Genomic DNA, 211,103 nt, shown 5'->3' with positions numbered 1-211,103 from the left:
GCCCCCAGTTTTCATGATGGAAAAACCTACGGCAGAGCCTGAGAAATCCCAGAATGAATCTAAAGAGGTTTGGCAGAGGAGAATTCAGGCATCTTTGCGCATTCCCTTGCCCCTTGAGGGTTTAGAACATCTTTGCCACCCTGTTTCCAAATCTAGCTTTGCCCACCAGGTGTAAACCAAGTTGAATCGCTACTCTCCAAGTTCAAACCAACGTAGCTCCATTGACTGGAACAGGAGAAAAGCGATCCACAATTCCACCAATCCTATTTGTCTTCTGGATGACGCCTCATGAGAGCTAGAAACCTGCAATCTAAAACAAATAGCAAAGCCAATGTTTTGGGAGCGAGGGGAGGCGTTGCCAGCTGCAGCTGCGGGTCAAAACATCTGGAGGGCAGCAGGTTGGGGAAGGCTTTTGTAGGATCATAAGAGGGCCCTATGGGATACGGGTGGCGCTGTGGGTTAAACCACAGAGCCTAGGACTTGCCGATCAGAAGGTTGGTGGTTCGAATCCCCGCGATGAGGTGAGCTCCCATTGTTTGCTCCCAGCTCCTGCCCACCTAGCAGTTTGAAAGCACGTCAAGTGCAAGTAGATAAATAGGTACGGCTCCGGCGGGAAGGTAAACGGCATTTCCGTGCGCTGCTCTGGTTCGCCAGAAGCGGCTTAGTCATGCTGGCCAGATGACCCGGAAGCTGTACGCCGGCTCCCTCGGCCAATAAAGCGAGATGAGTGCCGCAACCCCAGAGTCGGCCATGACTGGACCTAATGGTCAGGGGTCCCTTTACCTTTTTAAGAGGGCTCTGGCAGGACCAGGACAAAGGTCCATACCAGTTCACATCCTGTTTCCAGCACAGGTCAGTCAGGTGCTGCTGAGGCCATTCTGTGTTGCTCATCCTCCTCCTCTGTTTTTCTGTTTCTTTTCAGCACAGCTGAAATTAGTCGGTACTATTACTAAAAACAGAGATACCCAATAGGGTTTCTTCCAGGTGTTTCTGGAGAGCAGCTTCCATCACCCTGACCCATGCTGGCCAGAATAAGGGTGCCCTCTCGCTGCAAACCCCCTTCTCGTTTTTCATTTGTTTGGACCACCCCCTCTTTTGTTATCTTATTGTTTTCTTATCGCCACCTCCTTAACCCTGCCAATGGCTCTTCAATTTACTGCTCCTGCTTTATCTATGCAGCACTTTGAATTTTGCAAAGTGCGCTTTGATCCTTCACGTATTTCTTCTTCACCCTGAACAGCAAATTGCTTTCACACCCATTCTACAGACAGGAAACTGAGGCTGTGAAATAACATATTGTCCAAAGCCAAAGACCATGTCTACTGAAGGGGTGAGCCTCACATTACCAATCACTTTCTCTCTGCTTTTCAAGGAAGCTTGGCCTAATTTCCGGAAATGCCCTCTTTGCCCAGACAGGAAAGGATAGTAACATTCTGCCAATGTCTACATAGACTTGCCTTCTGTTGCTTGTGACTTGAGATGGGTATTAGGAAAAGACACCCTACGTTTACACCCAGAGCATGGGCGCTGCTCTGGCAGTGGCCAGGTGATAAAATATATAATATAAGGTCAGTTCTGATTCTTACATTTCAGGGGGTTGGGCTAGATGGCCTTTGAGGTCCCTCCCGGCTCTGTGGTTCTATGATTCTAAGATGTTCTCATCTCTGCAATAAGACAAAACACAAAAACCTTGATGCTGGAGAGGGGAGGTGCTCCCAAGATCACACATGGGTTTATAGGGGGGGGGGGTTGGTTATACTTTTGGGATCTAATCTGTACTTTCTGTATGTATCAGTATTAAAAAAAAATGTACCCTGAAATAAAGCAGATGTGGATTCTTTTCCTGAACAGGTTGGTCACCTTTATGTTGCCTCTTTAAGAATTTAGGAACATGAGGATTATTGGGGTGGGTGAGACCATACAAGGGTGTACATGGGCATGAAGTGGCCAAATGCCAAAATTACAGGTTGAGGAAAGAAAGCATTCAATTTTATGATACGATAATCTTTATTGTCATTGTCCCATACAGAACATCTACATAAGACATTCAAAAACCAACAACCCTGCTATCCCAGCTATCCCAACCTGGTTATCCCCCTAAAAACTCTGATACCCCATTTCTAAATACAATATACTCCCATAGAGACTACCTTATACTGCGTTTAAAACCAAAATCACATTTGGATAGAAACTGTTTCACAGGCAGCTGGTCCTAGTCTTTATAACCCTGTACCTTCTTCCAGAAGGCAGAAGCTGAAAGAGATCATTTCCGGGGTGCGCACTATCCTGCGCTATCTCTGCAGTTTTCTTATGGCACCTGGAAGTATAGATTTGATTCAAGGTGGTAAGACTGCACCCAATTATTCTCTCCACAGTCTTTACGACCCTGGACAGCATTGTTTTTTCCCTGGCCGTGCAGCTCCCAAACCACACACAGAGACCATAAGTTAATACACTCTCCACAGTACAATGGTAAAATGCCATCAACAGGTCGTTTGAGAGATTGTTTTTCCAGAGGATTCTCAGAAAACATAGCTTCTGCTGTGCTCTCATCATCAGGTCTTTACTGTTTGTTTGTTTGTTTGTTTGTTTGTTTGTTTGTTTGTTTGTTTGTCTGTCTGTCTGTCTGTCTGTCTGTCTGTCTGTCTGTTTGCTGCCTGCCCTTCACCCTAAGGTCCCAGGATGGGTTACAGCATTAAAATACAATATCGAAACATCAGGAAGAACTTTTTGGCAGTAAGAGCTGTCCAAGAGTGGAACAGTCTCCCTCAGGAGGTGATGGACTCCTCTTCCTTGGAGGTTTTTAAGCAGAGGTTGGGTGGCCGTCTGTCATGGGTGCTTTAGCTGAGATTCCTGTGGGAATGTTCAGGGAAGCAGGAGAGGGTATATTGTTCATTAATATCCTTCCTAACTTATGCTAGCAAGTTATTTTACTTAGCAGAGTTTTACATTCCCCTTTTTAACACACAGCGGATGGCTAGTTGCAGGCTTGTGTAAACCTCTCGCTATTAGGTTCCTGGTAAGTTCCCTTATATCCCTCTTAAAAGAATAAACACGCCACAATCTTATTGAAAGATTAATAAAAGAAGTTTACTCACACGTTCAGTTCACAGTTGGATCCCTGAAGGCAGACTTAGTTACAAAGTATATCCATGTGGACCTATCCCATTTGGGGATAATCCCAGGGTCCTCTGTTGGCTGAAAGCTGAAAGTCAACAGAGCATTTCTAGCTAAAAAAGCTGCTCCATTGACGAATGGAGTCAAAAAGAGAGAGTGCTGCGCTCCTAGCCCTTTTGTGTTGCCTGGACAGGTAAGGTCACACTGTGCTGGTCCTGGGGGGTTACCGTGCGGCGTGGTCCGAGTCCAGTCCGAGGTCGAGGGTGTGGTATGGGGGCTGTCTGTCAAGGCTGAAGCGGGGTCCAAGACAAGGAGTCAGGTGAGATCAGGAACTCTGGCAGAAGAGCAGGACAGGGTTACCAACGATGTTGCTCCCGCAACCTAGGACTGGGCTGGCTGGCTTTTATCTCCTATGAGGCATAGGGCAGCCCTGGTCCACAGGTGGCTCACCTCTTCTGGCCTGGAGGCGAGCACTCCTCCTGCGGGAACTTAGTTCCCTCCGCCTCTCTGCCCTGAGCCTCTGCAGCTCAGGGGAGGCTGGAGGGTTACTGGACCCAGAGGCAACCTCACCTTCCCCTGACAGGGCTGGGAGAGGAGCACCTGCAGGCAATGGGTCCTCCATCACCTCAGGAGCCAGAGCAGATTCAGCTGGTGTCTGCTCCTGAGGATCTGGCACAGGTGAGGGCCCTTCAGATTCAAGCCCCTGCCCCGGCTCAGCCGGCCCTGGAGGTGGGGACTCCTGTGCAAGCTGGGATTCCTCAGGTTCAGCCTCTGAATCCGATTCCCAGGCCATCACACACGCCCACCTCTAGTCACATGTAAAGGAAGTATGTCCCAGCCAGGAGGAAGCAGGAAGTTTTTGACTGGCTGGACCAAACATTCCCCTGCATGTCCACTCTAGGAAAACAAGGAATGTTGTATTTGACTGCTACTTATGCATCACATCCCACAATTCCTGCATTGCAGGGTGTTGGGCGACCCTCAAGGTCCCTTCCAACTCTACAACCCTGCGCTTCCTTTTAAAGCTCATTCTCAGAAGATGAGACGTTTTTCTTCTTGGAAATTAAAACCCGAACAGGAGTCGCAGCTCAGACCGATGAAATCGGATAAAGAAGGCGCAGAGGTGTGTTGGCGCGTTGCCGTGCCCCAGAAACAACAAGGGGAGCGGCGACAGATGCAAGAGGGCAGAGGTGACTCCCCGACGAGATCTGTAGCTGCAAGGCAACCTCTCTCTGAAGAAGAAGCAAAAGGACGACAAAAGGGTTGGTTTCGGGAGAGTGTGTGTGTGCGCTGCTTTTTTGCCTTGAGATTGATGAGGAAAATCTGACTTGCGGAGGGCTTTAGTCAAAGGAGGCCTTCCGGATGGTTCCACCTTGACCCACTTTCTTATTTGAACAGCGGGTTGTCCTTTCGAAATCTGCACCGAACCAATGCTGATATATCGCATACCGTGCCTCAGATGAGAATAGAGACTCCTCATTCCCCCGCAACTGACCCCTCTAGACCCCCACCCACCCACCCACAAAGCATTTAAAATATCTCAAGGGCTGGTCACACAGAAGAGGTAACAAGCTTGTTTTCTCCTGCTCTGGAGGGTAGGACTCGAACCCACAGCTTCAGGTTACAAGGAAGGAGATTCTGACTCATCATCAGCTTTCTGACAGTAAGAGCTGTTTGACAGTGGAACGGTCTCCCTTGGGCGGTGGTGGACTTTCCTTTCCTTGGAGGTTTTTAAGAAGAGGTCTTGGATGCTTCAGTTGAGATTCCTGCCTTGCAGGGGGTTGAACTAGATGATGATGAGGAGGAGTTTGGATTTGATATCTCGCTTTATCACTACCCGAAGGAGTCTCAAAGCGGCTAACATTCTCCTTTCCCTTCCTCCCCCACAACAAACACTCTGTGAGGTGAGTGGGGCTGAGAGACTTCACAGAAGTGTGACTGGCCCAAGGTCACCCAGCAGCTGCATGTGGAGGAGCGGAGACACAAACCCGGTTTCCCAGATTACAAATCCACCGTTCTTAACCACTACACCACACTGGCTCTCATCTACACCACAGATGACCCTCAGGGTCCCTTCCAACTCTACAAATCTCTGATCCTATGGTCCATAGCTCAGTGATGGAGCCCCTCCCTTGCTTTCAGGCAAGATGGCCATCTGGCAGGGGTACCTTCCTATCCTACAGTTCTGTGACTCTATGCAACGGGTCCCGGTTTCAGTCCAAAACAGCATTTCCGGCTTAAAAGGATCCAGTAACACACAATGGGGGTGGGATCGCACCCACACCGTACTGTCCCCCAAAATCCTGGGAACTACCCATTTTTACAGGTGCTGGGAGTGATAGTTCTGTGGCGTAAACTAGAGATCCCAGGAGAACCTTTGGGGAAGCCATGTGCTTTAAATGGAATGGAAAGCTGATATTCAGCAGCCCAAACTGGACTAGATGGCTGGGTGCTTCAATGTCTTCCATCTGAGCCTGAAAACACGAAGACAGCCTTCGCTTTTGCAAAAGTCCCAATTAATTTCCACAGTTGAGGCTGGTGCCATCAAAGCTTGCAAGGAGCCTTTGTTTTACCTATTTTTTTTCTGGGGGGGGGAGGGGGGACAACGTATCCCTCGCCAGCAGCAGGCGCCAACTTTATTGGCAGCTGTCTCAATGGCCGGTTCTGGCTGTTAAGAAGAGCCAGGTAAGAGGGGCGAAAATTAATGGCTCCTCATTATTCCGAGTCGCTGGTACATTTACAGTCTATCACTCGTTTGGAGTGCCTCTTGAATGCGCAATAAAAGGAAGCGGCAGTAAGAAGTTGCCCGCTTGTCTGATGAGCTCCTGTTAGCGGCTCCTCGGCCGAGAGATCCGAACGCCTCCACCCCCAGCAAGACAAATCCTGTTCCATACCCTCCAACATTCCTCCGATGAAAATAGGGACGTTCCATTCCACAATGATAATTTTACTATTTATACCCCACCCATCTGATATGGTTGCCCCAGCCACTCTGGGCAGCTTCCAACATATATAAAAACATAATGAAACATTAAACATTTTTTTAAAAAACATTCCCTATACAGGATTGCCTTCAGATTGCCCATACCCTCTGTAATATCTTAGGCAACACGATGACTAAATACAATGATACAATATCAATCTACACTCTTTATATAATATGGAATATATGAAATCTCATAAACAGAAAACATGAATCTCTGAAGATCACAAAATATGTACTCTTAATGGATTCTCTTGAAAACATAAAACCAAATAAACATAAGTCTTATAAGTCTCTGAAAGTCTTTGAAGACTACACAAGTCTCTGAAAGAAGCAACAGGACAGATTCTTATCTAGTGAAAACAGGCTATAAAGCTTTGTTTATGGCGTCCAACGTTGCCGAAGTAGTTCGCAAACAGACGTCGTGAACAGTGATTCCGGATATACCCACTGTTTCGTGGAATTCTTCTTCAGCACAGCAGAAGGATACAGAAATGCTTCATAAACCCATCTATGTGGTGAATGGAATTGTGCAACAACAATTGCTATGCAGCAGTAGTCATAAAGTTATGTAGTCGCAGTGGCTCTCCAGAGTTTCGGGTCAGGGAGATCTAGCCATACCTAGAGGTGGCAGGAACTGAACCCAGGACTGTCTGAACCCAGATCATGTGCTCTCTTCCTGGGCTATGGCTCTGCCCTGTAGCTGTTTCTCTGCCCAGAAGAAGAACCGATAGTTGTACCCTTTCAGGGCATTGCACTAGGGGCAAGTTTTTCCTGAATGGTAGATCATCCGCTTTTAATACACACTAGCAGGGAGCGCCTAGTACTGCCTGGGATTTTAAAGAAACCAACCAAAAAAAACACACCCTTTGTTTTGTGTTTTTAATGGATAGTATGATTTATGGGTTTTGACCAACCACACTAAATATTGGTCGAGGTCATACCAAAGTCATGTTTCAGCCCGCCATCTTGATTCAAAATGGCACCTGGCACCCAAACACCAACCTAGATACACGTGCGCACCCTATCCTATCATGCAAGGTGGCTGAAACTATGTCAAAAAACAGGCAAAGACATGCCCAAGTGATGATTTGTTCTGCCAGCTTGATTCAAAATGGTGTCCAGTGTCCAAATGGTGATGGAGTCTGCCACCTTGAGAACCCTCATGCTGAGCGTGGTGGCAATATCTCAAGAGCGGTCTGAACTTGTGCCTATGATACCCTTAACAACAACAACAAATAATGCCCTCATACAGGCAAAGTCACACCAAAGTGATGTTTTGGTCCACCATCTCAATTCAAAATGGCAGCCAGTGTCCCGATGTCAACAAAGAGTATCATCCCCACCTTGGAAATCCTCTCACCAAGTTTGCCAATGCTATATTGAGAGACGTCCTAAGGTGTAGAGAACAAGCAAGAGGACACACCAACCGCTTTCCTCAAAATGTTGGATTTGTCCTGTGCCTGGCTCTACCACCTCACCTGTCTTCACTTCCTGTCAGGTCCAGGGCCTAACCACCCTGTGATCCTCAGATGAAGGGCTGTATATAAATGTTATTTAAAAATAAATAAATAAATTGGGCAGAGACAAGGAACCTTGGACTCCAAATCCTTTCAGCCCCAGTATGGATGACCAATGACCATGGGTGATGGGAATTGCAGTCCAGCCACAACTGAAAGGTCATTATTTCCCCCATCCTTGGCTAAGGTGTATCTGGCCATCTTTCACCCAGTAAGGTAAAGGGTAAAGGCACCCCTGACCATTAGGTCCAGTCGTGGCCGACTCTGGGGTTGCGGCGCTCATCTCGCTTTATTGGCTGAGGGAGCCGGCGTACAGCTTCCGGGTCATGTGGCCAGCATGACTAAGCCGCTTCTGGCGAACAAGAGCAGCACATGAAAACACCGTTTACCTTCCCGCCGGAGAGGTACCTATTTATCTACTTGCACTTTGACGTGCTTTTGAACTGCTAGGTTGGCAGGAGCAGGGACTGAGCAACAGGAGCTCACCCTGTCACAGGGATTCGAACCGCTGACCTTCTGATCGGCAAGTCCTAGGCTCTGTGGTTTAACCCACAGCACCACCCACGTCTCCCTTTCACCCAGTAGGGCCCCCAAAATCGGCATCCTTCCAAAAACCCTTCAAGGAAAAGCATCGCCTGGCTTTTCCGTAGGTGTCGCCCGTTTCCTGTAGCACAAACCGCCACAGCAGTGTCTTTGAGCAGCCTGGTGTGCCTCTTATTGATGGTTATTAAAATGTTGTCCATGCTTCTTCAGAGCCGAGATGGATGGCGGGAAGCCAGAGGCAAAGAAGCAGGGACAGAATTAGCAGTTGCACGGTGGCAACAGTTCATCGCTCCCCTTGCCAAAGAAGAAAGCGAGTTCAGGGAAGCTCATTCCGAGGAGAGTGATTTGAGGAGAGGCTCAGGAATATTTCTTCACTCAGATTTGAGGGTCAGAGAGGAAGGCAGGAGCGGAGAACGCTGGCAGGGCTTCAGTAACATCTGGACTTTCATCCCGACCTAACAAGGTCTGCGTGTCACTGGCCGGCAGAGCCTCATTGTGGCAAAAATAATCAGACGGCTTCATTTCGGCACAGCGCTGCCTTCTCAGAAGCCTCAGGGAAAGAAGATAGCTTGTGAGTCCAGAAACATTTATCAGTCCTCAAGCAAGTGTTTAACTTGGCCTCAGGCAGAGGAAGCTGCAAAGAGCTCGAGAAAGGCAGGGCAGATTACAGGCTTGGTCAGGGTCCCTTTTCTCTTTGTGTGTGCATGTTTTTAAAATGAAATATTGGTACACGCCACCCCAACCTCAAAGAAGCGAGAGACTCCAGGAGTTAAAGGTAAAGGGACCCCTGACCGTTAGGTCCAGTCGCGGACAACTCTGGGGTTGCGGCGCTCATCTCGCTTTATTGGCCGAGGGAGCCGGCATACAGCTTCCGAGTCATGTGGCCAGCATGACCAAGCCGCTTCTGGAGAACCAGAGCAGCACATGAAAACGCCATTTACCTTCCCGCCGGAGCGGTACCTATTTATCTACTTGCACTTTTTGTGCTTTCGAACTGCTAGGTTGGCAGGAGCAGGGACCGAGCAATGGGAGCTCACCCCGTTGTGGCGATTCGAACCGCCGACCTTCTGATCACCAAGTCCTAGGCTCTGTGGTTTAACCCACAGCACCACCCGTGTCCCTTACTCCAGGAGTTACCCATGGTTGTTTTCTTGAAATGAAAGTCAGCAGAGACTGTGGTGCTGTTAGGATACACGGTTTTGTTTATGGAAGCTGAACATAAGATGGAGGGGTTCACGGCATCGACCCCCCCACAAATCTTGCTTCCTCACCACCACCCCTGAAAGCGGGGGCTCAGAACTGCAAACCCAAGCTTTGCCAGTTCTAACTTTTGCCAGATAACAAGTATCGATTTGCTGTTATTGGGCAATATATTTGTACTTTACGTGCCTTGTACTTTGAAGGTTTGATGAGACCCACCCTCCTCTCAGGAACTGTTGGGTGATGGATTTGGAGCAGCAAAGGTCACTGAGGGACTCAAAGATGAGAGAAATGTTGGGGGGGGGGGGCTGGGAAGAGCGATAAGAAGCTCAAAGGCAGGTGCGCTGCAAAGCCCAGTGAGAACTGAGAAATAAAGGAAGCATGGGCTAAAGTAATGTTTGAGACAATGGGCTATTATCTCTTTTCCCCAGCCACTCATTTCCCTCTCTCCTCATTAACAAGCTAAATCGAATATGCATAAGTATGCCAGGAGTGGGGGGGGGGGAGCCCGTTTTATGTGCTGTCCATTGAAGTGGGACCCATCAAAGGCAGATTCCCAACTCGGACAGAAATAAAAGTAATACTTTACTTTCCAATTTGGGTCTCTTTCTCCTTTCTGGAGCACTCCAGTCAAGACAACCATTTCTTACCACGAGACTTGGTTCAGCTCCCTTCTTAGGAGTTAATGTACGCTCAGGCGCCAGGAGGCAGAAAGGTTACCTCCCGGCCGCATTTGGCAAATTATCTGGAGAAATCAGCCAGTGGAAACTGTGATGGACTCCAAAATCAATCAATTAAAGGGGGAACTTGCTGCTTTCCCCCCTTCTGGGGGTGAGAAACCAGACCCCCCCCCAGCTCCTATTCCCAGACTGACTTCAAGTATCTCCTTTGCTTTGGCGTAGATTTCATGATGTAACCAGTTACAAATGGTTCACCTCACAGGGGAGGGTAGCCTGAGGCCAGACTGCCAAGCAGAAAAGCGCTTGACTCATCCAAGGAGGAGATGCAAAGAGACAGGGGAACCCGTTGTCTTCCAGAATTGCCTTTATCACATCAGATTGTGCATAGCAACTATGAATCATAGGGTTGGAAGGGAACTCAGAGGTCATCTAGTCCAAACCCCTGCAATGCAGGAATCTCAGCTAAAGCATCCCTGACTAATGGCCATCCAACCTCTGTTTAAAAACCTCCAATTAAGGAGAGTCCACCACTTCTTGTGGGAACCTGTTTCACTGTTGAACACCTCTTACTGTCACAAAGTTCTTTCAGATGTTTAGTTGTAATCTCCTTTCTTGTAACCGTTCAGCCTGGACACTGAGGTCCAGCGCTGAGGGCCTTCTGGCGGTTCCCTCATTGCGAGAAGTAAGGTTACAGGGAACCAGGCAGAGGGCCTTCTCGGTAGTGGCGCCCGCCCTGTGGAACACCCTCCCAGCAGATGTCAAAGCAATAAACAACTATTTTACTTTTAAAAGTCATCTGAAGGCAGCCCTCTTTAGGGAAGTTTTTAATGTTTGAAGCTGTACTGTTTTTAATATTCAGTTGGAAGCCGCCCAGAGTGGCTGGGGAAACCCAGCCAGATGGGCGGGGTATAAATAATAAATTATTATTATATATAACTTGAAGCCATTGGTTGAGGTACTACCCTCCAGAGCAGGAGAAAACCAGCTTGCTCCACCTTCAGTGTGAGATCCTTGAAGATGGCTTTCGTATCTCCTCTGAGTCTCCTCTTTTCCAGACCAAAAATACCCAGCTCCTTCAACTGTTCCTCATAAGGCTTGGTTTCCAGACCCTTGCTCATCTTGGATGCCCTCCTCTGCACACCTTATATTATAATAATAATAATAATAATAATAATAATAATAATAATAATAATAATAATAATTTATACCCCGCACATCTGGCTGGGCTTCCCCAGCCACTCTGGGCGGCTTCCAAAAGAATATTAAAATACATCAAACAAACAATATTAAAATACACCTTCCAGCTTGTCAACATCCTTCATAAATTGTGGTGCCCAGAACTGGACACAGGACACAGGACTCCAGGCAGAATACCAATGGAAGGTGAGCGGTTGGGGGTGGCACTGGGTTTTGGTGGCACAAAGGGCATCACTGAAATTCGAGATACCAAGGTCTTCTGCTGGTGGAGGTACAAAGCTGCCATTGTGGTTAAAAGCTATAGATAGCCCCCCAGAGCAGCACACAGGGGAAGGGGAGGGAATAATGTTTTGATCTGGCAATAAGAAATGCTTGTGCTGATGGACCAATAATAACTGAATTCCTCCCATGCTTAAATTCGGGTGGATTATTCTTACTGCTAATGTGAGCTGGCTTTCCTTTTCTCTTTGTTACACTTGACACACATATAGAATATTTAAAGCTATTTGAGCAACTCTAATCACAATTTCCTCTCCAAGATGAGAAATAACAGAGGATTTGATCTCCCCCGAAAGCCCCATCTCCAATAAGCTAAGGAATATTTTCGGAGGATTATGGAGGGAGGTACTCTAACCGGTTCTGGAGTAACCCAGCTGGCTCCAAAGCCTGTTTGCAGACTCTGAGCACAAGAAAGGTGAGCTCTTCGAAGGCTGGATTACCTGGCTGGGCTGAAGGAACAGCCGGGGTCACCCACTGACTTAATGGAGGGCAAAAAAAACCAATGAAACAAAAGGGGAAGAGCTTCTGTGTTACTCTTCGTCCCTTCTCTCGTGCTACAAAGTCTTGATGCAGGTTTTAAAACCCACTGACTCCTTAAACTGCAAGGCAAGGTGAAAACATTAACTTTCTTATAATGAGTGATGTTACAGGGAACCAGTCACACAGGGCCTTCTCGGTAGTGGCGCCCGCCCTGTGGAACGCCTTCCCAGATGATGTCAAGGCAATAAACAACTATTTTACTTTTAAAAGACAACTGAAGGTGGCCCTGTTTAGGGAAGTTTTTAATGTCTGGTGCTGTATTGTTTTTCATATTCAGTTGGAAGCTGCCCAACTTATTATTATTATTATTGCTCGGATCTTGGCAGATGGAAATACAGAGTGAAAGAAAAGCACTAGCATAAGAACATAAGGGCCCTGCTGGATCACACCAATGTCCCATCTAGTCCCGCATCCTATTTTCAGATGTCTGTGGGGAAACCCACAAACAGGATTTGAGCAGAAGAGACCTCTCGTCTCCTGTGGTTTCCAGCAACAGGTATTCAGAAGCATTCTTGCCTCCATCTGTAGAGGCAGAGTAGACATCCTGGATAGTAGCCATCAATAGTCGTCTCCTCCTCTAATCCTCTCTTTAAGCCATCCAAGTTTGTGGCCATCACTGCCTCCTGTGGCAGAGAGTTCCATAGTTCCACAGCCAGCAGCTTGTGGGGCATGTTTAGGTCAGGCAGACCTGGATTCAAATGTCTGCTTCCATGAAACATGCCATGAGTGACACACACAGCCTAGACTACCCCACAGGGCTGCTGCAACGATGAAATGGGGAGAAGACCCAGCAATTTTGCCCCACACTCCTGGGAGGGAAAGGTGGGGTGTGAATGCGAGAAATACATAATAATAATAATAATAATAATAATAATAATAATAATAATAATAATAATAATAATAATAATAATAATATATTATTTATACCCCACCCATCTGGCTGGGCCTCCCCAGCCACTCTGGGCGGCTTCCATAAAAACCAAAAATACAGTAAAATATCACACGTTAAAAACTTCCCTGAACAGGGCTACCTTAAGATGTCTTCTAAATGTCAGGTAGTTGTTTATCGCTTTGACATCTGCTGGAAGGGCGTTCCACAGGGCGGGCGCCACTACCGAGAAGGCCCTCTGCCTGGTTCTCTGTAGCTTTCCTTCTCGCAATGAGGGAACCGCCAGAAGGCCCTCGGCGCTGGACCTCAGCGTCCGGGCAGAATGATGGGGGTGGAGACGCTCCTTCAGGTATACTGGACCAAGGCCATTTAGGGCCTTTAGGGTAACCAAAAATGAGGCAGCCATTCTTAACCAGATCGTCTTCTTTTTATTCCAGAAGGGAAAAAAGTTTTTGTTCATTATTTACTTTTATTTACATACATATACTTCACATTGGTGTTTTAAAATGCACGTATTCATCACCTTGTTCCTGCTTTTAAATTAGCTGTTATTTTGTTTTTTTTTACAATACAAAAAAATACCAAAAAACCAGCAGCCCTAAAATGCGTATTTTTATACCATCCCCACCCCAGCAATGAAATACTTTACAATACTTACTCGTTATTTACATATGAATGCAATAAAGGCTAAATTATACATATGAACAAAACTAAGCTCAGGTCCAAATACAGAAGAATAGTGTTTTTTCCCCCACACCAGAAAAAGAAAGAACTGTAGGGGGAGGAGAAACAGAAAGGAATTCCTAAGAGAAAATTAGTTCAAGAACTCTACAGAAAAGACCTCTTTGTGCACAAATTTCAGAGTAATAGAAATGTAAGGGCTTTTTTCTTTTGCTGTTTCAAGGGCCGACATTATTTGACACACCATGACAAATTTCACTTAATTTCCCCCATCCCGTTTTAAGTGCTGGAGCAGATTCCTGATGCGAAGAGACCAGGCTCAAAAGTGTCAAAAGCATTCTGAATCTGGAAGACGCAAAAAAAAAAAAAAGAGCAGCTTTTTTTCCTGGGAAAACAAAGAAAGTTTGTTGGAAGAGTTTTGCAGAGAGGCGGGAGAGTCGAGAGGTTGGGTTTTTTTTTTTGGGGGGGGGCAACGTGAAGCAGCACAGCTAACCACATCCTGAATTTTAAAATTTGAAGCTGCTAGGAAAAGGTAGAGAGACTGGTGCTGGGGTTTATGAGAAGAACAGAAAGACAAAAGCGCCGTCGGCCTCTTGGCCGAAGACGCTTACCTACAGAGCAGCTGCGCAAAGGAGGAACCAACCTGCATCTATAAGACACAACCCAGCAAAAGTTATTTCAAGTAGCAGCTGAAAGGGAAGAGGAAGCCGCCAAGGCAACTGACCTGAATCCCAACTTCTTCAATAGGTGTTAGAAGCGGGGGGGGGGGGAGTGAAAGAGAAACTGGCAAGCGGTGGTTTTGGCAATTAAATAAACCATGTTGGTGCTGCCCACTGGGCTTAGATGACTGTAGGTGAAACTGGCCTGCGGAAAGGCAGTCTCTCTCTCTCTGGATATGTTGCCGTTGCCATCGTGCCCCACTTTTGCCAGCTTCACAGATGCATTTGGTCAGCTCCTTTGGGGGAAAACCAGGCTCCTGGACTGGGTGGCTCCTCAAGTCCGATCTCAAAGGGCTCTGTTCACAAGCCCTTGCCTGGATGAGGCCTGGGGGGACTTGTCTTCTCCAGGAACAGCAGGCAAGGCCAATGTGGTGCTCTCCAAAGGCTGCTGGGGGTACAACCCCCACAATTCCTGCCCATTGGCCATGCTAGCTTGAGATGATGGGAGTTGCAATCTCACCTCTGGGGAGCGCTACATTGGCGACTGCTGTCCCAGGGGAGATTTCAATACCCACAGCGTCTTTCAGGGCCTCATGCACAGCCAAGTTTTTCACTCAGCTGCTGCACCGCAACAAGTCACTTCTGTTCCTGTTCCACGCTGGGGAAGCCTGCCTTGCGGGGCAGACAGTTATTCCCCACGCGGCTACACTGGACAGACTTGTTTGGGTCTCCATCCTTCCCAGCCCTGAACTACAAAAGCTCTTCCTCCCCAAATTTTGGGTTTCCCATTAGGAAAGCTGAGTTGGGTCACACACAGGCTTGAGTCTCCGGACACTTGGGAGGGAGACAAATGAGTCACTGGTTTGACAAACCAGCACAACTGGGTGCTTTTTGCCAGGTCGCCTCGGAGCAGCTGTTGAACAATACCAGACAAGGTCCAAATGCTTCTAGCGAGACGCGGCGCTGCAACGTGCTGGCTGTGGACCTGGGGCTCCACTCCTCACCTAGAGATCTGTGCATAATACAAGGGTTCCCCAATAGCAGGGGCTCACCTGCAGGCTATTTTTGCTGTGTGCGTGAATATGATATCACCCTAAGAGTAACAAGGAGTCGCTGCTACTAGGATGGTTTGCAGCAGGCTTTGGTTTACAGCTATTACGAGTGAGGAAATCAGTTCTGTGTCGGTGCCCTCTTAATGTTTAGCTAGGGCAGCCATCACCACCCTGGGTCCTGCCAGATGTTTGGGGCTACATCCGGCTGGCAGCGGGTCAGGCAAGCCGGGCCTATGACAATGGGAAAGAGTCCAGAAATTTGGGGAGGGGGTTTGAGATAGAGATTGGAGGTCAGCCAGTTAGGGTCTGAGCTGCTCCTCCTTTCTGAAACACATTCTCAACAACCCTGTAAGGTGGCACAGAATTGCAGGTTGGGGGGGGGGATATATATATGTCTAAGACCACTTACTGAGTTCCCGGAAAAGGCTGGATTCCTGGTTCACAGCTCAGCTTCTTTGCTCCAACGCTACACTCATAGCCAAGGTCTCAGCCTTCATTTTATAGATATACAGATACTGTGTATATATAAAGCCCATTTCCGACAGTAATTCTAAAAGCGCACTGGAAACCAAGTGAATATATTCTCACACATCGGCGGTCTCCGTGGGGGAATTTCTTTCCTCCTTAATACAGTGTGCATGGTAACTAGAAGGCAGCAGATACCTGTCAAGGGGTGCTTTCACAGCCTGTCATTCTTCAAGCGTTTGCAATTCGCCACAGTTAGGTTACATTATTCATGGATAAGATCCAGGAGGGGAGGGAAGAGAATCTCAGGCACCAGGCAGTCAAGAGACAGCCGGGGCTTTGGCATCTGTGACACAGAACATTTGTGGCCTGACAGCTCCGAAGGACACGCAAGCCGCATCGCCAGAGATACTCGTCTGCCTTTGTGTACAAATCACAGGTCCAAACAGAACACCTTCTTGGATGGCAGCAGGCTCCCAGGTGCTCACCAGAGGAGATGAATGACCGAGGAACTGTTTGAGAACAGAAACAATTATATATATATATCCCAGGTATTAAAGAGTGCCCCCCTACAGAGATCTCAATTCCAGCTGCCTCCAGAACTTCAAAAGCCGCAAAATTCAGATTCTGAAATAATGGCTTGAAAGGCGAATCTCTGTAAAGATCCCTAACTCCTCCGCTTACCAGGGGAAACAACCCTCCATTGAAAAGCAAAATTTAGCTGGCACAAAACACCAGAATCAGCTGGGGGAGTTGTACAAGGCCTGCTCATTTCAAGGTGTTCCCGCACAACTTCCATCGATTTCAGGTTGGTCTGTCGGTGCAGGTGGGTAGTCCATGGAAAATGGGGGTCGCGAAGGCCTTCTCTGACACAAGAGGTTATTCCTTAAATCAACTTGTATGCCATTTATGGAACTAAGACCCGAAGTTCTTCAAACAGATCTCCTTCCCGAAACATGCACACACTTTTTTTTTTGGCAAATAATTTTATTTTCGTATTTTGGGAGCATTGCAGTCCAGTAGTCGGATTAACTCTGCAGGCTTTCCGTGATTTTCGTGGTGCAGTTCTTTTTGGAGATTGGGACTCCCAGTTCTGCTTGAGCGATGGTGATGGGAGAGAAATTTGTTAGCGCCACTCCCCTAACTCCTCCGTGTCTCAATGGAAGCGACACTGGTAGTATAATACTGGAGCAAGCCGAATGGGAACAAGTCCTCTACTCCCAGATCTTCAGATCTGTGATCCTAACTGGAAGGTCCAGGAGACGGGTGCTTAGCAGGAAGTGGGCAAGGGATCTTGGTTCATCCCGGACTCTTGTCAACACCTTTGCCATGGCAGATTCAGGCTCTTTTCTACCGCACACAAAACCCACACAGCCTCCCCAAGGCTCCTTAATGCTGCAAAAATGGACTTCGAGAGGTAATTTGCTGCCTTCCACTTCTCCCCAAGGACAAGTCAATTCAAGTGCAGCTTCAACAAAGCAAACTGGGGAGGGGCAGGGAGAGAGATGCTATTTTAATTGTACGTTTGTTCCAGTTCTGTAGGGTTCAAGAAGTACAGTTTCATTAATATGCACAACGACAACATTTCTGGCCAGGCAGTCCAGAACAAGAAAGCTTTGGTCGCTCACCGTTTGTTCATTGTGAGATGCAAATGAGCGGCTAATTCCAGTCGCGCAATGCACCTCCAAGGAGTCTAGATCGTTGCCTCTCTCATCTCCACTCCCTCTCCATCCCCATGAGTCCGCTCAAAATACTGCTGTAATACATTACTGCATTCAAGAGAGGAAAAGGGGGTAGATTGGGGAAAGGGATGCAGTTACTCCAGGTGTAACTATAGGAGCTGCAACATGCGACACTGCTAAAAAAAATCGCATTTATGTTTCAAGCTACTGTTCCCCACCTGGATGCTGGGAGCACAAGCCCCAGATCTGTGCAGGGGAAGAACTTGCCAGAAAAATGCTATTGGGGGCGGCAGCCGCACTTAAGGGCCAAACATAGCTGCCTCCTCCTAGGCTACAGCAGTGTGTTGTGCCCAGATGAGAGGGTGGCACAGGGGTTTCTCCAGTAAGTGTGGCATCAGGAGCAGCTCCCAGCTGCTGGAGTGGAAGCAATGCTACAGTGACGGGAGCCTTTGCTGCTGCTTTCTGCATGCATATAGGCAACGGGAACGCTCTCCATCGGCGGCAAAAGTGCAATTGCATCGCGACTCTTGCTATGGCTAATGGACTGGCTCCCATGACCCCCTTGCGTGGGCTGGGATGGCATGCGCCGCCAAGCAGCCGCCAGCGGTTCCATTGTAAGTGGGACACAGTTTGGGCAAAATGGGATGGTGCGCTGACTATCCCTGCCCTGTTTTGGAAGCCTGGTTGGTCCCTTCTGAACACACATGCGAGTGATTTTCAGAGGGAACGCAATAGGTGTTAAGAGCAAGTGAAAACCTGAGTTACAGCAACTTCGAACACATGCCAACTCTGCAATGCCCGCTCGATTTGGAGAGAGTGCCAAAGCCAACACTTCTTGCTTCTCAAGGCTCCTGCTTCTCTGGCTGCCAAGCTAATAAAACCGCAGGTTTCTGCTGGTTTCTGTTTGGAACGTACAACGGGCAACCTGGTTAACTGCCCAGGATTTATCAAGGCCAGAGCAATGTAAGTGGCTCTCAATCTCCAATGGCAGTCCAGCCCCTGGGCCAACCGAGAAGCTGCACCTCGACTTCTTGAGAAGGCACTCAAAGGGTGCCACCAAGTGCCACGCTCAGGTCTCCCAGCCTCTCCTTGGGGCACCTTACATCAACCTGGCACCCTCCAGCTCAGTGGTTCTCAACCTTGGGCCCCCGGATGTTTTTGGCCTACAACTCCCATGATCCCTAGCTCACAGGACCAGTGGTCATGGATGCTGGGAGTTGTAGGCCAAAAGCATCTGGGTACCCAAGATTGAGAAAGGTGCTCCAGATGCTTACTACAACTCCCATCAGCCCCAGCCAGCACAGCGTGATGGGAGTTGTAGTCCCAAACATCTGGAGGGCACCAGGTTGGCTAAGGGGTGCTTCAGAGTTAATTCAGACCCTACCCTTGCCTTTGCAGGAGTACACTTTCCCGGTGTGCAGGATTATTGATAGGTATCGGGGAGGAGCGAGCAATGTAAGCTGTTCAAACAGAAGGGACCACTCTTCAGAGCACATCCACTGTAATGCAGAAAGTGGTTTTCCCCACGTTCGTTCTCAAGTGAGGTAAAATAAAAAAGGGTGTGGAAAAGGAGTGGCGCCCAAAAGAGGGAACGTCCATGCAACATCTGCCTTGAATGGAAGCAGATGCACGATGTGAAATGACAATAAATAGGAAGCATTCCAGCCTCCCACCCCGGCCCCCCGACAACCACCACGGCTCAGTCAGCCTGAAACAGGTTAGCGTCTTTATGCTCTGCGCCTGTTAACTGGGCACAGCGCGGAAAAGGCCACGGATTGCCCAGGGTAACTGAGGAATGTAGTTACGCAAGAGGCCAGCTATGCTAATTCCCCTTTGCTGCCTTGGTTCTATTTAAAACCTTGGGAACACTTGCACACAGATCTGCCACATAGATCCACGTGAAAAACATTAATCTTCCCAGAAAAGGGAGGTGTTGTTGTTTTATCCTGGCAATGTGCTGCAGTGCGTAGCACCCAGCCATACTCAACAGCATCCCTCGATTTAATACAGTCAGGTGGATGAAAATAAAGCGGAAACATAACCCCAGCCCCAATGAAGGTATTGTATTTGGAACAGAGCTCTAAATAAGAGAGAAATAAATAGAATTTTTTACAACACTGGGTTCCTGGAGGAAATTGAGTTAGCTTCTCCTTAAATCCTGGGGGTTTAACTGCCGAGGGCAGAAAATTATCTGTAAGTGCTGCAGCTTTTCTTGTACAACCAGAAAAGGGGTGTGGGGAAGAAAATCAAATACCACAAAGCGCTTTCCACATACAAAAAGCCGAGTGTTCTTTGTCTTCCCGTGGCTTTTCCCAACTGCCAACCTTCAGTGGTAGAGGCGGACGGATAATGGATTCGCAACCAACGGCCTTTAGCTGGATAGGGGAGGGAGATGCAAAAACGTGGGAGCCAGGCGGGCACGACGGGATTGGCAAATCTAAGACGGAGTGGATGTCAAAACAAGGCCAACTAAGACAACGCCAGCAGGAAGGGCTGGATGCTCCCCAGAAACATTGCGCCCGGTGCTTCGAGGTGTCCTTTGCGACACAAACCTTGCAAAAAAACCCCACACCTCTGTCCTCCTCCTCCCAGGTAATCCCTTGTGTTTAAAACCCTAAAGAGGAAGTTCAGATGTCCATGCATCAAATACAGGTCCCGGGCTGGGCTGGAGGCTGCTGTTTGCGACTTCGTACCGCTCCCGACTTCTCTTTGTAGGCAATAGGCATTTGTTGTGAAATGTCCACCAACGCACTAGCTACTGCAAGACCTGGAAGGAGAAGGGGGAGAGCAGGGAGTTACAGGCAGAACGGAGAACAGGGGAGCCCAGCCAGCATCACCACACCCATCCAACTTAGACTGGCCAGAGACCCAGGGAGGTTTCTGCCTCTTGGTGCTCCCTGGCCAGATTCCTTGCACCCATCTCTGACGCAACTGGTCTCCACACTCAGTGGAAGGTGGACCAACCCTTGGCCAGGATTCAGAAGATGGGGTGGAAGATGGCAACGCTAGCATCCAGAGAGAACCCAAAGCTTACAGACAACTCTTAAGGCAGGGTGACTCTGCCCTTGTGAAGTTTATTATTATTATTATTATTATTATTATTATTATTATTATTATTATTATTATTAATTTATTTATACCCCGCCCATCTGGCTGAGTTTCCCAGCCACTCTGAGCAGCTCCCAATCGAGTGTTAAAAACAATACAGCATGAAATATTAAAAACTTTCCTAAACAGGGCTGCCTTCAGATGTCTTTTAAAAATAGGATAGCTGCATATTTCCTTGACATCTGATGGGAGGGCGTTCCACAGGGCGGGCGCCACTACCGAGTAGGCCCTCTGTCTGGTTCCCTGTAACCTCACTTCTCGCAATGAGGGAATCGCCAGAAGGCCCTCGGAGCTGGACCTCAGTGTCTGGGCTGAAAGATGGGGGTGGAGACGCTCCTTCAGGTATACTGGACCGAGGCTGTTTAGGGCTTTTAAAGGTCAGCACCAACACTTTGAATTGTGCTTGGAAACGTACTGGGAGCCAATGCAGATCTCTCAGGACCAGTGTTATGTGGTCCCGGTGGCCACTCCCAGTCACCAGTCTAGCTGCCGCATTCTGGATTAATTGCAGTTTCCGGGTCACCTTCAAAGGTAGCCCCACACAGAGCGCATTGCAGTAGTCCAAGCGGGAGATAACCAGAGCATGCACCACTCTGGCAAGGCAGTCCGTGGGCAGTTAAGACTTCCCCTGCATGCATAGACAGGCTTCAGTGAAAAGACAAGTCTAATTGTGCTTCCAACGGTTTCTGCGTATGCTGTTGAGGGAAGTGAGGGGCAGGTGGGGCTTGTCAACCTGGGAAGATAGCCCATCTAAGAGAAGGAAAACTCTTATCCTAAATCTCCCATTTCCTTGCAGGATATCTTTGGGAGAAGAAAGGGGTAACGGGTAAAGCCTACACAAATCCAGAGTGGATCTGCTAAGATGGTGGGATGGTGCCTTGTACGCCTCCTTTCAACAACTCCTACAGCCAAGTTGGTGCAAAACGCATTGAACTGCTTTCCTTTGGACCAAGGCTGAGAGGAGAGTCTTGTGGTCTGGGCAGCCCAAAACCTCCACAAACACTGCCAGCGTTGTGCCCTAGGGAAGTCTCTTAGGTTACTTCTAATCATGCAATTTGACTTCTACGGAAGTGATCTCCATTGTCTTTTGAGACAGACGGATGCCGACAACAAGCACTGTCAACAAGACAGGAAGCAGGAAATGAGTGCCTCTATACCAACAGCAGCACTTGCTTCCATGCGCCGGGGCGTACAACATGTCAGTTATATGCCTTTAGCAGATGCAGTTATACTAGGCGTACACGGGCATGCAAATCGGCACAAGCAGCCATCCACGTGGAGGTGCTTTGAAAGGAATGAGTTGCATTTAAAGTGGCCCCAAGGAAAGGAAAGCGAAAAAGGGTCGGGTGGTCTTAGACATCGAATGGCTGTAGGAAGGGGTTACTGGACGACTATGTTACTGGACGACAACTTCCAGCATACTTCAAAAAAACAGAAGGGCACCGTGCTGTGGAAGGACGGTGGTTGCTTACCTGATTGCCCTGGTGGAGGGATACCTCCCAGGCCTCGTGGCAACCTCACAAATACCGACAGAACAGCAGCTTTGTTGCCAAAACAGGGCTCCAACGCTATGGGTTTGGGGACAGTCTGCAGGGGAGAAAAGAGAGAATAATTTACTTCATGCCAGTTTCACCTGTTTTTGCCAGCTTAGGAGCTGACCTCTAATCTTCAACCAAACCGCAATCCAATCTGCAGCCACAAACTCCATGATATGCTATACCTGGACAGAACGAACGCAAGGGGCCATAAGAAGCGCTCACAGAATGGAACAGAGGCAGCATCCCTTTTTTATTTTTAAAGTCAAGGGAAAGCAATCAGCAGCTGTGTTTTCTTGCATCTGATTTATTTATCTTTGCTCAGCTTACTTTAAGCGATCTCTCCGTGGTTAAATACAGGTTTGTGTGCGCACATTCCCAGAATCAATTCAGCCAATACTTTTTAGCAGGCACAGCAGAAGCCAAGGTTCATCCGTGCCTTTGCATAACTGGGGAGGAAGGCGACGGCAGGGTGCAGAAGGAAGAGGAATACCGAAAAAGAGCATCTGAATTACAGGCTCTGGGAGTTGGAGCAGAACGAACGCTTGGAGAGTGACAAGTTCCCCATCCTCAGGTACAAGGCAACTCCTGGGAGCACAGGAAGGTGCCTCATACAGAGTCAGACCATTGGGTCTGCCTAGCTCAGTATTACCTACACTGGCTGGCAGCAGCTCCGCAGGGTTTCCCAAAAATCACAGACACAGGTGGCATTCCTGAGTATGAAATTTATTTTTCTCTCTCAAGCTCATGTCGCAAATCTCTAGCCCTCTGCTATGTCACGCTGGTTTCTTCTGTGTGGCTCCTGAAACATGTCTAACATGCACTTAGCAGGGCTCCAAGACCCTGTGGTCGAAAAGGTAAGAAAATAAACCGGAAAGTGTTTCCATCTATATTTCACTTTGATAGATCAGCAGCTCATTTTAATGGGGCATGTAATTAAATCGAAAAGGTACTAAAGAGCTGTATTTCAACATCTATTAAAAGTAGCAGAGTGTTCTCAACGGCAATGTAGCTGGGAACAAGGCTCAAAAACTTGGGTCTTTGTGCGAGCAAACTATCAGAGAAGCAATTACAAAAGGAAAGGAAAGGAAAACACTGTTCTGCTTAGCGGCTGGTACGTTTTGTTGCTTATAAAGTTTCAGCTTCAAGCAAATTCCTTTTATGACGTCCTAAACGGAGCAATTATTGCCTTCTTCGTTAGGTGAGGCATTATAATGCAGTACTTCTGAGCCAAACAGAAACTATAGATGTTAAAAGAAAGGGAGAAGGAACCAAAGTCACCATTAAGTTAACAAATGCCTAACAAGGCAGTGACAGAGAGAAAAACCAAAATTAGTGCCTTTACGCATCTCTAGTATTAAACGGATAACAAACACACTGATGGATTAGTCCCTGCAAAGCATTTCGCTGTCTATCACAGGGAGGCTGATATTTACAGCAGCCTGTGCCCTGGAATCTCCACTCCCTATGGAGTTGCTAAAGTTCAAAATAATTCTTTTCTTACAAAAGCAGTGGAGAACAAACTTGCACCATATATTCTGCCGGAACTCAATTACTAGAACTAATGGGCATGCAGTGCCAGGCAACTCCAAGTAATACATTGCCCATGGTGGCATCCAGCATGGAGAGAGAAATAGACAGAAAGAAGAGGAAAGAGAAAGAGGAGACGAGTATATATAAAGAGTGTAGAAGAGGAAGGATGGGGAATTGGAATCCGGCCAGCGGACTGGATCTTTGCCTCCCCTACAGGCCAACTTTAACAGGTGGACAGGCCCCCTAGGTGCCAATCACCCAACCAAGTAACCAGTTTTCCTTTGAAATCAAACCAAGCAGTCAAAGGCCCACCAGCTGATTGGCAGAGCCTGCTAACTCCACTTTCAGTAGAGCACCACATGTTTACCTGCCCTACCTGTAGGGCAGGTGGGCATGGCTTGGCTGAAAGGGTCTCACAGACCAAATGGGAGCGGAGCAGGCATTCCACACCACGGTTTAGATTAGTGCTCTTCCACCTTGGTTCTTCAGATCATGATGGACTACAACTCCCACCATCCCCAGCCAACGTAGCCAATGGTCATGGACGATGGAAGTTGTAGTCCAACAGCATCTGAGGAGCTAAGGCTGAAGGACACTGGTTTCAGGAAAAGGAGAGAAAGCCAATGGCTCAGCTGTTCAAGCAAGCAACTTATAGGATGTGCAGGTCCATGATCTTCATTAACATTTCAATTGATATTAAGCCAGGACAGAGTTACGATACAAGGTGCATTCCTTGTAGTAGAGAACGAAGACGAAAATACTTAAGGGCAAGCCTTCCCTACTAAAATAACACACAACCCCCACCGCATCCCTAACCCCCAGGTAATGTATGAATCCCTGTTTCTGCAAAGGAAATGAGAAACGCACTACATTCATTCAAAGACCAGTTTCTGGAAACCACAGGAAGGGGACCTGTTTGCAGGTTTCCCATAGGCATCTGGTTGGCCACTGTGGGAACAGGATGCTGGACGAGGTGGGCCATTGGCCTGATCCACCAATCTCTCCTTAGGCTCTTGTTTTCTTAATGTGCATCTCATCAGGTGAGTCACAGCTGAAGGGGAACTCCATGGAGTTCATCTTCCCATGCCCAACCTGCAGGTACCTACTCTTCTCAACGGAATGGCTAACGCCGCAGAGCTGAAGAAGGCCTCCCGCTTCCGCACCAAAGAGGCTGTTAGTGTGGTCCAAGAGCCTTTGCTCCAACTCCCTCTCCCAGGAACAGCAAGCCTTGCTAGATAGCCCAGCTCCCACAGTGATAGAACAGGTTTCTTGGATCTCTGCCCAGACCAAGCTTCCTACTAAACTTAGGTGGCCTGTCTGACACTCCCCCGCCCCCTTCTTTGGGGTGTCATTTCGCAAGATGCCGTGGAAGTGTGCTGAGATACCTCGGGGGGAACTTTCCGTTCTGCCCCATTACTTTTCCTCACATAAATTCACCAAGTCGCAAGGTCTAGGGATTGATAAACACATTCTTTATAAAAATAGACGCCAACAACAAAAAACAGATTCCCCATACTCGTTCTGAGAGTGATAATCAGTCCTAATTAAGTATTGCGAAACACCAGATGAATAAGTGAATTGGGTTATCCTTTTTCAAATCCAATTAATGGTGATAGGAAGGGCCAAACACTTAAAAAAATAAAAATACAGAATGACCACTGAACATGAACCCGGGGGGGGGGGGGAATCTTCCACATACTTCTTCTCCAACCATGTCCATTAAATCCCCCCATGCAGTAACAACAACAACAACAACAACAACAACAACAACAACAACAACAACAACAACATAATAATAATAATAATAATAATAATAATAATAATAATAATAATAATAATAATAATTTATACCCCACCCATCTGGCTGAGTTTCCCTAGCCACTCTGGGTGGCTTCCAACAAAATATTAAAATACAGTAATGCATCAAACATTAAAAGCTTCCCTAAACAGGGATGCCTTCAGATGTTTTCTAAAAGTCTGGTAGTTGTTTATATCTCTTTGACATCTAGTGGGAGGGCATTCCACAGGGTGGGTGCCACTACAGAGAAGGCCCTCTGCCTTGTTCCCTGTAACTTGGCTTCTTGCAGCGAGGGAACCGCCAGAAGGCCCTCAGAGCTGGACCTCAGTGTCTGGGCTGAACAATGGGGGTAGAGACTCTCCTTCACAGCCCTGCCCCACTTGTGAGCGTAGAAAATGCACGAGCTGAAATCCCGGCCCCACCCTTTGAAACCCTACGAGCAGAATCACCCAGAGGTCATCACAGCCACCGCTCTGCTGCACCTACCAGGAAAAGTTGGTCCCAGGTTTGCAAAAACTGTCTAACTCCATGCCTTGCTAAGCTAGCTAGAAATAATTCATTAAACAACAAAGGTTTGTTTCCTCCTGCCGCTCCTGTATCTAAGGAGCCTTTTTAGAATAAAGTGAAATTTAAGCGGAGCTAATCCGTTTTGCACACCTCAGCTGCCCGCATAATCTCCAGCTCTTTGTGGTGGGCAACAGCGTCCCCCTGCCAGGTGTTCAAAGGGCAGCGTGTTCCTTTCCATGAATTAAAAAGCAAGGTGATGTCAGCAGAGGCACCAAGTGGAACACAGAAGCCAAGAACAGTTTGCCTCCTTTTGCTCTGATGTCCCTGCACATTAGAATCTGCTCCACACCTGCCCACCGACACGGCTTGCATCAAGTGAACTGGTAGCCTTAGAGGCATGTTTTTAAAACGCTGCAGAGGAAGGGGTGCTTTTGTTTATTAAAGGGGAGGACTCGTAAGTTCAGAAGGCTCCTCTCCCCCCAGTCTGAAGTGCTTCGTCAGAGGTGAGCCCCAGACACATCCAAATTTGAGCCTGGGCTCATACTGCCTTGAAGCAGGATCCGGTTGCCGCCATCCCTTCTGTCTACCAGCTAGATCTCCGGCCCCCCTCGAAATTTGCAGCTTAGCAGCAAGGTTTCCAGTCCCCTCTGTTTCCCCCTCCCTTCCTCAGGATGTAAGAACCCTGGAGAAGTAGATTTGCCAGAGGTTCCATTACCAGGGATGCGACCATTGCAGCATGCTAGGCACTGGAAAGATGGAGAGAAGGAGGGAGAGGAAGGGAAGAAGAGACACCCTGCTGCCACAAGTTTGGGGAAGGCGACGGAGTCCAGGGGATCTCCAGAGATGGGGAGATTGCATCATCAGCTCATCTTTTGAAAACCCTTGCTAAATCCTCAAGACAGCACTCCCCTCCTACCGAAGCATTCATAAAGGAAGATTACAAAAAGCAGAAATCAAGGCGAATCTAATTCACCCAATTCATAATGCTGCCCCAAACCAAACACTGAAAACTCGGAGGTGGTGTGGTTCTGCAAACGACACACTGGACGTGATGCATGTGCAAAAAACACAGGAATCTGAATGTTAGCCGTTTGGGGGGGGGGGGCCACAATCCCCAGATAGTCAGTACCTTTATTAAGGGTGACCTGACCAATGGATATTACACTCCCAGCCTCCCTCTTCAGGGGCAACAATACAAGCACTGCTGTATCTTCCTTTATGGGGTGGGGGGTTGAGAAGAACTGCTTGAGGGGAAGTAGAATTTTTAATAGAATGAAGACAAAAGGGGGAAAGGTTTAATAAGCCCAAAACCATCCCTCTGGTATGGTATGTTCTCTTGTGTGTGTATGGGGTTTTTTAATAGTCATGTCTAGTTTTGGTCCATCAAGATCAACACAGGAGAAGGAGCAAAAGTGAGAGAAGGATCATCAGCTGCTGAGGCTGCTCCCAGCAAAATTAATGAGAAGAAGAGGAGAGCTGATGAAGACAGAGACCAGCTGAAAGAAAGGACCTGAACTGGCTGGTAGGCAGAGACAGAAAGCCAGTACAGGACAGAGAAGAGGTGGGATTTCGTGGAGGTGGGAGAGTTTGGCAGAGACCCACAACGGTGTGTTCATAAGGGGAAATCAAGCTCTTCTAACTCCGCTTGGATTACTTGGAGCGATCTGCTACCCACACGCCCTGAGGCCGTGGACCTCATTGGCTTTGCTAAAAGTGCATGGTGCTCAGACGCAGACATTGGGAGGGTCTTGTGTTGCAGCAGTGGGTCATACTGCCAGGTGACCTCCTGTTTATACCCAGCTCCAAGATTACATGAGGACCTACACGCTACTAGATAGATTGCGCCGGAAATCTGGTTTTATTTCCTCAGTACAGAATGTTAAATTGCCAAGCAGCTTACAAGCTTTGCTAATCTTAGATCATTCACACCTGCCGATTATAAAAGCTACTTCAAAGCAATATTCTTCTCGGAATAAGTGGATGAAGAAAGCTCAGCTCTAAATCTGATTCGGAGCAACTCTGCCAAAAAGAGAGAGCTGTATTTCACAGGTATCTAATGACAAAACAAGCTGATAAGCCTTAGAGGGTCAACTTGCCACACTGGCCCTTGTGAAGCAAAGGGCTACCAGATGCAAAACCAAAATGGCTGCCCACCGGCTAGCTGGAATATAAAAGAGGGGGGTGGTTGGGAAGGGGGGGAACCACTCCTTTAGGCTGCTAGTCACGCGTTGGCTTAGAAAGACGTCATTCCTACTGGGTAAATCGCTCTCTCTTTTCCTTCTTATGCACTGCAGGAAATATACTAATTGAGACTACTGTTCCAAAATGAGTCCAGCTGCAAGACGTTCGCCTAGGATGCAATTAGCTTAATCTGACCTGCCAGTTGGCCAGGCACAAAAGGAAAGTGAGAGACCCTTGCTGACTAAAATGACCCATTTCCTACTATTTGGTGGGCCGCTAGTAAGTTAAGCAGTCGAGGGCCAATTCGCACGTGGCGTTTGCCTGCACAGCCACCATCTCCATGCAGAAAAAGCTCTGGGGTGCTCCGAACTCCGGTTCCCCACAGGATCCAGCCCTGCCAGAACAACTGGGTGGCAAGGAAGCAAGGAACAGTCTGGGGTGGGAGGCCTGCTGAGAAGAACTGGCAAACACTGGGGTGGCACCAGGCTCCTTTCCCCCAATCTGTTACTCCATAGGCAGGGTGGGAATGCTGCCCCAAATATCTGAGGGCCACCATTCCCACCAGCCGCAGCAATAGGCCACAGAGCTGCTAAAGGAGCAGGTGGGGAGTGGGTGGCTCCCTTGGCCACTTGTCCAGAAGGGATGCATCCCAGAGATTCTTCCCTTTGGCCTGAAGGGGGCGGAGCAGATCCTCTTCCTTGACTGCTGTTCTTGCAATGCAGCAAATAAGGCTCTGGTCTCCCCTCTGCCTACAGTGCCCACTGGGGCACACCTTTGCACATTGGCATAAAAGGACCATGTAAAAATTAGCCAGGAACGTGCTTGTGGAAGCTGCTCCTCTCCTTGCAATTCCCAAGAGCGTGAAATTGGGGTAGGATACAAATCTGCCTAATTTTCGAACAAAGTGGTGTGCTTGACCATTTGTACAATATTCACATAACGCAGCCCTTGTGGGTGTGTCCATCCCTACACACAGATAACTGGGAATTAAAACTGTTGTGCGGGCGCAGCCCAAGAGTTTCTGGCACCTGAGCCAGACAACCCAAATGGCCAATCCTTCTCCCCACCTCCCTGAAATAGGGTCAGGGTCCCGACTAAACCACATTAGCAATTTGCACCTGATCTACACCATCCAGGGATTATACTCAGAGGTGTTACAGGAGCACTTGCACACCTGAGTTTCTTCTGCTTACAAAATAAGCAGAGCAAGGAAAAGGAAGCGGGAGGGGGCAGCTTGAGGAGACAAATTAGGTCCTTTTTTGTTTCCCGTGCCGGAAAGCGACGGGCAAACCATCCCCGCGCCCCCTGCAGTCATGCCACTTCAGTTTAAGTCACAGATTCTACACTCTCACACATGCATACACAAAAGTTAAGAGGGTTTCAATAGCTTGTACATCCATGAACTCCCTAACCCTGCTCCGCATTCAGAACAAGGGCTGTCTGTTCCCATACTGATGGCGAACATATGCCAAGTTCTCACGGCTCCCCAGCTGGGGGAGAAAAGGGCGCAGACGAAAAAGTGGCAGCTTGTCAAATCGTCTCCCAGGAGGAGCTGAAGGAGCAAGGCGGCAGAAGCAGGAGGGGCGAGAGGAAGCAAAGAGGGAGGGTGGAGGACGGCTGCGGAAGCAGATCCCTGGCCCAACTAGCTGCCGGAGAGCCACTGCCAGAGAATATTCCCAGCCCTACCGGGAGCTGCCCGGAACTGAACCTGGGGTGCTTGCATTGATACGTGGTCCAGGCCTGGGTTGAGGGCCAGAGCACAATGGCGTCTTCACCTGGCAGTACATTGTGGGTGAGGCTTGCCTGACACCCAGTGTCTTGCCTTACCTTCTCCGGCTGCCTCCTTCCTCCCTGCGCCGGGCACTGCAGCAGCAGTTTGGCTTCACCGTAGTGCCTCGCGGGGGACCAGGGCCGATGCCTCTCCCTCCGTGCTGGGTGCTGGTTGTGGGGAGAGCCGACAGAGGCAATTTGGCTTCACCCCGGTGTCACGCGGGGCCAGGGCCAAATGATGCTCCTTCCCCTTCAACATTGCAATGTGTCACTACATCACGATGTTTAGCTGGTGATGCATCAGGATGTTAAAAAGCTGGCATCGCCCAGCCCTAGAAGGCACAGCATTTGCTCTATCAACTGAGCCAAAGCCCTTCCTTAACTGGCTGCACCTCAGAAAGCCCACTCTCCTTGCCTCTGCTATGATGCACCCCTACAAATCAGGCAGGGAAGTCACTGGTTCACAACCCAGAGGGCAGTGGATACTATCCCACAGCAGAGACATTGGAACTGGGAACAAGGCTATGTTAGAATTCCTGCTCCATGGTTGCAATCATGGGATTGTTGTCTTTCACATGACAGTGTATGTTTTGACTCCACAGAGTGGGAAGTGACAGAGACATGATGTTTGTGTTACTGTGTTCCGTGGAGTGGGACTATTGTCCTTCGTTCTTTTTCTCTTTGCTGTCTGATGCTAGAGAGGGAGCCATGTTGCAGTGCTCCATGTGTGTTTATATGTAAATAAAGTAGATTAGCCAAAATGCTGAGTTGCTGAGGTCTGTCACACGCATAGTGCACAAACCCTGCGGATCCCTAAGTGTGCCGGTGTTGGTCCGCATCAGTTGCTGTGATGTCCGGGCAGAAGAAAGCTTTTGAAGCTCCCGAACGATCGACCAGGAGGGGGAGAACATGCCAGTCGGCCATGTGTCTCTGCCAATGTCCTACTTGAGTGTAGGCCAAACTCCTGACAGGCTATGCTTCCCTCAAAGCGGGGGGGGGGGTGTTGGAGAGGGGGGTGTCAATTGGAAGAGCCATCTCACCACCACTCATTCCTAAGGTGGTATTTCCACTTTCTCCACCTATCCCTCTGGCTTTCCAGTGAGGTAGGGAGTGCCCCCCCCCCAGCAGCTTGGACTGGTTGCAGTACTGTGAACCCATCCATGAAGAGGATGTGCATGAGCAGAATTATGTTCCAAATCAATCATAGAATTGTTGAGTCCGAAGGGACCACTCGGGTCATCTAGTCCAACCCCCTGAAATGCAGGAATCTTTTGCCCGAGGTGGGACTCAAACCCATGACCCTGAGATTAAGAGTCTTATGCTCTACCAGGTGAGCTATACTAAGTGCATACAGGTGATCTCGGTGTCAGTCCCACTCACATTCATTACATTTCACTCTTAATTATACCACCTTTTCTCTCTCTATTATTTACTTTTACTTTGTATTCTTCCTGCATGGATCACGTTCAAAACTCAAGTGTCCACTGTACACACATTTCCTCCTCCCTCTTGTTGCAGAGGCAGCAATGTTGTAACATGCAACAGATTCCTTGGTTTCTGGGCAGTTATCCAAGTTATTTCCCCAACTCTCAGCCACAGGACAGCATGCTGGGGCTAGAAGCAGTTTGTCTGGCAGTGGCACTCCCTCTGCCCACTGCACCTGCTGCCAGGCTGGCTTTCCAGATCACCTGCTGCCGAGTGTAGACCCCCCCCCCCGTTGTAACCAGTTGTACCCGAAAGACTTTCTTAATACTTAGCCAATTAGCCTCCCCCCATCCTTTGAAAGACCGTGCAAAGAAGGCTTTTTCAGCAGCACCTACAGCTATTTCCAACCAACTGTTCTGGCATATTAAACTGTATCCTTCTTGATTACAAGGCATAAAAAATCTTTTTAAAAAGAGCTGCAACTTTTATTTAAACCAACGTAACCTGAAAGATGCAAACGAGCAGCCTGGAGAAAGAAAATTAGATCAAAAACAAGGCCTGCTGGGTTTCTAATGTTTACGGCTTCTTTGCGGCTAGACTTCTAATATTGCCTTCCTCTCCTCTCCTCCGCCTCCCTCTCGCAAAAGCCGGTCAAGCAGCACAGCATCTGTGAATATTAACTACGGGAACAGTGCTCCTACAGGGTGGTCCCTCACCTTTACGCTGCCTCCAATGAGGTCGGGTGGCTCCTCGTCCGTTTCTAAGGCAACGTTGATGGACGCAAAAGGGCGACTGGCCATCTGCTGCATCTCTCGGAGCAGTTGCTGTTGAATAAATGGAGAGATGTTAATACGGCAGCCCGACATATTCAAGGGTCACGGGCGTTCATGGGATTTTCACACTGTTGCAAGGAAACAAGAGCGGCGGCTGGCACTCTGTGCCCAGAAAGAGAATAATTCAAGACTAGCAGTTAAAGAAAGTTTAAGCAATACTGATATATATATATATATATATATATATATATATATATATATATATATATATATATATATTAATTAACAGGATGTGGCAAAACATGGGGTGCAGGATCAGACCTGCCGCCACCACGACTCTGGTCCTGAGTTAGGGCAGGCAGACTCATGGGAGTTGTGGTGAATTCAAAACAAGTTCACAGCGCGGTCCATTTGTGTTATAGATTTACAACCTGAGCTGGACAGGCTGCCCAAGAGGCATCACCTATTAGGGCCGATGCACAAGGCACAGTGAGATAAGCATCCCTTTGTTGCCTTCATTCGGAGATTCGTCTGGACGCTAACAGCCACATACCTGGCACTGCCCAGAAATCCTAAGAAACCAAAGTATCAGTTCAGTTTTGAAACCAGGGGTTACAATAAGGGAAGTTTTGGAAGGTCCGTTCTTCTGCCATCTTGATTCAAAATGGCATCTGATTACAGTGGTACCTCGGGTTAAGTACTTAATTCGTTCTGGAGGTCCGTTCTTAACCTGAAACTGTTCTTAACCTGAAGCACCACTTTAGCTCATGGGGCCTGCTGCTGCCTCTGTGCCACCGGAGCACGATTTCTGTTCTTATCCTGAAGAAAAGTTCCTAACCCAAGGTACTATTTCTGGGTTAGCAGAGTCTGTAACCTGAAGTGTGTGTAACCTGAAACATATGTAACCCGAGGTACCACTGTACATCCAAGCAGATGAAAACCTGTTCCTTTCCAAAATATATACTAGATGCGAGGGCTGAGTTGAAGGCGATGGATAGTTCAGCAAGGGTTGCAAACCTCTGCTGCGACCAGGGCTCTCACCGCACACCTTCCTGCCATGTTGAGACTCACAATCGCGTGAACAGGAAACAAAGTGGTCCTTTCACAAAGAAAAAACTCAATGTTTCATTGAGAGAAAACAGGCCTGGTTAGATGACCTACAACTCAGAAAGGAGATGAGGGCTGAGTCAACCTGGAATCCCTTGATTGTATAGAAAGAAGTTCTCTCTAGGCAACTCACAAGTAACAATACAGCCAGAAGAACTAAATGAGCAAATGTATGTACTAAAGCATCACAAATTTGCCCAATGTAAGGTAGGTAGGTCTCATAACTCTTCTGCTTTGGGATGACGGTGGAAAAGGTGTTCATTGCATGCCTGTTTCCACAGCAACTTCACTGATCCATCACACACAAGCTCCAAAAAAACCCTATTATGAGCATGTAAGAAACTAGTTGGCGTAAGGAAATCTGCAGAGCCAGATAGCCAAGCGCCTTCCCCCATCACATGGCCGGTTCCTGCATTGTTTTTGTTCAGTTCAGCATTTTCAAATTGTTTCCCAACCTGTTTCCTACGTCTCTGGCCCGCTTCCACCTATATTCTCCATAAGTTTTGTGGTTTTAATTTTAATTGCACGGTTTTATAATTAAATGGTTGCATTTTGTGAATTTGGGGGATGCTTTAGAAATAATTAAAAAAGCAGGCCACAAAATTTAAATGTAAGTTGCACGAATGTTTTACCCTGTGACTGAGTTGGAGGTTAACGAATCTCCGCTTCCCCCGCCAGCTGCAGGGCTGATACTCCACACCGACAAATTATAATGAAACAACAGCAGAACAGAGCGAAACCCACAGCATCAGCCATGTAAGGTCAGCAGGTCTCCCAAATCCATCAGATTCATGTGTGCCATAGTAGGGAGGACTACCGTATTTTTCGCTCTATAACACGCACCCGACCATAACACACACATAGTTTTTAGAGGAGGAAAACAAGGGGGAAAAATATTCTAAACGAAACAGTGGATGTATGATTTTTGTGGTTCATGCTGTGGCCACAGACATGTGATCTGACGGTGAGTTTGGGGTAGCCCAATGCAAAAATCCTGATGATCCATGTGGAGCCATGCTTTGTAACCACGTTTTTGCACCACTGCGGCCCCAGGCAACAGTGGGTGCGTGATTTTTTTGGTAGCCATGGACATGCTATGTGATCTGATGGTGAATTTGGGGTGACCCAGTGCAAAAATCCTGAGGATCCATGTGGATCTGTGCTTTGTAATCACGTTTTAAGTGGGGAGGGAAGGAAAAGCACTCAAGGGACAAGGAACACGCGTGGGGTGGGTGGAGAAGGATGCTGCTAATAATGCAGAAGAGGGGTGTAAGAGAAGGCTCCTCTCCTCTCCCGCTTTGCTCCTTTAAAGCAAGCAGGCTCTCTGTCCCTCTCTCCCCCCCCCCACTCAGCGGCTCTTCTCCCGCTTTGCTGTTTCAAAGCGAGCCACGGAGGAGGGAAGGAAGGGGAACCATGGATCCTCTGCTCACGACTGCAGCAGATCCCCCCCGCCACCTGTAGGCATTCCCTCCATAACACGCACAGACATTTCCCCTTACTTTCTAGGAGGAAAAAAGTGAGTGTTATGGTGCAAAAAATACGGTATATGTCTGCTTGAGATTAACAGCAGCTGTAAATAACTCAAGGGTCTACCAACTCCTCCAAGGTCCAGAAAAAGAACTGAACCTAAAGAGCAAAGGATATAGAAATTATGCTGAGTGGATTGATCTGCAGTCTGTATTGCTTAGGGGCGTCTATTTTTCTCACTTCCCACCAGTTGCTGGGGTGTTTGTGGGTTTTGTCTGGGGAGTAGGGGTTGCTGCTATTGTTGTTTTTGTGTCTTTATTGTGAGTTATGTGGAAATTGTTCAGTTTGGTTGTTTTTGATGTTTTATTTACTGTTTAGGACTACTTTTGTAGTGTGTGGAGTGTTAGGGGACAGTAGTTCCTCTGGTGGGGGATATGTCATCCTCCTTCTGGGGTAGTTTGTCCACCTTGAATCCCTACCCTGCACTCAGCTCTCACCTGTGGCTCCTAGAAGCTGTGACAGCAGCCACACCCTGGGAATGGGTCCAATGGTCAAGAAAGTGGTTTCTGCACAACACGCTGCAGAGGGAAATGAGGAGCAGATGGGTCTTGTCAACCCATCTAGGAGAAAGGAAAACTCTAATCCTAAACTTCCACTGCCTTTCAGGTTATCTTTGGGAGAAGAGAAGGCTAGGGAGTAGACCCTACACCAATCTGGAGTCCCTAAGGCAGTTGTACGCAACTCCTGCAGCCAAGCTGGTGCCAAGCGTATTGCTCTGGTTTTTTTCAAACCACATCAGTGAGGCCAGAGTGGGGTCTTGCCATCTAGGCAGCTCAAGACCTCCATCCACACTGCCCAGGCCTGTGCCCCATGGAGGACACTTCAGTGCTGCTAATGCAGTGGTTTGACTTCACCTCCGGTGGAGCACTCCATTGTCTCTTGAGACAGACAGATGCCAACAATGTAGTTTTTTCATGTAGAATTGTGAGAGAGCCTGCCATCATGTGCAATTGCCCTGGGTGAAACAAGACTGGTAGGGGTGGTTCAGTACTTCCCCTACTGCTAGTTCAGTGAGGTCAGACTCAAGAGGTACTAGCGAAGCCTGGGCAGGGCTTCTGCTGTTGGGTAACCATGCCGAATTAGCTAGCTGTATTGAAAAGAGGTCAGGCTCTCAGATGGAAACGCCCAGCTGCAAAAGGCCACAGAGCTCTTCCCACTATTTTAAGCATCGTTTTGAAATCTCCCTTCATTACTTGGGCCCATGGAGCGGATGAACTATGTAAAATTACTGAAATGAAAAGCATCCTAAAAATACACTGAAAGGCAGCCATTATATATACAGTGGAACCTCAGCTTTCAAACGTAATCCGTTCTGGAAGACCGTTCGACTTCCGAAATGTTCGAAACCTGAGGATCAAAGAATGGTTGGCAAAATCCATTGAAAACATGGAGAAACAGGTGGAGAACAGTCTCTGAGAACACCTCTCTTTAAGCCCCTTGCTACACTTAGCATTTTATAAGAACAGGGGGAGCTTATCAAAGTCAAGCTTACAAGACTAGGAACTAGCCCAGAGCAGCAACTGGAAAGCTCCAAGGCTTCAGGCAGAGGTCTTTCCTAGCCTAAAATCCTTCCCAGAAGCAGAAACAGATTGCAGGGTTGCTGCTGCAGTAATTGTGCCCAGAAGCAGTTCCCCAATTTTTTCCCCATGGACCACTTGGAAATTGCTGAGGGTCTTGGTGGACCACTTAATATTCCCCGCCGCCGCCTGTCTGTAGCAATTATGAATCCTGGATGCTGAATTATTTTGACAGTACAGTCATACCTTGCTTCTCGAACAGAATGCGTTTCAGGAGTCCATTCGACTTCCAGAACTGTTAGAAAACCAAGACGTGGCTTCCGATTGGCCATAGGAGCGCCCTGCAGCCAATCGGAAGCTGCGGAAACCACACTGGACCTTCAGCTTCCGAAAATTGTTCGAAAACAGGAACACTCACTCTCGGTTTTTTATTGCCTGGGAGCCAAAATGTACAAGTTCCAGGGCATTCGACAACCAAGGTACGACTGTATCTTTTTGCTTCTTTTAATTCTTATATTGTATGTTATTGTATTACCATCTGAACTTAACAGGACTGTACAGAAGTCAACCCCTTCATGGATCACTGCCTTGCCGTGGCGAAGGGGCTTGAAGAACTCAGAGAAGCTATGAACGATGCCGAGCAGGGCACCCAAGATGAACAGGTCATAGTGGAGAGTTTTGACCAAACGTGATCCACCTGGAGTAGGAACCGGCAAGCCACTCCAGTATCCCTGCCAAGAAAACTCCATGGACAAAGACAACAGGCATATAAAAGTTATGACACTGGAAGATGAGCCCCTCAGGTCGGAAGGTGTCCAACATGCTACTGGGGAAGAGCGGAGGACAAGTACAAGTAGATCCAGAGCTGATGAAGCGGCTGGGCCAAAGCCGAAAGGACGCTCAGTTGCGGATATGCATGGAAGCGAAAGGAAAGTCCAATGCTGTAAAGAAAAATATTGCATAGGAACCTGGAATGTAAGAACCATGAACCTGGGTAAGTTGGATGTGGTCAAAAATGAGATGGCGAGAATAAATATTGACATCCTGGGCATCAGTGAGCTAAAATGGACGGGAATGGGCGAATTCAGTTCGGATGACTATCATATCTACTACTGTGGGCAAGAAACCCGTAAAAGAAATGGAGTGGCCCTCATAGTCAACAAAAGAGTGGCGAAAGCTGTACTGGGATGCAGTCTCAAAAATGATAGAATGATCTCGATACGAATCCAAGGCAGACCTTTTAACATCACAGTAATCCAAGTGTATGCACCAACTACTGGTGCTGAAGAAACTGAAATTGACCAATTCTATGAAGACTTACAAGACCTTATAGAAGTGACACCAAAGAAGGATGTTCTGCTCATTATAGGTGATTGGAATGCTAAAGTAGGGAATCAAGAGATAAAAGGAACAACTGGCAAGTTTGGCCTTGGAGATCAAAACGAAGCAGGGCAAAGGCTAATAGAGTTCTGCCAAGAGAACAAGTTGGTCATCACAAACACGCTTTTCCAACAACACAAGAGACGACTCTACACATGGACATCCCCAGATGGGCATCATCGAAATCAGATTGATTATATTCTCTGCAGCCAAAGATGGAGAAGCTCTATACAGTCAGCAAAAACAAGACCTGGAGCTGACTGTGGCTCAGATCATCAGCTTCTTATAGCAAAATTCAAGCTTAAACTGAAGAAAGTAGGAAAAACCACTGGACACGTAAGATACAATCTAAACCAAATCCCTTATGAATACACAGTGGAAGTGAGGAACAGGTTTAAGGATTTAGATTTGCTGGACAGAGTGCCTGAAGAACTATGGGTGGAGGCTCGCAACATTATACAGGAGGCAGCAACTAAAACCATCCCAATGAAAAAGAAATGCAAGAAAGCAAAGTGGCTGTCCAACGAGGCCTTACAAATAGCGGAGGAGAGAAGGCAAGCAAAATGCGAGGGAGATAATGAAAGATACAAGAAATTGAATGCAGATTTCCAAAGAATAGCAAGGAGAGACAAGAATGCCTTCTTAAACGAGCAATGCAAAGAAATAGAGGAAAGCAACAGAATGGGAAGAACCAGAGATCTGTTCAAGAAAATCGGAAATATGAAAGGAACATTTCGTACAAAGATTACCATAATAAAGGACAAAAGTGGTAAAGACCTAACTGAAGCAGAAGACATCAAGAAGAGGTGGCAAGAATACACAGAGGAATTATACCAGAAAGATATGGATGTCTCGTACACCCCAGGTAGTGTGGTTGCTGACCTTGAGCCAGACATCCTGGAGAGTGAAGTCAAATGGGCCTTAGAAAGCACTGCAAATAACAAGGCCAGTGGAAGTGATGGTATTCCAGCTGAACTGTTTAAAATTTTAAAAGATGATGCTGTTAAGGTGCTACACTCAATATGCCAGCAAGTTTGGAAAACTCAGCAGTGGCCAGAGGATTGGAGAAGATCAGTCTACATCCCAATCCCAAAGAAAGGCAGTGCCAAAGAATGCTCCAACTACCGCACAATTGCACTCATTTCACACGCTAGCAAGGTTATGCTTAACATTCTACAAGGAAGGCTCAAGCAGTATGTGGACCGAGAACTCCCAGAAGTGCAAGCTGGATTTAGAAGAGGCAGAGGAACCAGAGACCAAATTGCAAACATGCGCTGGATTATGGAGAAAGCTAGAGAGTTCCAGAAAGACTTCTACTTCTGCTTCATTGACTATGCAAAAGCCTTTGACTGTGTTGACCACAGCAAACTATGGCAAGTTCTTAAAGAAATGGGAGTGCCTGATCACCTCATCTGTCTCCTGAGAAATCTCTATGTGGGACAAGAAGCTACAGTTAGAACTGGATATGGAACAACCGATTGGTTCCAAATTGGGAAAGGAGTACGGCAAGGCTGTATATTGTCTCCCTGCTTATTTAACTTATATGCAGAACTCATCATGCGAAAGGCTGGGCTGGATGAATCCCAAGCCGGAATTAAGATTGCCGGAAGAAATATCAACAACCTCAGATATGCAGATGACACAACCTTGATGGCAGAAAGTGAAGAGGAATTAAAGAACCTTTTAATGAGGGTGAAAGAGGAGAGCGCAAAATATGGTCTGAAGCTCAACATCAAAAAAACGAAGATCATGGCCACTGGGCCCATCACCTCCTGGCAAATAGAAGGGGAAGAAATGGAGGCAGTGAGAGATTTTACTTTCTTGGGCTCCATGATCAGTGCAGATGGTGACAGCAGTCACGAAATTAAAAGACGCCTGCTCCTTGGGAGAAAGGCGATGGCAAACCTAGACAACATCTTAAAAAGCAGAGACATCACCTTGCCAACAAAGGTCCGTATAGTAAAAGCCATGGTTTTCCCAGTAGTGATGTATGGAAGTGAGAGCTGGACCATAAAGAAGGCTGATCGCCGAAGAATTGATGCTTTTGAATTATGGTGCTGGAGGAGACTCTTGAGAGTCCCATGGACTGCAAGAAGATCAAACCTCTCCATTCTTAAGGAAATCAGCCCTGAGTGCTCACTGGAAGGACAGATCGTGAAGCTGAGGCTCCAATACTTTGGCCACCTCATGAGAAGAGAAGACTCCCTGGAAAAGACCCTGATGTTGGGAAAGATGGAGGGCACAAGGAGAAGGGGACGACAGAGAATGAGATGGTTGGATGGTGTTCTTGAAGCTACCAGCATGAGTTTGATCAAACTGCGGGAGGCAGTGGAGGACAGAAGTGCCTGGCGTGCTCTGGTCCATGGGGTCACGAAGAGTCGGACACGACTAAACGACTAAACAACAACAACAACAACAGAAGTCAAAGTGTTCTTCGCAGACATGCCCCAAACCACCTGAATTAAGCTCAGTTTGGGAACCACCAGTCCGGCCCTGGCCCAGAGTTAGCGAACAACATCCAGGTGTGAGACCTGGGATCTATTCTGGAGACTGCTTTGAACAATGCAACGATCATGCCAATAGAGCTTTATAAAGGGAGGCAGTTTGCCCACAGGGATTTTTGACCTATACTCTACTGACAACCTGCCATACAAGTGCCACTCAAGTGAACCCAAACTCATGTGCCAGACCTCCTGTTCCAGACTACTACTTAAAAAGATGCTCGGCAGATTGCAAAGTGAAGAAAGCGCGAAACAGATTGCAGGGTTGCTGCTGCAGTAATTGTGCCCTTCAGCTACCATAAAACGCTTTGTCTAATGGCTGTAAAATAAAACCAGAGCAAGCTGTCCTGATAAATATGCCCAAAATAAGAATCAAGCAGAACTCATTAACTCGGCAAGGAGTTGAATATTCACACAATCACTGAGCCCACCCAGGAGGTTATGTGGGTACAGCTACATGAATCTTGCACTTGCAATAGCTCTCGAAGCCTTCAAATCATGAGACAATACATGTTTAGCAAATGTGTTGTGTGTTTTTTTAAAAAAATTGCTCAATTCATGCTGGAGGCCCTTGATCAGAACAGACAACGATGAACCATTCACAAGCCCAGACACCGAAGAACAAGATTCAAGGATAGTAACAGTGGGGCAAAGGAATCTCACAGCAGTAAAATGCTAGGTGCAAGAGTCCCCTGTACTGCAGCACAGATGAAGTAGAACAAGTGTGGACCTTATCCAGCCATCGATGGGAGACCAGAGACAGCCTCATGAAAGCCATGCTGAGCTTTCCAAGAGCGAGATCTAATCGTGTTTTGAAACCAATATTCAGGCATTTAAAGGTCTCTAGGGAAAGACTGCATAACTTATGTGTTCTCTGTAGGTCTCACTGAAATGACCCATTAATCTAGAGTTACTCCTGAGTAGGTTAATAAATAACACCGTTTTCCAGCTCAGAGTTTGTGATCAGCATCAGAACCATTTTCACAAGTTCTTTCGTACACAAATCAATTCCTGGTCTCCCCACACCCCCAAGGTGTTATTTAACAGCAATCCAATTTAGAGGGAAATGCATTTTGCTTGTCACTGCACAACTGGAAGTCAGAAACCCTTCCGATCTACTTTGAATTACCCAGTGGTCTACCAGCACACCCTGCTCCTCCTTCTACCCACTCCTGCTGTCGGCGCAGAGGTGGGGCTCACAAGAGTCATAGGACTAATCTATACTGGTGAGTTATAACGTTATAAATGTGTTATAAAAATGTGACACTAGCAGGTGCTGTACAGGATTCAATGGGAAATTGTATTGAGAGCTATATAGCTTTTCTTCTTAGCTTTTTTAAAAAAAGACCATTCTAGATCTACCCCTAGATCTAATCCTAGTTAAACAACACTTGGGAAGGGTGAAAGTTGGTCACGCGTGCTATAGGAAATCAAAATTAAAAGGTCATCCAGCTATGAGAATGATATGCAAAAGGAACACAACTAGTACACACACACACACACACACACACACACACACCATTATCAAGAAGTAAGTTATAGATTTGTCCCATTATTGTGTACTTCTTGACAATTCTGTGATTCTATGCTACCATCAATCCGTAACACCACCCCTGCTGGAAACTGTTTTACAAAGAAATAGCTTTGGCACGTATCAGCCTTGGGACTTGCTTAACTTCAAGAGGAACATCAATTTTTAAAGGAAGCAACACTCCTCCACCCAAAACACACACACACACACACACACCCTGGCAACATTGCAGATCTCAACTGCTGCCAGTGGACCTTGGTTTAAGAAAACCCGACTGAGCAATACATCATCTTTACTGAAGAAATGTAACAAGAATGAAATATTATGCAATCAAGGATAAATCAATTTTAATGTTTTATCTTTACATTCATGAAATGGCGGCCTGCCAAAATGGAATTCTGAAACAAGCGAAGTTTTCAGTCATTAATGTTATTCTCCCTCGAAAAGATACTACGCTACTCCTCAGACCGAAATGCAGGAGCTTCCATTCAACCTCCAGGCACAACACACAATTGTTATGGAATTCTTTTGTTCATGACAATAGAAACCTTTGATGAGGTATGACAGTAACAAGCAACAGTAATCTAAGACAGACAGGATGGTGGTGATATCAAAACCATTGAAATATTGGAAGAGGGAGCAGACATTTTTGAATTTTTATTTTAAACCCTCACTAGTATTCTTTATAGCTATGAGAATGAGAGTAATGAAATCTGGGACTTTAGGGCGTGGAAACTGGAATAAAGAACACTGACAATTGGCTTTGTTCAGACATCGAACCAAACCCTACTTACAGAAATTTAACTTTGGTTTGTTTCGAAGTCTGAAATCATAAGCCCTGATTCGTGATCAGCCAACAAACTAGAATCAGAAGCCACACATGAATTGGTTTTGCAAACCATGGATTGAAGTGATGTCTAAACTAACAAACCATAATTATGGCCACTTCTACATCTCTGGAGAAAAAAGTGCTTACCTGGTGTTAAATTAAAACCACACATGGTGCAATAAATCATTATTTGCCTGTATAGTCATTCAAACCATTAGTGAAAGCTGTAGTTCGTTCTGATGCCCAGATTGAACCAACTTCTGTCTTTGTTGAAGCCTTAAGGGGAGCTATTATAAAATACATTATCAGCGGTAACTGACACACCCCCCCCAAATAAAAAAACTAATCGGGGGTGGAAAGGGGGAAGGAACGGGCTGGGGAAAGGGTAGAATGGGTCCATGTGAGGTTATGCACACTGAACCAATGCACTCAGGAGTCAGGAACGTAACCACCCCCAAAAATCAGTTGTTGCCTGAACAAAAAAGACCGGTGGGAGCCCTCATCCATCCAACTACCATCTGCATCACTAAGACCACTAGAAGAAGAGGCGCATCAGCATTCCATACTGCTTAGACCCAGCTCTGCATGGCCTGCAGAATGACTATCTCACTACAAGCCACGATAGGGACGTGGGTGGCACTGTGGGTTAAACCACGGAACCTAGGACTTGCCGATCAGAAGGTCGGCGGTTCGAATCCCCGCAGCGGGGTGAGCTCCCGTTGCTCGGTCCCTGCTCCTGCCCACCTAGCAGTTCGAAAGAACTTTAAAAAGTGCAAGTAGATAAATAGGTACCACTCTGGCAGGAAGGTAAACGGCGTTTCTGTGCGCTGCTCTGGTTCACCAGAAGTGGCTTAGTCATGCTGGCCACATGACCCGGAAGCTATATGCCGGCTCCCTCGGCCAGTAATGCAAGATGAGTGCCGCAACCCCAGAGTCGGCCACGACTGGACCTAGTGGTCAGGGGTCCCTTTACCTTACAAGCCATTATCCGGAAGCCAAGATCAAGCCTTGGCCTCTTCATCATGGGTCCTCTGGGGAAAACCAACCACAGGCACTGGTTCACACCTAACACAAAGCCATTCTCTGTGTTGTTTTGCCCCATTCGTGGCAAAGGATTTTCAACAGGAGATGTGAAGCAGCCACTTGTGAGCAGCATGCAGCCCAATCACATAAAATAAGCTATGGTTTAACATAGGTGGGAAAACATTTTCATTGCTGTAATCGCCACAAACCCAAGTTCTCTTTACTGGTCAGTTACTGCCATGTCAGGTTGCATTAGTATCCATAGGAGGGGTTCTTTTTGGGGGGGGGTGTATCCTGCCTCAATGCTCAACACTTTGCACTAGCTTACACTGAACTGCATTTGCCAGTGCATTGCCCATTCTCCCAATTTGGGAGGTGTGCTTTTGAAGCTCGCCAAAATCCTTTTTTGCTTCTACGACCCTGAAAAACTCTGTTTCATCAGAAAACACGGACATGTACCCCCTTAGTTCATGGACCACACCCGCTGGGTTTCATGAAGCCCCGTCAAGACTGCCTGGGAGATAAACACTGGGGAGCAGAACAGTTATTCACCGAGGCAACATAAATGCTTAAACAATCACGAGAGAGGAGAGGCATGTTCTTTTGAAAATAAATTGGGCAGTAACACTTAGCCACAATTGCAAGCCACCATGTAAGACAACGAATAAATAATTATCTGGCAGTATTTTCATCATAGCCGAAAATTAAGTTTCCAGTTCCCTGGGGCAGCGATTGCATTAATGTTAGCTAATTAGGTTTGTAACCAACTTTGCAAGCCTCTCTCTCTCTCTCTCTCTCTCTCTGTGTGTGTGTGTGTGTGTGTGTGTGTGTGTTTGTGTGTGTGTGTGTGTGTGTGTGTTTAGGGGGGAGAAATAGAACTCAAATGCTGTTCAACAGGCATTTTCACACTTCAAATTATTACAAACACAGGACAAAGCTACTGGGAATTGATGTCATGTGAAAAGACAAGACAAATGTATCTTCATCAGCAATGGATTAAATACATATTTTATCAGAACCAGGCCCCCAAACAAGGAAGACACAATGGATGACCTTTAGTATGCAGAATAAGCTGAAGGTTTGAGGCTTTAAAAAACGTAAGCGAGGTCTGCTGTAAATGCAAATTAAAAGCAGGGAAGAATACGATAACAAGGGGCACCCATCAGCTGAAAAGCTGGGAAATGTTCAATGTAATTACAAAAAGGCTATTCTAACTCTCCAAGAGAATAAATTCCAATGCACCCATTACTGACCATTTTTTCCAGGAACAAACTGTTCCTTGCAAGGGCAAGTCAAAAGCCCAAGCTTGTGGTTCTTCTGGGCAAGGATGGCCAAGCAACCACTTCTTGGTCTGGATGTGACCCCTGAATCAATCTCATCAGCCACCATGCCATCTTTGACTGGTGAGCTAGGGGGACCTCAGCAGTCCTGGCCCAGGAACCCAAACTACCAAAACTGAAGTTCAGTTTTGTTAAAAGCAAGACTCATTTTCCCTTCAAAAGCCAAAGACAGAACTAGATATTGAAATTGAGGACCTCATGGGAAAGAGAGTTGTGATCAGAGGCTGAAATCAATATAGAAAATTTATTTAAAATACCCAAGCAGAAAACCATTTTGCATGATGAAAAATGCAAGGATAATCCACAAAGAATATCAAAGTGGAAAAAGGCTTATTATACACAACTGTAAGGAACAGTGTATGCAGGTAAAAATAGAATGTAATGATTACATGGGTAACAAAACAGAATATTCTGCCTTGTAGCTTAATGCTATTCAATCTAAAGATTTCACTCTTAAAACTTTACTTTGTCATTTTATCTGATACTTCCAATATTTCTGTTCTATTGCAGTCAACAATTGCGGCAAGCAAAACTTAGAAGTAATTTTTATTTACTTAATCTCTGCTTTGATTTACCTTCCAGATCACCCACTAGTCAATAGCAGTTAAAAGCTTTGCTTATGTAGCAAATTAATCCTAAAAGTTAAGCAGAAGAAGAGGAGATGCTAAATCTGTCTTTCCAGGTAGGGGTTCAAAGGAACAAGTTTCTGCGGATTCTAGGAAGAGTGGAGAGATTAATCCAGGACCCAATGCATGGAAGAGAAAAAGATCAAAAAATAAAATAGTGTGGTTCAAACCTCACCGGGGAGTAAGCAAAAATAAAACAAGAATTATTTATGTATAAAACTACAGAAGCCAAATCTGTTCAGAATTGTTCATGAACCAAAGCGTGTGCCCCAAAAGGCAGATTCACAGAAAAAAATGCCACAAAACACTTCAAAAGTGGAGGGAGGGAAAAGCTCAAAGCATGAAAGCCCTTCTTCTCGCAAAGAGAAAAGCAAAGGGCAAACTGGACCCCAAGAGGCCTAGAACAAGCAAAAATATATGATAGCAAAACGGGAGCTAAGCAATGAAATTAAGCAAGAAGAAAAAGTGATCTCCAGCATGGAGCTGCAGTCTTTTTCCATCCCCACCCCTTGGCACCCCAATTTTTCTGCCTTCTTTTCTCACTGTTAATTCAGTATTGCTTTGGTAAAGGCCAGGCCAGCGGAGAGGCACCTGCAGAAACAATTCTCCACCAGTTTTAGGTAAGATAAGTTTTAGGTAAGATAAGGTTCTTGAGCCTTATCAGAGTCCAGAGAAATTCACGAAGGCTGCTCAGGGCTGCTAGCCACATGGAATAACCAAACTCGTATCTTCGTCAGACTGCAGCACTCTTGTCTCAGCTCGTCAGCATTTCTGCTTCCAACATCTCAGCATCCGAGTCGACAGAGACATTTTTGCCCTTAAGAAGAACATTGAGGCCGGATTAAACCATGAGCCAGAGTTTCTCGACCAAAGGTTTGCTTCCATCCTGCTCCATAGGTCTCCGCCTTCCTCATGCACGCCACTATCCACTCCCCGCCCCAAAGACCAGACGTCAATGTTTTTGACGTCTCTCTGTCAGGTTGACTGATATTTATTTATTTTTTAATTACTTGTATACAGCAAGCCTGCAGCTTAAGTGCATTTAACTTGTGCGCAATCAGCTTTACGTGCACGGCAAAAAACATTAAAAAGGGGGCAGGGTCCAGGAAAAATGACTTAGGCAATCCCACTCGCCACTGAACCCAATGAGTTTTGACTATGCACAATCTTGGCTTTCAGGCACGATGCCCAGAATGTAACTCCCATGTAAACTGTGGACCTACTGTTCCACTTTCCCTCCAAGGAGCTCCAGGTGGTTGTACATAGCTCTCCTCCTCCCAATTTTATCCTCGCAAGAACCCTGTAAAGTAGACTAGACTGAGGTCATCCCAGATGAGCTTCATGGGCAAGTGGGGATCCCAGTACATTTCCAAGCACAATTCAAAGTCTTGGTGCTGACCTTTAAAGCCCTAAATGGGCTCGGTCCTGTATACCTGAAGGAGTGTCTCCACCCCCATCGTTCAGCCCAGATACTGAAGTCCAGCGCTGAGAGCCTTCTGGTGGTTCCCTCCCTGCGAGAAGTGAGGTTACAGGGAACCAGGCAGAGGGCCTTCTCGGTAGCGGCACCTGCCCTGTGGAACGCCCTCCCAGCAGATGTTAAGGCAATAAGCAACTATTTTACTTTTAAAAGACAACTGAAGGCAGCCCTGTTTAGGGAAGTTTTTAATGTTGAATGCTGTACTGTGTTTTTAATATTCTGTTGGGAGCCGCCCAGAGTGGCTGGGGAAACCCAGCCAGATGGGCAGGGTATAAATAATAAGTTGTTGTTGCTGTTGTTACAGTCATACCTCGGGTCACAGATGCTTCAGGTTGCCTTTCAGGTTAAAAGGTAAAGGGACCCCTGACCATTAGGTCCAGTCTTGACAGACTCTGGGGTTGCGGTGCTCATCTCGCTTTATTGGCCAAGGGAGCCGGCATACAGCTTCCGGGTCATGTGGCCAGCATGACTAAGCCTTTTCTGGTGCACCAGAGCAGCGCACGGAAACGCCGTTTACCTTCCTGCCAGAGCGGTACCTATTTATCTACTTGCACTTTGACATGCTTTCGAACTGCTAGGTTGGCAGGAGCAGGGACCGAGCAATGGGAGCTCACCCCGTCATGGGGATTTGAACCGCCAGCCTTCTGATCGGCAAGTCCTAGGCTCTGTGGTTTAACCCACAGCGCCACCCGCATCCAGTTTTACAGACACGCCAAAACCCGGAAGTACTGGAACGGGTTACGTCTGGGTTTCGTCGGTCATGCATGCGCAGAAACGCTAAATCGCACTTTGCGCATGTGCAGAAGCACCAAATCGCAACCGCACATGCGAACATGCAGCATAGATCACATTTGTAACCCGAGCGTCCACTGTATTATTATATTTGAACCCTGGTCTTCCGAGTCACAGTCCAAAACCTGAACCACCACCCTGACTTCACAATGTGGCATGATGACATCACCGTGCGGGTTTCTCTGCTACACAAGCATGAGAAGCCACTGCTCGTGGGGGCAGAGGGACTGTGAGTGTTGACATTACAGGCTACAAGGAGAACCACCAGATGCAGGGATCCTCTTTTCAGAAGTTGCCTCAAGTTCCCCATATTTAGCATATTGACTATTTGACTTCACCAAATGGTCCTGGGGAAGGGTTACAAAAATGTCACAATTGGAACCAGTGCAACTTACATTAAAATCGTAAGATAAAACCAGAGAACCAACAGCAAACAACCAAAACAGCAGCACAGAACAGAAATGCAGGAAAAGGAAAGACATCCACACAAGCAAAGGGTTCGGTAAAATGGTGCGTCTTGGCCAGCTGTCAAAAAGCACGCAATGGATGGTATAAAGACACATCTCACTGCATAACCTGGGGCCACCAAAGAGGAAGCTTCATTTTGAAGGGGGAAAGTAAGACAGCAGGGCTAATAATGGTTCTTAACCTTCCTTGCCACCAAAGTTTCTTTCTAACTTGGATTAAAGTCTGAACCAAGACAGAAATCAGGGACCGTGACATTTGCTGGTATTGAAAGTTAGCATTGTAAGTTACTAATTGTTGCATCTGAAACCAAGCAATAATGGACATTAGTGCCATAATTAAAACAAACACTAAATTTAGCCCTTTCTCTCAAACATAAGCCAGAAAAAAGGAAAGTGCCAAATCTCAGAGAGAGAGAGAGAGATTTCAGTATATGTTTCGGTTGCGTCAATTTTTACTGATAAACCATTTTAGATTATTAATTGGAAGGTGGCAGATAAATATTTAAAATAAATGAAAGCAAATCACTCTCTTTTCAGACTATCTACACAGGTATAGTATAGTATTTTGAGTGGACAGTCTACTGTTTTGAGACTTGGATAAATGCCCTCCATCATACCCTGCCCAAGCTGATTCACAATCTGAGGTTTAAGCCTTGGATTGTGGCTCACAGCTTGACTACAGGAATCCCAAAGGCATGTAAAAAAAGGGAAAGAAGGTTGAAAGGGAGCAAAAAATACATATTAAGACTTGGTTGTAGACAGATGTACTCTTTATGATGCCATTGCGGTTTTATTTCAAGCATTATTCTCCACCACCGCCTTCATGTTTCCTATCACTTTCCAAAAGTCATGTAATAAAAGGAGCAATTTTATCTGTCTTTCAGTATCATTCCGAGCCTCGAACAAGCATTCTTTCTTGTTTCCATTTCCTCCACCAGCAAAATACAGCGCCTGAAAGCCATTTCGTTACGGTGCTCAGTGGAGAGAGAGAAAAGGGTACGAATTTACGAACCACTCACTTCCCTTTAGTAGATCAGTGTCACGCACACTCTAATGCCGCCTTGCCAAGTTGCCCAAATGTTACTTCAGATAATATACTGATAGGTCTAAACCCCTGCCAAATGCTTTACAATATCCTACTCTCATTCAGTTATGAATAAATGCTCCTCATCACCACCGTATCCGGGCTAGGTTAATTAGGGAGTTACATTGGCTATATTAGGTTTCAGGATTGGTTTGGTTTTTAATTTGTGGATGAAAGATTGAAACAAATGTGCTTTACACTCATTGGGCAGGTGCTCTTGGTTGTTCTGTTTTGAGCAATGGCCTGAGTAGTATGGAAATGGGGAATGGATTTTAATGGTACCTTGGGGAGCTCCCTGCAGGGCTCAGGCTGGAGACTCCATTAAGAGCAGAGCTTAGATGTTGCTTCAGCAGCAGTCATCTTCTGACTGGGCCTTAAATAGGAGCTGCAGTTCTTTCTCAGTTGCTAGCTCCACCTTCCGTGTGAGAAGCTTCTTGCAGCGGTTCTCAACCTGTGGGTCCCCAGATGTTGTAGGACTACAACTCCCATCATCCCTGATCTCTGGCCTTGCTAGCTAGGGGTGATGGGGAGTTGTAGTTCAACAACATCTGGGGACCCACAGGTTGAGAAAGGCTGGACTTTAAAGGGCCCCCGGCTGCTTAAGCACTTGCAGATTCCTGAAGAACATGGGAGACTGTGGCCCTGCTAGGACCACAGCTAGAGTCCTCTGCCTCAGAGGAGGAAAGCAGGATTGCATGGTCATAACACTGTTCAGCACAGAGTTGGCAGGGACCACAAGCGTCATCTAGTCCAACCCCCTGCAATACAGGAATCTTTTGCCCAATGTGGGGCTCGAACCCACAACCTTCAGATTAAGAGCCCCATGATCTACAGACGGAGCTGTCCCAGCTCACCTGAGAGTGAGCAAAATCTTCTGCTTTCAGTGTTTTGCATCATGTTTTACTGGCCAGGTACAAGAAGTTATTGCAACTATAAGTAATGTTTTAACAATATTCCCCCCCCCCCTTAAAAAGCATAACATTCTATATTTTTCTGCAGTATTTTTCAAGCTGTTAGAAATAGCACAAGCCTGCAACAACCTTACTCAACATTCCTATCACATAGTCCTTCAACACTCCAGAGTCCTGGGAAAGCTCTGTTGCTCCCAAAACCAGCAAAAGTGAGCTTCTACTTTCCCTTCTAGGTCATAAGGACCCCAGATGGGTCACTGACCTATCTTCCATATATGTATCCCTCTCCTAGCATACCAGCAACAATATAGGGGGCTTCTTAGATTTACTTGTTATTTATTACACAAAATTTCTACTCCGCTTGATTGCAAAAAACAAACCTCAAAGCGGATTGCAAAAAGTTAAAACAACAAAATCGAGAAAAAATCACAAACATGCTTTAAAACATACAAAATATAAAATACTAAAACAGATTAAAATTACCTCAACTTTCTAAGCCTCTGGGTGGGCTTATCTAAATAGGAATGTTTTCGGCAGGCACCAAAAAGAGTACCGTGAAGTCTGCTTGATCTCAATAGGCAGGGAGATGGGAAAGGAATTGACTTAATTCAGCCATAGGAAGCGGTTATGACCTCAGTCGTCGTTTTGGGGTTGAGCAGGGACAGCAGGTGACCTGATACACAACTCGGGTCAGAAAGAAGTCGCCACTGGACAGCAACTCTTCAACACTATTAAGTTATGAGGATCCCTTCCGTATAAAGTTTTAGGACAGTTTGTTAGAAATCAGACAAGTTGTCTATCACTTGAAATTAAAGCGTGCAAACCAAGTATGAGAAACCTAACTGTGAGAAAGATAAGATACCAGCTGATCCTCTCTGCAACTTTCAAAAAAAAAGTATGCCCAGAGGATAACTTCACACCAGTGACATTTTCCATTTAAGCCATCATTAAATGCCTCACTTGGCTCCAGGCAGAATGCGGTATTTCTCAGACTACATCCAACGTAAACCCTGATTAACATTTTATTTAGGAAAAACTACAGGAAGCTTTCACTTTGCTTTTTATACTCTTGTCAAGATGGGAAAGAGAAAAACAATGGCCATTTATCCCCAAAGTCTGTCTCCTGCTGGTGGTGCCCTGCTGCATCAGACCAAAATGGCCCATCATCCCATTTCCTACAGTGGTCCATAGGAGGCCTCTGAGAAACCCACAAACAGGCCTTGAGTGCTATAGCACTCGTCCTCTGTTGGCCCCCTAGCAATTCAGAGGTATTCTTCTTCTGGATGTGGTACAGTAAGGGCATGCCTCAACTTTAAATTCTGCTTTGTATGTCTGTTTATCTTCTTTAAAAATTGTATCTGTTTTGAATCACTCTGTGCTCAGGTTCCAAACTACTCTGTGTATATATGTATGTATGTATGTGTGTGTATATATAAGCTCTGTGTTGCCCATTCATGATAACAGGTAATCTAAAAACATTTGCAACCTTCCTCCCCACCCTTTGGCCCAAGTGTTTTGAAAAGGAACATGTGAGGTATAGGTTGACACTGTCAAATTCAGCCAATTTATTTCACAATTAAGTCCTCCCTACTATACTTAAAAATACCTGTTGAGGTCTCTGAATTTTCAAAGTTAGGTCCTGATTAAGGATGGGCTTGGTTGCATGCAAGCCTTTTGAGCAGGACAGAGCAGATGACATAAAGCACACAAGTGTACAACTCCTAGGAGGAAATATATGTCCGTGCAAGAAGGACTTGCGCATTTTAAACACTCAAGCTCCAGAGTAAATGTCACTGCTCATGTCAATATATGTTAGATGGACTAGATAGGGAAAGGTAGTCAAAGCTCAGGAAAGAATAGTTTGCCCAATAAGGTCTATGCGTGAGCCTTTTCAAACTACTTACAGAAAACAAAATGACCTCTCTTGGGCCTATAACAATTATTATCGCTTGCCTCACTGCTGAAATACCATTATTAACATTCTTTACGAGAAACCACTACTCCTCTTGCCTCTTAGTTGAATCTCTTGGTGGCATTCAGCTATCTTTTACTTACAGCAGACCCACTGAAATAACTGGGCCTAACTAAGACATGTTCATCAATTTCAGTGGGTCTGCTGAATAAACTTACCCTGAAGTCTTCTGGCATGAACAGAGCCCTGGGAGGGGCAGGGCTCCGTCTTACTTTCTGAGGGACCTCAGGGAAGGCAAGGATCTGTATTTTTAGTATTTCTAAATATTAGCACATCATAAAAGATCGGGGTGGTGAAGAATGACAAGGCGCAAAGCACCATCAAGAACAAAGCAAATAACAACAGAAGAGACGGGCTGTCACATTGAGAAGAAGAAGAAAAAGTGTTCAAGAGACATTTGAAAGTCAAAAGCGAGGGTGCCTACTAAGTATCTATTGGACATGTATTTCACAGCAGGACCTAACCTCCAGTTGAGGCCAATGAGGGTTCTGTAACATGTGGAACATCTGTTCTCCTCCAAATGATTTCAGGGATTAATATGGGATTATAAGGTCTCAGGTAAGGGTTCAGGTGGTCTGTAAAAGTATACTGGGTCCAAGTTGTTCAGGGCTATGTATATCAAACAGGCCCATTAGCATATGAGCAGCCAGCGCAGATGTTTTAGCAAGTTGCTGGACCTCTGCTCCCATCAGTAGTCTAGCCATTGCTTTCCGCACCAGCTGGGGCTTCCGGGTGAGGCGCAAGGGCAGCTTGCCACGGAGTGTGGTGCATTAATGCTGGCTTGGGGAAGCAGAGAGGGGAGTCATGCTGCTTCCTGGCTGCCCCCAAATCCTGCACACAGAATCATAGAATTGGAAGGGACCCCAATGGTCATCTAGTCCAACCCCCTGCAATGCAGGATGAAACAATATCTGGTCTCTTCCACACACCCCGCATGGTGCCAGGGAACTAGGAGGAAGAGGAGAAGGGCCAGACCCTCTTTTTCTTTTTAACATTTGCAGCAGGGCTTTTGCAAAAGCAATGTCTTCCATCGAGCTAACTCAAAAGGAGACAGATGCCTCTCTGCCGCCTTCTCCAGAACATAGGGAATTTCAAGAGGGCTTCCAGAGCCCTCGGTCAGTAAGCAAGGCTTCTGGCTCAGTTGTGTACTTGGCACCTCTTAGGAGAACGAATGCAAGAAGCAGACATAAAAGCTCACAGGTCGTAGCAAGAAGGCAGTGATTCTGTCATTTTGACCCACCTCTCTCCGCCGCGACGCCCAGCAGCTCTGCTTAATCTTCCAAACCACAGCGGCCACAAGGAGCAGAGACAAGAAACAGCTGAAATGGAGGAAACAGGAAAAACAACAACAACACTTATTTCCTTTCGATTTGAGATGCAGGAGAATTCGACAGCTAGACCAACAAAAATAGCATTGCACTCTCGTGAACTTCTGTCAACAGATACTAATGGCACATAAAGTGCTTGGCAACATTAAGATTCATGTCTCTGTCTTGTAAGGTGGTGCGCAGCAGGCATTTGGGCGGGGGGGAGGGGGGGAGAGAGAAGCAAGATGTGCCGCTGCGAAGGGTGAATGACAAAGCCAGAATGAGACCATATCACCTGCCTTCACACTTGAGAACGTCAACATAATTCAATCAAGTTATCACTCAACGGTGATGACAGAAGGCCCTGCTAATGCAAATCTCACTGTGACCCAGCAAGGGAAACGGAACGGCAATGTGTGAAAACATGCAAAAGGGATTTTAAATAAGGAATATTTGTTCTGTTTCCTTTCTAATCGCAGGTAACGTCTTATTTATAAGACCAAGTGAACTAGAAAATGAACCCTGTTCATATTGATTTATTCACTGGCTGAGATTTATAGGCCTACTCTCTCCCTAAGGCACAGAGTAGATTCTAGCCAAATGTTATCATTAATCCTCATAAAAACAAGAAAGGGAGGTCACCGTTATCCCATTTTTCAGATGGGAAAGTGAGGCTGAATGATGTACCGAAAGCCAGCTAATGATTCCATAGCTGAGTTGGGATTTGAACCCAAGCCAAATCTAACACTCTACCCATGGGGCTCTCCAGTTTCACAATCGTTTTGTAAGAGTACTCAATTATTTTTCTACATCTGTTATGACAAAGGAAAAGGGTGATCTAATAGCTTTCATATGTCATTACTTTTATCCAGATCTTTCTGTAATTGTTTTTGATCCAATTAATTATAGCAACTTGCCAACCCAGAGCCAGCAAACATTCTTCCCCCATTATCTCAATAACCTTCAAAGCAGCATGCCCTACAGTTAGATAGGTGGCTGCTACTTGCTCCAGTTTACAACCTGGAACAAAGGCAGAAAATTACTTGCCCAAATATTATCTGATGATTTACCAAAGCAAATGCCAAGTCCATTAATAAAGTATCCTTTAAAATCTTCCTATTTCACAGACACGATCTATTCAGCAGACAGAAAATACAAAGAGAGACCTGCAGCGGTTGTATGCAAGTTATTTAATACTCCTCCCCACCTAGCCTTGATGGTTGGGGCATATTTGTCCAAAAGTAAGTTCTTTTGCAAGGTGAATTCTTGTCCGATCAAAAAGAAAATATCAAAAAATAAAATGTAGACCAAAACAAGAGAATGGAATTCTGCTATGCAACATCCCGGCCCATCAAAGCCTCATGAAGAAAGAACCAAGTTTGTTTCTCTCCCTAAAACAAAACCCCACGGTGTCTCTGCTCATGTCCTCAGTCCCAATCCCTTTTCACCATTTCTAAATTCAGAGGCAGAAGTTGGGAGCAGAAATGACTTGTGCAGCCACACCAGCTGCTCTTGGAGGCTTACAGGAGCTCACACTCCTCGCTAGACAGACCGTAACCCACATCAGATATTTGTCCAATGGCTGAGGCCGTCCCGTCTGTGTGAAAAATTCAGCAGCCCCTTAACACTTCAGCCAAACCCTGCTGAGTTTAACAAGAGCCTGTCAAAAGACTTCGCTGAAGTGTCACCCTCCTCTAACTCTTTTGCTACAACTATCTTCTTTGCCTTTTTTAAAAAAAATCCATTTGGGAAGGTATCAGTGGAATATACTGAGCAGCTTTCTTCTTCAACGCTTTCAAAAAGAACCCTTTACATCTTTGTCACAAGGAGGCAGCAGATCCCCGTAAGTGCTGAAAAGCTCACACAGTGGGGCTCATTTTTTATTGCAGTAGGTCAGTCGCCAGCACTTCCAAAAGCATCAGAACTGCAGAGTTCACTTCAGAGTCAGAGCTCTGAACCCCAGATGATCGGGTCATATTTAAAGGTGACATTTCTGACACATAAATGGCACTCAGAAGTTCCACCACGCTTGGGCAACCAGCAACTGGAACCGGCACGCGGCTATGCAGAACATCAGGCAAGGCAAATGCAAGTAAGGTCCTCTCTTAGTTCTCAATGGCTTGTATGGGAAGAAGTGATTGGTCTGCAATCCAGGGCAACTGAAAGGAGGAAATCCTTGCCCTTCACTTTAAAAGAGTGGCAAGAAATAAAGGTTCGGTGGACACCACAATGCTGCCAAATTGTATCCTATTACTTCTGCAAATAACAGAAATAGGAAGGTGACTTTTATTATTATTATTTATTGAATTTATATACTGCCCTGTTCCTGGAGGTCTCAGGGTGGTTCACAGAAAAGGCCTACATAAAAACCACAATATATATAATAAAAATAACAGCAATAACCCAATAATACCCCCCCCAAAGAGCCACATTTTAAAAGGGTATGGGATGTTGATCAGGTCAACCAAAGGCCTGGTTAAAAAGGAACATTTTTGCCTTGCGCCTAAGGTGTATAATGAAGGTGCCAGGCGAACTTCCTCCCTGGGGAGAGCATTCCACAAACAGGGGGCCACTGCAGAGAAGGCCCTGTTCTCGTGTTGCCACCCTCCAGCCTTCTCGAGGAGGAGGCACACGAAGGAGGACCTCAGAAGATGATCTCAGGGTCTTGGTAGGTTCATATGGAACGAGGCGGTCCTTGAGGTATTGCAGTCCTGAGCCATTTAAGGCTTTATAGGTCAAAACCAGCACTTTGAATTGGGCCCATAAACTAATTGGTAGCCAGTGCAGTTGGGCCAGGATCGGTGTAATACGCTCAAACTGTCTTTCTCCGGTGAGCAACCTGGCCGCTTAGGGGAAATCAGGTCAATAGCCCGAGTCATTTGGGTGTTCCAGAGGTCAGCTAGGGCTTCAACAGGGGCGCTAGTCATATCAGCCAGAAAACCCCTAGAGGCATTTGGAATCCCACTGGATCCATCAGCCGCCGAGGGCGGACCTTCCTAATAAATCCCCCGCTTCTGTGGAGAGGAAAAGGTGCTGACAGCCTAAATCTCAACAGGAGTGATCTAACCATGGCAAGGGACATGCCTGCCATGTACGTTGGGATGGTGACATGTTGGGACAGCTACATGGTTGTCATGGCGGCCATGAAGTCCTGAGCCATCCCAGAGCCAGCTGCCTCGGCATGGACGTTGAAGTCTTCCAGAACCAGCAGTCTGGGGGTCTTCAGCACCACCTCTGAGACCAGCTCTGTCCGCTCAGGCAGGGAGACTGCTGGACAGCAAGGTGGGCAGTAAGCCAGCAGAACCCCATATCTGTCCTGATTGCCAAGAACACACACTCTAGACCCCCCACCCCCCAAATGGACAGAGAGCCTGGAGATAGAGAGCAAATCTCTCTAGACTACAACTCTCCCTCCCCGACCCTCAAGTCTGGCCTGATGCTGCACTGAGTACCCAGGTGGGCACAGCTGGGCGAGACCAACTCCACCTTGTTCACCCACCCAGGTTTCCCTGATACATGCCAGGTCAGCCTCCTCATCCATAATCAGGTCATGGGTGAGGGAGATTTTATTCTGGGCCAACCTGGCATTCAACTGCAGCAGTCGCAGACCCAAGGGCTAGCTGATATAACTGCCTGTGCCTTGTGCCCCTTGCCCGGCCCGCCATATCTCCCCCTACCTAGAACCATTGTAATTGAGCCTCCCCCTGCTCTGCTCTCCTCCGCTCCTCCTCTCCTCTCCTCCTGGGCACGTGCCCCCAAGTGCCCTCACGGCCCAGTTAAAAACAGCTGAAACACTAAACAAAAGAATTTAAAAGGATATAAAAACAATTTAAAAGAAGAAGCCCTCTCTGCTGAGCATCAGTCCTTATAAAACCTGTCAGGCCCCGCCCTGGGCCAGGTGGCGAGAGGCAGGAGCCGGGCCCTCAGGCTCTCAGCAAGATGGTCCTTAAATCAAGTCACATCACAGATTCACCTAGGGCAAAGGTAAAGGTAAAAGGGACCCCTGACCATTAGGTCCAGTCGTGGATGACTCTGGGGTTGCGGCGCTCATCTCGCTTTATTGGATGAGGGAGCCGGCGTACAGCTTCCGGGTCATGTGGCCAGCATGACTAAGCTGCTTCTGACGAACCAGAGCAGCGCACGGAAACCCCGTTTACCTACCCGCCGGAGCGGTACCTATTTATCTACTTGCACTTTGACGTGCTTTCAAACTGCTAGGCTGGCAGGAGCAGGGACCAAGCAACAGGAGCTCACCACATCATGGGGATTCGAACCACCGACCTTCTGATCGGCAAGTCCCAGGCTCTGTGGTTTAACCCACAGCGCCACCTGTGTCCCTTCACCTAGGGCAGTGGCTCCCAATTAGCTAAGTACTGTGGAACTCCTGTTTTTCTAAAGCCAAGCCATGGAACCCTACTTTTTTTAAAAAAAGATATCTCTATGGTAGTTTTTGTTAAGTGAATGGTGCCACAGAACCCCTGGGTGGGTTATGTGGAGGGGTCATGGACCACCAGTTGGGAACTAGTGACCTAGCACAATGTACTTGGAACTGTGGTGGGGAGGAAACTTATATAGGCCACCTGAGACTAGGCCGCCCCACCAGAGCATGCACTATGTGCCAACGCCAGGCAGGGACAGGCACCTGTGACGCCGCCACATCAGCATTAGCAGGGTCAAGCCGAGCAGGTGGCGTCCAACCACCCTCTGAATATATTTGCAAGGCTTCCTATCAACATCCCTTTCGTTTGCCATCTGTTGCAGTAGCAAAGCTATAAAAAGGACTGAAGTATCAGACAATAACCTTGGGAATCAACTTTACTGCCACATGAATTCTATTTCTCCAGGAGGATACATCATCATCATCATCATCTCAATTTATTACTCACACTTTACCACAGGTCCCAGGGCATGTTACAACAATTTAAAATTCGGCATTAAAAATAACTGAAACAAATCACAGTGAATGAATAGGGTAGAGCCTAAAAACATATCTCAAGTCTCCTCCTCTCATATGCTCTTCTGGGATTCCCCAAAATAGATGGGCGAATGTGTGGGGAAAGCCCCATTGCAGCAGCTGGATTTCTTCCACTAGGTTCCGCTAGCACACTGGGTGAGTTGAATCTGGCCTCTAGTTTCTCTCATATGCTGAAGACATGCATCTGTTCCTTGCTTCCTGTGCTGCCCAAGAACTCTACTAGGTTCATAGCACAGGACTTGCCCTTTGCACAAGCCATGCTGTCTGTACTTCAGCAAGGCTTCTTCTTCTATATGCTAGACTATTTTATCTTTAACAATACTTTCCACCACTTTCCCTGCTACAGACATTAAGCTAACCAACCTGTAATTTCCAGGATCCTACCCCAGTTCACGCTACCCACCTACAAGAGTGAATCCCTAAAAAAAAACAAAAACACCTCAGTTCTTACTGATAAAGGATTGCAATATGGCATAGGAACAAAAGACAAACCCTTATTCAGATAGCTCAACAGTCGGTCTTTAAGCACTTAGAAAAGGATGCTGTGATTACTAAAACCCAGCATGGGTTTCTCAAAAACAAGTCATGCCAGATGAATCTCATTTCTTTCTCTTTCTTTCTTTTTTTATGGAGTTACAAGCTTGGTGGATCAGGGGAATGCTGTGGACATAGTGTATCTTGACTTCAGTAAGGCTTCTGATACTAACAGTAAAATATTTTAGTTATTTAGAGTAGAAGATTACCTGAAAAAGGTGACAAAGAACTGTACCAGGTCCATAAAGTTACTGTGCTGTGAAAATGCAATCTGTAGAGAAGAAAAAGCAAATGAATTATTTGTTGTTGCATTCAGAAACTCATGTTGCAAATAAGCTATTCCGTTTCCAGGGCTAACATAATAATGAAATCCTGCTCCATTTAGATAGTGTTAACACAGCAACCTGTCACTTAAAAGTGGTGCATTGTTGACATATTTGATACCCCACCATTCTACCAGGTACCCAAGGAGGCTTACAACACACGAAACAATAAAAACATGGTGCCATATTAAAAGCACAAATAGAATAGCAGGATAATAAACATGCATTGCTTAGAACTACAGGATCGTAATCAATACGCTACAACTTCTCTCTCTCATGCTCTATTCATGTCTGAGCACGCATTAATTTATTGGGCTAAAGCTCTGACAACCACAAAAACCTCCCTGGTGCTCGGAAACCACAGTACAGAAGAAGATCGAGATGGTGTAGGGGTTAGGAAGCCATCCAAGTTAAAACAAGATGGGTTCAGGGTCTAAACTTGGGCCCTCTCAGAAGGGGGAATCCTGCAACATAAAAGACCTCCCCTTGAACCATCCTCAGCAATGACTATCAATACATATTTTATGGGCTAATAGCCGTAAATAAATAAATGAATGAATGAATGACTATCAAGACAATCTCTTTTGCAGAGAAGTGAAGAGTAGAACTATGTGCTATGTCCTGCTCTTGATAATGTTTCCTGGCCAAAAACCTCAGTTATTGACTCCTCCCTAGCAACTTCCTCAGTTCCAGTCTTCCCACTTTTTCCCATTACGGAAGCCTCCCTAGAGTGAACACCTCTTAAAGTAGTGCATGGCCCTTTAACTGAGAGAAAATCCCCTGGGAGGCGAGGTCTAAAACTCTTTTCAGCAGCATAGTGAGAGCTGGACCATCAAGAAGGCTGATCGCCAAAGAATTGATGCTTTTGAATTATGGTGCTGGAGGAGACTCTTGAGAGTCCCATGGACTGCAAGAAGATCAAACCTCTCCATTCTGAAGGAAATCAGCCCTGAGTGCTCACTGGAAGGACAGGTCCTGAAGCTGAGGCTCCAAGACTTTGGCCACCTCATGAGAAGAGAAGACTCTCTGGAAAAGACCTTGATGCTGGGAAAGATGGAGGGCAGAAGGAGAAGGGGACGACGGAGGACGAGATGGTTGGATAGTGTTCTTGAAGCTACCAGCATGAGTTTGACCAAACTGCGGGAGGCAGTGGAAGACAGGAGTGCCTGGCATGCTCTGGTCCAGGGGGCCACGAAGAGTCGGACACGACTAAACGACTAAACAACAACAATAAACCATCAGTATCTGCTGGATGATCCTCGAGAATACAGATATCTTGGACTTAGAAGGTTTTAACAATGTATTTGGATGGCATGCATATCTATGGTATGACAAGGTCAAAGTGCATAAAGCTTTCAAAAACCACATTGTTAGAAAAGCATTATATAATGTCTGGATCAGATATAAAGACTTGATGGAAAACAAAACTCCTAGATGGTTGTCGCCATTGGAGGCTAAAGCTGTGAAAAAACTCTATATGGAGGCCAAATGGCCAAAGTACTGGGAAATTTTGGAACAAGAGGGTGATAAATTGAAACTACAGAGTCAAGAGAAATTGAAGACCAAAGTACGAGATTAGCTCCATTATTATCAAATAATGGAGGTTTATAAACAAGACAGGAAAATTGGGTTCCAGGTGGAGAAATCAAAATTAGAAACAGAATTGTTAGAGCCCAATGCTAAGAATTTGTCTAGAATGTATAACTTGTGGCTGAAATGGAATACACAAGATGAAACAGTTAAGTCAGCTATGATTAAGTGGGCACAGGACATTGGTCATAACATTATGTTTGCTGACTGGGAACAGTTGTGGACCACCGGTATAAAATTTACGGCATGTAATGCCTTAAAGGAAAATATTAGGTGGTACATGACCCCAGTCAAGCTAGCAAAAATTTACCACTTGCCTGATAACAAGTGTTGGAAATGCAAAGAAACTGAAGGTACTTTTTATCACCTTTGGTGGACGTGCCCGAAGATTAAGGCTTTCTGGGAAATGATATATAATGAAATGAAAAAGGTGCTTAAATGTACTTTCCCTAAGAAACCAGAGGCCTTTCTCTTGGGCATTGTCGGCCAATTGGTGCCAAAGAAAGATAGAATTTTTTTTATGTACGCCACCACAGCAGCAAGAGTACTTATTGCAAAGCATTGGAAGACTCAAGATCTACCCACTCTGGAAGAATGGCAAATGAAGGTGATAGACTACATGGGACTGGCTGAAATGACTGGCAGAATCCGTGACCAGGGGAAAGAGACGGCGGAAGAAGACTGGAAGAAATTTAAAATTTATCTTAAGAAATATTGTAAAATTAATGAAAGCTAAAATGTCGAGGTTTTAGGGGGGGGAAAGGGGTTTACAGCTGTAAAAGATCAAGTAAAAGAAAAGAATAAGGGATAAATCTGATAAAATCAAGTGTTAGGATTTGCTGAAATAATTTTGGAAATTGGGATGTAGAAAGGGGAGGCTTGGGGAAGTCGACGAAGTAAGGTTTATGAAAAAAAGGATATGAAATTGTACATGTTTGTTTGTTTGTTTATATGTTTGTATGTGTCTATAAAATTTTTTTGTAAAACCAATAAAATTTTTATAAAAAACAACAACAATAAACCATCAGTAGACTGCCAGGCAGGGCTGCTGCAGCAACACCACGCTGAGATACCTGCTCTCAGGCTCCAGCCCTACTCCTTAGCTTTCACCTTGCCTGGAGCGGTCACAGTGTGCTGTCCCAGGTCCTGATGCTGCCGTATCACTGAGATCCTCACCACCACCTGCTAATATTTGCAAACAATCTACGACCAGGACTGCAGACATTCCCACCCATTGCTTTCCTCCCTTGCCCCTGGGCAGAGACTCCTCTGAAGACTTCAGGCACAAACAGGCTTGCACAGACCTCTGTCAATTTTACGCAAAGCAGCTGCTGCGTTTCCAAGATTACATGGCGACAGCCACCCCAGCCCAAGTTTGGCACCAATATGAAAGCTGGCGAGCCAGACCTGGTCTTTTAAGCAGGATGTCACCACTGTGTCACTCATTCCAAGTCTCCAGGGACAGGGCCAAGAGACAGCCTCCTCCTGATTCTTAGATCCTCATATGAAGATTAAAATATGGCAGGAAAAACTGGAGAGAATTTAAGGGAAGCATTCTTCTTATTTATTGTTTTGAAATACGAGGTTACTTTTGTTTTTATAATTCAGGTCACAGAAGGCTTTTACATATTAAAGAATGTTTGTAACACTTTTAATGCAAATGATGAACCGTTTTCTTGGACTTTATCATCTGAGCACGTAGCTGCCTCTGAAGACAGTTCAGAAACGTCAGCTAGTGTAGAATTCAGTGGCCGGGTTGCTCACCGGACTGCAAGACGGTTTGAGCATCTTACACTGATCCTGGTCCAGCTGCACTGGCTACAGATCAGTTTCCAGGCCCAATTCAAAGTGCTGGTTTTGACCTATAAAGCCTTAAAAGGTTCAGGATGGCAATAACTGAAGGACCTGGACCCTGAGATCACCTTCCAAGGCCCTTCTTCATGTGCCATCTCCTTGAGAGGTCCAGAGGGTGGCAACACAAGTACAGGGCCTTTTCTGCAGTGGCTTTTCTGGAATGTTCTCCCCAGGGAAGTTCGCCTAGAGCCTTCATTATAAACCTTTAGGCACCAGGCAAAATGTTCCTTTTTAACCACACCTTTGGCTGATTTGATTGACATCCTATGCCCTTTTAAGGGTGGTTTGGGGGGGGGTTATTGGATTGTTGTTTTTATTTTGATTACCGTATTTTTCGCCCCATAAGACGCACTTTTTCCCCTCCAAAAATGAAGGGGAAATCGGGGTGCGTCTTATGGGGCGAATGCCTGCAAGCCTCGCACGCCCGGCAGGAGGTCCCACCGGGTGTGCGAGGCTTGGGGAGGCAGCCTGTCGCCCGAAGCACGGGGAGCCCTCTGGAGGGCTCCCCCTGCTTCGTGCGAGTGTCTGCAAGCCTCGCGCACGCGGCAGGAGGTCCCACCGGGTGCGCGAGGCTTGGGGCGGCAGCGGACTGCTTGCACGCACCTAGAAGCTTGAGGCGGGCTGAGGTCAGCGTGCCCCAAGCTTCTGCATGCCGGCAAGCAGTCCGCTGCCGCCCCAAGCCTCCCGCACCCGGCAGGAGGTCCCGCCGGGTGCGCAAGGCTTGGGGCGGCAGCGGACTGCTTGCCGGCATGCAGAAGCTTGGGGCGCGCTGACCTCAGCACGCCCCAAGCTTCTGGATTAGCGCAGGGGTCCGCTAGCCCTGGGAGAGGCGCCGGCTCTCCCACGCTAGCGGAGACCTTGCCGGCACGCAGAAGCTTGGGGCGCGCTGAGCTCCGCACGCCCCAAGCTCCTGGTGTAGCGCAGCGCACCTGGGGGGGAAATAAAATTTTTTTCCTTCATTTCCCCCCCTAAAATCTAGGTGCGTCTTATGGGCCGGTGCGTCTTATGGGGCGAAAAATACGGTATGTATTTTGTGGTTTTATATTTTGATTTTATTCTGTGAACCACCCTGAGACCTCTGGGTGTAGGGCAGTATATTAATAATCATGATGATGATGATGATGTTTTAATAAATTTTATCTACTTGTCCTCCTTTTCTATCTCTCAGAGTGTCCATTAGCTTTACAATACACACCAAATCACAAACCCTGAATAGCCATGCTATGGATGGCAGAACTCCCTCCCCATTTATAAAACTTACTGCTATCATAGCAATTGTTAAAAGATACATTAATATTCCAAGATAAGATAGCTGTCTTTTTTTAAACAACAAAAACAGAACAATGGATGTAGTATGAATGCACAACTGCACACACAAGTCAAAATTGATTTCCAATGTTTTCTCTCTCTCTCTCTCGGGACATTATCCATAAATGTGGAACTGAACTGCTTCAATGTCACCACATCTCCAACAGATGTTATTCGCTGTAGTACAAATTCTGCCCAGCTTAGACAGCATGTTTTCCTGCTTCAGATCAAATGGGCATGTTCTGACAGATATCCATTTTCAAGAACTCACATTTGCCTGAACTTGGGGTCCCGCAAGCAGCTTGAAACGATGGAATCAAGTGCGAGTTAATATACTACCAAGTAGAACTGAGAAGACCGACACACTTAGCAGTAAAAGAGGAACTGCACTCATTCCTTCTGCAACAGTCTTGTTTTGAGTGGACCAGAAGTTGATTTACAGTTAGAGAAAGCAGCAACCTAACCCACCAACATCATGGAAGCTAATTCTGCAAGTTATTAGGCCAGTAAGCACTGTGTATTTCATTTCAACAAATTAGAGACCAAATCAGCTATTTTGGATCCAGCGGGGCAAAAAGGAAAAGAAAAGGAAAAAAAGCTTCCAGGATTTTCTGGTTCCTATTTCAGAAAAAAATGGAATGCCAAAACAAATTAAAATACCACACAAAAGCACACAGAGACCCACAAGGTTGAAAAGTACCCAGACTTTCCAGACAGATAAAACAAACAGAAAAATACACCATGCATGCTTTGTATGAAATCCATCTGTTTTCTGTCCTGCCACCTGTATTTCCTGAGTTCTAATGTTCAGAAGAATGAAGTCAAACAAACCTCAGAGCTGTGTTTGAATACAAAGCTGCTGCTCAACTTTCTATTGAAAAACAAATTGCCTAGGTATTTCCCAAGCCATGCCAAAAGTTGTCAAGATCATTCATTTTGGTTTTTGACAGTGCATTGTAAAAGGGAAAATTTTAATACTGCCCTTCACCTCAGGGCGGTTCAGCAGCAGCTGGAGACTTAGATTTCCACTTATATTATTTTTTTAAAGAAATCAGGTCTTCTTGGTTGAATTTTTGAGGCTGAGAAAAGGCAAGGGTGAACCACTAACCTGTAAGAAGAAACAAATCAAGAACCATTCTGCCTGCTGAATATCTCTTCCCAAATCAATAAATGTAAATTCTTTGATACTTTACGGGGGGGGGGTAGCCAAAAAAGGTTCCGGTTATTACACTTTTATTAAATTACAGGGAATTGAATTGCTCCACAAAAGTCCTCCAAACAATGACTACACTGGGGACAAACTTTGAAGAACTTTGACTAAGTCCAGCAACAATCCTTACTGTATCTTTTGAGGGCCTTGTAGTGTTATATTTTCTTGGTTCTGGACAAGAGGACAGATCACAATTCCTCAGAGCCCAGGGCCCAAGAATGACCTCCATAACAGCTACTGGCTTTCACCTTGAGATTCTAAGTGTGAACACACCATAGATGAGGGTCTGAACAGGAGTTGAAGGTTAGAACTAGGGGATGATGCACTCCGGGACAAAATGATAGTTTCCACATGAGAAAAATCTATCATGTGCAAGACTACCCAAATGCTAGGATTCTACAGGAGGAGAACAGGATACGGAAAACAGGGCATAGTTCAGCTTCTTGAGAAGATCAGATTCCTTTAAAGAAAAAAAGCAAACCAACAAGTTTATATCCCTTTTCATGATGTAGCACTGACTGAATAAGTGTGGGCAAATTTCAGACATCGGTGGTGAGGTATGGCTGAATGCAGACTTCAGTGCTCAGAGGTGGAGTTGACCCTCCCATTGCTACAAAACCAGAATTTGGGGTGGAGGAGTAAGAAAATGGTGTCTTTTTCTTTGCAATCTGTATTTTTGAAGTTGACAGAATTTGGATTCCCTGTGTATATACAATCCTGGCTACGCACTGAGGGATGAAAGGCAGAGATAGGGCAAAGAACATGAGAATAAATACTGGTTTTACACTGTCCATATTGTTACAAGCCGCCCCAATCTCTGCTAAGCGGTGGCAAGAGATTCCAGGGTCTTGGCACTTAACCAGGGTTGCATTTCCACTGAGACACCAAGACACAGCACAAAATGACACCTTCAGGAAATATGGTTTATTCACACATATTTACACCTGAGTTTTATGGGGAGAGAGTGCACAGCACGTATATCGTCCTTCCCAGGATTACAGCTTGGGATTCAGGGGCACTCTAAATGCCATCCCCATGTCTCTTTGCAACTGCACGCTCCAGACAATCATCATGGCTGCTTCCCATCAGTCCCAGCATGGAGTTCCTCCCCCTTCTTGCTTCTTCCCAGAAAGCCCTGCTCCCTAAACTTCTGTCATAAAAGGGCATCCTCTTTTTCTTCGGTGACATCACACCCCTGCCTTTACCCTGGCAACCTCCCTCTGTGCCTGGCAAGGTCTTGTTCCTGGTTGATGACTTCCATTGAGGGGTAATGGGTAGCCATCACAACCACTGTTTCTTCAATGACCCGCCATCACCAGGCTGGCCTCATGAAGAAGTTGTTGTTGTTGTTGTTTAGTCGTTTAGCTGTGTCCAACTCTTCGTGACCCCATGGACCAGAGCATACCAGCCACTCCTGTCTTCCACTGCCTCCCGCAGCTTGGTCAAACTCATGTTGGTAGCTTCGAGAACACTGTCCCACTATCTCGTCCTCTGTCGTCCCCTTCTCCTTGTGCCCTCCATCTTTCCCAACATCAGGGTCTTTTCCAGCGAGTCTTCTCCTCTCATGAGGTAGCCAAAATACTGGAGCCTTAGCTTCAGGATCTGTCCTTCCAGTGAGCACTCGGGGCTGATTTCCTTCAGAATGGATAGGTTTGATCTTCTTGCAGTCTATGGGACTCTCAAGAGTCTCCTCCAGAACCATAATTCAAAATCGTCAATTCTTCAGCGATCAGAAGTTAGGTGATGTTATTTCCCAGTCCTTGAGAAATTCAGGAATTTATGAGTCTGCTCAAATTCTGACCCTTCACTGAATGTAGAGATCTGCCCCACCCCAGCCCCTCATAACAAGGGGACCACGTGACCCTTAAATCAGAAAGAATATTCCATGGTGCAATATGCACTGGAATTTTCTTGCACTTCTTTTGCCACAACCTTTGCTATACAATGAAATGACCTGAAAGAGATTTCACACATACATACACACACCGGCTGCTGCCAGGGGGGAGATATTGACCTCTGGAATGCCCCCCTTAGCTGCATTCAGAGAAAACCCAGGAAAAGTCTTGATTGGTCCTTGTTGCTGGTGCAGAAGAGATGTTTTTGAAAAGGAGCCATTCCTTCTTTACTTAGCCATTTCATTTCTCCTTTAGTTGAAGCAGAATGTGTTCTGGATTACTTAAACCACAACAGCTATTAGGGAAAGCTCTTCACAGCTTAAGTAGTCAGACTCGCTGCAGTAGGTAGGTAGAATTCACATGGAACAAAATTGGCGGCGGGGTGGGGGGGGGAGTCTTAATTTTAAAAGTATATATGACTCACTGTTTCCACAGGCAGAGTTTAAGGATTGGAGTTCAAGCAAGGAGACTTCCTGACAAACCTTTAAAACAACAACCCTCCTCTTGGATCTCACGCGTGTTTGTTCAACGAAGCTGGTTTGAATTATCTGCCGTTTGGCAGCAGAGATGTTAGAATCGGGCTAGGATGTTTGCCTGCATGGTTTCTGTTACCTTTTTTTTTTTTTTGGCAAAAGTAATAGGATAATTTATTTCATTTAACACATGTCTGCGCATTTAACACACTCGGGGACATCCAGTGAAGCTGAACACTGGGAGATTCAGAAGAGACAGAAGAAACTACTTTTTTCACATGGTGCAACCATGGAATTTGCTTCCCCAAGAGGCAGTATTGGGTGGGACATATTCCTGGAGAAGAACTATCAATGACCATCTCCACTATCAGACTCTTAATCTTAGTGTCATGGGTTCAAGTCCCATGCTGGGCCAAACAATTTCTGCATTGCAGGGGGTTAGACTAGATGACCCTTGGGTCCCTTCTATGATTCTATGACTAGATGAGCCTCTGGCCTGATCCAGCAGGGCTCTTGTGATGTCCTTACGCATTGTTTTTGTTCTTTCTCTCTGCCCCTCACCTCCCTCAAGAAAAGAAGCTCATGATAAATTGTGTATCAACATAGCTTACCATATCAATACAATCTTATGCCAATGAACCACCACCCCCCCCAAAAAAAAAAACCTACTTGGATGACAAGACTGAAACCTTGTGGTTGGAAATAGGCCAAAGTCCCTAGACAAAGCATTCCAAGGGGCCGTCATGGAAAAAGCCCTGCTCTCCATCCCATGGAACAAAGCTTTTTCTGAAGGCTTTGAAAGCTATGGAGGCTCAGTTGGCGAGAAGCAATCCCCAAGGCGGGCCAGAGACAGCGCCCTGTATATTGGTTTAGAGATGCTTGAGCAGTTTGATTTCTCCAAATTCTGATGCAAACGGACGTGATCAGCATCTCCCAAACTAATGTACAGATCGTAGTGTGATTTCCTCTTTGAGTTTTCCGCTTCTCAAAATCTTGTGGCACACTCAGCGGCTCAAGTAAGTTAGCAAATGTGTATTTTAAAATGAAATGCATTTGGAAATGCATACACTGAGATAAAATATGCATATTATCACCTCACCCCTTATATAACCAAGCTGATCACTGGTCCTTGGCTTGGCAGAACCCATCTTAGCAGGAGAACCACCTGCCATTTGGAATTCTCTCCCATTAAATATCAGCCACGAGCCACCTCTGTTATCTTTTTGGCACCCACTAAAAACCTTCCCATTCCAGCAAGCTTTTTAAGTAGAAACTTTTCCCAGTCTGCATCTGCACTGGGATTGTTTTTAAGAGGCTGTTGTTTTGTTGTTTACCGCCCTGGGCTCCTTTGGGAAGAACAGTGGGATACAAACTAAATTACTTTTAAAAAAATATGAATAATAATATCTAGATGCATATTTTGAGATAAAATACATATTTAAATACAGAGTGTGACATTTGGTGCAGATTCCTCCCCCCACCCTTTTTACGGAAACACTGCAGATTAATGCAGAAATGGGACAAAAGACTTATGAGTGAGAGACTGATCCATCCATCCCTAGCATTAGCCCCAGAAGCTAATTGGCAAGAAGCATTAATACAAGGCAAACTACAGGAGATAAAGTTCAACAGAAAAACCAGCAGCATACAATTTGCCTTTTCTGGCACAGCGCAGATGAAATCCATGCCACGGGAGGAAAGAGAGTATTTATTTCTGAAGCAGCATGAAGTACAGTACTGTTTCCTGGATGCTGCAGGATCTGCTCCCGTTAGCAACTAGAAATTATTCTGCATTTTAAAAGGTGGGCTCCGATTAGCAGCAAAATTAATTGCATTTCTTTGTTTTAGACTCATTTTGCTTTAACAATACTATTGACGATTGTTCAGCTGGCACAGGAGCTCTATTAGCCGAAGCACAAGTAAAATTCAAGACTCAGGTCTCCTGGGAACTTGCAACCTAACCATTCCAAGGTCTGCTCCCAGCGGCAGTTTATTAGGGTAGCATTTGCATGTGCCCAGAAGTAGCCTGGTGTTGGACTTTCTACATAGAAAGATGCAACATCAATTTCCCTGGTTTGCTGGGGGGGGGGGTTGACAAAGGGATGGGTGATGGCGCTGCAGTATTGTCCAAACACCATTTGGACAAAAGAAGTTGGCAGAAGAGGCTTTCTTCCCAGTGGGGCGGCATTCCCCCATAACTCCATACGTAGAAGGGGGTGGGTTGAGCCATGACTTTTCATTTTAGCGTGACAGCAAAACAAAGAGCAGCATATCCTCACGGAAGTGACCGTGCAAACAGCACTCATCACTCAGTAAAACTACTGCCATGTGAACTACTATTGGCTTGGGTTTGCTCAGTTCTCAAAGTTAGAAGAAGATACTTCCTATTTGGAATGAAGCACCCAGTGAGGATGCGGGTGGCGCTGTGGTCCAAACCACTGAGCCTAGGGCTTGACGATCAAAAGGTTGGCAGTTCGAATCCCCACGACAGGGTGAGTTCCCATTGTTCAGTCCCAGCTCCTGCCCACCTAGCAGTTCGAAAGCACATCAAAGTGCAAGTAGATAAATAGGTACCGCTCCTGGTGGGAAGGTAAACGGCGTTTCCATGCGCTGCTCTGGTTTCGCCAGAAGCGGCTTAGTCATGCTGGCCACATGACCCGGAAAAACTGTCTGTGGCCAGCTCCCTTGGCCAGTAAAGCAAGATGAGCGCTGCAACCCCAGAGTCGTCCGCAACTGAACTGTCAGGGGTCCCCTTTACCCAGTGAGGCATAAGGTATATCCCACTGGTTAAATGGGGACAGATGGATGGACGTTTCACCTTGAAACAGCCCAAATTCAAAGACAGCCTTCACAAATATAAAGGAAGTGCAGGGCCTGTTTCTCCAGAAAGATTATTTCATGGTCTGATATGCATTGGAGGACTCTCAAAAGCAGATTTTCGAGGGTCTGCATGGAAAGGACAAGAAGGGAACCTCCAATGCGTGATCTCTACAGGTGCTGCGCTGGGCAAGACCCGTACTCTCATCCAGCAGAACTCTTTTTACACGCGTATTGAGTCTCTGAAAGATGCATGTTCAAGACTTTTGTTCCTTTCCTTCCCTGGCTGCTTCTCCTTTTCGCTGCACTGGCAGAGTTGTCGGTGACCAAGCTGTGCACTTGACATCTGAATCTTGGTCCGGTGCATTGCAGCTTTACCTTTACCGCTTCTTTTAAGTATTCTGCCGCAAACACATTCCCCAACGCTTCAATTGTTTCTCAACGAGAGAGACAGCTCTTTTCTTGGGCTGTCACACAAGCACATATTATTGGATCACTATGGATGCCGTTTCACATATCAAGGTACAGGCTAACAACTTTTTCGCCTTCTCTCCCCTCCCCACCCTGCATCCCATTGTTCCGTTTCATCCTCATTTACTGCATCCAGCAATTTGCTACCTAACTCTACTCCTAAAAATAGATTGCGGTAGATTTTCCATCATTGCAATCAGGCTACAAAATGTTTGTGCTGAACTTCTTGAGAGTTTGTCGCATAGATGCTTCAATTGATGCTGTGCGGGAATGAGCTGGGGGAAGAACGGCGGCAGTAGGAAACCTGCTTTGAAGGGCAGAAGGACACCAAGTTCCACTCAGTGGAGACCAACGGTAGGGAAGCTCCAGCTCACGGGCCAAACTTGGCCGGCCAGGCCATTTTGGGGTAGCCACAACCACCAACCCTACATCTGATTACATGACATCAGGAATGGGGCAGATAAGGCCGAGTGTCAGGGGACTGCCATCGGAACAGGGAAGGGAGGCAGAGGGGCCGCTGGGATACAGGGAGGCTCTGAAAATCTTGAGAAGCAGTTCCTCTTCCTGCGGTGGGGAAAGCCACGCCTCCAGTGGGGAAGAGGGGGCGGGACCAGAGGATGCTGCTGGGAGACCCAGTGCCGCACCTCGTCAGTCTGAGGGTGGGGAAAGCCACACCTCTCGGGTAAAGGGCTAGAGGATGCTGCTGGGAGCCCCGGTGCCACTCCTGGCCAAGCCGGCCAGGAGTGAAGCACATCTCTTCCATCACCCACCTTGCGCAGAGGTGTAAAATGCAAACAAGGAAGGAAAAGGCTGGGGGTGACTACGCTCTGATGTTGGGGGAGGACCCGGAAACGACCACTCCCGGATTCTGCTAGTGATTGAGGCAGACATGAACTGATGGTTCTGCACTGTAAATAGTTTTGCACCCAAATAAAACCAGGTAAAGACAGGTCGGAGTCCTGCCTGGTTACTCACGAGCAACCACCGGCGAACATCTGACACTGAGGTTTTCCAAGATCCACCAGGAGCTTCAAGCATGCTCCCACCCTTGCCTTCCCTTGGGCTCAAGGAGGGGAAGAAGTTTCCATTCAATGGAGGAAGCTGCTCCTCCCTCCCAGCGCTGCTTCATTCAAGCTATTAGCTTATATTCATCTGGGAGGATTTTCTCTGTACAGAAGGAACCAGCCTATTCGCTGTTTTCCTTATCCTAAAGGGCAGGAGAACAAGTTGCACATGGAGGCGTCCCAGGGCTGTTATGCGGCACCGATCCAGCTGATTCTATATTATTCTCAGTCTATAAAGGAGCTGCTAAGGTCTTGTTCTAGCCTGGATATTGCCTGGGGGGGCGAAATGCGTGGAGCACGTGCAGAGGGTCTTTTTCCATGGTGGAACTGCAACTCCAGAATTCCCAACCGAGGTCCCTGCTCATCTGGGTCACTTTCTAGCTGTCAGTAGTAAGTGAAGACATTTATATTCTGACAGGTTCCTTGATTGATTTCCACTGTCTTTTTGATCGATGGTTCTTCGCTGCTTGCTCGGATGAGCACTTTGTTACAGGGAGGCTCCTGGTCTATAGTTGCATCATCTTACTATTGTAATACTTCGGATCTGCTGCTGCTGTTTCACAGCCAAATCTGAGATTTTGCACTTTTGGTACAGGGGATTTTGCGGGGAATGTTACAGGCCACATTAGGCAATTTTCAGGAAGCAGAGGAGAGTGTTATAGAGACATATAAAGTGCGTCAGGGGTATGAACCGCCCTGAGACCTCCGGGTATAGGGCGGTATATAAATTCAATAAATAATAATAAAATAATAGAATCATAGAATTGGAAGGGACCCTGAGGGTCATCTAGTTCAACCCCTTGGAATGCAAGAATCTCAATTAAAGCATCCATGACAGATGGCCAAACAACCTCTGCTTAAAAACCCCCAAGGAAGGAGAGTCTACCGCCTTCTGAGTGAGTCTTTTCAGCTGTCAAACAGTTTTTACCTTCAGAAAGCTCTTCCTGTGGTTTACTAAGAATCTCCTTTCATGTAACTTGAAGACATTCGTTCAAGGCCTACTCTCCAGAGCAAGAGAAAACAAGCTTGCTCTGTCTTCCATGTGAGAGCCCTTAAGATGGCTATCCTGCCTCCTCTCAGTCTCAAGGTCTCAGTCTCAGTCTCAGTCTCAAGGATGTCACATAGAGGAGGGAGAAAGGTTATTTTCTGCTGCTGCAGAGAAGCGGACACGGAGCAATGGATCCAAACTACAAGAAAGAAGATTCCACCTAAACATTAGGAAGAACTTCCTGACAGTAAGAGCTGTTCGACAGTGGAATTTGCTGCCAAGGAGTGTGGTGGAGTCTCCTTCTTTGGAGGTCTTTAAGCAGAGGCTTGACAACCATATGTCAGGAGTGCTCTGATGGTGTTTCCTGCTTGGCAGGGGGTTGGACTCGATGGCCCTTGTGGTCTCTTCCAACTCTAGGATTCTATGATTCTATGATTCCTCTTTTCCAGGCTAAACATGCTCAGCTCCTGCAACCATTCCTCATAAGGCCTGGTTTCCAGACCCTTGATCATCGCACCTTACCATTTCCAGATGATATCTAACCCCTGCTCCCCCCTCCCTCTCACACAGTGTTGGCAGCTATCACAGGACAGAGAAAACAGATCAATACAAAAGCAACATTTTCCTAAATAACAATTTATAAGGAAGATTAAACAATTAACTTCAAAGGCAGACAAAGCCAATCATAAAAGCTTATATAGTGTTTATTGATCACTCACATTCTTATAATAATTTTTGGTTCTGAACAGGCTAATGCATCTCTTTTGAGATTTCTTCCCATATTAAAATTCACATTTCCTAATTTGTATCTCTGAACTCTGTGTGTCCTCTTCTCTTCTTAAAAATAATAACTGATTCACACCCAGCAAAGTCTTTTAACAAAATGAACTTCAGGTGTGCATTGACTGTGTATTCCCCAAATTATGGGGTGGACCAGGAGAGGTTTTCACATGTTCGAATTTGGTATGCCCTAAATTTCAAGTTGTTCTTTGGATTTGCCTGCCCTTGGTCCAAAAAACAGTGTGGTTGGGATTTAACACTAGGCCTATTCAGAGTAGACCCACTGAAATTAATGAACACGACTAAGTTGGGTCAATTAAATTCAACAGGATTACTCTGAATAATAATTCGCTTAATTTCACCCTGAATTTTTAAAGTGACACTGCATTATTATTATTTTCTAAAAAGCAAAACCAATCTGACAAGCTCAGTGCGAGTAGGGAGGGGTGGAGAAGTGGAGAAATCATTTGCTCTGACTGGCACTGTTTCTGAACCCAAATGTTTGACACCACTTACAACACACACCAAGTCCTGAGAGCCACTCAAGTACAGTCGTACCTTGGTTGTCGACCACCCTGGAACTCAGACATTTTGGCTCCCAAATGCCCAAAATCCGAAAGTGATTGTTCCGGTTTGTGAACGTTCTTTTGGAACATGAACATCCGACAGGGCTTCTGAAGGCCAATCAGAAGCCGCGATTTGGTTTTCAAACGTTTTGGAAGTCGAACGGATTCCGTTCAACTTCCACGGTAGGTATGACTGTATAAGTCCAGGATCACTGTCCCTCTGATTGGCTCCAGGAAATCTAGAAATTTCACCTCTTTGTCATGACTGGAAGACATATGTAGCCATTCTATGTAAGGGTAGTTGAAGACATTAATCACTATAACAGCTCCTCTTTCGGATGCTTCCTTCATTTAATTCTGCATCTCAATGCCTCCCTGAACATTTTGATTGCAGGGACAATAGCACACACACCCCAGTACAAAATTACTCAATTCCCACCACCAACTGAAGCCAGGAAGTGATACAGGAGATTTGCATTTCACGAAGGAGCTTGTACTTTTTTTAAAAAAAGTTTTTGTCACTGTGCTGTACACATGCTACTGCTCTGGTTTCACTTCTATTGTCCATCTGGTGCTTTGAGCAGAGTAAATAGGTGTGGGTATTGTATACCCTCCAACATTTCTCCAACGAAAATAGGGACGTCCCATTCCATAATGGTAATTTTACTGTTTATACCTCACAAATCTCACTGGGTTGCCGCAGTCACTGTGGACAGCTTCCAACATATATAAAAACATAATGAAACATTAAATATTAAGAATAATAATTTCCCTATACAGGTTTCACTTCAGACGGCTTGGGGATTGGATAACTCCAAACCCTCCAACATTTTTCCAGTGAAAAGAGACATCCTAAAGCAGGCATGTTCAAAGTTTGTTTTGGGGGCCTAATCCGGCCTGCCAGTCGATTTAATCCAGCCCCCGTGGCAGTATATGTCCTGGGGTAAAATCCTTTAAAAATCTCAGCAACTCTGGGGTAAAATTGTGGAAAAAGCTCAACAACTTTGGTCGGCCCTCACGCATGTTCACTTCATCAAATCCGGCCCTCTTTGGAAAAGGTTTGGGCACCCCTGTCCTAAGAAGAAGTGGGACATTCTGGGATCAAATCAGAAACCAGGACGGCTTCTCTAAATCAAGGATGTCCCTGGAAAATAGGGACACTTGGAGGGTCTGGTATTGTGCAAACCCCTCCAGGTTCTCCAGAAGGAACCTCAAGGGCAACAACAACCCAAATCAGCACAACAAAATGGACAGGTGAATAATACCTGCACCCTCAAACACTGATTATTGGCCACGAGACTCAGCTTGTAGCCAAGGAAACAGAAGTACCACTGACCTTACAATCCTCACTGCGGGTGTAAGGTCAGAACATACCACCGTCAAGTATGAGTGCCCATCACACTTATAAGGCTTTCTCATTCAGTCACCAATTGACAGAGCTTTCAAATGAGCTCCGTTTGGACTCCGATGTTTGTGCCACTACGTCAAACCAAACTACCGAACCGCTAGCACACACGGGGAGGAGAACTTTAACACTGGCACGTAAAACTGCTGACGCAACACAATCAAAGGAGATTTGAAGTGTTTCCCATTACTAGCTTGTCAGATATAGCGAAAAAATGAGCCAAGGTAGAAAGGGGGGGGGCTTTACTTTGTTTGTTTGAACTGAGAGCCATCTGTAAAATTCCACTGCTGGTTTCTACAACTCAACTTCTTTGCTTCTCAGTTCGGAGGCTTCTAAAAACCACCAAGCTTAACCCTCTGAGATCACGACACCCTGTAACAACTCTCACCACTGTGCAAACCGACAGGCGGGGGAAGGATGGGGATCTGAAACATGAAACTGCCATTCTCATATATTACTTTGCTGATGATCGACACCTACAGTGATTATACAGTATGCAGAAGACGAATTTGCCAATTCTATTTCTAGAAAGGCTCATTCCACACGGCACGTGCCAAATAAACTAAATTAAAACTGAAACCATAAATAAGACAAACCGATTGCAGACTTGATTAATTTTCTAAATCAGAAATGAACCCTTTTTTTATAACAAACACCAACCATTTGCAGTGCAGACGGCAAACTTTATCCAACAAGAACTTACCCGTCTTCCCCAAAGGAAGCTGACTAACTTAAGCAGACTTGACAATGTGGGTGTCACAAGCCAGAGTGGCTTAAACCGAACCGACTCAGTAAACACTGACACTAACTTCAAGTTTTTAAAGAACGGTGATCTACATTTTGCTAACTGTGAATTCTAGAGAGCTTTTTATAGAAGAGATTGCTTAAATGAAGGAAGCTGGGAGGGAGGGAGGGACATTCTACACCAATATACTTTTAAAACCAACTGGTGGTTTTGAAGAGAGGTGGAGCAATATTTTAAGGGTGGGAGCTCAGCACTGGCAAATGCACAACTATCAGTCATACAAAAGAGCATTTATATGCTTGCAGCTTCCTAAAGAAAACCAGGCAGAGGGGAAAGGAGAGCCAGGAGGACAAGGAAGTCTTGAAACAGGAACTCCAGGACAAACAAGGGCGAGCGATCAAAGGACCAACATCTACGATGGATTCTGGAATGGGCGGCTCTTCCCAGAGATTTAAAAAGCCTTATATCTGGCACACACCACAACAGGACAAAAACTTAAACGTCAGTTAACAAAGGAGGGAAAATGCGCCAGCACATTAATTAAGCTGCCCAAATTAAGAATACAAATACTGGCTTCAGGTTAAAATCAGAGAAAATGAAAGTGACTAAGCATGGGTAAACAGCAAAACAAAAGGAATTACACTGAACATGTAATTTCATCCTATTTCAGTTCTCCACTGTGGGCCAAACTACATGCAGCACTAAATGCGCCACTTGGAAGCATATCAGGGTTTTCTCGTTTATTTTTTAAGTTTAATAATGGGTGTGAGGGTCTCTAATTTCCATTGGGACCCTTTTCTCCCCAGTCTGAATGCTAGTAAAAAAAAATCTCCTGCCTCGGCTATTAGCTTTAGAGGGAAAGGCTATCATTATTGCCAATGAGTCCTTGGGGGCGGGGAATGCACATTTTTCACTCTCTCCAAGTCAATGCATACATACACCTTCCTTTATGTACAACAGGGTCTGGCATTGCCCACATGGCATTTCTGCCACATGTCGAACTGTGAACCCCCTCCTTCCCCTCAATAATACAAGTTGGCTTGTATTTTTTTACATTCCACCCCACTTCTAAAATTGGGACAGGGGGAGAGAGACCAAGACCAGACATGCAGAGTTGGCTGTACAGTTCCTCCGGCCGTGTTCGGATTCAAACACATGGCAGGCCAAGTTCCTAACGGGTTGATGGGCAGGGGGATTTGACCCATCTTTCAACACCCAGCTCTTGCCAAAGGAGGGCACTGACAGGGAGACTGGCCGCACCAACAAGGAAGGCTGCACAAAAAAGGCTAGTGGGAAGTGTGATATCACTCACAATAAATAACTCTTGGCCAGGTTTTCTTGCTGATTTAATTAGCAAGGATAGTGATACACAGTTCCTGCTCGCCTGCTGCCAACTGGTTAAGGTCACGGAGCCACCGTCCATGTCACTGCTTAAGTCCTTCGTGTACCTTTCAACTTGGAGCTTATCACATTCACATCCAATTCATTTGCATCCATTTGTTGCTGTTTATACTATTTCTTATTCTGTTTGCCGCATTTACAGACTGCTTTTCGCCATGCATGGTCTCAAAACGGTATTCCGAACTTAACAATGGAAAGCGTAATGCTGGTGGTCAACAAAAGAGGTTTAAAGACTCTCTCAAGGTGAATCTAAAAAAAAAAAGTGGTATAAACACCGACAACTGGGAAGCCCTGGCCTCCAAGCACTCCAGTTGGAGAACTGTCTTTACTAAAGGTGTCATGGGCTTTGAAGATGCTCGAACTCAGGACGAAAGGGAGAAATGCGCTAAGAGGAAGGCACACTTGGCAAACCCTCACCCTGATCAACTCCCGCCAGGAAACCTATGTCCCCACTGTGGAAGGACGTGTGGATCCAGAATTGGTCTCCACAGTCACTTACGGACCCACTATTAAGACCGTGTCCATGGAAGACAATCTTACTCAGCTACGAGTGATCACCAAAGAAGAAGAAGATAGAGAACCCCACCAGCGGGCATGGAGTTCTGCAGAAGTCCCCCACAGGGAAGGAAACCCAGGTAGGGAAGGGAGATGAAAGCACACACATCAGGAGGGAGGCTTCATTCCATTATACAAGTACTCTGATCCAAGTTTTTAAAAATGGGGCTTGCACTAACAGACTGCTTCTCAAGATAGAGACCTTCCACTAACACCGTCTGAATGGTCTCAAGCTGAAAGACAATAAAAATGCTGTGGTCCCATAAAACCTACTGCATTTAGCTGCCCAGGAGATCTCATAAGCAAAAACTGACACAATCTGAATTGCACTGAGGCTGCAGAGTAAGTTAGATCACAGCAAAATAGTGATAATCTGGTGGAACACTCTGTCACAAGAGACTAGGGCCCTGCGGGACTTGACATCTTTCCGCAGGGCCTGCAAGACAGAGGTGTTCCATCAGGCCTTTGGCCAGGGCACAGCCTGACTCCCTCCCTCGGAAATCTTTGCAGAGCTCTGGCCCAATGATTGCCAGTGGCTTGATTTGAACTAATTTTATAATGAATGATTTTAGAGTGTTGTTGTGTTGTACTTTTGTACTGTTTTATTGTTGTTAGCCGCCCTGAGCCCGGCTTCGGCTGGGGAGGGCAGGATATAAATAAACTTTATTATTATTATTATTATTATTATTATTATTATTATTATTATTATTAATGGCAATAGGAGAAGGCTTCTAGCATACAAATATATACAGTACAGGACCTGAGCATTTGTTGGAGTATCGGACATCAGCACAAACAAACAGAACAGAGTATACAGAACAGCTCCCATATATTCCAGTCGTTCTCTAGTGCTTCTGTGAATGGAAGGCTCTCTTACCTGTATCTTTATTGGCCAGGTGAAGTTGCTCACGTAGACAAAGAAAGTGATGTTGGGATTGTTGCGGAAGTCAAATTTCTCATTGGAGAAGCTGTCCTTGTACTCCTTGATTTGGCTCTTTGAAACCACCGGGATCTCCTCCCCTGCCTGGGTGCCAGCTGTTGGGAGGATTTTAAAAGAAACATTCTCATCTGTCGGGAGTGAAGATTTTCAGGCTCACGTTCAAATCCTCACTTGGCTACAAGGCTTACTTGGTGGCCTTGAGTCCTCTCAAACTAATCTACCTCAAAGGGTTGTTGGAAGGGCAAAATGGGTTGGGGTGAGAGGAGCCCTTGGGGCAAAGCTAAAATATAACTCAAATGAAATAAAGATATACGTTTTTGTGCAAATCCTTGGTAACATTACAAGGGGTGCTCTTAAATTATACAGCAGCGCTAGTTGATAAAACAATAAAAATTATTCTGTTTCAACAAGACAGTACTGAGCTCAGTTTCATTACTGCGATTAAGAAACACACAAACGACTGTTGCATACAAAATTAACATTTTGGCTGCCAACGCAAGCATTCAAGATCTGGAAATCGGATAAACTGTTCTACTTCGTTTCTCAGATTATCTTTGGAGTGAAGTTATGCCTCAATATACAGACTATTACATGGCACAGCAGCCTTCTAAATCCCTAAGTCATCCATAGGGTATCTGCATATAAAGAGGCTATAAGCCAGAACTGGCTGCCTGATCCGAGAGCTGCCTCTTGCCACCGGCTGAGTTGCTGTGCACCAACTGTGTGAGAAAGACGATCTGTCTAGCTAAGGAGGAAATAGGAAGACTGGAAGCAGAACAATGAGGAGCAGGAAGTTGAGGGATGGAGGGTGTCAAGAGGCAATGGAAGGAGTTTGGGCTGTTCAAGGCCAATGAAAGAGCCAGGTCAGAGGGGGACTGGCCTCTGGTTCAGCAGAACTGGCCAAATATCTGGCCACTGGTCTCTGGTTTAAATATGCCACCACTGCTTTCCAGACATTTCTAGTTCAGACACCGGGCATTTGGAAATGAGAAGAATTGTCCTCACCTGCAAAACTTGTTGACCAAGTGATGTTGAGGTTGAAGTTTTTAGAAGCATTGATAAACATGTCCAGGTCTCTGTTTTGCTGATTTCAGGGAACAAAGAAAGCAGCACAGATTAATGGCTTACACATAGAGAGAGCAGCTTCCATCAAGTTTTGTCAGAACTGCTTGGGCAAGAACAAAGGCAGGCCAAATCCCCCTAAAACAGCCCAATAGGATTCAAGCTTACCTGTGCCACATTAAAGCACAGTACTGGTTAGTTTCTGTTTGCCAAATATTTTTGCATTTTTTTGTATTTCAGGAAGTGGGAACATGGGATCCAAAATCCTACAATTTTACCCTGTGTTCACGAGACAGGAAGATTCTGAGTTGCACAGAATACCACTTTATTCAAGATTAAGAACAATAAATCAAAAAGAAGCTTTAAAAAAAACCAAGCAGAAAACCCCACATGGGGTTATGCGTATACTTGTTCTCTGGAATTCCCAAAGTCATTTCCATAATAATGTCCCAAGGAACCACAGCAGGCACTACTAAGTAAATTAACCTTTCTTCAGCATGGTCTGCAAAGAAAAATGTCCAATATGAAGTCAAGCAGCAGCAGGCCAGAGACTAAACCTGTGACTTCCTATAAAGGCAAGATAAATTTAAGAGATTCCATTCACACTACGGTCAGACTAGCCCTCCCTATAATAAACTGATCTTGGCCATTCTGAGTGGTCAACACAGAATGGCAAAGAACAGCAAGCACAGAGGGTTGGAACTACAAAGACTCAAGGGTACAGCCATAGCACAAATGTACCAGGGCTTTGCCCTCAAAATGCATTATTTCCGTGTGATTCCTGAAACCAGGGCTGTGTCAACTTTTTTAAAGAGAATATCTATTTTCAGGAAAAAGTAAGAGGCATTTCCTAGACCAGCTCTCAATTAGCCCTTTAAAAAGGGGGGCATCTGCCTCCTACTGGTTAGAGCAGGAACCACAGATATATTTGGATCACTGCATAGAGACAAATACCCATTGGTAACTAAAAGTGTATTTCTTTAATAATAATAATAACAACAATAGATTGCTCCTATGGATCCTCTGCAGTGATGCTGTGATGTCAATATGGTTGTGTGGCTCCCTAATAATTGTTGGATTCTGCCATGAGTAAAACAAAATTAAATTTAAAAGCGTATTTTGTTTTTAAAATTACCAACTATTCTCCCGTGCCCCCCCCCCCATCCTGTGATACTGAGGTGTCAAAATGTTTTTGTAAAAATTGGAGGACCCATCCCAAATTTGTCCATTAAAAAAAAAAATTGGTTTGGGGGGGGGTTTAAAAAACAACAACTGACTTGCTTATGCCAAAATGTTTTTTGTGATCCCCCCTATTCCTCAAGTAGTGTGTGTGTTTTTTTATTTAAATAAGAACCATGCCCACATTCACACATCTGTGACACATACTCTTATATTACTGTCCCCTCAAGGACTGGCCATGCAACCCTTGGCCTAGAAATGTCAGCCCCAAGGCCACAGGACTTCACATGCAGGAGTAGAAATTATCAGTTACAACGGTCGCTGTAAGTTGACTCTCAGCGTAACTGCAAGTTTTAAAAATAATTTAAATTTTAAAAAATTCAAAACCAGCCATTTATTACAGCAACGAACTCCACGGCTAATTACACGTACGCCTTGAGGTCATCAATATATCTCAACTTGAGTTCCCCATCGCTAGGAACAGAACTGCAGGAGCCTCTCACACAGTGCAAAATGAGCACAGAACTGGCACTGAAAGGAGCGTGCATGCAGTCTTGTTGTGGGCGGGGAGGAGAGAAGAGTCGATCTCTGTATGCAGCCTACTGACCGTCGGCCAGAGAGAACCAGGGCATTTTAATAAACAACGTGAAATGCAATTGGGGTAATTTACTAACCTCTTCGGGCGTCGCTACGAAATTGATTGCCGTGTAATAACGATCATCTTCTTGCGAAAGGCTGAAGGTGAACTGATAATCAATAAGGAGAGTGTCTGTATAAAAGTACACAAATTGGAGTTAGGTGCCGCCGTGGCATAAAGCCAGAGTCAGCCCGAGGCAGGAAGTTTGCTACTTGCTAGGATATAAATAAGGGACATGGGATATAAGGGATGCGGGTGGCGCTGTGGGTTAAACCACTGAGCCTAGGACTTGCCGATCAGAAGGTCGCGGTTTGAATCCCCGCAGCGGGGTGAGCTCCCGTTGCTCAGTCCCTGCTCCTGCCAACCTAGCAGTTCGAAAGCACAAAAAGTGCAAGTAGATAAATAGGTACCACTCCGGCGGGAAGGTAAACGGCGTTTCCGTGCGCTGCTCTGGTTCGCCAGAAGCGGCTTAGTCATGCTGGCCACATGACCCGGAAGCTGTACGCCGGCTCCCTCGGCCAATAAAGCGAGATGAGCACCGCGACCCCAGAGTCGGTCACGACTGGACCTAATGGTCAGGTGTCCCTTTACCGTTACAATATAAATACGAGCCTGTTGCACGGCTGGCCCTTGCATGTGAGCAGGAAGGCAGAGAGGGGGGAGTGCAAGCAGATGCAGGGCAGCAGCCAAGAGTATAGACCAGAGAGCCCCCAGGATAGCCTTGCCCAACCCAGTGCAGGCCCATCTAGCCACCTGCTCTCTATGTCTCAGCTCAGCAAATGAAGCAACGATGACAATAGTAATGGGCTCCTGAAGCATGACTCAAAAAATACAAGGGAAGCCTCTGAAAAACCTCGCGCTACACACATGCTGAATGTTGTTTTTGCAGTATGTTGCATGCGCCGCCATTGCGCTCTGTCTGGTGGGAATGCGCAAGGAGGCTGTGCTCAGGTCACGGTACAACACCTGGCGTCTTCTCTGCTGGCTTTTCACCACTTCCTTAAGTCTTGTTTGTTCTTGTAGGCATTTAATTTATCTGGTTAATCCTTCATTTAGTTTTTATCTGCCGCTCTGTTTGCATTTTAGTTTTTAATTGGTTTTTAATGCCTTGTTTGATCGTTTTAAATTGTTTATGATTGCATTGTTAGCATCTATTAGAGGAAAAGGTGGGATGAAAATAGGCTCAGGCAAACAAACTGTTTGCATTTGCACAGCTATCTTTCTTTTCTTTTCGCTCTTTTGCTTTCAAGTGCCTCCTTAACACGTATCTGCTGGCTCCAACCGGCCCTCTTCTGTTTTTACAGCCTTTCCATTAATGTGACTTGACTTTATTATTAGACTGCAAGCCCACAGGCAGGATCGGAACTTTTAACTTCTTTTCAAGCACCTACAAATGCGAGGTGGGTGGAGATGTGTGTTCCTGCGTGCGCGCGCACTGAATAAAAAACACATCATTAATTCCACTGGAGGGTTTTGATCATTGTCCTTTATCCAATGGCAAAAATAATGACCAGGGTGCTTCAGAAGAAATCAGCAACCCCTTACACATATCTCTAAGTAGCTTTATTTAAATGTATTTTTATGGACAGAATATGGCACAACTTTTCTGAATGTCATGGGCTACAGACCAGGCCTCTGCATCACCAAACTGTCTAGACCAGCTTCTTACAGATATCCATTGCAAGAAGCCTGCCATCAACTATTAAAGCTTGCTATTTCAATCTTAGTATCCATCACCTCTGCAGCTCCCCCAGACATGCACCTTCCTTCTCCTTCCCTTCACCCTTTTCCTGTGGACACCCCCCTCTCCTTCCTAGGACCCTTCTGCTTCTTGCCTCTACAGGTTCCTAACCACCTCTTGAGAAAGCAAGAGCAAACTGGATATAATAGCAATTGCACCTGAAACAGCAGCCCCTCAAGCCAAGACTGAAGCCCGTTTTGTCAACTGCAGTCTAAAACACTGAACTACAGCTCACCTAGGAACGGCAACACTGGGTGCATCCATCTAGGGAAGTAGAAAGAGAGATAGACCCTCGTTCCAAGGGTGTCTGTCAGAAACGATCAGGCCAGAAGTTGCCAACCGTTTCAGACCCGTGGGCACATCTGCTAACCCAAGGAAGTGTCGCAGGAGCCACACTCACACGCTACGACTAAGCACACACCGCAAGCTATTCTGTTGGCTACAACAGAATGCTGCTTTCAGATCTAATTTCTGCATGGAGAGGACTTGTGGGTGCCCGGGACAGGTGCACAGGCACCCCATGGTACCCCCTGGATTAGAGATCCAACACACATTATTTATATAGCACAGTTTGTGTGTTTGGCATGAGGAAATGGCAATAGAAATTAGTGGAGGGCAGGGGGGATACAGACTGAGGAGTGCAGGAAGAACTGGAGGCAGAAAAGGAAGTCACTAAGGGGAGGGAATGAACAGACTCAGAGAGAATGGGGTTGCCCCTACAAATATACACACAGTTGTACCTTGGAAGTTGAATGGAATCCGTTCCGGAAGTCCGTTTGACTTCCAAAATGTTCAGAAACCAAAGCGCAACTTCTGATTGGCTGCAGGAAGCTCCTGCAGACAATCGGAAGCCATGGGTGCCCCATCGAACAGTCGGCTTCCAAAAATAGTTCACGAACCAGAACAGTCACTTCTGGGTTCGCGGCGTTCAGGAGCCAAAATATTCGAGAACTAAGCTGTTCAAAAACCAAGGTATGACTCTCTGTGTGTGAGAGAGGGGGGGGGGAGAGAGAGAGAGAGAGAGAGAGAGAGAGAGAGAGAGAGAGAGAGAGAGCAGCTCCAGAATAAGCAGCAGCCAACAGAGAAAGCAGCATATTGTTCTCTCCTTTTTATATGCCTTTGAGCTCATTTGCAGCAAGCTGATGATGTACAAGTACCAAGCTTACGTACAGGCAAAAGAAAAACCATTTTCACTCACAGTAGCACGTTCCTTTGAGAGGATTGCCTTGGTATCGGTTTTCGACCTCACACCTAGAAGAAAGAGCATGAGCAATGTTGACCTTCTGCCTTAATTTTCCCTTGAGCTTGAAATTGTAATGTTTGTTTGTTTGCTTTGCTTTTAAGTCACATCCAGTATGAACCAGGGAGAAAACCACTTCTTATTAAAAATAAAACAGCAGCATGCAAAGAGACGAAAGAACAAACAACGCGGGAACAACAGAGGCGACGCAAACCCGGTGGAAGAGTAATGAAACTGAAATTTGGAACACATTTGAGAACCTTGCCACTAACTTTAAAAGTTGCCTAAAATAATCTAAGAAGCTAGCTGGGAATAAGCAATACAAGAAACCACAGGCGGTGGAGAGCTAGGGAAATGATGGTTTGTTTCACTACATGTTTTGTAGAGCATGGAAAGTGTTTGAAGCAGAAACAGTTTATTTTTCCTGAGCATCAAAAAGAGAAACCAGGAGGGGGGGGATATATTGTTCCTGGACCCTTCAGGACCAGCAGTTGTGCGACGGAAGGGACCAGGCTCCTGAAAAACACATCTATCCTTCAACTTGCATCTGGAAAGGGGTCATCTCTTCCCTCCTTCTGCCAGTTTTATACTGGTAGCTGGACTAAAGGCTTTTGCCTGTCTGGAGTCCCTATTGGACCATAAATTTAAAAGGTACTAATAAACTGGGGGTTATCCACATCTAGCTTCTTATTATTATTATTATCATTATCATCATCATCAATACAGTCATACCTCGGGATAAATACGCTTCAGGTTGAGAGCTTTCGGGTTGTGCTCCGCAGTGACCCGGAAGTAACGGAGAGTGTTACTTCCGGGTTTCTCCGCTCACGAGCAGACATGCTGTCACATCTTAGGTTCTGTTCGGGATGTGAACGGGGCTCCGGAACGGATCCTGTTCGCATCCCGAGTTACCACTGTACTCCACCCATCCACTCTGAAAAAGGAGGTAGCATTTATGGCTGTGCTAAATGTTTCCTGTTTTTAATAATATTGCAGTCAAAACTACTGCTTTCCAAGCAGAACAGAAACTCCTACCTACCCCATATAGTTTTCTGTACTTTCTACTTTTGATAATAAAACAACCCCAAATCCCTGTTCACACAGCATTGAACTAAATGACCCTTGTGGTCCCTTCCAGCTCTACAGGTTTGCTATTCTATGACACCATCTTAATGTTTAATTTATTTCATTTTTTTCTAGCACCTATTTCCTGCTATTATTTCCCATGCACTGCTGCTGAGACGGCACCAGTTTTCATTTCCTGCTTATAGCTTCTTTCTAGAGTGACCTCCGGGCAATTGGGCAGCAAAACGCAAATGTGCTAATGTTATAATGCTACATAATCAATCAGATTTGGTTATATGCCAATATCTCTCAGAGCAAACAAAGCCAATTAAAGAGTGTGAGCAATGCTTCATAGACTGGTCACCCTGGTTATCACAGCCAATAATACATTATGTATCGAACGTGATGTCTTTGAGGACAGATGGGCTATTCGTGACCCTGCTTCTTGAGTAAGGGGAAAATTTTACCCCTTCCCAGAGTCTCTCAACTGGTGGGTGGACTTTCAGTACTGACAAAACAGTGTTCAACCAAACACACCCACTCCTCAAATCTAATAATTTTCCATCACATAACCCTGTAGCTCACTAAATCTTGAAAGCAGTGGTGGGAATAGATTCTTCAAATGTATATTGTGTTGCGCAAGTAACTTCATAGGACTCCTGAAGATCTTAGTTCTGCATCTCCACGGATCAACTTTTTTAAAACAGGATTCAGGGTTTATAAAGTAGGATTGCTTTCTTCTTCTGAGCTGCAGAGGCCTGGGCAGGTTTAATCTCAATAGTGGGCTAAACATTCAATGTAAGAATCAGCTCCATCTGGTACGCAGGCTGAGACCCTACCTGCCCACAGACTGTCTCGCCAGAGTGGTGCATGCTCTGGTTATCTCTCTCTTGGACTACTGCAAAGCACTCTATGTGGGGCTACCTTTGAAGGTGACCCGGAAACGGCAACTAATCCAGAATGCAGCAGCTAGACTGGTGACTGGGAGCGGCCACCGAGACCACATAACACTGGTCCTGAAAGACCTACACTGGCTCCCAGTACATTTCCGAGCACAATTCAAAGTGTTGGTGCTGACCTTTAAAGCCCTAAACGGCCTCGGTCCAATGTACCTGAAGGAGCGTCTCCACCTCCACCATTCTGCATGGACACTGAGATCCAGCACCGAGGGCCTTCTGGCGGTTCCTTCACTGCGAGAAGCCAAGTTACAGGGAACCAGGCAGAGGGCCTTCTCGGTAGTGGCGCCCGCCCTGTGGAACACCCTCCCACCAGATGTCAAAGAGAACAACAACTACCAGACTTTTAGAAGACATCTGAAGGCAGCCCTGTTTAGGGAAGCTTTTAATGTTTGACGCATTACTGTATTTTAATCTTTTGTTGAAAGCCGCACAGAGTGGCTGGGGAAGCCCAGCCAGATGGGTGGGGTATAAATAAGAAATTATAATTATAATTATAATTATTATTATTACATGAGAACTGACTGCTGCATCAGGCCAATTGGCCCCCTAGTCCAGCACCCTGTTCTCACAGTGGCCAACCAGATGTCCGTGGAAAACCCGCAAGCAGGATATGGGCACAGCAGAAACGCTTTCCCCTCTTGAGGCTTCCAGAACCTGGCATTGAGAAGCTTTGCTGCCTCCATCAGTGCATAACACACACAAAAAACAGCACTATGACACATTCTGCTTCAACCATGTTACCCAAACCTGTCACCGCACCCCATTCAGTCCTCTGTTTTATTGCAGGCGTATGCAGTAAGGTGCCACTGATGCATTAATAGTGCATTTGAAGTGGTTATCTATATATAATGCTCCCTCATTATTGAACGCACAATTTAACTCCAGCAGTCCCATTGGTGGGTGTTCATGCCACCCCCAATTCCACCTGCCCTTTTTTCCCTGGGGGCAGGTTGGTCGCCTGATGATGATGATGATGATGATGATATTTAGACCCCGCCCTTCCCGATGATAAATAATAATAATAATAATAATAATAATAATAATAATAATAATAATAATAATATTTAGACCCTGCCCTTCCCAGTTCAGAAACCGGGCTCAGGGCAGCTAACAACAAATTTAAAAGACAATTATAAAAGCAGCATAAAATACAGTATAAAAACATGAATAACAATAAAATTCAAAAATCAGTTTAGGGGAAGTAAGCATTAGATAATCCCCAGGGCTAGTTGGCTGAATTGGTCCTACTTGGGCCAGCGAGGAGGCCAGGGGAGAATTAGCTGTGGGGTCTCAGAGTGGGTAATCTTCATAAAAGGGGAGGGAGAGGGAAGGGGAGGGAAATAAAAGATCAGGCTGAATTCAAATTAAAGGCCAGGCGGAATAGCTCTGTCTTAGAGGCCCGGTGGAAGGAGGTTAAATCCTGAAGGGCCCGTCTCCTGGGACAGAGCATTCCACCAGGTCAGAGCAACCACTGAAAAGGCCCTGGCCCTGGTGGAGGATAGTCTGACTTCCTTAGAGCCCGGGACCTCTAAACTATGGTTATTCATGGGCCTTAAGGTCCTCTGCGGGGCAGACCAGGAGAGGCAGTCCCGTAGATACGAGGGCCCTATGGAGCCACCATGATTTCATTTGTACATTTTTTGTGTTGTTGCAATCTGGCTGCAGTGGCTGTGCTAAAATGTGCATCCTTGCAGAAAAAGAAACAGGAATGCCACCACATGGCATCAAGGAGAAGTCGGGGGGGTACAGCTACATGAGCTTCGCTTCTGGCCCCAAATGAAAGTCAGTTGTGCTCTGGTGCCAAGCCACCAGACTTTGATTTTTAAGCTTTTGTCTTTTTTATGCTCAGGCTGTGATTACTCGTGAAACCTTTGCTCGTTCACACACATAAAAGCCACCCCACAGGAACGACTGTATCCAGCATTAACAGGAAGCACTTGGGAGCAGCTCTAACACAAATAAGTGGATTTGATTTGGTGCCTTGAGAGGGCACCCCAGCACTCTGGTGCAGCAAAAGCTGGATCCCACACCCCAAGTTGGAACATTTGTGGCGTGAAAAGGTTTCTGTAGGGAGCTATGGGCCATGCACTGATTGCTCACAAAGCAGTCTGACTGCCCTGAAACCTTTGTGGCCGCAAACAGTATTGAATGCAGGAGTGTGTAGAACCACCCCAATGCCATCAAGAGCACAATGAATGGACAATAAAAAGGACATCTGTAAAGGCTGACTCACAGCTGACACTCCTCTCCTTTGATTCCTTTTGTGGTGCAAAAACACTTCCCTGTGTTTGCGTTGCAGATAGAAGCATGGCCATTGCACTTGCAAGCTGCAAGATAAACAGATTTTTTTTCTGTAAAATAAATACTGATGGATCAATTAACAAGCAATTAAGCTGTTCACATTGTGAGTGGCTTCCCACTCACTTAAATGCCTTGAATGCACATTTATGTCATTTATGACAGGACACAAAACACTGCTTGTTGCACAATTTGGAAGACCACACTTGATTGAGTAGTACCCTGAATTTCATCTCTCTGCCTATACGGACACAGATAGGTAGCCGTGTTGGTCTGCCATAGTCAAAATAAAAAAATTCCTTCCAGTAGCACCTTAAAGACCAACTAAGTTAGTTCTTGGTATGAGCTTTCGTGTGCATGCACACTTCTTCAGATACACTGAAACAGAAGTTGCCAGACCCTTCTATATAGTGAGAAGGTGGGGAGGGGTATTACTCAGAAGGGTGGTGGGAATGGGAGATTGGCAGATAGCTGAGATGAGCCTGTTGACGACTCTTAACGACTGTAATAGGTCTTACAGGAAAAGGCAAGGGGTGCGAAGGTGAGACAGACAGACAACCCCTGGGTGAGAGCTAAAACCAAAGGTAGTTCAGCAGCCTTAGCAAAAGGCGAGGAGGAAAGCAAGATCTTATCAAATTTCAGGCATGAATGAATGGCAAAGGGATCATCTCTACAGACTCAATGTCTTTGTTAAATGAGTCAATGATTGGGAAACGTGTTGCTCAGACTTTTGGTTCATATTTGAAGTAGACCTGCCACAACGAATATTATGATCCATACCCCTGTGAAATGCTTCTTTAAGTTCAGTTATATGACAGATGTAATAAAATATCACTGATGTTACACAGTTCTATCACTGGTAATTATCAATTATTCTGTAAAAGTAGAACAGACACAGAATATGTATCAAGTATAGAATTCAGCTTTCTGGGAATCTTCGCTTTTTAAATGGTTCCCACCCCTCGAGGCTGGGAAGATAGCCTTGAAAGTATGTAAGTGAAACCTGCTGAACTCTCCAAAAAGGCTAGATGAATAAAATTCTCAGTGTTTGGATGGCTTCAGTGCCCTGGCAAAACACAAATAAATTATGCAAAGAAGCAAAACCATAACGTTCAGTGAAATCGTGTAAATTTGCTCATTTTGCGCAATTTACAAATTGCAGAAAATAGGTTTTCTTGGCACAGAATTTTGCACAGTCCACACACAGCCTCGATCATTATGGCCTGCATACTAGCTGTTAAAAAAAAAGGGTTAGGCAAAAATAAATGGGGACCAGGGGAGGAAATGCAATTGTTCAGCAGTGGGGAAGATGGATGGAAGACCCAACTTACGCTGACAGGTGCCTCCATTTGTGGGGTCTCCATAGTAACCAGAGATGCAGGTTTCACAGTGCTTGCCAGTCGTCAGGTTCTCACACCTCTCGCAGATGCTCTCGTTGACACATCTACTGTGCCCGTTACACTGGCAGGCTAGAAAACAAAAAGGGACAATCAGCACATCTTTCGCTCTCTCCCAGCCATCTTGTTATTTGTCACCACAATTTTGATTGCTTGGTGTTTTAGGCTAAGTAACAGCAAGTTCACACCAGACCAGGTGGTCTTGCTTACCAGCGATCCAGGATAAGCACCAGAGCATCTCAGCAGGGCTCCCCTTCCCAGGGTGGACCGGAGTGCACACATTCAGCAGCTACAACACTCAGCACTTAACTGTGCTGGAGAAACTCTCTGGCGTCGCAGGTGATTGTGCATCGCCTATATCTGTACTCAAATAATTCTAATGGACGTTAGAATTAATGGAGGGAGCACATGCAGAAATTTGCTCTTTTTATGTTGACTCATCTGCCCATAGACAAAGGCATTTATACGTGTCATTTTGTCTAACTACACAGCATGAAATTCAAAGGATCATAGCATCATAATCTGGAAGCGAAACAGATTTTGAGTTTGAAACAGTTGTGCCCCCTTTCATATCTTGCCGGTGCAGAACTGCTTGCTATCTGCAGCCACTGTTTCCTTTGATGGCCTCTGCTTTGGGAGACATCCCACCACCTCTATTCTTCCCCAGCCAGATTGGGCTCCTGTTCTGAATGTGATGAAATCACAGCACAATCTAGCAAATCGGATTTAGCTATGTGCTGACATCATTATATGAAAACTATCGATAAGGGCACTAGCTTCTTTCTGGTCACAGTAAGCCTAGCCAATCACGAATCACTGGAAGAAGTGGGACATTTCTCTGCCCTTTCACAACACCAACTCCTCTCCTGCCCCCCCCCCAAAAAAAAGGAAAAAGGAAAAGAAAAACTAGCCAAGGAAGAAAAGCTTTGCATTCCAATAAACTGTTCTTTTCCCTGCCCCCATTTCAGGTGACATTAACCCTTATATCTATTTCTATTTTATTTTAACTATTTCCCATAAGGCTGCAGCAGGGGAAGATATGGGACTGCAGGGCTGCTGTGCCAGCTCTGGTGAGCAACTAGATCCACTGGGCTCTTCTTCTCCCACCAACAGTTGAACTTTGACGTGGTCCTTTTAAGAACTTCATACCTTTAGGAACTGTTGTCTGAATTTGCTTTCCCCTCTGCCTTTCCTACTGCAACATGTCTTTCAGGCTGGAAAATTGTGGGCAAGGACTGCCTCAGTTATAATGGAGTCTTTTAACTAAAGAGAGGACTAAAAACACTATAAACAAGCAAACGGAGTGGCAGACTTCTCACATTCCCCTACATTATAAACGTAAGATTGCATTCTCTGAAGTTCTCCCTTAACACGGCTAACAACTCAGCACTACTCAGGAATAGGCACCATTACCTGGTTCCATTTTCAAGAAGCTGCACACAGTCACTGAAAGATTAAACAAATCCACCCTCTTGCCCCTGCCTACTGGGCATACAAGAGGATCACTTAAGGGTTTTAAGAGATAACTGATCTCCACATCAAATGTGCACTCCTAAATAAGTTACCTGGACAGTGAATAAAGGACCAGTTGTATTTGTTCTCAGCCAGGCACATGCTGACATCAAGGACAGGCTCTACGTAGGATTTTCCTGTTGCTGGTGGAGGTGAAGGCGGCATCTTCACTGGACCTCTGGAAGAGCCTTCAATGCACTTCCCCTTGCCTGTATTACTGGGATCCGTACACCAGCCACAGCCAGGCTGCTCCAAACAGTGCCCACAAGTGAAGTAGCCAGAACAGTTTTCAGCTGCGGAAATAAAGAGAACTTCCAGGTTAAGGAAAGAAGCCACCAGTGCTTTAAGGCTTCACATCCTGGGCTGGTTCACATGCAACAACAGCACACCAGGGTCTGAACATCCTCCCACTTGCACACTGCCTTTTTCGCATTCTGTTTCGATCCTGGCTGGCTCCAAGAAGTCAGAGTTTGCCATTAAAGCTGAATGAGCAAACTACAGCCTGCAACCTGCCTTCCAAGCAGCAACTGGGAAGCGTAATGTGAAGTGGGCTGAATTTTTTTTTTCCTTGTAGGTTAGGACTTTCCAAATATCAATAATGCAATCATAAATAAAGATGAATGGAATTTTAAAACAGGGCCTGGGTTGCATCTGGGTAGCCCGGTAAATATTGTGCAGGAAAACTGGTGTTGGAGGCTTCACCTGGAACTCTACCGGCTGGAGGCAGTAGCCTTGCAGGATGCAGACAAATGAGAGCCTCAAAAGTCCTACTCAGTATGGAGATCCTAACATATTCCTCCGGATTTAGACCTCTGCAATTTTCCCACAGCCACCCTGTTAATCTGGAGAGCAGCTCTGGGATCCTGTTGTCCTCAGCCCTACAACGAGCACACACACACAAGTAAAATTCCTTCTCCAGTCCAACAGAAGGGTATAATAAAATCTGTATACCCGCTTCCTCCATAGATCTCAGGGCAGTTCGTAAAATACAGGCAGCAACCATTTCATGCGGGGGTTCCGTTCCCAGGCCCTGTGTGTGCAGCAGAGCACATATAAACACACCCCACCCCGTTATACCCCCTTCTGCCATCTTCCAGGTCCAAAAGGACTCTGCGTCAGCGACTGCGCATCAATTGGATGCCCCCAAAATAGTCGCTGCCTGTGCATAAATATACTAGGTGCACGGACCATTGGACGATACCACCCCCTTTATGGAACTGCCCCTACACAACTGTTGAGATCCCCATCAGCCCAGGGATTGCTTACGTGGACAGCTGCTCACGGTATGCCACTCCATGCACTGGCCATAAGGGAAAGAGGCCACATAAGCACTGGAGTCCACGCACTGTTTCTTGTTGCTGCACCACATACACTCAGAGTTGCTGCTGGTGCATTCGCTGCACACCGTTCTCAGGCCACAGGGGGTACGGCACTGCTTGGCACTGTGGTTGGCTGCGCATTCAACAACAACAACAAAAAGGGATTAGTGCAAGCAGCTTTTACCATATGAGACATTTCCAAGCCTTTTTCTTTTCTTCCACCTTGAAGCCAAAGGTAACACTACATTGCTGGTGAAAAGAATCCAACTTTCTCCTCCCGAACCCCCGAAGGGCTGCTGAATCCTGACACCGCTTCTTGTCAGCATCACTGTGGTCCTTCCCATTCTTTACTAATAAAGCTCTTATCCATTAAGGAAGCTACTGACAGACCTCTTTCCACAACCCGGACAATTCAAAACGGCTCTCGAGTTCAGCTCCGTGCCTGATTATCCATTTAATTTCCCCTCGAGGCTTTAGCCCTTGAGGTCACATTCTGCATGAACGCCAAGGTTCTTCAAGATAAACCACAGCTCCCTAGACTTTAAAAGCTGGAGCTCACATTTTGATCAGCAGTGGGATGGTGTCAAAGGACTCCACAAAAGTAAGTTATCACCACTCTGACAGTGGAACAGACTCCTTCCGGAAGTGGTGGACTGTCCTTCAATGGAAGTTTCTAAGTAGATTGGATGGCCACCAGTCATGGATGCTTTAGCTGAGATTCCTGCGTTGCTTCCTATGTTCCTGAGTCAGACGACTGATCCATCTAGCTCAGTGTTTTGAAACACTGACAGGCAGCAGCTCCCCAGAGTTTCAAACGGGGGACATTCCCAGCTGTAGCTGGAGATGCCGGGGACTGAACCTGCAGATGAACCTGCAGACGGGACCTTCTGCAGATGAAGCAGATGCTCTACCACTGACCTACCATATTTTTCACTCTATAAGACGCACTTTTTTCCTCCTAAAAAGCAAGGGGAAATGTCTGTGTGTCTTATGGAGCAAATGCAGGCTGTGTAGCTATTGGGGGAGAGGGAGAGCTGCGCAGCACCTCTTGTTGTGATGCCTTCACAGCGATGCACGATGAGGGACGGAAGGGAGCCCTTACAGAGCCTCTTCCGTCCCTCATCCTGCTTTGCTGGGAAGCCAGCAGACCAAGAGGCACCGCACAGCTCTCCCTCTTGCTCTGCTGGGTTCAGCAGAGCAGCGCAGCGCATCTTCAGCAAAGTGGGAGGAGGAAAGGAAGGGGCTCCTTGAAGAGTGTCGCTTCGTCTTGCCTGCTTCCTCCGATCCCCCCAACAGGGACAATGCTGTTAGGTGGCCAGCAGATCCAGCTTCCCCAAAGGGGCGGACGGACCGCTGGCTTCTTAGCGTGATCCTCCCTCCTCTTTACTCTTCAACAACATTTGATTCAGAATATTTTTTTTCTTGTTTTCCTCCTCTAAAAACTAGGTGCATCTTGTGGTCGGGTGCGGCTTATAGAGCAAAAAATACGGTAAGTCCCTTTCCCTTGAACTGATAGTCCAGTGTGTCGATACAAATCAACTCTAATATTGTGGAAGGAAGAGTCTACACCAATGCATCATTCTGTATTTGCATGCCACCAATAGCAATGGTCTCTACACATGTTTCTCCTACGGCAAGAGCACCAAGAGATATTTTACCAGGCCTTTCGCAGACGCTGCCATTGACTTGGTTGATGCATGTTGCTGCTTTCAGCCCTTGGTTGTTTGGCACCGCCAAGTAGCTGCAGAACCCAATGTCGCTCGGCTCCCCAGGCAGCCACTGGAGTGAGGTGTTCGTGAAGGGAGACATGTCTTCCCAGCACCAGTACGATATGTTGATCTTCCGCAGCCCAACCCAGGGCGTCAGGGCTTTTGGCTAAGAGGAAGGAGGGCGGTATGAGAGTTAAGGAGGAGCACACAGCCACAGTGTGACACACGGGCATTTTCAATGAGCAAAAATATGCTTTCTATTAAGGGATAGGTCTTGCTTAACGCACAATGGTCTCTGGGCTGCCAAGATTCGAACAGGGTGCAAGTGAGAGGCAGCAAGCTGCTGAGTTTGCAAGCGAGAAGGTCATTTGTGTCTCTCCACAACCCCCTCATGCTATCGCCAACTTCTTTCTCTAGCTCTCTGCCCCTTCAACAGACACGCATGCTAATTGCGGCAAGTCTCATAGCTATAAGCAAGACAGTCAAACCCAGCTGCTGAAATGGAGCCCTAAAACCAGACAACAGCTTGTCAGAGACATAATGGCAAGCCTAGGTGGAAGGGAGGGGGTGGCATCGTGAGTGCCCCAAGGGGGATAGAGAGCACAGTTGTCACAACTACTAATAAGAATATGGGTAGTTGGGTCTTACAAGATAGCTAGGTGTGGGTTCTCTGCATATGGAACCAAGCCAGGTAAGCCCCAACTCTCAACTGCTAAAGTAGTCAAAAACCAAAAGCAGTTGCTTTTGGGGGATTAACATCAAAAACATAACATTGTACTGAGATTGCCAACATTAGCCTTGGTTACAACCTCACAGAGGAATATGAATTTCAACAGCTCCCTTTGAAATGGAGCAACTCAACCTGAGCATTAATGTGCAAGGGCCTCCCTGACCACCCAGACGCAACTTCAAAGGGAATTACGGATCACTCACCGATGACTGTGTTTTCTGGAGTTCTTTAAGAAGGAAATCCACCTTCTTCTGGGTGGTGAGCGACGCCAGAGCAGCATTGTGGCTCCGGCAGTTCAACTTTGCATTGTCATAGCTATCTTTCGTTTGCGTGAGTCTCAGGCAAGAGTTGCCCACCAAGTGCCAGGTGGCCCCACAGATGTTCTCTGTAAAAAAAAAAAAGAGGAGCAGAAGTTACACACGGATTTCACTCTTGCCTCGCTTTTGGTGCTCACCAGAGGGGACTCAGGTGCTTACAAGGATCTCCAATTCACAAAAATATATATTTAACTCATCAATATACTATCATTTATTTAACTCACTAATATATTACCATTAGTTTAAAAATAATGTCAGTGCAATAAAGCAATGCAAAAAGATAGGCAGGCAGGCAGATAGATTCTTCTCCATTTGGAGAAAATTCTTCTCCATTTGGGAGCTAAAGGAAAGGGTAGAAGCGTATGCGAATGCTACATTGAAGGAGAAAACATACCAGGCAAAGCAATGCATTCTTGATTCCGACCTTCCCACTGACAGTTCTGATCCAGACTGCAGCTCTTACAGCTCGTCTTCTTGTTACAGTAAAATGCAGGGTTATCCTTGGGGCAATTTTCAAACGCAGCAATGGGAGTCTAACAGAGACAGCAAAGAGGTACACTTTTTGCTTCACAACAAACACAAGATGAATCAACAATTCTGCTAAAGAGACAACAGGGTAGATCTAGCCATGAACACACTCCTTGTGGGGCACCAAAGCCAGCAGAGTTATCTAAACTTCAGAAATCCCATTCATCCTCCCAGCTTTGAAACCATTCCAGGCTTGGGTTTCATTAGAAGTTCCAGATCAGTTTCATCAGTTTTGTCACAGATCGTCCCACTGAATAAGAGTTTTGGGCAATGCATTCAAAGTGTGCCTCCCAGGTGGTGACAGCCAAAGGTTTTGAAAACGTTCAGGAAGCAACAGGGCTTTTTAAAGGTGGCTAACTGCATTCCCAAAACACTTTGGGGCCCATATACCTTTTTCAGTGACTAAAAAGCAAGTTCTTCAGCTGTTGGGACCAAAAAAATGTAAGAGGGAAAAGGGGGTCCTGAGGGTCAGGGTGTATGAAGAAAGCTTTCCAAATGCAGCTACATCAAACAACCTGGCAAAGTAGCAGCCATGTGACCTTATTCCTCATTGCTTAGCTCTGCTTTTGCTAACCTACTGCCTCCAGCTGTTATTGACACTGGGTCCAGCCAGCACAGCTGTCCAAAGGAGCCACTTCCACCCACTCCAGGACCTTCCAGACCCAAAAATATGATGTTACCCAACAACATGAGCTAACAGTGTGACGCAGCAGCAAAAAACAAACAAACCCTAATGCTATTCTAGGTGGCATCAACAGAAGTCTAGTGTCCGGATCAAGGGAAGTCATAGTCCCACTCTATTCTGCCTTGGTCAGACTGCACCTGGAGTACTGTGGCCACAATTTTGGCAAACTGGAACATGTGCAAAGGGTGGCAACAAAGATGATCAAAGGTCTTGAAACCAAGCCTTATGAGGAACGGTTGAAGGAGCTGGGTATGTTAAGGCTGGATGAGAGGAGACTGAGAGGAGATATGATAGCCATCTTCAAATATCTAAAGGGATGCCGCATGGAAGATGGAATAAGCTTTTTTCCCCTGCTCTGGAGGGTAGGACTCGAACCCATGGCTTCAGGTTACAAAAAAGGAGATTCCGATTAAGGATCAGGAAGAAGTTTCTGACAGTAAGAGCTGTTTGATGATGGGGCGGACTCCCTCGGGAGGTGGTGGACTCTCCTTCATTGGACGTTTTTAAGCAGAGATTAGATGGCCATCTGTCATGGATGCTTTAGCCGAGATTCTTGCATTGCAGGGGGTTGGACTAGATGACTCTCGGTATCCCAGTGCTACAGTTCTATGATTCTATGACTCAGAGGTCTCGTCTGCACCACACCCCATTGCATGTAGTCCTCACTGTCCCTATGCCATAGGAACCAGAGGCATCTCAACTGGAAAATGGCCCTTTAAAAAACACAAACAGGTCCTCAGAGGAAGACGGGCTGACAGAAGGTCTGGACCCACCAGCCTTCATAAGGCCTCGGCATGCCGCTGAGACAACAGCCCTTTTCCTGCAAGCTCCAGCTAGCACTTGTCACACTGATCTGTCCATGGTCCTGAAAATCTGTGGTTAGCCTTCCTGCTGCAAGGGGTGCATTGATCTGGGCCCACAGCACAGCACTGACATTCATTTATCCCAACCCTGACCTACGCATGTGAACCTGAGCACTGTATAGAACGCCAAAGAACTGAACATCAAAAACGAAAATCCCCTAACGCAGCGGTTCTCAACCTGTGGGTCCCCAGATGTTGTTGGACTACAACTCCCATCATCCCTGAGCTCTCGCCTTGCTAGCTAGTGGTGATGGGAGTTGTAGTCCAACAACATCTGGAGACCCACAGGTTGAGAAAGGCTGCCCTAACTAAAAAGGATACAAGGGCATAGGGAGGGTGAGGACGAATAAGGGACTATACTATTTTATTGTAGTAACGTGAAAAACCTAATATGCTATAGATAAGAAAGAAAGACAAGCACAGCCTTGGAAGCATCAAATCAAAACAAGACAAGACAAAGGTAGGTTTTCAGTGACGGGGTGGGGGGAGATTGTTGTTTGCACCCTGCAATGCTTCTCAGTGTGTGTGACTTGTATGATTAGGTATAAAAAATAGAAGCATTTATACACAACCCTTTTGCTTCTCCCCACTCTCTCTTCTAGGAAGTTCATTAGTGAGCCACCGAGCACAATTGAAGCAGCCCACCCAGAGCTACGAATTGCAACTGCTTGGCAAAGTCAGGTGCAGTTGCTGACATGCACTTTCTTGGCAGCAGACATAAGGGGGGGGAGAGGAAGCAGAAACCGTTACCTGGTCTTCTGAGCAGTTGCTGTTCCTTGACACACACTGGTCGGTGCACCAATGGCACCGGTTTGTGTTGGACGTGCAGCTGTAGCAGTCTGTTATCTGATCGCATTTGTCATGGTCCACAGCTAGTAAGGAAAAGGAAAGACCTGCATGACCAAACAGGGGCATTTCCTAGCTGTCTTAAAAGGTCTACTTGCCCACCGCAATTCGGACACAAGGAACAGGTGTTGTTATTTAATTAATTTTGCATGCCGCCCTTCATCCATAAATCTCAGGGCAGTTCACAGCATAAAAATACTAGGTAAAAACACAAAATGCATAACAACTACAAAAACAAAACAATAACCCACCCTTGTCCCTGGGCTATTCCATGTCAGACTGTAGCTCAGGAATTTCATATGAATGAATGTTCCTTTATATACATAAAAGGATACTCCACATTGTAATTCACCACGCACATTAATTATTATTTTTTTCAAAATATAGAGGAGCAGCTCTAAAATTCAATGAAGGGGAGCAAGAGGGGTGAGCCATGGGAAAATATGCATTTACTTCAATTGCACCTATGCAGCTTAGTTGCAGAAGGCAGGCAGTACAGTGGTACCTCGGGTTACAGACGCTTCACGTTACAGACTCCACTAACCCAGAAATAGTACCTTGGGTTAAGAACTTTGCTTCAGGATGAGAACAGAAATCGCGCAGCAGCGGCGCGGCGGCAGGCCCCATTAGCTAAAGTGGTGCTTCATGTTAAGAACAGTTTCAGGTTAAGAACGGACCTCCAGAACAAATTAAGTTCTTAACCCGAGGTACCACTGTAACTGCATCTCTGACCACTGTCAGTGCTGGCTGAGCCAGACAAGCATAGCTGTTCAGTGATATTTGAAGGGCACCCCCTACATTTTTCAGCCCCAAAACCATTCCCCAACGCTACCAAACAGCCAGTGGAAACATCCCAAACCGAAGGCAGTGTCCAGTATGCCAGAGTAATAAAACCGAGTGGATCTGTCTGCAACACCTACCTGTCCAGCAAGGGCATTCGTCAGCAGCTTTTTGCTCTTGCTGCTCTGTGGCCAGTTCCCACGGGAGGCACTGAAGGGTGGAGCTGTTCCACACGCATCGGAGCCCGGGGCCTGCCCCCGAGCAAGAGGTTGCATTGCTGTAGGCTTCGCAGCTTTCCGGTGTGTATTTCACAATGTCGCTCAACAGCAGGCTGTTAAAACCTCCAAATATATACATATTGCTAACAAAGGAAGGAAAGGAGAGATCAATGGCTTGTTCTTTCCTTCAAAAGGGAGACCGTGTGAGACACTTCTAACCGGCTGATCCACGCACAGAAGCCGTGTTTGAAGATTCGTCTCAAACACTAGGCTCGTTTCCAATTAAAGCGCTCCCATTCCATGAGAAGTTGCCTGGTTGTTCAGGAACCCTTTGTAGGGCCGTTCACTGGTACTGCAGGCAACACTGGCCTTGTCAAGCAGGTAGCAAGCCCACAGGTGCAGTTGGGCTGCACTTAGCTTGGTGGGTTGCAAGTCGGCTTCCATAAAAGTAACACTTCTACAGAGTTCACCACTATCAGAGGGTAGCCAAGCAGCTCTTTATGGCACAAGAATCTAATATAAGCGCTAGAAGCCACCCAGAGTAGCTGGGGAAACCCAGCCAAATGGATGGGCCATAAATAATAAAGTTGTTGTTGTTGCATTGCAACACTAAAAGAGTAAAGAGAGAGGCAGAAGGACTAATAGGAACTACTTAGTTCTACATGCTGTGTGTCCGTGCAACTGATTGTGCAAGTCAGGTGTAGGGAACCTCAAGCCCTCCAGATGTTGCACTGGCAATGCTCACTGGGGTTGATGAGAGCAACATCTGGAAGTCCAAAGGTTCCCTGGCATAAGTACATGGTCTGGTATGCAGTTCTTCAATGGGCATGCAAGAATCTTAGGTGTTTTTAAAAACCTACATCCAGTCTTCTTGGCTACTGAGAGGTTTGGGAAAGTTGCAGCTGGGGCTAGTGGACATCTTGGAAGCAGAAAGGCGAAGTCATGATGCTCATGGCTTCAGTACTCTGAATCATGGGTAGGCAAACTAAGGCCCGGGGGCTGGATCCAGCCCCATCGCCTTCTAAATCTGGCCCGCAGACGGTCAGGGATTCAGCGTGTTTTTACATGAGTAGAATGTGTCCTTTTATTTAAAATGCATCTCTGGGCTATTTGTGGGGCATAGGAATTTGTTCTTTTTTTCTTTTTCTTTCTTTCATTCTTTCAAAATATAGTCCGGCCCCCCACAAGGTCTGAGGGACAGTGGACTGGCCCCCTGCTGAAAAAGCTTCCTGATCCCTGCTCTAAATTATCTCAAGTATCTCTTGGTTCATCTCTTCCCCATCTCCACAATTGTTTCCTGACCCTGATCTATGCAGGCCACCCACAAGCCAGCTTCCATGTGCTTCCAGTCCTCCAGCCTGGGTCAAAAACTCTAAAGCCACACTGAGCAATGTGTGGCCTTTCAGGTGCTGATGGACTACAATTTCCATCATTCTTGCAAATGGCCCTGCTGGCTGGGGCTGATGGAAGTTGGGAGACCAACGTCATCTGGAGGGCCACAGGTCCCCCTGTCCCTGCCCTGAATCTCTGGCCTATGTGGATGCAAAACTTGCATAATATACTCTGACTGCAGGTCTGTTTCCCCCACTCGCCAACGCAGAAATATTGTGATGTGCAAAGTGCACAGAGCTCTTAATAACTCTGCTGAGAATCACCTGAACACAAAGGAGGCCAGAGTTTCACAAAAACAGACTTTTTAAGTGAACCTAAGAAGTGTGAAAATTGTTTCTCTGGGTGTTTTAAGACAAAAGAGAAAACTGTGGCAGTACAGATTAAGTGACGGATGGCTGAAGTCAAGTGCGGTGCAGTAGATACAAAACAGAGTTCACAAAAGGGCCAGCAGTAACACAGAGGAGCAGGGAAACGGGTTTTCGCCCAGGAGAAGATTTAAGGCGGAGGCTCTCAGAAAGGCGATAAAACCATGTTGTTATGATAGGAGGTACATTAGCCAGCGAATGGGGTGGAAAAGCTGAGTTGGAAACTGTTGTTCAAAGCAAGGATGGAGGCAAAACTCAATGAGCTAAACAGTCATGTTTCAAAACTAGTAAAAGTACTTCTCCACAATTAACCCATGGAGCTCATTACCACGGGAAGGTAATAGTACGGCAGCTAGCATAAAACCGGCAATAAAGAACAAAAGGGGTGGGGGAAGTTTCAAGCCCACCACAAAAGGTAATGTGTACTCTATACACATTAACACAACTGAGTGTAAAGTTGGGAAAGCATCCATGTTGTCATTTGCATACAGTGTGCTAATCTGCTGGGAAACTGGGAGCAAGAGCCGGCAGCTAAAATATTGGCCCTATCACTAAATTTGACAATCCACAAGCACCATGGATGCTGTTGCAATAGGAAAAGTCACTTGCTTTAATTAGCCTTCAGACAAATGGCGGTCCCCTCTTTGTGATAACAGGTATGGGCACCTGAATTGACATGGGCAACAGAGCAAGGCAGGATCGCCCCATGTATCCAAGGTATCCAAATTTGTTTTGGGGAAGGGGGGGGGGGAATGGTCATTTGTCTAAAAGACAAAACTAAATTTTTCTTATACGCGACGTCTGCAGCAAGAATCCTGGTGGCTAAGTATTGGAAAGGGAATCAGTTGCCCACTAGGGGAGAGTTGTGTTATGCAAGCTTTCAGAATTAGCCAAATTGACAGATATAATAAGACAAAAACCAAAAAGTGAAGTGAAAAAGGAATGGGAGTGTCTAAATGAATACTTTAAAAGCCAAGGTTCGAGGACAGAAATCTGGCTGAGTCTGGAATAACCTTGTGAAGTGAAAGGATGAGAAAGAGGGATTTATATCTAGATGCTAGGATAGAGGTGATCAGGAAAACAGGAAGACACAAGGAGAGATAAAGGAGGTGCTGTGGGATTGGTGGAAGTCAATGTTTGTTTTTCTTTATTGTGTTTATATTATTAACTTGTAAGATATGGATTTGTTTTGTTTTTGTTTTTTTGAATGTTGGTTTTTGTGTTTTGTGTATTGTTATTTTTCGATATTTTTGTGTTGTTGCGTGGAAAATACTAATAACATTTATAAAAAAATAAAAAGGTAAAGGAGGGAGCACGCAAGTACAAAGGCTCCATCCTTGCTGCCACATGGCTCCCTCTGCCCTCCCACCTGTTGAGGACAAACACTTGAATCAAGGAGCCTGCTGCGCTCTTCCAGGCTCCCCACAGCAGACGTTTATCCTGAGCAACAGGGGAAGGGCAAAAGTCAGAGCCCCACAGCCCCTCTGTGCTTGTGATGCCCCTTCATCGGAGGAACAACAGAATAGGGCTAACGGTTTGGGCACGAGTGGCAGCACTGTGCAGCCATCACAAGCAGCTGATGTGAGTTCAGAGGTCCTGGTTGTGCAAGCAGGAGCGCCTTCAGCCATGACCTGGCGTGGTCGGGAACAGGAGTGCAGGACGAAACCCTGGCTCCCCTTCTCCCCACACCCACAAGGACCCAAGCCATTTTGCCCTCTTACTTGTTGCTCAGCACAGCAGAGTGTCCAAATCTGTTGACGTCGTGAGGGAGGTCAGGTTGAGGCAGCACGGACCAACAATCGCAAGCTGGAATTAAGCAAGCCTCATTTCAGAGCAGTTCCTTCTGGTACATTAGCTGGCATTTTAGGTGGAACGGCTTTTTTTGCATTATTCCAAAAGCAATTCAAATGACAACACGGGACGTTCATTAGCTATTCCAAAGAGCAGATAAGTGCTAAAGCGTTTCAGGAGACACATCCAGCCCAATCCCCAGTGCAATTTCTTAAGGAGACCCCAAACAAGATGAGGGTATATGTAGCTGCCATTATTTTCACCACTTGCCTCATTAACTGGTATGGCAGAACCAACCTTGTGTTGTCTGCAACCAAGTACCTGCTTTGTATGGCTGGAAGAAGAAAGTCTAACCTGTGCAAAAGGTGTTTTAGGGCTGGACGGTATTATTAAATCCCCAGGGGGGTCTGATTATCTTTTGCAACTAGATAAATTACTCCCCCACCACACACACAAATGAATGTCACAAGTAGCTAAGAGGGGTCCCTGTTCTTTCACTGGTTATTGGGTGAGTGGGCTCAAATCCATTTAGAATACTTTCTGCTTGCCATGGCTTTAAGGCAAGGAGGGGAGCAGAGCAAATCAAACCACCTCTTCCTTCCTCTCTCCAAGCTGTCCTAATACCCCCCTTTCACATCTGCTTAGATTATTCCCACACAAATACACACTTACCTTGGACGAAACTACAAAAAGTAAAGTACTTGAACCAAAAAAAAAGAAAGAAAAGGGCATCAGCCCATAAGGTTTAGCAAACATGCTATCTTTAGGCTAATGCCTCAAAGGGCTTCCTGTCTAGAATATCATGTCTTTCCCTTCCAGTGGTTCAAAATCTTTGGGGTCAAAAGCAACATTGCACCAGGCACAAACGTCCAGCCGTTTAAATCTTTTGCAGAAATCAAGAAATTGTCTGTAATAATGAGGAATAATGCAGGAAAATGTGGAAGGAGGGGGAGGTTCAAACTGTTCAAAATAGAGTGGTACCTCGGGTTACAGACGCTGCAGGTTACAAACGCTGCATGTTTCAGACTCCACTAACTGGTACCTCGGGTTAAGAACTTTGCTTCAGGATGAGAACAGAAATTGTGCTGCAGTGGCGTGGCGGCAGTGGGAGGCCCCATTAGCTAAAGTGGTACTTCAGGTTAAGAACAGTTTCAGGTTAAGAACAGACCTCCAGAACGAATTAAGTTCTTAATCTGAGGTACTACTGTAAAGGTAAAGTTAAAGGGACCTCTGACCATTAGGTCCAGTCATGGCCGACTCTGGGGTTGCAACGCTCATCTCGCTCTATAGGCGAGGAAGCTGGCATTTGTCCGCAGAAAGCTTCCGGGTCATGTGGCCAGCATGACTAAGCCACTTCTGGCTGACCAGAACAGCGCACAGAACCGCTGTTTACCTTCCCGCCAGAGCGGTACCTATTTATCTACTTGCACTTTGAAGTGCTTTTGAACTGCTAGGTAGGCAGGAGCTGGGACTGAGCAATGGGAGCTCACCCCATCGCGGGGATTCGAACTGCCGACCTTCTGATTGGCAAGTCCTAGGCTCTGTGGTTTAACCCACAGCGCCACCCGCATCCCTGAGGTACCACTGTACTGAATCTTAAAAAAACACAAAAAACCCCACCAAGGTCTGAGGCAGCTGCCATGAGAGGACCAGGGTGTGTGGTCTAATCTTAAAATGTATCTACCCAGGTCAGCTCTAAGGTAATGAGTCAGGGTGTGACCAGGAGAGATACTCACCCACCCACAACTCCTCAAGAAGGCTTTTAAGTGGTTCTGGCGATTGCCCCTCTTTACTTACACACACACAAACTGTTTCACACGCACTACTTCCAGGAGAGGTGGAAGCACAAAAGTTTGCAATAAGGAGAATTTTTAAAAGTTCTACCACCAGAGGCTTCACTATCTATATTACCATGCGTACCAAAGGCAGATGGCTGGCCAATGAGGGGGAAGAGGGAGGAAAGCTGGATCTCAAGAGACAGGCATTGATGCCTTGGCTAAAACAACATATGGCCTTTGTTAATGCTTCAACTCCAACGTCACAACTGGCTTCTGTGGGAGCAACAGAGCTCCTTCTTCCTCTTCCTCTTCCTCTTCCCCTTCCTCTCCTGTCCCATCTAGCAGGTTCAGGAGGCACACAGCAGGAAGAGAGGAAATGGAATTCCTGTTGCACCACTAGAGCTACACATGAGGAGGAGCATTGTATGCAACCCACATTTTCCAACCCAGCCAGTTGCTTCTCATAATACAAATGAACCACAACCAGGTGCCTCGCCCTAACAGATTATCTGTTGTCCACTTCCTGGCTGTCCTGCCCTGCTACTTCCAAGCCTCCTCAGCCTACGCCTACCCCTCCCATCGGGGCAGCAACCGATCCTATTTCTTCCCCTTTACACCCCCACATTACTGGTTATCCAGACTTAAAACTTCCCTGTAGTCAGTACTGCACCAGAATGTATTGCAGTGCGTGAAAAGAAGGCGCCAGCAAATGGGACAACGCATGCTACATTAGCTGAAATCATTAGAGCTCTGGCAACTTTGAATAGTTCAGGATGAGGCTTTGGCATTCAGGGATGGAACCCTAATACAGTTTGGACTAATGGCCCCTCGCCCTGCGGGATGCTTTAATTGCCAGCAGAGGTTTCACTGATTTATTCTCTCTCTCTTTCCAAAAAAAAGTTCGGAGCGAGAGCATTTGATTTTTTCGCTGATCTGTTTAATGGGCACATGTGCCGTTCCAGTTTTTCAAGGCAGATCTAAGGGAAAGCGAGCCAGAAAGTTCAATGGTATTTTTGATCCAGGAGGCTGAGAGCTGCGAAGCCAAGGAACATATTTTTGTAGATTAGGAGGAGCACTTGAAGTGCTTCGACTGCTGCCTTCTCCCTCTTTCACTGGGAACCAAGTAGAGAAAAAGCTAATGGTTTTGAGATTACCAAGAAGTATTGCCCTGCTGACTTTGAACTAAGCCAACTTTTGAATTCCACCTCAGATCCACAAGAATGTATCAGTTTGTGTGCGCACGCACACATGCACTGTGAAAGAGGTTTGTGTTCTCGTAAAACCTAAGCCCGTACACAGGGAAATGGTTGCCAGGATTTCAGTGCATGCCAGGAAAAGAGGGAGACACAGCAACTGCATTATCATGAAGGGCTTTTGATAGCTTCAGAGAGCTATGGAAGATGCGGGGGGGGGGGCGTAAAGCAAGAAGATGGACGTTAAGTTATTGCACAGAAAAGAAAAATATATTGCTGCGCTACAACATGTGGGCAAAAACGAATCATTCCAGAAATCCAGGAATTATGGTGAGGCTTCCATAAAAACTTAAATAGGGTATTAAGAGATGATCTAGATTTTATTCTTCAGTGTGTAAACTGATCCCCATCTTGCCTAAAGAAAAACAGCATCCATGTTATAGTTTTGTTAAATGCTGCCCTCTCCTGGCTTTTCCAAGTTCGACTGCTTAATCAAATTGGGTCCTGCCACATGGGAGCGTCTCCCAGCAAGGCACATTCAAGCAGCCACAGATGTGCATGGCCTTTGAAACAAGAGCTTGGCCTGCTCCTCCACATCACCACTTCGACCCCTTGTGTGCTGGACAATCCAGCATCACCCACAACTGTGTTGTCTCTAGCCATGCATCCTATTCCTGGGATTATGGAACAACATTTGAAATGCACACGTTATCAGCAGGACAGATAAATAATGCGCACTCCCCTTGCAACAGACTGAGGGCTGCTCACATTCCAAAGCAGCAAAAACCTGGGCACAGTTCATCTTAACTGTGCATATTCTATTTCTCCCCCCACCTCACCCCCAGCTACAAGCTGCTGCAAAAGCAAAGTTTGGAGCAAAGAGAAATTTCCCCATGGCAGGAGCCCGGTGGCAACTCGACGTTGCACACACGGCTGATCACAGCAGCGCTGGCTGCCATCTGCATGGGGAACTTGAGATCATGAAAACCAGAACCGTCTGCTACCATTTTCAGGCAGCCCTGCCTCCATTTTGCCCCGAGATATTCCGGGGACAGAGCCACATGCAGAACTTTGGCACAGCTGCGCCACAGGGAACTCTGCTGGAGGCTTTCCTGGGGAACCTGTTTGCAGTATAAATACCTAAGTTAGTATAAATACCTAACTCAAGCTTTGTGAGTCAAAGCTCAGAGGCTGAGCACCACTGTCCCCCCTACAGCGAGTGAGCCAGAGGGGGCAGGCAATGACCCTTCAGCGTTAACTGCAATCGTGTAATCCAAAAGGATCTAATGGTTTCAATTGGGGTTTTTTTAAAAAAGCATGCTATCTTGAATGTTGACAGATCAGCTTTCACGAATAACAGGGGTTTTTGTCTGCTTACTTGAACTGCTAAATGAGACTTACCTAGATCATAGGCCATGAAATCTGAAGAAAAGCACTTGGCGCCATGGCTCATGGAAGTGTCATTGTGGGTGTTTCCTCCAAACACCAGCATGGTCCCACTAATGATCACAGCAGAATGCAGGTATCGGGAGAACTTGCTGTCTCTGAGAATTGTCCTGTGGACATATAACAAGAAATGGGATTTCAAAGGCTGCCACACCCTAAAAGCTCCAAGTGTCTTCTAAAAGAAGAGCGGAGGCAGCTATGGCTGAAAACAAGCCACGGGAATGGAGTACAATTATTTCAGAGGCAGCGCAGAAAAGATCCAGGGTCCAAGGCATCAAGGCCAAACACAGAGATTGCAAACCCTCTGAGTGCCATAGCACCTATAAAGGTTTTTTTCTGGTGCCTCTGGGCAGACGCCCAAGACTCTGAGCTTTCATTTCTAATTTTGGTTGTACCACACACCACATGGCAGTCTTTCTGTGTTATGCCATGCCCTCCCCCCTTCAAAATAGTAGCTATTTTATTGCTGGCGCTTCCCAGCACTCTCCCACAATTCAAAATGTCCCCACCGATCCATAAAGGTTGGCAGCCCCTGCTTGCGACAAAAATTCAAACAGCAAACCCAAAAGGTACATGGGGAACAAACCACATTTTCAAATACTGATAACAAATGCGTAAATGCAACACAATGTAGAAAAACCAAAATCAGGAATAAAAATACAAGCAATAAAATAAGTAAAATCGGCATCACACGCAGCCAGCATACAGCCCCCCCCCACTGACCCACTGCTTGCCCAGGCCCTTGCTAATAAAAGAGGCTCTTTTTTGCCATAGGGAGAGAAAGGAGAAAGCGTCTGCGAGCTCATCAACTACGTGCTTCCTTCAGAGCTCTTCTCTTGAATAGGAAAGAGAATGTGTTGGTCCAAGATTCTTGGCATTAATAAGTTATAGAGACCCTTGGGTGGGGGGAAGGCACGGAATGGCAGAGTGACAAACTTGCCCTGTGCTGTTGACTTTCTGGCAAAATCTACTTCTAAGTGTATAATTTGCACAGAGACTGGTGTCAGAGCAAATTAGACATCATGATGGCAGATCCACTTGTCATAATCAGAACCTCACCAAGTCCCTGTGTGGGTAAGGTGGGGGCTGCTAAACAGTTTCCCCCCTCATGATTTCCCCACTGAAACGGCATCCCAATGTTTTTTTCCTCCGGCTAGGGCTCTGAAACTAAGAGCAGTTCCCACCAGGAATAGGTCAGCTGGGGGAATATGTTTTGGGGAAAGTGGGCAGACAAGCAGGGGCAGAATTCAGCCTCCTCTCGCCCCCATCCCCTTAAGGAATCTGCTTTTCAAGGGTCTGTGGCTAGTTGGACCCTGATTTGTAGGAAAATTTTACCTTTTCCTACAAATGAGCAGGGAGCGGGGATCTGTCTAAATAAAAATATGCCTATGTCCCTTGGTGTTGCCAATTTAACTGCACAACCCTTGCATAATTTAAAGAGAACCTATCGACTCACTTAAACGTGGTCTGCTAGTTAAAACAAAGACTATAAAATATGCATTTCCCATAGTCCTCCCTTTGCCTTCAGCCAAATATCTTAATTAACTCAATCAATCTCCAAAGCCCTTCCTAGCCACTGTGTGCGGTGGTCCTCCAAGTACGTGACATTTATTCAGGATATGGTTGACATATTCATCACTGCTTCCACGTAGGAAGCTGCCATGTACAGAGTCAAAGCGTGCGTCCGTTTAGCTCAGGACGGTTTACACTGACTGTTTACAACAGGGGTCGGCAAACTAAGGCCTGTGGGCTGGATCAGGCCCAATTGCCTTCAGGATCCGGCCCGCGGACTTTCTGTGGATCGGCACGGGGGTTCTGTTCATTCGGGCTGTGCCATTTTTCCCCCTGTGCCATTCCATTTCCCCCCCTCTCCCTCACACACACCACAGCGGCGCCTCCTCCCTCCCTCCTCTTGCCTTCTCCCCGCCCTGCCTAGAGGAGGAAGGAGGCTGGGCTGAGCCGGATGAGCGCCATTTTAAGCAGCCCCTCTCCGGAGCCAGCCCTTTCGCGCCGCTCATCTTCCCTCTGCCATTGCTGCCCCCGCCCTGGTACTCCTGTGGGCCAGAGAGGAGAGTGGACAAGCTCGCTCTGCCTACCCACGAGAAGCAGTGGCGGCAGCGGCGGTGGTGGTGGCAGCCACTGGGAAGGTAAGAGCAGTGGCTGGGGCTGAGGGTGGGGAGGAGGACTATTTGCCCCCCCCCTTGCCTTTTCTTCCAGCTCCTACCCCCGGTGCCGTTTCTCCGGCCCACCACAAGGTCTGAGGGACAGTGGATCGGTCCGCAGCTAAAAAAAAATGCCGACCCCTGGTTTACAGGCTTACAGACAGGGAATCTCTATCAGCTCTACCAGGGATTGAACCGGGGAGCGTCTGCATGCAAGGCTCTACCACTGAGCTATGGCCCTCTCCACATGGTCTCACAGGGGGTAGAGCAAGGGCTCTTTCAAACATCCAAAAAGACTGCTAAATGGTCAAAATGGATTCAGTTTTTTTGCTGGGAGCCAGTGTGGTGTAGTGGTTAAGAGCGGTAGACTCGTAATCTGGGGAACCGGGTTCGCTTCCCCGCTCCTCCACATGCAGCTGCTGGGTGACCTTGGGCTAGTCACACGTCTCTGAGGTCTCTCAGCCCCACTCACCTCACAGAGTGTTGTGGGGGAGGAAGGGAAAAGAGAATGTGAGCCGCTTTGAGACTCCTTTGGGTAGTGATAAAGCGGGATATCAAATCCAAACTCTTATTATTATTATTTCTGCAGGGGTAGGCAACACGGTGTCCTCCAGGTTATTTGCAACTACCATTCCCATCAGCACCAGATGCAATTGCTGGTGGACGGAAATGATGGGAATTGTAGCTTTGGAGGGCAACCTGTTGGCGGACCCTGTACTACAGAAACATTTCCCCAACATTTCAAGTTTTTAAGATCGACTTACAGTAGAATCCAGCATCAACTAGAGTGTTGGGACTCATTAGGTGGCCGCAGAAGGCTGCAAATTTCAAAGTGAAAATAGATTTGAAATATACCTACCACCTGCCCTTATTGATTTCATACTGGTATAAATCGTCTGTTAGTCTGTATTTGTTGGCACTGAACGCCTTGTAACCTCCGTGAGCGTAGATGGACTTGGTGTTTGGATCATACACACTGCTGTGGCCATAGCCTCCTTGAACTAAGGCTCCCGTTGTTTGCAGAATATTCCATGTATTTGTGGCTGAGAGAGAATGAAAGACAGATATGAATGTGCCCTGCTTAATCGGCAGGTGTCATATGTTCCAGCTCAATCACTACTAACAGCAGGGATCATCCTCTTTACAGAAATCCTCCCTATTATCAAATAAGAAAGCCCCTCCGGTTCACAGCTACTTTCAGCAGACGTTCACTGGCTGTGGAATCCTTCAGGGTCTGGCCATGGATGTTTCCCAGAAACAAATAAGAAAAGCAATTCAAGCTGGCTTACATGCTGGCAAGCTGAAACTGAACTTTAATTTATACATTACAAAGATATAGGCTGCGTACATAATTTAAAATTGCTACCTAACCCAACGCCAGGGGATATGAATTGTCAGGAATTTGATTTAAAAATGAGAGCGGGACCACTACCCCATCACAAGCTACAAATACCCAGCTCAGAAGGATTTACAATCGACATCAGATCAACAAGGCTGAGATTGCCCAGGGGGTGGCTGGCGGGTGGGGAGAAGGGAACAGAACTTGAAAGGAAGGAAGAGGGAAGTGATGGAGGAAATGAACACAAGGTAAGGTAGAAACCGTGAAAATTTGTGGGTATTTGAAAAAGACAAAATAGTGTTACCTAGTTCTCTGCAGGAGGAGATGACAACATACACACACAGAATGATGACCAAGCAAACGCAATAAGATAAAAAAATAAACAGGGCAAACATGGAGCATTGAATGGAGCTTCCCCTTTCTTCCCACTGCAACCCCCTTGTTCTACCCCCACCACAGCCCCCAAAAAATCTGCTCTAGAGAGCTCCCCATGGAGATGTTGGGGGGTAAGCAGAAGCCACAGGGGAAATGGAAAGGAAGGGAACATCCCATGGCACAAGTAAAATGCTTTTCTGCTCATGCACAGATGTCCTTTGATACAACCCAGGGTTGGAACTGACGGTATAATTGGAATTATTAAAAGGGGACAGGTGGAAGAAGGAAATTTGTCCATTAGTCTTATGTAAGATGTTCCTCTTTGGTTCTTTACGAATGATAGGTTAAGAGTCACTGTCAAAGCAATACCCACCTAGGTTGTATTCCTGCACGTTGCTGATGTATCCATAAAGAGGGCAGTGTCCAAAGATGACCAGCATCACAACGGAGCCGTCATCCCGCGTGACAATGTGGGCTGAGTGGCCAACGACAGCGTATTGCTCCTTGGTCTTTGGGATCACGTGAACCCACGACTGGTTTGCAATATGAAACACCCAGAGCTCACTGGTCACGTTTCCAGATTCATCTATCTTGCCTCCATACATGTAGATTTTATTCTGGGGGGTAAAGGTTGATTTCGCATTAGAATTCATTGCTAAACAAAAAATGACCCAACAAGAAAACAAACTCATAAGCACGTCAAACAGCTCTCCTTGAAAAGCAAGAACTTGAATTTGCACACACCTGCATATAACAGAATGAATGTTCTAATACAATCATTTCCGCCATTCACCAGCACACGTGAAAAGCTACCAACAATCTGATCAGAGCCCCCCTGAACTTGAAGCATGGGAAGTCCCAATAAAAAATTTATAATTCGGCAGAATATTTGGATTATTTGATACATATATGTATAATTTGGAATATTTAATGTGATTTGATTGGATTGTTAAAATGGAAAACTTAATAAAAATGATTTTTTTTAAAAAAAGAAAAGCTTCCAACAATCTAATAAATGACCCAGCATCCACCCAGCTTTAGCCTCAAACCCACCTTTCACCAGTTAATATCAGCATTTAACAGAAAATGTTCCAAACTGTGAAGAAACGAAATAATCTCAGACATTCTTCTGCATATTAGAATTTCACCTAATGGCATGAAAAATGATCCCGTTCCTCCCATATTCTGTCCCTAATTGTCAAAGTCTCAAATGCCAGGGTGGTGGGGGGGGTGAAGGGGATGTGTGGAAAGCAGACAAGAGGAAAGAAAATCATATGGGAGAATAACATCCCTCCCTGGCCCCAATGGGCTAACAATTGAGGCACCGCAAATCACATGGCAAGCTTATGACAGACCCAGGGAATCTGTTCCTCAACCCCACAGCTTTAGCATACAAGGCCACTATGCAAGATCAGGAGGCCTGGAGGGAGGTGTCATTCGGATGCGGGTGACACTCAGCTCAGTTCTCCTGTTCTCTGAGTTAGGTGAGGCTGTGCGAGTGCTGAACTGGTGCCTGGATTCAGAAATGGGCTGGATGCAGGCCAAGAAACTGAGGCTCAGTTATGACAACGCAGGCACGGCAGATAAGTAGCTCCTGTGTCCAAGAATTAGCTGCACAATCTGTTCTATATGAGATTGCACACGCCCTGGTATGCCGTCTGGGGGCAACTCCTGGCTCCAGCATTGTCACAGAAGGCCTTAGCAGCACAGAGTGCTGCCCATTACTTTCAGCTGTTTTGCCAGCTGTGGCTGTTCCTGGACAGCAATCGTCTTGCCACCGCGACCCGTTGTCTGGTAACCTCCCAACTGGATCACTGCAGTGCGTTCTACATGGGGTTGCCCTCCAAGACAACGCAGTCGCTTCCAATTCATACTGGATGTGGCTGCCAGAATTTTAATTGGCACGGCCAGATGGACTCACATTACACTGACTCTAAAGGACTTACACGGCAGCCGAATCACTTCCAAGGCAATTTGTCTTTAAAACCCTCCAATACCTGAAGGGCTGCCCATATCCTAAGATCTTCAGATGAGCTTCTGTGCACCTCTGCCAGGTGAGATTTGTTGTATATCAACAAGGAAGAGAGAGCCCTTTAGAATGCCCTCCCTACAAGCGCACGGCTGGCGCAAGCATTCTAATCATTACAGCATGAGGTAAAACCTTATTTGCGCAGGAGTTTCAAAGGTGCTTAGTCTAGTTGGCCGTATTTTGTTTCTAGTTGCCTTTTAAGTATCGTATGATGAACACTCAATTTTTTGGCACGTTTAGTTTTGTTTACGCTTAATGTGCATCACCCTGATTTCCTTAAGGAGAAAGGACAGTGTGAAGATTAATAATCACTGTTTGTTTAAGTCCTTCTCTCAATTTCCAGTCCAAGCTCAGTAACTGCAGCATCATCCTTCCACTGATGGAACACCCCCATTTTTATATAGTGTGCCACATGAATTGCCTTCCATGCCAAGCTGTCTTAAACTGGGCTCCTAAGGAAATTCTTCCATTCTATGACTGGCTCCCATTGCACTTCTTGAAGCAGAAATAAATTCGAGGCTCGTTTTCCTTCTTTTGCTGAATATACTGCATTTATCCCATTTCGTACTGGAATTAATCCATGAATCGTCATTGATAGAGCACTGGATTTGGGGTGGAGATACCTGGATTCAAATCACTGCTTCACTACGAAACCCATAAGAACTTAAGAGCAAGGGGTTCTGCATCAGACCAAAGGCGCCTCTAGTCCAGCATCTCGCATCTCACGTGGGTCGCCATCCAGCTGCCTTTGTGCCCTGCTTCAGAGGACACAGCCTCTTCTCATGGTTGCTCCCCATGAAAGTTTACACACTGGTGCAACGCCTCTGAACATGGGTGCTGAATGTAGACAACAGAACTAATGCCCGTTCATAGGCCTCTCCTCCATGTGGATTTTTAAAATACCCTATTAGAACCATCCACTCTAGTGGGAATTATCACATCTTATCTTTTGGCAGGAAGTCACTTTCGTGACATTGCTCAAGCCTCTCCTCCTCAGCCTAACCTGAATAGAGGAAGGAGCAGCTGCATCATCTGGTCGGAGGAAAGGTGGGGTGCAAATGCAATAAAGAAAGACACCATATCAAAGCTCTTTAGTCTGCTCTCATCTCGCTGTTTCTTAAAGGGACCCCTGACCATTAGGTCCAGTCGTGACCGACTCTGGGGTTGCGGCGCTCATCTCGCTTTATTGGCTGAGGGAGCCGGCGTACAGCTTCCGGGTCATGTGGCCAGCATGACTAAGCCGCTTCTAGCAAACCAGAGCAGCGCATGGAAACGCTGTTTACCTTCCCACCGGAGCGGTACCTATTTATCTACTTGCACTGGCGTGCTTTCGAACTGCTAGGTTGGCAGGAGCAGGGACCGAGCAACGGGAGCTCACCCGGTCGCAGGGATTCGAACTTCGACCTTCTGATCAGCAAGCCCTAGGCTCTGTGGTTTAACCTACAGTGCCACCCGCGTCCCTTCACTGTTTCTTAAGAGTCACCAAAGAGCTGCTTCAGCATACGTTATCCCCAGAGAACAGACTAAGCCCAAAGATGAGCCCTTCGCTGATCTGCGTCATGTCCCACCAACACTATCAAGAGAATGTACAACTTGGGTGGTTGCCAAAACAGACGTGGAATACTGAATGCTTCTCCTCCATGTTTCTACTGGGAGAAGAGTTCGCTGAAAGCAGGCCCAGAATTTCAAAGCAGATTGGAAACACAGCCTCAATAGTTCTAATAATAGTCCAATCGATTTTATTGTTTGCAGCCAATGGCCATTACAATACGATGTGAACACAAATCGCAGCCTCAATAACTCCAGCAAAGTCACCTACTTCGTGTATGTCCAGGGAATGCCCGTATCTGATCACAACTGCATTCACGCTGCTGTTCAGGGGCAGCCATTCTCCGGAAAGAAGATTATACCTGCATAATGAAAAAGGTAAAATACACTGATGTATCCCTTTTGCACTCCCGAGCACAAAGCTGCTATTTATACTTCTCATAATGCACATGGGACAAGAATAGGGCAAACACAGTAAAAATGCTAAAAGGGGTGTTTAATGATCAAACTAGCACACGGATAAAACAAAAACCGATTTGACTCCAGTGCTTCTGCTGGCAATATAAGCGGCTGTATTTGTTATGGTTCTTTGATAGAGAAAACATACCCTCAAAATGAATTCAAGCAAGACAGGAAAGAAGCAGCAGAAACAAGAGGAATGCTTTTATTCATTTTTGTTCAGCACCATCTCCAAATATTCTCCCTGAAGGACCTTCTTCATGAAACTTTTTTACCCTGGAGTTCGGTGGCTGTAAGCCAGCTCCAGACACAATTCTGTGAATTGCCACCTATTTGGGTTGCCTTTGTTGACCTCAGCTGTATTAGTTTAATGAAGTATAGCCAATACAGAGAGACAGTGAAAGGCATATACATGATTAAGAGGCTCCCATGGCACCCTTTACCCGTAGCTTGGGAGATACTTCTTCTGCAAGCAGGTGCCAGGCTTCAAAGGTTGCACCAAAATGTCTCAACAATTACATGCAAAGCTGGCCATGCAAGTCTCCCCCATGGAACTGGCATCCTATCAGGGAGAAGAATTGGGACCACAGAAGACATCTATGCAACTAGCAACACTCACATGGCTGCATCATTCGAGCACAGCTTTGTCTTAGTCCTCGTTACTGATGGCTGAGTCTTCCCCATGGTCCCTTCCTAAGCAGTTACAGGTGCCAGGCAGTCCCCTGTTAACTTCTTAGGAAGGGTCCATGGGGAGGTCTCAGCCATCAATAACAATGGTGAGAGGACAAAGCCGAGCTGCTTGGTCAATGAAGCTCTGGGAGCTCTGGCTGTGGCATCTGCTGCCAAGGTGACCTCCTTACACAAGGTAACCTGAAAACAAGAGTACCTGTCTACAACATCCACCTGAAAACAAGAGGACCTGTCCACCTTCACTAAAGCAAAAAAAGAGGCAGCAATCATGACCACCACAGAAACTCACTGTCACACAGGGTGTTCAGCTGCGACTGAAGCAGCACCAGGTATCACATAAATCACAGGGGAAACAGAGATGAAACAAAACACAGGAAATGACAGAGAATGAAGGTAGACAAGGGGCAGAAAGCCTAGCTTTGCATTTTGCGGAGAGAGCCCATAAAGAAAGCTCCTAATGACACATCATCTTCTGCCACCAAGAAGGAGCTTTGCTGGGGGAGAAGGAAGGAAGGAGCCAGGCCCTTCTGAGCATAGGCCCTTTTCACAAAAACCTTTCCACCTAGCTCTAGGTTTCAAACCTTGCTCTGCACAGCCACAGAGCCCACGTGCAAGGCTGCAGAGAGATCACCAGGTATCACCATCTTTTAAGGAAAGGGAGAGCACAAGGCAAGAAACAGCTTAGCTATACGTCCCAGTACATTTCTGAGCACAATTCAAAGTGTTGGTGCTGACCTTTAAAGCCCTAAATGGCCTCAGTCCTGTATTCCTGAAGGAGCATCTCCACCCCCATCGTTCAGCCCGGACACTGAGGTCCAGCGCCGAGGGCCTTCTGGCGGTTCCCTCCCTGTGAGAAGCGAGGTTACAGGGAACCAGGCAGAGGGCTTTCTCGATAGTGGTGCCTGCCCTGTGGAACGTCCTCCCATCAGATGTCAAGGACATAAGCAGCTATCCTATTTTTAAAAGACATCTGAAGGCAGCTCTGTTTAGGGAAGTTTTTAATATTTAATGCTGTATTGTTTTTAACACTCGATTGGGAGCCGCCCAGAGTGGCTGGGCAGGGTATAAATAATATATTATTATTATTATTATTATTATTATTATTATTATTATTATTATTATTATTATTATTATTATTATTATTACTATACTTCAGAAGAGCAGAGAGAGAGCAAGGCCAGCACTGTACTGCAGTCAAACGGTTGGCTGTTACTCATCCCAACATCTTGGTTCCCTCTAAATTTAGCACAGGTCAACACAAGAGCAAAATGAAACCCCATTTCCCATTAAAACGTTTTGAAGTTTTGTTTGTACTCACGCCAAAACCATTTGAGCATCCGTGTGGTTGAACATGTAACCACCAACTACCCACATGACATCATCTTGGACTACGGCTTTATGAGATGCTCTAGGAAGTTTGGGGATGTAGAATTCCTCCTGAGTCCAGAACGACTGGTTTGCTGGGACAGGTACTGAGCAGTCTGTACCTAGGAGAAGCAAAACCAAATGTGTCAAGAACAGTATTACATACTTTCCATCATTTAAGAGCTACATTTATATTGACAGACATTTACAGGTAATAAGCTCTAAAAAGAAGGAGGAGGAAGAGGGGACCTGAATAAAGAAAAGGAGCTTTGAGAGGTACGGATAAGATGGGACTAGGGGGAGGAAGTATAGGAGCAGCAGAAGAATGGAAGAAATAATATAAATTTCCACCCTAGGAGCAGAACAAGAGTTGCCAAGGAACTTGGGGATGCAGGATGGGTGAATCTAAATAGATAGCTAACGGGATAGGTGTTAGCAGCTATCTGAGTATGTAAAAAAGGTAAAGGGACCCCTGACCATTAGGTCCAGTCATGACCGACTCTGGGGTTGTGCGCTCATCTCGCTCTATAGGTCAAGGGAGCCGGCATTTGTCCGCAGGCAGCTTCCAGGTCATGTTGCCAGAATGACTAAGCCACTTCTGGTGAACCAGAGCAGCACACGGAAACGCCGTTTACCTTCCCGCCAGAGCGGTCCCTATTTATCTACTTGCACTTTGACGTGCTTTCGAACTGCTAGGTTGGCAGGAATCTGAGTATGTAGGTAAATATAAAAAGGTAAAGGATGCCTGGATGGTTAAGTCCAGTCAAAGGCAACTATGGGGTTGTGGTGCTCATCTTGCTTTTGGGTCAAGGGAGCCGGCATTTGTCCACAGACAGTTTTCCGGGTCATGTGACCAGCATGATTAAACCGCTTCTGGTGCAACAGAACACCATGACAGAAACCAGAGCGCACGGAAATGCTGTTTACCTTCCCGCCACAGTGGTACCTATTAATCTATGTGCACTGGCATGCTTTCGAACTGCTAGGTTAGCAGGAGCTGGGACAGAGCAACGGGATCTCACATCAAACTGGAAACAAAAAATGCCAACACCATTCAAATCCTTGCTAAGCATTTCAAACTCTAATACTCGTATCACAAAAGGGCATTTGCCACCTACCTTGCCAGCCCGAGTTGCAAACACATCCTTGGGTACCATTCACGTTGCACAGCCCTCTCTCTGGGGAGCCACAGTCGTCTGGGCAGAATGGAATGTCACAGGCTTCTCCTTTCCAATGTTCTGAACACTCACATTCAACCACTTTGCTGCTGTTGGTGACCCTGCACTCCCCTCTGCCAGAGCAGTTATGAGGGCACACATCAAAGCTGCAGACGGAGAATCAGGAAAAGGTCATATCAAAGATTGGTTGTCATAGCATCGGGAAATGGGAGACTGGCAACAGCAAACGACCAAGACTCATGCCAAATATGATCAGGAAGCTAGCAGTTTTACTGCTCCCTTGGGAGGAACGTCCGGATCGAAACCCAGTATGTCATAGTAATTTTTTTTTTGGGGGGGGGGAGAGAAAGAAAAGAATGCAATACAATTTTGCCCTTTAATCAACCAAATTATGCTCGGAGAAGGGTGGTGAAAGGACAGAACTCTTCCAGACTTCCAAAACATGTTTCTGGAGACTTAGTGCACAGAATCAGAAAGTTTTCAGCCTTTGGAGTTAATGATCTGAGTGTAAGGGTTTGATAGGCAGAACCTAGAAAAAAGTAGCCAGACAAGGAGCAGCTGCAGAGCTACAAAATAGGTAACATGGCTGTGCCCAGGTGAGGGAAGGTGAAATATTCAAAAGAGTTAACGGTATGATTGTGGATTACACTGGGGAACAAAAAATTTGTTGCATTGACACCCGCAGCCACATACATAACAAAAGGTATCAGGCTTGTTTACACATTTTTGCCTACTTGAAGAAGCCATGGTCTGATCTGAAAAATACAAGTATTTAGGTTACAAAACTACAAAAATAAAGAAAAATTAAGCTTGCAAAACAATAATGACCATGTGGTTAGGGCAGATCAATGTGTCAGTATTCACTTATCCCCAGTGTAAATATGACATATCAGCAAAAGTTGGAAATTGAAAGATAACTATAGAATGTACAGTGGTACCTCGGGTTAAGGACTTAAGTCGTTCTGGAGGCCCATTCTTAACCTGAAACTGTTCTTAACTTGAAGAACCACTTTAGCTAATGGGGCCTCCTGCTGCCGCCGCACCACTGCAGCACAATTTCTGTTCTCAACCTGAAGCAAAGTTCTTTACCTGAAGAACTATTTCTGGGTTAGTGGAGTCTGTAACCTGAAGCGCATGTAAACCTGAAGCGTATGTAACCTGAGGTACCAATGTACATGAAAATCGATTTCAGATTTGAAATCAGCATTGAAAGGACATATAAGAACACTTGAAAAATCTCATGCAACAGAAAATGGGGGGGGAATGTTCCCCAGTGATTATTACTCATTAAATTTATTAGTGTCTTTTTTGCCAATTTTTGATGTGTTTTATTTATTGTTTATGACTACTTCTGTCGTTATGGAAATCTGTTCATGTTGTGAGCCACCTTGAACATGGTTTTAATTATGGAAAGGCGGCATACAAGTAAATGATGGTGAGATCATGTGGCCCTCATCTGTTAGGAGGCTGGCTTAAGTTCTCCAGTCTAGGAGATCTGGATCAGTAACAACTTGTACATCAAATCACTTGCTTCAGCTCTGCTGAGTCAGGGCAGCTCTGCTGAGGCATGCATGGGGTATTGTCAGGGAACTGCCATCGGAGCATCAGGCGGTGGAGGGTCTCAGGGAGGAAGAAAGAGACTCAACAGCTGAGGCAGGAACCAGCAGGGGGAGGAGTGGAGCTCTGAGGGAATGCGAGCAGGAGGGAGGGCTCAGAGACGCTTCCAGCGAGAACAGTGGGGAGGTATCGGAGTCTCCCATAGGGAGACCCACACCTCGCCGGAAACTGTCACGCCGTGAGTCCAGGAGACGCGTTTCCGTTAAGGAGCTTCTTTGCTGGAAACGCTTCCGCAGACAGCCACTGTCAGACTCTACGAGTGACTAAGAGCAGACATGTTTGTGGAGCTCTGTCACACACAGAGGTTTGTGGAGTCGCACAAACTCTGAGGGAGCACGATTTTACGCACAAGCAGCTAATCATCCCATTACAGCAGTCTGACAGTCTCTGTACGCTGCCTGTGCAGGAGAAAGCATCATGAGCGAACCGGCCGGAACCGGAGGAGCAGGAGTTGGAGCTGGTCCAAGCTTGGAAGAAAGGTACCGAGCGTTGGAAGTCCAACTTGCGCTGCAGACGGTGAGGCTTGAGGAGAGAAGGGCTCAGGATGCAGACAAGAAGGGGAGAGCCACTCAGTTCCCCAGAAAGGTACCAGGATTGGTGCAGAAGTTTGGGGGGGACCCCAAGGATTACCATGCCTTTAGGACAGAGATGCAATATGCACTTAATGTGCAGTTCGATGAGTTCCCTGATGAGGAATCGCGAGTTGCTTTCGTAATTGGGCATCTTGAGAAAGGGGCGCGGGACTGGGTTCGACCCCTAATGGCAACGCACAATGACGTCCTAAAGGACACGATGAAGTTCTTTAGAGCAATGGATATCATGTTTTCCAGCGATATTGAGGAAGGGGTGGTGCGCAGACAGCTAATGGCTTGCAAGCAGGGAAGCCGATCTGTCCGTGAGTACTGGACTGAGTTTACCATGCTGATTCACAGACTGGGTTGGGATTTATCGGCGACACCCATTCAGATGCTATTTGAAGAAGGTCTTTCTTCGGCTGTGAAAGACGAGCTGTCCCGGAGCCCCAGGGCGGTGTCTATGGATCAGCTGACCAAATCTGCGCTGACCATAGGAGCGCGTCAGGAGGCAAGAGCCTTGGAGAGGCGGGAAGGGAGAGGGGAACGTTGGAAGGAGTTCCGCATTCCAGACATTCCTGAGCCAGCTTTCCCGCCGGCAGAGCCGATGGAAATCGGAACAGCGCGCGCGCGCGCATTTTCAAAACCCAGTGAGGGGGTTAAGAAGGAGGGAAAAGGCGCCCGGAAATGCTATCTCTGCCAACAGCCAGGCCACTTTGCCAGAGTCTGCCCCCAGAGGAAGGAATGGCAAGGGATGGTGGGAGCTGTTGAGGGAGGAGAGCAGGGAGAAACGGAGCAGGTAAAAGCCAACGCCTGGTTGCCACAGTCGGGGCACTGCAGCCAGGCCAAAGAGCAGTGAAAGTGCCCGTGCCAGAAGCTCCTCAACCTGCTCTAGTTATTGATGTGTCGCTAGAGCTGCAAAATGGACACCCCCTAAAAATAAAGGCGCTGTTGGACTCAGGCAGCTCCTGCAATTTTATGAGCAAGGAGTTTGCTGCTGAACACCAGATACAGACTATCCCTTTAAACAACCCCCTGCAGGTGACCACGATCGATGGCAGGGAGTTGTTGGGAGGAGGAGTCAGCTTGCAGACCGTCCCAATGATAATGAGGGTGGCAAGGCACACAGAACTGATAGCGTTTAATGTGGCCACCTTGGGAGGCGCTCCCATTATTTTGGGAATGAGCTGGCTAGCGCTACATGATCCGCTGGTGGGCTGGCATCAAAGAGTGGTTTCCTTTGGTTCAGCACATTGCTTAGAACACTGCAAAGGGGAAAAGGGGTCAGCAGGGGCCCAAGCCACCCTAGCAGGGACGGAAGTAATGGAGAAGGTGAAGGTACCACCACAGTATGCAGATCTCAGCGACGTGTTCAGCGAGAAGGAAGCTGACCAACTACCCCCTCATAGGCCCTTTGATTGCCAGATCAATTTACTCCCTGGAGCACAGCTTCCTGTGGGCAAGTTGTATGCCATGTCAGACAGAGAAATGCAGGAGTTGCGAGAATTTATTGACAAGAACCTGAAGAGGGGCTTCATCAGAGAGTCCAAAGCAGCGGGGGGTAGCCCAGTGTTTTTTGTGGATAAAAAGCACACGGACAAGCCGAGACTTGTATGTGATTTTAGGAGGTTAAATGCAGTGACTGAACCAGTGACTTTCCCTATGCCCAGGATTGATGATATTTTGACCAGGGTGAGGAAGGGAAAGATTTTTACAAAGCTGGATCTAAGGGGGGCGTACAACCTGATACGTATAAGGAAAGGGGATGAATGGAAAACCACCATGTTTACCCCTTTGGGGGCATTTGAATATCTCGTTATGCCTTTTGGATTACAAGCAGGCTCAGCGTGCTTTCAATCTTTTATGAACCACGTACTGGGTCCTTTGCTCTACAAGAATTGCGTTGCCTTCCTAGATGATGTGTTGGTGTATTCGGAGAATGAGGAGCAACATGTGAGAGACGTCAGAGAAGTGTTGAGCAGGCTGCAAGCCAACAGGCTGTGGGTGAAACTGGAGAAGTGTCAGTTTCATACCAAGGAGGTGGAATTCCTGGGGTACCGCCTGTCAGACAAGGGATTGGCCATGGATCCCGGTAAGGTGCAGGCAGTGCTGGAATGGAAAACACCCAAAACCAAGAAGGATGTGCAGAGGTTCCTAGGGTTTGGAAACTTTTATCATAAGTTCATCCGAAACTTCGCCCACCTGACGGCGCCCATTACGGACTGTCTCAGCAGTAAAAAGAAGTTTGTATGGACGGCGGAGGCGGAGCGAGCGTTTGAGGAACTGAAAAGGGCCTTCGCCTCGGAAGAACAACTTCTGCATGTGGACTTACAAAAGAAGCTGAGGGTCGAAACAGACGCATCTGACAGAGCCATAGGGGCGGTGCTTCTTCTGCAGTCGGGGAAGGAGGAGTCAGAGTGGCGACCGTGTGCCTTCTTTTCGCGAAAGCTGAACAAATCCGAAAGGAACTACACGGTGTACGACCGGGAACTTCTTGCTATTCATGAGGCTTTCCGGAAATGGAGGCACCTGCTAATTGGTGCACAACATAAGGTGCAAGTGTGCACGGACCATAAGAATCTAGAGTATTGGAGAACTGCGCGAGTGCTCAACCAACGGCAGTTGAGATGGGCCCAGGAGTTCTCCAAATTTAACTTTGAGATTTGTTACGTGGCAGGCCAAGAGAACGTTAGGGCGGACGCTCTCTCACGCAAACCTGAATATTTGGAGGGGGAGGGAGCACCCGAAGAGACCCATGTCATTCCAGAGGACCGCTGGGTGTGTGGGGGGCATTGGTGGGGCAAAGGGAGTTGGTAGAGGGTACGGTGCAGGATGAATACGCCCAGGACAAACTCAGGGGTCTCAGGAGGGAGGGAGACAAACCCGGGGGTTTTGAGGAGAGAAACGGGGCATTGTACTACAAGGGAGCGTTATATATACCCGAAGGGGAATTGAGGGAGAAGGTACTCAAGCAACTGCACGATAGCCCCACAGCAGGGCATTTTGGGCAACACAAAACCATGTGGCTGGTTACCAGGGAATTTTGGTGGCCCAAGGTCAGGGAAGATGTGCGGGAGTATGTGAACAATGCCAACGAGCCAAGGGGGAGAGGCGGGCACCGGCAGGTTTATTAGAACCACTACCTACACCTGAAAGACCGTGGGAAGCAGTGGCCATAGATTTTATGACTGATCTGCCAAGGTCTAGAGGGAAAACAGCCATCATGGTTGTGGTAGACCTGTTAACTAAAATGGCCCACTTTATAGCCTGCTCACATGCGGTCACAGCAGAAGAAACAGCCAAATTGTTTGTAGAAAATGTGTTTAGGTTGCATGGCGCCCCCTTGAGGGTGGTTTCAGACCGAGGGAAACAATTTACTTCCAGGTTCTGGAGGAAGCTCATGAGCTTACTGCATGTTGAGGTTAATTTCTCAACGGCCCGTCATCCAGAAACCAACGGGCAGGCGGAAAGAGCTAATGGTGTTCTCCAGCAATATTTGAGGTGTTATGTGAATGACAGAGAGAATGATTGGGTGGAGAAGCTGGCGTTGGCAGAATTTGCCTACAACAATGCAGAGAACGTGTCCACGGGGATGAGCCCCTTTTTGGCTAATCACGGGTGCCATCCCAGAGCCTTCCCAGGGGGGGAAGGGGAGAACTGGAGCGTTCCAGCTGCAGAACAGTTCGTTGAAGAAATGGAAGCGATCCATCGCCAGCTCCAACTCAACTTAAACAGGGCTAAGGAGGAATATAAGAGGCAGGCAGACAAAAACAGAAGGGAAGGTGAAAGCATCAGGGTGGGGGACCAGGTGTGGCTGTCAACCCAAGGGTTGCCATTCAAAGGGGGTTGTAAGAAGTTAAGACCCAAAAGGCTGGGACCATTTGAAGTCATGCAGCAGGTCAACCCAGTGGCTTTCAGACTCCGGTTACCGAACCACATGAAGCTGCACCCAGTTTTCCACAGGTCATTGCTGTCACCGTATAAAGGGGACAGTGAAGGGAGGGTCACTAGGGGACCAGCAATGGAGGAGAAGGAACACAGCTACCATGTAGCGGAGATCCTCGATTCCAGGTGGAAGGGAGATCAAGTTGAGTATTTGGTAATGTGGGAAGGGGAACCGGAGTCGGAAAACACCTGGGTTAGGGCAGAGGATGTCAATGACGAATTCTTAATAGAAACTTTTCATCAGAGGTTCCCACGCAAACCTCAGCCTGTAGCGAGGTTCCGAAGGAAATACTTTGCCACCACCGACGAGGAAGAGGAGTTGGAGGGGTTCACAGATTCCGAAGAGGAGGAGGATTCAGCGAGCCAGGACGGCGATCGATGGAGGGAATTGTTCGAGACGTCTGAAGATGAAGAAAATTCTTTTCGGGGTTTTAACCCTTCACCTCCCAGGGAAGAGGAAATGGGAGGGGGTGAGGGGGGCCCTGGAGGGGAGGTGGATGTCAGGGAACTGCCATCGGAGCATCAGGCGGTGGAGGGTCTCAGGGAGGAAGAAAGAGACTCAACAGCTGAGGCAGGAACCAGCAGGGGGAGGAGTGGAGCTCTGAGGGAATGCGAGCAGGAGGGAGGGCTCAGAGACGCTTCCAGCGAGAACAGTGGGGAGGTATCGGAGTCTCCCATAGGGAGACCCACACCTCGCCGGAAACTGTCACGCCGTGAGTCCAGGAGACGCGTTTCCGTTAAGGAGCTTCTTTGCTGGAAACGCTTCCGCAGACAGCCACTGTCAGACTCTACGAGTGACTAAGAGCAGACATGTTTGTGGAGCTCTGTCACACACAGAGGTTTGTGGAGTCGCACAAACTCTGAGGGAGCACGATTTTACGCACAAGCAGCTAATCATCCCATTACAGGTATTTTTTAAACAAGGAACTACAAAAGGGTCATTCAGTTCACTGCAGGGCACATGCCTTATTCGTGGAATTTCCAAGGTTCAGTCCCCAGTAAATCCAGTTAAGAACCATCAGGTTCCAAGTAATGGGTAGGGGGAAGTCGCTCCAGTTAGAGAAGACGCTACTGGCCTGGACTGGCAAATCATCTGACATGGTATAAATCAGCTTCTTTTGTCCTTCAAGGTTTTGTACAGTGAAATACCAACTGATGCCACAAGATGGTGCTACAGTTTCTAGAATTTCAAGTTCTGGAAAATGTTTGTTGCTACATCCCAGATTGCCATTAGTTCCATTGGTGTGTTTTAGATCCCAGTTCAGTGTAAAGAATTAGAGATCACAAATTGGGAATTTGAAAGATCCAAGTATAAGTAATAAAATTAACCTTTATTTTTAGAGCAGGGCATGATACATTCTGCATTTGCCCGTAGAATAGGGGAGGAAACTGCTATCAATATACCAGACACACAGTATAAAAACATAGGTATGGTTAGCTATTTATGCTCCCAGCAAGTCCAAAATAATCACCTGCCCAAACCTAACAGGGCAGAAACCACGTTATCGGTGTGTTTTCTTCAAATACCGTATTTTTTGCTCTGTAAGACTCACTTTTTCCCTCCTAAAAAGTAAGGGGAAATGTGTGTGCGTCTTATGGAGTGAATACAGGCTGCACAGCTATCCCAGAAGCCAGAACAGCAAGAGGGATTGCTACTTTCACTGTGCAGCGATCCCTCTTGCTGTTCTGGCTTCTGAGATTCAGAATATTTTTTTTCTTGTTTTCCTCCTCCAAAAACTAGGTGCGCCTTGTGGTCTGGTGCATCTTACAGAGCGAAAAATACGGTAAATGAAGTGCTGATTCAAGATGCAAGCTAAATCCACAAGGAGATATTGCTTCAAAACCAACTGTAAACGCTAGCAGGGAGAAACTGACAAGTGAATTTAAAGCAGTACTTCAAAGCCTTTCATTCTGGCACTCCTTGCATACCTGCAGCCGCAACTTACTTGTAGGTGATGTTAAATCCTGTCAAGTTATACGCCGCATCGCTGAAGAAATGGAGGAGAGCATAACCAGAGGTGGCTACAACTTCTGGGACCGTCTCGTTGCTCTCCCTCTCGGGAACGATCAGGCCACTGTACAGGGAGAGACAAGATGCAGCTACATTAGGAGAGGGTTTCAGGAGCTAGAATAGGCAAAGATGCAACATCAAAGACATAGCTTTAGATGGAAGACTCCACACAGTCCTATCAGTAGAAAAGTTGGCCAACAAAGTAATATATGGAGACAAAAGCATAACATCTGACCGTCAGTTTACAAATACCATCAATATCAAAGAGTAGCACAATTTTTACAACCTGCAGCACAAGCCAAACTGTGATGACTCCGAGTTAAGTCCTACTGGATTCAATGGGGCTCACTTCCCAGTAACTGGGGTTAGGACTACAGCCTTAGTTACTAAAATGAAACTCTCATTCACCTGAGTCAATATCCGAATCATTTAATCTGGATAATGCATCTGGCTTTAATTATGAAGGCACACATTAAAAAAAAACCTCCCATCATCATCTTTAGATGGACAAATATGCAACCATGCACATTTAAAATCAAATCAAATGGATGGGAGCAAGATCTATGGGGGCACTTGAAAGAGCAACTAACAGGGATCAGTTATCTATCTTGTCTATTTAAACTCTGTCTTTCTCAAAAATCAGAAAGAGGTCAAAGCGATCAAAATCAAACATATCTTCAAACACCATTTATCTTCCTTTTGTACTTTTCGAGATTGGAAAGGTTCCAACTACATATTAAATGCTCCAAATCACAGCAGGCGAAACACTCAAGAATTCAACACACACATATATGGAAGGGAGGGAGTTTTCCTGTTGCATGTGCTCGTCAGATGAAGGGCAGTATATAAATTTAATAAATAAAATAAAATAAAAATATTTCTCTCGGAGATAGCATGCCACCTAAGCATTGCCACGAAGTCGAAATGAATCGACCCCAAAAGGGAATGAAAGAGGACACACATTTGTATGTGCTACGGTAATTTGTATGTGTAGAAATAATTTCTATAATTTGAATGGAAATACATCTCTCCAGGTGCTGGCTGTGGGTGGGCACTTCGCTGTGCCTTCCAATGGTTCTTCACTCTTCAACCAGCCTTGGACCAGACAGTCCTTCAGATAAAGAGCTCTTGGCCTTGTGCTTCTCAAACAATGCAAAAGGGTACTCATCTAATTAAGGTAGGGGATGCTAGCTAGCTGAGAACTACAAACACACAAAATGAGAGATCAGAGCCCTTTTTATATCATTTTTAGCCCACCCTCCATCAAGCAGGTGATGCCAGGGTGGGGTACCTCAAATATAGAAACTAAGAACGCAACAATTCCAATGAAAACAGTAAAGTAATATAAAAACCAGCCAATGATACGTCTCGCTCACATTCGATACAGCACCGGATTCTGGAATTACGTTAGTCCAAGTGCAACCTCTTGCTTGCTTGTGACTGCCACGCACTTCCAGCTTACATCTGCACTGATTCACACAACTGTGGTGATCACAATGATGTTCTCACTGATCAAAGCAAAGCCTGATCACACCCATAGTTCTGGGGCATGTGCAGACTTCCAGAAGAACTGACCTCCTCAGTGAACGGAGGTCCTTTCAGGCACAGAAAAGGTGCATGTCCCATCATATGCAAATGGTGCGTGCCTCATAATATGCAAATGGTATAGCTATGGTGCTGGAGGAGACTCTTGAGAGTCCCATGGACTGCAAGAAGATCAAACCTCTCCGTTCTTAAGGAAATCAGCCCTGAGTGCTCACTGGAAGGACAGATCCTGAAGCTGAGGCTCCAAGACTTTGGCCACCTCATGAGAAGAGAAGACTCCCTGGAAAAGACCCTGATGTTGGGAAAGATGGAGGGCACAAGGAGAAGGGGACGACAGAGGACAAGATGGTTGGATAGTGTTCTCGAAGCTACCAGCATGAGTCTGACCAAACTGCGGGAGGCAATGGAAGACAGGAGTGCCTGGCGTGCTCTGGTCCAGGGGGTCACAAAGAGTCGGACACGACTAAATGACTAAACAACAACAATAGCTAAGGTGGGCCGTGCATGGGGTTCAAGAGTCAGCACCCCACATCACGAACCTGAGAAAGCCTGTCCAATCTCGTCTACCACTTTCATGCAATTTGAATACTTTTTTTTTCCTGGTTAGAAATCCTTTGGCTAGACACCTTGGTATATGCAAGGTTCCAACAAACAAGACCTTCTCTAGAGAAAAATTACTGCCACTTGACTTTTGCACATTAAAGCATTAAGAGAAATAATTTCACACTTGATGCATCCTCGTAGGCTCAGGTGCCTAAAGATTAATTATATATTTGCAGCCCTCTTATGCCTGTCACTCTAAAGTCAATGTTTCATCATAGCTTAATGTCAAGTGAACCCAATTGTTCAACCGAGGGTCAGCTAGGAACAACAAGTGCTTTGTTTTCCCATCACAGTGGAGAACTATTAAAACATCTTCAGGCCATTGAAGTAGTTGTTCATAGACAAACCCATTGTAATAGCAGAGTTAACCAGTAGAATGCCAGGACTTTATTCTTCTGGAAGGAACCTGTTTGCCTGCCAGCCAAGATTCCAGAATGGGAAAATTACTTGACTACCCAGGATTTGCTATTTAAGGCACCAGAAGATACAGGTATCAACATAGCAAAAGACCAATGAGGTTGCTTTAGGCAGCTGTCAGGTTCCAGCTGCCATTTGAAGGTGTAAGCAACACTGGCAGTCAAGGAGAAAGAAAAGGAGACTTAGACAGAGCTAAGCATGTCAGTCTTGATTCTTGCTCCAATGATGGTTTCGTGTGATGCAACTGAATGACAGTAGATCCATCAGGCAGGGCGGGACTTTTAATGAAGTTGGGGCTTACAAGATGTCAAGGCAGTCACTTGCCCAACTGTGTTTGTCATCAGTATCTACAACAGCACCTGGAAGCTTTAGGCCATATGAAGACATCATTGAAAGAGTCAAGCTGCAGCCAGCATTATATTACCTAGGGAACAGAATCCACTTTGTAGAAGCCAGCAGCAAATCAGATAGACAAGTGATGGGGAAGTTCATTATTCTTAGGTACCTGGGGGAATATCAAAGCTTGCCTACTTGCAAGAAGAAACGCTTATAAGTTTGTCAACAGCATGAGCTGAAGACGCCAAACACAGAAACATCTGCTTAACCTTGCTCTAAATTAAGTTCACTTAAGCCAATTCTGGATTGCCAAACTGGCAAGTGTCAAAATAAACAAGTTCATCTCAAGATAAAACAGAAGGTAAAAGACTATTTCTATGTATAAAACGGTGTTTATCCCAAGGCAGTGATTTCTCGTTTATGCCATTTCAAAACACTTTAAGCTTCCTGAAACCCCATTAATAAGCTCACTTCAGCTTTGCAGATGAAAATGCAATTCAAAGCAAGTATCTGCAAGATCTTTGCTAACGACTGGGGTGGGAGAGATCTATATTATTTTCCCAGATGAACCACGGCCTCACTATATGACATCTGGGCAAAGAAGAAGAAACGGAACTACTGTCAAGTTCTCAGTCTTGACCCCTTCCTAAAGCACCCGAATAAAAGCAACATGGAACCCAAGTGCATCTCCTGTTGAAATACTGAAGTGTCAAGGCACCTGATGGGCAAGGAAAAGGGTTTTCAAGGCAGCCAAATCATGCATACCCATCACATTTGGCTGGAATCAGCCAAAGCTCCAATGTGAGTCGAAAGGGAAACTAGTGGAGCGGCAGCACGGCACAGTGAGGACTGCTGTGCAAAGGCTTTTCCTGTGTTCACCACATGCACAGATATGCAAAGGGGTAGAAACTCAAGTAATGTGGGAACTACAAACAAAAAATATACCACATAGTACTTTCCCTGCGTTTCCTGATCCTAGGACAGAAAAAAAAGAACCGCAGACTTTCAAGACAAAACATGAAGAATCACATCAAACAAATACGACAAACCAATTGGTTCCACACTGTTCTCTGGGGCTTACCTAAAAGCAGCCAGTAATGGAGCATAAATCGAATCCCCATCATATACGTACAAGTGGTCCCAGCTGCATTCCGTCGCAAAATGATTAAAACGGAGCCTAAGGATCGAGTTCGGCCTGTGGGAAGAAAACAGGCAGCGTTATTTCCACAGACCCTCAACATATTGCTCTTTCTTGTAAGGAAAGCCACAGCTCGCCTCTAATATTGTATCATCGTCTATTCTATCAAGTTATTTTATTGTGACGCAATGACTGTTGCCTCATAACTTACATCACCACTTTTTTTGTAGTGAGCATTTCTTCCAAGTTAGTCCCCATACAATAGGTTTTACTAAACCCTGAAGAATTAGCCAAAGCTGAAATTCTGCAGGCTATTATAATCTCAACACAATGAGGAAATATTCCTATGTAAAAGCTCGGTCCTGCTGACCAGCTTCATGCTATTGACAATAATTTGGCAGTTTGGACTCGCAAAGGAAGGAAATATTATCAGAGCAGTCACACAGTGCCACTGTTGTGGGGCTGAATCTTTATAGACTGCAGCTGGGGGGTGCCACACATTTTAACCCCCACCCCAATATTAAAATGACATGTGCGCATTCAAAGATCTGATATTTTGCCTGAAAACGTCCAGTCCAACAACGGATGTATCTCAAAAATTTAGCATAGTCTCCTCACTTATATTCAGTTTTGCTCTCTTCTTTCACATCAAGGACTGCAATGACATCTCCTAACTAATTCACATATCGCAGACACAGGAATAAGGTTAACAACTCAGGGGGTGCTTCTTCAATACAGGCAACTGCTTCCATGTAGAAATTTCATTTGTGTAGATATATATATTCTGTCACATCTGACCCAACATATGCACGCAAACGTAAATGCATCAAGCGCTCCAGAATCTCAAAATAGGTTGGGCTTGCCAGCATCCAGCCTAAAAATACCACAAAACATTATGACTGAACAAAAACATAAGCACCCTTCAAAAGGAATGGAACGATAAAAGCGCCATTCTTAATTTAAAAAAAATTATCCTGCTAAGAAACCACTAAAATCTGCTGGGGGGGGAATCAAATATCATTCTAGTTAAAGCAAGGACCTTGGCTGAAAGGTTGACAGAACCTCTGAAGGTCTGTCTGAATAAATGTGAATTTGGGACAGGATCAGAGAAGTCCCAGCTTTCATTGGGGAAATGCCGGGTTTTGTTTCCTTGCACAAGAGGAAAAGTCATGAAATATGCTGCCTCTTGCCTTTGGCACAATATCTGGGCAGCTAGGCTGCGACCCACAAGTTTAAGCTTGAGAATGAACAATAACTGCGACCCACAAGTTTAAGCTTGAGAGAGAACAATATTTCCTCTCTTTTGCCAACCCAAGGAGAACAGTAGCTATGATCAGAAAGCCGAACCACCAAATTATTGGTATTTTTTAATTATGTCACCCGATACAACTCAGATCTTTCCCTATCTCTGCTGATGCTGAACCACAGCCTGAAGAAATGGGTGGTGAGAGATTCTCTGGGGCTTAATCCTCACAGCTCTATTCCAAATGACAGGCTGTAGTCTTTGCTATAGGCCAGGAAGAAGTCTGATCCCCCAAAGCAAAGCGAGATGGATGCCGTTTTTGTACGGACTGGACCAGACCGTGGCCTACGAACTGTTCTTAAATTTGGTAAGAATTCTCATCCCATAAAACAACAGCATAACACTACTAGAATGCAAAATTAGAGCCAGTTTCAATAATTGTTCAAGAGCAATTCTTTCCTGTTTAGCAACTGGACAGCAAAATATAAGCCAACTGGGAAAGCAGTTAAAAACATCATGATGTAGCTACATACAGGCAAGAATACTGCCCAATTCCATCCCGTGAATATAAAGGTGTTTGCTTCTTACCTTCCCACAATAAGCCATGTACATTTCGTTTTGTATTTATAGTTTCCAGGTCCATCTGTTACATACCCCGAACTTCCAGTAAGCCTGTGAAGAGAAACTAAAAATGTAGCATCCTGTCATGATTCAGTACTTCTTTTTTACTTTTTAAAAAACTTCAATATGAATACAGCCAATAAATTATCCTTATCCTCTCGTAATTATCCTTCCCCCTCCTTTCAGCAAAGTGCTGTCATCTCTTCTTGCCAAAGTGTTTTAAAAGTATCTCCTCACACCCTTTGTGGAAATGTTAAAATATTGCTAGAGATATTTTTTTTTTATTCTGTGATACTAGAGATCCTAAAATGGATTTTGTTGACAAACTATTTAAAAGGGACCTCAAACATCCGGCATACAGTTACAGTTTTCTAGAAAATCCATTCTATCTGTCCCCGGATTCACTAGCAATAAAGTCTCTCCAAAGTTAGTATTCTGAGATTTTCTCGGGGAGTACAAATTCAGAATTTCTACTAGGAGGTACAAATTCAGAGGTCAAGGAGTACAGATTTTTTTCTCATCATTATCACCATGACGCAAACCAAGGGTGCATACCTGCATCACCCAACACAGAATGATATCCAATTAAGTCATACCAGAATAGATCCATTGATTCCAACATGACTGCTGTGAGTATTACTTAGCTGGAGGTCACCTGCTACTTAGAATTATATCTGTTTAACAGGGGCAAACAACTATTAGAAGTCTGGCATGACTGGCACTATTATGATTGACCAGCTTTCTAGGAAACTATCACACCGCAGCCTCAGTCCAAATTAAAGGTAAAAAAGGTAAAGGACCCCTGAAAGTTAAGTCCATTCGCAGACGACTCTGGGGTTGTGGTGCTCATCTCGCTTTACAGGCCGAGGGAGCCAGCGTTTGTCCGCAGACAGTTTTTCCAGGTCATGTGGCCAGCATGACTAAGCTGCTTCTGGCGAAACCAGAGCAGCACACGGAAACTCCGTTTACCTTCCCACCGTAGTGGTATCTATTTATCTACTTGCACTTTTTGGTGTGTTTTCGAACTGTTAGGTTGGCAGGAGCTGGGACCGAGCAATGGGAGCTCACCCCGTCGGAGGGATTCGAACTGCCGACCTTCCAATCGGCAAGCCCTAGGCTCAGTGGTTTAGACCACAGCACTACCTGTACCAGTCCAAATTAGCCTGCTGCAAAGAAGTTAAACGAAACACGCCCTTTGTTGCAGAATTCGACACATAGCATTGGGCCACTGCTCTCATTTTTGCCTTAGTATACTGAATAAACGCCAGATAACTATGCCTGACCCCATACTTCCTATACTGGGTACTTCCAACTGAGCATGTCCATAGCAAATATGGCATCAGCATACATTTGCACACTCCAAAGACAGCTTCCAACAATTCGCCATGGGGAAAACCGAGACCTGTCTTCCAGGGACATTAATCACTGGCATGCAGAATCAGAAGTACAATGAACTAGACTTGCAGGCAGACGCTGTGAGAGTCTACCTGCAGTCTCTCTTTTTTTCTTTTGAAGGTCAGCGTACCCATAAGCCTTTCCAATTGCTCAAAACCAAGCAAAGTTTCCCTGCCATCAGTCCCTCATGCCGCAGGAACTTGTAGGGATATCGCGGAGTGGGGCAGTGGGGTCCGGAGGGAGCACACTTCCCCACCAGCGATATCCCTACAGGAACTGAATAATCACTGTTCTTTTTACAGTCCCTGCTGCTTTTCAAAGTGGAGGATCTTGTGCTAATTTTAACAGCCCATAACAACTTGGTCCCAAGAAACATTAAGGGCTGCCCAATTCTTTAAGGACTGCCCAATTGCCAAAGTCTCAGAGAGTTGCTGGTGGCCCCACAGGGAGAGCCCAATTACAGTGGTGCCTCGCAAGACGAAAATAATCTGTTCCGCGAGTCTCTTCGTCTAGCGGTTTTTTCGTCTTGCGAAGCAACCCTATTAGCGGCTTAGCGGATTAGCGCTATTAGCGGTTTAGCGGCTATTAAAGGCTTAGCGGCTTAGCGGTTAAAAGGCTATTAGCGGCTTAGCGGCTTAGAAAAAGGGGGGGAGCGAAAAAAAATGCAAGACTCGCAAGACGTTTTCGTCTTGCGAAGCAAGCCCATAGGGAAATTCGTCTCGCGAAGCGCATCGAAAAACGGAAAACCCTTTCATCTAGCGGGTTTTCCGTCTTGCGAGGCATTCGTCTTGCGGGGCACCACTGTATGTGGAAATTTCTTCCAGCTGAGATCAGGCAAACTACAGCAGCTTGGTGATAATTTATTATTATTATTATTATTATTATTATTATTATTATTATTATTATTATTATTATTATTATTTCAGTAGGCATCTTAAGTAAGCTTTTCTGATGTTGTGGTTATTTTTAATTGATTTTATCCTCTGTATCTCTTTTGTAACCTAACTTAAAACTACAGTTTTATGTGGCGTATGACTTGTGACAGCAAACAGATGCATAAAACCATTCATTGCTCAGAGCTAGATGAAGGTGCACCTCTTCTGCTACAAATGCACAGAGAGAAAAATGATTGGCAGCTGAGATTGGAATGAAAGTGACAAATTCCACAGCTAAATTATAGCAATCATTTCTTAAAAGGAAGCTAACCCAGAGTCCACACAGATGTAATTGGACGCAGTTGGACATCTCTTGTCAAATACTTGTATTTACCCACTAGACCTCATTGCCTTTGCATTTTGTGAACTGGACAGAGCGGCACAAGGTGACAGCAGTGGAGTTCAAAGCATAATTCTGGGATGTTGGGAGCCAGGCAGACACCCCCAACAAGACTCCTATATATGTGTGGTGAAGGTGCATGAGAACCACCATACAGTGGTACCTTGGTTCTCAAACACCGAAAACCCAGAGGTAAGTGTTCCAGTTTTCGAAAGCCGAACGTCCAATGCAGCTGTTGGCTATTGTTTCCAGGGCGCCTGCACCAATCAGAAGCTGTGCCTTGGTTTTCGAACATTTCAGAAGTCACAGACTTCCAGAATGGATTAAGTTTGGCGCTTTTGTTTTTGCTACTTATTTTGCGTTTTTGTTTTTGAGGCTTTTTCGGTTAGTTTGTTTTTGTGACTGTGTGGAACCCAGTTCAGCTACTGATTGATTGACTGATTGTGTGACTGCGGAAATGGATAAAAGCCCCCCATCCAAACATTAGTGCAGGTAAGGAAAAATTTAATTTTAATTTTTTTAATCTACAATACTGTCTTATTTATTTTATAGTACAATACATTGATTATTGCTTTCATTTTATGGATCAATGGTCTCGTTAGATAGTAAAATTCATGTTAAATTGCTGTTTTAAGGGTTGCTTTTAAAAGTCTGGAACGGATTAATCCATTTTGCATTACTTTCTATGGGAAAGCGCGCCTTGGCTTTGGAACGCTTTGCTTTTGGAACGGACTTCTGGAACGGATTAAGTTTGAGAACCAAAGTACCACCGTACTTCTCAAAGGGGCTTTGCCTCATCTGCTGTTGGTAGCTGCGCAAGGCAAAGGAACAACCCTAGCTTTTCCAAATCTTTGCAAGCTTACAGAGTTGAAGGAATTTCACACATCTGTTTGATAATGTGCCATCACCAGGGATTGAGATGCAAGGTCCAGAAAAGGGCAATTTCAGATTCTGACTAGTCCCGCACAAGCAGCTACAGAATGATAAGAAGGATTGTTCGTTTTAGTGACTTTATATTCATTACAGGTTGCTACTGAAATTTCCCTGCACCTGAACCTTGTAGCATGGCTGTTTCTTTTAGGCGGAACAGAAGAGGTTGAATGTTTAACAGCCCTGAGAAATTCGGCGTACAGCGCAGGTGCCTAATTTGATCTTGTTTTCTCCAAAGCATGACCTTTAGAGAGCAGCGCAACCCTCCGAATCTAAATGTGCAAAGAGCACCCGTGTATCAATTGAGTCGGCACCCTGCCGGTAATTGATAGCAAACAAACAGACTTTGGTAGCTCAAACAAACCTTGTTGAAACGGCAAAAGATCTTGTGCAATCTGCCCTTCTCCCAAACAACTTCACTACGCAGAAATCGTTACAACTGACCTACTCTGAAAGCAATTACTGCAGCTTTCACAGTACAAATAGCACCACAAATGTCTCCAGCATTGCTGGCAAGACCCAAGGGGGAAAGTGAAAAGTTCTGTTAGAAAATGAATCTGCCCAGATCTCAACTGCTCCACCTAAAAAGGGACACCAGGATACCTCTAAGAGGTCAAGAACAGGAGAATTTCCAATAACAGCCTATAAATGATTTACAGTGGTGCCTCGCAAGACGAAAAGAATCCGTTCTGTGATTCTCTTCGTCTAGCGGTTTTTTCGTCTTGCGAAGCAAGCCCATTAACGGATTAGCGGATTAGCGCTATTAGCGGCTTTTAGCAGCTTATCTGCTGATCGGATCAGCTGATAAGCGGCTTAGCAGCTTAGAAAAAGGGGGGAAGGGGGGGAAACCAGCAGGAACTCGCAAGACATTGTCGTCTTGCGAAGCAAGCCCATAGGAAATTCGTTTTGCAAAGCACCTCCAAAACGGAAAACTCTTTCGTCTAGCGAGTTTTCCGTCTTGTGAGGCATTCGTCTTGCGGGGCACCACTGTACTTGCTGTTATGTGTTTGTGGGTGCCCTGAACCACTGCAGACTCCTGGGTGGTGGGGTTTAATCAGTACCTTGAGAATTAAGGTGAGCTGACAGATGTTGGATTTAGTAAGGAAAAAAATGTAGTCTGAGCTAGTCCTTCCAGGCTGGGGCATCGCCTGGGCATAAGTTATTAAGAAATGCAAGGATGCTAATGGACAGTCATCAGTGCATCAAGGGAAGACCCTAGAATCTGTGAGACAGGGGTTGCCAGGGTTACAACGGGCAGAGAAATGTTTAGCATTCCAGTTTACCCTGAAGGTAAAACAGTGTGGCCATGCTGCATGTGGCTTGGGTTGCGTTTTGCAAGGGTTTGGGAGAAAAAAGCAGGAGCCAGAACTGCATGCAGGGCTGGCTGGGAACGGTTGCATCAAGAGACCAGGGAGCATGACTGGTTTCTGCTCTGGACCCAAGCTTGCTGAAGCTATGGGAGAAGCAGCAAGAGACACCTCCACTAAGGCTTCAGGTGTGAATATGTGTAAATAAACCATATTTCTTAAATACACTACAGTCTCATAGAAAGGTAAAGCTAAAGGGACCCCTGACCATTAGATCCAGTCGCAGACGACTCTGGGGTTACGGCACTCATCTCGCTTTATTGGCCGAGGGAGCCGGCGTACAGCTTCCGGGTCATGTGGCCAGCAGGACTAAGCCGCTTCTGGCGAACCAGAGCAGCACACGGAAACGCCATTTACCTTCCCACCAGAGCAGTACCTTTTTATCTACTTGCACTTTTATGTGCTTTTGAACTGCTAGGTTGGCAGGGGCAGGGACCAAGAAACGGGAGCTCACCCCATTGCGGGGATTCGAACCGCCGACCTTCTGATCGGCAAGCCCTAGGCTCTGTGGTTTAACCCACAGCGCCACCCGCGTCCCCTACAGTCTCATGCCTAGTCCTTAAAAGCTTAGTGGGCAGTGTGCAACCTGTTGGGACATCTTCACTGCAGCTCTGAATGTCTCTTGAATGGTTCCTGAACTCCTTATTTGTGACCCCTGAATTTTGCATCCGCTGCCTGTAGTGTTGCTTGCCTGGATAAAGAGCTCTTTCTTACTTGCACCTAAAAGCCTCTGTCCACATGTGTTGGGGAGGAAGGAGGGCAGCAAGAGCCTGAGGCTCAGCACCACTTATGCATACAAGAAGCCATAAGGTTGCCATTATACCTGAAAGAGGACAAAGTTATCAACCAGCGCCAATGCTTGAGTTTCACACTGCAATAGTTCACTAAAGATAGCTATGCTAAAGTCACATTTGCAGCAGACAGGAATCATTCATCGCCGTCTCATCTTCAGCATTTATATAAGCACACTTGACTATACAGAATTTTAGTGAAAACAGATTTCAGGTATGCAATGAAAATCGAGGGAGATGATCCATTCATTGCTTTGTAATAACCTTCAACAGACAAAGATAAGCCCAAGTTAAAACAATGTTTGGTTAAAAACCCATTTTAATTATGTTTTCTCTGCAGCAGACCAGCCGACATTTAACTGCTTATTTTGTTTGGCAAAAAAAAAATATCAATTGACTGACGGAGTTAATTTGGCGGAGAAAATTACTGCAACTTCTTCCATGCCAGCCTTTGGGATAAAGGACTAGGCATGTTAAAATGAGAACAAAATAAGTTATTGTCTACTAGATGTCGGGTAAAGATAGGAGTCAAGACTAAACTGTGTCAGTTACACCTATAATCAGAAGAATTTAACAGACTTAATTGGGTTTGAACCTTTTCACATCCATTGCTTTCTGTACTGAGGATAATTTATATGTCAATGTGGTACCCTCCAGGTTCCTGATTAAGTTTATCATCATTAATCATTGTGACCTTATAAAACAGTCAACAATTCATCAACATCCTTACTGCAATCACCGCAGAAAGGCAGATTTTTAAAATCGGAGTTGAATCACCAAAAATCACCTAATTCACACCCTAACCAAAAACTGAAGCCTAAACTCATCGTTTCACAGGCACAAACACTACAGGGATTCATAATAGGGCATTTTTAGTAACAGCACCCTGGCTCTGGATTATGGTGGAATCAACAATACCTAATTTTCAGCACCAGATGAAAAGCTCCACTTATCCAGGGCTTTTGACTATATTAGCCTAGTTATAAAATGAGACAGACTGTCTGAATTGAACAGTAATTTTATTGACTGGCTTTATATATTTTGTATACCGCCCTGTGATCATTTTGCAATGAAGGGGGTGGTTTTTTTATATATAAGTAAGTAACACTTTAAATTCCAGTCATCAGGTTGCTTAGATGCCCAGAAAATTTATGCAGGCAGATAAAGATTTGAACAGATTTTTCCAAGGCACGGTATCAACCCCAATCTGGGTTTTATAGAGTATATAACTGCAGCATAACTTGCAGCACAGCAGTGGGTTTCTGTGACTGGCAGGTCTCAAGTTGTCTAGCTGCCCAGAAATTTCATGCCGGCGGATAAAGATTTGAACAGATTTTTCCAAGCTACGGTATCAGCTCCAATCTAGAGTTTACCAGTAATTGTAACAAGACTTGCAGCAAGGCGATGGGGTTTCCATGGCCAACAGATCTCAAGTGCCACCACTGTATGCTATAAAGTACTACCAGTGGAATTGTTACGTACTCCCCACTTCCTCATTCAGGAAGAGAAGAGATAAGACTATTTGGGGAAGGGGAGCTGAATGACAGTGTGCACTGGAGAATTCAGGGCAGCATTCGTTCCCAGTTTATGAAGCTCTGCACAAGCACCATGGCGCTGGGTTCCTCCCTCTACTCACATTCACATCCCACCATGAAGGCACAATGACACTTTACAGCATATGCAAAAGGATGAGGTCTTGCCCGAAGGAGCAGCCAGGCCAATCAGAATTTCAAGTGTGGAAGACAAAGAACAGAGGGAAGGGTAATGAGCAATACATCTGGAGCCTAGCAGATTCTGTTAGCAATCATGCCTTTCCATTTATGTAATCTCTGTTCCATTTAAAGAGTTCGTTGCAATCACCACGCAGTTATAAGAAGAAAGTATAGATTGCCTACTGACACAACAGTCATATCCCAAAATTAGAAACATACAATATGCCAAAAATGAAGGATCTTGAAATACACAAGCTGGTATCTAACCTAAATTTTCTGCACCTGTGCGCTTCTCAAACATTGGCTGGGATCCAAACGGCTCTGCACGCTGTTTGCCACATGCAGGAGACTTTAAGCTCTCCAGCTTTTCATAGAAACCCAATAGTCCACCCATGCCCACCTCTAAAGGTCAGGACACCTGCCAGAGGAACACCCCATGAGGGAAAGGTGCTACCACGGCAAGGGGGGAGGAACTGGTAACCCCCCCCCAAAAAAAAAGCTTTTAATGCATGCAGCGTATGTTGGGAGATTTGGAACAGACAAAAGGAAGTATTTCTTTGCACAGTGCAGTTGAACAATGAGATTTGCTAACAAAAGATTACCAACCTGGGTGTCTCTAAAAGGTGATTAGGCAAATTCATAGCGAATACAGCTGTCAATGGCTACTCCCCACGATGGATGTGTAATACCCTCCAGTGGGCATCATGCCTCTGAACACCCAATGCTGAGGAGTCCAACTGGGAAGAGTGCTCCTACACTCGTGTCATGCTTTGGGGCTTCGCTTGGGCGCCTGGAGAGCACTGCAAGAACGGAATGCTACTCTAAATAGTCTTAGGTCTGATCCAGCGTTGTTCCACACCCAGGCTTCTTTGGGTCCTGGGCAATGCTTCATGACCACAAGTCTTTGGACCACAAAAGTTACTGCAAACAGCAGGATTCTACCAACTAAAGAAAGTCACCATGTACAAGTCTTCCCATCAATACACATGAAAAGACAAGTGACAGGGAGGCTGCGTTTTTACTCTGCTCACCGATCAATCTCTCAGTAAATGATGTGTCCTCAGTCACAAAGGGTCAACTCCTTCATGCAACATCAACATGTAAGAAGAGCCTCTTGGATCAGAACAGAGCCCATCTAGTCCAGCATCCTGGTCTCATAGTGGTCAACCAGATGCCCCAATGGAAGCCCACCAGCAAGACCTGAGGGCAACAGCACTTGCCCACCTGTGATTCCCTGGAACTCAGGCATACTGCCTCTGGCAGGGGATGTGGAATGTAGCCATTGGGGTTAGTAGTCACTGAAAGCCATTCAGTCACTTTTGAAGCCATTCAAGTAGAGGGACTTCTTTGCCTCCGAACTAGCCAAACAAACAAAATCTCCAAACGCTGCAACCTTTTCTCATATGGGTGTCACACACCATCACCTTGATTATTTTTGTTACCCTTTTCTGAAGCTTTTCTAATTCTATAGTATCTTTCTTGAGAAGAAGCAACCAGAACTGTACCCAGTATTTCAAATATAGTCCCGCCACAGATTTGTACGGTGGTAGCGTTTTTATCAATTCCTTTCCTAGTGGCCCCTAGCCTGGAATCTTCCCTTTTCACAAACGGTGCACCCTGGGACAACAATAATTGGAAAGGGGACAACCAAAGTACATTTTGAAAACTGTCAGTCACCAAACAGAATCTGTACCATGTCAGTAGAGTGGTACCTCAGGTTAAGAACTTAATTCGTTCCGGAGGTCTGTTCTTAACCTGAAACTGTTCTTAACCTGAAGCACCACTTTAGCTAATGGGGCCTCCCGCTGCTGCCGTGCCGCCAGAGCATGATTTCTGTTCTCATCCTGAAGCAAAGTTCTTAACCCGAGGTAATATTTCTGAGTTAGCAGAGTCTGTAACCTGAAGTGTATGTAACCCGAGGTACCACTGTATGTCAATAGCCAAATGTCAATACGGGTTTGGATTTTTTGTTCCCATCATATGCAAAAATTCTGTAACCCTGCAAGGCGTGTGTGTGTGTGTGTAGAGGGAAACCCTTGAGCTGCCACAAATTTTTAGTTTTTTAAAACCAGACACACACCAGGGCTAAGATTTTCACTATCATTATGCTTTTTAAAAATATTGGGAAACAAAGGAAGAACATCAATCACATAAGTACTATAGTGCAGTGGGATCTGGATCATAGTGTGGACATATCAAATTTGGGCTTTACAAAAGTGGTAATACTTTAGCCTAGATTCATGAAGAGTTACCAATTATGAATTCACTCAACTATGTCTCTAATGGCAAAAGCGGATGATAAGATTGTGGATCCATATCAACTGGACAGTATGCCAAGCTCCAGGGGGTTTCCAGAACCTCCTTGGACAACAGCCCCACTCAATCCGTATTTAGGAAGAACCACCTATGTAGCACAAAGAGGTATAATTGCAGGGAGGCTGCAAATAAGTCTCCAATATACACAAAACTAAATGCTTTCTCTAGAAAATGGCTGTCAACCCAGAATCTTCCTAAAAGCGCAGCTGGCCCCCAGAACAAAGGAGATAAGGAAAAAACTAGATGTTATTTTAGGGCAAGCATAGATGCATATGGTGATTGCGCACATCTTTAACGTTAAATACGTTTCAAGTCAATCCAAGGTTCGTGCATGTTGAAGGGGATGTCAATAAAAGCATTCCGTGCAACTTGACATAAAAAGCCCTTGTCCTTGTTCTAATGGGGTTCTGTTTGCATCCGGTCTTTGCCAAGCGTATCTACAACTAGCCAAACAAGTATCTGGCAGTTCATCAGTGCTGAAAAATCAACAGGGAGAAATGGAAAAATTGGAAGCCCGCTTCTAGATCATAGAATCATAGAATCATAGAGTTGGAAGAGACCACAAGGGCCATCGAGTCCAACCCCTGCCAAGCAGGAAACACCATCAGAGCACTCCTGACATATGGTTGTCAAGCCTCTGCTTAAAGACCTCCAAAGTAGGAGACTCCACCACACTCCTTGGCAGCAAATTCCACTGTCAAACAGCTCTTACTGTCAGGAAGTTCTTCCTAATGTTTAGGTGGAATCTTCTTTCTTGTAGTTTGGATCCACTGCTCCGTGTCCGCTTCTCTGGAGCAGCAGAAAACAACCTTTCTCCCTCCTCTATGTGACATCCTTATATATATTTGAACATGGCTATCATATCACCCCTTAACCTCCTTTTCTCCAGGCTAAACATGCCCAGCTCCCTTAGCCGTTCCTCATAAGGCATCGTTTCCAGGCCTTTGACCATTTTGGTTGCCCTCCTCTGGACACGGTCCAGTTTGTCAGTGTCCTTCTTGAACTGTGGTGCCCAGAACTGGACACAGTACTCCAGGTGAGGTCTGACCAGAGCAGAATACAGTGGCGCTATTACTTCCCTTGATCTAGATGCTATACTCCTATTGATGCAGCCCAGAATTGCATTGGCTTTTTTAGCTGCCGCGTCACACTGTTGGCTCATGTCAAGTTTGTGGTCAACCAAGACTCCTAGATCCTTTTCACATGTACTGCTCTCAAGCCAGGTGTCACCCATCTTGTATTTGTGCCTCTCATTTTTTTTGCCCAAGTGCAATACTTTACATTTCTCCCTGTTAAAGTTCATCTTGTTTGTTTTGGCCCAGTTCTCTAATCTGTCAAGGTCGTTTTGAAGTGTGATCCTGTCCTCTGGGGTGTTAGCCACCCCTCCCAGTTTGGTGCCATCTGCAAATTTGATCAGGATGCCCTTGAGTCCATCATCCAAGTCGTTGATAAAGATGTTGAATAAGACCGGGCCCAAGACAGAACCCTGTGGCACCCCACTAGTCACTCTTCTCCAGGATGAAGAGGAACCATTGATGAGCACCCTTTGGGTTCGGTCAGTCAGCCAGTTACAAATCCACTGAGTGGTAGCATAGTCAAGACCGCATTTTACCAGCTTCTTTACAAGATGCCATGGGAAGGAACCCAGGGAGTCAAGAGTCCATGAAAACTTAACAGCATCGTCCCCCCAATAAGGACAGACACTCCAAAAAAAGACCAGGGCACATATCCAACAGTGAATAGGAACCTTAGCTTTATCACTCCCTTAGTACCTTTTCAGCACATTAATTCTCATTCTCATAACTATCCCACAAATCAATTTGAACTTGAGTTTCGGGGTAAGACAGCATCTCCAGCATCCAAATCTGATGTTTCTGACCTGCATTTATAATCCATTCTCTCAGAAAAACAACCCTACATAGGTTTGCACATTTTGCTTATTTACTGAATCAGAGGTTAAAGTTCGCTGAAAATCGCAGCCTAGCAAATTTAGAAACTTGCTCCTTCAGCCAGAGATCATGAAAACAAGAGCAGAGTGGTCTCTTGAGTTCACAGTATGCATGTGTGGTACCTAAGCTACTCTGTAAGGGAGTGTGACAATGTAAGAAGCTACACCCAGAGTAATATTGGGCAAAAATTACAAGATTTAAGATGACAACACTCTATACAGTGGTACCTTGGGTTAAGTACTTAATTCGTTCCGGAGGTCCGTTCTTAACCTGAAACTGTTCTTAACTTGAAGCACCACTTTAGCTAATGAGGCCTCCTGCTGCTGCCACACTGCCGGAGCCTGATTTCTGTTCTCAACCTGAAGCAAAGTTCTTAACCTGAAGCACTATTTCTGGGTTAGTGGAGTCTATAACCTGAAGGATATGTAACCTGAAGTGCATGTAACCTGAGGTACCACTGTACGCAGCATGGCACCAAAAACTGAACTTGTCATCAACTTTGCATTCTGCTCAGCTGAACATATAAAGCTGCCTTACACCAGGTGAGATTGTTGGCCTATCTAGTTCAATGCTGTCTACACTGACTGGCAGTAGCTCTCCAGGGAACATTCCCAGCCCTACCTAGAGATGTCAGGGATTGTAGCTGGGATAGCAGCATTCACTTCGCCACTGAGCCAAAGTGCTTCCATAAACCTGCGAAGTGGCTGTCTTTCCGTTCTTGCTATTGAAGAGTTTGGTACAATTTGAAAACTTGCCCAAGAGCTCAGTTCTAAAAGAAGAGCATTTCTCTCTAGCTGAAGAGCACACAAGCAGAAGCCCCATCAAGCACCATTGCCACTTACAGAAGTGTGTTTTGAGTTCTTCCCTCCAGCAGTAACCAGCACTCTCAGCGCTACGACGACGGGTGTTGAATTTTGGGCCGCATGTGACTCGCAAATGACAGACACACAATTCAAGTATTTTAATCACTGGAATACTGTCTGTCTGAAGCACTCACCGGGGAGGTGATCCCAAGAAAAAGGCTTCACAATTTGGTCTGAGGCACAAGACTTATCAAGTGACTTACTTGTGGTTAGAATTGTTGACTGATGTGTCCAAAACAACACGGATGTTAAAGAAGAGCTACAAAGTGCTTAAATCACAAGATCACCAAATAATTGGGAGGGTTACAAATATTCACAGCGCCATGCCTTCAAAATGACTTCAGCAAACAGGATGTAAAATTCCTTAGTGTGCATTCTGAAGCAGTCTTGAGTTGCAATACTTTAAAAGTCATTCAATTCAGAAACATTTGTTCCACTAGTAGCTATGGCTACATGATCCCAGACAGCAGAAACCCCCAAAGGTGTGGAATCTAGCGAAGGAAAGAAGAGTCCATGGTGTGCCACAAACAGCCTTGCATTAACCTACATTGAACCCAAGTCACTTGGGCGCACAAGCAATTCGCACTGCCAACCGGCCCCAACACAGCAGGCTAATTCGCTGCTTATTTTTTTAATTAGAGTACAAAAATGTATATACAACCTATCATTTCAAGAACTACCAAGGCAGTTGACAAACAAACAAACACAGTTAAGGACACCCAGCACAGCGAAGGAGGACCCCTTCAGAATTAGGATTACTCCAGCATTCTGTGACCAACAGCAGACAGACAATGCTTCTAAACTTTCAAGTCAGACATAGTTTTGTCTTGCTTGCCCCCACAATTAATAGATATACTGACTCTGTATATGGAGGCTCCACTTGACTATGAGGGCCAACAGCTGTTGATAGACCAATGTCCATGGATTTCTTTAATTATTTAAAACAATACAGTGGTGCCTCGCAAGACGAAAATAATCCGTTCTGCGAGTCTCTTCGTCTAGCGGTTTTTTCGTCTTGCGAAGCAACCCTATTAGTGGATTAGCGGATTAGCGCTATTAGCGGTTTAGCGGATTAGCGGCTATTAAAGTCTTAGCGGCTTAGAAAAAGGGGGGGAGCGGGGAAAAATCGGAACACTCGCAAGACATTTTCGTCTTGCAAAGCAAGCCCATAGGGAAATTCGTCTTGCAAAGCAGCTCAAAAACGGAAAACCCTTTCGTCTAGCGGGTTTTCCGTCTTGCGAGGCATTCGTCTTGCGGGGCACCACTGTAATTCTAACGCACCCTTCCCTGCTGCCTCCCAGCCCAGCCATTACCACATACCAGTATATCAGGAGTGGCTAACCTTTTTTCATGCTTGGCCAACCACCCCAGGACCCAGCAGTGGGTATGGTCAAAAATTGGTGAGGCTGCTCCACATTCACACATCCATGGACACATAGCAGAGCAAGAGATTCTAAACCTCAAGGTTGTGGGGTCCAAGCCCCACAGTGGACAAAAGGTTCCTGCATTGCAAGGTCCCTTCCAACTCTACAATTCTATGATTCCAGATCAGCAAGACAGACAAACTAGACACACACACACGGAAGACAATTTAAAACAAGGAAGAATAGGGTAAAAACAAAAAAACATTTTGCAGAGTGAACAAAAGGCAAGATGGTTCTGTCTAGAACAGAGGACCCAAATGGCCCGACCAGAGGCAGGGAAGATCTAGAGCAGGGGTCAGCAAACTTTTTCAGCAGGGGGCCGGTCCACTGTCCCTCAGACCTTGTGTGGGGCCGGACTACATTTTGGAGAGAGAAAACAAACAAATTCCCATGCCCCACAAATAACCCAGAGATGCATTTTAGACAAAAGCACACATTCTACTCATGTGAAAACACACTGATTCCCGGACCATCCACGGGCCGGATTTAGAAGGCGATTGGGCCGGATCCGGCCCCTGGGCCTTAGTTTGCCTACCCATGATCTAGAGGGCAGGATGGCTGCTCCCCTGGAAGTGGAGGCAAAAGACTTTTCCAGTCCAGCAGAAGGATCCTATTAACTGAACGTCCTTCAGTCCTTCCTGGGAAAGTCATTTTTACTAATCTACAACATGTGTAATGGTGCTTTGCCCAGTGGGAAAGCTTGTAAGCAGCTAATCTCAACGCAATTTCTTCAAAAAAGAAGATAGTGGCACTTTCTACTCTAGCATCTCAAACTCCTTTCCAACACAGTTCCCTTCAATGCAGAGGCAGCTATTCTATGATTTGCAGCAACACAGCTGGGAGCTATACATAAGCGATGCAATGGCGACAAGCAGGGCTGATTGCCCATGCCAGGTGGACACCAAGGAAAAGAGCCTGCCATGTGGCTGGGGATCTAAGCAAGAAGTGCGAAGGAAAGCAGACTGCATGGGCCAATCTCTGTAAAACAACAACATCCCCATCCAAAGCAGAGGCGTTTCCTCAGAGAACAATTATAGCCAAACAACACTACTGCACAGTAGAAGAAGTATATTACGTTAAGGCATGAAAAAGCCCTGCCTGAATCAGAGATGTAAAAATGCCAAAATAATTTGAAGTCATTTTGTTCCCTCTCTCTTTTTTTTCCCAGGTGGGAATGGAAATTTGTGGGTTAAAATGAAAATTGTGCAATACCTTTCTTTAAGCACCATTTACAGTTCAAGAGTCGCTTTGATACTTTAGGAAAATAACAGGTACTATGTATAACTTGGTTTGCCATAAAATCATCGTGTCTGGTATATGCACTAAAAGTACAGTTTATTCAGGCATTAATTAGAAACTGAATTCACTTCTTAAAATTTTGCTACAAAATGGAGCTAGAAGCTGCTAAACGGTAAGGCCCCAAGCATCCCTTTGGTTTTGCTAGATTATGAGGAGCAGGCAAACACAAGAAGAAACCATCAAGATTATAGTGAAACGAAGACAATTATTATGGGTTCTGAAAACTATAATTACAGTGGAACCTCGGGTTATGTACCATCCTCCTTATGAATGCTTTGGTTAACGAGCTCCACTAACCTGGAAGCAGATGCCCCTAGTTGCGAACTTTGCCCCGGGATGCAAGTGGAAGTCGCGCGCCGGCGGCACAGCAGCAGCAGGAGGCCCCATTAAACAAAGTGCACCTCATATCAAGAACAGTTTCGGCTTAAGAATGGACCTCCGGAACGAATTAAGTTTGTAACCGGAGGTACCACTGTATCTCCTAAGAATATAAGAAGAGCCTGTTGGATCAAGCCAGCGGCCCACGTAGCTCCAACATCCTGTTCTCACAGTAGCTAACCAGATAAAAAGGTAAAGGGACCCCTGACCATTAGCTCCAGTCGTGGCCGACTCTGGGGTTGCGGCGCTCATCTCGCTTTACTGGCCGAGGGAGCCAGCGTACAGCTTCCAGGTCATGTGGCCAGCATGACTAAGCCGCTTCTGGCGAAACCAGAGCAGTACCTTCCCACCGGAGTGGTACCTATTTATCTACTTGCACTCTGACGTGCTTTCGAACTGCTAGGTAGGCAGGAGCAGGGACCGAGCAATGGGAGCTCACCCAATCGCGGGGATTCGAACCACCAACCTTCTGATCGGCAAGTCCTAGGCTCTGTGATTTAACCCACAGCGCCACCCGCATCCCATAGCTAACCAGATACCTATGCGTTAATTGTCACTGACAGCGTTATCATCCATTAATTTATCTAATCCTCATTAAAAGCCATCCAAGCTGATGTTATCGCTGCCTCTTAAAGAAGAACTTCCTTTTGTCTGTCTTGTCACTGGGAGTCCCTGAGTCCTATTGTTTTCCTGGGGCAAAGGGATGGCCTCCTCCATCCACTGCCTGTATGCTATGCTCCATACCATATTTCTCCAGTACCTCCAGTGTCAAGCAGACAAAAAGCTCTCATTTCCATAAAAAGAGCTGAGAAAAGGGAAGCAAGGGACCAAGACTCAGTGCATACTACAAATTTGGTGGTAGGACAGGGCAGGTATCCGAAAATGTTGCATTTCTCAGTTTTCCCCAGAATGTAGGGAAGAGGCTTCACGAACATCCATTTTTAGCGGCAAGAGTAAAAGGAAAGTCCTGGCCATTATCACATCAAGAGACTGGGTGCAGGCATCAGCTTTACCGATCAGAGCAAGAAACTAGAGCAGAAATCAGATAAAAGAGAGAGAGAAAGTCATTATTGCTTTGGAAATAAATTGCTTACATGATCATTTTAACAAAACCTTTTTACACAAGCTCAGAGTAAAAGACCAAATATCTCCACACAGCAGCAAATACTGCTCAGACCTGGCGTAACTCTCTTTCACCTTCCTAGTCATAAAGCCAGAACATTTATTTTACTGTCTTACCACACCATAGCTTAGAAGTCTGCAGTTTATAGGAGTTAACATCTCTTGCAAGCACCAGTAAGTCAAATGATGTGCTGACTCTACAAATGCTTCCCATCACTAGTATTTACCAGCACACCAGAACCATTATTTCCACAGCTGACTATTACTCAGACATGTCGCCCCTGGGTACAGTCCTGGAAGGAGTCAAGCCCACCTGTGACCAATATCGTAACAAGGCTGAGCAAAGCATATCCAATCCTCACTTATCTCCCGCATCTGCTTCCAGCATGGACACACAATTCCTTAGAACTATTTCTGCACAATTCACAACAGAAATCAGTGGAGGTTATCAAACAATTGTTTTTAAGAGGGAAACAGAAACCTTGCTGAACCAGATTGAAGGATCAAGTCCAGCTTCCTGCTCTTCGTAACAGACAACAGATGCCACCAGGAAGTTCACAGACTTGTTCCTCTAAGGGAAGGCAGCCACCAAAACATTATAAATTGCAGGTCATGAGCTGAAACAGAAGATATGCAAAAACTAACAGCATGCCCTCTATCTCAAAATATGGAACAATAATGTATGCATTCCTAATTTTTAAAAAATCTGCCCAGTTTGCTGCACTTTGCAAAACAGGAACCTGAAATAGTTCTTCTAACTCCAGCAGCTCTCATTGGTGGGTTGGTGACTTTTTTAAATAATAGCCCCTCTGCCTCTCAAGGGTGTTTCTCAATTGGTCCAGCAGGCTGGATCCTCAATCCTTTGCACAACAACAACATGAATTCCAGGCTATGCTTGGGGAGAATGAGGTGAGCAGAGCAGCATCAGTATGATCCAGCCATCGTTCCTGTGAAGGCTTCCCCAACCTCATCCACAAGATGGCCATACTCAAACCCATCAATTCTCCATTGCATTATCCAACTTAATATGGCTCTGAACTTTTGACTAGATACATATATTTCCCCCCACCGCTCCAAAAGATGAGTGGTGTCACCCTTCTCTCTCCCCCCCCTGCCCCACTCTCTCCAAAACCCAGCACGTCACTGAAACTTCTGACACCTTCAGTATTCATCCCTAGCAAACCAAGCATATATGTTGATTTTGCTGGCATTCATCTCTTGTTAGCTTTGCATTCCTGTCCTATTGCAGAGAACCTTGGTTCAGCTAGAAACCTGGACATGTCCAGAGAATATGTCTACCTTTTCTGGCTTCTGATCTGAACGAGGAACCTCTGCTCCATGAGGAGCCTAATTTCATTTGGGAGAAGCCCCAGTGGTTTGTAACAGAATAAACTTCCCACAATAGTTACTAAACACAGTAATTTCCCTGCGGTGAGAAATAACTGGACCGCCACATAGATTACAACATTTAGTGTGTGCCTAATTAGTCTCCAGAACTCCTACCATATCTACTGTAAATAAACACCCTTATTTAACATTAATTAATTCAGTATCACAAATAATGGGTGCCCTCCAGCAAGTACCTTCCCCAGGAGATCAGATTCAGCAATCTCATTTCAGCCCACACTATCTACTAGCCAGTTAATTAAGTTTGAATTTCCTGGAAAACATAGCCACCTTTTCCCATAAGGGACATACTAGTTACCTGGTCATAACTCTGGTTAGCCAGAGGCCTGGATTGTTTAGGTCCCTGTGAAAACAACGGCTAAGCCATTCTCCTCTATCCGGGGAACAGGCGTTCCTTGCACTTCAACTCTCCTACTTCCACAAATCCAGCTCACTTACAACTCTAAAGCTGCTAAGGTGGTGGGTTTTTATTTTCACCGGAAATAAGGCAACTGCAGAGCACAGGGCAGTTACACTATTTCCAGCAGCTAGGCGACAAGCTAGGCGATGTCCTGCTACCTCCTTTCCATTATCAGTAGAAAGTTAGGAAATGTGTGTGCGTCCTATGGAGCGAAGACGCCATAGCCCCGCGACCCTCTCCCGGCTGGAGAGGTGACGCGCGGCTATGGCAGGAGCCTCTACAGCCCCACATCACCTCCCCAGCCAGGAGAGCGCATGCGGGGCTAAAGAAGCCATAGCCCCACAACCCTCTCCCGGCTGGAGAGGTGACGCGCGGCTATGGCAGGAGCCTCTACAGCCCCACATCACCTCCCCAGCCAGGAGAGCGCATGCGGGGCTAAAGAAGCCATAGCCCCACAACCCTCTCCCGGCTGGAGAGGTGACGCGCGGCTATGGCAGGAGCCTCTCCGCTGCGCCTTTCCGCTGCTCCCTGACCTGCTCTTTGGGGCTGGTGGTGGGCTTCCCCCGCCACAAAGAGCAGGTCGAAAGGAACCTGAAGCCTGGAGAGCGAGAGGGGTCAGTGCACACCGACCCCTCTCGCTCTCCAGGCTTCCAAGGTAGCAGCCTGAACGCACCTTAAACGGCACCTTGTTTTAGAGCGGGAAAACAAGAGGGGGAAAGTTCTCCCCCTCTCTGTGCAGCGCCTCCTGCCGCTTCACTGAAGGGGCGCTGGGCAGAGAGGGGGAGAATTTTTTTTTCTTGTTCTCCCCCCTCTAAAACAAAGTGCGTCCTATTGTCCGGTGCATCCTATGGTGCGAAAGATACGGTAAACGTCCATAATTTTTAAAAAGGGCAATACATTTTATTGACCCAGAATTTGGACTATTTCAGCAGATGGTTTTGCTTTTTTGCCTTTTTCTAAGTGCTGTGGAAGAGATCACTACTTGGTGTTCTTCATCAGCAAAGATACTTTAAAAGATAAAATGCATTGGCCCAAACCTTTTGCACACTCTCTCTCTCTCTCGTAAGTATTAGACATATCTGCAGGCAGGTATTTACATACTGATTATCTCTAGTGTCTCGCTTCCATCCTGAAAACAACGCAAGATGGGAGGTTCCCATTTTGCAGGTGTCCAGTGATGGAGCTTCATGCTCTGGCACTGGGGGGGGGGCGAAGAGCAGGCGGGGCGGGTGCGCATCCTGGGGGCATGGCGCACCACCGGGATCGTGCTGCCAGGGGCGGTTCACTCCTCCCACACTCCTCTTCCTCCACCAGTGCAGGTGTCACCCCATGGTTCTTAACTCCAAACTCTATGCAAACTCCGCTATACATTTGAGAGCATAAGAAGAGATTGCTGGATCAGGCCAATGGCCCATTTGTCCATTATCGTGTTCTCACAGTGGTCAACTAGATGCCTGTGAGAAACAAGCCTGCTCCTCCATGAGCAAGCGTCTTCGTTCTCTTCACTGGGATGGTGATGCTGTTTAAGAGACCATCCTCTCCTCCCAAATATCAAGCTCCTTCATTTCTGAAAGCTGTATTCCAGCAAGGTGTCACGCATACACCCCTCATTCCCCAAGGCAGGGGAAATCAGAAATCTAGAAGCCACCACTGAATGTGCCTGCAACACTGTGGGTTGCAGCCACACCAAGGAAACCAAATGACTTGCATTTTCAGTCTTTATCAGCAAAGCACTCCGTTACATCAGCTCCTAAAGTGCACCACTCCTCACTAACTAGTTGTCTAGGCAATCTGCAGACCTGTGCTTTCTCAGACAGTTGGGACAACAGCGCTGCTACACACTTCCTCCTCTCTTAAACCTCCTTGGCCTGGTGTGGTGCATAAAAGAACCCATCACCGCTTCCTCAATGGCAGCGCCAGCTGCTCTCCTAGCTTCAAAGCCCCTCCTTGCGCATGCAGACGGGGGGGGGGGAGAGACAGTGGAGGGGAGGGAGAGAAGGGAATTCCAAAGGCATGACTCTCCCTGGACCCACCACTGGCTTTTCAGCTTCCAAGACTCCCTCCAGCACTTTCCCCTGGTCTCTGGCTGCCCAATCTCTTCCTCTTGACTCCTCTCTGCCTCCACCCACCAGCAGCTGCTTCATGGAGGGCACAGAACCCCACAAAGCACTGGCCCTTTCTCTTGGATCATCATCTTCCCCAACTGCCTCCTCTGCTCACACATTCCCCCCAACCCTCAGGCTCCTGCCTGTCCCTGACACTGAGTAGGGTTACCCAGTACTTGGGTTTAAGGGCCCTCTTCACCTTGGGAGTTTCCTTCTTTATGGGAGCTTCAGCAGGTGCCCTGAAAAAACCACCATCCAAAACAAAAGCCTTAGATACAGCTCCTTTATGTTCAGCCTTGACACCTATTCTTTAGTAGACAAGGAATAGCAGACAGCCTACATTACTGGTGGGAGGCAAGAGGCATGTTCAGTTGTGATGAGTGCTTTGGAGAGAGAAATTAACAGCCATAAATGGCAGAAAAAATCCCAGCACCTGACTACCTAAAACTGTAGTGCTGGCACTTGGGAGTTTTCAACTAATTTTCTTGTCCTACTAGAGAAGTTATAAAATTGATATAGTTGTCCCAAGATGGCATCTTCTTGCAAACATGGGAACTCCAAGACATGCACAATATTCCACCACACCGGTGACTTTCCACTACAAAGATTTCCCCAGTCACTTCAGTCTCAAAGCAGTTTACTTACTTAAACTGAAATAGCTTTGCAATGTTTCAAAGGTTTCACTCCCAGGTTGGTGAATATTTTATTCTTAGCATTCTGCCCCCAAAGTGATACGTAATATAAAAAATACTAGGGGGAAGGATTAAAACAAAACAAATCCTGTTATCTTTCTGCTGTTTTAACATGCTTTTATACTGCATTTTATAGCTTTTGTGCATCACACTGAGATATAAATGTGGAAGGTGACAAATAACAACCACCACCAGAGTGGAAATTAAAAGCCATCAAAAACCCAGCAGAAGAAAACAGGTTTGTTTTTTCCAGCCGACCTAAATCTAGGCAAAGATGGGACCAGCATAACCTCCCTAATGAGTGAGATCCATTTTCAGGGCAGAGCTACAATCAACACTGTGAGTTACACAAATACTTCCAATCAGCATACAGTTTAACAACAGTCCTGTTTACGAATGATTCGGTTTATGAACGCAGCAAAGCCAGAAGCAGTGTCCCGGTTTGCAAACTTTACCTCGGTCTAAGAAAGGAATCTGAATGGTGGAAGGGCACCAGCGGCAGGAGGCCTCATTAGGGAAAGCGTACCTCGATTTAAGAACGGACTTCCAGAACAGATTAAGTTTGTAAAATGAGGTATCAGTGTAATGTGAATAAAAGTATCCCCAGTAAAAACACTGAAGGGTTTCCAAAATACAGTGGTACCTCTGGTTGCGAATGGGATCCGTTCCGGAGGCCCGTTCACAACATGAAAAGCCCGCAACCTGAAGCACCGTATCTGCGCAGGTGCGCAGCACGATTTAGCGCTTCTGCACATGCGTGAGTGGCAAAACCTGGAAGTAACCCTTTCCAGTACTTCCGGGTCGCCATGGGACACAACCTGAAAAAATGTAACATGAAGCAAACGTAACATGAGGTATGACTGTACACAGTATACAATTTCTTTCTTTTTTCAGATTTGGTGTCTTAAACCACCAGGATCCGCCCATCAAGTGACTTAAGACAGGGAATCTAAAGAACAAACTTTTCCTGAATAAAAATCCTCACATGCCTGGAGCTCTATGTGCTGCCCCTGTCTGGAGATCAGGCAGAAGGACAGAAGGAAAAGTGATATTTTCTGTGTCCTCAGGTCTCAGACCTTTGTCCACAGCAAGGTCTTATCTGGCTCCATCCCTTCCAGGTTAAAACCACTCTATTTAGGACAGCCTTTGAGAGGGAGACTGTTAGGCTGCTGTGTCTTGTATTCTCGCCAGACTTATATAAAGCTGTTGTTTTACCTTGGTTAAGCCTCATTTTATACTTGATTGCTACAGCTGTTTAATGCTGTTGGATGCCTTATGGGGTGGAGGCATGGAATATAAATAATTTAAACAAATAAATATTTATAACCCCACAAAACTTGTTTAAAGGTCGTTTTCAAAAACCAATTTCCCACCCCTGAAATGAGGGGAGGTCTGTGCATACTGAACTAGCACAGAAACATTTCAATGGAGCAAAAGTCAGATCTAAGAGAGAAGAAGGTCATGTACAACATGCCCAATTCATAAATTTAGTTATTCATAAATTATAGAATAATAGAGTTTCAAGGGACCCCGAGGGTCATCTAGTCCAACCCCCTGCAATGCAGGAATCTCAAATAAACCTCCATGACAGAGGGCCATCCAATCTCTGCTGAAAAACCTCCAAGGAAGAAGAGTCCACAACCCCCACAGGGAGCCTATCCCACTGTGGAACAGTTCTTACTGTCAGAAAGTTCTTCCTGATGTTTAGTCGGAATCTCCTTTCTTGTAACTTGAAGCCATGGGTTCGAGTCCTACCCTCCAGAGCAGGAGAAAACAAACATGCTCCATCTTCAACGTGACAGCCCTTCAGATATTAGAAGATGGCTATCATATCCCCCCTCAGTCTCCTCTTTTCTAGGCAAAACATACCGTATCTTTTGCTCTATAAGACTCACTTTTTCCCTCCTAAAAAGTAAGAGGAAATGTGTGTGCGTCTTATGGAGCGAATGCTGGCTGCACAGCTATCCCAGAAACTAGAACAGCAAGAGGGATTGCTGCTTTCACTGCGCAGCAATCCCTCTTGCTGTTCTGTCTTCTGAGATTCAGAATATTTTTTTCCTCCTCCCAAAACTAGGTGCATCTTGTGGTCTGGTGCGTCTTATAGAGTGAAAAATACGGTACCTAACTCCCTCAACCGTTCTTCATAAGACTTGGTTTCCGGACGTCCCCCTCTGCATATGTTGCAGCTTGTTGACATCCTTCTTAAACTGCGGTGCCCAGAACTGGACACAGTATTCCAGGTGTGCTCTGACCAAGGCAGAATAGAGTAGGACTATTACCTCCCTGGATCTGGACAATAGACATCTGCTGATGCAGTCTAGAATAGGTGATGTTGCTGTATCACACTGTTGACTCATGTTAAGCTTGTGGTTTACTAAGATCCTTAGACCCTTTTCACGTCGCAAACCACTGACTAAAACCTTCCATTTAATTCAAAAATAATCTGCAGCATGGCTTTCAGGAGCAAATGACCTCAAGAACAACTGCTTGTTGACATGGTTAGCATTCTATCTTTATCTTTCTGTGGTGGATCACACCTCTAATTATGAATTTCTTAAAAACCTAAAGCCTGAGCAGGAACTCATTGGCATGGTTGGCATTTTTGTTAAACATCCCTCTGCCATTTGGGATTGGAGCGGTGCAGTGTTAACTCTGAGAACTGTAAGAGCAAGAGGAAGACAAAAGTGCCATCAAACCCAGCCTTCCCTACTTGGAAGTACATCCAGTCACCACAGAACAACGTATGCAAACCAAACTTTGATGCACTAAGAAGGAAAAGGTGCACTGCAATGTTTCTCAGCGACCCATAAATGCAAGGCAAATAAATGTCAGACTGGTGGACTTATCAGAACTGAAACTACCACTAAGAGCTGTATCCAACTTACTCACTGTAAGTTTGCAATGTGCAACTTCAACAAAACTTCCCTTTCCTCTCCTTTCTCAGTATACCTCACAAATCTGCTAATGGGGTTCCCCAAATCCTCCAGAGTAGATTTAGAAGGGTTGAAGGGAGGCACAAAGGGGAGGGGAAGTTCCCTTACTCATACAAAATGATTTAGAGGGTATCAACCTTAGCAAATTGGTGGTGCTTATATTTTCTTGGGAGTTAAATACGTGAACTAACAACTGTAAATGGAGGTGGTTTCTGTCACACATTCCTGGTTTTGTTGTCTCGGTTTTGTCCATTGCAAAAGCAGCTACCCAAAAATCAATCTCTAAGTGCCCTAACATTTGCACTAATACACCAATTTAGAAAATTTGTTCGAAGCATACTTAAACAAGATAAACTGGATTCCCTATCATAAATCTATCCAAGTATCTCTAAAGTTCTGAAAATTCAGAAGTTATTTAGTTTAGCATTAAAAAAATAAATCAAGCTAACCTTCATAAATATTTGTAAAGCACAGGTGGAATAACCTTCACTTCACCAAAAAAACTGATTGAGTTCATTCTCTTTCAGCTTCATTAAAAAGATAATAGATTTGGAGGCTTGCAGAGTTGATCATTAGTACAACAACCTGTCAAATATGTTATTATGATCCCCATATTGAAACCAAAGGCTGAAACCAAGAGAATAGTGACTTGGAATAGTTAGTGGGCACTTTCTGTTCAGAGCTCAGTCTTAGCCACTACGCTAGACTGGCTCTCAAAAGAGACATATAACACATTAAGTCCAACTTAGCTCTGTGGGCCATTGACAATGCAGTCTAATCAGCAATGAAAGCTCCGCAGGGTCATCAGACCCACAATCTAGCCTCTTCCTCCAACTCTGAAGAACTTGCTGTCAGCATTCGCAACACGACGTCTCTGGATACAGGAGCAACTACTTGCACCCCAGGAATACAAACACAGTTCTACAGCACTGAAAGCTGATCATGCAAACCCCGTCTTAATAGAAGCAGAACTAAAGCTGTTGCAAAGTGTTTCAACCTCAAAACATGGAATTAACAGCCAAGAAGAGGAGGCGGTGGAAAGAATCCTAATGAGCAACCCATAAAGGCATGATTAATCATATGCTTCACATAGCCAAGATGTGTTCCCAAACTGAAGGTAACAAGAGCATTATTGAACTAAACCAACTAAATTACATGCTGCAAAACTTCATCAAGCATCACTTTTTGAGGGAGGGAGGGAAGGACAGACACAAATAAACACAACAAAAATGAAAATTATTAACTTGCTATTAAAATGAAAGGTCATATTAAACTGACTTCTTTGTTCATCCCATTTGGGAGTATATAATATTTCCTACTGAGAGTGACAGAGCCAAAATCATGTTTTACATATGGATGCTAATTTAAGGGATTTTTTTTCTTAAGCAAGCTTGTCATCATGGCTTCATAAAAATAAAGGAAGTGTGCCAAGTTTGATGCCTAAAGAGGCAAACAGAGTGACTCATTCATCCTCTCTATTCCAGCCTTCCCCAACCTGGTGCCTGCCAGATGTTTCGGATTACAATTCCCACAATCCCAGCTACCATGCCCAAGTACAGTGGTACCTCGATTTACGAACGTCTGGGAAGTCGAATGTTTCGGCTTCCAAAGGCCGGAAACCCAGAACTTCCTGCTTCGGTTTTCGAACGCTTTTCAGAAGCCGAACGTGCCACACAGCTTCCGTATTGAGTTTTCTGGATGGAAATGCTTCCGGAAATGCATGCTTTGGCTTTCAAATGTTTCGGAAGTTGAATGGTCTTCTGGAACATATTACATTCAAAAACCGAGGTACCACTGTATGTATATATATATATATGTAGTTGCTCCCTCAACCTGAAACGAGATGAGCACTGAACCCCATAGTCGCCTTTGACTGGACTTAACTGTCCAGAGGTCATTTCCCTTTACCTTTACCTATGTATTTGTGGCTTTATTTTGGTCCAGATCTCCTGCTTACAAATCAATAAGACATGTATGTACTCTCTCACATACTTCCAAAGTGGCCAGGGTGCATAGAAATCACCTGAAAAACATTTCGTAACTTTCCAGCTTGGCTAATATTGTATATTGGCACGCATTCATTGCTACCAGTATGTTTTATAAAGCAATGAATGCTTAGAAACAGTTCCATTTTCCAGCAGATTTTCTGCCCCATGTTACTGCATGAAATACCCCCAAACCAGGAGGTACGGTGTGTGATGCCTTATTCTGTCCATCACCATGGCAGCATTTGTTAAGACGAGATATCACAGCCTTCCGTAGCAAAAGGCAAGCTACCTTCTAGCCCTGTACGCAAATGGGACAAAAAGGCCTTTTGGCACACAGGAGAGGAAGTTAGCACATATTTGCAGTCTGGATAAGAAGCAAGCCTTCAGGAGACCCAGTTATGTGTGCGCCCTCAGTGCCACCAATTAATCAGAAGCACATTACAGTTAAAGCCTTAGCCAATTAATTGCGCCAATTGAAAGAGGAGCGAGGCATAAGCAGAAGGAAGACTCTGTAAGGTACAAGGCATCAATGTTATCTGAAGGTTAAGTCCACCAGCACAGGGCAGGAGGGTGACTCAGCCATGAAAGCAGCATGAAACCTTCGTGAGAATGCATTCACAGATGCTGGCAGCAAACCGGGAATGACTATAACCTCCCTGCCCTGCTTAGGAGCTTCCCCAGCGCATTTAAGCTGGTCGCTGCTGGAGGCTGGTCTAATCCAGGAAAGCAATTTTTATGTTCTTCTGTGAAAACAATGATAAGCCAATTACAAGACACAGGCGCTCTCAAGTATTTTCTACATTGCCATCCAGCTGACGGTTTATAACACAGTGAAATTTGCTTGGGAGGTCAGATATTACCGCCTGCAAATATAAGGAACATTATGAGGAGTTACTACACAGTTTGAATACTAACCGTAAGTGCCTTGCCTCATTTTCATTTTTGTCGTGCTGCCATATCAAAAAGTGAACAATGGCCACTTATGAATGCCATTTCACTAGTGTTTCAGTGCGCTCATCTAAATATTTGCAAATTAATGTGGAAAAAGTGGGCGGGAGAGACCAATTCAAGCCATCTGACAAGAACCGAGTGCACTTGTTTCTCCAGACAATTTATTTACTAACAATTCAGCAGCTGAGGGAGCAAGATAAAGATCAGAGCAAGGAGGGCTCAAAGAAAAAAAACTTGACAGGGGAGAAGAAGCAGGGAAATACATGGTACAAATCTGCAAGGCAGACTCATATCAGATGGAGATTACAAACCCAGTTTGTGAATATTGCAAATACTAAGCTTACTGCGGTGATGGGTGCAAAAGAGGACAGAAAAGCAAGCAATTCTAAAGGAGGACATTTCATTAAAGGAAGGCTAGTGGCCTGCTTAAATGGGATTGTAAAGCAATTTCATGTGCAACAGGAAGCACAAAAAATAGATGCAAAAACAGAAAGTGAAATGAAACACCATCAACACTCATATGGGCCCAAAGACTTATGACTGCCCTTTAATGGCAAGAGCCCACAGGAAACAGCATATTGTAACGATTGCTCTTGCATTTCAAGACCGTTAGTTAAACTCACCTTCATAGCTTCCAAGACACTGCAGGTTGTACACTGAAAATAGATAGCTCTCGTAGGGAATTTTAAAGTATGTTTCCACAAGAAACTTCCACTGTTCAGCATTTCCCACATCTACCAGTGAAGTCACGGCATGTTCAAGCATTAACATTTTATACTTTTGGAAGCACCACAGCCTCCTAGAGGAAAATGTGTGTCTCTATGGTGATAATGAGCATCCATGACTGATAGTGCACATGATAAACAAAAAGCTATGCCAATGATGCAAAGTGGAATGTTTTTCACTGCTGTATTTTTCTGCAGAAAATGTTCCACTTTTAGAAATGCGCTGTTTCATAAAAACATAACGAAGACAATACAAGTCGAGGCGGGCTATGCTAGTCAATTCTAAACTCAAGAGTTGCAACTGTTTGCAGATTACTGTCCCTACTCAGAAGAACACATGCACAACACTTCAGATATAGAAAAATAAAAATTAGTACAGTATGTTAACAGTTTTTGGTGCCTTAATTTTTCCCCTTCAAAAATTAATTGCAAGTTGTCAAATCTTAAAGCATTTACAAATATTCCTACTAAAAATCCAAGAAAATCTGTCCAAATGTGACATTTATATTACACTTAGTACACCTTATAGGGTGTTTTTCCTATAAAAATGTGCATTGAATAATACTGATTTAGATCCATTCCAATCCAGCTTCAGGCCTGACTTTGGGACAAAAACAGCCCTGGTCACACTTGGGAATGACTTATGCTGGACAACAGGTGTAGAAGTGCATTCTCCTAGACCAGTGTTTCCCAACCTTTTTTGGGCAAAGGCACACTTGTTTGATGAAAAAAATCTTGAGGCACACCACCATTAAAAGTGTAAGTTTCAATTTTTTCCCTCCCCCTTGCCGGGGAACCTCCAAGCTTTGGGGGTGGGGGGGGGAGGAGGCAGCAAAGCGAGGCAGGAAGGAGAGCGCGGCTTGGCTGGGTGAGCTTTGGCAGGGGCGGGCGCTGCGGACGGAGGCGCTGCCCGCCGAGCTCGCAGGCAGCCAGGCAGGCAGACGGCGAGAGCCCCGCGCTGGGCGGCCTCTCCTCGCCGCCGCCGCCCCGCCTCTCGCCGCCCGACTCGTCCGCCTCCCTCCAGGCAACATCTCGCGGCACACCAGGCAACATCTCGCGGCACACTAGTGTGCCGCGGAACAGTGGTTGGGAAACACTGTCCTAGACCTCTCTCAGAGACTTTCTATGCCATGAACTGTTTATCTGGGTGGAGCTTGGGAAGCACTGTGTTCCTGTGGTGCTTTCTGGAGGAGCAATATCAGAAGGTGGTTCTGGGGAACTCTGGTTTCATCTCATAGCCCATGGGAAGCCTCCAAGTTCAAATTCCCCCCCCCCCAATGTAGAAGTTAAAACTATCCAGAAGTCTGAGATTTACAGCTGGTTTTCAGTGGTGCTGTGCTGCTTCCCAAGGCAAAGTCTGCAGTTTTGGAATGTTCATGGAGTCAACGCTAACTGGGGGCCTCCTTTTAAAGGCCTTTAGAAACATCAGCTGGTACAGAATCCTGCCCCCAGAGTCCTGGTGGGAGTCAGGCAGGCAGTTCACGTAACACCTACCTGCACTGGTTGCCAGTGCATTTCCAAGCCCAATTGAAACAGTACAGTACTGGATATTAAAGAAGCAGTAGGCAACATGGTACCCTGTTGAAGTTGCTGGACCACAGCTCCCATCAGCCATCACCACAGAATTATGCTGGTTGGTGAGAGTTCTGGCAGACCCCTCTCCCTCTCTCCCTTAAAGTCTTAAATGATTTTGGTCTGATTTACCTGAAATATCACCTTAACCCGCTAACAGCCTGCCCATATGTTACAATCAGCAATGGAGTTCCTTTTCCCATAGCCAAGTCCAAAAATAGTAGGCAAGAACAAGGAAGTGGGGCTGTTCTGCAAAGGCCCCAAACCTCTAGAATACACTGCCGGCTGCAGACTGTCAATCCCCATAGTTGCAGGCATTTAAGGAAGCCCTGAAGTCCTATCTGATAGGTGTTTTATTATTACTGATTACTTTTATTATTTATTTGAAATTTGTGATTGCATTGCACTGTGTTTTATTCTGCAGCTAATCCTGGGAGGTTCTTTTTGTCCTAATAGGAGGAAAGTATAAATAGAATTTCAGTTCAACTACCTCTGACTATTACAAACAGATTCTGATGTTTATACAGAATGTGAAATTATCAGTATCATTGAGTAAACAAACTTGGAAGTTGAAAGATATGATAATTCAGGACTCCACTGATTCACTCAAAAATACATCCCGCTGAATTCAACTGAGCCCTTTATATCTTAGCGCATATAGGATTATAGTCACTATGTTAACTGTAAATTATTCAGATTCAGAATTAAGATTTGGTTTAGATTCTATCTACTGTCATAGATCTTCAAGGCTTTTAAAAGATCTCAATGCAGATTAGTTAATGATTAACACTACATTGTGGAAATAAATATCTGGTTAGGTAGGAAAACATTCTAAAGGCAGGAACAATTAGCAATGATGGAAACACTGATGCTTCTAATCTGGATTTTTTTAAAAACAAAACAAAAACAGGATTAACAAAGGATTTTCTTGGTTTTTTCAAGCCCACAAAACCCTCTCTTTCTACCAAGGGCATCTTCCCTCATCATTCATATCAGAAGGTAAAACACAAAAGTAAAGGAGCGCTGGACGGTTAATTCCAGTCAAAGGCGACTATGGGGTACGGTGTTCATCTCGCTTCAGACTAAGGGAGCTGGCGCTTGTCCACAGACAGCTTTCCAGATCATGTGGCCAGCATGACTAAACCGCTTCTGGTGCAACCGAAACACCATGACAGAAACCAGAGTGTACAGAAATGCCGTTTACCTTCCCACTGCAGCAGTACCTATTTATCTACTTGCACTGGTGTGCTTTCAAAGTGCTAGGTTGGCAGCAGCTCCAAACTGCATTTGTAACTACAGAAACAAAACTGAATCTCACAAAAAGGTGACGAATTGGAGAACACAACCTTGTGCTGTAAGATTGATCAACTAAGCTTTCAAGGTGGATTTTGCCCTCCTGGAAAATGTTCCACAATAAACATGGAGTAACAGTATGAGAAGAGGCATGATAATTTTACCTGTTTGACCTTAACTGGGACAGAGGGATGCTTTCACTTGTGATCTGACTGCAAGAGAGAACTCCTGAGTTGGGCCTATTTTGCAATATGTATGCCCTTTGAGATTAAAGTTAGACAGAAGCCAGGGCTCAAACCAAAGGTTAGATGACTCCAGCTAATGAGCTGGGTCAGGGTGTTCCAAATTAGTGGTTGCACAAGCCTCTAGTGGTGTAGGTAACGGCAACAGGGTCCATTCTGACTACCCTTTTAGCAGGGGTCCATAAATTCTGGCTGACCAACCAACAAAGCAGGCAATTGGGCTTAATGGTTCTGATTTGTGCTACTGCTTGCAGTTCCCTGTTAGTGTTCCTGCCTTCAATCTCCAGCTCCTTCCCCTCCTCCAGCTAATTTACAGCCCAACATTAACCACTGCTACAGCTTGCTACCCGGTGGGGCGACAGCACCGGCCAGTCATCCTTGTACCTTACTCATCTTGTTATGCAAGGGACTCTTGTCCTGTCTCACTTTCTCATGGAAACCACTCACTTCCCAAGCAGATGAAACAAAACAGAACTCTTCTACATAAATGAAGCATACCTAGAGAAGACAGAAAATGGGCATATCAGCTATCCCACTCCTCTATGAACACCCGCCTCATTACTTTTGAGATCAGCATACATCCTCATGGATTCTTCAACATCTTTTCCAAGCTCAAGAGCATAAGGAAGTCATTTCTTCCCGAAAAGAGGACAGACTAGCCAGTTGATGTGCAGCAACACTAAGATAGGGTGCAATAGCCCTTGTGCAATAGCCCATCTGCTGAAAAACAGAAGGTAACAAAACAAACAACAGACAAGCCTAAAACATTTAAAGCACCACAATTTTTAAAAGCCCTTTTTCCCAGTCCCCATCCACATCACTTCAGATGCCAGAAGCACCCAAGAACAGTGTCAATTGGTGACCTCAATGTACAGGAAGGATGCAAGAAGCTAAGCGTTGCATTCAGAGCCCTGGTAAGTCATGTAGAGTACCCGTCTTCAACATGCCATTAATTTGTTTTGGACTACAACTTTTTATCCTTCCTGATTGGTCAAGATGTGTGAGGCTGATAGCCACAAAAACCTCAAAACCTGTGTAGCCTCAAAACCTCAAGGGCACGAACAATGGGTGGAGGTTGATGTCAGCCTTAAAGGCTGACATCAACACTCTGAACTGAGCTCAGAAATGGACTGACAGGAATAATAGGTTATTATCCCACAAGATTTATATAAACGCACACGCATCTGAATAATCGTAGCCAACATATTTCACTAAGAGAACAAGACATTGTAGGTTAATCGGCAACTACATCGATTAAAGGGCCTGATCCAAACTGTCTACATATTGTCTGGCTAATACATACCACAAAGGCCAACTGTGGTCCACTAATAGTTTAAGGACCAGAATACAAAACACCAGTATCTAGGTTAAAAAAAATCTAATGATGCAAAGAAGCTCAATACAACCCTTCAAGTGGTTTCACGGAACCTGTGTTCATCAGTGGCATGCGAAGGAGGAAAGCAATCTACCTTAATAATAATAATAATAATTTATTATTTATACCCCGCCCATCTGGCTGAGTTTCCCCAGCCACTCTGGGCAGCTCCCAATCAGTGTTAAAAACAGTACAGCGTTACATATTAAAAACTTCCCTGAACGGGTTCAAAAGCCAAATAAAAATTCAAAAGACATTTGCGGATTTTGCTTGGAAGTGCAGGGAAGAGTATGCCTTCACCAAGTACAGAAAGCATCAACGCCTAAAAGCACTGAATCTTTCAAGGGGGTATTTGCACAGCACATCAGGATTTCTCCCTATGGAAGTCATTACTGAAAACTATGTTGGGGAAGCATTTATGAACGGATCACTTCTGCCCTAACACATTACTGTATAAGTTGTTTAGACTGCAGCCTTTGATCAAAGGAAGAAGAAAAAGACTACAGGACTGTTACTACGCTACATACAGCCAACAATACACATTGTGCTAGAGATATACATAGCAGATGTGAAGCAGCTCCATGACCAAAGTTATCTGTGCAGTATGTTCAAAGATGCATCATGGGCTTAACAAAAGGTTAAAAACCTACAAAAAATTACTAGCTATGTGTGGGCAGACAATCTACGTTAGTCATTTATGGCACATTGATGGCTGAAAAACAGGCACAAATCAGTTATATTTTACCATTTACAAGCACTTCCCAGCCTAGGCGGCTATTCTTATCCAACACAGACAGCAGGCAAGTTTACAAAAATGAATTATTACCTCCAAGGGGACTGTTGCAAGGGAAAGAAGCATAATTGTTTCTCACAACCAAGAGGGTTCCCAGTAGGGCTGACATACATTACAAGCAGTAAAAGCAAAATTATGGAATACAGAAGTCTGGTTCAAAAGCAACATGCTGCTTCAACAAACCATGGTTTGCTGGTATGCAAAAAACTCTCAAGTGCAAACAGGCCCTTCATCTAGCTGCAGAGGAGATATCCTAGATTTTAAAAGGACAGTTACTGCAACATCTGAACTAGAAAATTTTGGTTTAAAGACTCCTTATGAATCCTGGTTTGCACTCAGCACTTAAATCAATCTCCTGATTTGGACATATTATTATTATTATTATTATTATTATTATTATTATTATTATTATTATTAAAGAGTACTAGCCACATGTATACATGTCTTCATCCTAAAGAAAAGCAATGCCCAAGGAGGGAACCCAAGATAGGAAAAGAGGTGGTTAGGGAACAATTCTCCAGGGCCTGATAAACTGCACCTAAGGATACTAAAGGAGCTTGAAGGTATAATCTCAGAGCCTGTCGAATTCTTGGGAAACAGGTGAGGTGTCTGCAGACTGGAGATGGGCAATGGTTGTCCCCATGCTCAAAAAAGTGGGGAAAGAGGAACCAAGTAAAAAAGACCAGTCAGCTTGACGTAGATACCAGAAAAGGTCCCAGAACAGATAATTCAACAGTCGGTTGTGAGGACTTAGAAAAGGGTGTTGGGATTGCTAAAATCCAGCACAGGTTTCTCAGAAACAAGTATTGCCACACGAATCCAAATTTCATTTTATTTTTGATTCGAGTTACAAGCTTGGTGGATCAGGGGAATGCAGTGGGCATAGTATATCTTGGTTTTGGCAAAGATATCCCATATTCTTGGAAAGAAGCTGGTAAAATGTGGGCTTTATGAGGTAACCATTAGGTGGATTTATAGTTGGTTGACTGACCAAACCCAAAAGGGCTCATTAAGTTTTCTCGTTATCCTGGGAAAATGTGAGAAGTGGGATGCCGCAAGCGAGAAGGTATACAGAGAAGGATGACCAAGATGATCAAGGGTCTGGAAACCAAGCCTTACGAGGAACAGTTGAGGGAGTTAGGCATGTTTGATGTGGGAGAGAGGAGACTGAGAAGAGATATGAAAGCCATCTTCAAATATCTAAAGGGGTGTCACATGGAGGATGGAGCAAGCTTGTTTTCTCCTGCTCTGGAGGGTAGGGCCCAAAACAATTGAACCAAATGACAAGAAAGGCAATTCCAACTAAACACCAGGAAGAACTTTCTGACAGTTTTTAAGCAGAGCTTGGATGGCCATCTCCCAGAGATACTTTAGGTGTGATTCCTGCAGTGCAGGGGGTTGGACTAGATCCCTCAGGATGTTAACTACTTGTATAAATGAATAGGTCCATACTGTGTTTTTGAAATGTGAATAAACAGATGTCTTTGAAGTTGATTGAGGAGGGATGGGGAAGGATGTTGTTCTGGGGGTTTTCTAGTGGATGAACAGAAAATAGGCACAGGAAAGGCAGATGGGATCAAGATTGGTTTCAGGCATGCAATACATGAAATCACATGCAGCTGGGAGCAGCTAGTGACAAGAGAAGCTTGTTATGAGTGCAGGAACTACTAAAAAAAAAAAGCAGTCTGCGCAGTAGTCTGGCACAGGGTGGCAGTGACTTTTAATACACAAAGGCTGTTAGGACACTACTTCAACTACCGTATTAGGACTTTTCATTTTTTTAAAAAATAATATTTATTGAAGTTTTACAAACATTAATAAGTTTCAAAGTTTAAACTTAAAAAATAACCCTAATAGAATAAAAAAGAATTACAAAAATACAAAAGCAAAACACATGAAAAGTACAGAATAGAAGACAGTTAACACGAAAGGGGGGGGGGGAGAAAAAAGGAAAAAAGAAAATCAACAATTTCATATCTTATACTTCATTTACTAGTTTCCTGACCTCCTCACACCTCCCTTTTTGTATTCCAGTTCAGATATTTAATTCAGCAAGTCCTTACCCTCTATCATTTGTCCTTACTCAGCATCTTAACCTATTATAAATATATATTTTCCACCATTATCAATCCATATTTACATATTCTTGTTAATCTTTTTACCAACACCGCTGAGGACTTTTCAGGAGCTCAGAGAAACTAAGGAGACAAGAGTAGTAAGCACCACACACACAACCCCAAAGTATCATCACTGGTTTTATTATGGTTCACCTAAAGTTAAGTTCCCCAGAAATTAAGCAGCAGCCAGGAAGTCCAAGAGCAAACAATCCACTGGGATATAACTCTGCTGAGAACCCAAGAATGTCTTCACTGCAACAAACTAGGGTAAACATCTCTGTGGCGGCAGAGAGCCTGTGCAGGGAGAAAGGGTATTTAAGGGGACAGGGTAGATGAAGAAAAAAGCAAGAAGCTTTGAGCTAGCAGTCACAATACATTTCTTTCAAGCAGTGGTGCATTCCTAGACTTGGCAATCACATACAAGGGATCCACCAGCTGTGTCCTGGTCAGGACAAAGGCCTTCGGTCTCAAAGATTCAACTGGTGGAGTCTGTGGAAAGCGCCCCCCCCCCCTTTACATTATAGACAAGAGCTGATGCAGTAACTTGAAGCAAAAATCTGCCAAAGTAGCACAAACTATGATGGTAAATGTGCACTGTTATGTCCAAAGTGCATTCCTTAGAATGTCTTGTACCCTTTGGCTAACTATTTTAGCCACCGAAAGTTAACATGAAGTTACCTAACAGAGAGGGAGAAATGGGCATTGGATGAAAACTGAATGGTCTGGCTAAGGCTCATGCTGGATGGTGAGGCAGTCCATGCAGCCAAGGCTCACACACTCAAAAGTCTCCTGCTTCTGTCACCTCGGCCTTGTCAAGCTTGACTTAAGAGCTGGAGTGGAGGTAATCCTGAAGCAGTATAAACTGCATTTATCATATGGAACAAGGTTTTCTGCCTCAAAGAATATAGTTAATTTGTAAAAGGTCACAATTCTGCTGGGCCATTTGCTACCTATAAGAATTAGAAGCAGCAACACTGATTTTGTTATTTTTTGCACATCTGATCAGACACAAAGGAAGTTACTGTCTGCAATTAATATCTTTTTTAAGAAAAGAAAAAATAACTATTCTTTTCAATCTAGCAGAAGTACACAAAATAAAAATCAGTTGCATGTGACAAAGTGAAAACATAGCATGTATAAATATGACCCTATGTAAAAGGTATTACTATAAAATCTGAGATTATGGGTCAAACCATATGCAGTGGGAAAGTGTTTCTTTGTTGAATTAGAAGCCACATGCTGCCGCTTTGAAGATTAGATAAGCAGCCCGCTGTAAAAAAGGTGTTTGACCCTCTTCTCCTTTAAAAGGTAAAGGACCCCTGACAGTTAAGTCCAGTCACGAACAACTCTGGGGTTACAGCGCTCATCTCGCTTTACAGGCTGAGGGAGCTGGCGTTTGTCCGCAGAGTTTTTCCGGGCCATGTAGCCAGCAGGACTAAGCCGCTTCAGGCAAAACCAGAGCAGTGCACAGAAATGCCGTTTACCTTCCCGCCGGAACGGTACCTATTTATCTACTTGCACTTTGACATGCTTTCAAACTGCGAAGTTGGCAGGAGCAGGGACTGGGCAATGGGAGCTCACCCTGCCACGGGGATTCGAATCGCCAACCTTCTGATCGGCAAGCCCAAAAGGCTCAGTGGTTTAGACCACAGCGCCACCCGCGTCCCTACCTTCCTTTACCCTTGTCCTAATCTAAATTCCCATAAAAGGCACAGCATCAGTACTTATGTTCTCCCCTCCCAGGAGCTAAAAGTGCAGCTTGCAGGGCGGCAAGCAGATTCAGGGATTCCCACTTACTTTTTTGGAGGGGCTGTTTTGGAAGTCTTTTTTCTTTTTCTTCTTTTTGGAATGAGACTAACCACCTCCTCATCACAACTAGCTTGGCCATTCAAGAACCTACACAGAGTTGCCAAGTACCTTTTAGCACTTTTTTTCCTTGCTGCAAAACAAGTTCTAAAGATACTTCCAATGTTTTTACACTTTTGGTGCTCTAAAGTAAATTTAATGGCAGAGTATGTTTTGCTTATTTGGGCAAGGTGTTCTAATTTATTGCAGTAGATACTAGATTTTATTCCGAATGAAAACGGTCCAACACCATACTCTGAGGCCAAGATTAATTATTTTTAATGTACCACTCAGCACATTTCGGCTACAGAAGCTGTGTAATATTCATCTATAACTCCTTCCATTAACTTAATGAAAGACATTTTCCTTTCTTATAAAATACCTTGTAATTGCACCCCACTAAATCATTTTCACTCTTCTCCCCACATCTGATTTTCAGGTTTCTTTGCATGTACGGACGCCTTCACAAAATTTTGGGGGACTGTTTGTGTTTTGAGTCATATTCACTCAAAAAAAAAAAAGGAACTGCTGAGTTTCGTGGGACTTACTCATGTAAGAGTACATCAGTCTGCGGCCTTAGGCATGCAATGGCATACAAAAGGCATGTATTTTGCAAGCATAAATACAGAGGCAATAATCCAACACAAACATGTGACTTGCATTCAACTTCCTCCAAGTCCCAAGCTGCTGCGAGACAGCCAAACTCTGCACAACACTTCAGTACTGCAGAATAAAAACAGAGTAGACACAAGGGAGACTGTGTAGTCACCTAAAAGACCTGTATTCAGGTAAAGGTAATCATGCTGCAAGTGACAGCACAATCCTTTCTCAGAAGCACCACTCAACTACCTGAGCCCATACAAATGAATCTTATGCTCCTGTTTCATTCCCTCCAAGCTCTGCAATGCTTTGAGTTCTGAACTTATAAATATATATGGAAAGTAAACATCCATGCAGTATTCCATTTCACAGAGAAACACCCCTTTACTCATTAGCTAGGATCCCTTGTCATCGGAAAGCTTTAAGTACTGTGAATTCTACAACCCTATTTCTTCTGCAAAAGTGCTCAGAAATTAGTCCCACTTTGTTCAACAGTGCTTACTGTCAATAAGTGTTCCAACGACTGGCGCTTCCACATTCCACTCGCTCGACATTCTTGCACATATACAGGAGAACTGGCTTCCACTTTAACACAGGCGGAGAGAGCCAAACAAGTCTCTGTCTCGTCTCCAAGCAGCCATAACTCTGTCATGAAAAAGGCACCTGGCCCAAAAAAATTGATTATGCTCCTAGGTTGTATCTGGCTGTACTCCAAGATGTTTTAATTGTTACAAAACCCATCTAGTATTCATGCTTGTTCATGAAATGTATGAATTTCAAATTGGGAAGCTTGATTTAAAACTATTCCCATTTTTCTTCCCTTTGAGATGGTTTAAATCAACCTGACCTTCATAGATCCAATGCATACTTTATGTCCGCAGGTGTGTCTGCTCTGTGTACACTCAGGTTTCTTACAGAGAGCACCTTGAGCATGAAAGAGAGAGGTACACCTCCACGGATTCACTGGACGGCTGTGGTTTATTTATTTTGAATATTTATAGCCCTAAGAGGCTTTCAAAGCAACTTTCCATCATTGTTTATTTGTACACCACCTTTGCAAAGTAAACCCTGCTCAAGCAGCTGACAACACTGAAAAGTTTATGTAATTCACTGACAAGACTTCACGTTTAAACAAGCTTAGGAAAACATCTCCAATGACGCAACAAAATTAAAACAATCCACTAATGGCTCATACTAAGGTCTAGGAATAAAAATACAAGAGCATAATGCAGGCAGCAAAAAAAATTAATTCAGCTCCAGAACTAAACCTTGACCCAGGCAACAACACTTAAGGAAAACCCCTCCCTAAAGGTCTTTAGGCATCCTAAGCAGCAGAAGCTCCCATTGTAGCCGAAATCAGTGAGGTCCACCCTCCAGGCCAGGTGGTAACAGACCAGAAAAAGCAGGGAGCAGGTCTGACAGGACTCACAACAAGATGGCCTCTTGTACCTTCAGCAGCCACCTTTGTAGCTGGGACTTGTATAGGACCCTGTCCTCCAAGGTCAGAAGGAAATGTCAGGAGCACGTGCAGGAGCCAGGCCCTGTGACCAGCAGGACTTTGCAGGACTGGGGCCTTCCTAAGTTTGTTCTGAAGAGGCAAGGTACGGTTGCACAGGTGAGGTGGCTTGGTAACTCACTGCACCTGGTGGCAAGAGCCGGCAAGATTAGGTCAGCATTTCCCTTCAGCTCTTTGCCACAGCAACTCATTCCCTGCCTTGCTGCGTTTGGTTCCTTGACTCCTTGCTTCTTGATCCTCGGACCCTTGACTTCCTGACTCCTGGCTTCTGGACTCCCGTTCCTGCTCCCACCCCACCATCTTGCTCCCAGTCCCCTGCCGGTACTTTGATCGCCTGTGAACCGGACCATGACAGGAAATAGGTCAGGCAAAGGAAGGTCTTGCAGGACTCAGAACAAGAACCTACAAAATATTTGCACAATACAGCCACATTTTTAAAAGTTAGTACATAAAACTAGAGATAACATTATCAGGTTTGCTCAGGCAGCTTTTTTCTGCCCCCCTTTTGGTCACAGCTCCCCCAGACACAATGTACTTTACTGCATGTCTGGAGAGGGCTACCTCTCCTTCACACTCATAGAAGACGACATAAGCACAATGAATACACACCTGCCTCCATAAAGTGTAAATTGCCAAGTTCTAAATAGCTCAGAAGCACTTTACTATTCATAAGAAGATGGCAAAATAATTTAGCTCATCTGCCCAGGAGAACCCACACAGTCCTGCATATAACCTTCAAGGCTGTTGCTGTAATGCAAAGCCAGACAAATAGCAACCCAAATGCATCATTGCAAGGCTATCAATATTCAAGCTAGTTTTGGCAACAGAGTTGTATCCTAAAGCAAAATGCAGGCCTCTAAAATAAGAACAAGCTACGTGGATGCTTTTGTTACTCAACAGTATTTGTCACAAACTAGAGACACCTGCCATTAAAGCCTGATTTTGTATGGTTACCTGCAAATAAAGGAATTACTTCCAGGACCAAAGTTTAATTCAATAACAGACAACACCACTGGCTAATGAATAATGGTATTTGTTGTATAGGACCAAGTAAGTCAGAGACCTACCATGGCCTCTTCCCTTCTTATTTGAGCACTATAGGGCTGGGAATCTACATTCTTCCACAGTAATAAAGCCTGCATCTCCAATTCCCCTCCCCATCCTACACTTCGCAGAAAAGGAGTATATTGGCACACACTTCACGGAAGGTCAGATCACAGCAAGCTGAAATGGGCACAGAAGAAAGTGAGGAATGCATGTGGTTCACTCACGGGCCCATGCTGGGAGATTTCTGCCCTCTTTGGTTTCCCAGCATGCAGACACCTTCTTCTTGTGCATGGGTACCACCATTTTGGCTACATAAAAATCATCACTCACAAACCAGTGAACAATGCTAATAGAGGGAAGGACAGCACAACATACCTGTCTCATTCTCACTTGAGGATTAAGTAATCAAGTCACACTATGACCTTAAAGGCATCACAGCATATATTACTAAAGGACGCTTTTCTGCACCAATATTCTGTCACCTAGTTATGTAGAGAAATAATTCGGGGGGAGCAAGGAACAAAGCATTTTAAAAGCTATTCTTTGTCTCACAAATTAACACCGACTGAAATACACCGATGCCACCCCTTTTCCGGCACCAATGAGCCATGAAACCTTTACTGACTGGGATAAACTTCTGAGCAACTTTTCTAATGACCCGCACACACAATTCATCACCTTTGCAACAATAACTCCATCCACTTAAGGCAAGCCTACTATCCCATGATCACAGGTACAATGCTGATCAAAGAACCCACTCCATAATTCTTCCCACAGGCAACTCATGGGGAAATGTAGCTTCCCAATTAAGGAGGACTCTGTGCCCTGTCCTTACACTGGTCCTTAGGGCTTGGCAACTGCATCTTCCCCTACAGCACAGTCACCCTTGAATAAATGCATGTATTGTGATGCAAGGAGGCCAGCATCTATTTTAACAGATCATGTGATGTAAGAGGAGGGAAGACTCATCCTGAATACAACCACATAAACACATATGTTTACTGTGCCATCACCCCAAATCAAGATTCCACTAAGAGAGGGTGTCCCAGATAACACAAAAAGATCCTTTCAGTAGTGTCCTAGTTCTGCAATACAGACCCACTTGGAACAGCATAAATACATTCTGAACCAAAATACATGCAAAAGCATCCAGCCTTTAAATAACATCTGGAAGTCTGCTCTCCCCTCAGCTGTCCGTCCACTACACATTTTGGAAAGTTGCTTCTCTCTTCTTTATGCATTTGGAAACTTTGTAAGATATTATAACCAAAAGTTGCACAATGGTTCCTCAGATCAAGGAGTGCAGGGTTTTTTTTTCTGTGTTTGGATACAATTGTACATCATTTTGAATCAGGAAGGTTCATTAAACCTTTCAAAGCTGCAGTGATTTCTTTTCCCTCTTAGAATTCCCAAGCAACAATTGTCACTTACTGCTAGGCCATTATAAACCGAGGTGATCTAACATACTGTCACTATAACCCAAAGTGAGTAGCACCCCTAGTACTCTAATATACTGCCTTGCTTCATTTCAGTCACACAAGCCCCTTTCTCCAGGGACTACCAGTAAATGGACCTCACCTTAGCATCACACTCTCAGTATGAGACATATTGAATTAAGATTTCATGCTGAACTCTTCTCTTTCTCTTAGACTGGTAAACCACAGACATACCTTGTTTTTAAAAAAGGCAACCCTATTAATCATTGGGTTTGTCTGACAAAGTAAGTAATTCCTTTCAAATGCTTTAGGAAACATAATCTTCACTATCAGCACAGCCCAGGCATGTACCGTATTTTTCGCTCTAGGACACGCACCCGACCATAACACACACATAGTTTTTAGAGGAGGAAAACAAGAAAAAAATATTCTAAACGAAACAGTGGATGTATGATTTTTGTGGTTCATGCTGTAGCCACAGACATGTGATCTGACGGTGAGTTTGGGGTAGCCCAATGCAAAAATCCTGAGGATCCATGTGGATCCATGCCTTGTAACCATGTTTTAAGTGGGGAGGGAAGGAAAAGCACTCAAGGGACAAGGAGCACGCATGGGGTGGGTGCAGAAGGATGCTGTTAATAATGCAGAAGAGGGGTATAAGAGGAGAAGGCTCCTCTCCTCTCCCGCTTTGCTCCTTTAAAGCAAGCAGGCTCTCTGTCCCTCTCTCCTCCCCACTCAGTGGCTCTTCTCCCGCTTTGCTGTTTCAAAGCGAGCCACGGAGGAGGGAAGGAAGGGGAACCATGGATCCTCTGCTCACGACTGCAGCAGATCCCCCCACCATCCGTAGACATTCGCTCCATAACACGCACAGACATTTCCCCTTACTTTCTAGGATGAAAAAAGTGAGTGTTATGGTGCAAAAAATACGGTAATTCACATCCTGGCAATACAGTCATTGGGCTGCAGCCACAGCTTCACATGCCTAGTTCCAATAGTGCATCTTGACTTCCCTTTCCTCTCCTCTCTCTCTTCTGCACATACCCACCAAATCTGCTCTGGAGGGTCCCTCAACCCTCCAGAGATGATTTTGAGGGTGCAAGGAGGGCTGAAGGGAACAGGAGAGGAGGGGGGATGTTCCACTGCATGCACAGAAGTCTGCTTTGCGAGTTCCCATTGAGTTCTAATTCTTTACTTTGTCCTATTTGTACCAGATAAATTTTTTTAATGCCTGACTATATCCTGGGACGTGGGTGGTGCTGTGGTCTAAAATCACAGAGCCTAGGACTTGCCAATCAGAAGGTCGGCGGTTCAAATCCCCGCAACAGGGTGAGCTCCCGTTGCTCAGTCCCTGCTCCTGCCAACCTAACAGTTCAAAAGCACGTCATGTGCAAGTAGATAAATAGGTACCGCTCCGGCAGGAAGGTAAACAGCGTTTCCATGCACTGCTCTGGTTCACCAGAAGCACCTTAGTCATGCTGGCCACATGACCCGGGAAAACTGTCTGCAGACAAATGCCAACTCCCTCAGCTAGTAAAGCAATATGAGCACCGCAACCCCAGAATCATCCGCGACTGGACCTAACGGTCAGGAGTCCCTTTACCTATATCCCCAGATGAACCACACCAACATGTTTTTCATGTGTGCTAAAACTCCGTCTAATTTTTTAAAAAAGAATTGTTTAACCACCTCAGTTAAGAAACGTGGATATATATTCTCAGTGCTTTTTCCTGGGGGGGATGCAGGGGTACGCATACCCCTAAACATTTTCTGAATCTTTGTACTTTTGTCCATTTACTGTATTTTTCCCGATTTGAACTATAAAATGGTAATTTTCTTGAGTCAAAATGAGAGTACTCCTAAAACTTTTTTTTAGAATAAAAGCACTGTATATAATATAACGTTATTGTTTTAGTTAAATAAATTGTTTAAATTGTTATTAAGGAAATGATTATTTTTCTCCTTCCAAAAAAAGTACAGCAGAAAAGTTGTCCAAATATAAACAGTTAACTTATTAAACCTCACAGTAATTCCATAATTATCTGTCTATGCATATCTAATAGTATAACCAAATCAGTAATTTTTGATATAACTGTAAAAACTACTCTGAAACTTTATTATTCCAAAAATGAAACCTTCGTCTGGCTGTAAATATTACGATTATACCAGCAAGAATGATTCTTTCTGTAAAAAAATGATTTAAATCAAGTTTTACTCACCAGTGATTTAAATCGTGATTTAAATAGATTTGATTTAAATCAAATCCATTCTGCAGCTCCCAACTATGCATCTGAATGTGCATGCACACAAATGCACACACTTCTATAAGCAAGAAACAAGAGCAAAGCTATGCAGCAATGCTAACAAAATTATTGTGGCACAGCTTCTGTAGTCTATAATAAATATGTCCATCTTTAAGATGGCACATTACTCTTAGTCTGCAGCAGCACACACAGTTAATTCTGTGGAACTTGTCTTTGCAAAATTGTTACCTTCTGCCCTCACCAGCAAGACCAAATGCCATGGTTTCACACAGCGACAACACAAATACACAGAGACCAACCACTGCTTGCCTCTTTTCCACACTCCTCCTTTAAAAATGTGTAGGAACTGGCAGACCTTTCAGTGGCAATGCTGCCACTGCAGAAAGACTTCCCCCAGCTTAGTAACTCAGGCCCACCAATCTGACTTCCATCCTTGTCTTCTTTGTACACTCCTCCACATGATCTTACAAAGCCAACTGGGAGAGGAGAGCTCCTGCGAGAACACACATCCCTGCCTCTGTTCATCAAGCTGCTCAGGGAACCCAGGCAGGATTTCCTTTGTGACAGTGTAATCCTATGCACATTCAGTGGGACTTAGTGCCCAGTAAGTGGGTACAGGACTGCAATCTTAGTGTTACAGCAAAGCTTCACATTCAAATGTTTGTTGTTGCTATTATCACAATCCTCACTGGTCTATGTGGAAAAAGCTCAGCCCGAGTTTTCTCCTGATATCTCCCCTGTGACATCGCTTCCCACACCACCAAGCCATAACTGTCACCAACTTAAGGACTAGAGCAGTATGTTGGCTAAACATCTCAGCCACTGGAAAGTCCACAAACCAAGTCTCACCACAGCAAAGGAATGCCTGCATACATGAAAGCACCTTTTTTCTCTCTGCCACTAACTCTCGTCTGTAATGTGACAGTAATAATACTGGCCTACTCAGGGTTATTATAAGAATTACTGAGATAACATACATGAGGCAGTTTGAGCAGTCCAGATGGGTTATGTTATTAAAGCAATTCCTTAATACAGTATATACTTTAAATCAACTCTCTTCTCACAGTTTCCACACCTTTTAACCATTACTCTGGGATGCTTTCTATAAATGCTTAGTGTCATCTACGACCAGAAAAACTCTGGTTCAGTTTTTCTGGTCATAGATGACACTAAGCATTTATAGAAAGCATTTAAAACACCTCCTTGATGTTGCCTTGCAATCTTTGTAATTACCTTGCAAGATGAGGTGAGTATTAGCCCCATGTTATTTAAGAGAGGGAGGATGAGAGCTAAGGTCACCAGACAAGTTCATAGGAGGGGCGAGATCTGAACCAGGACATTTCCTGGTCTTCTGAACAAACAGCCAAGGCATCAGCACTTACTTGCATCATGTATTTTGAATGCAATTTTCACATGTGCTCATTCCCAAGTCATTTTAAAATCATACTAGAAACCCCAAAGATGCATTCTCCTACTTTTTCTTTTCTTTTTTATCTCTGGCAACCTACAGCAGGGGTGGCTTTTCTGGGCCTGAGGGCCACATTCAACCTTGGCCAACCTTCCGGGGGCCAAATGCCAGTGTTGGGTGTAACCACCCACTCTCCTGCCGGTATACCTGCAAAACATACACACCTACAAGCACAAAGCAGCACCACACCCCTCCCTCAACTGTTCTGAAGGAAGGGGGTTTTCAGAATTATTCCTCATTCATAAAATGATTGGTCCCATGACTAAGGGGGAGGGCATCTGTGTCCCTATCAGGGCACAGGGCTGAGCACAGAGAGTTCAAACCACCCAGTGCCATCATTATTTCTTAAATTTATTTTTGCACCCACTGCTGAAATCAGTGGTGTCTAGGGGGAAATCAAGAGAATAAAATGTGGTTAGGGGGCCACATCAGCCCCTGCCCAGGACAGGGGTTAGTCAATCCTGGCCTAAATTCCTCACATTTAGACATCAGAGAGCAGAACTTAGAGGGGAGTAAGGGGAGAGTGTCCTATCTATATATTGCACAGCCCTTTGCTCCCTAGCAATTTGTAACATGGGGGGAACCCTCACACCCACCCTGGTCTCTGTCGTCCACAAAAATTGTTCTTCTCTGTTTTTAGCAGTTCTTATTTTATCTATAAGCTGCCTCAAGTCCCTGTCAGGGGTAAAGTCAGGATATAAATAATTATACAACAACAGCAACCCCCAACACATGCCTAGTGCTTTTTTCGTCATTATGTATTTCCCCAGATATGAGCTCACTAGCACTTATGAAAGATTTCGCTGTTTAGCCAACAACAAATGTGCGTATTTGGAGGAGGGGGTCACCCACAGCAGTACCTATATGCCCAAGGTTCATCATTTCAGCCAGTCGAATAAAAGTATTATTTGCTTCTATTCTAGACCGAGTCACTGGGTGACTTGACCAAGCACGTAGATAAGAGGCACGTTGACCCAGAAACAACTCCAACCTGCAGTTGCTCCCAGGTGTGTGCAGGACTGCGGGTGAAATCTTATGCAGAACTGAACAGGATTTGTGGAAGGTAATGTCAAGGCGGGTTGGCGCCAGCAGGCCATGAGAGGCGCAGCATTTGCACACACCTCCCCGCCCCTCCGACCCTCACACCAACCCTGTGAGGCAGGTCGGGCCGAGGCTTTCCCCGGGGTCGTGCCCGGCCGAAGAGACCCCGACCCCCCCCCCCGCTTCGCCCTCCCCCCGGGGCTCCCCCTCACCCACCGGAAGCGGCCCCCGCAGTGCTGGCACTGGTCGCCGACCCATCCCGGCGGGCACTCGCACTGGCCGGTGCTGGGCTGGCAGCGCCCTCCGTTGGCGCACGGCTTGTCGCACTCCTTCGCCTCGGCGGCCGCTCCGGCTCCGGCTCCCACCCCGGCTCCGGCCGCCGGACCCAGCAGGAGGAGCAGGACGGCGGCCAGCCAGGCTGGGGCGAGGGCGAGGAGGCCGCCGCGCCGCCTGCGGCCCCGCCGCTCCATCGCCTGAGGGGGAAAGGGACGGCAGTGAGGAGAACGGAGCCTGGGGAGGGGGCGGGCGGCAGAGAGAGGCTCCGCCGAGAAGCTTCGCGCGGGCGGACGGTGGCCGGCGAGGGCTGCGGCGGCGGCTGCTACTGCGGAGCGGCCTCCTCCCTGGAGCGACGGAAGCCCGCGAGGCTCAACCTTAGCGCGGCGGCGGCCGGCCTGGCGCTCGCTCTCCTCCTCACACAACCGTTCTGAGGGGGAGGAGGAGGAAGCGACGGAGCGTCGCCCCCTCCCGCCGGTGTCCGCTCCCGATGACGTCGGCTCCGAGCGGAGCCCCTGACGAGGGGGGAGAGCGAGGAGAAAGAGAGACCATAGAGTTCTTCTCTGTCGTAGAGAGGCGGGCGGATGGTATCCAGGCAACCGCCTAAGCGGGGAGAGGGGTGGGGCTTCGGGCTGGACGCAGGTGGGCGGTGCCGAATTTGATAGAGAGCAGGCTCGCCCAATCAGGTCGCCGGCAGTTACTTTTCGGACTACATCTCCCATCAGGCCCTTCAAAACGGGGAGGAGGCTGATCTTCAGGTTTGGCACCGCCCAGCTGTCAAGTCCGAGGCCCCGCCCTCTTGCCAGCTCCGCTGTCGTTCAAGTGGCCGTCGCGGGAGGCAGAAGTTCAACAGGTGAAGCCACCCTCGTCCACCTGCAGCAGGTCTGCAGGTGCAAGGAACCTGTGCTATTACTTTAATTTCCAGAGGCACAGGTGTGTTAGTCTGTTGCGGAGGGACGGGGACAAAGAATCTTGCAGCAGCTAAACAGGCTCAACAAATGTTATTATTCCGGCCCTTCTTCTGGGCTTTGCACCAGCATCGGATTGGCCTCTGCAAGAACAGAGTGCAGGATGAGAGAGGCTCCCTTGGGCCTGATGGGCTCTCTTTAAATAATAATAATAATAATATTTTAAATTGGGTTTTTTAGAACGAGTAAATACATAGCAGGGAAAGTTATCTGCTCAATAAAGTAAGTTAAATGTGACTGCATTGCACCATTATATTTCCCTCACTTAGCAAACAAGTGGGGGGGGGGGCTAAATTAAACTCCAACAACAGCAACAAGTGCTTTGGCCTGGCTGGAATATGTCCTTGAACTCTGATAATGCCTCTTGGAGAGGGGTGTGCGAGGGGGTGTTGGTGAACAAAGGTAATATTTACATTTGTCACTCCATCCATTTTGCCTCTGGTACCACTCACCTCTGGCCTGTGCCCGCTCCAAGGTTGCCCTGAAGCGAAGGCAGACTGAAAAAGGTTTCCCACCCAGGTTCTGTGGCAAACAAGCATCAATGATACTAATACCCACATTTGGGGTGGTTGGCATGTTCATCATGCAGGATTTTAATCTTCCTGGTGTGCGGTGTGGTTTTGCTCCACGTTGGCCACCGCTGCTCTTTTATTTTTCCTTTTTTTTAAGTCACTTCGCCTCCCTGCCGCCTCCCATTCTGGGAGCGCTGTCATGATCTGGCCAACTCCATCTGTGTGCTGGCATCTTCCTTCCTGGCCTGTGTGCTATTTCAGCTCCCTGGGCCTGGATTTGCCAGCAATTCTCACAGATAATTGTTTTCTCTCAACACCACCTGCTCCCTTCCTACCCCCGGCATAGGTGATGGCTGAGCGAAAGGATCAAGTAAAACCTGACACGCTGTCAGGATAATTCCAACCAAACCATTTCACCTATAGGGGTGCTTTTGGAATTATTCCAGTATAAAAGGACAAGAATCAACCAGGGCTTGCTTAGCCCGTTGCCAAGGCATCTGTTCAAATTCCCAGCAGCCCAGATTAAGCCAAATAAAACCTGGCATGCTGGACGGAATTCTGTTTCGGATTGCATAGGCGATGGATACACCTGTGTCTGTCCTAGAACAGTTCTTACAGAACCCAAATAAATCACAGCTATACATAACGGAGGAAGCAGTTTAAAGTTTGATTAGGCCTGGATATTGCAAAGAATTAGGCTGTGATCAGATGGGGCAGTGGGGTGTTCTTTCCAGATTTCAGATGCATTCAATCGGTGCATCCCACCCCCAGCAAAGGACAGTTCTGATGTAAACTTTTTGTGTTAATCAATTGGGGGAGGGCTGCCTTTTAAATACGAGAGCACAGTAGCTGCATTCTGATATTAAACTGGGAGGTAGCAGTCCCTATTTTCCAGGGACAGTCCCAGATTTACAGAAGCCTTCCCAGTTTCTGGTTTCATCCTAGAAATGTCCTACTTTTCCTTAGGTAAAGGTAAAGGGACCCCTGACCATTAGGTTCAGTCGCGAACGACTCTGGGGTTGCAGCGCTCATCTCGCTTTATTGGCCGAAGGACCCGGCGTACAGCTTCCGGGTCATGTGGCCAGCATGACTAATCCGCTTCTGGCGAACCAGAGCAGCGCACGGAAACACTGTTTACCTTCCTGCCAGAGCGGTACCTATTTATCTACTTGCACTTTGACGTGCTTTCAAACTGCTAGGTTGGCAGGAGCAGGGACCGAGCAACGGGAGCTCACCCCGTTGCAGGGATTCGAACCGCCAACCTTCTGATCAGCAAGTCCTAGGCTCTGTGGTTTAACCCACAGCGCCACCCGCGTCCCATTACTTTTGCTTAGGATGTCTCTATTTTCATTGGAGAAATGTTGGAGGGTTATGCAACCCCCAAACCAAGGCGATAGCTATCCAACCTTTAGAAGACATCTGAAAGCAGACCTGTATAGATAAGTTTCTTAATCTTTAATGTTTCATTATGTTTTTATATGTGTTGGAAGCCGCCCAAAGTGGCTGGGGTGACCCAGTCAGATGGGCAGATAATAATAATAATAAAAATAATTAATAAATTGAATATGACGTCCCTGTTTTCATCAGAGAATTGTTGGAGGGTAAGAGGTAGTTACCTCAATTGTTGATGCTGAAGGTGGCCTTCCAATTCTCTCTATCTGGAATCATTTACAGATTAAGGTTTAGCTAGCAGACCAATGAAGCAAACCTTTACAGATTAAAACTGACCCAATTAATCCACCCAAAGAGAAGCAGCTCTTTTTCTCCAAGGAAATCTGGAAGGAGTCACTCTGCTTCTTCCCCTCTTAACTGTGCAACACTTTTAAAAACAGCTCCATCGTCGTTCTTGTGCTGCAACCAAGACATGGAGAGAACAAAGGCAACTGGTGTGTGGGGGGGGGGGGAGAGAAACTCTTCACTGAATTTTGAATTAAACCCAAGAGAATTATTATACAAAAGGGGGAAAAAACGTGACTGTCCCCTGGCCCTCTTTACATTATAATGAGGCAGCATCTCTGCACAACAGAGACCCAAGGGCTTTGTTTGTATAGAAATAACCTCCTCTCCAGGGAAGCCAATTCTGTAGTATTGCCAAACAGCTGCAAGGAGCCTTGCATGGAAGAAGAGGAAGAAAAAGGCAGATGAGATGCTTTAAGAATCTGCACACAGGTCTTTTGGAGGAGAGTGTATGGCACGTTGAAGCTGCTTTACTACTCTTCTGAAGTTTCACATGCCACACATTTCAGAGGGATCCTGCAGGGTGGATTAAGGCCCCTGGCACTCAAGTAAATCAAGAGGAACAGAAGTTCCTGGGCGGCTCGTTCCAGCTGGAGGAACCAACAAAAATAGTCCAACTGAGGAAGCAAAACAGGAAACCACCTTGAGATGGGTTCCAAGAAAGCACGAGCTTGGTGTCATGGACTGTTTGGATGCAGATAAATGGGGGGGGGGAACGAGCTGAGGAACCCCCAAGGGGAAGAAGGCTCAGAGCCCAGGGAGTGCTGGTTGGATGACGAATAGTGGTCACAGGAAGAAGAAGAAGAAGAAGAGTTTGGATTTGATATCCCGCTTTATCACTATCCTAAGGAGTCTCAAAGCGGCTAACATTCTCCTTTCCCTTCCTCCCCCACAACAAACACTCTGTGAGGTGAGTGAGGCTGAGATACTGCTGAGAAGTGTGACTGGCCCAAGGTCACCCAGCAGCTGCATGTGGAGGAGCGGGGAAGCGAACCTGGTTCACCAGATTACGAGTTCACTGCTCTTAACCACTACACCACACAGAAGACTGGGAAGAGGGGGTATTGGAAGCTGATGAGGTAACAGGGCTTAGTGAGTGGGGTGAGTCTGTGGCAGAGGGCAGTCCAGAATCAGAGGCAGAAGCTGAAGCAGGAGAAGAAGGAAGCCAAGAGGGGTAAGGCTGGTGAAGAGGAACAGGTTTCTCCCCCTCCTGTTGCGACAGGCTCCTTTCCCTCTTGTCTCCCAGGACCAGAAGAGGTGGAGGAGAAGTTGGCTTCACACTTTTTTCTCCAAGGTGTCCCCCAAGGATGTTTGGCAAAATATCAAGTGAATAATTGCAACCCCCAGAGCCAAGAGTTTCTCCACACGGGGGGGGGGGGGGCAAATTAATTTATTTTGCAGACTTCCAGGGATGAAAGAACAGGAAACGGCCATATGTAAACCAGCCTGTGGCAATGTGCTCTTTGCCTCCACAAAAACATTGTTGTGCAGAAGGGACTTTGACTTGGCTCTGGGGGAAATCCAAACCACACCCTCTCCGAGAGTTTACACATGGAAACAGGGGTTTCTCCCCTCCCGCCCCAGTCACACCTCTGTTTTCCACACAGAGGAGGATGCATGACTCTGCTCGCCTCCTGGCGTTGCTGAAAACTCCTCTGTCCGGTGCTTTGCTGTGTAACGGCACGGATCTGAAAGTAAAGAGGCTGTTTGTTCGGTTAAAGATATACCAGAAGAAGAAGAAGAAGAAACATAATTATCCCATTGTATGCTGTTGAAAGTTCAAAGTTAAACTTACCCAGCTGCAGTGTGGGAAACACAAAATGCACACAACACAGCACATTAGCATTCATGAGTTCTCATTTATATGTATATATATTGGTTCCATTTCTATCCTGCCTTTCCTCCAAAGAACTCCAGCGCACGTACCTACGGGACCGCCTCTCCTGGTATGTCCCTTGGAGGACCTTACAGTCTTCAAATAAAAACATCTTGGAGGTCCCGGGCCACAGGGAGGTTAGGCTGGCCTCAACCAGAGCCAGGGCTTTTTCGGCCGTGGCCCCAATCTGGTGGAACGCTCTGTCACAAGAGACTAGGGGTCTGCAGGATTTGACATCTTTCCGCAGGGCCTGCAAGACAGAGCTGTTCCAGCAGGCCTTTGGCCAAGGCACAGTCTGACCCCCTCCTCTGGTAATCCTCACAGAACTCTAGCTCAATGGTTGCCATGAATTTGATTTTGAATTGATTTTAGAATGAATTGATTTTAGAATGCATGTCAATTAATTGACTGTGATTTTATGTAAACTGTGTTACTTTGATTGTTGTTAGCCGTTCTGAGCCCGGCTTCGGCTGGGGAGGGCGGGATATAAATACAATTTTATTATTATTATTATTATTATTATTATTATTATTATTATTATTATTAAGAATATAAGAAGAGTCCTGTTCTCACAGCGGCCAAGCAGATGCCTGTAAGAAGCCTGAAAGCGAGCCTTAGGAGCGGTTTCCAGAAACTGGTATTCAGATGCATTGTGCACAACATAGCCATGGATAGCCCTCTCCCCCATGAATTTTTTATTGCCTTCAAATGTAATTTACAAAGAAGACAATCTAAGACTCTCAGAATTATGGAGTTGGGAGGGACCTTGAGGGTCATCTAGTCCAACCCCCTTCAATGCAGGGGCTCGAACCCACAACCCTGAAATTAAGAGTCTCGTACTCTATTGATTGAGCTGTAAGAGTAATCAAGTAGATCTCTAGGAAGACAGTGCTTTAGCGAGGGCAGTATTTGTGGTTAATCTTTCCTCTTCTTTCCTGTTTTTGTTTTATATCTATCTGTGCTTTTCTCTCAACAGTCCCACTTTTCCCTACTAATTTCATTCTAATTTTACACTCCAGTTAATCAGGGTCCTTCTCATTTATCTGGCCACCACATATTTTAAGGCAAGGCAACCACCTCCCAAAGTTCTGAAAATCTGCCGCCTCAGAAACAGTTTCTATTCAAATACGATTTTGGTGTAAGGTAGTTTCTATGGGAATATATTGTATTTAATTATGGGGTATCAGAGTTTTTAGGGGGCTAACCAGGCTGGGATAGCAGGCTTGTTGGTTTCTGAATGTATGATGTAGATTTTTTTTCAATTTCGTTGTTCTGTATGGGACAATGACAATAAAGATTATCGTATCGTATCATATCGTATTCTGAGAGTATCCTCCATCGCCACCTGCTCCAGATTCTCACTGGGGATGAATTGGGGTGAGGTAAGGAGGCAACATTTTGGCCCACCTATTTTAGCTTCGCCAGATCAAAAGCTGTCTGAAGGGCAAAGCTGCCCGGCTTTGTTTGTTTTGTGGCCAGTTCTCAGCCTCCTGGGGGAAGGCTGCAGTGTGTCTGCACACATTGCAAAACACAAACACCCAATTCCCCCCAGGGAATTAAAAAGCTGTTCATCCTTAAAGACTTGCCCAGGCTCGCTTGTCTGCCAGTGGCTTGCAGCCAGCAGGCTCTCAGATAGCTGTGCCCCTAAGCTAGCAACCTCAAGCGAAACCGTTTCTGATTTGATTTATAGAGACAGATGATAAGCAAAGGGTTGTCGCAGGGACTGGAGTTTATGCCACCCACTGCTTTATACAGCTTTTAACAAGGCTGCACAGGTTCAGCAGGAGAGTTGGGGCAAGATGAAGCCACCATTGTGGGCAGCTAGTTTATATTAGAACAGTTGGGCAATGGTGGTTGCCTCCTTTGTTGTTGTTTAGTCGTTTAGTCATGTCCAACTCTTCGTGACCCCGTGGACCAGAGCAGGCCAGGCACTCCTGCCTTCCACTGCCTTCCGCAGTTTGGTCAAACTCATGCTGGTAGCTTCGAGAACACTGTCCCACCATCTCGTCCTCTGTCGTCCCCTTCTCCTTGTGCCCTCCATCTTTCCCAACATCAGGGTCTTTTCCAGGGAGTCTTCTCGTCTCATGAGGTGGCCAAAGTCTTGGAGCCTCAGCTTCACGATCTGTCCTTCCAGTGAGCACTCAGGGCTGATTGATTTCCTTAAGAATGGATCGGTTTGATCTTGCAGTCCATGGGACTCTCAAGAGTCTCCTCCAGCACCATAATTCAAAAGCATCAATCAGTTCTTCGGCAATCAGCCTTTTTTATGGTCCAGCTCTCACTTCCATACATCACTACTGGAAAAACCATGCCTCCTTTACATAGGCCCAGAACCCTTGGAATGGTTGCAGTGGTGCCACTGGTCCTGTTGACCTGAATTACCAGGACAGACCAGTCAAGACAGTGGCAGGCGCCTGTGTTTGTGTGTGTTTGTGTGTGCCCCAACCTCCTTCCCCTTTACAACCCACCCACGCCCTCATCTGTCCCCCAAATCTTGCCCCACCCTGTCCCCCCACAGCCCACCCCTCCCCTCCCAGCCCAAGACTTACCCCTTTTTAAAGGGGGAGGCACCTCCCCTCCACCCCTGTTAAACGTCACTGCAGATGCATTTCACAGAGGGCGTAGGTGTTCCCTGCAGCAGTTTGCTAAATCTTTGCAGCTTCTCACCTCCCTCCATTAGCAGCTCGCTGGAGCCTCTGCGGTTGCAGAGGGTGACGACAACTTACATTTCTATGTATATAGGAAGATAGACACACATGCATTCTTCTTCCACAGATCTAATGCTGGGAATGACTTTTAGCCACAGTGGGGAACCTCTGGCCCACAGACCTCTTTAGCATCCCTATTTAGCTCACAAGGTCATTTTGGCCAAGGTACGCCCTGCACCTGTTCGCGTCTGGCCCGAAATGGGTCACTCACGAATGTTGTGAATGGAGAATAAGCAGCGGCAGAGAGAACCTTTTTGAAAACTGAAGGTTCGTTTCCGTTCCTGCAAGTTCTCGGGGACATTTGTAACGTCTAAGGCAGGAGCTGAACATGGCTCCCCCTGAAGAGTATTTCCTGAAGGGAGATGGCAAGCTTCTGATTCCATTACTCCTGCCTGCCAACACAAGACCTTCTCAGTCACCTTGCAGTGTAATCAAGCACAAAATCCAACAGGCAGGCTCACCATACAATTTTTCTGTATCTGACACCTCCTGCAAATAGACAGAAGGATTAAACAGGATTAAGGAAGGAGAAGGAGTTTCTTGTATTTAGATAGATATCTTTGCTTGGAGGCTGATTAAAAGTTTTTGTTTTCTTCCCGTGATTAATTCTGGAGATTGACCTTGGTTGAGATAATGCTGTAAATAACATGAGTCTGCCCAAGCTTAGAGGAAGCTGGCTTTGGGTTTTGCATATTTGTCTGTCTTCCGCAGCATCTCTTCTAGCTTAAGACCAAAAAAGGGGGGGGATATGCAATTAAATGTTGGTGATATCTTGGGGCTCTGCTAGGCCAGGAGAGGGTGGAGTCTCTCATTTATGGGAACCAGATGGGCAGTGACCAAGGGTGTTTCTGCACCACCCACTAAAACCAGTTAGGCTGGGAACTGTAATTCTCTGAAAGGAAGAGAATGAAAATCTGTCTCAGGAGACAATGGAAGAGTCTGCCTTTGAGGGTGAAGTCAAACTGTTGGAAGACACAAGAGTTACCCACCCTGGAAGAATGGCAAATGCAACTAATAGACTACATGGAAATGGCGGAAATGACTGGCAGAATTCGAGACCAGGGAGAAGAGCTTGTGGAAGAAGATTGGAGGAAATTTAAAATTTATTTACAGAAACATTGTAAAATTTTTGAATGCTGACGACGTTGAAATGAACTGAAGGGGTTCTAGCAACAAGGTAAAATGTAAGATGGAATTGATAATAGATAAGCTAAATTGGATATGAATTTGCTGAACCAATTCTTAAAAGGGATACACAAAAGGGAGGCGTGAGGAAGTCAGGAAAATAAGTTAACTAAAGATGAGAAATCAAAAAAGAGGGAGTTTTGTTTTCTTTTATATGTGCTTTTTCTTTTTCTTTTTTGTGTTCAATGTTTGTATTTTTGTATTTTGTAATTTTGTATTTTTCTGTTTTTGTATTTTTCTAAACTTTTCTATTAATAAAACTTAATAAAATATTATAAAAAAAACAAGCTGTTGGAAGATTTCGGTGTCTGCTGTGGCCATAGAAACCAATACGGGAGAGATGTGTTTTGTTGCAACTGGGGCAGATGAAGTCATCCCAGATTCACCAGGGCTTTTCTTCTCTCTGTGCTTCTCCCAGTGGTCTTTCCTCCTCTGGTCACTGTTGTGGATGCACAACCTGACTGTCTGTCCCCAGGTACTGTTCTAGATTCAGGTTCTAGATTTCCCAAGCTCTGGGAGGAAGACCTTTCATTGCCTACAGACAGCCACTCAATCTCAAACAACTCCTCACCCACAATAATACAGCAACCAGACTTAACATGGACACCAGAGCCTGTAATAAACCCAGATGCCAACTTTGCTGCCACATACACCCAGACAACACCATCACTGGACCCAACGACATCAAACATACCATCTCAGGATTATTTAATTGCTCATCTTCTAACATTGTGTATGCCGTCAAATGCCAACAGTGCCCTTCAGCTCTCTATATTGGACAAACAGGCCAAACCCTACGCCAAAGGATAAATGGACATAAATCTGACATCAGGAATCACAAGACAGAGAAACCAGTAGGAGAACCCTTCAGTCTCCCAGGACATTCTATACAAGATCTCAAAGTCGCTGTCATGTTACAAAAGAATTTCAGAAATAGACTGGAAAGAGAAGTTGCTGAATTACAAATTATTACCAAACTTGAAACCGTGGAGAGACCTGGTCTGAATAGAGACATTGGATTCCTATCTCATTATACATGATAAAGCCATTAGCCATCTCATCCCTTGCTTTTTCCTGTAAGACCAATTGCAGTCGTTAACAGTCATCAACAGGTTTACCAAACCTATCAGCCAATCACCCATTCCCACCACCCTTCTGAGTAATACCCCTAAACCCACCCTCTAACTAAATATAAAGGTCTGGTGACTTCTGTTTCAGTGTATCTGAAGAAGTGTGCATGCACATGAAAGCTCATACCCAGAACAAACCTAGTTGGTCTCTAAGGTGCTACTGGACAATTTTTTTATTTTTTATTATATTTCCCAGGCACTGTGATTGTCTTCAAGGGATTCCCACACAGCAGGGCTGATGTTGCCATGCTTCATGTCATGTTGGCAGACATTTTTGTAACACAGAGTTGGCCTGAATTTATTCCTGCATTCTGGGACAGGAGAGGACAGGTATGTTCAATATTTGTTGGGTGTCGGAGCCCACAGGGCAAGGCAGGTCAGACGTTTCAGGACCAGGGTGAGCAGCTTTCTCCAGTAAAGGTTGGGATTTAATGGTTAAGAAAGGTCAAGGAAAGGCCCTATTACTGCCACCTGCTGGCAAGAGTGTGATCACACTTAGTGGGTCTCTAAGGTCCTGCCAACCTAGCAGTTCCAAAGCACGTTAAAGTGCAAGTAGATAAATAGGTACGGCTCCGGCGGGAAGGTAAACGGCGTTTCCGTGCGCTGCTCTGGTTTGCCAGAAGCGGCTTAGTCATGCTGGCCACGTGACCCGGAAGCTGTACGCTGGCTCCCTCAGCCAATAAAGCGAGATGAGCGCCACAACCCCAGAGTCAGCCACGACTGGACCTAATGGCCAGGGGTCCCTTTACCCTTTACCTTTTAAGGTGCTAGGGACACGGGTGCCACTGTACTCTAAACTACTAAGCCTAGGGCTTGCCGATCATTTGAATCCCCGCAAAGGGGTGAGCTCCCATTGCTCTGCCCCAGCTCCTGACAACCTAGCAGTTCAAAAGCATGCCAAAAAGTGCAAGTAGATAAATAGGTACCGCTCCGGCGGGAAGGGAAACCGTATTTCCGTGCGCTGCTCTGGTTTCGCCAGAAGCGGCTTAGTCATGCTGGGCACATAACCCGGAAAAACTGTCAGTGAACAAACATCAGCTCCCTCGGCCAGTAAAGTGAGATGAGCTCCGCAACCCCATAGTTGTTCACGAGTGGACTTAACTGTCAGGGGTCCTTTACCTTTTTTTTTAAAGGTGCTACTGGACAATTTGTTTATTTTTTTATTTACAGTCATACCTCATGTTATGCTTGCTTCGGGTTGCATGTTTTCAGGCGACCTGGAAGTACCAGAAAGGGTTACTTCTGAGTTTTGCCGCTCGCGCATGCGCAGACGTGCAAAATGACATCACGCAAAGCGGCGAATCGTGACCCACGCATGTGCAGACGCAGGTTGCTTTCTGCTCATGTTGCAAACGGGCCTCCGGAACGGATCCCGTTCACAACCACTGTATTTTGACTGTGTCAGATCAACCTACCTGAACTTAGAATTATAGAATTGTAGAGATGGAAAGGACCCTGAGGATCATCATCAAGTCCAACCCCTTTCAGTGCAGGGATATGTAGCTGTCCCTCGTATCATAGAATCATAGAATCATAGAGTTGGAAGAGACCACAAGGGCCATCGAGTCCAACCCCCTGCCAAGCAGGAAACACCATCAGAGCACTCCTGACATATGGTTGTCAAGCCTCTGCTTCAAGACCTCCAAAGTAGGAGACTCCACCACACTCCTTGGCAGCAAATTCCACTGTCAAACAGCTCTTACTGTCAGGAAGTTCTTCCTAATGTTTAGGTGGAATCTTCTTTCTTGTAGTTTGGATCCATTGCTCCGTGTCCGCTTCTCTGGAGCAGCAGAAAACAACCTTTCTCCCTCCTCTATGTGACATCCTTTTATATATTTGAACATGGCTATCATATCACCCCTTAACCTCCTCTTCTCCAGGCTAAACATGCCCAGCTCCCTTAGCCGTTCCTCATAAGGCATCGTTTCCAGGCCTTTGACCATTTTGGTTGCCCTCCTCTGGACACGTTCCAGTTTGTCAGTGTCCTTCTTGAACTGTGGTGCCCAGTATCATTCACAAACTCCCATGAAATCCCCAGCATCGAGCCCCAGAGACTCTTGTCCTGAAGGGCAGCCTCCCACAGACAAATTTGCATGACCCAAATCACTTAATCTTGCTTTGCTGAAATACCACAGCTGTCAGGGAACTGACATCGGAGCTAGAGGCGGAGGGAAGGCTCTCAAATGATGCTGGAGAAGGGCCCAGCAGGGAGAGAGGCAGCTCCGCAGATGGGGAAGCAAATCAGCGCAACACCAGGGATATAGAGGGGCTGATGGGGGAATCGGCGAGAGGGCTCCAGGACTCTTCACCGGACACCAGTGGGGAGAGCACGGCTCCTCCGCTACTCACGCCCACCCCGCGCAGAAGACTTCCGCGCAGAGAGAGTAGGAGGAGACTGGGTGTCAAACAACTGTTATGTTGGAAAAGATTTAAGAAACGCCCACTGACGGATTCTGCTAGCGACTGAGGCAGCCACGAAGTGAAGGGCTGTCCAGACTGAAAGGTTTAACGAAGCAACATAGCCAGGAGAGGCGGCAACTTACGCACGAGCAACCCCATACACATTACAACAGCAACTGAACTCTTTTTCCTCCCAAATGAGGCATAATCTTTTCTTTTCTGGCTCACAGGTAACACCTTTTGAATTCAACAAACAAACAAGCCCTGATCGGGAACCTGACATTGATGCCTCGCACAGCTCAAGTCAATGATCAGATATTGCCTCTCAGTCTGCAAGAAAAAAATCTATGTTTCCGTGGCAAGCTCTTATGCATTTTACATGACACACTGCCTCTCTGTGCTTGTAGGTCGTGCCTTATAAACAGACAAGGCCTTATCAGTTCAAGCAAAGTGCAACAGGGTCAGGTTTAGGGTGCTGGTTTTGACCTTTAAAGCCCTATGCGGCCTAGGACCCACGTACCTAGGGGACTGCCTCTCCTGGTATGCCCCACGGAGGACCTTAAGGTCCACAAATGGCAACATTTTGGAGGTCCCAAGTCGCAAGGTGGTTAGATTGGTCTCAACTAGGGCCAGGGCCTATTCAGTACTGGCCCCGACTTGGTGGAACGCTCTGTCACAAGAGACTAGGGCCCTGCGGGACTTGACATCTTTCCGCAGGGCCTGCAAGACAGAGCTGTTCCGCCTGGCCTTTGGTTTGGACTCCGTCTGACCCTTATGTTTCCCTCCCTTTATGGTTTTGATCTATGGGCTACTTTTAAAATGAGGCTGCTTTTTAAATTTCATTTTAACCTGTATTTTAAATTGGATTTCCCCCCTATTATGTTTCTATTGTAATTTTACTGGTGTTAGCTGCCCTGAGCCCGGCTCTGGCTGGGGAGGGCGGGGTATAAATAAAAATTATTATTATTATTATTATTACTGGACTTCACGTTGCCTTTGATGGCACCAACAGAAAGAAGAATTCCCAGGGGACAATTCTGCTTGCAGGCTTATAGGAGGAACAGAGGCCGCAGCAAATTGGCCGATCACCTGCTTTGCATGCCCAGAGCCCCAGTATTTCCAGATCAAAAGGATTTTGGGTTGAAAGGCTGGGAAAGACCTCTCCCTTAGCCCTAGAAGAACTCCAAGCCAGGCAGAGGAGATAGTGCATTAGCTCAGAATAAAGCCCGTGTTTGGATTCTTCTTTGCTAAATGAATATGCTTCTTTGATTTTAGAAGTGGCTTTTGCCTGGGTCAGAACAGTTTCCGCTTTATAGAGGCTCCGTGCAGCAGTGATCAGAAAGCGGGGAAGTGGGGAAGCGGGGAGGAGGAATTTGCTTTGAAGAAAAGCAGGATGTGCAAAGGGCAGAGAAGAACAAGAACCATTTCTCATGTGGGAGATTTAGGCAAGGACCACACTTCGTCGAAGCTGAGACTCCCTTGAGCCAAACAAGGGTGTGATACGTGATTAAAAGGTAAAGGGACCCCTGACCATTAGGTCCAGGCATAACCGACTCTGGGGTTGTGGCGCTCATCTCGCTTTACTGGCCAAGGGAGCCGGCGTACAGCTTCTGGGTCATGTGGCCAGCAGGACTAAGCCGCTTCTGGCAAACCAGAGCAGCGCATGGAAACACCGTTTACCTTCCCACCGGAGCGGTACCTATTCATCTACTTGCACTTTGACGTGCTTTTGAACTGCTAGGTTGGCAGGAGCAGGGACCAAGCAACGGGAGATCACCCCGTCACGGGGATTCGAACCGCTGACCTTCTGATCGGCAAGTCCTAGGCTCTGTGGTTTAACCCACAGCGCCACCCGCCTGCATTTAAAAAAGAAATTAGTGGGCATCCGGTTGGTAGCAGGGAATTGGATTGCAGTACAAAACTGAGGACGGGTGGACTATGTTGTCTTACCTTTTTTTGTAAACCGCTTTGAGGGCATTGGGGGTTTTTTTACAGGCAAGCGGTATGTAAATGTTAAGAACTAAATAAGGATGAGAGGGGCAGTTAGGAATGTCCTGGGCAGCAACTGCTGAGTCACTGCCTCCTGAAATTATGTTGGTGGTGGTAGTGGGAGCTTAGCTGTGTTTGATTCCACTGGTACTGGGTGACTCAGGGCTCTTCTTCATTCTTGCCAAGCTGAGATCCAAACCACAGCAAACAAGCTGACCTCAGTTTTGGCAAACAGGCTTAACTGGATTCAAAAAAAGCACTGGGTAGGACCCAGTGAGGGATGGGCGAGACACAGTGATTACAGTTGGGTATACTGAGGTGGGGGGACGACGACAAATTTTCTCGCCAATCTGTGAGGAACTATTTGTGGCCGACCTATGGATGTCAATGGAACCCTGCTGGAATAAGTGGCTATGAGGGACGCGGGCTCAGAAGCTTTCGTGGTTTTGAACTCAAGATCCAGGCATGCTTCAACAGTCATGAACTATTGCTTGCTTTATTTTAGCAAATCACCTGGGTGATCTCAGCGCTTAACTCACAGCCCATCCCTCTGCTGTCTCCTCTGTTATCAGCATTCAGATTGTAAATGCCTTGAGTGCACGTGTGTGTGTGTGTGTGTGTGTGTGTGTGTGCACGCACACGCAAAGTGCCACTCACTTTGTGTCCGGTTTCAGGGAATCCGATCCCTCCCACGGTGGGCAGCCAAGGAACAAGAAGCGTTCTTACCAAGTCTTTTATTCAATATTCACAGAGGGAGGCTTTGAAAAGTGCCTCTACATTGCAGCGATGGCGTTGCTCCAAATAATCTCCTCCCCACCTTTTACTCTCAGTCGTCAACAGCTTATAAGGTGGCTGCGTAAGGCCCTTTGTCTGTTCCCTCTCTGCTCTCCCATTTTCACAGCCCTCCTGGTTCTAGGATAGGGTTAACAGACGTCCCCGTTTCCCGGGGACAGTCCCCGGATTTGCGAATAAGTCCCCGGACAAATTCCATCCCCGGAATGTCCCCGGATTTCATCTAATGTCCCCGGGAAATGCAGCAGCGGCAGTCTCAGCAGCCCGGAGCAGTTGGCTCTGGCTGGCTTCAGGAGCTGCTCGGAAGTCCTCATACGATGGTGGTGCAGCTTCCGGGCTGCCTCCACCTTCCCTGACCCCAGCAGCTAAGCTGGGAAGGGAGGCTTCATGCTGCCTATCGGAGAAGCCTCCCAACTCCTATTTGGGTGCAAGCAGGAGGGGGCAGGGATCTCTTGGTTAGGCAATGGGAAGCGTCCCTTCCCAGCTGAGGGATCCCCACCCCCTCCTGCTTGCACCCAAATAGGAATGGGATTGGGGCTGCTCCAGTGGGAAGGGAGGCATCGCGCTGCCCGAGCTTCACCGCCACCGCTCTCGGCCCTCCTTCTCCGTCTTCCATGCCTGACCCACTGCACACCACTCCCCCACCACCACCAAAGAACCAACAACTCAGCAGCTGCCCAGGCTCATGGAGAAAGGAGATAGAAGCTTTGGAGGAAGGGGAAACGTGGTGGTTGAGGTCAAGGCAGCGGCCGCCCCTCTGCCACCGCCATCGCTGAAGCTGAAGCATCAACGTCCCAAACGTGATTTATTTATTTATTTAAATTGTCTCCGGATTCATTGGAAAAAATCTGGTAACCTTATTCTAGGAGAAGTGGGTTTGGGAATGCTTTCTAATGATAATGTGTTAGCCAGCTGTTCTGGCTCTGCTGCTTCCCCTTCCGTTACCTCCCAGCTCTGTCTTTCTTCTGTCTCAGAGTCATGACCTTCTGCAAACCACCGTTGTAAATCTATACTGTCCTCCTCTTCTCAGGAAGGTTCAGGAGGAGGGAGGGTGGTCTCCGAGCACAATTCAGTAGTGTTGGTGCTGACCTTTAAAGCCCTAAATGGTCTTGGCCCAGTATACCTGAAGGAGCGTCTCCACCCCCATCGTTCAGCCCGGACACTGAGGTCCAGCTCCAAGGGCCTTCTGGTGGTTCCCTCATTGCAAGAAGTGAAGTTACAGGGAACCAGGCAGAGGGCCTTCTTAGTAGTGGCACCCGCCCTGTGGAACTCCCTCCCACCAGATGTCAAAGAGAAGAGCAACGACCAGACTTTTAGAAGACATCTGAAGGCAGCTCTGTTTAGGGAAGCTTTTAATGTTTGATGCATTAAAGGTAAAGGTACCCCTGCCCATATGGGCCAGTCTTGACAGACTCTAGGGTTGTGCGCCCATCTCACTTAAGAGGCCAGGGGCCAGCGCTGTCAGGAGACACTTCCGGGTCACGTGGCCAGCGTGACAAAGCTGCATCTGGCCAGCCAGCGCAGCACACGGAAACACTGTTTACCTTCCCGCCAGTAAGCGATCCCTATTTATCTACTTGCACCCGGGGGTGCTTTCGAACTGCTAGGTTGGCAGGCGCTGGGACCGAGCAACGCGAACGCACCCCGCCGTACGGATTCGAATCGCCGACCTTTCGATCGGCAAGCCCTAGGCGCTGAGCTTTTACCCACAGCGCCACCCACGTCCCATTTTGTTTGATGCATTACTGTATTTTAATATTTTGTTGATGCATTACTGTATTTTAATATTTCCCCAGAGTGGCTGGGGAAGCCCAGCCAGATGGGTGGGGTATAAATAATAAATTTTTGTTGTTGTTCTTATTCCCAGTCCAGTCCCTGGCACTTTGAGACGTTCTGTATCCTAATTCTCCCTCTCTTTCCCATCCTTTCCATCGGCTGCATCTCCTCTCCAAAGAGTCTCATCATCAGAGATGGATTTAAGGGAACGCATTCAGGTCAGCCTCACTGGGTGCGAAGCCTCAGAGGGACCACAATGATGATCACAGAATCGCAGCCTTGTAGAGTTGGAATGGATCCCTGAGGGTCCTCTAGTCTGACCCCTGTGATGCAGGAATCTTTTGCCCGACATGGGGCTCAAAATCATAACCCTGATATTCAGAGTCTCATGCTGTACCAGCTGAGCTGATGAAGAGTGAAACATGAGTGGCAGGGAGACCACGGGTGCCGCTGCAGTTTGAGACCCCCCAGGTCCACCGCTGCTGCCATCTGATCGATTAAGCTCAAAAAGCCTTTTGGAGCAATGAACTTTCTGGCCCAGGTAACTGCCAGAAAACCAGAGCTATCTGTTCTCTTGGGATCTGAAAGCCAATGCTGGAGACATTTTGTGGTGCTAGGAGTGAGGAATAAGTCTGAAAACCCCCTTCCTTCAGAACAGTTGAGGGGGGGGGGTGTGGTGCTGCTTTGTGCTTGTAGGTGTGTATGTTTTGCAGGTATACCTGCAGGAGAGTGGATGGTTACACCCAACACTGGCATTCGGCCCCCGGAAGGTTGGCCAAGGGTGAATGTGGCCCTCAGGCCCAGAAAAGCCACCCCTGCTGTAGGTTGCCAGAGATAAAAAAGAAAAGAAAAAGTAGGAGAATGCATCTTTGGGGTTTCTAGTATGATTTTAAAATGACTTGGGAATGATCACATGTGAAAATTGCATTCAAAATACATGATGGAAGTAAGTGCTGATGCCGTGGCTGTTTGTGCAGAAGACCAGGAAATTTTCTGGTTCAGATCTCGCCCCTGCTATGAACTTGTCTGGTGACCTTAGCTCTCATCCTCCCTCTCTTAAATAACATCGGGCTAATACTCACCTCATCTTGCAAGGTAATTACAAAGATTGCAAGGCAACGTCAAGGAGGTGCTTTGAATGCTTTCTATAAATGCTTAGTGTCATCTATGACCAGAAAAACTGAACCAGAGTTTTTCTGGTCGTAGATGACGCTAAGCATTTATAGAAAGCATCCCAGAGTAATGGTTAAAAGGTGTGGAAACTGTGAGAAGAGAGTTGATTTAAAGCAGGGGTAAGCAGCCTAAGGCCCAGGGGCCGGATCCGGCCCAATCGCCTTCTAAATCCAACCTGCGGACGGTCTGGGAATCAGCGTGTTTTTACATGAGTAGAATGTGTGCTTTTATTTAAATTGCATCTCTGGGTTATTTGTGGGGCAAAGGAATTCGTACGTTATTATTTTTCAAAATCTAGTCCGGCCGCCCACAAGGTCTGAGGCCCCCTGCTGAAAAAGTTTGCTGACCCATGCTCTTGGGGGTCTGGATCTAGCCACTTGAGGCATTTCTGCCCTAACAAATGAAGCCAGAGGTTGACTTGCAAAGAACAACTCGCTTGAGTACATCCTCCCTCTGTGATTCCATGTGGCAATTTATGAAGGTTAAATGTACTTGGATTTCCATGGCTCTCGTTCTTGCATGTTTCTTTTGCTGTAATGTTCCTTTTAAGTGTTTTCTTCTCTTGCCCCTTTGTTATTGATTAATTCCTCCTCCCGCATAGCCCCCTCCCCGAAAACCTTGTATCAGCATGATATGAGTCCCAGCCCACCCACCCCCAAAATAAAAGCAGGCGATTCTTCATCTTGGCTTGGAACTGTCACATTTTTCAGTCGTCCTTGAAAACTGGTTGGGGAAGCAGAGCGGAAGCTTTTTTTATATATACATCTGCCGGTACTGAATTATTAAAATCTTTATGAATACCAGCCGTGCATTTATCCGTCCACTTGCCCCGGGGCGTTTTCTGTTCCTCTTGCGTTCTGCAAGCAATTAATCAGCGTGATTTCTCTCGCCGCTTCCAAGAGATGGCTTTGCACAAGTTGAAAGGCACAATGGGTCGAGAAGGGCAACAAAAGCCCCAGCCGTGTGTGATGAGGCCAGCCAGTCTATCCCAGCTCCTGCAAGAACATCCTCAAAAAGTCATTGCAAGGAGCCCTGTCCAGTCCACGTTGCAAAGTCCAAGGAAAAGCTTCCTTTCTGCAGCTCCGCAGGAGCCCAGCTAGCAGCAGGAAGGTCATTGACACGCACCATAGAATCATAGAATCATAGAGTTGGAAGAAACCACAAGGGCCATCGAGTCCAACCATCCCAGTCTCCAAGCAATGAAATAATCCAGAGCACTTATTCAGGGTTCGTTTTCCTTGGATGAAGGTCAGCGGAGACTGTGATGTGTTTAGGATATAGGCTTTTAGTTACACATATCTACGACCCAAGCATAAGCTGGAGGGATTCACAGCATTAACACCCCAAGAGATCTTGCTTCTCTATCAGTCACAGGTCCGTATAGTCAAAGCTATGGTCTTCCCAGTACAGTGGTTACATACGCTTCAGGTTACAGACTCCGCTAACCCAGAAATAGTACCTCGGGTTAAGAACTTTGCTTCAGGATGAGAACAGAAATCGTGCTGTGGCGGCGCGGCGGCAGCAGGAGGGCCCATTAGCTAAAGTGGTGCTTCAGGTTAAGAACAGTTTCAGGTTAAGAACGGACCTCCGGAACGAATTAAGTACTTAACCCGAGGTACCACTGTAGTGATGTATGGAAGTGAGAGCTGGACCATAAAGAAGGCTGATCGCCAAAGAATTGATGCTTTTGAATTATGGTGCTGGAGGAGACTCTTGAGAGTCCCATGGACTGCAAGAAGATCAAACCTCTCCATTCTGAAGGAAATCAGCCCTGAGTGCTCACTGGAAGGACAGATCCTGAAGCTGAGGCTCCAAGACTTTGAGAAGAGAAGGCTCCCTGGAAAAGACCCTGATGTTGGGAAAGATGGAGGGCACAAGGAGAAGGGGACGACAGAGGACGAGATGGTTGGACAGTGTTCTTGAAGCTACCAGCATGAGTTTGACCAAACTGCGGGAGGCAGTGGAAGACAGGAGTGCCTGGCGTGCTCTGGTCCATGGGGTCACAGAGAGTCAGACACAACTAAACAACTAAACAACAACATTAGTCACAGCTTTGAATCCAGCCAGGGCCGTCTTTACCCAGGAGTGCAAGGGTTGCAGGGCACCCGGGCACCGAATTCTGGGGGGCACCTGTGCCATGCATAATTTTATAAATTTATATCATGTCGCCCTTTCCTCTAAACTAAAATCCCCAAATGCCAGAATCTTTCATCATGGCGAAATCACGGCATCCTCTTGATTGTTTTGGTTGCCAAAAGACATGCTCTGTTTTTGTCCAAGGTGTCCAAAGAGCTATAAGGCCAGGGAAGGCTGGTCTAGGCCAGTGTTTCCCAAACGTTTTTGGGCAACGGCACACCTGTTTACTGAAAAAAAATCTCGCGGCACACCACCATTAAAGCCCCGCCCCGTGACGTCAGCGCGCAGCGTAACGCCGGGAGGGACGCACAAAAGTGAAAGTTTTTCCCCTCCCCCTTGCCGGGGAACCTCCAAGCTTTGGGCAGGCAGGCAGGCAGAGCTGGGAAGGGGGTTTCCAGGGGACACGGCAGCTCCTCGAAAGGCTTCTCTCAGCTGCGCTCAATCCTCCTCGGAGAGGATTTCCCCTCCGGTCCCATGCCTTCGTTTGGGGCATCGCTCCGGCTGCTCCCTCTCCCGCCGCGCAGGAGCGATGCCTCTCTCTGGCTCTCCCTCCGCGCAGGCTGAGGGAGGGAGGGAGGTGCGCGTGTGACCCGTCTCTGCTGGGAGACCAAACCCAGCGAGGCAGAGTCGCGCGGAGGCGCCCAGGCAGCGCTGCCGGCTGCGAGGAGGAGCGCCAGGCAGCAGCAGGAGGCGCGGCCTCTCCTCGCCGCCGCCGCCCCGCCTCTCGCCGCCCGACTCGCCCGCCTCCCTCCAGGCATCTCGCGGCACACCAGCCGATGTCTCACGGCACACTCGTGTGCCGCGGAACACCGGTTGGGAAACACTGGTCTAGGCAACCAAATATCTACTCTTCCTGGAGTGGCCACCAGAGCCCTTGGGCAGGGAGAGCTATCAAGGTCTTCCTATTTGAGGCTGGTGCATTCCAAGCCCTGGTACATTCCTAGTGCTCTTTGGTCCCAATACCCGATGCAAAACATTTCTTTATAATATCTCTTCTCTGCCTCTCTCTGCAAATCGCCCTCAGTAATAAATACACAGCGATAAATTCAATTCCAAACAATAAAATTACAGTAAATCAGCAGACACAGTATGATAACGTACAACAGTGAGCAGATAAAGGGCCATTAAAAGACCTCTAAGGTCATTAAGAGCCTGAGATAACATGGTGGACTTTGCCTGGTACCTAAAAGATAACAGAGCTGGCACCGCCCAGGTGAGCATTCCTGGAAACAGTACATGTTATTAAGAAGGCACAGGAGATCTGTTTTCTGTTACCCCATGTCACTTTGTTTCTGGAAACACTAGTTGTGGAACAGCCATGCACACACTTCCAATCCAACGCGCACGTGTAGACATGGAGGTAATAAACAGATGTTCTAGTTACAGCTAGGTAGCCATGTTGGTCTGCCGTAGTCGAAACAAAATAAAAAAAATCCTTCCAGTAGCACCTTAAAAGTAAAGGTAAAGGGACCCCTGACCATTAGGTCCAGTCGTGGCCGACTCTGGGGTTGTGCGTTCATCTCGCTTTATTGGCCGAGGGAGCCGGCATACAGCTTCCGGGTCATGTGGCCAGCATGACTAAACCGCTTCTGGCGAACCAGAGCAACGCACGGAAACGCTGTTTACCTTCCCGCCGGAACAGTACCTATTTATCTACTTGCACTTTGATGTGCTTTTGAACTGCTAGGTTGGCAGGAGCAGGGACCAAGCAACGGGAACTCACCCTGTCGTGGGGATTCGAACCACCGACCTTCTGATCGGCAAGTCCTAGACTCTGTGGTTTAACCCACAGTGCCACCCGCGTCCCTAAGTAGCACCTTAGAGACCAACTAAGTTTGTTATTGGTATAAGTTATCTGTATCTGAAGACGTGTGCATGCACACGAAAGCTCATACCAATAACAAACTTAGTTGGTCTCTAAGGTGCTACTGGAAGGATTTATTTTATTTTATTTTTTGGTAATAAACAGACAAGCTGTACGTAGGCATAGACTATTGAGAAGATCTTGCCAGTGCCTGGAGATCAGTGAACTCAGGGTCCCTTCCCCACTCTCCACCCACTGGAATCAGGCATTGTGTTGTAGGCAGTTGAATGCTCCAAGCTTAGACCACATGGCTTCAGCAAGCCATCTTTGTGTTTCTACACAAATAATTTAGAAACATTTACCATTTTGGAACCCAAGTTATACTGCCTTTCTCTTCTTGCAGCTGTGTAGAAAAGGACATGAATCTGACCGAAGAGATTGCAAGCAAACCAATTTTAACTTACAAAACACGTGGCCTCTTTCTATGCTAAGGGAAGTGGGGAATTCTGGAAGCAATTTAGAAGGGGGTGTTTTAAAAGGACTAACAGCCCATATTTCCATGCTTTGCTTTCCTGCATGTTTTGTGATTTTAAATCTCTGCTGGGGTTCTATCAACAAAGAGTACTTACCCCAAACCTGGATCTAGACTTCCAGGGAATTCTCATTTTATTATGCTATAGCTTTTATTCTTTTCCTTTTACCAAACCGACCAACAGGGGATACAGAAGTCTGGTATACCTGAAGGAGTATACCTGAAGGAGCGTCTCCACCTCCATCATTCTGCCCGGACGCTGAGGTCCAGCACCGAGGGCCTTCTGGCAGTTCCCTCACTGTGAGAAGCAAAGCTACAGGGAACCAGGCAGAGGGCCTTCTTGGTCGTGGCGCCCACCCTGAGGAACGCCCTCCCATCAGAAGTCAAAGAAATAAACAACTACCTGACATTTAGAAGACATCTGAAGGCAGCCCTGTTCAGGGAAGTTTTTAATGTGTGACATTTTGATGGATTTTTAATCTTTGTTAGAAGCCGCCCAGAGTGGCTGGGGAAACCCAACCAGATGGACAGGGTTCAAATAAATAAATAATAATAATAATAATAATAATAATAATAATAATAATAATAATAATAATAATTATTATTATTATTATTATGTTGCTTCAGGTACCCAATTCTTAGCCCCACCCACACTGGAAGGGGTTGCATTCATGAAAGTGGTCCAGCCCTCTCCAGTAATCTCCTATTGCGATGCAGCCTCTGGCATCACTGGGGTTCCAGAAATGGAGCCCTCCAAGTCCACGAACAGCCACATAGAATCATAGAATCATAGAATCATAGAGTTGGAAGAGACCACAAGGGCCATCGAGTCCAACCCCCTGCCAAGCAGGAAACACCATCAGAGCACTCCTGACATATGGTTGTCAAGCTTCTGCTTAAAGACCTCCAAAGTAGGAGACTCCACCACACTCCTTGGCAGCAAATTCCACTGTCGAACAGCTCTTACTGTCAAGAAGTTCTTCCTAATGTTTAGGTGGAATCTTCTTTCTTGTAGTTTGGATCCATTGCTCCGTGTCCGCTTCTCTGGAGCAGCAGAAAACAACCTTTCTCCCTCCTCTATGTGACATCCTTTTATATATTTGAACATGGCTATCATATCACCCCTTAACCTCCTCTTCTCCAGGCTAAACATGCCCAGCTCCCTTAGCCGTTCCTCATAAGGCATCGTTTCCAGGCCTTTGACCATTTTGGTTGCCCTCTTCTGGACACGTTCCAGTTTGTCAGTGTCCTTCTTGAATTGTGGTGCCCAGAACTGGACACAGTACTCCAGGTGAGGTCTGACCAGAGCAGAATACAGTGGCACTATTACTTCCCTTGATCTAGATGCTATACTCCTATTGATGCAGCCCAGAATTGCATTGGCTTTTTTAGCTGCCGCGTCACACTGTTGGCTCATGTCAAGTTTGTGGTCAACCAAGACTCCTAGATCCTTTTCACATGTACTGCTCTCAAGCCAGGTGTCACCCATCTTGTATTTGTGCCTCTCATTTTTTTTGCCCAAGTGCAATACTTTACATTTCTCCCTGTTAAAATTCATCTTGTTTGTTTTGGCCCAGTTTTCTAATCTGTCAAGGTCGTTTTGAAGTGTGATCCTGTCCTCTGGGGTGTTAGCCACCCCTCCCAGTTTGGTGTCATCTGCAAATTTGATCAGGATGCCCTTGAGTCCATCATCCAAGTCGTTGATAAAGATGTTGAATAAGACTGGGCCCAAGACAGAACCCTGTGGCACCCCACTAGTCACTCTTCTCCAGGATGAAGAGGAACCATTGATGAGCACCCTTTGGGTTCGGTCAGTCAGCCAGTTACAAATCCACTGAGTGGTAGCATAGTCAAGACCGCATTTTACCAGCTTCTTTACAAGAATATCATGGGGCACCTTGTCAAATGCCTTACTGAAATCAAGGTAGGCTATATCCACTGAGTTCCCTTCATCTACCAGGCTTGTAATTCTGTCAAAAAACGAGATCAGGTTAGTCTGACATGACTTATTTTTCAGAAATCCATGCTGACTATTGGTGATCACAGCATTCCTTTCTAGGTGCTCACAGACTGTTTTCTTAATGATCTGCTCCAGAATCTTCCCTGGTATTGATGTCAGACTGACTGGGCGGTAATTATTTGGGTCCTCTCTTTTCCCCTTTTTGAAAATAGGGACAACATTTGCCCTCCTCCAGTCTGCCGGGACTTCGCCTGTTCTCCAGGAATTCTCAAAGATGACTGCCAGTGGTTCTGAGATCACATCTGCCAGTTCTTTTAATACTCTTGGATGCAGTTCATCTGGCCCTGGAGACTTGAATACATCTAAACTAGCCAAGTATTCTTGTACTATCTCCTTAGTTATTCTGGGCTGTGTTTCCTTTGCTGAATCATTTGCTCCAAATTCTTCAGGTCGGGCATTGTTTTCTTTATCGGAGAAGACTGAGGCAAAGAAGGCATTGAGGAGTTCAGCCCTTTCTGTGTCCCCTGTTTGCATTTCACCATCTTCTCCTCTGAGTGACCCCACTGTTTCTTTGTTCTTCCTTTTGCTACGAACATACCCATAAAAGCCTTTTTTGTTGCTTTTAACCTCTCTAGCAAGCCTGAGTTCATTCTATGCTTTCCCTTCCAACTTTGCAGTTCTATGATGGTGTGAGTCTATATGGCTCCTGTTCCCTGACACCGAGGTAGTGAAATATATTGCCGTTCAGAATCCACCCAGACCACGAAAACTGCAGCTGCATTGGAATTTTCCCCGCTGCCAACTGTGTTTCAGTCACACAGGTGACTTGCCTTCCAGCTTTAATTAGAAAGCGCTCCAATAAGTCAAAGACAGATTGCCTAATTAAAAATACCAGCGAGGTCAACAGGACCAGGGAAGCACTCCATCACTCAAAAGCCTTGGGGGGATTTTCCAGGAGAGCAGCTTTTTCGGAACCTCAGCAAAGGACCAGCCGGGGCGGCTCGGATGCCTCTGATGGGAACCCAAGAAAAGCAGGACGTGTAACAAAGGGGCATACAATAAAATTAAATATGGCTCACCCATCCGATCAGGAGGGGGGGGAATCTGTGACTCCTCCAGAGGTTGATGGACTCCCAGCAGCCCCGGTCAGCAGGGGCAATGGCCAGCTGCAGACCAACTGATGAGAGTTGGCATCAGTCTGAATTTAACTGAATTTCATTATGCACTGTGTGAAGTACCGTATTTTTCGCCCCATAGGACGCACCACCTCCCAGCTGTCCCCGGAGCTTGTGGGGCAGGCAGCGGGGAGAAGCGCTCTTCTCCCCGCCACCTGCCTTGAGATCAGGTCCGGGGACAGCGGGGAGACGCGCTGCGCCTCCCAGCTGTCCCCGGAGCTTGCGGGGCAGGCAGCGGGAAGAAGCGCTCTTCTCCCCGCCGCCCACCTTCAGATCAGGTCCGGGGACAGCGGGGAGATGCGCTGCGCCTCCCCCCTGTCCCCGGAGCTTGCGGGGCTGGCAGCGGGGTCTCCCTGCCGTCAGCCTCCAAACCACTTCGGGAGACAGCGGGATGGCGGCGTTCCACCTCCCTCTGTCCCCCGACCTTGTGGGGCTGGTGCTGGGGCTCTCCTGAAGCCTGGAGAGCGAGAGGGGTCGGTGCGCACCGACCCCTCTTGCTCTCCAGGCTTCAGCGAAAGCCTGCATTCGCCCCATAGGACGCACACACATTTCCCCTTCATTTTTGGAGGGGGAAAAGTGCGTCCTATAGGGCGAAAAATACGGTAGATAGATAGAACTTTATTCGCATTAGCCAATGGCCATAGCAACAGTAAAACATTACAGTATACACAGAAAAGGAAGTTTGATATAAGAGCACAATTTAAAGTCCTGAATCAGCCATCAGTTAGTAGCCCTTATTCTGATTGCCCCTGCTATGAACCTAGCCACCTTTGCTGTTATCTGCTCATTTTGATCTGATAGAAGAAAGGCCATTGTGGCAGTGGTTGAGCGCCCTGGGATGGTTAGTACGAGTGGGGTGATGATCTCGTTCCTCAGGTCTTTGTAGAGAGTACAGGACAGGAGGACGTGTGGCGCTGTTTCGGTGCTACCATCTCCACAGGGACAAAGATGTTTCTCAGGCGGGATCTTTTGGAATCGACCCCCAAGTACGGCAGATGGCAAAACACCCAGTCTTGCAAGTATAAAAGCATGTCTGTATTTTGGGATCATAAGTTGTGCAGATATGGGGCCAGAGAATCAAAATGGAGAGGTGGAAAATGAACGTACCAAGGGCAGAATTTCCTTATAGTGGCCAGGTTGTTCCCTATACCCTATGAGCGAGCGAAAGCACATTTTCTCTACAGAAGTAAATGCTCTAAGAAGCCGATTTTGGTCATTGCCATCCCCAGCCCAAGCTGAAATCTTGGCATCCGTCTGGTTTGAGAGTCAGTAGGGTGGGCCTCTGGGGATGAAGTCAAAGCTCTGCACTAGCAGAACAGAGGTGACCTCCCTGGGGCGTGTCAGGATGCTGTCAGCGGCTCCCAGCTGGTTGCCCAGGAAAGTATAAGGGCAAGGAAAAGAAGAAGAAGAGTTTTGATTTGATATCCCGCTTTATCACTACCCGAAGGAGTCTCAAAGCGGCTCACATTCTCCTTTCCCTTCCTCCCCCACAACAAACACGCTGTGAGGTGAGTGGGGCCGACTCTGGAGTTGCGGCGCTCATCTCGCTTTATTGGCCGAGGGAGCCGGCGTACAGCTTCCGGGTCATGTGGCCAGCAGGACCAGAGCAGCGCACGGAAACGCCGTTTACCTTCCCGCCAGAGCAGTACCTATTTATCCACTTGCACTTTGACATGCTTTCGAACAACTTCAGAGCCTGTTGTATTCAGGAGGTACAAGCAGGACGGCCAGTCAGGTGCTAACCAATTTACAAGAGCATTTCCTGGAGGTAGTTGCTAACTTCCCAGCTATTCTGGAAATTTAATTTTATTTAAAATATTGATAAGCCATCTTTTTTCAGAGGGGAACCAGGAGAGCAGGTACCCCCCCCCATATACGGTAATTTGCTTTCCTGACAGGTTGGTGAAGATGTTCATAGGATCATAGAACTGCAGATGGGACACCAGGGGTCATCTAGTCCAACCCCCTGCAATGCAGAAATCACAACAAAAGTTAAAGAACGCCACAACTTTTTGTTAGCTCATATTAGTGAAGCCTTTCCTACAACCACACTTGCAGGGCAAGGAATCATCTGCTTCTCATGAAGCTTTGAAAGAACAGTTCTGGATCATAATGTTTCCCTTTTTTAAAGGGAAATTCCCTTATTCCGAATAGGATTCTTCGCAAGAAAAGAGAAAAGTTGACAGCTATGTTCTGGATGTTTGTATAAATGCACATCCACTATCCCCTCAGCCAAACAGAGAGAGAGAAGATAATATTCTCAGCTGCAGCAGATAAGGTTTTTTTTAATTAATTAAAAAATACCATTCGTAGAAACAGAAATTTGACTCTCATTCTTTTGAATTCGGGGAGGACAGAGCATCCACATTGCACAGCAAGGAAACAGCGGGTGAGACAGAGGCTGGCAAGCACTGGCCTTCATTTCTTTTACTCTTCTTTCAACAAGGCGGCTTGGCAAAGATGCTGTCGGAGGCCAGAAGTATTAAAACGAGCCGTTTCTTTTTGTGGGAAATGAGAAGCTGGGAGGTTGCACGTTTCAAGACAGACGATGACTAGGCACTCTGGCATTCTGCTAGACCAGCACCTCCTTCCTGAGCAGTGGCTCCCTGGGTCAATAACGCTGGCTGGCGATGACTGACAACCCTTTTAAAACCTCGCTTTCCCCCCATTACAACTCGATACCTGTGACGGTTTCAGCACCTGTCTGTTCCTGGGGAGAAGAAGGACGGCACTTTGTCTCTGCTGCTGTTTATTGATCTCTCCAACGCCGCGCAGGAGCCCATTGATTCCTCTAAATCCTTTTGTAAAAGAGTCTAAAAATCTAACAAGCCATGATTCAGCTCGGTCCCACTTTAGCCTTGATATGTTCTGGTTGTGCTGACGCAGAGAGTCAGAAGAAATTGCTGGAAAAAAGCCTGGTGCTGCCCCTGCTTACTTGGAAGTGCATTCCCCTGGGTTCAAGTGGGCTTCCTTGCAAGTATGGTAGTATTCAGTTTAAAACCAGCAACTTCACCAAAATTCTGAATCAAGTCCAATATTCTCATTAAGCTTTCTTTGGGGTTCTCGGTCATTATTAATAGGTCATCAGCAAAGGCCTTAAGTTTATAAGATTTATTTCCCAGTGTTATCCCTTTGACCAACTGGTCCTCTCGCATCCGGATATTTAGGACTTCCATTATCATAATAAATATCAGGGGAGACAGTGGGCAGCCCCGCTGGGTCCCCTTACTTATTTTGCATTCATCTGTGATTTTACCATTGATGATTAATTTAGCTGATTGTTCCGAATATATGGCATTTATTCCTTCACGGAGATTTTCGCCGATTCCAATTTATTGGATTAATTTTTTTCATAAACTTCCAGGAAACCTGGTCAAATGCTTTTTCAGCACCACCAGGGAAGGACGTAATGGCAGCTGTGCAATTTTTATTATTACATTTTTGCTCAGTTAGTAGTGCATAAGAATCTGAATCCCAGGATTGAGGGTTTGGAGCCCCAAGTTGGGCAAAGTATTCCTGCCTTGCACAGGGTTGGACTAGATGATTCTCCCGGTCCCTTCCAAAGCTACAATTCGATGGTCCTATGATTTATTATTGTATTATTGATTCTCACAGGGCCTTCAGACAGACAGGTCTTGTTTCCACAGCAATGACCAGAAAATGACTGACTCCTGCAACGAGTGCAGGGAAAAGAAATGTCACGGTGAACCTGCAGCAGCACAACTGGACGCCTTCATCTGCCCCAGCTGCAACAAAACATGTCTCTCCTGTATCGGCCTCTACAGCCACAATAGGCGCTGCCTGCAACCTTTCAACAGTTTGACTTCACCCGCAAAGGCACCCTCCTCCGTTGTCTCTCGAGACAGAACAACAATTTTTGCTCTATAAAATAGCTTTCAGGTACCTTTTTGTAGCGGGAAGCAATATAGAAACTAAATAGACCTAAGCAGATCTAATTTTCACCTCTAATTCCAGGTACTGGTAAATTCTCCTAGGCCTCCTCCAGGCAACCTGTTTATTGAGCATTCAACCTCCTTTGTTTGCACAGAGCTCATGGGCAGAATAGATATTTTTTTACCAGTTCCCCTTTATTACGTCCAGCTTCACAACACATACTCCAGGACTCAATAAAAGGAAGTAGTAATTTCAAATAAGCAATATTTTAACGTCTGATTCCAGGCGATTGTTGTACAATCAAATAGCATTAACAATAACCCCACAGGAAGCTCATCAATAATGAACTTTGTCCAGGCCAAGTTCCTCTAGAGTTGAGATTCCCAACTCATTCAATGTTGGTCTAAGTTCCTGGATAACATATGGATATATTTCCTTGTGAGGCCCTGCTTTGTCCTGCTAGAACCGCCAAACAAGCTCAAGGGCAGGATAGAATATATCCCCTCTTTCCTGAACATTTGTTCTGATTTGTTTATGCAGCGGTTAAACAGCAGTAAGTGTTTGTCCTGAAACCATCATCATTTCCTTGCGTGGGGCTTATATATCTCCCCGCCAATCCTTCCACACCTTCCAGTGCATTTCTCTCTCGCTTTCCAAATCACAAAAAGTTTAATTCTTTCTAAAAGTGGATTTGTTGGGACAGAGTGCTTTTACGCTGGAAGAGTCGGAGACAAACAAAATAAAAGGACTTATTCACACCATCTTGTTGCTGTTTAGTTGTTTAGTCGTGTCCAACTCTTCGTGACCCCC

The 211,103-nt window shown here is 46.0% G+C and overlaps 1 protein-coding gene across 1 annotated transcript; it reads right to left on the bottom strand.

Annotated features, from left to right (window-relative positions):
• Window positions 1-13,353: 13,353 nt before the first annotated feature.
• ATRN (attractin) lies at window positions 13,354-181,129 on the bottom strand. Its single transcript, XM_081206904.1, is given in 31 exon segments — window positions 13,354-20,254; window positions 22,068-22,182; window positions 32,061-32,168; window positions 53,442-53,520; window positions 59,227-59,288; window positions 79,340-79,497; window positions 80,408-80,486; window positions 82,318-82,412; window positions 85,220-85,272; window positions 89,519-89,612; window positions 90,915-91,052; window positions 92,546-92,785; window positions 93,759-93,944; window positions 95,470-95,686; window positions 96,454-96,635; window positions 96,962-97,100; window positions 99,394-99,515; window positions 100,410-100,630; window positions 103,966-104,050; window positions 108,408-108,562; window positions 111,474-111,657; window positions 112,702-112,945; window positions 116,177-116,267; window positions 118,373-118,541; window positions 119,538-119,743; window positions 127,678-127,806; window positions 131,725-131,838; window positions 133,613-133,696; window positions 180,490-180,917; window positions 180,923-180,993; window positions 180,996-181,129. Coding segments are annotated over 31 exon segments (4,476 nt in total). The 5' UTR covers window positions 181,099-181,129; the 3' UTR covers window positions 13,354-20,129.
• Between the last annotated feature and the right edge of the window lie 29,974 nt (window positions 181,130-211,103).

The sequence above is a fragment of the Podarcis bocagei genome (assembly GCF_964188305.1).
Source record: "Podarcis bocagei genome assembly, chromosome: 9".
Lineage (NCBI taxonomy): Eukaryota > Metazoa > Chordata > Lepidosauria > Squamata > Lacertidae > Podarcis > Podarcis bocagei.
Note: the sequence above shows the minus strand (reverse complement) of the source record. Positions and strands in the feature narration are given on the sequence as shown.